The sequence below is a fragment of the Thermobia domestica genome, chromosome 7, assembly GCF_964235325.1.
Source record: "Thermobia domestica chromosome 7, izTheDome1.hap1.1, whole genome shotgun sequence".
NCBI classification, from domain to species: domain Eukaryota; kingdom Metazoa; phylum Arthropoda; class Insecta; order Zygentoma; family Lepismatidae; genus Thermobia; species Thermobia domestica.
In genome coordinates, this window is record NC_137460.1 from 82,943,738 (window position 1) to 83,232,095 (window position 288,358).

A 288,358-nucleotide genomic window follows, 5' to 3' on the forward strand; every position below is an offset into this window, starting at 1 on the left:
TTAAAAAAGAATGACTTTCATTTAAATACAAGAATACAATAAATTAACGTGCAGTTTTACTATACGGATCCATAGTATAAGTAGTAGTATAGTACGAGTAAGAGTACTAGTAGTAGGAGCGGGTTAGAATAAGTCTGCAGGGCTTTGTTGGGTTCTGTTCTCGACATAAAATGGACAAATTAAAGACCTCCCCAAATTTCTCCATACATTTTGCAATCTGTGGATCCGTATAGGAAAAACTGCAAGAAAAATAATAAAATCAGTAACAAAAGAATATAATAGTGTAAACATTCGCGTTACTGATTATACGAATACGAATATGACGTAGAGTTGAGTAATCTAGAGAAGAGCGTTGAAAGTGAGCATTGATTTGCCCGAACACACGGAAAGAGAAAAAGAGATGGACGGAAAAGAAAGTTTACATTCGAGTGTGTAAATAATTTTTGTTATGTCGCGAACGCTGTGATACTCAATGCTCACGACACTATTGATACAGGTTTATTTTTCTGTTGTTGCTGATTGCTGGTGTAACCAATATCTGGAAAATAAATTGTGATGTGATAAGCAGAAGAGACATGTATACCCAGCCATGGCTGGGCCAGACTCAAGTGGGAAGAGCTGTACCAGTGAAAAACGACGCGAAAATGTGGTTATCGAAGGCTTGGGAATGGGTATCAATTTAGGAGGACACAGTGCCAAATTTTTACGCGTCGTAACTGGAGTAATTATGAGGTGCTGGGCTCTATCAGGTGCTGCTGTTCTTGCTTGCTTACTATTATACTGGGCATATGGTGGACTCCTTGCATTTTTTCTTCTGTGCTTCGCAACAACAGGTAAATATCAGAGAAGTTCCATTTGGTAAAAGGAACTGTTATCTAGCTATAATATTTGTAAAACAAAACTTAAATTTGTGAACGAAGTTAAATAATGGTGTTATCTATAATTTACTCTTGTACTATAATTTTACATGACTTAAGAACGTCAAGAAATGGAAGCTAAAATATGGCCTTTGTGCCCCAGAGTAGGTCCAACTTTTTCAGGCCGATTTTTTGGACAGTGTTTAGCAGAAGGGGTCCAGCTAGTTTTTCTAAAAAAAAAAAAAAAAAAAAAAAGGTAATAGTATACAACAGTGCCTCATGATCTGTGCGCGTGGATACTTCCTACAGTTGCACTACGTATAAAAATGATTTTATTACATTTAGAAGTAGTAAGAAGCATCCGCGTGCACGTGACATGCGATATGTTTCAAATCCCCCACATATACACTACGTACAAGGGCACATTATTATTCTTCGCATACCATAAAACACAACGAAACGCAACGCAAACCGACGTACATTTTATTTTATATTACTCAGTAATTAAATGAAAGTCGCATTTTTACCTCATTTTCAAGTTCCTATATCCTCAATGAATAATCCTTAAAAGACTGCACTTCGTGAGTCCTCGCTAAATGATGAGGCACTCTCGTATACTATATCAAAAAAAAAAAAGTTCGGTTGTTTCAATTCACATTAGGTTAGTTTAGCTTAGTTCAGGTTAGGTTAGGCTACTTTCGGTTAGGTTAGGTTACTTTATGTTAGATTATATTAGTGTAGGGGTCCAGTATAATTTTCGAAAAAATGGTGTAATTTCGCTTATTTCTATTAATATTAAATTAATTTAGGTTAGGTTATGTTAGGTGTAACTACCTGCATCTTCCATTTCTCCGGTATATTTTGTATTTATTACGTACTTCTGGACCCCGTCTGCAAAACATTTTTTGTTTTGTCATTTATGAGTAAATTCATTGTCATAACTGTAGGAAGTATTTTTAAAGAATTCCTCGGTGCACATTCACTTTAAGAGGACTACCGTTTTGCGTGTAAATAATGCGTCCGGAAATATGTAATGAAAATAACAGTGTAAAAAGCACAAACCAATTTGTACTAACTGTCCACTAAAAACCACGAATGCTATCAAATAGAGTCAGGGCAGGAGCGCGGAGGTGCGTCGGTAGGGAGCAGGCGCATCAGCGATGGTGGCTATGCGTGTAAACGAGGATGTCGTTAGAAACCCTGTCTTTCCTAATTTTGCACCAATATTTCTGTTGATAATTTTTGTCCTCGAAAAAAAGTATCATTCAGTGTTGACTTTTGCCTATGACATTTCACACCATGAACATGATGTTCAGATTTAAATATTTAACTATTCCTCCATTTCTTTATTTTCAATGCCTTCCTACATTTGCCACACTTTCTGTTAATTTCAATAATGCATGCCGCTCCACAAAACATATTTTTGCTTCGCCAACATTGGTTGTTATGTTACTCATATATATATATATATATATATATATATATATATATATATATATATATATATATATATATATATATATATTTGTATACCTTTCGAGTCCTTGTCTGGAGACGCAAATTGCATTATGTGACAATGTCGCAAGTAAAGAACCATAGATTAGATCTACCAATCTATCAAATAGTTATGTCGATTCTTTCCAAATGGCAGCTAAAGTCGAAATTGATTGACACTAGCATTACTTATTAGTGTAGCAATCGATTCAGCTGCTTGTTGTATTCGTAAAGTAATGCTAATGGCTCCAAGTTAATCTGCGACGTTGCCACATAGAGAAATTTTGATTCCCTATAGCTGCTGAAGGAGGCTTCGGAGAGCACACCATCATATAACAGTTTCGCTTTATTTTGAGCTGTAGAATAGTGCTCTGTGGTCCGTGGGCGTCATTTTTAGAACATCATTTATATACAGATTGACTGGTAATTGGATGCACTCCTTGCAGGGGGATATTCTACAAGTACTTTGGAACATTTTCACCTATATGAACCGGGGGTCGCAAATCAATAGTTTCTGAGTGATTTGTACATGTGTTATTTCTTTGAAATTTGCCTTTTAACGAGAGATGCGCGAGAAGCGTTCATCCTGACCCACATCCACATATCGTAGAGCGATGAAATTTTACGTGTGTAATCCTGCATACCTATGTAGTTCATGTGATAACGTACAGCTCGTAACTCTGCACCATTGATATGTTATAGGTCCGAACGTGAAGTAAGGTGCAGTGGTCCGAAATCTATGACTATACCTCAGAAAGCAGCGTGACAACATCACAGAAGTACTTGCCGGTAGGAAATGACTGCATGGTTGGAAAGAGGTGGAATGAAGAAGGTGTGCGGTCAAGAGAAAACGCGAACTATGACGAATTTCATACCCTGGCTCGTGCATCTCTCTGTGGCCAATATTCGAACAGTGAACGGGTGCGTTGGTTTCCAGGAGGCGGGCACCTTTATTCAACATGTCACGCTCTAGGATTTCACAGAATCCTGCAACGTACGCAGCAGTGAGGCATAGTATATCCTGGTAGTTGTAATACCCTTTGCCTAGAAAGCAAGTAATAATACCCCATGCTGATTGCAAATAAAATGGTCATCACTTGGATCGCTCAGAGTTGAACACGGACTTCCTTTGGTGATGATACGTCTGCACTCTGTCATTGATTTGACTAGGTTTTCCCTGGTTTTCTTCACTCCTACTAGGCGAAGGCAGGGATAGTATATTCTAGAAAGCCAGGGCCAGTTCCTGCCCAAATCCTTGATCCACGCAAAAGACTGATATGACGCCGGAGTTGGAGGTCCGAACCCTTTCTTGAGTCATTCCCTTGAATGAATAAATAAATAAATAGCAATCGAATATATGTCTTTAATGCAATATATTTTTGGGCCATTCAATTGTATTATCAAGAATGAATTTCTCGTAGAATAATTGAAACAACATAAATAAAGGAACATTACTCTAATAATAATCGAATGAATATCACGTGAAAGCACCATGAGTTAAACGATCAAGATTATAAACACCAACAATAACTGTTATATTGAATTACTTTTAACACGAGCAAGTTGATGAAAGACATATTACTAAAACAGAAGGTAAGAATATACTTTATATATAGTAGAAATCACTGACTTAGTCTAGACGATTGAGGGGGAGGGGAAAGACCTCCAATCCCCAAAAACATATAATGAATGGTAATATTATTAGTATTCTACTTATTTAACTATCAAAAATTACAAACTTCTCACAGCAAAGTCAACAACTACTTTCGTAACGTTCGTCCAACCTCGTTCGCAAGAGTCACATTAACAAATATGCAGTTCTTGTTGTCATATCTCGGCGTTTTACACTAAATTTACATAAGTAATATTGAAACCTACTAGTATCGCACACATTGAAGGTAGAAATAAAAACCTTTTGGATTAATATCCTTGCTCCTATTTCAGTGCCAAACAATCACCACACAATACAATCTGTTCTTACAGGAACTATTTAGAAACTCAAGACCCAAGCCAGTTTGTCACTGAAGACATAATTTGCATCCGATCCTTTTTCCAGATGGGGTAAAGACTGCACATTGGATTTATCTGTAACAGTTTGCGCATTGAGGATTATAGATATGGAGTAGAGAAAAGAAATTGCATTCGTACAGTTGCAAAAAAAATTATTGCAAATTTTTCTTGGATTGTACAAACTCATCTGTTGATTTTTTCAGGTATTGGTTCTGAAATAATTTCAGGAAAATAATGATAATTAGGATTTTCGGGAAATATAAAAGATTAGTAGTAGTTAATTTTAATTGAATATACCAGACTATATCCACGTTAAAATAAAATAACGGTGTATTCGTCGTCATGCTTAGTGGACGAGACAGCTGCATTGCAGTTGCAACATTACAGATTAAGTAGATGACGCACTTTGGTTCATGACTGACGTTTCTTAATCTTAATAAGCTTACCATCATAATTTAATTGGCGTATTTCGTTTACGAAAGTCAGTAAACTGTGTTGTTTTATGGGTTGTCGCACTGAGGGGTTTAATTTTAGAGGAATTTACTTCATATGTAAGAAGATTGATATTTCATTTAATAATAATGTTAAATTTTTCTTTGAACTATTATATGAACAATTCTCTGAAAGTTGGATATGAGGGATTTAAAAGTGCAAAATTTTCAATCAAAATCTTTTCATTATATTTCGTTTCAGGGATAATCTACCACACAGAAGACCAGTTACTTTTCCACCCAGAACAGCCATCACATTCGAGGGTTTTTGTGCCTGTTCCTTCCATGTTTGGTTTGCCTTATGAAAACATTTTTGTCCGTAGTATAGATGGGACAGTTCTACATCTATTTTTCATACGCCAGCCAGACTCAATTTCACGGAAAGTTCCCACGATTGTATTTTTCCACGGAAATGCTGGAAATATGGGTCACAGGTAACAAAGAGCAAGAAATCATTTGTTCCTATACATAAGGTAATATTAAAAAAAAAAAAAAAAAAAAAAAAAAAAAAAAAAAAAACGGATAGATTTAATCAGTTCGTAACAAATTTCTATATTTTTAATTAAGAGACCAAATTATTTTGAATTGTATCATAATGTTCAATATCAAATAAGACGTCGATACTCTGCGTATGAGCTTAGTTGTTTTGAAATCACTGACTCACCCTAAAATGAATACTTCTGAGTCATTATTTTATTCGAACCAGAAATATATAGCTCAGTACATAACAGAGACAGTTTAAATAAAGAAAAGAATGTGATCATGGACAGCTTTCTTAGATAACAATAGAATTTATATAATACTTATTTTCATAAAAAAAAAAATGAATACTGCAATTTCATTAGTCTAGTCATTCAACGAACGAAGAAATTGAAATATCATATAATTAAATAATACCTAGGTAGATAATATCGAAGTAGGTTATTATGGAAAAAAGTCATCCTGGCTGTATTCTGTTTCAATTTTTTTTTTTTTTTTTCTGATAAATTTGGTAACATATTTTGTCACCATCAGAGTCGATTTCTATATATATATATATATTGGGAAGCTTTAAAGTAAATGTGTCTCTTTGTCAGTATCAAAGAAAAGCTCCAAACGAAAATACAGAAATCCTGTAAGGATCCAAGCTAACTTTGGAGGGCGGACCCCCTCGGCGCCCATCATCAGGACACTGAGAAAGGATGGATTAATAAAATGTTTATTTCGGAAGGTAAAATTATAAGAAAGGAAAATACTTTTACATTAGTAAACTGAAATTATCGTATTTTTGAAATAGTCGTGGTCTGTTTTTAGTTGTAGTTTTATTACTTTAACGATACGATGCGATGTGTATCTGTTAACAGTAAGTAATATTCTTGTACTTTAAAACATCCAATAAAATACCCAAAATCTGGAAGCTGTTTCAAGTTACTTCACACCATTATTTTTAGCGCACCTAAAGAAATCTTACTGCTATATAAAAGATATGTCATTGAGAAAATTTTATTGAGCATGTTTTTTATGTATCAATAAAAATTTCTTTAGATGCGCTAAGAAAGATGTAAGGAGTGCCTCGAAATCGTCTGCAGATTTTGTGTTGTTTGGGCAGGTTTGAGAGTTTTTCTTACTGCTAGCTGTATTTTCGTTATTTGTATCCCATATAGTTTTCACTTTCTTAATCCATTGAATAACTAAGCTATGGAATAGAAGCAGGGTGGAAAAAAATCACTTTTGTTGATTTTTTTATTTAAATCGATTTTTTTGATTTAAATCAAATCTTTCTCCTCGCATAATACAAGTTGCAAACTCAAGAAAAAGCATTAGGAATTAGTATTAAATGTTAATTATGCCATTTAAGTGAAAGTATTGGGGTTGAATTTTGAATTATCCCAAATCGTTAACCTATATCAATCCCAAACAATGTTTCTTAACCCTTTTAAATTATGGCTCTTTTAAAGGGTAAATTATAAACTTTCAGTCAAGCAGCTACAGCATCATCCCTATTTATCCTAGGATAATGGTACATACATCACTCTCTTTAGAATTGAACAGCTTTTGAAACGGTAACATTCACATTTCCCTATCATGTCCCTGAAGCGGGAAATTTTGAGAGTAATCGTCGTTTTTTTTTTTTTTTTTTTTTTTTTTTTTAAATTTTGATCCCCTCTGGATTCCCCTGTGTTAACGCACAGATCTCAAAATCAACTGGGAAATACTAAGGGCTGTACTAAATGTGTATACAAAATTTCAAGCTTCTATCTTGAGTAGTAAGGGTGAGGAAACTATTTAACAATGAGCTAAGAACATTCCCACAATGTCCCAGATGACCCGGATGTAATATAAAAATTTCCTCAGACATCCCTATTTATCCTAGGATCATGATTTATACATTATTCTCTTCAGAATAAAACAAATTTTCAAACGATACTCTTCAAATGTCTCCATCATGTATCTGGAGCGGGTAAATCACGAAAAAAGGAATTTTCTGTTAAAAATATCTTTTTTCTTAAATTTTTACCTGTATGGACCCCTCTCCCTGTTTTAAGGCAGAGATCTGAAACAAATCTGAAAAATACTGAGGGGTCAACTGAGTAAATGTGCAAATTTCAATCTTGTAGGTGCAAAAGCAAGCCCGCGAAAAATAATATTCCCCAAATACCCCAGATTCCCGTATAAAACAAGATCTCAGGTGACAGTTTCCTAAGACATCCCTGTTTATCCTAGGAGCATAGTACGTACATCATTTTCTTCAGAATAGAACAGCCTTTCAAACGGTATCATTCGTATGTCTTCATCTGAGGCAGGAAAATCACGAAAAAAACTATTTTTTGTTTTTAAAAAGTCCTTTTTTAAAAACATTTTTGCCCCTCTGGACCCCGCTGTTTCCACGCAGAGATCTGAAAACATCTGAAAATTATTAAGGGGTGCACTGAACGAGTGTGCAAAATTTCAGTCTTCTGAATGCAAAATGTAGCCCGCCAATAATAATAATAATACGCATAACAAAAAATATCTTTTTAAATTTATGACGTCATCCCACACTATGCCTCAACGCAGAAAGGCGTGAAAGCATATGTAACATGTTCTAAAATGTCTCCAGTCTTGAAGAAAACGAAGTAAAAAGCCTTATTGGTACTTTTTTAATCGAATAATGAAGATTCTACCCTATCACCTAAAAATAGTTGATATAATTTAAAAGGTTAAGCATTAAGGAAAAGTACAATAACATTTATCAAAGTAACACTTTTTTTCACAAAAGTTACTGATATTTGGCAAGGGCCTATTTGTAAAAACTCAGAACTAGCTTGCGGCATGAAATACATAAATTTCGCCTGAAGTTATAAAATTAACCCCCCCCCCCCAAAAAAAAATAGAGGGGATAGGACCCTCTAAATACGCCCTATTATCTGGGAACAAACAAACAGACACGCACAAAAAAGAATTTTCGTCTTACACGTCGATGGTGATTTCCCCGTTGGAATAGTTAACGATTTTAAAACCCAAACCCAATGTTACGAAAAGAAGAAAGCAGGATTGTTCCGTTACCTGTTTAAAACGGGATTTTCCCTAATCATCCTCTGCATGATACTTGTTTTCATACTATAGTGTACATTTGAGTCTCATTGTATTATGATTATTAACTTCCATAATCGAAATAACAGAACAGAAACGGAATTTTACTTATTTTCACTTTAAATTAATTCACAGTATTTCAGAATTCGATTTAAATCAACTATTTTTATTAAAAAAATCAAGTGATTTAAATCAGACTGATTTAAATCAATCCACCCTGAATGGAAGTAACCAATTTTTGTGGTAAAATAAATATTATGTAATGCTATCATTAATAAAACTGTCCATGCCCATATTCTTTTCTTTATTTAAATTGCCTCAGTATGCATTGAAATCTGAATGTTTTGGTTCTAATAAAATAACGACTCAGAACTATTCCTTTCAGTGTACGATAATGGTTTGTTTAGAGCTTTTACTTAATTTATATTGTGTTTATGATAAAATGAATGCTTAAATAAGCCTGAAACTGCTGCTCCTTTCACGTTCGGGTCGGACGTGTTCTCTGATTTTTGTCATGTCACATTCACATATTGCTGACACCGGATGAAACGTTTCGATGTAGATAGTAATGTTTGGAGCCAGTCGTAATTTTCGTCGCTTCTATGACAGAGGGGCGTAAGTGACAGTTTTTTGAAAATACATTTTTTTTTCGCTCATTGAATCACTTATGTTACGTTCTTGCACCTGGCAAATTGATGTACGTTGATTCCCTGTAAAACATATTTACACTTCAAAGTTTGGAAGACGTAACAGAGTGTTCATGAACGTAAGTTGTTCATGACAGAAAGGCTTAAATTTACTTACGCCTTTATGTCAGAAAAATAATACTCACATTGCTGGAAATATATTTCTGAATATACATACAATGGATGGGCGTAAGTTGCATTCAGATCCGTATTAAAGCAATTGCGACTTCAAAAGAAGCCGCATTACCTCATATATTTTTTCTTTCAATTCCTATATTGTTGGCGGTGAATAAGTAAACTAAATGATGTTGCAGTTTGTGGCATTACTGGCTTTTCTTTAGTTTTGTAGTGTGTATGTATATCCTGTAGTTGAGATGAAGAAAGTGATCAGAATGGGCGGTGTTTCGCTATCTGATCAGAAAATATCCAGGCTTTTGGAGGAAGACAACTCTGGACACTCCATTACTGATAGCGTATCGTACGACAGTGCTGCCAACCCGCAATTTAAAGTGGACAAAGATGAAAGTATTTCAAGTGATGAAATGCTAATAGAAACAAACGTGGCCACAAAATCATCACGTGCATCCAAAGCAAGAAACATACCGTTGAATTCTTTGAACTGGAACAAAAAAATGAAGCTAAAATTAATCGTACTTTGGGTAAGAAGTACGTTACCAGTGCTGGCAAAATTCGTGAGGCTCGCAGTGTACGCAATGTTTCATGTAGATGCGTGTACAGTTGCAGACAAATTATCAGTGAAGAAAAACGTAAATTTGTACATCGTTTGTACTGGAAACTAGGAGACATTCATAGACAGAGAGATTATCTTCTGTATCACATGAAGCGAAGGTTAAAGTCACGCGGAAAACATAACACCACGTCCAGAAGGCAGTACACAGTTGACCATTATTTAACTATCGATGGGAAAATGATACAAGTTTGCAAGCAGTTTTTCCTTTGTACTCTTGACGTTAGTGATAAAGTGTGTCGTTTTGTTTTGCAGAAAGGGCTTTCTTCCCGAAGCACAGATCACGAGCTTCGAGCGAAACACAAACCGAAACACAATTTAACATCAGCAGCCAAAAATATTACAAAGGAGCATGTAGTATCGATGCCCCGAGTAGAATCTCATTATTGTCGATCTTCATCAACCTGGTATTACTATGTTGAGCCAGAACTGTCTTGGGAGAAGCTTTACAACCTTTATAAGGAATACTGCAGAGAGAAGAAAGTCTCACCTGAAAATGTAATAGGAAGTACTTCGTACTGAAAAATTCTGAAAGAAATGAATATCAAGATACACAAGCCGAAGAAAGATCAATGTAAAACTTGTGTCAGGTTTAAAAATTTGTCTTCTGAGGAAAAGGAAAGAGAGAAATTGGTTGAAGAACATTTGAAAAGAAAAGAAGCAAGATCAGAAAAACAAAAAGGCAAAGAAGAAGCAATAAAGGACGACACTCGTGTAGCTGTCTGCTTTAATCTCTAAAAAGTCTTGACAACGCCATCATGTAAAAAGGGTGTTTTGTATTATGTTCGTAAACTTAATGTTCACAACCTGACCATCTACAATCTAGCCACGCGCGAAAGTTTTTGTTACATGTGGGATGAAACAAGAAATAAGAGAGGTCCTGATGAAATTACCACTTGCATTCTAGTCTACTTGCGAGATTTACCTCCTGGAGTAAAGCAAATGACGATGTATTCAGACTGTTGTGGGCAGAATTTGAACAAGAAATTTGCAGCAATATGTATCTTTGTGGCCCATAATACAAGTGTAACCTGTATTGACCACAAGTTTCTTGAACCAGTACACACACAGATGGAAGCTGATTCCAAGCAGAGCGTCATAGAACGCGCAAAGAATAATATAGATGTTTATACACCTTCTGAGTGGTGTATAGTTGCTAAGATGGCAAGACGGAAGCTGCAGCCATTCTCGGTACATTCGATGACAACAGAAGATTTCTATAATTTTGATGCAGCAAAAAGCTATTATAAGTTAGCTACATTCAAAGATCAAAATGATGTTACTTTGTCATGGCAAAAGTTAAGGTGGCTGAGATTCTCACAAGACGAAAATAAGATTCTTTTCAAGGAAAGGATGGCAGAGCCTTTTAGAGAATCCTCACATTCAAGATCCTTAAGAACACCTGGAAAGAAATACAATCTTCGTCAGCTGTACTCAGGAGTGTTACCAATTTCAGAGGAAAAGATGAGTGATTTAATGAAATTCTGTAACACTAAAGTAATACCGCAAAGAGTATCACAACATTTTTGCAAGTCTCGTTACATTCGATGGCGCTAAGGACTACTTAGAGATTTCCTACTCGGACACTCAGTAAAAGCATTTGTGGGTAATCTGTAATCGCTAATGAAGATTGGAATTTAATCTTGTTATGGGTAAAGATCAATCAACACTATTGAATCTTACTATTGTATCTCTATGTGTGAAAAAAGTATTGAATTCTCTTTCGTTATCTTGGTTGTGTAAACAGAACGTGGTAAAGTCCAATCCAGAAAATTTACCTTCCTCTGATAGAAAAAGTACTGGCGGAAAGGACTGCTGTTATAATTATGTTTTTAATTTATTGTGTATAATCGGTAACTAATTTTATACTCTTTTTTTTTATTGCGTAAGTAAATAACACTGGTATGTAGAAATTCATTTAAGTACTTTGTTGGAAATAAATTGTTTATGACATAAGGGCGTATGTACGACACTAGCATGTAGATATTCAATAAAAAATGTTATGTATGAAAATGTACATGATAAAAGGCATAATAAATAACTTTTGACCTCTAAATATCAAAATAACACAAAAGATTTCAGTTTGCTCCCAATCTGAGAGAGTACCGAGAGATTCAAATTAAGCAAAATCTTTTTTCCTATCTCCTGTAAAAAAATTAAAAATGCAACTTACGCTCCACTGCCATGGAGGCGAGGATTTATGTAATTGATTTTTCGCTTTTAATAGGAGACTTAAGGCTAGATTTAAAATTATTCTTTGGGAAAACTTAACCAATATGGTCTGTTCACTTTTTTTCGTTTCTATAAACTTTGCGTTTTTGCAATTTATTAGCATGATAGCTACTCTGCTTTAAATTTCCACCATCAAGCGTTCCAGAAAAGTTGAAGGCTTATTAAATGCAATCATTTCGAACTCACTACGGTCGTCCTTATTCTTAACAAATAGATGGGGTATTTGAAGTACATTTGTTTTTGCATCTTGAAGAAATAATCAAGTCTCCCACTTCTTTCAGGTAGTATAAAAACTATTGAACTTTTTGCACACGAGATGACGTTTGTGTACCAAATCTCAAGGTATATGAATCGCAGCAGATCAGGCCTAACACCTTTGACAGCTAACGGTTTAAGCTAGTAGATGTGCAAATTGTTTTGGAATTCTTTTAGTTTAGACGGAAGATATTAAGAAATTAACTTGACGGGGGGCGTTAATGCATCCACCGGAAAGGTCGGACCTTGCACCGTCAAACTCATTTCGTTTGGTCTCTGCAGAACTCCCTGGATAGTGTTAAGTTAGTTTCAAAAGGTTTTTTTTTTTTTTTTTTTTTTTTTTTTTTTAAAAACTAGAAACCACAAAAGTTTATAACGGTAGGATTGTTGCCGAAAAACTGGCAGAAGCCCATGAACAAAATGGTGCATATGTTAATTTTTCATCTTTTACCTCCAAAAGCCTATTCTTTTTTAAACAACCTGATAATAAACGTATATATTAATAAAAGAACACACGCATTCCTATATATTTACATCTTGATATTTCAGTGATCAGTGTTAGCTATTCCCTGTTCAGCGTAAGCTCTAAACTATGATAAACAAAATATTTGTATCCTTTCGCTTGTTACAAATACAATTGGCTAGTGATGTATCACTCCCACTCCCGCACGAGAAGGAGCAAATTATACACATGCATTTTGACAATACTGTCTCGTGTTGTCCAGATACTTACAGCAGCAGCAAAAAAGAAAGAAAAAAACTCGAAAGATAAAACAAATATTTGAATTTCGCTGATAAACAATTGTTGCTTAGTGAGTAAAAGTTTACCTTGGTGTTTCACCACAACACTTACGGAAACGGGATTCATGTCAGACGTCTTTCAGACTTAAAAGCAGAACACGCCTCCACAGTTGAATTGGCGCCATAATTACTGCGCATGCTTAGTGTTTATTTCTATTGTTTGATTAGCCTTACTCGATTGCAGTATTATCAGATAATCCATACTATATTTTTGTCATTTATAATAATGTAGTAGTTTTATATGGATCTTCATAGTGAAAGTAATAATCAAATCATATGAACTATTTTGCGGAGGAGTACAAGCGTCGGTAGGCCAACAGCGAATCAGCGAGATTTAGTTTCACGTGGCTTTGTTTATCGCAGTTTAGAGCTTAGGCCGAACAGGGTTTAGTCAATAAAGACAATGTCAGTAGTTTCCTATACACACATGTGAAATATACTATCAGCAAGGAGATTTTATATATGCACAATGATTATTTCTTCAAGCTGTAAATCCAGTGTATTTCAAATATCTCCTCTGTTTATAATATATATACCTTTAGTGCTTTTTATTTATTCTGTAGGTAATATTTCAACTTTCAATGACTATGAAGTTAGTGTAGGTTAGTTGCTTTAGGAGAAAACTCAACCTGATCACATGCCGTAATATTTTTCTTATACTGCGGTTTTGTCCTGAATCTGTAGAAATTAAAAAGTACACTGAAGCATCGTACGTTGTTTTCTTAAGACCTAAATCTGTAGGATTATAGAGGAATATAATGAGTAAAAGAAAATATTTGAACTTCTAAACACTGATTCCAGTCTTCAAGAAGTCCTCCTCATTGTAGTCGGTGTTGTCAATTCCTTAGCCTGCCTAGGTTTCTTTAGATGTGTAAAGAATTCCTTATATTGAATCGTGCTATATATATATACAGTATATATATATAACTGTTCGATAGTTTATAATATTGTCTCATTGTTTGTCGAAAGTGCCTTTATTAGAATCATTCAAGTGGACCTAATAAGATAGTAATAGTAGTACATACGTACTAGACTCCACATAATAACTCTTCCGTTTTTAATTCCGTTTTCTGCAATAGATAGCGAGAGCGATTATTTTGGTCCAGTTCGGTAATGGAGTGAATCCGTTAAAATGTTTATGACTAATAACGATTTTGACGGTGGCTATCCATACACCATTTATTCATACAGGTGTGTCTGGAAACTAATGTCACCAAGTCTACAAGTATGAAAACAAGAACATTTATTTACATAATACAGCGGATTCTTTTTAATTCGAACTTGGATAATTCCGAGTTAAAAGCTTATTCCCCTTGAAAACTGTATTAAAAACAATGGTAAAAAAAGTCGTGGGTAAATCGAACATTTGAACCTCCTGTTTGGATAATTCGGAAGTATTTACAGTAGAAAAATTTGCAATGTTCGACAAATTGCAAATAAAACAATGTAATTTCAACTGCTTTTTATTTATCTGTTTCATCGTATCCAGAAGCGACCGTGGCAAAGATAAATTTTGTTGATACCTCCTCAGTTGGACTCCCTCCCGTTATAGAGAAACCCGCAGAAGATGGTTGGTACGCAACACATCTCTCCACCTCCTCAATAACCTGGAAGTGTCCATCCCTTCTGTAGAAATGTCAATGACCTTCGAGATATTTGTGCAATTCTTTTTAACTAAACTAAAACAGTGAGAAAAAGGTAAGCAGATTCGTTTGTGATCTATTGGCGTGCATTATGCACAATGTTGAATCCCGGCGCTCATTCTAATTCCTTACGAAAATGTGGTGCTTTATAGGTAAGGTGCATTGCATGTTAGTTTTTCATATACAGTACAGCTATTTTGTTCCCTTAATTTTACTTTAAAATGAAGAGTTTTTGGATAATTCGAATTTTTTCTTGTCCCCTTGGACTTCGAATTAAAGAGACTCCACTGTAATAATACCTGCACAGAAGAATTCTTTAAAATATTGTCCTTCTGGATCGGTACATTTTTCCAGCGGGATTTCCAGTCTGCGAAGGCATCCTGGAAGGCCTGTACAGGAAGTGTGTTAAAAGCCATTTCAGAAGCTGCTTTTACGTCGTCAATTGTTCTGTAACGATGTCCTTTCAGGGAGGATTTCAAACGCGAAAATAGAAAGTCTGGGAGCCAAGTCCGGACTGTACGGTGGCTGGAGCAGCGTTGTCACGTTATATTTGACTAGGTAGCTGCATCGCGACATGTACAAGGGACGAAACAGAAATTTATGAAACCTCCCATCCTTCATCTCCAAGCGCTCGGAGGCAACTGAGTAAGCACTTGCTCGATAGTTGACTTACACCACCACCAATTCCGACGTATAGAGAGAGTGTTGCAACATACAGTCTCTTCACAATAAATTGTATGACATTGCTTTTCAGACAGACCTTGTAAATGTACGTCTCGTGTAATTTTTAATCCTTATTATAAACGCTAGCCCATTTATTCATAAATGTAAATTTTGAGGATCCTCTTAGGTGTCCTTTGCAGAGTTTTATCTTGGTTTAATTTGGGTTCCTTAGTTTTTATGTCTTGTCTTATTTTAGAGCAAAGACGACTGTACTACATTCGACTGGTTTGTATTTATTAATCCTTAAACATTTGTGGAACACTTGAAAGATGAGAAATTTAAATGTCATACAATACTGTGTTGACTGCATTCAGTTAATTTTTAACTATCCACTTTCATTGTCTACATTGAAAATGTTACTGATCCCGTTGTTAATAAGCCGATAACTCCTAATAAAGGTATTTCTCCAAATATTTGACTTCGCTAGCTATAAATGTCGTTGATTGCGACTAATAGGGACTGCGGAGTGTTGGATTATGTAGATTGTGGCTACAAACTTGTCCTTTTTTATAAATCTAAATAGTTGAAAGTTTTTTTTTTTCTTTTTATTTCTATAGTAAATTCAATTTTTCTGGGAAGAGTTGTAATAGTTCATTAGTTTAATATATTTGGATCCCGTCGTCCAGACAGCGTAGGTACATAGTGTATTCTTCCATTTGTAGTATTTGAGATTCAAAATGATTAATAACATTGTCCATTACGCAGGAAACAAGGGGCTGCCCATCGTTATTTTTTTTTCCTGCTTATAAATTTGATTTTCAAAAATTAAGGCTGTTTGTTTCTAGGCGTTATTTTAAAACTTTTGTTGTAATATCAAATGTGTTTAAAATCATAGAATTTCAGGAATCTTAACCAGTTTTGTAGCTAACAGGGTAAATAACTTACAAATTATCAGCAAGAAAAATATTGAAATGGAGCACAACCAACACGAGTTCATTTTGTACGAAGTACAAGGTAACCAAAGAAGTTCGTGCCGTTTGTGATCGTTAGAAACAACAGACATACAGCACATGATACTCAGCGTTAGGTCTCAAAGTAATCTTTATCAACATCCATCGCCCTTTCCCAACGTTCTTTCAGCTGCGCAATGCCTTGGCGATAAAACTCGGGGTGGGGGGTGTCTTGGACACAGACACAAAGAAGTCTGTGAATGCGTACTGCAGATCTGCATCTTTGTCGAAGGATTTCTCACAGAGGTGGTTTTCGAGGGAATGGAACAGGTGGTAGTCTGGTGGCGCTAGGTACGGCGAGTGTGGTGGATGGCAGTGTTTCCCAACCAAGTCCCTGAATGGTATCCCTGATCCTCCTTGCCACACGTAGCCTCGTGCTGTTGCATTAACCAGCGCTGGCTCCTGCTCAATGCATGTTGTACCCCTTGCAACTGCTGCGAATATATGCCCAGACAGAAAATGCAGGTGGTTTACAGGCGCCTGTGAAACATGTATTTGGTCTAGGAATTAATTCGTGCGGGTGGACAAGAGATGGCGCAACGAACGGAGCGTCCCACAGTTCCGTGTATCCACACATGTGTTGCAAACCCCTGTCATCGCGTATCGTTCGTAGTATAGGGCAGTGGATTAAAGCGTCAACAACACCAGTTTGTAGTTAAGTGAACATGGCGCAATTTGTGCCTGATAAAGTGTTTTTGCGGGGTGTCCTGCTGCATTACTTTAACATGCAGAAAAGTGCGACTGAAAGTCATCGTATTTTGGTGGAAGTGTATGGTGACCATGCTCTAGCTGAGCGAACGTGTCAGAAGTGGTTTGCACGGTTTAGAAGTGGTGATTTCGGCTTGGCAGACCAAGAGCGAGCTGGACAGCCAAAAAAAATTCAAGACGAAGAATTGACAGCATTGCTCGAGCAGGATTCGTGTCAAACGCAGGAACAACTTGCAGCAGCATTAGGCGTTGATCAAACAACAGTCTCCAAACGCTTGAAAGCCATGGGAATGATTCAAAAGATGTCACATTGGGTTCCACATGAATTGAAAGACAGAGACGTTGAAAGACGAAAAACCATTTGCGAATTGCTGCTTCAACGACAGAGCAGAAAGGGGTTTCTGCATCGAATTATTACGGGTGATGAGAAGTGGATCCATTACGAGAACCCTAAACGAAAAAAGGCCTGGGTGAAACCAGGTGAACCAGGTCCATCACATCCAAAACGAGATATTCACTGTGCAAAGGTTATGCTGTGCATATGGTGGGATATGAAAGGTGTGGTGTACTATGAGCTGCTGCAACCGGGTGAAACTATGAATGGAGAACGTTATCGACGACAATTAATGCGTTTGAAGCAAGCTCTGGCCAGAACACGACCAGAATGGGAGAACAGACATGATAAACTTATTGTTCAATATGATAACGCTCGCCCACATGTCGCAAAACCGGTCAAAAACTATTTAGAAAATGTCGGATGGGAAGTTTTACCCCACCCGCCGTATTCACCAGACGTTGCTCCTTCGGACTACTACTTGTTCGATTGCATGAACAACGATTTGATTGGACAGCAGTTTACTTCTTCAGAAGCTATCGAAACATGGGTCTCTGACTGGATCGCTTCCAAGGATGAGGACTTCTTTCGCCACGGAATCCGTACATTGCCTGACAGATGGGCGAAAGTGGTGGCTAGCGATGGACAATATTTTTCTTAAGGTATTTATGTATTTTGTGTTTGTACTACAGCTTCAATGTGTGCGTACCAACCGCACGAATTAATTCCTAGACCAAATATAAACAGGAATATTTTTACAGGCGCCTGTGCATGCGCCTGAGACTGGAGCACTTTTAAACGCATGTGACAGGTATCGATTTTTTTAACGATCATTGCATGTTCATTTCACGGAAACAGGTAGTTTTCATGTTGATAGGGTTGCAACCTTGCAACGTGAAAAATGCGTGTAAACAACATGTAGAGAGTGGAAAAACAATGTACGTAACCGGCATATTCCATGTAGTTGACATATACGTTACCTCATGAGAATCTGACAACAGCTGCTTTTCATTTGATAAAAATGTAATTGACATGTTAAATACATGTGAAATACAGGTGTTAGTGAATTATTGGGCGTGTTAGCGGAATATACATGTAAAGTACATCGCATTAAGTACTATACATGTCTCAGGACCTTGCATATGTGCATGACAAACTGGAGACTTGGTGCCTGAATATTACATGTTTCCTATACCGTAACATTAATGATTCACTCCAATCAACCTTGTTCATTGCATGCACCTGTTTAACCCTTTTATTGGCAATCATGATCTTTGCATTTTCCGTTTACTTGCACATTGCCTGTGCATTGCATATAGGTGGGTTCACACTTCGCCATGGACACGGAGATAAAACAGGCAGTGTATTCAGGTGTAATCCCATGTATTATACATGTGTCAGAACCTTGCATAGCGAATGTCGAATTGAAGACTTGTGCCTGAATATTGCATGTCTCCTATGCCTATAACGTGAATGTTTAGATCCAATCCACCTTGTTCACCACACGTATCTGTTGCATCTATTTATTGGCAATCATGATCATTGCATGTTCCCGTTCACCTGTACATTGCTTGTACACTGCACGTAGGAGAGTTACACACTTCGCATGTACACAAAAATGATAAATGTAAAGTAACATTCTACACCATGCGTTTTCCATGCTATACGCTAATACATGGAGTTTACATGTAATGCGAATGCCACACATGTATATTACATGTTGAAAAACAGGCACCTTCCTTGTACTTTTCATTCTTACTGTATTGCGAATCTTATCAACAATCCATTCAAGGTACTTTACATGCACATATTCCCTCCATTTACTTGCATGTGAGTGACTACGAGTACATTGCATGTTCTCATTTTAATGTACAGGCTCTGTACAACGCGTGTATCTGTGCAAAATTTCCAACAGAAGCTTAATACTTTTTCAACATGCATATCACCTGAAGACAATGTGCCTGTAATATTTTCTTTACATGTGTTTTCGCCGAAACAGGCGCCTGTATAATGCCTGTCAAAATCTGGCAGGCTTTTACAGGCAGTTCCATGTACAAAACATTGCATGTTTCCTCAAAAATTTTCATAATAGTGTCCATAGTAATGGTGTGGTCTTGTGCCATTAGCTCGTAAGGGATTATTTGGTGACTGGTTCATCAGACACAGAGCATGACTTTGCGTAGGAGAAGAGGTGGTGTTGAGAAGTGAAGCATAGGGTCACGTGGTGACAACAATGTCTGGTGCGCTAAAGAGGCTGGGGTAATATTGAACTTATTTTCATCACCCGTGAACATCTGAATAAATATGGGTATGTTGCGGTGCCGAGACAGCAACGACAAACAGTTTGTCATTCGTGGTCCTTTGTAGGTTGATTACAATGTGCGGGGTACTCTCTTCCTCAACTTGTACACTTTCTCAATGCGGTGCAGGAGAAGTCTTAACTGTTTCCGCGGAAACCGGGAAGCGTTTGGCAAGTACACTACACACGTTTAAGTGTTATCCTCTTCTATTTCTGCCTTCTGGACCTCGTCAACCAACACCTGTGGTCGCCCATTTCGGAGTTCATCACAAAAGCTCATTTTTTAAGCTGAATTTCGGAACCACTGCTTGACGGTGCGTTTGTTCACGACCCCCCCCCCCCCTTCCCAAATGTCTGACATATTCGACGACTTGATGCAGCTGCTGGCAGGCCCATCTTAACTTCATATGGCAAAGAACTGCGAACAAGTTGGTTCGATACGTCCATTTCTCTTCCACATTGAGAGAGCTATGATTGTTGTGTGTGTAATGTGCTTATATTGGTGTAGGTCAATAATTACAGTAACCTTTATCGCTTTCCCGGTGCGTTTGTCATTTCGTTTCCTCTGCGAACGCTTCGTCAAATGGGACGTCAAAAATTGCAAAAACTTCTTTGGTTGCCTTGTAGTTATTTTATTAAAATATTAAGGAATTTGAAAGTTTTGCTGTTCATTTCTTTTCTTATCTGGTGATAATTAAGTGACGATGGATTGTGCGTAAAATTTTTACAGTCTTAAACACAATCAGGTAATAGCTTATATTGTAATTTTGTTACGACTATATTATACGTATGAACTACGAAGACATTTAGTTAAGATTCTTGTTCCTGTAGTCAAATGTTCCTTTCGATTCCATGGCCAGCTATACAACTGGTTAATTGATTGTAATTTAACACCCATTTTCTGTCTTAAGACTATATGAGATGGGACCCCACTAGCCACGAAGAGGTTTTCGTTCAACCGGGATCTCTAGAGTACCACAAAGATCAAAATTTAGGTGTCCTCTTCAAAAGTAATAATGCAAATGAGGCAGATGGGGCAATGCGCATCCAAAGTACTTTAGTGTCTAATACTTTGATCATGATATGATGGATTTCGCATTAATACGAACAGTTACAAGAGATTGATTTTTTTTTCAAAAGCCTTGCTTTCGAAAAACACCGTCGAAAAGTAACTTCCGCATTTGTATAGATGGTTTTTAGTAGATATGAAGATCATAATGGCGTTTACAACAATTTGATATCTCAAACCGTTTTGGAGATATGAAGAAAACTGTTCAGGTTTGCAAAACTGCTTAAAATGATTGTAATTACACCTAACAAAAAGCATTATTGTAATGTCATAGAACCAAAATAAATTTTTAAAAAATGTTTTTAAAAGTTCCCAGAAATTCGTTATTTTAAGCAATATATCGAAATTTTAAAATTTATTTCATATCTTCGCATTACTGTAAACGGCATTATGATTTTTGTTTATTGGAAATCATGTACTAAACCATTCAATATGATACTTACCTAATCACTTTTTCGAAATAAAGGCCCTGAAAAAAAATGTCAGATTTTCAATTCTTTGTAATTTTGTTTCTACCTGTTCGAATTACGTCATATAATGACCGTAGTATTCGACATTAACTACTTCAGATGTGGAACATTTCGTTTGTCTTATCTGTTGTGGAACCCCCCAAAATGTGGTTGTTTTTCTATGTTGTGATACTAGCATTATTAGTGCTCAACACTGCATAACAAGTGTAAAATTGTATGTTTTCTTTTTACAAATAGAAATTTGTAATAATCTGACATAGTGGCATTTGTAAAAATACAACTTTATGTTGGGCTGACAACACTGTTATATTTGTGGTATTACAGAGTATGCCACACAATGTTCCTCTACTGATATTTGCATGCTAAGGAAGTGTTGTTGTATTATATGTGGTCTGAAGTAGAATATTTTCATTGTATTTCAAGGAGGTTATTGAGTATCGATCGTCACTTCTTTGCACTTTCAATAAGCAGTACAAAAATGGTGAGTAAGCCTACTGTTCATTAAAATAATAATAACAAAAACAAACAAAAGCTCGATGAATGCTAAAAAAAATACTATTGGGAGAGGGGAGAAAAAGAATTTTGTACTTTTTTTTGATAGTTTATCAACTGTGTATTAGAAACCTTAAGCTTTCTGGAAACTTGGAGAAATCAGTAAACTAATATCCCATTCTTACGTATGTTATTGTTATTACAGGCTGCAGAACGCGGTAGGGTTGTATCAGAACTTGAAGTGCAATCTATTGATGCTAGAGTATAGAGGTTATGGGTTATCTCAAGGATCTCCATCTGAGGGAGGACTCCGTATGGATGCATGTACAGCACTGGATTTTCTTTCGTCTCGAAAGGATATCAATCACAGTGAAATTGTGGTGTTTGGAAGGTCGTTAGGTAAACTTACTTGCTTACTAATTCTTTGTGCTGGGAGTGGTTGAATACAAACTTCAAGAGTGATAAAATATATGGCTGTTCAGTGAATGGACAGAGTAGCGTAATGGTTAATACATCAGCATGGTAGCCCAGCGTCTCAGGTTCGAATCTTGGCCCAATCGTACACCTTTTCTCTCTTTATATATATATCTTGAAGTTCAAATAAATTATGCTGCAATAAGGTTGCGACATAAGTTTATCTGTGTACACAGATTGGAATAAATCTAAATTCATTTATTTAACCTAGAAAAATTAATATATGGAAAATGATAACCTATTCGATTAATTTAAAAGATTAGTATTTTGAACTAGCCAATTGGATTTTCCAGCATCATTTGCTTCTGGTGGGTTTCAAAGAAATGTGCTCATATGGAACTTAGAGTGGTTATGTTTTGTATTGACTTATAAACGGTATAATGAAAGAGACAATTGTATTTTGTTTCAAACTTTGAAGAGTAAGTAAATCAAAGGTAAGGATATAATAGTTTTATGGTAGGTGGAGTTCTTATCGTGTTCGAACGCTAATGAAAATTGTGGACATGAATAAAGTAATATAGTGTGTCCGTAAAGTTGCGCAACCCAAAGTTTGATTCCGTGTATCTTTTGAACCAAGAACGATAAAGATCTGAAACTTGAAACAAATGTGTAAGTGTGTTTTATATAGATATTTTGAGATCATGACCAATGTTGGAATTTGTAACGTTTTTGTGTAGTAACGGAAGAAATTACCGAAAGTGTAAAGTAAAAAGTGTACAGAATGAGGAAAATCAATATTCAGTTGCAGAAAACTGATTTCCTGCGAGTGAATCCCTGTGTATATGTGCAGCATGTATCAACATTTATCCATTGGCGCGAAAATATGACAAAGTTGATGCAGTGTTGCCATGTAAAAAGGCCATTTAATGAAAGTCTGTAAAATTGGTGTTTCTTTTTTTGACAGAAACGCAGCCCCCTGCCAACACTGCACTGTAAAATTACTGCAATAGGTGTGTTTTAGGTTAATTAATGATAAGCAGTGAGAATCTGCACATGATTGATAAGCTGAGTTTATCTTGAACTGTACATGTGATAAATTAGTCATGATAACTAGAAAAAAGTCCTCAGAATTTAGAAAGAGCTTTAAAAATTATCAAAATTTAGTTAATACCCTAAAATGCATTACACTATAAGATCTGGCAACACAAATAATTGAAAAAGATTTTTCATTAATCCAGTAATCAGAAGAAGAAACTCTAAAACATCACAGTTGTAGTGGTACTTCGAAATGAGTTAGCAAGTATTTACTATATTATGTAAATATTTATATGTTTTGAACAATACTATAGCAACTTGAAGAAGATTGTAGTCATCGAATTTAATAATTAATTTTTAGCATAGATTTAAGATTAGAATAGTATCTTCACAAATTTCTGTTAGAGATTAGCAAAATTTCTACAAAGTACTACAAAATTACATAAACTCGTCATAAAAATCTTGTGCATAAGTCTTTCAAACAATACTACTCAAAACAGGATTCGACTACAAGAAATTTATGTTATTGTATTGACAGAAGGGTGCAAGAGGGAATTCTGAAAAATGAGATGGGTTGTGCGTGAGTTGCCCAGATCTACTGAGGAAGGTGTCACTGAACACCGAAACAGTACAATTGGTAGCACATTTGTTAGGCTTAGTTAAGTAAAAGAGTAAGGTTATACATTTTTATAATTATACGTCAATTCATATCCTTAAATGCAGAAATTAGTTGACATCATAGTCGTTTCATTTTCAGGAGGCGCTGTTGCAATTGATGTAGCTAGCCGTCCAGAATATTCTATCAAGATCTGGTGTGTAATTGTAGAGAATACTTTTACTAGTATCCCTGATATGGCTGCTGTGCTTCTTGGATGGAGAGTGCTGCAGTATATTCCTCTTTTCTTCTACAAAAGCAAGGTAAAATTATGTACAACGGTTATTTGATATGGTAAGAAAATCCATCACACATTTTACTGTAAAGAAAAATCAATTTATCGATTATATTCAGTGAGCACTGTTACCTTTTTGAGTTGGTAGTTATGAAAGTTTAGTACGGCTTGTTATTCTTTAGTGTGAGTTTCGTATATTTATGTCAGTCTCAGTTATGAAGTGTTAGAGTTCGGTATATATACCTGGAGAGGCGAATGATAGGTTACAAGTAGAATTTAGAATTGTCGCTATTAGGAGTATATGTGTTGGATGGCCGCACATTGACCAGAGGCAAGACAGCCAAGCCGAGGCAAGAGAGAAGCATGAGTGCATGGAGCGTGTGTTTCAATCACAACGCCTGCTTGAGTGAATATGCGATAGGAGGCATTGTTGCACTACTCACAGTACTGTACCTCGGCCTGGCTATCATGTGCTCAAGGTCCAGCCGACATCACTGGTAGGTATGTGTGTGTATGTCACCATTAGAAGACAAATCACTATACATACAATCTGCAGGTTAACAGTGTACTTTTCTTTATGTACAATCTGAGCAGAACAAAAACGTATCAATTATTATGGCAATAAACAACTTACTTTTTTTAGCGCCACAAAAATGGATTTTCTCTAAAACTACGCATGAGAATATACATACAACTGTTTCAATTTATTCACCCCGATGTGATTTGTCGATTGATACATATCTATCTTCAGACAATATTATTGTTAAATAAACAAACATTAAACATTGTTAGTCAAAATTTTGGTCTCTGTCTCATTAATCATATTGTGTACTGTTATCGTGCTCCTGTCGTGGTGAAAAGCTTACGCTTCAGGATCAGTTTTATCTTAACATTTATGCTGTACAATAACCACACCAACTCTCAAGGTTTTAAAAAGAAAGAAAGAAAAACTGAAGACTACATATGAGGATATAAACTCACTGACATCTATTGATTTTTTCCCCTGTTGAATTCTAATAGTATTGTAGAATATTAATTTTTATAATATTCTCTATGGCAATTGCGATATTTGGTAGTAATTGCGACAGATAAATATTTGGATTAACTGTGTGTGTAGTACATTGAAGATGCTTATCAACTCCATACTTTTTTTTTTTTTTTTTTAACACTTTTCCAATCAAAATATTGTACAAATCAAAGGATTATTTTACAAGTTCTCTATACATTTTTTGGAGAGTACAAAAGTACTAGGTAGCAAACTAACCAATGGTTTTGAGGTGGTCTTCGCTCTTGCCCAGTTTGTCGTCCAGGCATGCAGCGTGATAGTTGATTTGAAGACATATTATTTGACAGTGGGGAACATATTAAAAAGAAGAAAGAAAAAAATCCTACGTAATCTAAATCTTTAAGGGAGCAAGACAGAAAACGACAAAAACGAATTTTGCAAAATGATTTGTGTCTGCTTAATGATCGGTGCCTTAGCCCATAGTGTTAAAATGAGGTATTATGACTACGACAAAAGTGTGAATAATTTTACAGAGATAGTAATGTTAAACACCAACTGATATGCAGTAACATGTGGACCTTGAACTCCTAATACTGCTGCACACCTGTATGGCATAGACTCGATCCCAGCTCGCGCCAAGTGGGCTTTGTGGTGGATAAGCATCGTATGTGTGGGTTTTCTGGTTTCCTTAATTTAATTCGTTATTTTCATCAGCGTCTCCTCTAGTCTTAGTGCATAATCATGAGACGTTAATCTCTAAAAACTTTATTGTATTGAGATGCGGGAAAGAATAGAGTCATATGATCCTCGCAATTGTCTGCTCCTGTAGCATGTGTAGAGTACCATGAATTCGAATAGATTTTCTAAAGGTTCTCCATTTAGTCATAGGACATTTCAGTGAAAGAGAAATCCATCATTTCCACATTCAGCAGAATGGCATACACTTTTCTGCCCTTTTGTAAAAATGCTTTATAATCGGATTATTTGGCGGGCATTTTATCACTAAGATCCTCTGACTTGGTACCACCTAAGCAGTTACGCGTAAAACATCAGTTCTAGGGTAACAGCTTGAGATCAGTCAATAATATGGAAAGGCACTATATAAAATTATCATCTAAATCATAAACACAGTAAGTGTTGAACGTTACAGAGAAAATGTGAGTTATCAACTTTTCATTCTTTTTTCTTCCGAGAGCTGGAACACTCTTCCAATTAGTAGTAAAAAAAAATGTTCGTTGGAATAAGTATTGTACAGTCAGATATAATATTAGCATAGGTTGGAGGTGTAAGAAATGATAGCTCCAACCTATACTTAATATTGTTTCTGACTGTACATGCACATAGTGGTAAGTTTTTATTTCTGAATGTTGGGAGTGTTTATCTTTTGTCAACATGTTTTAATGTTAAAGGTGTATCTTAATATTTTATCCTAAAATAAGGTGCTATAACAGAACGGGTTAGTCAATACAACTTCAATTAGCTCCCAATATTTCAAATGTTTTAGTCGCACATAAACTTAAGCGGACTACTAATGTAGACTTCGCTAATTGTTATAGTCTAATTACTCTGAAAATGTGGAAGCAACACGCCCGTAATATTTTTATAAACTTGAATAATGCGGATACAAAAAACTGAAAAGCCTTCCAGTGTGTTTCCTCCCACTTTTTCGAAGTTTGTCGCCGACTCCGTAAAAAAGAGCAAAAAAGCATAATCTAAAAGTCAGCCTAAATCCCCCTAGGAACGTGGAGAGGACGTTAAGCTACCATAAGAGTTATTTTATGGAGAAAAATACATTAAGCGGCATTTACGAGATTTCGTGTACATACTAAGCTAAATAATGGCACTAGGATTGTTTTTTTTATAATTATAAGAATATTGTGTTAGGGTGGTCCTTAATTTTCGACTTTTTTTTTTTTTTTTTTTTCACCCAGGGCTGTAGTCGAGGGTACATGGTGGTACACGCCGTATACTCTCTGGTTAATCTTAGTCATTAGAATGTACCTTCTGCTTCAAAGCGTATAATACTTTCTAGGTTTGTTTCATTTATATTTATTTATTTATTTATTTATTTAATCGGGCCACGACTCCAATGATAAAGTGAGTATATCACCATTTTCCTCTTATATTCTTAGCAGGTATTCAGATATATGAGTCATGAAAAAATAGTCAGGCGCTATCTTTTCTGTTCCTTGGAGTGAGTTGGTTCCTTCTCCATACCTACACGTACATCCATTTATGTTATTAATGCTGTGATTTAAGTGAGGAGTGTCATCAAGAAAATAGCATGAAATGCTTTTAGACTATAAAACACTAACGTATTCTTTATATTTAATTAATTAATGCACACGATTTACATTGTTTATTAAAAAAAATGCCTTTAATGTTTCTTATGACAATGATAGATGATCTCAAATTAGCGATACCCTCTGAAAATTTTAGGACTACAGCACTGATCTCACCCCCTAAAATGATCCCGCACCAGACCAAAGTAACCCATGTGAAAAATCAAGTCAGTTGAATAATATTTAATGGTACTCCAAGCGATCTTAATCTTTTAATGCATTTACATATACAGTATAAGGCAAATGTCCCTTTTGTGTTTGGAAGAGCTAGAGGGAGTGACACCGTATCTTGGATAAGAGTGATGGAGGTAGAACCGCATATACTACTGTATAGTACCATTAGCGGCCATCTTGGATTCAGGTTCAAAATTTTCAATAGAAAGGGAGTCATATGACAGTTAGGGGTTAGCTTTTCACCACACACACATGACGTTATTTCCAACTTACGTTGAATCATTTAATAGTTATTACCATCATAATATCTGTTGATTAAATTACAGTTGTCTTTCCAATTATTCAGTTGAGCTAATTATTTTTCTCATGGGCTCCTTTAGTCTGATACGGACCACTCTAATATATGTGTACAGTGATACCGTGAAATACGAACTCAATCTGTTCCAGTTCCAAGACAATTATTTTTTTTTTTAAATAATAGAAACTTGGTGAATCCCTTCCTATAATAATATTCGAATAAAAATTTAAGTTAATATAATGGAAAATATAAAAATAGCAGCGAAAATCTTAAGATGCTTTCAGTGCAGCTTCCAACAATAAACTGAACAACAACAAAGCATATGGATGCCCTAGCGTAGGGGAAACGTACGCATACACACACACAAAGAATGTGCTGACCGTTAGGACTGCGGGACTCTAATGTTTCATTCGGATTGCAAGTTGTTTGAGCTCTAAGGCATTCGGATTTCGTAGTAAATACTGTATTACAGTAATAACTATATTAGTTTGAAATAAAGTCGTAAAACCGAAAAACAATGATCCACACTTAGCCCAGAATCACGTATGGACGAAAGCCTTCCTAAAATGAATTCCTAGTGATACTAATTCAGTAATCCCTACTTCAGATTTTTTTTTTTTTTTTTTTTTTTTTTAATGTACTGTGTTATAATTTAAGTATGCCGTGTGGTAGTAAAATCTTACAAATATATGCTTTTTAATTACAATATTGTAATGTAATTTATTCTGTTCTCTTCCAGTTTTTGTCTATGATGAAAGTGTCACAATTGATGATGCCTATACTTTTTGTTTCCGGATTGGCGGACACTCTTGTTCCACCCAGAATGATGGCTGACTTGCATCAACATTGTTCTAGTCATCATAAACAGCTTCTTCAATTTGAAACAGGAACCCATAACGAAACCTGGAATTGCCCTGGTTATTATCACGCACTGGCCAATTTCCTAAATGATGCTCGAATTCGGCGAGTGGATGGAAGGACTAGTGTGGAAGCTCCTAGTGTACAATTGCATCCTATCAAGCCTGTTTGATTCATTTTGCTTAAAGAGTTGTGAGACAAGTATAATTTTACTAGGAACCAATTATTGCTTGCATGCGGTGACCAGGTTGATGTGCCGCCGAGAAAGAAGCACTGCAATAAGAATTACACACAATTTCTTCCTACATATCTTTTTAAATATTTTTGAAGAGCGTTCAAATTTTATTAACTTTAAATCCAGGGTATTAGTAGTAAAAGCTATATCTGAATACAGCACATATATCAGATTCGTTGCACATTTTCCGAAAAAAACTTAAAGAAAAAGAAGGTTAACGGGCATGTGTAATAACAGCGTTGTAGCGAAATGACAATATTATCCTAGGTGCCTGAATTTAAGATGATCGAGTCCAAGTTGATTCTCCGTGCAGTATTGTTGGAAGATTTATTGTATGTAAAGCTATAGACTTTAATGCAGACTGTAATTTATGAAGTCATAATTTATTTATATATTACAAATAATGAAAATACAAATTTAAAAAAAAGTAATGATAATGTACTTTTTTAAAATTATATCTACTATCAGTACAGGATAAGTAGTAATTCTCTTCGGAATTTTCGTACTTAATAGAATGATCAGTCAAGACAGACATACAGAAATAAAGCGCTATAATTCTATAATTCATTATTTACTCCACAAAGTAGTAGCGGTGGAATTATGGCATATACATGGTGTCCATTTATTATGTGGCCAAAATCAATTGGCGAAATTCTCACACTTAAATAATGAAAAAAGCCGATATGAACACAGGATGAAAACCGCGTTATTTCAAAGTTACCCGATGCTGAAAACGAGGAAAGTGTAACCTAGGCCTAGGATGCCTAGGCCGAAAACAATAAACTTAACAAAGGCGGTTAAAAAAAAATATCAGAGGAACTAGTATGCTCTTTATCTAAATAGCTATGTGTCAGAGTTCGATCGTACCGGCGCAACGAATTTCATACAGAGCTGGGGTATTAGAATCCTGATTTAAATACGGGTAAGAGAAAAAATATGTTTTGATACAAAATGTCGAATTATCGGTTTAACATCATCTACATCTGTGATATCATCTACATGAATATTATCATTTGTAAATTTCACATTATCAGTAACTTTAATATCTGCAATTATGCAATCACATACCCAGGTATAACACAGTTTAACATAAAAGGATAAGACTTGGAAACCAAGTTTACCTTCAACGGTGATTTAAGTAAGAAAAACGTAATACAAACAAATGATTGCAGAGATACAGAAATCTGAAATGCTGTGAAAATGAACATCAGGGCAAAGAATCTGAAAAACTACTTACCGAAGAGCTGGCGTAACATAGTACCCTCACTGACATCTCACTTTTTCTATGCAGCAGTAGATTCTGTAGTTCAGAAGAATGTTACGATTGTGTTCACAATGTATGCACATGCGTGCGAATCAAAATGAGCATAGACGAAAACGAAAATTACCTAGTTAAGATGAAGTTGGTTCTACAATGAATGTAAATACAATTTATGACGGTGTAAATGGCAAGAATTGAAGTCTCACGTTTAACATCACACTTTTCTACCCTTAAGGTTCAGGAGTTGAGTGAATGTTGGAAGTAAATGATTACGAAAACATCTGTGAATATGGCAAATAAAAAAAATTTCTTGAACGTAAGGTTAGGTTGAACGCAAATTAACACTTTTAGAGAAAACTCCCATTGTCACGTTTTCTGACGTTTCATTTCTTTCAGTAGATAGATTTTCTAACGCGTTAAGACAATTTGATTGTACACTGTTTCTTCCAAGATCATTATGTATAAACGTAATAAACCTTATTTCTTTAAATTATTTGGTGCACACGCCTGCACTTGTTTCACCTGGATAAACGCGCCTGCCTCCAAGTACTTGTAGTACTTTGCATCGTCCTCTAGTAGGTGTGTTCGCTTTTACTGCAATTCTCGTGGGCAGTTTAATTGAATAGAACATATGATGCAGTGTGTAACGTTGAATGTTTTGGTGTATGTTCGTGGTGTATGTTAGTGATATTCAGTGGCGTATTTAGGATTTTGTTTGGGGGAGGAGGCTATGCCCAACAAGTGAATAAGCGCTAATATTTTTCTTTTTGGGTGCTGACAAATAATAATGAAGTTGTGCATATGACAAACTTATTTCGGAGGGGGGGGGGGATTGAGCCCGACAGCCACTCCCTAACATGCCACTGGTGGTATTCTCAAGCGAGACCAATGCAGGCGTACACATTTAATGAAATCATGCTGATGGGAACTCACATGAAATGCGACGACTATATCCTGAATATTTTCCCGATTGTGTTCTTTCAACGTGGTACTTTTGCTGCAATCGATAGGAGGCTTCTAGAAACAGGTGCATTGCGTGCTATATATAATTCAGTTGGGCGCCCTCGGACAGTCTTGACTCCTGATCGAGATGAGAGAATTCTTCAGATAGTTGAAGATCCTAAAACTAGTACAGTAAAGCTTGCAATGCAAAAAAAGTGTTTCGCGAACAACAACTGTATCCCTACCACTTGCAACATGTGCAAGGAATAGAAGAAAGATTATATCCTCCGCGAAGACACTGTTGCAAGTGGTATCTTAATCGGTCTGTGGAAAACCCTGTTTCCTTTATTAATCATATTTACTGATGAGGCTGGGTTCACGCGGGATGGTGTTGCCAAAATTCACAACGAACACCAATGCGTAGACGTAAACGTTAACGCACATTTGCCTATTTGACACCAACATCAGTTCTCGATTAATGTGTGGGCAGGCATTGGGGAACGAACTTATGGCGACATACATTTTATCACAACGTCTCACAGGTGCAACATGCCTGCAACTCCTTCAACAAAATCTTCCGGAATCGTTGGAAAATGTTGCAGTGTCAAGAAGGTCTCAACTTCGGTTTATCCACGATGTTGCTCCGCCACATTTTCTGTGTCGTGAGTTTCTTGAGTAGACAGATGGATAAGCCGTGTAGGTCCTCCTTGCTTCCCTGTATTGAATCCTTTCGATTTTTATTTCTGGAGAGATCTCGAAAGTATAGTGTACAAAACGCAAATAAACAATATACACGAATTGGAGCAAAGAATTCGTGATGGATTTCCAATGATCCGTAATACACCTATGCGTTTCAATCATATACGTGAATCATCGTCACATCGTGTAGATTACTGTATTGAGGCCGACAGAGCACACATCAAGTATCTGTTATAATTATTAGTGTTTTGTAAATTCTTGTTCAACGTAGAAAGCAGAGCACAAAAGATCTATACTCTATTAATAGGTCACAGTACGTGAATTCGTGATGGACGACATTTTGTTCATAGGTTTTCTCCAGATCTCCCGTTCCCTCCAATTTTTCATTCTACCATTTCTTTCATCATCATGCATTTGCAGTATCTACTCTATCTACTGTTGGATAGAAAGTGATATGTCAGTAAAGGTATCATGATACGCCCACTCTTCGGTAAGTAGTTTTTCCAATCGTTTGCCCTGATGTTCGTTTTCACAGATTTAAGATTTCTGTATCCCTGCAATCTTCTGTTTAGCATCTTTTGTTTGTATGATGTTTTACTTGCTTAGATCATCGTTATCAAATGATATTTAAAGTTTGAGTTCGCAAGTTTTGTTAACCACTTGTTTTGATGTTAAACTATGTTATGTGTGGTTGGAAATTGACAAATGATAATACTTATGTAGACATCACAGTTTAATAAACTGATAATTCGATATTTTCTATTTAAAAAATCCTCTTAGTCTCCTTTCTATTTACGTTATTATTTTTAATACCCTGAGTTTCTTTCTTCTTTAGAATTTAAATAAAAATTACTGTAATGTTTGTAAGCCAGCTCAAAATGTTCCCATTATAACTTTCATGTTACATATATATATATAAACCACTAGAAACAAATTACGCCGAAGGTACGTCGTATTTCATCTTTTAACGACGAAATGTAAAAAAATCTAAAATCTATCTGAGGCAAGCAATACTTTTGTATGTAAACAAGAGGTTTTGAATGGCATCCGAAAATACTCTTAGTGGAATTGTTAGAAGAATCATCTACACCATAATCTGTTCTTTTCAAGGAGGGTTGTGACACAACTTAGCGATGTTCAGAAGCAATTAAGTTCCTATTCGTTAAAATTAGTTGATTTTTTGAAAGGAGGGTGCAGGTTCTCTCTTTATAGCCTGTTGTTTCGATTTAGGATCAGATTTTCATCTATTGCGTATCAGACAAAATGGTGGGAAAAAATCATAAAGTGATAAAAATTGGCAGAGATGTGTGAAATAGTGGTCTAATCAATACACTAAAAGTCCCGGGAAATCCGAGTGGAACTTTCAGCCGCCATATTGGAAAATGGCCGCTGCCGGTGCCGTAAAACTACAGTTGTCGTTATTCCGTACACAAAACGCCAGGCAATCGTCAGAGAGAGATAAAAATCGATTCATGTGTGTGTGGAATAGTGATCCAATCAACATACTGCAAGTCCTGGGAAATCCGAATGGAGTTTCGGCCGCCATCTTGGAAAATGGCCGCCGCCAATACCGTGAAACGATTTTTTTCGAAACGAGTATGGTGGATTCCAGTATGGTAGATTTTATTCCAACTCAGGTAATAAAGATCTAGTCAATTAGCCTTAACAGACGCATGCGTTGTATCCTCAATTAGTAAACATATACACTGTTACACTACAAAGTTGTGAACCGGTAGCAATGTATGGAAAGGAACAACAATTTTATAACATATAATTATTTATTGATTTTGAAAATGTTTTTACAAAAATTTGAAAATGGGCAGTGATTTCGTATGTCTATAAAGACAAAAGCACCTGTCTCACTAATATATTCAAATTACAACTTTCGTCTTTTTGGTATCCATGTATTCACGAGCAGTGCGGACACATTTGTTGACGCAACTAACATTATCCATTCACATCTTTCAAAAGCAAAACCAGTTCACGCTGTTGGACCCTAACCTGGATTCGCACTCAGCGAACACCGAACTTTAAGACGAACTACTCGCAGTCAGCACAACAGATGAGGATATTGAAAATGAACCTCACCTAATAACGCTGTATGGGAGATTCATTTAGTTTCTAGATTCAGTACAGAAGGACAAGTAAACGGGCTGTTATCGATTCAATATTTTCGTCAAGTCAACTCTTGCGAGCATTCATTCATGCTGAAAGAAGTGGAAACTGGGCATTACACCTTCAGTGTGTTAACAGCATTCTTCCCTGCTTCCACGTGCAGGACATTTAAATTATGTGAAGTTATGCCACAAAGTTTTGCTCTCCAAAGCAAAATGTCTACAGATGAGTACAGGAATTACTGTGAAAGTGGGTATTTTACCATTAAAAGAACTGATATGATATCTGGAGTGGTTTGTGTGGAACGACTTGACTATAGAACAATGTCTCATGCGGTCAGAGTATTGGAGCTCCGTCTCACAGTCACGGAATGTCAGATAGTGTTGTTACTAAATGGATTTTGAGTATCCCAGCTACAACTGGAATTAGCGATAGCCTCGAAAACTTTTGTGATGTCAAATATAAATCTGGTGAGTAATACATAAAACTTAAACATTCAAGGAAAGCTCGTGACGATGCCTATGTTAAGGCGTTGGTCGACTGTTTTCGATGCTACAATCCTTTTCCTGAACACAACAAACTTATGTAGTTCGGTATCCAGAAACCTACTGCTGGATACCGAAGAATTCGGGCACGTGGATAAACCTCATGATTTTGAAGATCATTGTTTCAATACATGGATAGCAAAAAGGCGAAAGTTGAAATTTGAATATATCAGTGAGACAGGTGCATTTATCTTTCTAGACAGACGAAATCGCTACCCATTTTCTAATTTTTGTACTAACTAACTAACTCTATGGCCTATGGAACCCGGAGGTTCAATGCCGCGTTCACAAAAGCTCTCCACTGACTTCTATCCTTAGCTAACTGCATCCGGTTTCTACTTTGTATTCCAATCTCTGCGAGATCCATCTTAATATTGTCCTCCCATCTGCGCCTAGGTCTTCCTAATGCTCGTTTTCCGATTGGTCTTCCAGTCAAGACTTTGAAAGCGTTTCTACTTTCTTCCATTCTAGCTGCATGACCCGCCCACCTAAACCTCCTAGACTTGACGACCCTAACAATGTTGGGTAAACCATATAAATTATGTAGTTCCTCGTTATGAAGTTTCCGCCATTCCCCATTCCCGTTCCTCTTGGGTCCGAATATTTGTCTCAGGATCTTGGTCTCAAATACTTTCAGTCTATGTTCTTTCCTCAGAGTAAGTGACCATGTTTCGCAGCCATACAGAACAACAGGCATGATTATCGTTTTGTATATTTTAAGCTTCAAATTCCTCGACAGATTTCGCGACGACAAGAGATTTTGAAGCGAATAGTAACACGAATTCCCTGCTTTGAGTCGACATTTAATTTCTCCGTGAATATGATTTTCCTCTGTTAATATTGATTCTAGATATTTGAAACTACCCACTTTATCAAAAGTATTATTTAATATTTTAACGCATCCATAATTTGCTGTATTCCGGTCCCGACGCATTTCCATGTATTTAGTTTTCTCTGCATTTACTTCTAAACCCATGTCCCTGCAAGCGTTTAATAAGATCTCTGCATTTCTTTCTATTGTTCTCCTATCATCCCCTATTAAATTTACATCATCAGCATATGCCATAACCTGGTGAATACCGTTCAACTCTAGGCCCTGGTTGCTATCTTTGATTTTCCTTATAGCGTATTCCAGAACGAAGTTAAATAATAATGGCGACAACGCATCTCCTTGTTTCAGGCCATTTTCGACGTGAAAGCTCGTGGACAAAAATTTTCCTACCCGCACTTTACTTTGGGATTCATTTAAACATATCTTAATTAACCTAATTAGCTTTCTCGGTATTCCAAGTTCTGTAAGAACGTTGTATAATGTTTCTCTCCTAACCGAGTCGTACGCCTTTCTAAAATCAATAAATAGTTGATGTACCGGGGTATTGTATTCCCTCTTTTTTTCGAGTATTTGGCGAATGGTAAAAATTTGGTCGATAGTTGATCGATTTCGTCAAAATCCGCACTGATAATCTCCAATAATTTCATCTGCGTATGGGGTCTGTCTTGCTAATAGAATATTTGAAAGGATTTTATAGGATGTTGACAAGAGAAATGCCTCGATAATTATTACAGTCAGTTTTGTCCCCTTTCTTGTGAATTGGAACAATGATTGATTCTTTCCACTCTTGTGGCAATTCTTCCTTGTTCCAGATAAGGCGAATGAGTTTGTGTATCTTGTTCCACACTCTTTCGCCTCCAGCTAAAATTAACTCCTCAGCCGGAATTTCATCTACACCAGGAGATTTGTATTTCTTTAATTTCTTTATAGCGGTTTCTACTTCTATTCGGTTGGGTTCTGGAATATACGGTTCTGCGGTGTATATCTCCTTTTCTCTACGCACACTAGTTTTTGGTTGCGTGTTAAGCAAATCGTCAAAGAAATCTTTCCATCTATTTAAGATGCTATCCGTGTCAGTGAGAACTGTACCGTCAGATTTCTTTAATATATAAGCACGAGGTTGATAGCTTTTCTTAAATTCGTTGATTCCCTTATACATGTCCCGGATGTTTTTATTTTTACTAAGTTCCTTAATTTTAGCTTTCAGAAAATCGGGTTTCTTTGTTCTAAAAGTTTTGGAAGTTTCCTGCCTGATATCTGCGAAATTTTGTGTAGTTATTTCATTCGGATTTTGTAGCCAGCGTAATTTTGCCTGTTTTCACTTCTCTGCTAGTTTAATGCATTCCTGGTCGAACCATGGTTTGTTCCTTCGTATTTCCGCGTGCCCCAATTTTTCTTTTGCTGAAATTTTAATGCTATCTCTAATTTCAATCCAGGTATCCTCAACACTAGTTCATTCCGAATCTTCTAAAGCCGAGAATCTATTCGAAACTTCAATCTGGTTTTTCTCTCTTACCTGGCTCTCTTTTAATTTCTTTAAATTGAATCTCTCCGTTTTCGGACAATGAATATTACCTTTATTCAACGATAACCTCTCTCGTATTATCGCTGCTACCAGGTAGTGGTCAGTGTCACAATCAGCCCCTCTAAACGACCGGACATCAATTATGCTGGATTGCCTTCTTCTATCTACTAAAACGTGATCAATTTGATTATGTGTTTTCCCGTCTGGTGATGTCCAAGTGTATTTATGAACGTCGCGATGTGGGAATTTTGTACTCTTTACGATTAGGTTTTTAGATGTAGCAAAGTTCACGAGTCTAACACCGTTGTCATTACTTTCCTTATGCAGACTTTCGTTCCCTCTAATGGGTTTGAAAATATCCTCTCGTCCTACCTTCGCATTGAAATCCCCTAATAGAATTTTCATATGGTATCGCGGGAGTTGGTCAAATATCCGTTCCACTTCTTCGTAAAAACTGTCTTTTATATCGTCATCCTTATCTTCAATTGGGGCATGTACATTTAAAACAATAATATCACACCACCGTCCCTTAAGAGTACTAAAAGAAAGTCTGTTAGTAACAAATTCAACCCGTTTAATTGCTGGTAATATACGTTTATGAACGAAAAACCCTGTTCCTAACGTGATTTTTATTTCCTTCCCCGTAAAAGAACTTAAAACTTCCGGAATTCATAGATCCAATTTTTGTACTAACATTTTCAAAAGCAATAAATAATTATATGTTATAAAATTGTTGTTCCGTTCCATACATTGCTGCTAGTTCACAACTCTGTAGTGTAAAAGTGTACACGCTGTAATAACTGAGGGTACAACGCATAGTTCTGTTAAGGTTAATTGACTTGGTTTTTATTACTTGAGCTGGAATAAAATCGAACATACTGGAATCCACCATACTCGTTTCGAAAAAAAAGGCCGTTTCACGGTACTGGTGGCGGCATTTTCCCAGAAGCTCCACTCGGATTTCCCAGAACTTTTAGTATGTTGATTGGACCACTATTCCACACACCTGCACCAATTTTTATCTCTCTCTGACGATTGTCTGGTGTTTTGTGTGCAGAATAACGGAAACGTCGTTTTACGGTATTAGCGGCGGCCATTTTCCAAGATGGTGGCTGAAGCTCCACTCGGATTTCCCGGGACTAGTTGATTAGACCACTATTCCACACATCTCTGCCAATTTCTTTGGGGTCCCGGTTTCGATCCCAATCCCTGCCAAGTGAACTTTGTGGTGGACAAACACCGTCTGCATGGGTTTCCTCGGGGTCCTCCCGTTCCCCCCCCCCCCACTTTCTTCATTCCACCATTTCATTCATTACTCATCATCACCGTCTCCTTTAGCCTAACCGGCATAATCGTGGGACGTAAAACTCAAAGATTTCATTTCATTTATCTCGGCCAATTTCTCTCTCTCTCTATGAATTTTTTCCGTCATCTTCACACTATTTGTGTTTAATTTGCCCACACTAAACGTTAATACGAATATTCGAAGTTCAAAACATGGTGAACCGTTTAAAATTAATTTTTAAACATAACTTTAACTGACTTGGGTATTTATCATTAGCTCTGCACTTACTTGAAATGTGTGTTCTAAGAGAGGGCGGAGGGGTTGTAGATTTTTCTCAACCAATAACAGCCTCATCGTTTGAAAGGATTCTTTCGAAGATAGAAACCGAACTCGACCCAAGAACTATCGAGTTTTATTTCGTTTCAAATACTAGAAACCGAACTCGACCTAAGAACTATCGAGTTTTATTTCGTTTCAAATACTATCCTAATGGAGTGGAAAATAGGATTCAAATGTGCATTTTTTTTTCAACCCTGGTAGCCCTTAAGGGATTGACCCCTTGGATTATTCTGTAAACTTATGCGACCATATTTGAATTCTCTCTTCCAGCACTTCACTGTGTCATAAGATGAGCATTCCTTACCATACACAACTGTCATCTCTTCGTGTATCGTTTGTGGCGATTTTCCTCGAAAATGGACGAACCTAATCACAGATCGGTATTCAATTTTGTCTAATATACAGTTTTCTGGCTGTAACTTGAATTCAACAGGACCTGTAAAAAGACAAATCAACACACACATTATGAGATGCTAACCTATCATTGTGCAAATTTTTACATTACTAGCATATGTTTATATCATGGTGAGGATAATAACTTTCTGGCCTCTCCTCGTATATATAGTCGCCCGGCGAAAGGACAGTTGCTGTAACTTGGAGGAAACTATGTTCTCTTTTAAGTAACGTAAATATGTGAATCTTTCCCCATTATTGACCAAAGAAATAGTACATTTGGTTACCCACTGTCAAGTTATTCTTTCAAATTTATGTTCGAGAAAAAAATAACTTGGGGAAACAGACAGTTCAAGCGAATGCAAATGACATCATTTTGTTAATATTTATGTTTCATACTAAAGTGAATAAATTAATTCTTGACATTGAAGTAGATTGAAACTATTTGATACCTGCTTCAGATAGCCGAAGTTTTATGGTTCCATACGTAAATTACATTAATTACTCATTTGCCAAACTTAGCAAGGGAATAACAGGAAGTTGGATGCATATCTGTTTTAATGTCAAGCGTAGTTTCGCAATATGGAGTGTTAAGTGTATTGTATAATGCTAGATGTATTCCCCTTCTTTATTTTCACAATCCTTTTATCACGGTACTGTTCTGTTAGGTTGAAATCTTGAAACTTAAATATCACGCACTTCTAACTAGAGACCTTATTCCGTACCAGCCATCACAAAAAATTGAGGAGCGTAACGCAACAGAAAACTTGCAAAAATTAATCATAATTGTTATGCCTGTTATTGCAAACTAAAATCCAGATTTTACGTCTCGTTGATGCAAACTGGTATGAAATGAGGTCCTAGAGCTCTGAAATTATTACAGATACTTAAACCCAACGACAGCACAATATTTTCATATAAGTTTCGGTCTAGCTTATTGTTTTACTGTATAAAATAAATTGTAAATATTTTGATTGCGTGTTGTGTAGACAACGTCACTTAATTAAGCATTATTTCAATAGATGGCGGAGTCGATATACAGTATGAATAAAAAAGTGAGAAATTAAAATACTATAAATATATATATATATATATTCCTTTAGAGGCAGAACTTTCGAAGACCCTGTGACACGTCTCAGCTTAGTTTCAATGAGGATTTTATATACTGAGTTTCATCTGCTTAGCTTGAAGGGTTCGTGAAATAAATATTTTTGTCATAAATTTTGAAGCCCTCCGCCTTTAGGATACGCATTTTGATGAAAGTAACGAGATAAAAACCCGGCTCGAGTCAAGTGCTCACTATACTCGTTTTCTTGTGATGATGGGATAGACAACATCAATGTAATTTTTATATATTGAGAATAACGTAGAAACCCCCACTCCCCTTCTCCTTAGAAAAGGAACTTTCTAAAACACTGGAGCATATGGCAACTTATTTATACTAAAGAGGTTATACACAAGGTTTCATCTTTCGAATATGAGGCGGTCGTGAGATACTCTATTTTTAGAATGCGTTTTAAACTTCCACTTCTTTAGGATGAACATGATGATACAGTATTTACGAAACTATGTATACATGTGAGCATATGCTGGTTTTGTCACCTACGTTTCCACACATAAAAGAACATTTCCAATGAAAGGAAAGACTGCGGTCATATTTCTCGCATTCATAGTACATTGAAAAAGACAAAAGAAGAAAAAAACACCATTTGCAGCGGATATGAATGTCACTGTCTTGGAAATTCAGTTATATTTCTTCAAAAGGAGCTCGGCAGGGATGTTCATGTTAGTTCAGTAGTAAAGCACGGGACTTCTGATCGTAAAGTCGTAAGTTCGATTCCAGTTGTATATATATTCATGTTAATTCAGGAAATAAGTAATTATTATGTTTAAAATATAGCATAATATAGCGTGTTGATAGAATATTAAATGTTAAATACAAATTAAGAAAATCGTTTAATAACAGTAAATACGTGTGTATAGTGTATTTCTCTGCAACAACGCGGGTTAACGCTCACTGTAAATGAACACAAGCACTGTGTAATTCGGGTAACCTAGAGGCTCTCTCTGCTATTTCAACGTTATTTCCTTATTTATGTTAGCGTTAGAATCACAAGAACTGGAACTTCCCAATAAATGGAGTCACTGAAACAAGATCTGAAATGTTTTCTCCAACTGCTTTCATTGAGATGTGATCGCGAGTCCTTAATGAATACACCGAACTCTAATCAGCTCTAGAGTTACCATATTTTAATCGATAATCAAGGTCACTGAACCCAATTCTGAAATTGTTTTCTATCTTTTCAGTGAGGTGCTAGGATGAACTCTTAAACTTTGGAGAAAACTAACCAAACAGAAAATACCTGCTAGTTTCAGAGTGATAATACTAAAAGTGGAACCATAAATTAAGGTAGTGAAGAAGTCATGTTTCAAGCTATATCACAACACAGAAGACCCACTGTATTGTTCTTTTTCAGTTTCCAAACAGTGGCGGGTCGATATCCGTTAGAGACACAAGTGCTTCCGTTAAACTAATGGTACCAAGCTTAGAAGCTCGAAACTCTCTGAACAGAAAACCTGTCATCATCCCATTATTCGCACAATAAATTCGTGTGCTAAGCATTGCGTTGTGTCGGTGTCTAATGCAACTTATAAGCGTCCCTGTTGGATAATCCGTTATTTTCCCCTACACGCTAGTAATGTATTTATTTCAGTAATCAATCACCCAGAGTGCCGCGACATATTAGTGAGTTTGAATTACTGATCAGAGCCACGAATCCAAATAAATTGTGAGAAGTTTGCTGCTTTAACAGGAACACATCATTGAGACTTCTCGTGGTGTGATTACCTTTTCTACCATGGGAAAAGTTCTGAATACTTTGCACAAATTAGCAGAAATCTCATGGTGATTATACTCTTTCGAGACGAGCCTGGAAATAAAGGCAAAGGAGTTAGGGGTGCCGCGAAACTAAATTGAGTAAGAACCACTCCTCAGTTTTACTCCAAATCTCGGATATCCAACGTTGGATCAAATTGTGATATTCCTGGAATATTCTGTTTAGTTAAGGTATCCTGGAGAACGTCTGTCAAGATGACGGACAGCCTGTAATACCAATTCCGAGACGTTAGCCTCTAGACCACAGGGTAAAGATAATATGATTTGACGTTTTAATGTATATACAATTCATTCACATTTCAACACTTCGGTAAGTTTGAGGGTTTTATAATGGGTGCTTGTAAGTTTGTTTCAGTGACGCAGAATCATGCAATTTTAAAAGTGCTGAACTATTTACACCAGATCGGACCGTAGAATATAAATTTAATTTGTAAGTCCTTTAAGCAACTTTGGCTCAAGCCAATGAATGAAGGGATGGAATGAAAAGAGTGGAAGGAAACGGATGAATCCTGTGAAAACTGTCACACGATGTTTGTCCACCACAAAGTCCACATGGCAGGAGCAGGGATCGAACCGACGACCCTACCACTAAGTTGAGCTCTACCATTGAACCATTACTGCCCTGCAAGGAATCGTCTATCTTATCATTACTGATAGAATTTTGATATGGCCTTTAGGAAATTTCACCATGAGCAAAGTATTGAACGGGCCGCTCTCAGCTCTCCAAAGAAGTTACACTAATGTCACATAACGTATTTTGTAACGTCTGTTTTGTTCTTCTAACATTGGTCTCTCTTTTCCGCAGAACCTAAGAATATGTTACTGTCGATGAACAGAAACCTAAGTTTGATAAAAATCTGAAAACTGGTTTCGAACAGAAGCTGAAGTTAGATTAACCCGCCGCTATAAATGTGCTTCATAAAACATCGTTACACGCGTGCCGGCGATGTGACCTGATTTGCAATAAATTATAATTAATAAATTATTTACATTGGTAAAACCGAATTTAGTATATAGTATACTTTGACCTTTAATGTATAAATAGATAGTAAGGTAGTAGTTTACACAGATATGTATATATTTAGTTGTCTTCTGTTTTCTGACATTACACATTATTGCGACTTCAAAAGATTAACGCTGACTTGGCCTCTGTTTATTATCGAAGTCTCACTTCCATCTTACATTTATTATTATACAAGGATTGGATTTTTAGTAATGGCAACACTGCTATACATATACTCAGGAACAAAGCAATCCATTATAATTCATATTGGCAGTAGGTTAGATGCTGTCCCTCCCTCAGAGCACATGAACTCGCCTCTGCCCTCTCCTCCATGCGCGCGCAGCGCCAGCAGTTAGACCTGCTTGAGTGCTCGCGGAATACAGTCATGTTTACGAAGCAAGATAGAGGAACTGGTTTAAAATTGAATGCGCTAGAGGTAGGAATGCAAAACAGTGCTACGAAGTATTGCAAGATGTTTGCGGTGCAAGTGCATTACCATACCGTACAGTAGTAAGGTGGGTCAAAGCCTTTAATGACGAACGACAAAATGTCACAGACATGCCTCGCTCCGGCCATCCTCCTGTAAGTGAAGATGTGCAGAACGTGAACGCGTTAGCGGTAGCGGATTAGAACGTCACGATTCGTCAATTGGCCAACGATACAGGACTAGCGCATTCGACTGTGCTGAAAGTTCTGAAGAAGAACCTCGGATTGCGTAAAATCGCCTACAGGTGGGTTCCACATGATATGACTGAACAACATAAGTGGCTGTGATATGATGCCGCTCGAGCACACTTGGCTTGGCTCGAGTGGCTTCTTACGGCGGATCATTGCTATTGATGAGACCTGGGCCAGAGCGTATGAACCACAGCTGAAACAGCAATCAAACTAGTGGCGTCATCCTGGGTCACCAAGAAAAGCAACAGTTCGGAATACCCCAACAAATGTGAAAGCTATGCTCATCATTGCATACGACTAGGATGGTGTAATCATAAATCATACCGTCCCCCAAAGACACACCGTTAGTGCAGAGTATTACTGCAATTTTTTTCAAAACAACCTGCGAGCAGCTGTAAAACGAAAACAAAGCTACTTCCTGACGAACCCACCCATCATTCTGCATGACAATGCAAGGAGGCACATTCAGCAGGTGCGGTCACTGATTTGTTGCATCGTTGAGGCTGGGAAGTCCTATATCACCCTCCCGTATTCTCCAGATTTAAGTCTCTGCGACTACGACCTCTTCCCGAAGATGAAGGAACCACTTCGTGGAACACGCTTCCGTACAGTTGATAAGTTCAAATGTTCATAGCTAAAAAACTATGGGACCTACCGTGGTCGGATCAAGACTTCACTCAGGAACTAATATGTGCGCTCTCCAAATTCCAAGTTTTAGAATCCTGTGGTACTTCCCCAATTGACCTGACTGTGGTAGGTCCCATAGGTTTGGAGCTATTGATCTTTAAAGTTCATTTTCTCATGTTTTCGGAAGCCTATAGCTCCGAAAGGAAGCATTTGTGCACCAAGGGTGGTCTATACTTTTTTGTCTTATCGTGGTGTCAGGAATTACCTCCCAAACATTGTCGGTGTTGTTTTGAAATATCCTATATAGAGAAACAGAAGAGTGGGGATAAAAGGATTTACTTTTACATGTAGGAACACCCACAGTTATCCTTCCCTCTCCATCTCTTTCTCTCACTCTCTATTTTACACGTAAGCAAATAAAAACAGAGTAAACTAAAGTTACTGACAAACACGAGAAGATCTATGAAGGAAGAATGTGAAGTAAAAATCAATAACTATGAAACAATTTCATTGATGCAATACTATAATACACATACTTATTTATCTTTCGATTGTCCAATGATTTGCATGTCGTAGTTAGGAAATGACCTTGATACAAGTATACTTATTAAAAAAAAAAAATCTTAGCTGAGAATGAACCTCGATGTAGATTCAAACCCCAATACGCTAACCGTTATCCTACCTCGAACATAGTTCTGTCTTTGTTAAGACCGTGTTATAATTTAACTCGCCAACGTAAGAAAGGAAATTTACGCCAGTGCTGTCTAAAGGTCTTATTCAATGTTCAAGTCTTCACTATGTATGCCTATTTAGCTTTTCTAAGGTCATGCTCAGTTTGAAGACATACACAGCTTGCTTACTTGCTTCCAAATTCTATACTTTTGTCATTTGATGAGCAGTTACTATCGTCTTATTGACCAGTAGGACAAAATACTTAACCGGACCAAGACTCAAACCTGTGTCTCTGGTACTATTTTAGAAAACAAAAACTTTAATGATTACTTATTTTTGCAACCAAAGAAATATGTGTAAAACACCACCAGACTGAATCACGCTAAGTGGATCATTTCATTATATATTAGTGATTTTAGATCACATTGGTTTAGGTTAGTAATACTGAAAGAAACTTAGTCCTTACGTAAGGAATGGTACTGATTTCCGTCTGTTATTTTCCTAACAAAACAAGCTTGAGCATGCTTTTTCTATGTGTAAATCCAGAATATATATTTTTATACATGTTTATAATAATCCACTTTGTTAAAAAAGGTTTCCTTATGTAGAAAATTGATTTATGAAAACTATTCTTATTATATTCCTTGAGCCATTTTCAGATTCCCTTCGCAAACATTGACCAAATCGTTTCCCACAAGGAGCAAGTCCTGCAAGTAACCAATCGCATACCAGTTACCTGCTGTTACTAGTTTCTCTGCTGCTCACGGACAGACTTTCAACTGTAACAGTGTTGGGTAAGTTACTTGTAAAAATGTAACGCGTTACAAGTTACTTTACTTTCTCTTAAAATGTAACGCGTTAGTAATGCGTTACTTGCCCCCAAAAAGTAACTGTTACTTTACTTCGAAAGTAACGCGTTACTAACGCGTTACTTTTAGGTCCGAAATTTTAAAAATGTGAAAAAAAAAAATATGACTTCAATTTTTCGTACTACTATTACTACCGCTATTATTATTATTATTATTATTATTATTATTATTATTATTATTATTATTATTATTATTATTATTATGATTATTATTATTGCACGTTCTGAATCGCTTTATGTAAATGCAAGGACAAATTTTTACTTGATATATGAACATTTTTATATAATGTAACATTGATAAAATGCCATACTACGTTACTCGTAAGGATAGACACGAGCGAGTTTTCTTTTGACACTCGATTCGACTAGAAACAAACATCTTTGAGCTCGACCCGAGAACTCAACTCGAAAAATTTCCTCCAATTCGACTCGAGCTAAATCCGCTGTGTAGTTTCGAGTACATTCTTCAAGTATATTACATAGACAGTATAATTATTATCAATGACACTACTATACTACAACTTTATTATTATTATTATTATTATTATTATTATTATTATTATTATTATTATTATTATTATAACAATTGTATATAAAAAGAAAGATAGGCGGTTTGTATTTGAACACTAAAAAACTAGTTGATTGCAAACCTCAGTAGTCGTGAAGTCTAGTAGTCAAGGACATTGTTCACGAGCTTCTGAGTTTGGGTTGAGGGTCTAGGTTGAGTATTCGGGCTCGAGCCAAACACTGTTAAAAGTTAGAGGGCACTGGCCAAATATCTTCAAAACTGCTCGGCCCGGGTTTAGAATTGTCAGCGACTCGAGCAGCTCGGCTCACAGCTCATTCACTATCGACCCGAACCGAGAAGTGAGCCGAGCCAACAGCTCACCCAACCGACTCGGATAGAGTCCTCGGCTCAGTTGAGCCGAACCGAGAAAATGCCTCATCTCCACCAAGACAGCTTGAGCCGTTGGTTCACCCCAAGTGAGCCGGCACGAGCCATCTCAGTTGAACCGAGCCGAGCTGAGCTTGTTATGAAAAATCTCTTGTGGTTTCGCTATCGAGACGAGACGAGATGCGAGCAGTGTCCCCTCTCGTGAGCAACACTAAAAGTATTCCATATTACTGTTTAGCTTACATTTCTCATGGCTTTCGTTTTCCAGTGTAATCAGGCCATGATTTCAAAACGACTTAAAACGAACGAGCCATTTATTAAACTCGACTGGACTCGAAACTCGACGCGAAAATCTGAATCGGCTCGGAGCTCGACTCGAAGATTTTACCTTGACTCGAAACTCGACTTGAATTCGAGTCGAGTTTTAGCTTGACTCGTGCTCATCCCTAAACGTTAGAAAAAATGGTTGCTTATTATTCTTCTATTAAGTTAATTATATAGGGTCTAATAATAACAATGTTGTTATGTAGAATTAAAAATAAAGAGTATAGAGAAACATTACACTACTTATAATCAACGGGACTCTAGGATAAGCAAACTGATCTGAAAGAACTCGAATATTACATACCATAAGCAAACTATTTTCTAGTAATAAAGTAGGCCTGTTCATCAGAATACAGTTTATTCATATCAACACCTTACTGTAAATCGTTAATTATGCCACCCTAGTTGTTGATAAACATTTTCTGCCGGAGCACTTCAGACACTTTACTTTTAAATTCTGTCCACTATCATTCTCAGTTCTTAAGAAAAAAAAAGTATTCTTTCAAATGTTCGGACGGTAAAATATTTTCGTTCTCCATCTTTATAAAAGCAACACCAATCAAAGTAAAATAGACTACCGGTATCACTGCACTCCTAGTTCACTCATTGAATGTATTGATTTGGAGCTGTCAAAATCTACGACAAAATCATCCAGGTTCTTGCAATCAGTACACGTGATTTCCCTAAGGCTGTACTCATCTTCCAAAAACAGCAAGTAGCACTGCGAACTTACCTGTTTCTCTGTGTGTCTGTGACTGTCGGTCACTGACATACGTAGTTCATGCTCGATTGTTTCATTCTGAGAAATTCACTTACAGGAAAGAAACATTTGTTTCCGAAAAAAATATACATATATTGTAGCTACTCGTCCGAAATGTAACGCGAAAAAACTAACGCAAACTATGTACGTTACTTAAAAATTTGTAACGCGTTACCGTTACAGTTACTTTTGAAAAAATGTAACGCGTTACTAGGAAACATTACTTAAAAAGTAACGCGTTACTTGCGTTACGTTACTTCCCAACACTGAACTGTAATTACCTTATGGAAATTGGAGGGCTATACTGCAGCTGGCAGGCGAACGGGTATCCCGGCCGCTACAGTCAGGCAATGGATCGGCAATATGGTACTACAGGTTAGACTGGTAATTTACGATCTCCTGGCCATCTTCATGAGTCTACAGAGGTGGAAGATGCGAGATTAGTGAACGAAGCTCGATTAGACCCACTAAAAACGTCTACACAGCAAAGGGACGCTTTCCACTTCACTAGCAGTACGCAGACAGCGCTCTGAAGGCTTCCTCATGCTAGGTTACGTGGCCCTATCGCTGCCATAAAGGATAAACTTTCAGACAAACAAATTTTACCGTCTCGCATTTGCGCATGTGAATCTGAATCGCAACTGGGAAAACGTATTTTCAGACGAATCAGCCCAAAAGTAGGTATACAATCTCGTACTGATTAGCTCACTGTATTTTATAGCATTCCTTATTGTTATCAAACAAGTAGACGTAGTTTCTTTATTATTTGTTCTTAATATATTTTTACTTACACCTTAAGCTCGGAACAATAGAAGCAAATAAACCCATAAACTAGAATGTTATACTTGATCAATGCAGGGGTGCATACCTACTTTTGGGCCATCCTGTATATTTACAACATCGAATGAAGGGCGCCGTTTTGTGTATCGTCCAAGGGGCACCCAATATGAACCTGCATATGTGGCTGCTTGCACTTTCAATGGTTATATATCTATTTCATGTCGGGCTTCGATTTCCAGTCACGGTGCAGGACAGCTTCACAGAATTGAAGGGCACCTGGACAGTTCTTAGTACTTACATATTATGAGTAACATCACGGTGCTATCAGTACGAGCACTTTAGCTTCATGGTGTCATTCAGTTCCAGCAAGTTTAGCCCCCAATACATTTTTCCTGTGTGGTTCAGGCATGGTTCGCAGGGCAGCCTAAGGTAAATCGACTGGCTGCCTCGTGCAGCAGACCTCAATTCCATGGAAAATGTATGGACAGAGATCGGGTATACTCTAACGGACAGTTGGCGTGAGGCAGATTTACCAAGATGATGATCTGTGGGGCCTTGTTTCTGAGGTACAACCGGAGTTAGGGGAAGGAGGTACATTTGTCGGCCATCTAATATATTTCACACCCAGAAGAATGGAACGTGTAACAAATGCAGAAGTGTCTTGGACACAATATTAGTCTCTCCACCGCAACTCCCAGAACAGCCCTTTTTAGAGTCATCTTTTCTGAAAATACTTCTCGTAGCAACCATTTCTTGAATCATATTTTTGTTCAATTCTACTAATAAATAAAAACATATTTGTGGGATTTGAACTCAAGACCTGACGATTGGGAATCATGTGCTATACCACTGTGGTAACATGAACATGTATACAAACCCATTCTGAAGAAAGATGACTCTGAACTTCCGGTGACAATGATACTCATATCCGTTGAAAATGTATTAAACTTAGGATATTCTGAAATCCTGGAGTCTCAATGTAGGAAATGTTTGAACACACTTAAACAGAAAATGGAAATAAAAATATCTGAATTTACTTCCATTACTGAATTAGTGAAAGTGTGGTTTATATGATTTCTTTCGTACAATACTGTGAAATTTGTGTCATGTTTCATATTTTTGATTATGGAATTTTCACTTTCTACAATTGCGAAATTCAGGAATTGAATTAATAACTTCTTAATGCTACCTATTCGACCACCGCTGGTTCTTATACAAGATATGTCACAAAATTTCAGGTTGGAAGTGTTTAACGAAATACAATTACGTATGTTTCAGTCTCTCACGTGAAGTGTGAGAAGAAATGCTAGTAATTTCAAATGAGTAGGACAAGCAGCTTTATTCAAGTTACACAATAAATAGTGCATACATAATAACACACTTTAGCAGTGAATTAAATAAACGGCAGATGCAAATTTCTCATGTTTAGTTATATGCTACTCATATTTTTAAGAGTGGTTCAGTGGTAGCGCGTTCACCTCTGGTGCATGGGGTCCTTGGTTCGCGCCAAGTGAGCTTTGTGGTGGACAAACACCGACTGTGTGTGTGGTTTTTCTCGTAATTTTCCCGTTTCCTCCCACTTTCTTAATTCTACCATTTCTTTCATTCCTCATCATCACCGTTTCCTTTAGTCTTGCCGGCATAACCATGGGACGTAAAACTCAAAAATTTCATTTCAGTTTTAACAATGTAAGTCCATGCTGTAATGAGAATATTGAGAAATAACTTCCATATATAACAAATGGCTGCAGACAAATACACCGCACACATTTACGTTTTGCTTTTACACATTTAACTTAATTTGCAATTGACATTCACAAATAATATACTGGCATTCTGTCAACACCCACCGTATCTTAGGTGCTATACAGGGTTAGCATAAATGATTCATTCATTTTTTTAAAAAAAAGTTATATTTTTAAAAGTATTACACGCACACACATGAAAGACATATGAAAAGAACCACAAACTCACCAAGTCTATACACCCTCCACAATAAGGGCGTCTGAAACCTGCAGTTTGAGAAAAAACGATGTTGACAATCTAAATAGTTTTTTTTTCTTACATAAAACTATGTAATATGCAGTGCTTTATTCCGATATTGAATTGAAACGTTACCAGGAGGCTAAACAAGCATGGCAAAAGCCACAAATGCGTTTGATGCAAAAAGGGCGTAAACTCGCTTACGCCCTTATTACATCAAACTCTTCAAATGTTCAATATATGCCCCTTTGGTGACATGACAGACGTCCAGACAATACTCGAGCTCATTCCATATATTTTGTAGCATAGTTCTGTCAATTGTCTGCACTGCAGCACTGATGCTTTCTTTGAGCTCGACTAAGGATTGCGATAGTGGGGGTACGTAAACAAGGTCCTTAACGTACCCCATAGGAAGAAGTCGCAGGGAGTTAAATCAGGAGATCTGAGAGGCCAGGTGCTTTTTCCTTTACACTTGCAACCAGTGTCCTTGAATTGCCGATGCCACCGCAAAATGTTTTGTTTATATGGCGGTTCTTTTCCATACTTTCTTTTGAAAGTGCGTTGCACAGCTATAACAGACGAACATCTAGCATATTCAAGCGCACCCAATGTTTTTTCTTGCATTCCTTCAATTTTCGACCAACTTCGAACTGTCATACCCGATCGGAAAGATATCGGACTCGTGCTGCCATACAGTTCAACTTGATGAGTTTGTGGTTCTTTTTATTTTTCTTTGTGTGAACGTGTAATACTTTTGAAAATATAAACTTTTCTAAACGAATGAACCATTTATGTTAACCCTGTATTTTAAACATACCAATTACTTATGTATTGAAATAATTGTGTTATATTGAAATAATGTAACTGATTTATTTGAATTTAGTTATTTTATATAATTATTCATGCATTGATGAATATATCATTAAATACCAAAGAGATTGACCCAACGGGAATGGAACTCACAATTTTACGATTAGAACTCCTGTGCTTTACCATTGAGCTAACATTACACTCCGGCCGAAATGGTGAAGAAATATTACTGAATTTTCAAGACAATGACATTCAAATCAGTTTCAAATTATGTTTTTTTTCTCCTTTGCCTTTTTCATTTTACTACTGCGAGAACTATGTTTGCTGTCTTTTCTTTCGTTGAAAATATTCTTTTACGCATGGAAATGTAGGTGACAAAATCAGCATATGTTCACATGTATACATAGTTTCGTAATACTGTATCATTACTTCAGTTTCATGTAAGCAAGCATTTTACAGGAAGCTTATGCAAAAGTTGCGGGATGCTATCAAAACAGAGACAGATTTGCTCTCGAAAGGTGTTTTTCTGCTAGCGAACAATGCACAGCAGCAGCGGAAACATTCAATTTTGTGCGCCAATGTGGATATGAACCTTTGCCCCACACAATCTGAATCCGTCCTAGTACTGCTACTTCGCAAATATGAAAAAAAAAAAAATGATAAGAGTAGGCGTTTTGCAGATGATGAAGAGGTCATTAATGCGGTGGAAATTTGGTTTGCCTCCATCACAGACTTTTATGCAGATGGTATTAAAGGATTGATCCACAGATGTGATATACAGTATATAGAGAAGGACGCGTCCATCGACCAAATTGGAGATCCCAGGTTTTCTCTTTATAATGAGAACTTTCTGACCTCTCCTGATACATACAAGGATTATTGTAAAGTTTCCATCCCTGTTTGAAAATCACTGCTGGGTTATTTTTCAATTATGTATTAGATGTATCATTATTTATAAGCCTCTGTGCCTCCTTTTATGGTTTTGCAATCAACGCTTTTATATTTGCAGATGGTCGAAGGTGATTTGTAAAATTACGAGTATATCCGACGAAGAATCAAGCTATCATCGAGCACATCCACAGGAAAGGGATGGACTTTTAAAGAAATTTGCCTGAAAACGCAACGAGATTTGAGGATGCTCGATTTTATATTACAGTGAAAAAAAATGGGTATGAGAATTTAACAGGGTAAGGAATACTTCAAAGATGAGTCCCGCTTTGTTACATCTAAGAAAATACCGATGCAATCCATGATGTGATGTTATAGGATCAAAGAGTGACCTTCGGTACATTGCAGAAAATATGAACTTATCTTACAAAAAGGTACATCAAACGGTGATTGAAGTCTTAAAAATGAAGATTTCAGCTAGATACATATCAAAATGTCAGCTGGGTGGCTTATGAATATCAAACTCCAAGATTAGGATCTAACTTCTTGGTTAAGATATGAAATTGAGGAAAAAGTAGTACAAAATACCTACGCTACGTTGATATGGACATGTAGAAATAAAAGAAGAATATCACTTAGAAGTTTTTACACAATGTCCGGAAATGGCTATGAGTGACACCACTGAGAATATGGTGAAATAGAATACAAATGATATGAAAAAGAGGAAAACATAATGGGAAAAGTCCAGGAAGAAAGAAAGAAAAAGAAATCATTGGAGAGGCCGAATATCAGGGTTCCTACTGATCTGGAGAAATCTATTTCCCTGACCTTCGACAGGAAATTTCCTTACTTTCATGACAAGTGTCGGATGACGCTGACATATGAATAGGAATAAATAATAGTGAATATTTATATATGAAAACATTTATTCTATAGAGACAAATAATAAATTGCTCGTACGTATATTCCACTTACCACCCATAAAAATCTGAGCAACGTTCCATACTGTGATTATTAAATGTTGGCTAAACTGAAATGGATGCACAATTAATGTTAGAAAAAATATATATTATACAATTTCCGTGATTTCCAGTCTTTTCCCCTGACTTCTCTGACCAGTAGAAACCCTGTATATGTACTCAAGCGCGGAAAGATGCTGGAATATGGAATTGACTATGATGATAACTGGTGCCATCATTTTGGTCCCGACACATGTCCTTGAAACAGTGGAGTAACAGTTACTGTTCTTAAAAATAAATGAATAAATTTTTGTCGTCTTGATTTCCGATTTCCATGACAATCATCACGAAGAACTTCCTATCCAAAGGGACTACCGATGACTATTATTCCGAACTCTTGATACGACTGTATGAATAAATCAAGAATATCCATAAGGCAGTGAAGCTATTTCAGACTGCCTAATGTGCACAAAGACAACAGGATTAAGATCTTAGCAAATTGCGAAGAGAATTAGATTTAGCCCCTTCAGCTTATTATTATTTTCGTTTTATGAAGTACTAGTTTGGTTTTACAAACTTCGTATATTGGAAATTTTTTTACCCATCCCGGTTCAATCAGTTTTCCTGACTTGTAACGTTCAGAAGTTGTGTAACCACCATCAGGCGTGGTAGCGATTTGAACTATGCTTAGAAAATTTTACTTTCTTTTCCTTACGATATGCCACTGGTAATCCTATATTTAATTCATTTGGAGTTTAACGTCCCGTTCACCAGAGAGGCTATATAAGACGTGGACCTACTGATTAACGAGAAATTCGAACCACATGAGCTCCCGCCGGGAATCGAACCCGGGTCTGCCACGCCGAAGGCGCATATGCTTACTGCTTAGCCACGGAGGAGCTCAATCCTACACTTAATATCAGAGCACTTCATTTCGTACTTTTCGGTAACATCTATAACTCAGGACGTGTTATTTAAAATGCACACTGTTGAAAATTCCTGGAATGTGAAACATTCGGTTACTGTGAAAATATATATGGTAATATTAGTGATTAACGTGATGGAAAGAAATATTCTTGTACACAGTTTACATATTATTTAATGCAGATCTTAGTTGTAACACGCTGAAATGAATATGCAAATTGTATTTCTAGGTTATAAACTTAAAAGCAATATCATAACTAAAGGAAGACAAAGTATGAAAAAAATAAACGGTACGGGTCGCCGCACTAAACTTTCTAATTTTTTGAACTGAATCATATGCTGTAATTATTAATGGAACATTTTCTTGTGAAATACGAACAAAATTCTAAAGCGATTTCGGAAAATTCCCCGAAAGAAAACATCCTCAAAAGTAAATTAGCCATGTAGATTTTTCCGTAAGAAATAACTTATGACATGCGATTTGTTAAAACAAATATTTCCCGAACATATGACTGATATTTTACAAAATTGTCAAAGAGCTCTACCCACGAGTGAAGTCCCCCTTTGTAGATATTCTCATAAAAGTCATTTATATAACATTATAAGAATAATAATGAAATACTTATTTATGAAATACGACGAAAATCACCCGTGTCGTTTTTGAGAAAGTAGTTTGAAAAGAATCTCATCCCCAACAATAAACTCTGTCTCTGTCTCACACATTTTTAAGCACAAATTAGTTATAGTACTTAGGCATATGGTCAGGTCATTCATGGAATATGAAGAAAATCACCTGAATCGATTTTGAAAAAATCGTCCGGGAAAAAAAATCAATCCCAAGGATAAACACTTCTTCGTACATTTTTAAAGACAAATTAGTTATGCTATATTGTCAGGTTATTATGAAATATGAACAAAATCACTTTCTTTCTTTTTTTGTTTTTGAGAAAGTTATCCAAAAGAGAACCCACCTCAAGAATAACTATCCCTTCTCGTATTTTTCCCGAAGAAAACCTTTCAATTTAACGTCCTACTATTGTGGCCGTTAGGTTAAGGGAGACGGATGGTTAAGGCAAGTGAATGATGGAATAATTTGTGGAATGAGAACGTGGGAGGAAACGAGTACTCCGAGAAAAGCCACCTCAAACTTATTGGCCAGGGATCGCACCACGGGCAACATGTATCGAAATGACTTATACCAATGATGATATTGTTTTTGGAAAATTGATTTAGGAAATATAAAAAATCGTTAAGCCGTTTTTGAGAAAATCGCAATTTTTATTTTTACCCTATGTAAACTATATTTTAGGGTTAGGAAAAAATTCGACTCCCCTCCCTCCGGGAGGATCACATAAATTAAAATTTGGTTCAGATACGTTGAATGGTATGGCCTCTAAGCGAATGTACATCACGAGGAACAGGTAGATAATGTCGAAAAAGCGCCTTTTCAGTATCTATGGGCTATGGAACGTGTAAATCCATTGTAATCTTGAGTTCGATTTATTTCTTCATGATCAGCGACTTTGTTCTCTTCTTTCGTCATTTGTGGGGGCGCGGTGGCTCAGTGGTAGAGCGTTCACCTCTGGTGCTTGGGGTCCCGGGTTCGATCCCAGCCCCCGCCAAGTGAACTTTGTGGTGGACAAACACCGTGCTCGTGGGTTTTCTCGGGATTCTCCCGTTTCCTCCCACTTTCTTCATTCCACAATTTCACTCATCTCTCATAATCACCGTCTCCTTTAGCCTAGCCGGCATAAGCGTGGGACGTAAAACTCAAAGATTTCATTTCATTTCTTTCGTCATTTCACATTTGTCGCGTATTCATTACCAAATTTTCTGTCGCGAATTAAATATATTACGAATCCTTAAAAGAGATGAACTTGGCATATAAACTCATTTAAAATACGGGAATACGTATTTTCTGAAATCCTACTCCTAAGGAGGAAAATTTATGTATCTCATATTTCCCTTTATTTAGAAAGTACTCAATGTGACGATTTTCTTAAAGATGTGAAATTTGGTACATGGACTCTTTAGTACAGGCAGTGATTTCTATAATAAGCCTATCCATATTTCCTTCGTTTCTATAATATTCAAATTTCTCCATCTTTAGTCAGAAAGTGTCGAATATGAGGACTTGCTTACTAACCCTTTGGCATATAGCTATACCATGCACATCATCAATTATCATACCTTGAAAACGGTCCCGGAATCGATTCCCGGTGGGGGCACTCAATCGAAAGTATTAAATGCTTTTTCAGGCCAACCATTCTGAATGAGGTTTTCCTTATACACACTAGGCAAATGCCGGGATGGTACCTAACATAGTTCCCAGGCCGCTTCCTTCCCTTTCCCTGGAGAGTGTGATCGCCGAAGGACGACATCCCTCATATATGACGAGTTAACATGGCCATTGATGCCGAAAGCCCAGAAATCTAAATCAATACCTTGGAAACTATGTTTGTTTCAAAGTTATTTTTTTCTCACACCGTTATAACAAAACGCATTTTCCATGCTTAACGTTCGAACCTATAGGGCGGTTACGTCACTTAAAGCTTCGCTATGAACAAAGCCACACTTACTGTTGAAGCATAGCATAATTTTCTTTCTCAACATAGTCCATTTATATCCATCAACATTTACCAAATATCCCAGTCTATAGAAGAATAAATTCACCCGAACTGGGACAAAATTAGTAAACTTCCCAAATTTGGTGGATAGTGTCGTTTTAGTTTGTACTGTGGGCATTTCCTTTCTACCGACCCATTCAACATATCTCTATGTGAAATATAAGGTCTGTCCGGAAAGTAAGGTCACCTAGATCATTAAATTTCTTCAAAATATTGTCCTCCTGCGTCGATACATCTTCATCAGCATGATTTCTATTCTACTAGGGCATCTTGGAATGCCTGTCCCAGAAGTGCGTTTGAAGTCATTTTACTCATACAAGCTGCTTTCACATCAATTGTCTTGTAACGATGTCCTTTCAGGGGAATTTCAAACAAGGAAATAAAAGTCGGCTGGAGCAGCGTTGCCACATTAGATTTGGAGAGGTAGCTAGTTGCGACGAAGGCAGTGTAAATTGGCGCGTTGTCATGATGAAGTTTCTAATCGCCGCTGCTATCTGATCTGACGCGTCGGACCCTTGCTCTTAGTCTCTAGGACTTCTACAAAAAATTTAGAGTTAATGATTGTCTTGGGAGCTAGAAACTCATAGTGGACGATTCTTCCGATGTCAAAAAACATAATGAGCATGGTCTTGATATTTTATTTGCTCATTCGAACCTTCTTGGGGTGAGGAGACACCGAGGTGTGCCATTTGGCACTTTGTTTCTTCATTTCGGTGCCGTACTGGAATATCTACATTTCCACACATCTCCAAAGTGCCTTGACAAAATTTTCACTCGGCGAGATTTTTGGCCGTCTGTCAAAATTCTTGGGACAAGCTTCGCACACACTTTTTGCATGTGCAAATTCTTGGTCACAATATCGTGGACGATAGTTTTGGAATATTTAACCTGTCCGCCATTAAATGAACACTCATTCGACGGTTCGTTTGCAGTTCTTTCACACGAGTCATATTTTTGTTATTGAAGGAAGTTGACCGGCGTTCAGCGTGGGCTTCACCGTCGATCTCTTCACGGCCTTCCAAAATGCCTTGTGACATGTGTAGACTTGCCTTTGTGATAAACACTTATCCCCGAAGGCCTGTTGAACAATTGGAAAAGTTTTTCCTGCAGACTCACCGAGTTTCACACAAAACTTGATGGCATATCTTCGTTCCAGTGAGCGCTGCATCTCAAGTTATACAAGAGACAAAACAGAAGTTTAGTCACCCGTCCTTCACCTCTGAGAGCTAGGAGACAACTGAGCAAGCACTCGCTCGATAGTTCACTTAGACCACCTTCGATCCGGGCGGATAGAGCGCTATGCAAGTGCTGCAGTCGCTTCACAATAAAATGTATGACAATAGTTTCCGGACAGACCTTGTACGTCACGTGTTAGAGGTATTAGTTGTATCGTAGTAACTAGTATTAGTGGATATTAGTTGTAATCGGATTCATTAAGGTATATTTACAGCTTAAATATATTTAGGATTACAAGGTAATTTATGTTTCACGGTTTAGGTGTACATTTTCCGGGCAGACTGGTCTAACTATACTACGTTGCATTCAATTACTTGCCATTATCGTACCTGTATTAGTTACAATTAATTTATTACATAATTAAAGATAGAAACTATTAAATAATTCCATTATGAAATCCATGATATATACACCTCAGATCGATTATCTCAAGTTTAAAGGCCTCTACTATTAGCAGACTTGGCATGAATGAACCTGACTGCAGCCGGAAATTCGAGTCACGAAGTTTCGACGTTAAACTACACTGACTGTGGTAAGAACCCGACGCAGAAATCAGGAAGAAAGCTGCCAACTACCGCAATATTGAGACATCGCAATTGTGCTACGAACCGTTTTGACAAATTGGGAGAAGTCATGGAATCTCGTCTTGGCAATGCTACAGATTTGGTTGCAGCAGAAGCACTCAAGATACATCATCACTGTTACCAGCTATACAGCAAGCCTAACCTTTGTTACTCTCTCGATTACCCACGCAAACATCTGATGTAATACGCAAATCAGATAGCTCAGTAGATAGAAATATGTCTTAAGCCTTTGAAACGTTGAGCGCATTTTTAGATGGAGATGATGAGTGCCAGTAGTATAGAATACCTCACTAAAATGATGACACAATTCATGAAAAAGGTGTTTATATGGAAAAGCAATCACGAAACTGAAAATATATATCATCTATATTTTCATATATATATATATCATCTCTGTATGGTGTTTTTTCTTATTTGTGCAATTAAGCAGACATTTCAATCACGATGAACTGGACTGCGACTGTTACCAAATGAAGCATCAATTGAATCTGCAATCTCAAACGAAGATTTGAGAAGTGTGATGGAAAATGTTGACCAAATAAAAACCGTTGCAAATAACAATAGAGCTAGTAAGGCAGCTATACACTATAGGATAGATCCTACGAAATCTCTTACGATTTGTCCTAGAGTCAAGATCTCAACGTGTATGGGATCAGATCGCATGTCATTTCCTGTGTTCTGAACGATCCTATGCGATTTCTCCCGTTTAGAGAGCACGCTCTATTTCGGTAAGAAAATTCGTAAGATTTCGATTTAAGTTACATCAGGTGAGAGAAGGTGAAACACAACTGATGCTAATTTATCTTCTGATCGTGCCGGTTTACTTTCGGTCCACCGGTCAAAATAATTGTTGAAAAATTATAATTTGTCACTAATTTCCTTCTTATTGTTTCCTAAATGATTTGCAATGAGCAATATGAAAATATCTCACATGGCATAGATAAAAATCAAGACCATCAAAAGCAATTGTTGAAATCTACAATTCTTTTACAATTTGCGTATAAATACGGAGTCTGGATGTTTAGTATAAAAACTACAGTGCAAATAACACAAACCAACCTGTACTAGGTGACCACTGAAAAGCACGAATGCTATTTAACTTAGTCATCACAGGGCGAAACGGAGGCCCGAGTGTTAGCGAGGGGGTGTGTTCGAAGAATTCAGGCGCGTCAGCGAAGGTTATGCAAACGAGTGAGTTTGAATAGCACTGGTCATTATATCATGTTAGTAGCGCTCAGCTTGTAACAATAAATTACAGCTTCTGTAAACTGTTCCGAAATATACCGGTGGTGGAAAATAGTATAACCGGTCATCTTTCATATGCACTCACTTAGCTAAATGTTTCACAGGAGTCCAGAAGTACGTTAAAATACAAAATTTACAGAAGATGCAAGTATTTAGACCTAACACAATCTAACATAATGAAACTAAACTAACTTAATCTAACCTAATAATAATAGAAATAGGCGAAATTCTATCACTTTTTTGAAAATTATGCTGGACCCCTATACTAATATAATTAATATAACATAACATAACCGTAACTAACCTAAACTAATGTGAACACATACTATCGAAATTGTAACATACCGAGCGAAGTAGCTCAAGTGGTATAGCGTTGGCTTCGTATTCGGAAGGTCGTGGGTTCGATTCCCGCCGCCGACCATCCTGACAGGTTTACCAGGGTTTTCCTCAGTCCTACCAGGCAAATGCCGGGATGGTACCTACTAAACAGGCCCTGGCCGACACGTTCCCAAATCCTTTCCTTTCTTTTGTTGGATATCCAGTATAAAATTGCCTCTGAGCTGTATCTGATGATTGCTAAATAAATAAAAATTCTTAGAAAAAATAGCTGATCCGTGACTTTACACTAGTAACCCTATACTTGGAAACATAAAATAAAGGGGTATTACTTTGTATTTAATTCTACTGCTTGCAGAAATTTGTTCTTTATAAATATGTCTTTTTATGCAAAGTATTGAATTTTTCCTGTAAATCTTCTAAGATTGGTGCGCCAAAAGTACACCAGCACCTTTGACTTTTTTTTTTTTTTTTTTTTTAAAGAGGTATCCACTTTAACGATATAGCGCTTGGTATTAATATCAGTATACTGTAGTTAGCATAGGAATTCATAAATTTTGTACTTTTATTAAATAGAACTATTTCATAATATTGAGAAACGTCATTCGGTGAGACAGGAAAACTCTTCACGTGTATGACACAAAACGGATTTCCTACGAGATATGTCATAACATTTTTCCGAAGATAAATCCTAAGATATTTCTCAGGGTTTATCTCGTAGTGTATAGATGGCCTAAATTATGGATACAGTATATGGAGCAAGTGGCCATTATGAGTCATTTCATTAGAGTTGAACATAGTGGAGATTGGCAACTTCACCTTTACAACATTCGGAAGATGCACAGCATGATGCAGTATGTCACTTTTATTTTTATACAAAAGATGCTCCTTTCTATTTGCCATAGATGATGAGTTCACACAACATTGTTTGTTCCGAAGAATTGCACGTCCTTTACAGCAGAGAATTGAAAATTCTAGTTCAAGTAAAGTATGGTCAGGAGTTTGGTCTGATATAGTATACAGCACGTACAGATACGAGTAATGAAAACTATTGGTGGGTTAACGCATGGAAGAAGGTTCAGAGAGAGAACCTTGGCAAAATCGACACTTCGTATGCTTTTGCCTACAGAAATCGTTAATACTATTGAAGAATACATACAGATTCGAAGTATATCATCCGAACAGCATACCGAAATGCAAACGGCACGGTAAAGTTCAGGGCATTTTTTAAGCTACCTTTTTGTATCCAAATGGATACCCAGGCCCAGCACTTGGATACGCAGGCCAACAATTTGGGATACCCAGTGCACTTCGTAAATCTTTAAATTACTAGAAGAGTACTTGAATAATAAATTACTTGAATTACTGTAAATTTAAAATTACTTCAATATATTTTTGTTTTGTGACTATATGTATTAGCTTGTATTCTGTGGATAGCTTCACTCTTGAAATTTCAGCTATTCCACTTTCCTTCGTTTCGCGTACTCATTTGTCTATCTCGTAATGCTAGCACTTTTATTCTACTCTAATAGAAAGAAAGTTAATAGTTCGCCTAAGGAGGTAGAAAGGTTGAAGCCGAACTCTCACATGTAACGGTTCAAATGACTTTTGGCTTACCTTTTGGGTACTCTCTGAGAGAAAATAACAAAGAAAACAACTTGCTATTTGGATATTTAATTTTTATGAAATGGAATCTTTACTTATTTTGTGCTTACAACACTGTTTTGGTTCGTTACAGTTAAGACTCATTACTTCTGATAAAGTATTGTGAATAGAACTTTTACACTTTGGGGGAACACTTTGCATTGTGACGTTAGCCAATTGTGTTTCTGACCTGACAAACTTAGATCGAAAACTGCGAGATATATAGCAAGCAGGAGCTGCTGATTCAGAGTGTCGACACAGATGGCTTTTTAGTGAAAATTTCTCACGCCGAATGATTAATGTAGCTATGTGAAGTCAAAAACTAACCTGTCTATTGAAAAGGAATTTAAGGTAAATAGGAAGGAACTAGAGCGACAAAATTAGTTAGATTGCCATGTTTTTTTCTGATTGTATGTTTTCTGGAGACAATTGCCACAGATCCGATCTTGCAATGGAGGACGTGTTGGACTGTCCCTGAAATGGCACATTGGCTGTCAAGTTTGAAAAGTGTTGCAACGTACTTCAGAACATTGAAAATAAATACAAAAATGTTGCACAAAATAATGCCTAATTTCCATATTTCTCCTGCCTACTTAGAGGTACGATTTGCTGAACACTTGCATACATTGATTGCCGCCGTGGGCAGAAAATTCCATGCAGTTTAAGCTAACCGTTCTCAGGTATGATATCAGCAGTATCTTCCAGTAGATGCAGAAAATTCTTCCACGGTCTGATCTTCTACTGCCTGATGTTCTTACAGCAAGGGATGCAGCATTAAGGAAGCTCATTTTAATGTTGGAGAATCGGAGAATCCCTTTCTGGTGGAAGGAGGACTGCGTAGTTTTCAAGGACGTGGATGACAATGAACAGAGGCGCCAGTGTCGTACAACTGATAATACGCATGTGACTCGTCAGAACAGAAACTGGGAAGCTGTTCGAAGAGAAATAGTGTATTCTTGCTTAAACTTCTTTGCTATTCGACTGAACATAGAAGATTACGTCATTCTCAGCTCCATTCAGATTACTTTGTTCGCATCTTCAGCACAGTCAATGATAAATGCTGCTCGTCCATTAGTAGAAGCAATATTTGAAAAAAAAAAGGAGTACAGACTTTTATCTCAAATGTATGCCACAGCTGGCCAGGAATTGAAAAAGTACCATTACTAGTGGATAGTGCTGATGCAGGAATGCAAAATTCTGTGAGACCGAGGAGACTATTACCAGTCTCCTCAGGATGCTGCAGCAACTTCTTGCTGCCTTACTTGCAATATCGCCTCACAGCATGTCATTTGAACGAGCTGTTTCACACAATAATCAGCTTCGAAGTATTCATCGTTGTCGATGAGTGACAACACGTCAAAATGGAACGAATATCACTAAATGGAACGGGTACTGCAAACTATGACCGAAGACCGGCTGTAGCGGTGTTCTTGAAGCAAAAGGACGGACGGGAGAGCAGGCCCGATAGTGGTATTTATAAAAGGAGTGAGTTTGTGAGGAAGTAGCCTATTTCAGAATTGAATTATCTGTTATATTCAAAATCAACATATTTATATCACTTAGGCCTATGTTGCGATGTGTTATCAATCAATGCCCTTTATTCGGTGATAGTAGATCATGTATCAATTGCCGTGAATGTAATACAGGTGTTAAGACTGCTAGTGATATGGAAAACTCCGTCAAACCTATGGTAACTAGATGAGAAACTTACTCAATTGTATTCTAAACACATAAAAAACCAAACAACGCAGAACATATTCAGATGTAGAGTGTGAAAATAATAGCAGAAGTATAACTAATAAAAACTGGGGTAACATGCTTTAAAACACATGAGAAACCAAACAGTGTGAAACAGCTTCAGCTTTAAAGTGTAAAAATAATAGCAAGCGTATAACCATTAACAAATAGCCTAAAATGCTTTAATACATAATACAGGTAAGAAACCAAATAATATGAAACAGCTTAAAATTTTAAGTGTGCAAATAATACTAGAAATTAACCAGTTACAAGTGGAATAACACGCTTTAGAACAAGAAAGAAACCAAACAATGTGAAACAGATTGATAGTTAAAGATTACAAATTATAGCAGAAGTGGAACCACTTACGAAAAAGTTTACATGCTATAATTTAAACCATTGATAAGGTTTAAACCATAAAGATAAATTTTGATTCCATTGTTTCTTAAAGAATAAAGTATTAGTAGTAATATTTAGTATTGAATACATACGTATACACACAAAATGATTTCGTTAGGGAAATGTTTATTCAAGTTCAGGTATTGTTATTTCATTATTGAGTAGTTTGTGTCTTGTATTGTGTGTTTTGTATCCTCTCCATCTGTACCAGTCGCATTTCTTTGTCTATGTCCTGTCCATGTCCAACTTAAAAAATGGATATAAAAATAAATAAATCAATCAATAAAGGAAAATATTCAATTATGATAACACAGTAAGGTTTTATCTTTAAGTACCGACCTGAAAGCAGATCTGCGCTAAAATGTGAAAAAGAAAATGTCCGCTCCTGTATTGGTAGCAATGTGTTGAATCGGAAATGAAACGGTTAGCAGAAGTCTGACATACGTAATTTTGTATGCTATTATGTCAAAAGTGTACATTGTACTTGAAAAAAATCGTTTGATTTTTTTTGTGTGTGTCAAGGGCCCTTTTGTGCCTGGATACCCAGTAGCGATTTCTTAAAAAATGCACTGGTAAAGTTCATGATGCTAAAGCAATAGAGAAGTTCGTACAGTGGTTTCCAGTGGAGCTTGGGCAAGATCTTCCAGACGGATGGGAGCAGAAGGAAGTCAATGGGCAACTGTATCCCATACCAACAATGGATTCACCTGCACCAAAATTTATTCTGTAACACGATACATTGCTCATGCAAGATACTGGAGTGCAAAATGTGATAGTTACTGTTGCGCTGGATTTCCTTGTACTTACATGTGAACAAACTACCGTGGAATTTCGTGTGGAAACAGAAAATTGGAAGATACGAACACCAGTTCTGACGAACCCAAAGACAAGCGAGATGTATGAAATTTCATGCGTCCATAGTAACTGAATTTTATTTGTAAAATATTTGCGAAGATGACTTATTGATGAATTACAAGTCCTAATTCAATAAAGCAGCAACTACGTTATTAAGCTTTTAGAAATGGCGACCATATTGCGTGTGAGACCACATTGGATAAAGCAAAGATCGGAAAGGCGGAAACTTCTAGAAAATGACTCTTTGGTCCAAAGAAAGGATCCAACAAATTTCAAAAATCTACAAATCTTGCCCAGGTTTGGGTGAATTGTTTCAACTACAAGTATCATGAAATGAATCAATTTACAACTAAAAGTCAATGTAACACGACGTATTTAATTCAGAGATACGTTTCACGCGTTGGTCGAATGTAAATTTCATTTATAATCCTTCCCATCAGCACAAGAGCTGGATGAAATTTTTTACTTAAAAGAAGTAGTATAAACAGTACTGTGAAAACCCATGGTTTTAAAACCATGGTGATGGACATTGATTTTTTTTTTAAGAAATGAAAATGGACATCTGTCTTAATTTGTAAATAGGTTCATATGGAAATTTAGCACTGGAAGACTCATCTATTGCAATACAAACAACAACATAGTTTGAACACAGGAAATTTGATCAAGCGCAAATGAAGTTTTAAGGTTGTGCGTAGCGCTTGCTGTAGTGTAACATTTTCGTGCGTTTCTTCGTAGCGTGTGATTGGAATTTGGTTGAGTAGGTTTAGTCATAATCAGTCGGAGGAACAGTGGAGTGATTTTTGGTATTATAGTTATTATTTCTACTTGTCCAACTTAACTGTTCTGTATTTAAATCTTACTCTTGGATATTAAATAATCGGTTGTTAAAAAAATATTTATGAGACATATTTAAAATAAAATTTATAAAATATTTGCTAAGGCGAGTAATTGTTGTAATATTAGACTTAATTAAACAAAACAGCCATTATGTTATTATGGTCTCAGAAGCTTCAGCCGTATTGAGTATGGCGGCCATATAGGATGACGCAAACGTCGGAGAGGTGGGGGACTTCTAAGGACATCTCTCTTTGGATCGAAACGCCAAATTTTGGTTCGATCCCCGTCCACGTAAGTTTGTGGTGAACATCATCATATTCGTGGGCTTTCTCGGTACTCCCATTTCAACCAATTCTTCCATCATTCACTTGCCTTAATCATCGTCTCCCACAGCCTAACAGGCATAACCGTTGGACGTTAAACTGAAAAATTTCATTTTATTTTTAAACGCCAAATTTGAAAAATTTACTAATTTCGCCTAGGTTAAAATCTCAATGGACTGCACTAGCAGTGGAAGAAAACAAATGCTTATCAGTATTGTTTGTTGGTATTTTAGGTTTACTGTTGGTGCATTACATAATACTTTTCAAGGTAATCACAGTCGGGTACCTGTAGCCGGGACCGCTCCAGAGGGTGCCAAGTTTTCAGTTTTTTTTTTTTTTTTAAACGAAAACTTCCCTTTTCTTTTACGTCATGCACACGTGCGCATAGTACCATTTGAAAGCCTGATTTTACTCTGAAGAAAACAACGTATGAACCATGATACTCGAATGAATAGTACTAAAGCAATAGCTACTTAACTGAAAGACAATATTTTCCTCAAAAATGCACGGGCTTACAAGGATTGAAGATGTGAAATTCAGTATTATAGAGAGAAATTTCTATAATACTGAAGGTTCCAGTTTTTATTCAGTGAAGGTATCATGTGAGAATTCGCTAAAGTTGGAGGTATTTTGGAGGTGTTAAGTATACAATCTCTCCATTAAAAATGACCGAACACGTGTTTCAGAAATTCTGCTTCTGAAGAGGAAAGGGAACAACTTCTACAATATGAAAATTTCTGATTTTATGTTTATTAACACTGCTCTTTCTGTGCGAAGGGTCAACACACTTCTGCTACTTTCAATAATAAAAGGCGTGGCGTGTACACAGTACATAAGTAACATATAAGGGGCACAGTGGCTTAGTGGTAACACCTCTCAACTCTGATGCGAGGGTTCCTCGTTCGATCCTAGATAATGCAAGTAGAGTATATCGTGTCTGTGGGCTTTCTCGAGCTCTTCAGGTTCTTCCCACATTCTCATTCCACCAATTCTTTCATAATCATTTGCTTTCGTTAATAACTCCTCTCATATAGCCAGAAGGAATAATTATGGGACGTAAACTACAAATTTCATTTCAATAATATACGATAAAAATAAAACAAAAATATATAAAGCCTGGAAATATCGAACTATCACAATCTCAGTTCCTTCAACTTTGCGTTACCGTCACGCAGCTTTGTCCCTCGTAGGGTGTAGTGAAATATATATATATATATTTTTTTTTTAAGTTAAAATATATTGGGAATATAACCTATGCTGGCGTTGTTGTTTTTTCCTTTTCTTTTCTCATACAGCAATACCGTGAGCCAAATGTTAAGAGAGGTTTATCCCTCTCCCAAAAGGGCGGATTGCACGAGTCATTGGTTCTGATAGAGCAGTTCGTACCTCAGTCCTAATCTGAGGTAGGTAGGGTTGGGATTGTACCCGCTCCCTGGTTTCAAGGAGTTCCCAGATCATACTGGTTGAAGTCTACGTGAGATTTGGTATCGTGCGATGTCGGGATTCCTTCTGGTCCCGAAAAGGGGGTATCTTAGCTTGCTTTAAAAACCTCTGGCGCCAGCAATAAACATGCTGGTAAACTCCACCTCACTAAGGCGTTCCCTCCAGCAGTACGTATCTCGTAAGCCTGTATCTACGAGATGACTTTCGGTCCATCATTGTTTATCAGATAAGAAAGGAACCTCGAACTGTACATGTGAGACAGAAAATGCACTTACCCTTGAGGGTGATACCAGGTCACTTGATTCAAGGATGTTAGAGAACAGTTTATGTACACGACATACACAAAATATGAAAATTTCTGAACACGTTATTTCGATTAAATATACCACAAAATATTAAGATCTTTGTTCCCTTGCCTTATGAGGCAATGTTTAAAACATGGAATTTCGTATTTTGCCCTTCTAATCATGACAATCTAGATACCACCAGATAAACCAGTTTAAACATTCAAGTCTAAGAAGTTCTCTACGACTTGTATAACAAAACAACTTACAGTAATTCAAACACGACGAAAGCAGCAAGGCCACTTGTGTGTGTTTGTGAAGCCATGGTACCAGCAATAATTACTTTCATAGGTTTAATTTAACATAAAATGAATATGGTACGTGAAAATTACAAATTAATAAAGGTTAACGAAGTTCTGAACTTATGCAAAACAATTTCATATACAGGGTGTTTCAAAACAACACCGACAAGTTTTGCGAGGTGATTCCTGACATCAAGATAAGGCGAAAAGTATAGACCAACCTGGGTGCACAAATGCTTCCTTTCGGAGTTATAAGCTGCCGAAAACATGGAAAAATGAACTTTAAAGACCCATAGCTCCGAAAATATGGAACGTACCGTAGTCGGGTCAAGACCACTTAGGAACTAATATGTGAGCTATCCAAAAATACATGTTTCAGAATCCTAAGGTTCTCTCTCAAGTTTTGAAGAGGGAGTTTGGCTACGGTCTTACTCACAAACTACCTCTATAAAAATGATCGTTTTCCGATTGGTCTTCCAGTCAAGACTTTGTAAGCGTTTCTACTTTCTTCTATTCTAGCTACATGACCCGCCCACCTAAGCCTCCTAGACTTGACGACCCTAACAATGTTGGGTAAACCGTATAAATTATGTAGTTCCTTGTTATGAAGTTTCCGCCATTCCCCATTCCCGTTCCTCTTGGGTCCGAATATTCGTCTCAGGATCTTGTTCTCAAATACTTTCAGTCTATGTTCTTCCCTCATAGTAAGCGACCATGTTTCGCAATCATACAGAACAACAGGCATGATTATCGTTTTGTATATATATATATATATATATATATATATATATACAACAAAAATTAACTTTGCAAATATCTTCGTTCTTAATTGAACATGAAAATACAAAATAACTCCGGTAACATTCCTCGGAACCATCCCGGCGGGAAGTTATGTGGTTTGGATCTTACATTATCCACGTCTCATATGGCCTCGGTGCTGAAACAAACGCTAAACTTCAATCCAACAAACCAATTCCTCGAAATCCAAATGTCTTATCTTTTTCTCCCCTCTTCACACTTGACAATGACTCACTTTTCATTCCGACTATTTTTTTTTTAACAAATTTCTTTAAATTGTTTATTTTTCTTTTTGTCATCATATTTCGAAAATAAAGGTAAGCGAATGAAAAAATTAATTCTACGTCTCATCTTTTGTTTAAAAGAGATGACAATAAATGGAAGTGAATGACTGATTAACAGAAAAAGCAGTAAAGACTGCGAAACAGTCCATACATATAGTGTTTGTTAACCACAACGTAACGAGATTCACTTGAACAGCAGCAGCTTCTGGAATGATACTGAAATACTCCCGAGACCGTAGGCACATAATACGGCCGGAGCTTTAAGCCTGCGTGACACCACCACCTTTCGCACTCTTACTGGTTGCACGAAAAAAGACAGAATGTTTTGAATAATTATACTCAGCTTGCTATACTGCTGATATCTGCCGATCAGATTTACCGTTTTCAATTGTTCGAAAGATGCTGTAAATGACAGCGAAATAGGACTACTTTCTTTTCATCCTTATACACAATGCGGCAATTAGGAAACGAGATTGATATCCTTCAGCACGGAGTTTTTCATAGTGGTGAATTTTGCGTGTAATCTTAGGAACACTTGTACGAATTTCCAGCTCGGTTGATAGCGAATGGGGCGCGTTTAAGTTAAGATTGGTGTTATGATGCTTCATCATCATTTCAACAATAGAACAAAAAGTGAAAATCAAGTTCCATGCGCGCTTAGAGAAAACACCAACGGAAACACTTGAGATGTTGGAAAAGGTTTATATGGATAAATGCCTTTCTCGCTGTTGTGGTTTCGATAAGGTTGGCATAAGATATTCAGTACTGACAAGGTGTCGGCCTATGTAAAACGATAAGCGCCCAGGTTCAAGCAGGACTGTCAGGACAACTGAAATGATTGACAAAGTTCAGGATATCATTTTGAATGACAAATGCAAGTCTCAGGGTAATATCAGACCTCGTGGGGGTGAAGAAGGAGACACTTCGCCAGTAATAACGGAAGATTTAAAGAAACGAAAGCTGTATGCAAGTTTCGGTCTCCAATCATTAACGGACGAGCACACAACACATTGATAGTTCGTGAGTTTTTGCCCAAAAAAGTATTTGTGTACTACCACATTCCGTATGCTCGCAGACCTCTTACCTATGATTACTTTCTTTCCCCCAAATTAAAAACATCACTCAAGGGTAGCTATACTGACGATGTTTCCACTATCCAGAGAGCAGTGACGAGGACTTAGAGCACCACTACAGCCCACAGGATGTGCAAAACTGTGTGTGTGGTAAGTGAATAAAGATAGGTAAGTTGATTCCATTTCTTATTCATTGATGTTTTATAGGCCTTGTATCATTTCTTAATTGCCGGACTGCGTAGTAATTTTTAAGTATTCTCCATAGTTCATAACAATCAAAGTGTTAATTATATACCTAGTTTAGCGAATTCGATTACAGTATTCAGTATTTCTCTGAAGTAGCTGTTTAGGACGTGTTTTTCAAGTACCTACATCTTGGTTTAATATATTATTAGCTGAACTTGCGCTCTCTACACAGCGCATCATTCACATATGTGCATGAATCTCCTTGTCACTCCTCACAACATCTGTACATGTCCCTTTACAGACACAAGTGAAAGGCGTCTTGATAAAAATCGGCAAGAGGTACCATAAAGGGGAGATCTTTTCTTCAATATCTCGCATCGTTTGCAAGATTTGAGTCTACTTCCGGTTGGAGTTTCTAATTCATGTATGATCAGGGTTTTCTTTCTTTTTGCATGCAGTATGTAATAAGCAAATACATTACATACACAATTAATAATAATATCAGTGATATATGGTGTTCATTGGGCAAAACACTCCAAACAATAAAGAGTCATCTTAGACTGGAGAAATGCTTATCTTTCGTTTTTCATTATCATTTGGCCATGAAACAAGCGCCTGTTGTAGATAATCCCTGTATACAAATATGTGTTGGAATGTATAGCTCGTAGGATATGATGCTTTACTTTTTTAAAATTTCAACACTTCCAGTGTACCCCTAAAAAATGTAATAAAGAAATAACGGCCATGTTTTCTAAATATTCAATTAAAACTGGACAATCTACAGAAAATTTGGAATCGACCAGTGAAAAAGGCACGTTTCTAACACTTGAGATTTTCGACATCTCATTGTCGAAAGGATTGGAGATCAACATACATACTTTTCTTTGGAGACAAACATATAAATCTAACATTTTAATATATAGATTTTATGGATTTCCCTGCGTAGCATTTGCGTATTCAATTCTGGATACTTGGACTAAATGGCTGACAGTGAGATACCAACTAATCATTTGAATCTTGAGAACAAAGTTTCTCTACTCAGCATGTGTGTTCTAACTATACGTATGGTACTGACACCACTCGTCTTAATAGTCTGTTTTAAGTGTGCTTGCAGTAATAGAATTCTTTAAAAAAAAAATTGAAAATATCGTTAAGTACAATAAATAAATATACATATACTGTATACTAAGTATTAGAAAATGTTTCGGTTAACTTTTTTCTGTCTGTTTTTCCATCTTCAACTGAAAGCATGTACGAGTATGAAAATCAAATCAAAGTACAAATACAAAGACAATTTCTATTTGGTAAGTTCAAATTAACCATTGAAAAAAATGTACAATGTAATAATTTGCAAGAGAATATACACAAAAACAGTCTTTCCAAACTAGGACAGAGTACAAAACATTGAAGATTTATCAATATAGTTAGTTCAAATGCGAGATTCTTCATGTTACACTGTTCACTGTATTACGCCGTCAACTCTTCAACATGCTGCAGTCAATTTTACTCTTTATCATTAATCAACTCGACAAAAAAGTCTCTTTTTATATTATGGCATCTCTGTGGCTTTATCCCTTAGTCTAATCATAAAATCAGCAATTGCAATATTGTGTACCAATAATTTAGCTTCTAACTTGTGCACAGTGTTACTTTTTCTTTCTCTTAGCAGTCGAATTTTTTATATACCGTTAAATCGGAAGATAAACTTGGTTTTAATACCGAGCTCTCTTAAACTGTGTACAGTTTTGAAGTACAGACTGTTTTAATACCTTATCAAGTATCTTTAGTACGAAATGAGCTTTTAAGGCGGCCTCTTACCTAAAATATATTAACACAGGCGATTTTTTTTAACATACAATAAAATGATGATTTTGCTACAAGGAAGAATCATTTCTTTAGATCTACATATTACTCTTCTAAAACGGTGACAATTTCAGCAAATATATGCAACTCTTGCATAAACGCCATGTGACCATATGTTCTTTGGCAAATTACGATTAAAGAGTAAAATAAATTGTGCATGTGTTATATCACATAATGCTAAAAGTTTGATACAGCAAGTAAATGAAACTTGTATGCATGATATTCAGTAACGGGGAAAGGAAATTAACGTCCGTCCTTACGTCTCTTAGCAATACCAGTTCCGATCATACCAAGACTTGAATTTGGTACAGTTCGCAGATGACACCGTTACGTAAGATCATCTCACCCATAAAATGCTCTTTCTCATCACACTGCCTCGTCTTCGAGAAAGCTAATTACAGAAGACCACGACGCAATTCTATTCTTATACACAAATTAGGATAAAAATATAGGGCATGTAGTGAATATTATCAATATTGAGACCTGAGACTTGAAATGTGCCTAAAAGAATTAAAAGACAATATAAATAAATGAAAATGCTCTACAGTTGTTTGTGTGTCGAAATATATTTGAGTGTAAAACTGTATGAAACAACGTCAATTTATATTGAGATCCCTCGTGGCTAAGTGTCTAGCGTTCTTGCCTTTGATGGTGTTTCTATTCCTGGTTGATTTGTAGGCCCAAATCTCATGTAGCCTAGTTTACGTACTCAAAATAGATATTCCACATAATAATAATAATAATAATAATAATAATAAAAATTAAAAAAAACTTATATTTACTATACAACTGAAGCAGTTTCAACTCCATCTGCTATGCTTTGTATGCTAAAAGATCAACAATATTATATTAAAAGATCAACAATATATATTTCCATTGTTTTCCTACTGTTTCTATAAGTATCGGAGAGCATTGTCTATCTGTGTGTTGAGAGTTTTCGAAGAAAATAATGTAATTATGCAGCATGTTCACAATTTTTCTTTTCTTTCACGGAGTGCATGGTGTAGGTAAATACACTTTTTTTCTGGCGCATCGGAACTTTACTATACTCTCATTAAGATATGATTGTATGAGAAATGTGATACTGTAGCATTTGAACACAACACACACATTGTAGTCATATATATATATATATGCTCTCTAAAACGTGATTCTCATAAGTAGTAAGTACGACAAAGCTCTACTGGCTGAATGTATGTATCTGATTTGTTGCTCAAAAAAGATTATATAACTAGATGTGTACGGTACTTAAAGGTAGGAAGCCGCCTTAAATAAAACCTTAACCGACAACAACATATACAAGCAGTCATCTCTCAGATTTGTAATTCACAGTTAGATCTTGCAGAATCAGATCGCACGTGTTATCTACTCTCATAACATGTTAAGTGTAAACACTTCAACCAAGCCCAAAATATAAATTACAAAAAGAAAGAAGAAAATGCGACAAAAATAGAAGAATTTTTTAAACTTTTCGTTCCTTTTAAGAAATAATTTCTAGGAGTGGAGTATATGTAACTATGCTCTTTTTCCCTTTTCCCAAGTAAATTCATAACCACAAAAAGCCATGTACTCAAGAAACACTACAAATACACATATATATAAATATACACAGTGCACTAATCCTTATATAGTTCTAAATGTATATGTTTCGTTTTTTTTAATTAATTTCATGACTTCATTAACACTTCCACTCTTTAAAAAATATTTTATCACACGAAAAAAAAAAAAACAGCAACATATTCACTGGGACAAAACAAAAAAAACAAGAAAAAATACAAAAAACAAATGAATGAAGAACTTCATTTTTTAAATACCCTTACAACATACATTCTACTTATTGAAAAAAAATTGCACATTTGGCAACAGAATAATAAGAAACCAGATTTACTTACAGTCATTGCAGGGAACTATTATACAAAGCAACAAAAATTTTACATTCACGAGTTATTTTTTTGCGTGAAAACATAAAACATCACAGACTTTATGCTTTTATATATTTATATTTATATATATATATATAAAGCAGCCATTATATTATTAGTTCTTGCTGTTACACGCAAGATTGTAAATGGCTGGTAGGGGACACATTGTTCCGTCTTTGGATTTACAAAGGAGAAAGAAGACAAATAATAATAATTAATAAAAATAATTAAATAATCCCCGTCTAGAATCTGTTTCTTTTCTTCCCGTACGCATATACACTACAAGGACTAGCTTTAAATAAATTCTTTTACCTATACAAATTAGGTAGCTAATACATTTCAGTTCATGCAAAATTATGAATCCTCAGTTTTCAGAAGCTATAGTTTGCTCCACAAGTGAATCGATTATGACTCTCTCTCTCTGCTCCCTTTGTAAATTTGTAATTTTAGTCTGCATAACACCGTAATGAAATATGCCACACAGTGGCAATTATGTGTATCCTGGTTCTGTGGATTTCGTGGTCCCTTCAAACCAGGACTAGGATTAAGGAATACAGACAGGTGTGTCTATAAATATCGTCGTCGCAATTTAGTCTTAAAAATGCATAATATATATATATATATATTTATGTATATTTCGGCAAGCTCTACTTTGTGCGGAAATAAAGTTTATCACAGGTTAAAAGAGGAAAACAAAATATTATGACGCCTGAAGGAGGAAAGAACCCACAAAATAAAGCTTAACACTGAATAATACAATAGTTTTTCATTTCATCACAATACTAATGGCCACTTTTCTAATGTTTTATAAACAGATAACACTCTTTCCTGTCAGACACACACACACACACATATATCAATGACATCTGAGAAAAGATTTTTTTTTTTTTTTTACAATACTTAATATTAAACTAGCATTCAATATACATTTTTTTTTTTCATGTTTGGAATTTAATGTTAGTCATGCCACGTCACACGTAAATACCATGAAAAGATACCAAACGTCGAAATATATATATATATATAGATCTGTTCGCTATTCCGTCACAATTAAGGTCCTGAAAAATGAAGATTCACAAATTTGAGTCTTAAACATGCATTTTATACATTGCCAAATAAAAAGAACACATCTGTAAGACATGTGCTACCACAAGTTTGATTGGCGACATACGATTGTTCACATGCACTGAAAATCCACACTTCACATCTATCTTTGTACAGCGTTCACCACATCTTTGATTGTGTTTTGCACTTCGGTAAACAATTTTGTATTTTCCATTGAATTGCGAGCACCTGCAGAGCGAAGCTGCTGCGCTTGATGTTCTAACTTTGTTAGAAGTTCCCGAAAGTGGAATCTACCTTGAGGAGGAATGCTGTCTGCAAAATTAAGACATGACGAGTGAAATAAACCAACTTTATCTGACAGTTGAATGTAACTGGAAGTGCTTATATTCGGTGAAGTTTTGAGAGAAGATATGCTTGTCTCTAATGCCTGCGAAATTTCAATTATGCTTTCTTTATCACCTTTTTCACTTTTGTCTCTCGACTTAGAATCTGGAGTCCCTGTATTGTTACTTTCTTGGTCCTCAGAAGTACAAACTTTGTTGTTCTCTCCCGACGAGGCACTAGACGTTACTGGAACACCAGATCGGGCAATAACTGGGGGCTTTGGTCCTCCTGGTAAGCTTGGAGTAGCGTATATACTGGAAAATTTTGAACTTTGTGGAAGAACCGGTTTGACAGCCTTCACTATGGGTTTCGTTGGCACTAATGGTTTTTCATCCTGTGGAGGAGGCCACACGCGTTTTTCAACCTTCTTGTTGCTTTCTTCAGTCTCTGTTTTGGTCTTCTTCGCTGTGTCCGCCTCGGAAGTCTTCTCTCCTACATTTTCTCCCTTTACAGAAGCTCTATCTTCTGACTGATCGTCCCCTTCTTTAGTTGTTCGACTGGGTAACTCCGGCTTCTTAGGAGTAGGTTTTGGACTAACTTGACCACTTCCTATATCTGGTCTTGCGGTGTTAGTTCCAGAAGCAGCATACCCACCCGATTCCTTGCTCTCCCATAATTTCTTCAGACTGCTAATGCTTCCAGCACTTCTTCGCTTATCTTCGCTTCCATCGTCACCCTTCACTGAAGATGAGTCCAGGCTGTGGGCACTAATAGCACTGTCCCTTTTCCTATCTTCTGTCTCATCTGAGCTTGTACTCTTCCTTTGGTCCTGTGCTTCACTGGTTTGAGTATCTTCTTTCACCTCTTCAGACTTCACAACATCACATACTTTCACTTTATCTTTGTTATCACTACTGTCAACTTTCCGTAGTCGAGACTTAAAATCTATGGGTCCTGTTACATTATCACTTTCGTCCTTTGCACTATTACTTCCTCGTCGTCCTGTTTCAAATTTTTTCAGCTGTGCTTTGAAGTCAAGAGATGATGATGATGATTGTGATTTTGCAGTCTCACCTCGGCTTACCTTACGCAAATTAGATTTGAAATCCACAGGTGACATTACATCTTTGGAATTATCTGCTTGTTCTGGACTCTTATTCGATGAAAGTTGTACGGGGCTGCCGTTTCCGTCTGCTGCATCTTGGCTGGCAATTTTTTTGCTTGCGTCTTTATTGTTGGGATCTATCTGGAGACTTTCAGATAATTCTGACACCAACTGTAAAGCAGGATTTTGAGATGCTGACGATCCCGTTTCTGATGGCGGTTTTTCTGTTTGGGGTGATTCTCTTGCTGCACGTCCGAACTTTTGATCAGCTCGCTCTTTGATTTCGGCAACTAGTTTCAACTCGAGCATTTCTTTCATCCCTGGATGAGCATTCTTAAAGAGTTTGGTATTTGGTTTCTTTTCAACAGGAGATTCTTTTACATCATCAGATAATGCCAGGGAAGTAGGCTGGCCTTCCTCATGTATACTGGTATTTTTACCTTCGCCACTACTACTTTCGTCAGTCGCATTCGATTCATTCTTTTCTTTCGATTCATCGTAGGAAACATCTTGAGCAGGTGATTGGACTTCGGTTTCTGTTGGTGCAGGAGATGTAAATACTATGTCACTACTGGGTGACGCAAGATCTTTTATTTCTTGACTGGGAGAAACGATACTTCGGACAGATCGTGGGGGACTTGGAGGTCGGTCTTTGGGTCTTGGTTTTGTGTGGCGACGTTCACCGCTTGTAGCTCCAGACTGCTGTTGGTTGTCTTCAGTATCTTTAACATCACCACTAGACTTTACACTACTACACGAGTCGGTCGAAGGTTCTCTATGCCTCAAACTCACACCAAATCTTGAACTAGCTTCTTCAACCGACGGCTCGGTATTCTCCACATCAATACTTCCTGTCTGGCCAAGAGGTTCGGATGTGTCTTCAACGTCATTCGCTGGAGTGTCCGGTGTTTGGTCTTTGTCTTGAGGCGCTGGACACGACGTCCACCTAGTTTCAGCCCATTCTTTACTTCTTGCTTTCTGGGCACGCTGTGCTTCTAAGTTGCTATAACTTAACTTTCGCATGCTACGTGGTGATGGCACTGGTTTTCCACTAACGTACCTTCGTCTTTCAGGACTTGGAGATGCCTCATGAGAACCAATCTTGTCAGTTGGTGGAGGGGGAGGTTCAGGAGTAACAGGGTGTTCACTGTCGAATTCCTCAGGAGGTGGAGGAAGATCAGACGGTGGTGGGGGAAATTCTAAATCAGCTAATGTGGGTTGGTGAACTCGCGAGGGACTACCAGTTCGGAAAGTATTTGGACTAACAGTTCGAAACGTACGAAGCCCTGCATCAGTATTATTTCTCGTCACAGTCCGAGGTCGCATTCCATGCTTCATTGCCGTTGGGGATAAAGGATGGAAACCCCCACCAGAGGAATTACTTCGAATCATTTGATGCGGCTGGGTACGTATATTAGTGCGAGGTCTTTCTTCCAGTCTCGATGAAGAAAAGTCAGGAACTGATTGGGGAACTTCAGTGTCTTCAGACTGATCACCGAAATTCTGATCACCAGACGATAACGCATCCGTAGAGTCTTCCCTACCCGAATCTGGCGTAAGACCGCTCTGCCTTAACGATTCTAAATACGCTCCGATTCGAGCTCCTTTCGGTAAAGTCCCGTATCTATTGATGGCTCGTTTTACATTTTGCACTTCAAGCGCTGCTACTTGCACCTTCTGAGTAATTTTCGGTGTAGTTTCCTTAGGAGGATATGTCTTCGATTTTTTCCCTCTTTGTTCCAGTCCTCTATTACCCATGATTGGAGCCCTCTTGAAAGATGATGTAGAACTTGGGAAGAAGGTTCCTGTCACTTCAGGGTACGAATGTGCTCCGGAGTCATCGGTGTCAGGAGTCTGGTCTTGTAGTTCACTTTCACTGTCCCCTTTGTTGCTCGCAGTTAAACTCTGAAGATCTCGTGTTATGCCTACAATTAGGATTAAAAAAGCTAAATTAGCAATAGTTTTCGTAATTTCTTCTTATACACAAGTAAGTGCGTAACTATAACCAATTATTAAATACAGCTGGTATATATATTTTTTTTTACATAAAATAACTTACGTTCGCAATCTCTTTCCGTAAATTAATATTATTATTAACAGTAGTTACTTATAACATCCAAATTAATAAAACAAACAAACTAGGAACTCCTTCGTACTACTACTATTATTATTATCATTCAGCTATGCTACACTGCAGTATTACCATTAAAATAAAGTCAAATCTTGCTCAATGGCAAATGGATACCTTATCTTTGTTTTGAAAGTTTAATTGATACAAACATGTAATATTATTTATTTATCTTCCATTCAAAGCCTAACACGTTTATTTGTTGGACTATATTATTTATCAGAAAATGCAGAGGCCGGAATCTTATGAAAATGGCAGACTATTCTGGTACTTTCGATTGTAAGGTTAAGTACATTATACAAAAAACGTACACATATCAAACAATCACTTAACACGCCACTACATTCTAAAACTACAAATTAATCTAAATTCTGCATGTAAAGGGCTGATTTTTTTTTTTTTTTTTTAACTTGAATTAAAATCCTTTAGAATAGCAAATAATGCTACTTATTAGTAATTAACTGTTCATAACTACCTCGATCCCATAATAATAATTAAAGAAAAATTATTATGTAGCTAAGGATCACGAAATATACAGAAACAACATTAATTTCACATGCTAGTACATAAACTTTCCTATTATTATTATCATCACTACGGAACTTAAAAAGGTCTTGCTGAATTGCTCTTAGAATGAACTATGTGTCTATTGCATTTGACTTCATACGTAAGCCAGAATAACTTTAGAAAACCATATCAGGGTTTCTACAGATATCTTAGTTTTAACTTCCCTGATTTCAATATAAATTTGCCCTGACTTTGTTTTGTCAGCCGCCTTCTTCCCTGATAGCTGATCGTATGTCGCCTGTATGTTCTACCTTTCTACGATTAATATTACAATTTAATGTTACAAAGTAAGAAATATATAAATATTTCTACACATCTTTATATCGTATTTCAATATACTGCTTTCAATTGTTTTAATTTTACCTGGTTCGTAGACTACAACTGCATATAGTCCATGTATACTGATTATAAGGAATTACAATTGAATGTTGTTTCAGATTAACAACTAGACTGATACAAACTACTTAAGAATTCAATAACACCTAAAATTTTAAATGCTATTTTAAAATTTTAAAAATAACATTGTTTAAATATGCATTTTCTGCTTACCAGCAGTTTGTTGTAGCCTATTTTTATTTCTTTATTTGTAAGATATACATTTGGTAAATTTCCCTGACTAAATTTCCTCATTCTCTATGACTTTCCAGGGCCGCAGAATCCTGTTATGACCTAGATGAAACGCACTGCTGTTCATTAAAACTACACCACCAAGAACGAACAATTACAATTTCAGTTCGATGACACATGCATGAGGCAAGTAATGCCTTTAGTCGGTGCTTGTAGTAGTACCGCGAAAAGGCGGTTTACGCAGCACACGCACTAAGTAATGGAGAATGGACTAACGAAGAGGAACGTGTGAGATAAAAAACGTCACTATACCAATTTGATATTAAATGGCGCAAGGTAAACTGTGTTAGGTAGAGATGACTGTGTTAGAACGGTGTTGTATTGTCGACCTGCGGAAAAGGGGCTTCTAGTACCACGGAACTGATGCGTGTACAGAGCATGCCGCCACAACGATGAGGCATGTGTGGAAACAATGGAGGAGAACTGCACGTTGAACCACATCAGATATGAGACAACTTACCTACATGGACATGACAGACCGCAAAACGTTAGCTCGACGCTGGAGAACGGCGACGAGTATGGACTGTTTGCACCGACCACACACACATGCTGAACGACTGTAATAGTGGCGTACATGAGCTTCCATAGATACAGAATCACAAACATCTCAGGCTACAATGAGCTTCTTCAACCTATCCCACACTGATGGCAGGGCTATCACTTATTTGGCAAGGATGAATTCCCTGACTTTTGCAGGTCATGATTTATGAACTTCCAGGTCTATAAATAATGTAAAAAAGCAACTATATTTTTCCCGACCAGGAAGTTCCACATCTACTATGCATGAACATGTATATGGTGTGTATGTGTATATAGAGGAGTTTTGTGAAACAAATTAATATATTTTATATAATATTAAATATCCCCTGCCAAATACTGGGTACGGCAAGAAGAGAAACCCAGACGACTTACAAGTCTCAATTATTCTGTCAGTGAAAGCCTTGCTCTGAAACCTTTTTTACAGTGGGAATATTAAAGCACTAGCTCCATTGCAACAGTCGAATCTCTTTTATATAAGGAATGCTATTGTATCAAAATATAGGTTGTTTAAAACAATGGGTTCTGAGAAAAGTGAAAACTCTACTTAAAATTCCCTAACTTTTCTGGCACTTTCTTACAAGCAAGCTAAACCTTGACATTTCAGGTTGATGGAAATTGACGTGCATATAGTCCTGGATGCCTATATACACGTTAAATGCTATCGTGGTGAGCGTAATCTATTACATAAATTGACAAGCGTCATGGCACCTATACTACAGGTATGATGATACGGAACGTAAATGGGTACAATTCACCATCTCGGCTCCTATGCACTGAAGGCAACCTCGGCAATAACAGCTACATCAATCATCCAAGTTCTGGAAGCCAAGGTAATACCCTTATCGACGCTATACGTCGGGATAATGCTCGAACACCGTCTACTGGAATGTGTAAATCTTCTATCAAGGGAACGACGACTGCCGCTGCTTTCCTCGCATCCACGGTCCCCTGACATGTACCCACCAAACCAACGGGATATTAATTGTTTGGGATCTTATCGCCACCCGATTTAAATAAAGGTATAACCATGAGACATTCAACTAATAATTTGGTTTTATTTATTCCATGCTCTAGTTGTCCTTCCCGCTAATCTAGTGGCTAGCGCGTGTGCCTTGAGTGCATGTGATCTCAGGTTCGATTCCCGGTGGGAGAGCAAAAATATATATATATATATATATATATATATATATATATAATTTTATCATCATTCATCTTCATTAATTATCCATCCCTTTTAGTCTCAAGGGCGTAACAGTGATACACTGAACTAAAATTTCACTTCATTTTTTAGTTTCGTAACTTATAAATTAAAATCTCTGAAAAGTATTTTATATGATTGTACCGTAGATCAGTTATCTTGATTGCAGAGTGCTCATAACAGACCTAAACTTAATATGTAGCACGAGCTAAGTTTAAATTCTGATTTTATATGGTGTACTTTGTGACAGACATCCGTGTATATATATATATATATATATAAACTTTGGTTTCTTTCCAGATCATTACTCTGCCAATTATTTTATCACCATTTATTTATCGTCTGTTTCCTTTTATCTATAGGGTTTAAACTGAAAACGCTGAACTTCATATTTCTTCTCAGTGCCTAGTACTGATGCCCCTGTGTTACTACTTATAGCAGAGTGTCCGTTAAGTTCACTGTTAGATAACGTAATTTTGATGCTACTTAAATACAACGGTTGTAAATGTTGGACTAAATAAACAGGAACTTTGAACCAATATGCTAGTCTTACTGATAGGGAATTGGTTTGTGAGCTGCGCAGTTTTAGTATTCACCGTTCAGATGGAAAAAAAAAAAAAAAAAAAAAAAAAAAAAAAAAAATTGCACATGATATCTAATCTACCCTTAACCTAAAAGGACCTAAACTACCCTTACTAACAAGATTTCATATTATTATAAAACAGGTGGCATTGCAATTATCTATGAAGTGAATACGTTAAGAATTTTTTCTTCAACGCAATTTTTTGCAAGATTATTTCAAGCCTTTAAATACAGCATTACTCTCACGCATCAATTTAAAGAAAGAAAAAGAAAAATGTAACTGCATGCTGAAATTTTGTGAGGAAGTTCGTATGGATGTGAACAGTAAATTAATATCTAGAAAGCGATATAGCGCTAGATATGCATGCCACAGGCGAAAATATGAAACAAAAGTGTCTTATTGGTGAATGGAGTATTTACTATGCGATAAAGTGTAAGCTTTCGGTCTATAAATGAAATGAAATGAAATCTTTGAGTTTTACGTCCCACGCTTATGCCGGTTAGGCTAAAGGAGACGGTGATTATGAGAAATGAATGAAATGGTGGAATGAAGAAAGTGGGAGGAAACGGGAGAACCCCGAGAAAACCCACGCACACGGTGTTTGTCCACCACAAAGTTCACTGAGCTTTCGGTCTAGTACGCAGTGAATGGTTTATGGAGAGTATATAACATTGTCATATGAACCTATGATCTTAAGTTTCTAGTGTAGTAGTTCCACCTTGTTTGAGATCTCCTTGATTAAAGAGGTCTAGAGACCATGCTACAGATGGGAGCTAACCGACAATGTTACATTATTTATACTTTATAAGGACTAATATTATCTTATTTACCTTCTCCATGTGAAAATAAACATATGAAAACACGTTAAATGATGGGCATTTGCGAAAGTAATCAATATTCGTTCCATAAAAGTGAAGGAGGTAGAAAATTGGAACTCTCGCCTTCGACATGAGCATAAGATACGTACGCCTCCATCTTTCTTTCCCAGACGAAAAGGCCTGGATCATCGAAGATCACATAACCTTATTTTGCCTACAATGAGATCTGTCTAGGCATCATCATACGCATTTCTGGCAACTACGAAGAGCGAACAGTAATCTTACCAAGGGTTTAAGTTAAGGTGATCCACCTAATCAGAATTTGAGAGCATTGCATGTGTTCAATTGCAGAAATTGTACGTAATGCTTTAGCAGCTTTTACCATAATATCATTTCAATACACATATATGTAGAGAGAGCTCGTTTGAAGTTCAAAGTCGTTAATTACCGTTTGAAGTAATTAACTAACGATCATCATATGCTAGTTTCTCACCAATTAAAAATAATAATATTTATGGCCGCACTCATAAGACAAGGTACAAGAAAAATTAAACTTGCTTTCTATTTATGTAATAAATTCTCAAATTGACTCTATGAAATACTATATAGTGTATTAAACCATACAATACACTAAAAACATGCTAAGCACATTTGTTTTAAAAAGGAATCGTTTAGGATTGTATCTAGTGCTACATAGCCCACACGTAAGCAGTTGTAATTTCATGCTTACATACAAATTACGTCGTTTTTCGAAACTGTCTTAAGATATACAACGTGACACAGGAAACAACCTACATTGTTTAGTTATAATTCGTATAATACATTTCGGATGCATTTTTATATTCTACCACACACACACACAAAAGAAGAAGAAGAAAAGAAAAGAAAGAGAAAAAGATCTAATCGAATGAAACAGGCGAAAGATAAGTTTCAAAGATATCGCACTACTTGCCGAATAAAATGAACTTTGAAGACAAACTGACTTTCATAAACGTATTTATGAAAATGCTGAGGCAAGTCACATTTAAGTGCGTCGAAAGTGTTAAGCTATTTTATATTTTAAAGGGCTGTAGCTAATCACATAAAGCAGAAGCGTCCACTTATAAATACAATTGAACTAATAAATATAATGAATGTAATGTTTAGAGACCGAATGTTAGGCAAAATGTCTATTCTTTAATATTAAAGATATGATCAACAATAACGTTTTAAAGTTTATATGGGAAGTTATAGTTTCAATTTAAACCAATTTTATTTTGTCTATTTCGCCCATTCTTGCCTAAATAGTTGCATTAGTGTCTAATGTTGCCTATTCTGTACATTTTCTTCAAAATAAGACTTTATTGGAGGAAAATATCTAATTTAATATTTCAAGAAAGAATTCTGCCTTTTCCGAGAAATGTTAAGTGTCCTTTATAGTGATAAGATGTCGTAAAACTTTGGACTGCTTTGTGTACTGATAAGTGCTGTAAAACTTTGGACTGGTGTATGTACTGATAAAGTGCATAAAATTTGGACTGTTATGTGTAGTGATAAAGTGCTGTAGAAAATGTATTTACCAAATAGGACCTATACCTGGAATACATGTCAAGCTTCTTCTTTATATGCCGTATATACAATAAAAGAATATATTAACAAAAGGTATGTTTCTATACTTTTTGAACATTATCTACGATTGAATTTATTTTTTAATTGTATTGAGTAATTATCTTTATTATTTCGAGTTACGTTTTAGTGCCTATTTTTTAAATTTTAAGTGCCTATTTGCCTGCCTATTTTCCAGGTTTTTAATGCCTAAACATTCGGTCTGTAGTAATGTTTATGCCATTTTACTTTGCAAAAATGATAGTAATAGAATCTTACAGTACTTTTTCAGTCACCTTCAATCACAAACATTTATCAGAACCATGGTCACTACCACTGGATTGATTGATTAAATGCGATATAAACCAATATAATGCGTTCGATGCTTTACTATCGAGAATTGAACATTCGAAACTACGTGCACTAAACACATAAGGTGATAGCCATCACTAGGTTATAGTGGCTAATAGTAAATATGATATAAAGGGTAGTTGGTTTGATCCATGGCAATTAGTTTTGTGGAGAAACGTTATGTGCGACGGTATCTTAGATATTATTTTATCACCCCCATTATTTTATCTTTCTTTGTCACAGTTAACTTCCTTCTGCATGTTAAGCAAGCGGTGATAGAGAAGATTTTGTTTCAATAGCTGTAGTATTGTTAAAAATTTGCCTACGTATCAGATCGTATGATACAAATAAAATAATTTATCTTACCCACTTCTGGATCTAGTAGGGTTGGCAAAAACCATGGTTTTTATTGAAAAAACCAAAAAAACAGTTTTTTTTTTGTTTAAACCGGTTTTTTGGTTTAAATAATTTACTCTATGTATTTATATTAGATATGGACAGAAATTAGTTTGTTTCGCCTTGGTGTTATTATGCAACAACAAGGTTATGCTGGAGGGGGTCACATAAGCTTAAAGCGGAATCCAAACCGCTTCTCGACTTCATCCAAAAAAATTGTCCATTTCGACACGAAACCGGGACTAATTGGTCACAAATGCGATTGCCGACTCACTCACGAAGGACTCCTGATAAAAATACGTTGTACTGATCTTTACATAGGCCTAGTTGTTAATATAATTGTCAAGAGTCATTTCAGAAGGACAAAAAGATAAACAGTTACACAAGTAAAAACATTATACAATTATATATAAATCGGGAAACTCCCGCCTTAGCCATTGGGAAAATCCTGTTATTATTTTAAATGTATTTGTTTATAAAATTTTAAGGTCAACGTATCATAATCACTACGCTAAAACTGAGGTATTAAATTACAAATTTGGTATGTACGTATCATTCAATAAAATTAAAACAAAGTCAAATCTAAGCTGATGTTGGATGCTGCGTAGGCAGTTGATAAATTTTGCCAATTTCTATCACTATATTTAAGCAACCTTGGCTTCTTTATAAAACAACAGGCATTCAGGCAAGTAGAAATATATAATTTAGTTTCGTTTCGTATGTTTATGCTTAACATCCTTATTAAATACCAAGGTTATCACGGAGAAGACTTTCGCTTAAAGGGACACCTCGAATCGCTACTTGGTTTAAACTTGAAAGATGGGTTGTAGTTCGACCGATAATTGAACACAGGACCCCTTGATTAAAAGGTGAAAAGTATATAAACGTAATGCAGATGGTTTCATATGTGGAGACGTCACCATGAAGTTCACACGATTTAAAGCATTTTTCGTTCTTTTTTTGTTTGGTTTAAACCAGTTTTTTTTTAACCAGCTGGTTTAAATCAAGGTTTAAACCAGCCAACCCTGGTATCTAGTATTAAAAAATAAATAAATTGGCGACTCTCTTTATACTACTGCAGTACTACTACTTCGTCGAACGTGTTTCAATTGTCTATTTTCTTTAACGATTCACGTTCAGATAAATGAGGTACTCTGATTTATGAATAGAAATTTTAATTAAATAGTCTACTTATAAGAGAAGTGAGTGAAATGGTATGCGCATATGTTATATATTGTTGGAAAGGTCACACGAAGTACGCCTCACATGTGAAATAGTGCACTTGAATGGTACCTGTAGAGGGCGTGGGGACCATTTGCAGATCCGAAGAAGGCGCGCTCCGAATCACCACAAAACGTGGACAAAATAGGAAGCTATGATATATCTATTTGAAGATGTGGTAAAGGGACGAATCTGACATTAAATATTTACAAATCAAAATGGCGGATCTAACATGGCAGACTAAAATTATAAAAAACAAACTATGGATCTGAAATTGGGTATACTGAGATATTCGACGTCGCTATGTGTGAATCGAATACCAAAAGTATAAAATTTAAAATGACGGATCCACGATGGCGGACAAAATGCAAAACACTGCTGTAGAACTGAAAGCGAATAGGTCGCAGAGTACGAATCCAATGTGAAAGTGCAAAATGCAATGACGGATTCAATATGGCGGACAAAAAGTAAAAAAAAAAAAAAAAATATATATATATATGTACAGAACGGACATGTGATTATTACATATGTAGTAGAAAAATACGTATAGTACATAACGGGGCAAGTACGAGCAAGTGATTTTACAATAAATAGGGAGCGTGTTTTGCTATACAATCATGCCAAAATTGAGGCACGAAAGCAGGGAAGTTTTTGTAGCGCACATGAAAGTTTTGTGATACGAACATATTGCAATCATAGACAATAATTATTTTACTACCAACTCCCTTCCCTGCCCCGAAGAGATACGCGGGATCGGCATGTGTTATATATCGTTGGAAAGCTCGCACCGAGTACACTTTACATCTGTAACATCTCGCTTGAATGACGCCTGTGGGGCACGCTGCGATTATTTGAAGATACCATTTGAAGATCCGAACAATAACAGTGAAAAGTGTGCGTTGGAGTTTAAAACATCGTTATGCTTCCACAACTGTTTTCCGGTATTACATTATGTCATGTACACTTGTAAGCCATATGTATAACAAATGTCCACTCTCGAAAGTAGGGATGGTACCGACACGAGACTAGTCTCGTCTCGAATTCGAGACCGAAATGTACTTTTCCAAATTGACAAGAGACACAGACGGAGCCCAGGCTCATCTCAATACCATCCCTACTCATGAGGGCTTTCCGCAAACTCATTCGCCCCACTTGCACTGTATGAAGATGAGTGATGGTCAAATAAATTCTGTGGCGGTGAGTGAGAACGGAATCATGCGGTCTTCGTGAGCGTGAGGGTGAATGGGGATGAGGCCAAATGGTTGTCGTGTTTGCGTGAAGTGAAGGTCATATAGTCTTTGTGAGGGAGACGGCCAAACGGTCTTTAAGGGTTTGAAGGTGAGGGTGTCCTCGTGAGGCATGACACCTTTGTTAGTTGCTGTAATTGCGAAAGAGACAAGGAAAGACCATGGAACGTTTCTTGTTAACAAAACAAATCACTCTTGTAGATCTACACTCCCTTCAGGTATTATCGTTCATGTGTGACAGAGGTTTAGTACCCCCTTTCACTTTGTGTACGAGAAACGCACACTGTTATTATTGTCCATTAGTATGGTGCGTAGAGAACGTCACATTGGGTAGAGTTACATATATATAATATGAATGTTTTGATAGCGCTGTACTACACTGTTGAAACCTCGTTGTGCGCGTAGTTGTAGAGGGCGTGGCAGTAGCGGCGATGGGAAAGCGAAACAGTTTGTCATCTGCAGAGTAACTATTGTGTGTGTATACATACCTTAGGAACGAGAGCTTTCTAGATGTTATATTATTATTACAAAACTCGAGACTGTGAGCCTTAAATTGTACAATCCCGTTTTTCATTAGGATAATCTACCAGACAGTTGGAGGTGCAAACAGCAAGACGTGTTTCACCGTGTATGTAGAATATGTTTAACATGGTTTGTACATAGTACTATGATGTAAATATCTGTACAATTTTTTCACCATGCTTACATATTATTTCGTATATAATTTCAGCTTTCGTACATAATTTCCTGTAGACACTGTACACAATGTAGTAGACAATGTTCCTACATAATTTCCTGTAGGAACATTGTTCTGCAAAGAAGCTCTCAAAACAGAAGACACTGTTGATCAGGGCATCGATTTTCATCTTGATTTTGTGGATATCATTTATCCAAACTTTGGTCCATATCAGATTTTGAATACCGACCAATCCAGGTTTAATTATACGTTACTATCGAATCGCATATTACCGCAACAGGCGAAAAAAATAACAACAGCATATAGTTCCACAGTTAAATACTTACACACATTCGTACACTATACAACTTGTATGGAGAGGCAGTTGTTATTTGCAATGTTTATTTGCTTGCGAGGTTGGGGTCATTTTCCTTCTACCATAATACTTCTCAATTACCATAACCTTGTCATTCGATGCTCGCAAGCAAGGAAGTCAAATAAGGAACTGGTTGGCGATTTCTTCCGTAATGTCCTCAAAATTAACGTAGAGAGGTTTCCAGCACAGAAGATTGTTCTTATTGCCGATGTTTGGAGTGCTCAAACGAAGCACTACTGCACATCGTGAAAATGTCTTGAAAATTCATGGCCTCATTTTGAACCAATTTTAGTCGACACTGTATCGCCCCTTGTTTAGGTACGCCTGATACAAAGCCCATTTCATTTCAAGATGTGAAGGACAGTATTTTTTCTTTTAACGAGTCCAATTGCCGTAAGTGCAGCAAAAGAACCCTGCATTGCATGTTCTTATGTATTTTGTCGTAAAAACCTATGTTACACCTATTTTTTTTACCCCCTACCATAAAACCTATGTTACACCTATTTTTTTTTTTTTACCCCTACCATTATCGTTAGCCATTTTACACTCCCTTGGCCTCTTACACGCATGTTCCGCACAGCACTGCATACCTAGGGGCTACACGTGTAAACGGCACTTGTGATACCAGAAAAATAGTTGTCGAAGCATAACGCACTTTTTCACTCCAAAATGCGCACCTTTTCATTGTCATTGTAATGTTTCAGTTCCACAGCAGTGTTTTGCATTTTGTACGGCATTTTGAATTTTATACTTTTAGTACCCGATTCATACATATCAACGTCGAATATCTCTATATACCCAATTTCAGATCCCATAACTTGTTTTTTGTAATTTGTGTCCACCATTTTGATTTGTAAACATTTGATGTCAGATTCGTCTTCAGCTACTTTCTACGCGTCTCAAAACAATTAAATCATTGCTTCCTATTTTACCCACGTTTTCTAGTGTTTCGGGGCGTGCCTTGTTCGGATCTTCAAATAGTCGCCACGCCCCCTACAGGCCCCATTCAAGCGCGATATTTCACATGTGAGGTGTACTCGGTGTGACCTTTCCAACGATATATAACACATACAGATCTCCGCGTACCACTTCTTCCACTTCCCTAGTTAGTTATTTCATAAATACTGACAGAGGTTTGAAAATAAAACGGACACAGTGTTGACGATATACTGATATCCTTTTGCAAGATGATACATGGACGTGTGCAGCATGAAGAGCTTTTTTTATTTATTTATTTATTTTATTTTATTTTAAAGAACTATCCACCCTGAGCCTGGATGCAGGCCCAGAGTCTGGCGGGTCACTCATCAATGCAATCACGAACAGTGCCGACGGGGAAGTAGGAGGTTGTCTTGACCAGGGCACGCTTCACTGAGTTCACATTAGATGCTCTTCTTGCATGCCATTGATTGACGCACTGATCATAGTTTGTAGACGCGCGGATTCAAATCAGGGCTGCTAGAGGGCGAGTCTAATGTGAAAATGAAATCTGGGGCGTCGACCCGTAGCTACTCCGGTGTTGACCGTGCTTTGTGTGCAGGAGCAGAATCCTATTGGAAGGTCCACTGTTAGTTGGGGTACCCAGTGGTTTAACAATAGGCTTCGATACTGTGGTTTGGTACATAATAGCAGATGTCTTCATCTCCTGTTCAAGCAAATAGAGCCGTACTATGCTGTTGAAGCTCACATCATGACTGATGCTAGGTGATGGGACTTTTATACCCTGGAAACAGGTTCAACAGAAGCATTGATATTGTGTAGTCATTTTGAGCATTGAGAGACTGCTTAACTGTTAACAGCTTCTCGTCGGAAATGAGATTGTCCTGTGATTATTTCTTGCGTATCGCATGAGGAGACGTTTGGCTTTCGCCACTCTCTTTTGGTGTAACAGATTACTCAGGAAGTGACCTGTACGTTATTTGTAGGCTCTGAGTCCCTGATTCTGATTGAGCACTCGTGACATACTTGGTCTCGAAATGTACATCTCTCGGGACATCACTAATTAAGTCCTGACGGGATTTCGCCGAATCCTTACAGCTACGGCTTTCACTGCTTGTAGTGTACTCACTGTGCGCGGTCTGCTACTATGCTGCCGGTCATTGACACTTTCCTTTTTACTGTAACGTTGGATGGTGCGGTAGATAAATCGTTCACTGATTTGCAGGAGTTTCAGAGTGGCAAAGATTCGTCTGGTGGCATGCCCACCTTCTTTAGCACTATGGCTGCAACACGATTGTAGAAGTCGCCTCACTCCATCGTTACACCTGTTACGCGTCTCACCGCGGTCAAAACCTCTGACAATACTTTTGAAATAACTAAGTACGTTGTATTTATCTAAAGCTCAAACATGCTTTACTTACTCGGTAGTCTTCTAGTGATCAAACAAAAAAAGAAAAATGCATACATACCTATTAGGACAAACAGCATGCTATAGTAACTTACAACCTTCTAACTTGTTTTGTGTAAGATATACGTGTTATCATTCATCCTTGCATTCGTTTTCAATTAAGCGCAGCTCAAGCAGTAGAAAACAAGGAAAGAGAGTGAGAGAGAGATAAAGGAAGGAAAGCAGATGAATACCTTCAAAAATTTTATCAATACCATTTAAGTCTGATGCGTCGTCAGGTGTCTCCGTCTGCAGCAAATCTTGCTCTGCGTAGGTGCTGTCCCGGAACGAACTACAAGACAAAAGACTACAGCAGTTCACTTGGTCTATAGATCTCACACATTAAAGCTAACCACTAACAAAAATTAAAAACTTTGTGTTAATAAATGTAAAATCTCGAATGTCTCAGAAAAATATCGATATATGTTTACATATGCACCATATACATAAAACTTAACGGAAATTGAGAGAACACCATTCTCTTCCTTTAAAATAATAATCAAGTCGTCCCCATTAACAACAATATTTTTAAGAGTAACAGAATGTTTTACAACTTCATCAAGAATTTGAATTCTTTATTTTGCCCTGGCTATGATTTTCAAAAATCAGACTCTTTTCGAAATGCATATCTTAAAGTCCCCTGACATAGGGTAACTCTGTTATTATCAGAGTTACAACAAAACTTAAGGGTCGTCTCCAAATGTGATGTTTTCTGTCTAAAGTGAAGGAATTTTTTAAATCGGACGAGCCATTTGGCCTGTACACTCTTTATGCTCCGAATGTTAAATGAAAATGGAACGTTGCCATTTACCGGGAAGTGAATAAATTGTGTAAGAGTATGATAAATGAGGGTATGTTTGAAATGGGGCTCCCCCCCTTACATTTTGTTGTAATTGATAATAACAGTGTTATCCTATGTCAGGGGACTTTTGAGACATCCTATATAATGGTAATGCTTTCTTCCCCATTCTTTCTTAGAATTAAACACTCTACAAGAAACTATTTCCCTTTCAAACATATATTTTGAACGAGTTTTTTGAACTGCAGAAGTATTAATTTATAGAAGATGCAGTGAGATTCTGAATAAACGGAAAATCAAGTTATAGTGGAAAACTATTTTGTTGACTTCGTGGATTTTATTCAAAAACGTACAAAGGTGTTGTACACTGACAGGAAATGAAAAATGAACATTCAGAAGATAATGAATGGAAACCTCCTATTTGTGTGGGTTACTAGTGGGAATGACCACGATTTCTAAGTGTTCATTTTTTATTTCCTATTTTGTATATAGGCAGTGGAACAAACAAACACACACACAAAAAAAAAAAAAAATCAAAAGTGTTTTTGAATATGTTCTACCCCAGTGGACGCGTGGTATAAATACGGGAGACAACTGAGAGTTGGACATTTCTGAAGTTTGAGTTCGGAGCGACAATTGTAATCTGAAAAGCGAAACGTAATCTGAAATGCGACTAGTGTGTTTTGTAACTATAGTTTCTTAGTGAAAATAGTGTGTGTTTAACTGTTAGTAGATAAAACAAGTGCATTCAGTGCATTCTATTTATTCAAAATCCACGCATTGAGTGCAAAACATTTAAAGAACAATGGTGATATAAATATTTCGTGATTAAATCAAGTAATAAGAACAAAGCAATGTGTAATTTGCAATAAAACAATATCAGTCCTCAAAGAATACAATACAAAGCGTCATTATGAGACTTAAACATTCTCAGAATTACTTCGAATTTCTAGCTTTGAAAAGTGGGTTGAAATCTCAGCAACTGTTGTTTAAGAAAGTAGATGCTGAACAAGAAGCAGCAACTCGTCTTAGTTTCCGCGTGGCTCATTTAGTAGTGAAACGCGGAAAACCATTTACTGAAGGTGAATCAATAGAAGATTGAATGACTGAAACAGCAGAAGAAATGTTTCCAGGAAAAGTTAATTTATTTGAAACATCAGTATGTCAATAAACATCATTATTGTTATTCGAAGAGCAGATGCTATTATTGGCAGGTCACTTGCCGCAATTGAGGAACTTCAATGCTACACGGTCTTCAGCTAACCTCTTTGTCTTCACATACGATTTTCTGTTACGATACCGACCATCAACTGTAGCCTCCTTCGTTCCCTCCTTCTGTTTCCTGCCACAGTATCCTCTAGAACGTCCCTCATGATAGTTTCTTCTTAGCCAATGTCTCAACCAGTTGTTTTTTTCTTCTTTTTTTTCTTTTCAATAGGTAAAATTGTTTCTTTCCATCCCACCATTTCTAACATTCTCTCATTCGTTTTCTGCTCGACCCAGATAATACTTTCCATTTTTCTCCACAACCATATTTCGAAAGCTTCCAGTCGTTTTCCCCTATACAGTATAACACTCCACACGAAGCATTTTATAAGTCGTTTCCTCACTTCTTTGTTCAAGACTTTTCTTCCTCCTAAAGGATTCTTTCGCCATTCCTATCCTTGCTTTCATTTCATGTTCGCACTTCATATTGACATATCCAGATATCGAAAAATAGTGACCTGTTCTATTTTTTCCTTCCTACTTTTTATATTTGACACCGACTGCTTCGTTCCAATCACTATGGCTTTTGGTCCTTCTAATATTTATTTTCATCTCATATTCTTCACAAACCTTCCTTAGGTTCTCTAACATATTATTGATTTTTATATTCATATTCTGCAACAAGCGCCATATCATCTGCAAACCGTATACACTTAATCATTCTACCTCCTACTGAAATGCCGTCTTCATTATGTAGGCTCTTCTTTTCACTATCTCTTCTAGATAGATATTAAATAATGTTGACAAGCAACTGCATCCCTGTCAAATTCCCCTTCCAACCGCACTATCCTCTTTCATTTCTTCCCCTATTGTAACACTTATTTATTGGTTCATACACGTGTATGTAAGTTTTTTTTAGGAGTTTTCGATCTTCACATTCCAACCAACCTTCTTTAGAACTCCCAACAACAATTCCTAATTTATGAGGTCAATACCCTTTTCCAGATCAATGAATACAACACACATATCTCTCTTCCCATTTCTTATAAACCTTTCACTGATTACCCTTAATAATCCAATTGCATCCCTTGTACCCTTCCTTCTCCTGAACCCAAACTGTTTCTCCGTAACTTCTTCATTTGTTCTTCCATACAATCTTCTGTTCAGTACTCAAAGCAAAATTTTTGCTTTGTGAGATATGAGACTAATAGTTCTATAATCTTCATATTTGTCTGGGTTTGACTGATTAGCAATTGGTATTATGATCGTCTTCCGGAAATATTTTGTCCACTCTCTTGTTTCATATATTTCATTGCAGCCCGGAACAATTCTTTCTCTCCCTTGTCTCCCATATTCTTAATGAATTCGATTGGTATATTATCTATCCCGGTTGCCTTTTCATTCCTAATCTCGGATATAGCTTTTTTAAACTCATCCCGAAGAATACTGAACACTTATCATCCTCGCGTACTTAATTTCTACTTCAACATCTAGGCCACACGGTTTATCCTACTCTCATAAGTTCTCAACATATTCTTTCCATCTTCCTAAAATTTCTCTCTAACTAGATTTATCTCTCGCTAACTACCTTCCTATTTTTTCTACTGCTATTATAATACATCTTTGTTTTCTCTGACGTTCCATAGATTTCACCTCCTTGCACATTTCCTCTTATTTCCGAATTCTAATTCTTCTCTGTCCTTGCATTTTCTTTTGTAAAACTCTTTCCTTGCTCTGTCTGTTTCCTTTAGTAACTCACTGTTTAACTTCCTGTACATCTTTCTGCCCTCTTCTGTTTAAACCAGTTTCCATGTCTTCTTTTCCCTCATTTTCTGTAACATCTGTTCTGTTACTCACGGTTTCTTAGCCTTTTTGTATTCGCGATAATCTACTACTTCTTCTGCAGCCTGCTGTATGCACACTTCAATAGCAGTAGCGGTTTCTGACGTAGGGCTACCGGGCTACAGCACGCTTCCTATGTTTGTGTATTTGTGTTAGACTAATTTTAGTTCAAAAAAATTTCATCTGTTCATTTGTTTAAACTGTTCGTCAATTAACAAAATACCGAACTTTCCCATGACGATCTTCTTTTTCGAGCGTGGAGCGCGATTATCAGCGCCTTCAGCAGTGTGAAAGTCGTACTAAGGAACCGAGCGGGCTGTACTGAATGGAGCCCGCTTGAACTATACAAGCTTACTCAATAAATGTATCTCTAGCATGGAGCAAAGATCTCAATATGCCTTGTCCACTGCCCTTTTTTTCCACCCAGAATAGCTTCCACCGTGCTGAGTTGGGTTGAGCCCGAAGACATTCTGCGCAAGCGCCAAGTATTCCTCTTTCTCGCTTTCTTCTTCTGCTTACTGGCGGCACTCGCCGCTCGGTTCCCTCTTTTCTCCTCTTTTTTATTTTCTTTAATTCTAAAGGTCCTGGAGCCCAGAATTGTCGGGAGTGTATATTAAATGAATTGAACATTTTTGACACAGATTCAGATCGTAGCAAAATTATAGCAAATACATTTAATGGGGCATCGGTAATAAGGGATCAATTAATGGCGTACAATCTAAAATTAAAGAACACTTTCCTTTGGCACTCTACGTCCATTGTTAACCAATTAAATTTGATAATGGAAAGAACTGCATTTCAAAATCAATCGACAAGGGTTTTTTCCTGTAGTCTTTCAGGATTTTCCACATTTTTCTTCCTGCTCTCCACAGCATGTATCTGTTTTGGAAAAAGTGGCTGTACGACGTATTCCGAGTGGGTCAGCTACTCGATGGAATTTCAAGTTACGAACCGTCAATTCCGTCTATGAAAATTAAAATGTTTCGAAAGAGTTCTTTTCAGAACTAGAGAAATCCATCACAGGGAATTCATGTTTTGGTTAGAATTCTTTCACAAGATAATGCCGCATGTGAATATTTTCTATAATCGAATTCAGTGCAGGCCTACCATTAAAGTACAAACAGCACTTAAATATTTCATTGAAGCCATTCGGAATGACACAGACAATATTAGGACAAGTGATATGTTTCTTCCAACAGTTGGTGAAAACAAATGTGGGCGGATTATATCTTGCAGAGTACCCAATGCCAAAGAAGTATGTGATCGCATTTCTGCGGATGCGCGTAATCGATTTGAGAAAACAAGCCATTTGGATGCCGCCAAACTTCTGAATTCTGCAAATTTTAGTAATTTTCCCGGAACATATTCTGGACACTGCGGTTGAAAACTACCCAATGTTAGGTAAGCAGTCACTTCGCACTGAGGTTTTGGTTCTGTCAGCTTATCTTTAAAAACAACTTACAGGACAATTTTAGCGAAATCACAACCCTTTTGCAAATAATAGTGACCACACCAATGTCCACAGCAGAGCCTGAGAGATGCTTTTCGACTCTAAAGAGAATTAAGACATTCGTGAGGAATTTCCATAGGTTAGGAAGGTTAACTGTTCTTGCCATGCTCTCCATAGAAAAAAGTTTGATCAACAACATGCTAGATTTCAACTCCAGGGTGATAGAAAAGTTTGCCAGCATTAAGAATCGAAGGATGGATATCAACTTCCGCCTTCAGTAGGTAAATACACGGATATAAATGCAGTTCTTTCCATTATCAAATTTAATTGGTTAACAATGGACGTAGAGTGCCAAAGGAAAGTGTTCTTTAATTTTAGATTGTACGCCATTAATTGATCCCTTATTACCGATGCCCCATTAAATGTATTTGCTATAATTTTGCTACGATCTGAATCTGTGTCAAAAATGTTCAATTCATTTAATATACACTCCCGACAATTCTGGGCTCCAGGACCTTTAGAATTAAAGAAAATAAAAAAGAGGAGAAAAGAGGGAACCGAGCGGCGAGTGCCGCCAGTAAGCAGAAGAAGAAAGCGAGAAAGAGGAATATATATATATATTGTAGCACGCTTTGTTAATGACAGTACGAGCCGCCACTGTTCAATAGGATTTCACATTCTGTTACTAATCGCACCTATCCTTTCCTCGTTTGAGAATTTTCCTTCTAATTTTTTAACAAAAAATTTCTTTCTTTGGATATCCACTTCGGCCAGCACAAGGTTATGATCAGGGAAATGTAGGTCGTGGGAAGGGTCTTCGCGTTCTCCATGTTATTCCGATACCTGTTCTGATCATAACAAGTCTATTTAATATCTTCGGCTGTTTACTGAGAATTTTCATGTATATTTCTTCTTCTCTTGTGCGAACTGAACCAAGTGTTCTCAATTACTACTGAATTCTGTCTACAAAACTGACCAGTCCCTCTCCCTTTTCATTTCTTTCGCCTAAACCATACTTGCCTACGACACTACCTTCCTGTTTTTCTCCCACAACTGCACTGAAATCTCCCATTACAATTCTGCATGCACCCCTCTTCTCACTGTTTGTAATTTCGTCTATTTTCTCATAATTTTCCTCTACTTCTTCAGTTGTATGCGAAGTATTCGGTGCGCACGTCTGTATCACCACTAGATCCTTCTTTTTTCCTTTAAATCTTCACATCATAACTCTCATCAACAAATTCTACTTTCACTACCTTCTCTTTTAAGCGCTTACCAAGAATTATTTCTACACCATTATGATCGCCCTTTTCATTACTTGAATAAAATTCTATACCGTTCGTTGTTCAACTCCCCATTATTTTCCCATCTAAGTTCACGAACTCCAAGTCTAGGAGATTTTCTAATTTCACTTCCTGTAACATGGTACGTACGTTCTGTGTCCCTATTCTAAACCTTTTGCTTGCTTGTCTTTTTTCCTCTATCTTCCACACATTGTTACTCTCTTGTTTGATAGTCCTTCCTATGGCACTTCCTTCCAGAGATCCAATATTTTACATCCGGGACAATATTTTGACCTGCGAAAGACCATTGCACATATGTTTTCTTTCTGCTGTAAGTAAACTAGAGGTAAAATACAGTGATTATTTTCCGTTGCCTTCCACCCCGCAGTATCCCAGCCGTTAAAATCACTCGGATTACGCCTCAGACTAATGTCCAAGTTGCTGTACCAATCATTATCATTTGCGCCAACTTTACTACTGGAGAACTGCTACCTTCTCCCACAACAGCAGAAAATATATTAACTGAATAGCCTGTCAAATATTGATACTTAGAGTGGTTCTCTTTCACCCTGGAAGAGTGAACATGTTTCAGATACTACTCAGGTGTTACTTTTTATATGAGGGTATATAAAAATTATGAAATGTATGAAGAGCTTCCTGCCAGTCAGAGAATTCACGGTACGAGCATTGGAGAGAAGATATTTTTAAAGGAGCTGAAAATGCTGTCCAGAAAAACAATCCTGAATGGAAAAAAATGAAGTGTATTACTACTGATGGTAACAAAAACATGTGTAAAAAAAATAATAATAATAATAAAAAATAAAATAAAAAATAAAGGTGTCGTTGCTCTCGTATCAAAGGCCGTAGAAAATGACGGTGGTTCAAAACCATTAATCGTACATTGCATCATTTATCAACAGTTTTTGTGTAGAAAATGCTTACATAAGTCAGAAGTTTTAAAGCCAATCATGTTAATTATATTAGACTAGCAGCGTTCACCCCGCTTCGCTGCGGTCACCCCGGAACGCAATAAACTTTGTTACTTAGATAATTTTTACTTTTTCGCTTTCAAGTGATATGATAAAAACCATAGAAGATTGCAGTAAATCTTAACATTATATCGCCTGTCATTTATGTTAACCCGCCCCGCTTCGCTGCGGTCACCCCGGAACGCAATAAACTTTGTTACTTAGATAATTTTTACTTTTTCGCTTTCAAGTGATATTATATCGCCTGTCATTTATGTTAACCCGCCGAGTGACACGGTCATGCGGGTTGCATATAAATACGTTTATTTTTACCTATGATGAACTAACAAAGGATTTGTACGTTATGGACACTTGAATGGTCAATTATCTCAAGACACTGGTAATTAAAAATTAAAGTGATATGATAAAAACCATCTAGGGTCCAAATCCTAATAACCCCCCAAAAATAAAAGAAATTGGTTCAGCCGTATTAGCGTGATGAGGGAACAAAGGATTTGTACGTTCTCTTTTATATATATAGATTACATGTGCTCAGTCATCGTCAATTCTGCAAGGTTATTGAAGAGATTGGAGAAAAGTACACTACAGTAGGCTGGCTTAGTTGCGGAAAAGTTCTAACGCGATTTTTTAAGCTCCGAACAATAATCGAAATTTTCTTGAATGAAAAGAATAGTCTTCTGGCTGAGTTACACAACAATGAATAGTTAAGAGGTTAGCATTTTATATAGAATTCACTAAACGTATCAATGATATTAATTTAAAATTACAAGGAGAGAACCAGCTTCTGCCTGATTTATACATTCACATTCAAGTTCTTTCGACAAAAAAAGGTTTTGCTCCACGATCTCAACTGAAGAAAAAAAAAAAAAAAGTTCACGCATTTTATAATAGCCAAACATTCAATCAGCAAACTGAAACTCCATTTCCGGTAGATTACATAATATTTAATTTCATTATGTAAATTACCTATGTATATCACTTATTTTAAGATTTAAGGATAAATCTTACATCTTTAATTGCAATTAAAATGTTCAGTTTCATTACGTATATCAGTTATTGTTTTTCTTAATTGGTCATGTAAGAACATATGGTTATTATTTTGTATGATTTACACAACTTAACCAAAATAAATTGTGGCGGGCCGAAGTTTGGAGACCCCTATACTAGACTATCGACTTGCAACGTTAAAAGAAAATTACACACTTAAGTGAAATATGAAATGGTAACGTTTTCCTTACATAAATATGCTGGTGTTGCTCGTTAAAGCTCTTGTCACTTCATTCTTTTCCCCCACATAAACTGCAGATATTAGTACACTCATAACAAAATCTGCCCTGCAGCTCATTCATTAGTTATGTTTGATTACGCTGTATATATAGCGTAATATTTGGAAAAAAAATTCTTGTAAACTCTTTACTCAATGTACGACTACTTCTTGAGTATTACAATACTCGAAACATTTTCTTCTGATCTAGGTGCCGGCTCTGAAAACCAGGCCACATAGTAATACAAAGGCTCACATGTTAAGACAGTAAATTAGCCAGACTCCTATTTTCGGTCACAATGGCGACCTGGCGCCCAGAATATTTCGAGCTCTGGTTGTGTCAAACTATTAGCTCTTTACACTGTGAATGTATTATTTTATTATAGGCAAAACTATTAATATATTTCACATATTAGAAAATTATTTTTTATATTTACCTGGTACGCTTGGGTGGGGCAGGAGCCTGTTTTCCTTTTCTGTTCGTTGGTCTTCGAAGCTGCACCATGCTGCTCTTGCTTGACTGAACATGACCTCCTGTAAAAGTTGTTAGTTTCCCCGCCGATGAGGTATCTGTAAGTTAAATTGGGCAGTATTAAACAGATGCTCTCCATTTACACAAGATTTACCCCTCAAATACATTTTTTTTTTTTTTTTAAAGTACAATTCAGGGGTATAGAAGGAAAACCTGCTAAATCCTTTTTTCAATTTTGTCAGGAAAAAAAAATGGCGCCTTTATATTTCAGTATTGTTGAACAATTTGTTTCTTTAGTGGTCACTACATAATGCAGATAAGTGAAATCTACCTCACTCCTGTATATTTTCTGACTACTTTATAAATGCATTTTCTTGAAAAACAAAATTCATTCACTTTTATTGCTCATTTACATTATAAATGTCTACATACAAGCAACTGTGTTACTCTAATTATTTTTCAGAACTTTGATGTTAAATACAACGTCGTGGATGTATTTAACATCATTGAATCATAATAACAGTATGTTATTTAATAAATACAAAACTGAACATATTAATGTTAATTTTCCTACTTTGTAGTTAGTTAACAACAGATACTGTTTTCCATTCCTTCATGTCTTCAAGGTAAGCTTTCCTTTCTTACTCGCTTCTCCAGATCTAGTCAATATTTATATTGGCAATTATAATTACTAATTCACTGTTTTAAGTTATTTATATCATGAGATATGTTCACATTCCACGAGTATAGTAAAAGCTAGAGAGAAAATAGATTTTTCTAGGATAGAAAGATTCAATTTCTCCAGCTCTTGGCAATGACATTCTCAGTTTGAAGTTGGGGATCGGCTCAGATTGAATGGTACTGTGTTAGTGGGACAGTGCCATTCTCGGTGTTTTCATGCTCCAGTATTAGTTGATGAAGGAGGTTGAAATGAGGGTTTTTATACGAAATTCTGTTAGAAAAAGAGAGACAAATTGTGGGACAGATACGATAATTCGTCATAGGTGAAGAAGAAAATTACTTTGGCTATGCTGTTCAGCTGTCCTGTAGTTTTCAATAACTTGTCGGTCGCATTTATTTTTTTAAAATGTACCACAATTTTTTTCCCCTTTAAATTTAGTACTTGTAAACCGTATATTTTTGGCAGTAAGGTGTACCTAATACAAAAACGAGGATATACCTTGATTATGTGCACACTGTAGCTAGTGTGTTCACTGAAATACATAAATTAATGCAAAAATTTAAACAATTCCTCTAACCTTAACCTTAGTTAAAGGATAACATGCAGCAAGACATTACCATTTCTTCTTTTAAGTTTGTTCTCCTGTCAGTAACAATCATATTATACTTCGAAAAGAATCTTTCGGCATCAACACTCGAGACTGGCAACCATACTGAACGTAACAAGCTGACAGTAAATGACCTGTGGTTAACTTTTAAACTGTTTAACCATGATACAGTGTCAACTTCCTTATCCCCACTGTTGAGAACTTCAATAACCTTATTTTTAAATTCACTAAGCAACCAATAAATCATGAACATTTTTACCATAAAACACAGTCAACGATTTAAACAACTGTTAAGTTTTGTTGATGTCTACATCTTTATGAAGTGAAACAGTTTCTGGATCAAATAACTCGCAGAGCTCTACGTAAACTCTCCACACAGAATTGTCGTCACTTGCGTGTAATTCTGCAGCTTCATCAATACTTTTGACACGAAGGTTTTCAACTTTACTTCAACTTCAGCCTGGTGAGAAGTACTACCCTTTATAATTGACTCCGTAGTAGCAGACTCAAAATTTTCCTGCTTGAGCAAACTCTAATTTATTTCGCAAGTTTTTCGTTTTGCCGACAATAAGGTGAGCATAAGGGTCCCGGCTGACCTTAGTAACGCACAAAGAGGCGTTGAAAATCCCAAAAAGTGACATCACACCATGCAAGCTTAGGATTTTATGGAGAACTTAATTTAGCACCGTGTACGTTCTCGGTAAAATGCAACCATGTTTCAGTTAAATAATATTGTAAATGCGCTTTCTAGTTATTATTAGCAATAATTAGCACGAATTCCACTTTTTCGCTTTCATTCGCATTTATCACAAGTAATACCGAATATCGCGAAAATTCGCGATAATATAAACGCGATTTCTGGCTCTGAAACGAAAAGTTTGAGGTTTCCTGAAACATATACGTATTTTTTTTTTTTTTTTAACGTTTCGCACATATCGTATTGGCGAAAAAGTTTTGTCTCTAAGCATCAGCCAATAGACGAGCAATCGGGGCCTCGGCGCGTTGGCACTGGAATCTCTTTTCTCACTCCAGTTCGATTTATCCAATTGCTCGCTCTCACAGTTCCTATACAGGGAGTCCATAAAGTCCTGCAGGGAACTAAAAATCCAAAACTTCGAAACCGTTACTTTTAAGTGTATAATTTTTTTGGGTTGGAAGAAGGGAAGTTTAAAGTTATTTTTGGCCACAATGCTCGATGACGTTTGCACTGATAATCACGTGACTTAAGATGGCGTCTATTAAAGAAAAAGCACAATGTGTTTTGTGGTTTGCGGAATTAAAATCTTGCGTTTTAGTGACGAGAAAGTTCCAAACAACGTATGGGAAAACACCCTCAGCAGAAACAAGTATCAAGAGGTGGCACGAGAAGTTCAAAGAAACGGGAAGTGTGTCAGATTTACCACGCAGTGGAAGGCAGGAATGAGTGACGATGTGATTCACACGTTGCAGGACAGCGTAGCCAGGAGTCCAATGATTCGCTTAACGTAGGTCATTGGAACTGGGAATACCGAAGTCAACGTTATAAAAGATCGTACGCAAGAATTTGAAGGTCCGGCCCTATAAGTTAAAATTTGTGCACGAGTTGATAGAGTAAGATTGTGACATGAGAATGGAATTCTGTGAGTCAATACTTACCCGCTTACAAGAAGATGGTGACGACCTGTCTCGATTTCTGTTTTCAGACGAAGCCACATTTCATGTGTCGGGAAAAGTGACCAGGTACAACTGCCGAATTTGGGGGGTGGAAAATCCACGTGAATTCGAGGAGCACAAGCGGGGTAGTCCCAAAGTCAACGTGTGGTTGCTGTTTCAATGGACCACATTATCGGCCCTTTTTTCTTCGAGGAGGAGTCGGTAAATTGTAACAATTATCTGAACATGCTACAGACATTCCTTTTGCTAGAACTTAATAGGTTAGGCATCCTTAATGAGGTCCACATGCAACAGGATGGGGCACCGCCGCACTATGCCCTTCAAGTTCGACAGTTTCTTAACGAAGAATTTAAGGAGAGATGGATTGGCCGAAGAGGACCCACACCTTGGCCTGCAATACCACCAGATTTGTCGCCTTGTGATTACTGGCTGTGGGGACACGTGAAGACCAAAGTGTATTCGCAGAAGCCAGCTAATCTGCACGATCTCAAGAACAAAATAACTAATGTGATTTTGAACATTCCAGACGAGCACCGCCAACACGCAATTCTTGGTTTCCCAAAAAGACTGCAAGTGTGTTTGGACGTGAATGGTGCACAATTGGAGGTTTGGCGATGAACCTTAACTAGCTGAAACAAAACTTTGAACCTTTCTGTAAGTACACCAAAAAGTATTTGTTAATACATTACGTAGTTTCCAAGTTATAGAGTTTTACTTTCCTGCAGGACTTTATGCACTCCCTGTACTTTGCTAAGGGTCGTGTGGTCCCTTGGACCACGCTCGGAGTTGGTACCTCCCAAGATACGCACACATTAGCAGTTCCTAACAATGTACCAAGAGGTTCCAAAATCTAGTTTTTATAAAGGACCGATCCAGGCTTGCTATACAGCTGCCGACATCGAAAAGTGGCCATGCCGTGGGGATAATTTGGTTAAGTGGAAGGAGACAAAGGAGGTCCGTCTACTTTATTCAAGATTATTCAACAGTTTAAGAAATGATTACAGCTAATGACATAAAAGAGAGGGGGAGGGGGGACTTGTCTGCGTTTATTGGCTTAGTTGGTTGTAGCTCTTTCGCTAAGAAAGATTGTTTCATTCGTTTTAGTTACACATAAGATTCTAAACAAACGAAAAGAAATATAATGAGCTGCTTTTGAGCTTAACGTCTTTCAGCAGCGAGGCCTACTGATTAACATGGAACCCAAACCACATGCGCTCCCGCCAGGAATCGAACCAGGGTCTCCCACGTCAAAGGCGCGAAGAAAAATAATGAAACCGAGAAACATCAATTCAGTGCTATCGGCATTAATCTATAACACATCAATAATCGAAGTAACGCCACTGCTCATATATAATGCACACGTTATTTATTTCAACATAACTGTTTACTGATTGTTGATTTATCAGCGATAGCTAATAGTCGATCAATACATGTTACGATCATTTTATTTGGATTAAATATCCATATTCATTCACAGAACCTGGTAAACAGAAGCTTGGCAGTATCCAAATTGTTAAGCATTCACGTCTTTGATGCGGGAGACCCGGGTTCGATTTCCCATAGAAGCTCATTTTATTCAAGATTCCACGTTGAACAGTGACTAAGTATAGACACCACGCTTCTTTCAAATTCAACGCTATCTTCTACAGTGCTCTGCTCATTCTCTTTAGTACAAAATTTGTTAACTTACGTTGATTTGATGGTATGTATTCCTGTTCCCATACCATATTTCTTTTATCCGTTTTCATTCTTGTTACCTTATCACTGAAGACGGAACTAGCTTGTTGTTCCGATACATCTGGAGAATACTTAGGTTTCCTGCAGTAAGTAGCTTTTTTTTTTTTTTTTTTTTTTTTTTTTTTAATCATCCTTTCATGCGCCTACATAATTGTGATACATTTATATAATTCACATCATTCCGATAAGGCTTGCCACTTGGCTCTTCTAACATAAACGTAAAACTAACTTTCTCTGTGCATTGACGGGCACAGCGGCTCCAGAAATACAAAGGAAATCAGTGAAAGGCAATTCAGTCACATAAAACAAGCTTTCAATATCAACTTCTGATCTCTAGACGGATGCAAAGGAAAACATTGACAACAGTACATGTTCTAAATTTGACGGTTTAGGCTTTCCTTTGTGCTCTGAGTTGCTATATCCATAAACTGAAGAGAATTTTTAAAAAAATGTTGAGAAAATAGCTATTTTTATCTTCTGCGCCGAAAACCGGGAGATTTATGCGATGTAGATTCCGGTACGATCCCGGACGTACAGCAACCCTAGTACTAGGCAGTATTGTTAATAACTTGAGCAATTAAGTGACCAAAATATTACGAAAACTTTTGATTCACCTTTGTATATTAATAATTACAGTACATAGAAAAATGAATAAAACTATTAACGAGAAAAATTGCAGACATGCAATGGGAGCTATTATTTTTATTGAACTTTCCGTTTTGAATTCATCTATTTCACTCTTAAATTCAATTTATCTTATTTCCAAAAATATGCAAAGTAAACAAACTACATCCCATATTTACAATTCTTCAATAACCTAATTATTTACTGGAACAGTTTCATTTCCAAATTTCTTATACATTACATATTTCCTTATATAATACTGCTTTAAAATGAGATACTAGCCTTAGCAATAAACAAATAAATCAGCTCATGCCAGCATTAGAAGAGTACGAAAAAAAAAAAGTTTTCAAAATGGATGAGGAAACAATTTGATCATGACCAAAAAAGTATGTTTTAATGATTAAATAAATAAAAATCTACGATCTACATTTGTTTTAAGAAACGTGTTTTACCTTCATCATCTTTAATTGAAATTTTCATCTGCGGGAGAGATTAAATTTTTATCAAGCTAATAAATATAATTTTAATACTACTACAACTTCACATAAACAACCTGATCTCTGTTTTAAATATGCATACCTGCACTTATTCCTGACGATGTCTGTTCAGACATTACAACAAGTCCATGGATGTTCCCTGTACTGCCACCATGAGGCTTCTTGTATAGAAGTTGAGGAGTCCCTCCTTGCAACTGCTTTTCAACTTCTGCACGAAACAGAAAATGACTACTCAGAAACGATTATAACATGATCAGTTCCTTTCAAACATGTTATTTAAAAGCAAATATAATAAAATTAAAAGTTACAGAGCTCGAGTGCTGGGATAAATGATTATTAGAATCAATTGGAGATAACATATTCATCAAAAATGAGCAATTATGAATTTATTTCAACAAAATATGTAGTAAATACATTAGTTTTTCAAGTCCAGGCAACATCGAAATTGCGAATCAGATATCGGCTGCAGAATTCCCAAGTGTAGTGGCTTTATGAAAAGTGTTTTGTAAACTCATTAGTCAGTTAGTATTACTTTTAAGTTCGTCAAAATGAAGCAACGGAATAAAAACTCTCTCTTACAATTACATCTCTTCTGGGATTATGATCCTTTGACTAACAGGACAGCCCATTAACATAACTTACACTTAACCTGAGTCCATCTGCTACCCTTAAGGATTCATATTTAAGCTGACTACTTTCCATTCCATAAACACACTGTATACTAGATTTATCGTATTTTTATCAAGCCTGTAACTTCGTACGATTCAGATCCGTATTATTATAACTTTGACGTTCTGCTAGGGTTCTTCAGTTTTCGCGACGTTATCTGCACGTCTTAAATGTAGTTGAGTTTATTCTTGCACGTATTAAGTTAGCAGACGCAATTTGCACACCGTTCTATATGTATATTAAAAAAGGGAACCATGTACATCAAATATCAATACATTTACGATTTCATGGGGGAAAAAATAAACAAACTACGGTGAGATAGAACACGTTATTAGTTTGTGAGATAGTGTATAGGGGGATGCGAGAGAGCGAGTAATGTTTTATTATGAAACCGGTAGTGTTAACTGGCCTATTGAATAAACGTGAAGTGTATAACCTATATGTACATGGTTCTTAGTAATAGACCAAGTGTGCATAAAATATATACACTTGATCTTAAAGTATTAAATTCGTTGATTTAGTTCGTGTTGCGTTGATTCTGGTAATGTTTTCGGGATGATGATTTCGTAAACATTTATGGGCAAGCATATTGTTCTGGGAGTAGTACTATAAGACACTTCGAAGTATGAAAATGTTCATGGATTATAATTGTGATTGGTTACTGCAGCACGAATTTGACGTGGATTATGATAGGAAATTGATGCGTGGTTAGACCTCGCTGAAAAAGAAGAAAAAAAAAATGTTGATTCGTTTAGAATGTTGTTCACTTACACAGAAGATAATGTGATTTGCTAATCTGCAAGAGGCATCGGCATAAATGATTCTGATCTTTGAATTTATTGACAACAGGCGACGATAACAAGGAATTCGTGTGATAACATTGCGAAACAAAATATGACATTTTAATTTTTCGAATCACTTCGAATCCTAAAGATGGCGATGCCAATGCGTATCGAGAGGTCTGAGTAATACTGTCTCGTAAGTGAAATTTTTCAATCAAGACAAACCAGTATATTTACATCTATGAAAAGTCATGACCTTGACCGCATTCAAAAAAAAAAAAAAAATCCAATTTGAGTATTAAATAAATAAATAAACTGTACTTGACACAGCACCAGAGTATCTCGAACTTGTAGTAATGTTTAGAATAATATATCTCAAGGGTTTCCATAACCTACGACCCATCAGCTGACTCTTCCATACAGCAATACTTAATATGCCGGCTACCCAAATTAAGAAACATCTTAAACCTCACTTGATAGGTAATTACTAAGGTTTGTTACACACCACAACCATTACTTTGTTTAAGCTCACATAGAGCTACGACTACTTCAATCATACTAATCTGAAACACTTCACTACTAATCAATGTAAAATTTTAAAGGAGGTTTTTTTTTCTCTCTCTCTCTCTTCTTAGAAAAGTGATTAATCCAATCCAATAAACGTCGAGGGTCACTGTTTTCTTAATTCATTGTACTTAATATCTTTAAGTAATAAATGCTGTACGCGTAGGGCTAACTGGAAGTTTCCGTACACAAAATGAATTTACCATGTTTGTTTTTCAATCTTCAATTTCATTCACTACTTCTTGTTCGAAGAAGTTCAATAACATCAGTATTAAGCTCTCCTTTTATACAGATTAATATTGATGTTCTGCGTTAGAAATCAGATTAGGAGAAGGTTTATTATTAATTAAAGTAGACATTTCTCTCAGCATCATTTTACTTAAAAAAAAACAGAAATTACTTAAAACGAAAGACTGGAAAGTAAACATAGTAAAAGTTGTTTTACAATAATTCAAAAGCCTTCTTCAACACAAATGATTATAGTATTACCAATATTACGTTTCTACATGTATATCTTACCTTCCGTAATACTAGACTCTTGGAACATGTTTTCTAATGCATGGTGAATTTCTTGAAACGTTGGTCTGTCATTTGGATTCCACTGCCAGCATTGTCGCATCAGATCATAGATTTTCGGAGGACACCCTGGTGGGCATTCCATTCTACCAAAAGAGAAAATTAAACATAAAATTCTCATACTCTAACAACACAAAGTATATGAGGTAAACTCATTTAGTTATCTATCACTTTAGATTCAGTTTATTTCGATTTATTTATTTATTTTGGTGGGGGGGAAGGAAGGTAGAAATGTGCCAGTATTCACTATATGCTACTCTACGTATTCTAATTGTTTGACAAGGGAAATATCAAAATCTAAACTAGTGGAAGAAATAATTAGTATATAGGCCTACTACCATCTATTTAATGTATTATCTTTCAAATGCATATACTCTTGTTTCAGTCTTCCAAACAGATTTAATTTGAAAAATTAATGTTATGAATACAATAAAGAAACAGCTACAGAAATCGCATTTTTTCCAACAACTTCACAAAAAAGTGACGGTATTAGGTGTCGTGTACAGCCTATGGTTGCCAGATTTTATGTTTTTCTCCGTTTTACATTATATATTTTTATTTTCCTTGTAAGAGCGATTTCTTCAATTTCTTTCTTCTTCTCTTTTAAATAATAATTAGAAGAAATGATAGTCCTGGATATTTTAAAAATGTTTTTATAAGTTGATATCACGAACAAAAACTCCTGCGAAGTAATAAAAGCAGAACTCCAAGTGGCTGTAAATTTCGGTATAACCTGCAGTTTTTAACGTATTAAAAAAAAGGACTGTTAAGAGATGCAAAGTCTTTATTAAAATACAATTAAAAAGTAACAAAGATTGTTTGTGTGCTTTTATACCACTTTATTATGTGATGCCATATGTGTTTTTGTTATAAAAAATGAATATCCCATACCGGTAGAAAAAAGTCCTTTCTTTTCTACGAAAAATCTGGCAACTCCAGTACAGCCAGAAAAAAAAAAAAAAAAAAAAAATCAAATCTAGATCTCCCAAAACCCATTGATTTCCAACGTTTTTCAAATTAAAATACGTTATTCTCTCACTCGTTATAAATGAAACAAAAAGTCAACACTTAGAAAACAGAGCAGAATGTTGTAACGTACTACAAAGTCAGTAAAACTAAAAGAAACAGTTAATCTTATTTTAATTTGATAACTTTCTTTACAAAAGCCTACAACCTCTAACTTCATAACTTATTCTATGGAATCTGTTAAAATATTTTCCCCTACATCACCAAACCAGATTACTAAACATACGGGCACTTACCTATACCCTTTTTCTAATACATGATAAACATCTGTCAGATCTACCCCAGGGTATGGAGACATACCATAAGTAGCAATTTCCCACAGAAGAATGCCAAACGCCCACACGTCGGACTGGAGAAAGAAAAATAAATCGTAAGAATACTTTCCAGTAGTGGAATCAGATATTTCACACACAACACATTACTGTATGAAATATTAACCTGATTAAAAAGCTTTAAACAAGAAGAATCTCATGACATTTCAATAACGGACAGTCGACATGTATTCCAAATATATGTGAACTCTCTTATATACAGAAGGTCGATCCGCGTCGTATATGTGTCCAATTTTACACCCGTACCCCTGACCACAGAAGCGACCGAACCAAGTGGTTAAACGCGTGTGCTATACCTGGAGGTCCATTCTATCGTCTGCCAAGCGAAACTGTGTATCGTGTGCATCATGGCTCCAAACGTGAACCGTTTTTGGAAGGGCTACGTAATTGGACTTTTCCACGCCAAATATTCGGTTTCTAAAATTCAAAAGCAGTGCAAAGAAAATGGTTGTGCATTGGGTTCGAAGACTATCAAGAACATAATCAAACAGTATAAAAAAGAAGACATACCAGGTAAGCATTCACCCACTAAGGGGTCGAGGAAACGAGCGTGTACCACAGGGACTCCACAAGTAGCTCAGAAGTTGCGGCGAATGGCCTTACAAGAAAATCCCCCTCCGCAACGTGTGATGGCAGCTCGACTCCACATGCCACTGTCAACTGTTAACCGCGCCCTGAGTGGGAAATTAAACCTCCGGAGGGTCTTTAAGTCATGGACATTACCTAAGTGCGGCCCATCGCCTTGAGAGAAAGACCAACAGCAGGCGCCTCTATGAACGCCATCTATCTGGGGAAAAGTGGAAGTTTGTGGCCACACTAGATGAAGCATGGTTGTATCTCTCAGATTGTGGCGAAATTCGCTCGATAACTTACACTTCACGAGATGCAAAAAGCCGTCCTGCGTTCATCCGTCATTGCAAAGCAACTTTCTCGAAAGGATTTATGGTTGTCGCCGGTTACTCTTATCAGGGCACGTTAACAATTCGTCAGGTCCCTAAAAACTGTAAAATCAACTCTGCATTCTTTTAGCAACATATACTGATCCCAATTTATACAGAAGATCTGCCTCGTTTGTATGGGTATGCCATAAAGCAAGTGTCTGCGCATATGGATAAAGCCTCCTCACATATATCTCGTTCTACCCAGAACTTTCTGAAGCAGATGGAGACAGACACCGGTATTCGTGCTATTCTATTTCATGATATATCAGTGAAATAACCAGATGCCAGTCCCAGGGATTTCTGCGGGTTTGGCCTACTGAAAAGGGCACTTTCTTCTCGTCGTGTCACTACTCTCGGGGGCCTGTGGAAAGCCTGCCGGGAGGAATGGGAGAAGATTCCACTTCCTGTACTTTGTCGTAGTCTTCTACAGTGGAAGTTACGGTGCAGGGCTATTGCTAGAACACATGGCCATCACATTGAGGCCAACCGATGGTGGTCCCATGGATTTTCATAAGGTCAGTGCTATTTCAAAATTGGACATATATACGCGGATCGACCTTCTGTAATCATATGGTTTAGAACTCTTTAAGCAGGTTAGTATGGTGAAATTTAGAAATTCTATATTATACATCGCAATGTTCATAAAAAAAATACTCTATGATGATGTTTGTTAAAAATTTTATTTTATTTTTAAATTTTCAACACTACCTCCGTAACTAGGATAATATTTCAGAAACCAGAGAAGGATTTAAGAAATGCTGCATATTCCAACCATATCCCACTATAAACCGAACTATGGCTATATATACCCTATTCCACTGAACTCGTTTACCTATTCGTCTTCTAGGCTTAAATTAATTGATTGGAAGCTTATGTGTTCATGTTACAACTGAAGGCATTGATCAGGGGGAAAAAAAAATACCCCTCTCCTAAACTTAATTTCGCATGTTAACTTCAATAACCGATTATGGTGTATCTTAAGGTTATATTTGTCCTAGGTCTCCCGACCTGTAAATCTATCTTTTACACGAATTAAGTAACATTTTATGCTGAATTTGTATTAAAGCTCTAAGATACGTATACATACTAACCTTTGTTGAAAACTTATTATAAGCTAAACCTTCAGGAGCAGTCCATTTGATAGGAAATTTGGCACCAGCGTGAGCTGTATAAGTGTCATCCCTCATTAACCGAGCTAATCCGAAATCAGCTACTTTAACTAAATGATTTTCTCCAACTAGACAATTGCGGGCAGCTAAATCCCTGTGTGAAAAAGATAGGAAAAAGATTAAGCATGACTATTTACTTAAAATTATAACTATTGAAAATGAAATAAATAAATAAAAAAAAAAAAAAAAAAAAAAAAAGAATTTTGAATATTAATTATGTTACAATCTGCTTTTTAACAAACTGTACCATTAAAGTAAGCACATGCTCATATAAAAATATATATGGATGCTATTGACAGCATTCTTTGCTAGAAGGAAACATTATGGACTGCTTTATAACATTGTACCATTGAAGTAACTATAGTGGTACTGTTAACGTTGATAGTGTCTATCCTTTGCACTACATATCCGTGCATATTACCGGTATACAAAATTTTGGCCTATATTTAGCAGAAAGGGTCCAGCTATGTTTTCTAAAAATATGTTACGATTTTGTAATTTCTGTTCCCATTAGGTCAGTTTAGGTTAGTTTATATTATATTATGTTAGAATAGGAATTCAGCATAATTAAAAAAAAAAAAAAAATAGAATTTCTCTTATTTCTACTAATATTAGGTTAGTTTAGGTTGGTTTAGGTTAGCTTAGGTTAGTTTATTTTAGGTTAGGTTAGGTTAGATCTAGTTACGTTATGTTACGTCTAAGTACTTTCATTATCCATTTCTCTTGTAACTTTTTTTTTTACGTGCTTCTGGACCCCTTCTGCTGCATGTTATTCAGATGGTAGTAACAGTATTTTAAAGCTGAAGTATGCTAATGCTAAATACTTACCGAGATAATATATAAACAATCGAATGTTATGTACGTACCTATTTTTGGTAGGCCTATTATGTACAGGCTATGTATATAGTGTTACGATTTCCTACCGTAGAAAATCTAAATAGCAGATCAGGGTGTCTACTAAAATTCCAAAATGAAATTTCTTGACTTTTTCGTGACATTTTCTTTACCAAATCATAAAATTTCCTAATATTTTCAAGAGCGAATTTGGGTGCGAATTAGGCCGAATTTTCCTCCACGCGATATAAACATACTTTGCTTGCGATTTGGTAGCATCTAAAGCCGACGATAGACATTTTTGGCAGTGAAATTTTATAGAACAAAATTTTTCAATCTGTACTTACATTTGTACAGTTAAAAAAAATCGTGACCCAAAAGCTAATTTTCGTGACTTTCGTGACCGATAGACACCCTGCAGATGGATTCTAATACGTAACAAGCATCAAGAAATCTGTACTATTGTTACTCATGTTGAATATACAAGTTATTCTGCACTAGCTGAAAAATGTAAACATCGTGATTGCTTGTTTGCTGTTGGAATTAACGAAACCGGAAGTAATGTCGTCTTGAATTACGGGAATGTATGATAAATCGAAGTATATACAAATATAGCAATATACTTACATAACACGATTGGACAGAGCTTTCTTATAATGAGTGAAGAATTTAGAAAACAAAATGATGAAAAATTAGTGTTAAGGGTCTTCACTATAACGAAATTAAACTACCGCTAAGAGTTTTTCTGAATATCTTCAAAACAATAAAAATATTCGAAAAGCAGAAAAGTAGTGAACTAGACAATACCATTTGCATGAGATACCCTTACCACAATTCACCTACCTGCTTTTGGTATGCCACAATTTACAGAACCCGCAAAAAATGCTAAATCTATCTACAATTGAAGGGTAAGGGGAAAAAACAAGGAATGTTCATCTGTGTGCTTTGTCGGGTGCTTTGTCCTATCTGTTGGTGACTCTTGGTACTATTTGACTGTATATTCCATGCATGACTAGATGTAGAAATGTCCAAGTAAAAGAGGCAAAAGATTTGACTAACCCTATTTATTTGTACGCGGTTTTCAATGTTAAAACTCCGTTTTCTCGAAAATGCAGTTTTGTGACATTCCTTCTTTTTTCCCCTTACCCTTCAATTGCAAATTGAAAGCAGATATATGAGTTGTGATAGCAGTATCAAATGCAAAATCGTATTGTCTAGTTCACTACGTTTCTGGTTTTCGAATATTTTTATTTGGTTGGAAGATATTACAGGAAAACTCTAAAAGTAGCTATAGTTTAATTTCGCTGTAGTGAAGACCCTTAAAATTAATGTGTATTAAAATAAATGTTAACTGACTCCTGAGAGGGCGCGAAGAAGTACGAGAAGTACGAAGATGATGTCCTCCTAAGTAAGTAAACCGTAGTAATACAGTACCCACAAAAAAATCGAAAAATAGCAGAAATTTACAAATTTAGGTCAGAACCTAGTCAAAAATCAAATTAGGAAAACCTAAAGATGTTTTGGAAATCTGGGTATCTACTGAGTTGTAAATATAAAAGAAAAGAAAAAAAAACTTAATAGAACCATCATAGAATTGTGGCAATTTGGAGGCCATTTTGATTAGCAACCGACTGAAATATAAAAACACTTCGTACAATAATTAATAAATATGAACTTTGAAACAATGCTAGGCTTACGGAGAAGTATCAGTAGAAAATTGAGTTTTGTTATGAGTAGTTAAACTTCTTGTCTCGTCACGCACATTCGGGTAAGGCTATGAAAGATGCTTGGCATTTGCATGTATAAATCAGTGTGTTAATATCATCTGAATGAGACAAGAATCATCTTATCATTTTAAATTGATCGAGTTGATGGATAATCTATTGGATAAAGTAGAATAACACCAATATTTAAAAACCACATTTTATTACAGTAAAATTTCTACTGGCGTTAGCTCTGAACGTTTAGTAATATATTCTCAGGAAGCTAACTTTGCAAATATTTATACGAAATTTGAGATTAATACTTAGAATATCTCATTTGCTGTTTTGATATTCAGTCTTGATAATAGGATAACCATTGAGTTTTAACTGTAATAAAAAAACCTGAAATAATCCGATCAGTAATCATAACATTCGCTATAAATGCTCTTCAACATATAAATGTGATAATTTCATTTGCAGTCATAGTTAATATATGAATTGTAATGTTGCTTAAGTTAGATAGTTTAGGTTAGGTTAGGTAGGCTAGGTTTTGTTATTTATTAATGTGTCATATAATAATGGATTGAAATGAATGTTTTATGAATAATGTCTATATAAAAGGACCCAATTCTTGTTTAAAGGAAAAGATTGGGAATACGTAGTTTGTACCTTCGCACTGAATGTGAAATAAGTTTGAAGTAATTTTCTAAAGAAATGCATGTGACAACATATTTCATGATATAGATAATGACGTTGTTATGATATGGATTTTTTAAAAATGAATAATTATTATCCTATGTTAAATAAACTGTAAATGATCTAACATGATTGATGACTGCATATTATAATTATCACGCAATACTATAAGATGAATAATATGTTAAGCGTGCGTGCGAAAATGGATAAGTGAATAATATATCCAGACTGAATCCTTATTTTCTATTGACTGTGAAACAAATAAACAAGCAGATCTTAAATATTAATAATAATAATTTTATTGTGCTCATCGATGTACAATGAAATAATTTTTGACATTATTATTATCCGTTGAAAGAACCACAATAGCTGTAATATATTTGATTGTAAAACAAATTACAGTTTTCTTGTTGAAGTTTGCAGCTTCTGTTATAAAGATTTTTTTTTTTCGTCGTTCGATGTTTGATCATTACTTTTAAAATAAAAGGAGAAAAATAAAATCTAATCCTGATATAAAAATTACTTAATTATTTATATTATAAACAAACAGATAAATTTGTGTGTTGAAAGAATGAAGGTATATATATATATATATATATATAAAATGAAATAATAAATGTGGAACTGCACTTCCAAGCCTCTTGATTGGATTGACATCACCGCAAGTTCCTGGATCATTTTTCTTGTATCTCTAAATTAATAACCGTTGCGCTTAGGAAAATTATACTTTACAGAGAGAAAAAATCACTCTATACGATTGGGTTACAATAGTAATAGGTTCGGTTTCAAAGTGGCTTCTCCAAGCCGGGATTTGTGTCCATGGAGATGAGACTAAATATTAATACATCATTATTTATCAACACTTCTTATAGTGAAATTACTGTATTTTCAATTACACTTCTAATAATAATATAAAACTGTTGCAGACTACACATTTACTCAAAAATTCTATTCATTCATAGTAGATGAACTTTTGTAAATCTTTCTCATGTTGTATCTAAAAATGTAAAAGATTTTTAAAATTATTAGATACATTAAAAACAACTGAACTGTACTTTTACCTACTGAAAATTGTCACATTCCAGGAAACAGCAAATTATAAGCAATTTCTCTCTCTCTCAGAATAAAAAACATAAACGAAATTTAACTTCACTAAAAGGCATAGTGAAGCCAGAATTATACCTAGGCATAGGCTAATGATTCGAGTTCTTGCCTCATAATTTGGAGAAACTACGTTCAAGCCCCGTGACCTGCCATCCTGACATTTTCCTATTCCCACACGCAAATACTGGAATAACATCTTAAAATACAGGCCTCGCCGACTTAGTTTTCTAATTGTTATTCTTGACCAGTGTGGATTCTAGAATAAATTGAATTTGTGGGCTACTAATTAAATATATCGTACTATTTAACCTCATTATTAATACAGTAAACCCTCCATTTCACGGTCTACTTGAGCGTGCCCATAACATTGTGAAATGTATTGACTTTGCGAATATTTAAAACAGGATATCTCACTTGATATTATAGTGTGGTATGTAAATGTAAAATATTTAATTTATATACTGTATTAGTAAAAAATAAATAAATGGAATAAAAACTCCTTAAAATTGCATATTAGAAATGCGAAAAAAGCCCAAACTTCAGTTGTTTTCCCGAAGAATGTTCTTTATTAATTCCGAACTCCCTGAAATGTTTATAATAAGCCAACACTTCCGGATCTGAAGATCTTTCTACATCTGCGATAATGTCCTCCATATAGCCTCTTACTTCTGATAATCTCGAACCAGATACGATCGATTCTTCTTCCTCGTTTATTCACAGATTAAAGTAATATTTTATTGCACTGTAAATAGTGAGAGGTAAACACGTGTACCAGAAAACTACAATTTGCTAGAAAACACAATAAACATGAAGAGCTAACCGGAACTGGCACTTGAAGCTGGGCGTGCGAACAAATTATCACGAAAGCAGCCGAAATTCCAACTCGAAAAAGCACTGGTAGGAGCATCGTTGTTCTGTGTACGAACCACTTCCATATTACAATTGCATCCGTTGCCGCATCCTTTACAAATTGGTCGAAGCTTTTGCCGCAACAGTTTTTTCCAACTAACTACGCTACATTAGACAAAGCCTGTCCGTTAAATCCATAGTTTACTGTATTTTGTTTAATAAATTGTTATATTGTAAACTTTTTTCCAACGAATTTTACATACTAGCCAACATCATCAATATATTAAGTCAATATCTCCAACTTCTCTACAAGCAATATACTACTTGCTACTTTACTTACCTATGAATAAAATTACGACTCTCTAAGTAGCTCATTCCCCCTGCGATTTGCGTTGCTATATACATAAGAACAACTGCATTGATTTGTTCTTTGTTTCCGTTGCGTAAGTAGTCCAACAAGTTGCCTTTACTCATGAATTCGGTAACTATGTAGAAAGGAGGTTCTCGAGTGCAAACACCTACAAAAGAAAAAAAAAAAGGTATTATTTCCATTTCAATATTCAATCATTGCACATCGGAAGGTACAATTATATATCATTTATATATCCTCTAAGTACTAGCAAGCATAGTATCAGTATACATTATATATCTAAGAATTTTCACGGAAGACGAATCATAGATTTCATGTAAAATACTAATCCTGAAGTATCCTAACAGTTAATAATAGAAATACTTATGTAACTTCAATAAGTTACTATCAGTCCGATATAGCTATCCATTAGATATTGCTGACCTGGACCCATTTGTTTACTATTTGTAAATGATTAAAAAGCTATTCTACAGTTTCTAATATATATATCAATGAATTGCTTCAATACCGTGTAACATCTTATTATAAAAATGCGAAATAAAGAATTCCAAAATAATAAACGCAATTCTGCATTTAGCAATGACTATGCAATTTACTTTCACTTAAATTAATCTCTTTATAACTATTATTAATAGCAGAAGCAAATTTAAAGTGCTAAATGATTTGGTGAACAGTTCCGTTTTGGCACGGCAAAAAAATACGCTTGTGGCACAATTTTTTCCGCGAAAAACTTACCTACCCCCCCCCCCCCAAATGAGAGAAACCCATTACTATTGGTCCGTAAATGGCACATAACTCCCCATAGACGTAACTACAGGTGTATTCTGTCCTTTAACGTTCAGAAATCGTATGATAGATCTCACTTCACATTTGACCGGGTTTCGTATTACGACAGTCATTTCACATTACTGCTACTTGCACGCATGCAACTTAAGTCCAACGGTTCTATCTCGGTTGCACGCACAGAACACTAGGGCATGTTGAACTTTATCAGTTTTCCCAACTCCGCGTACAAAAATTATCGGCCTTTTTTTACATGCGTCTCGTACTAATGTATCATTTCGATTCGTTATGAGAGATAACCACGCTTTTTGCTTCTTTTATGTTTGAAACAAGGGCACACAACAAGCAAAGTGATTGTGTAGAAGTGTAATAATTGTGGAAAAACAATTAATACTTTTTCTTTTGGTGAAAACTTGATGTTCTCACTTCTGTTATTCCTAAGATAAACGGAGTCATGTAGCGCAGTTAAGAGCATGGTATTTGGCTTCTTTCGATGTCTGTAGCACATTAATTTTCGACTGTAACATCATGACCACCCTTCTTCACGTCGCATCGCTTTTTTCTTTTTTTCTTTTTTCCTTTTAATTTTATTTTTTGTCTTCCTGAAGGTAATGATTACGGTCGTTTTGAAAATGGGAGGGCACCCATTGCAAAACGCAGGTGTTTAACATGGCTAGAGAACAGAATTTCGTAGCTTTCGGAAGTGGAAAAGGGCTGGAAGCTACTTCTCGCTGCAGAAGATGGTTTAACTTAATTAAACACTTCATTGTTTACGGTCTTGTATCGCAATTTTCAATGTCACCTACAAAATTAGGTATTTTTCAAATACGAAATATAAATTTTGTGATATTATATGCGTGCGCTACTTATATTAGAAATTGTTTATTAGAAAGTATCGTCAGTTGGCCACTCCTGGTCTAAAACTACATGTACTATGGTCCGAGCAATCCTGGGTTAAATTTTAGGTTATAAAACATTGAATAAAATATTTATCATAATCACATTTAGCCGTTATGGCAAACCTTTCAGTAGTTTGCGGTCCTCTCGCTGAACTTTTCATCCTTTCCCCTGAGATGTGATCTCAAGTTTGGTAACTACTATCCTATATAATACAATAACTCTATTTAATAATGGACACAATAAGATAATCACATAAATAAGTCATAAACCTACTTCTGTATCCCGTGACAAGTCACTAATACAAAGAAAATTGTCACAGGATACACGGGTAGGTTTATCATTTATTCAAAGTAATTCTCACTTTTTTCCATACATATAAGCCATTAAAGGTTGTAATCAGCTTAGGTTTTGTTATACTCACCAAGTAATTGAACTAAATTTGGATGCTTCATTTCTTTCATAATGGAAGCTTCTTCCAGGAAGTCTTTCAGTGCCATTGTGTCTTCCTGCAAATAAGTCGCCATTTAACATCAACATTTTTCTTTCGCTTAAATTATTTAAGACTTTATCATAAATATATTCCTGTAATAGTATCTTCAAAGTTTTGAAAATATTGTTATTAACACATAAAAATACTTGTTTTCAATCTTCCTGTAAAGATTTCCATGATATGAATTCAGATCACATAATAATTGCGTTCTTGCAAGTCTTTTATGTGGCTATTGCAAAAATTTGATTTTTCTAATACTTTTCCTTAATATTTTAGTCTCTTATCCTTTTCCGTATAGTTTGGTGCTATTATAAAATGTACGACTAATATCATGCGAGTGAGATGTGAAATTATTCCGTGCCTTGAAATCAGATTCCAATTTCTTTGATTCCGACTAACTCCTTATCAATCAGTTACTGCAAATTAGTCTCAAAAAAGTTACATGGTAGTTGCCAATAATTCTGAAAAGTAGTACTACTATTTAAAATTTCTTTTTTTTAACTTTAACTACAAATATCTGTATAACTGGATCATTGGCATTAAGTTTATAAGAATTTAAATAGTATTCGTGATCAGAAATAAACCAGAATTGACAACTATGTGAAACTTTTTCTTCTTCATCATTTCGAAATTGCAGCCTGGATCTTGGACAACCTTTTTGCTTCTGAACTTTATGCTTTCCAATTCAACTACTAAGCTTATAGAAATAGTATTATCTAAAGAAACTAAATCACTTCATGTTGTTACATTAATATCAAAGATACTCTTGTCCCAATTAAACTTTGTGTTTTGTAGTGGAATCTTTATTAATAGATATGGTTAACTATGTTATACTCAACCATGGAGCTGAAGAAATTACATGTACATCCTGTTCGTTTGATGTTACGTACATATCAGAGTTCGAAAAAATAGTTTTTTTTTAAAAAAAAAAAAAAGAACAAAATGTATGTTTAAAATATGAAAAAGGTGTTCAAAATGCTTTAAAACACACACGAAAAAAAAAGTTTTAAAATCATGTTTTAAACTTCAAAATGTTTAAACATATTTCAAAATCGTGTAATATCGTATTTATTAAGACTTTTTTGCTCTTGCAACCGATCTTTTCATTTATTTAATTCTCGTTAAGACTACGCTGTGTTGGGTACAGAATATTTCAGTACAGATTAGCAATTCTCAACTTATTTCATATCACGACCCCCTTTTATTACACTCTTTTGCTAGTAACACTCGTAAGTACTTTTTTGGTTGTAATAAGCTTTTTAGTAGATTTTAAAATCTACCTTCTATAGAGATTTCACACAATCTATCAATATACATGGCAAAACAAAAGTCCCCACCATTCTTGTGTATTGAGAACGGGTTGAGGGAGAATGATGAAACTTGGAAGTGGTCTGACGCATCAGATGTATCTGGTATTCGACATTTCAAATGCAAAGGGAGTTATGTTACATGTTTTAAGGCTAGAATTTTACCAGAAATGCGCTTGTGCGATTATTTTAGCCCTAAAACAAGTCATTTCGTAGTTACTGCTTCTGAAAGTTTACTAGTTATGCCTTTTTGGGGGCTAAGATCGCGTTTCATGGAAACGAGTGAGATTTTTGTTGCAAAATTTGATTACTATTTCAGAACACTGATGATGATAAAATTATTTTAAAATAATAAATTTTCGAAAAGTAATGTTTGAAGCACACTTCATGTTGTGCTAACTTTAGAATATTTTCTGCAAGCCTATGTAATTCGTTGTTTTTTAAGTCAATAATTTATTGAAGAAAGGTAATGTCGGGGGCGTTCAGAGCACAATGGATTCAAATCCATTTTCAATAAAGTTCAGTTTTACTCAGCAAATGAATTCTATTTCAAAACGTAATGTCTTCGCAGCCAAGAGTCCAAAACAAATGTAACTAAAACCATGCGAAAGGGCGTGGGATAGTTTCATGACAGCCGCTAGACAGGGGAGTCAGTGGGACAGGAGGACAACCTCCCCCATCCCCACTCTGCATTTCATATTTTGGGACAGTAAGGCAGTTTTAGAAATCTTTTTATACGCAAAGTCCAACAAACAAGCTTGAAGTCCTTACACCAAATGAATACAGAGAATATACAGATGATTAAAACTGGAAAGTTGCTTAGACCCAATTTCCAGAATTTTAAGCAGGCCCGAAACTGAAAGTAGAGTCATTTTTGGAATCCTTGGGCCAAAAAATATACAAGAGCACTGTAGGCCTATAGCTCCTTACGGCCAATAGAAATAGATTATAACTGATCAACTCCAAATTTATTCGGTGTAAGGACTTCAATTTTTTTTATGTTGGACTTTGCTCAGCAAAAGGATTTTAAATCTGCATTACTGCTCCAAAATCTGAAATTCAGGGTAAGGGGCTGATGATCTCTAAGCGAACGCCCCTCTCGAGCGGTAATTATATAAAATTCTAGATTGCATCTTCTCATGTAGTTTTTCTTTCTTTCATCTCAGATTCGTGGTTGTGAAAATATGACGTTTTCCGTCGGTATATTCTTTTGGCCACACATACGTTTATTTAACGTAATTATGCATCATTGAATATAGCATTAGGAATGACTTGTTAATCATTCTCACGCTGCAGTGTACACAATATCTTAAATTTATGAGCAAGGGGGAGGAAATTAGCTCTTCTCTCCCATTCCGTCAACGTCCTTTGTCTAGCGGTTTTCCTATAAAACTCTAGTCCACACCCTTTCACGTGGTTTTTGTTTCATTTATTTCGTACCCTTGGCTACGTTTGCTGAGCAAAAGGGAACTTTTCTGAAAATGGACTTGGATCCCTCATGCTCTGAGCGCCCCACATCGAAACATATTTTATAAAAACTGAGTTGGATCCGAATTTATCCTGCAACCCAAGTTTGTTCGAAACGCATAAATTATTTGTTTAGTTTGATTGATTCCAGTCTTGTATCAGTAGCAAGGCTATATGAGACAGGATTTTTTATTTAAAATGTGATCCGAACCACTAATGTTCAAATTTTACGTCCGATCGCAGTTAAAATATACATAGCAAATTCCGACATCTCGTGCCTCTACCCTCAATGTAGTTAAAAGACCGAAAATTGCACCTTGTAGCGTGGTGCATACATACAGACAGACGAACAAATTGAGATTAAATTGCCCCAGACACTTGACGTTCGGCAATGATGTTACAGTAAGTATCACGCTTTAATGGTTAATTACGCGGGCGTCTGCCATACCTTGCGCCTTCTCGCCTGGTCCCTTCATACAAGCTATGCCAGGGTGTAAAGCTGTTAAGAAAATTTAGAACTGGGGTGGGGAAGAGGGATGAAATAAAATTTTCATAACATAGCTAATGAAAAACAAATTGTTGATACAAAATTAGTTCTTGCTTGAAGTTTCCAGTTGCATCTCAACCGTATCACTGACGTTAGAATCATCAGAAACAATTTTCGGATCAACACTTTTACCATTTGTTTGAGCTTCCAGTTTTTCAAGATTACATTTTTCATAATGATTCTTCATTCTTTGAACTAAACCAACTATTTTTTTCTTACACGTTTTGCAACTAGCTCGTATGGTTGTTTTCTTATCTGATGAAGTTTGAGTTACTTTAATAAATTTGCTCCAAATGATGTTCTTTTTTCTTCCCGTAAAACTCACGTTAAACGATTCCAGGTTGTATGGGGACTGAGAACCAACATGTACTGTATCAATGAATACCTGCGATATTTTAATTTCAGAATGGCAATTTATCAAATAACCTTTTGTTTGTTTTCTGAATACAATACAAACATTTGTTTCCATGATAATTATTTTATTTATTTTTTAATATCAGTTCTATAAGTAGTCCAATCTTCGACTACAATAATTTCTCGCAAGTTACTGAGAAGCATTTAAACAATACAATATATGTTAAAAATAAGGAGAAAAAAGAAACAAAATAAATTGTAGATCACCACATTGACCTGCTGTGGCCACGTCAAATCAAAACATTCACATGAGAAGAAAATAGTCTTCTGAATGGGGAGCACTTTTGACAATTTCCTTTTTCTGGCATTTTTTTTTACAAAAATAAAATAAAAATAAACATATGTTTAAAACAAGTCTTAAAAAATACACATGTTTAAAACAAAATGTTTAAAACGTATACAAAATTTGTTTTAAACAAAATCAATTGTTTAAAACAAGTTTTAATCACTTGTTTTAAACATTTTGTTTTAAACAAAACAACCCTGGTACATGTAAAAAGTTTAAACTTGGGAAACAATTCACACCTCGTCACTGACGTTTCGATTACTCAATCAACATCACACCTGATGATGAAGTAGAACAGTCTATGCACTCGGGTGAGAAAGCAACTTTTTTTTTTTTTTTTTTTTTTTTCAAAGGGAATCTAAACAATGGTGGAACTATGTCGATAGAAAAGGCAACCATATTGAAAAATAAAATAACACCCTGAATCCTCTATGTTCAATTGTGGTAACACTATTCTAATTAGGCTATATATTTACCAAGCTTGATGTAAGCATCTGATTACAAACTATAACAAACCATTTTCTAAACTTCTTATGTTATGAAATTCAGTTATTAAAATAGCATGTTATACGAAATAGATGTAAAACAAAAAATATATATACCTTTAAAGTTTTTACTGCAACAGTCATATTATACCTCTTCCATACTGCTTCATACACGTCACCATATTGACCTCCACCTAATTTATGCTTCATTACTATATCAGTTCGATTTATTTCCCACTCATCTGGCTCTGAAAAAAAATAAAAATAAAATAAAATATAAATAAATTAATGTAAATTCCAATTTTTATATACCCTTTTCTCATAATACTGGTACTTCAAAATTCGAAATTCTTAGCTTGTATTTCTGAAATGAAATGAAATCTCTTGTTCTATCTTCCACGATTATACCCTTTAGGCTAAACGAGATAGATGATTAAGGTGAATATTAATTAAACAACTTGTGGAATGAGATTGTGAGTACTGTAGCACTTTTTTCAATAACGTCTTAAAATTGATAAACGGGACGCATTGCTAGTTTTCTCCTACCTTGTAGTACTATCCTACAAAAAGTAGTACTGTAATGCCTTAATTCTCGGAAACGGGAAAAACAATGTTTTTCTTCTGTCGAAACTCATGTTTAGTATTGTTAATAATGATTACCGCTCATCTTTAGTTCCTGTGAGTAAACCAATAACGAAATTCAAGGAAACAGTTAATTATTTCCCACTTCAACAAAACAGGCTTCTTACAAAAAGTATGATGGACCGATTAAATGTTAAGTCTGAATTTAAAAACTTTGCCAATCTTGTAACAAGACACTTTTCGTAAGAAGCCTGTCTTGTTGAAGTGTGAAAAATGATCAATGTTTTCTGGAATTTCGTTACTATTTTTTACTCATTGTGAGGATTAACAACTAAAGACAAGTAACAAGCAGTACTAGATATGATTTATTAACAGTAATAGATATGAATGGACATTTCCACTGATTTTTTTTTATTGTTCTAAAAAAAAACTTCAGAGCTAAGCTGATTACGGAGAACACTTCCTTTCGCCCATGCGACGATTCTAACCAGTCGAAATTTGCGATTGAATTCCGGTCTGCTACTCGTGCGCTTAAAACAACGACTACCATGTTTGTACGTCATACGTCGGTACAGAAGAAAAAGTCTGCGCCGCTAACTAGGGAAACGGTTTAGCGAAAGATACGATGCATTTTTTCAAATGTGTACGACGTTGCTAATAACACAAAGAATAAGAAAAGTAACAGAATTTAAGGTTTATTTAAAAAGCTGTTTATTTATTTATTTATTTATTATCAATTATTTGAATATACTTGAATATCCTAGGACAAAGTTGAAGTGCACTAATTTACTATGTTATTGACATTGTTTGCAGCTTGAGGTAAGAAGCTAATTAATATTCAAGTTTCGGTCACCGACCGACCTCACGAAGCGAATTTGATTCATTCTTAAGAAAAAATTAACAATATAAAAGCATAGTTATTTGATAGTAGAGTGTTAATTTCTTAAATGCAAGTTCATCGTGAATTCGATAGTTATGCGCTCAGGGGGAAGCTCAAGGAAGTTAATACAGAATTAAAAAAAAAAAAAAAAAATCTCCAAGTAAAAATAATTTAATCTTTATTGAGTTCAACACAAGGACGCACAAACTTACGATGATAATTATGTTCATGAGCATTCTGATCATTTACCAGTGTTACTATCGAGCTACTTTACACATTAGCAATATTACTTTATCAATATTTTCGCGGTTACTGTCGTTTTCTTTAGCCCATGGAACATACTCGTAAATTGCTTATATTAGTCCATGTGAACATTTACAAACTAGCTGAAGGATTTTGAACACATGAGTTAATATTTAAAACAACAAATAAACAGATATGGTCTCACAGTAATGATAACAAACTAGTTACAGTGGCTTATTACTGATTAAAGTAAAATGAAATTTCTACTTTCATGTTCCACGAATATGTCCTGTAGACAAAGGAGGACGGATGATTAATGATGGTGAATGATTATAAAAGAATCGGCGGAATGATCACGTGGGAGAAAACGTCTGAATCGCGAAAAAATCCACGGACACGTTTTGTCCACCATAAATTCATATGGCTTGAATTTGAAGTAGGTACCCTCACACCAGAGGTGAGCGCTCCCCTATTGATCCACTGTGTCCTTTGATAATGAATGTTTGTGATATTTCATGACGAGTAATGAACACAATATTCTGTTCCAGTGAGTGAAACAATATAAGAGAAAACAATCTACTGGACGAAACTTATCAAAGGCTGAACTCTTCAAACATTTGCTTTTATTTTTTATTTTATTTTATTTATTTTTACTTGTGGATCTCAGAACACAAAATGCAATACTTTGAAGATATAATCTTTTGCAAATGTACCACTATATACCAAACATTAATCATCTCAGAGCTAAGGGCAGGCTTGTAGCCACCCCAAAAATGTATGGGGGGGCGGTAGAAGTTAGGGGGGCTAATCCAACCATATTATAGTTCATCATCATATTATAGTTTATTTGCAAGACTACCATGAAAATTTTATGGGGCTGCTTCCCGTAGAAACGGGCTTATCTGAAGGGGAGAAAGAATATAAATAAACTTATGTTTGTATACTTAAAACACTATTTCGTGTGAGGTTATTGAAAAGAAAAAGCTGAAATTTCAAAGTAACAACATAAGTTACACATAATGAATTTCTGTCAATATTCCTCTTGTTCAGGCTCGAAAAGTCCTGAGCACCGGTAGTCAAGGCGATTGGAAATAGTAGTCTGGCTCCTAAATAAGTTAAATAAATAAATAAATAAAAATATGAAGGCCCATGTATGAAATTCTATTATTATGGTGCCTAGTTTTTAGAACCGGCGCACAGTGGTCGGAAACTGAGAAAAAGCGGTCAAAAATCGATTTTGTCAACTTCGCCTTCGATGAAATTGGTATTGATATTTGATTATAAGTATCTCTTCTGCTTCCAAACTTGTAGTTTCAGTACATAGAAATATTTTCGCTGTCCATAAAAATGTATGTAAACATGAATAAATAAAAATCAGTAAAAGATGAACCAAACAATATGATTTGTTTTAACCATTTGAGGTCGATGAAAGTGGTTGAATAGTATATTGAACTCAAATAATGTGTGTTTAGTGAAGAGTTTTGTTTGTTATCCATTGTCATATCATTTATATAATAGCTTTGTAAGTGTTACCGAAAAGTTACATATATGCTAATGTTAGTAGGTCTATAGTCTAAGCTTATCCTTACTTATCTGCAAAATAAGGTTTATTGAGTTGACCATTAGTAGTACAAAGGTTGAGCACTGGAAGTAGCTGCAGCCAAGTGCAGCTGAAGGACTCAGCCCCATCTAACTGGAAATGCGTGATGAGTAATTATGTTGTGGTCGCAATCGAGATCCGCTATCTGAGCCTTATAAAGGGGGAAAAGGCATATTGTCTGGTACGTAATTTGGATTGCTCTTCGTCCCTGAATCAAAGTTGTAGTGAAAGCCTCATACATATTGCAGTGATAAACTCTTAGTCTGGAAATGCTGTATATTACGCGTCAGTGCAGTAATATAGAAGATGATTCCATGCTGAATCTTTTAATCTTAACGAAACAACGTAATCCTGAACTAAATTACATTCCAGTAAGTATTATTGTTTCTTCGAAGATGGTGCAAGTGCAAAATCACGAACTTTTAATTTTGCATCCTAAGGCCAAACACACATTGTTTTACACCATCTTTTTATTAGCTGCACATACAATTAGAGGGAGGACACATTGATCCTGTAACCGCTTCTTGGATGCATATTAACACCTATCATAACTTCGTACAGGCTAGCGATGTCCAATTCACATAAGGCGTCAACATGTTATGTTTTCAATTTATACACTGTATGTTTGATTCACGATGGTGGATTTCAAGATGGTGGCTTTCACTGTTCTATGTCCTCTCCACGTTCTCCTTCCTTTTATTACTCCCCATACATTGTTCCTTTGGTTATATTTTGCAGTATTTTACATTTATGCGAGGGGTTTCCACACTTTTGGACCACCCTGTATATATAACTGCATGCATTGCAGCAGGGGTTCTTCCAATCACTTTTGCAGTAGTTGCAATCGATTTAGAAAGGACAATTACATGTAGAACGATAGAGACGTCCGTCAACTTCCATTCTCTCGGAATAATTTTTTTTGTCCGCTTTTTTTAAGTTTCCGATCACTCTGCGGCGCCTAGGTTCCGACCACTTCGGTTCAAGAAAAATTCTCGAGCACTTATCTTGTTTATGATGGTCTTTCGGCAGCCTAACCATCTGTCTGCCTCTATTCTCTACAGCTTTCTTCAGCTTCAAACCACCGCGGTGACCACAAAAGCATTTCCCTTGTAGAAATATAATAAGGAAGTAAAGCGCTATATAATACGATTCCTTCAGCATTAAGATAAGAATAGTTATAGCAATGGTGTGGGGTGACCGATTGCTAATATGCAGGGTAAATAAGAGAAAAAAAATGAAAGGATGTAATAGGATATTAATATTTTTAAAGGGATTACGAGCTTTTTAGTGCAGAAAGTGCTTATTTGTAGCCACAGTATAATAGTATGGAGATTCGCGACAAATCTTTAAAATAAAGAAAAGCTATAATATGATGGCCTAGATATTCTCAATCTGTGCATAAACTGATATAGTGCTTAGACTCTAATGTTTTTTGGGATAATACAATAGTAAAGTAATCCTGCTTAAGTGTATAAGTATCTAAAATATTTGTAATGATAGAATATTACAAATGACCATTAATGTATTTCAAATGTATTTTAAACTAGGAAAATAGGACTTATCAACACGTTAGGTTTAAATACATTAAGTGTATTACTTATTTTACCATTTTCCTTTCACTATTATACTAAATTTATTTCTAGTTTGCAGTAAGAAACTGTTTAAAGATTCCCTGAAGCTTCCAATGCGACTCACAGAGCGATACGGACCTGTGACGTGACGCCAAAACCCTTGTCTGTGCTGCCGTGACGTAAGCAGCTCATTTTTCCATTGTTTGAAGCCTTGTATCTCCGTTACGAAGAAATATTTTTCTGAGATTTTTGGTATGTGGTATATTGAAAACTAGTTCTACACGATGGTGTCTTTAAATTACAACCTTTGGTCAGAAAGGAAATGTTCATTTGTACAGTTTCCGAAGATTAAGGTTTTACTATGTTTTCTAGGATAGTTCCACAGGGAAGGAGGAAACTAACAATTCGCCTAGTTTAGCAATTTTAAGACGTTACTGAAGAAAGTACCGGAAAACACTGAAACTGTGTAAGTGAATCACAAGATTTCAGACATAAGTTAAGAACGTTCTTATCAACAAATATGCTTCAAAATACATTATATATATATATATATATATATATATATAGAGAGAGAGAGAGAGAGAGAGAGAGAAATTACAGGCAGCTTACGCCTAAGTTAAGATCACTGACGCCGCATCACTTATTTTTTAAAGACTACAAGCACTTTATGCAATTTGCAGACAATCTGTTTGTTTTCAAGAAATGCACTGTCAACACATTAACAAACTACACAACGGTAGTACAATATTTTTAACTATTTTATATTTGGTCAAAGTATACTTCTATAAATAATGCATATGCGTAAATGTTGCGAGATATTAACTTTCATATTGCAACTAGTTTTTTCACTAACATGTTAGCTAACGACGTATTGTTCTGTATGGTTAATCCTCAAATTAAATTCAAGACCTAAAAGTGTAGTAATGTATTTTGTTCAATTAATTAACTAAAAAGAAAGGAAGAAATTTTTCACCTTATTTAAAGTTCACTTGTGGAAAGTTACATAAATCTAAAATATTTCCTTTTAAATTTTATTTTACGCAATATGTTATGAGGATTAACCTTACTACCAGTAAAACCACTGCAACTGGGCCGAGGATCGAATCCGGATCTCTGGCTTGCCGTGCCGGTGTGCTAACTGCTTCAATGATCGATCCAGCCGCACTTTTTTTATACTCTTTGTATTTTCATTTGTAAGGTGCCCTCAAATGGAAACGTCAATTTCACATTATTTTGCATTCGTGTTACATGCGGCAGGTACTTTGTGTACTGTGTATACTCGCCTGTATGTGACATTCGTGTGGCAAGGCATCAGCGTATGCGCATTGTCGTCCACGTGAAGAAGGATTGTCGACTAAGCATTTACGCTTTCCTTCTCTGCATCCAGTATTATTAAGTGTGACTGAACAATGGAGGTACTGCTAATGGATGTGACCATAGTACGCTGAAAGTATTCATCCATTGGATATTTAAAAGAGATGCAGGCTGTACGGTGACAAATGTGTATCGGACTAAACAGATGTTCGCGTTTTCATGCTCAATGAAACACAATTAAGGACGATTAGCGCATTCGTGAACTGACAAATCAGATTCATGGTAACAGTGTCGTCATTCAAGACGACGAGAAGAAAACATCTCACTTCGCTGTTCTTTAACGGCACATTCATTGATCAGTCACATATTATCATGTTGCGACCGTGGAAAGAAAGCGACAGTGTTTAATCAACAATTCCTCACCATCTGGAGGACAATATGCACGTGCTGATGGCCCATACACCTGTGGGTATACAGAGCATGCAAAGTGCAGTGGACTTTGTGGTGGACAAACATCATATGGGTGGGTTCTCCCGTTTCCTTTCATTTCCACTATATCACCATATCATCCATCTCATCACCATCTCCCTTAGTCTCGGTGCACACTCGTGGGACGTTAAAAAGAAAGCACACGAAGTAATTGCCTCATGTAACACGAATGTTTGGATATTTTGAAATGGTTCTTTTCATTTTATGGGACCTTATAATTAACATCTACTGAGACTAAAGGGTAAAGAAAAATAAGTTCCTGGATTTCTCATGTAACATATATGATGAATAGTAGTTTGGAATATTCTTTGCGACTTTAGTCACGCAAATTAAAAACTATTCTGCTGAGGAAATTAAAAACTATTCTTTACGGAAAGTGTAAATTTTTTGTTAATAATAATAATAATAATAATAATAATAATAGAAATACGCACGAAACTTACATATAAGAGAAACCGAATTAAACTACACAAGAACTACATTTAAAACATTTGAAATGAACAATTTGATTGAGTTGTTTTTCGAGATTTCAGCGCCTGCCAATTACATTCTTTGGTATTTTAGGTTTTAATGGAAATACATACCTGGACTAAGAGCAAATACCGTTGGTTTATTGTGTTTCGGGGCAGGATAATGAAGCTGAGTAATAAGACCGTCTGAGTGCATGGAATGATGATGAACAAGCTCAGCTAAAGTATTAAATTTACTTTCAGCTGTTACATACACCTGGAAAGAGCATGATAAAATTTAGACAAAAAAACATTTAATATTTGATTATTGTTACATTAAAAAAAATAAACAAATAGAAGCTGATTCACACAGACCTGGGCTTCCTAATAAAATAAGTAAACGTACTTCATAACATATACTATGGGATATTAATTATATGTAAAGACTGAAAAGCTTATTCAGATATCTGTCAAGGTTTACTCAATGACTTATTCTTATCTTGTGTCTATTCTGTTCACGTTTGGTCTGTATCATCATTAATCCCACATACACACACACACACACAGCACGTTAAGTTTTTTTAATAATACTTAAAGGTTCTGTTTTGAATAATACATTTATATTTTGCATCTTGTACGAAGAGATACGAATTCACATCACTCTATCGTCATTTCATGCTATCCCATTGAGGCATATTTCGCTACAACTATTAAAAGATTTATTCCTTGCTCTTTAGTTGAAACACACTTGGCAATATGTTTTGGAAGATGGTAATATTAAAACGCTGTGGTTTCCCCTCTATGGAAATACACCACAAGGTAAATGACTGGTTCCTCGCTTAGTAACCACAATCACTGCGTGACGTAGTTCCCTTCACAATCAATCTGTGTCTAATTTCACAATTCACATAGAATTGAATGTGGGTTTTCAAATTTCTTTCTGGTAGTTAGATATTACGTTCCATTTCAGCGCCGAAGTTATATGAGAAAAGGCCTATTGCTAAAAGTATGACCCGACCCACTACTTGGGTTTATATTCGATCCAAGTATCATCACAGGGGATCGAACTCAGAACCATAAGCACAAAAGCATATAAGTTATCCACTAAACCACATAGGAGTAGTCACTTTTCTTTTTAATCACTAACAAATAAACGTACAGACATTATTGAGTTTTAGAGCCTCTTCAACATTCTGCATGTCGACAAAACAATATTTTTAAAAACTATAAGCACTGATAAATAATTTCATGAGGTATTCCCATACAATATAGAAAACTAACAATTTCACGAATACAATAAATAAGCAATAACGTAAAGGCAATATAATTTCTTTCAATATGTGGAAAGATATATCTATCAGTTTGAGAATCATCAGAGAGTTTAATACGGAGCATTGTGCTTTGGAGGTTAATTTCAAACTGCCTAAAACGCACTAAGAACTTATTTTATTTTTGAAACAAAATTATCTTATTTTGTTAGATTTGTATCTCAGAGAAGTGTACTGCTTTTGTGCTCTCCATGAAGATAAATCAAAATTGATCTCCTAAGGGAATAGAATCTACAGCCAAATACACTGAAAATGAAAGTGCTAATTATCCAGGTACAAGGGAACGAACACTGCTGGAAGACAATTATGTTCGTTCTCTCAAAGTTCTTACTGAATATCTCATTGTCAAAATAATATTCTTGCAAATGTCAGAGTTAAGTTGATTTTGAGTTTAACGTCCCGTTCAGCAGCGAGGCTATATGAGACGTGGACCTCACATGAGCTCCGCCGGGAATCGAACCCCTGTCTCCCACACCAAAGGCGAGTATGCTAATCACTAAGCCACGAAGGAGTTCTTGCAAATGTCATGAGTTCGTAATAAAAAGGTGCTTAATGCTTAAGTAATGGTATATGTTTACCAATATCTTGTTTCTCGAAATCTCCATTTCAAAAGTTTACACTTCAGGAAACAAATCTTTGCAGATTAATCTGAAGCAGGTTGCAAAGATCACATCACCGCAATTAAAAGCACTTCTACAAACATGACATGTGATGATAAGAGTAATGGCAGTATTTCGAAAGCCACTGCTTCCTTCCTCAAGCCTAAAAACAAATATCGATGTGACTGCTGATCCGATTCCTTCGATTCATCATGCACATTAATTATGTTCTGACTCCTTCTACACGAAAAGACGGGTTTGTTAAATATTCAAAATGTGATAGTGTTCTGACTTGCTTTGTATAGAATTCTGTTGTTTTGTGTTTTATTTAAATAAATAGATTTTAGTTATTCAATTTTTGAAGCTTCAGTGATACACAGAGAAAATAATTTTTATAAATGTACTACATAACAAGACTATTGAATAATGACTGCATGTAAACATACTAATTAAGAAATTATGTTTTGATAGTGACGTAAACATACAATTTCATTCATTTTACAAAAGCACAGCACGAATATGTTACATAAACGTGAAAGATGACTGCAAGTTATAATCGATTTACAAAAAAGGAAAGTAATGCAGATATTTATGCGAACTGTCTCAACGAAGTATAAAAGTAAAAGTATGTTATGTCATGAAAGGTGAGAACTGTAATTGAGTACAATACCTATTATGATTTATTTACCTAAATAAATAAGTACATACATTTTTCGCAGAACTGCCTTTTTTATATAGGAGGAGGCTCATTCCACGTCAAATCACCCAGGCCATATCACCCACCGATTCAGATTTTAATGGAACTTCGTGTACTTGTTAACACTACTATGGTATGAAGACCTGTAAAATATTTCTTCCGAAATCCTAATAGTTTGTGAGACATACGAGAGCAAAGTTTCAGAATTTCAGGCATCCCGGTCGTTCTCGAGGCCATCTAATATTTCGTACAGCTTAATACAAAAATTCATATCTCAGTATCTAAGCAATGTATCACTTGGAAATTTCTACCCGAGGTTTATGTAAGTCTGTAGAGCTAATTTAAAAAAAACACTATCAAGATTGCTGTACATTAAGTGTGAAAAATGCACCCTTACACTTCAAAATAGTTAATTTTTTGTGTAAATTTCTAATTTTACCTAATGCGCATTATCGCTGTGAGGGGTACCAATTACCTTGCCGCTCTTTTTTTAAAATTTAACCTTGAGATATGTTCTAAGAGACTGTAAAATAAAATTAGTAGTTTTTTGAATGCGTCGGTTAGTAATTCTCGTTTAACCCTTCACGGCCAACGCGCCAGCTTTTCGTGTCATCTGTAAAGTGTTATTGCCATTAATGCAATCAAGGTATTGGCACATTATTGCTCGATTCACTCACACAGGTCTCAAATAATTACTAAGTATACGTGTTGTTTGTGTTGAAATGTGTGGGGGTTCAGAGAAGTGGGATAATCAGGCTAGAAACATTCATTCTCGAAATTTTATATATATATAGATATATATATATCTATTGTTTGCCGAACTATTAATATAATCAAAGTGAATTTAATGTTAAAATTGAATTAATTTTCCAAATCTACAGTCCATTATCTTTCAAATAAAGTAGGAATGAAGGTTATATAACAATCAAGGGGAAGCCAGTACCAGATAAAAGTCCTGCCAACCAAACTTAATCTAACCGCACAAACTAAAGTACAAGCTTTTAGTCATAAAGCAAAGTTTTGTATGACTTGAAGAGTATACATTTATTTAATATATTTGTTGATATATGTATCTATAGTGTCAAAGATCTTACGTTCGTAGTTGTTAAATATACAAAATGTCTCTGAAGTCCCCTGACATGTCTAACATGTTATTATCATAGTTACAACAAAATGTAAGAGGAAAAACAGTTTCCAAATATGATGTTTTCAATCTAAAGTGAAGTATTTTTTTTTTTTTTAAATAGGACTAGCCGTTTGGGCTGTGCACTCTTTATGCGCCCAACGTTAAACGAAAATGCAACGTTGCCATTAATAGAGGGGCTGGAGGAGGTGGATCAATTTTGTAAAAGTATGGTGAATAGGGGTCATGTTTTAAATGGGAGCTGGCCATCGACACGTTAGCGTAAAAGACAGTAACTTCATTCACTTATGTTGTGGGTCCAGTTAAATGGCAATGTTGCGTTTTCATTTAACATCGGGTACATAAAGAGTATACAGCCCAAACGGCTAGTTCGATTTAAAAAATCCTTCACTTTAGATTGAAAACATCATATTTGGAGACGATTTTCCCTCTTACATTTTGTTGTAACTCTGATAATAACCGAGTTACCATATGTCAGGGGACTTTTGAGACATCCTGTACACAAGGACAAATGTTCGTTTCATGAGCACCCGAATAATATACTTTCTCCATCTGAAGTTCTAAACTCACGGTTATTTTTAGTTATTGTGTAGCTTTCAGTATTTGAGACGAAGTGAGATTGACCGAATTTGCAACTGTAGGAGGGGAGTAAATTTCATTTCTTCACCTCAGAACTTTTAGCTGTGAATGTGCACGATGCATAATAAACTATCAAATCTAATGCATGACAAGTTCCGGATTGAAAATCGTTTAGTTAACGCGAACATGCAAGTTGTGTCTTGAACTACCAAGCTGACGTGAAAAATCTTGTCTGAGCAATGCGAATACGAACATGTCTAATCTTGCCTGATTCTGCATTGTGGCCGTACAGTAACTTGTTCGTTTCGGTTTCAGCTGTGTTTCTGTGCAGATGTTTATGTCGTGTTGAGTGCTTAAGACTGAATACATATTGGGGTTGCTGCAAGATAGTGTTGTTCATCCTGTCAGGTGATAATTTGGCCTACAACGAAGTCGCGAAGTGAATTAGAACAGCGCAGTGTAGAAAAGGAAACTAAAAGTGAATGCCACAAAAACAGCTATACACGGGTGGTCAAATTGCATTGTATTATCAGTGCACCCGAGAAAGAATTGTTATTCCAAAGGGTGGAATCAGTTCTGATTTGTTAACTAGTGTTTGTGAACATCATAAAACATATTACTTGAAGAAGTTTGAACATTATCAGACAAGTTGTTTTGATCCATTTAATTGCCACAAAAAACAACCACTAAGGCTTTGCGAAAAGTAAGTGTTGATTTTGCTAATAAAATTAATAAAAACATTAACTCTGTAAAGGCTATTCCTGGACAAAAGATATGCGGTAATTGCAGAAACAAACTTGGGATTTCCTTTGAATGCAAAGACGTGGGCGGATTTAGTGAACACGATGTATCTGTTTTAGAAGAATCTGTCGCAAAAAACAAAACTGTAGAGCATCTTAATGTTTCACTTACAGAATTAGGGGAGTCGTCTCTAAAATTCCATGCCATTCCGTCACACAGCAAGCCTGCATATGCTAAAAGAAAGCTTGACTCAGCAAGTTCTGCTCTGAAAAGTAAAATAACCAAAGTTGTGGGAAAAGAGCTTGTCTCTAAACAAGATTCTTGTAAAATTTCAAAAGATGTGAAACAAAAGGCTCATGATATGGAAAATTTCTTGATTTAATAAAGGCCAAACTCCAAGGTAAAATCACTAGAAGAGTAAAAGTACAACTGTTAACTTTAGTGCCCTCATCTTGGAGCAGGAAACAAATTGTCGATGAATGTAATGTGAGTGAATATGCCGTCCGGCAAGCAAGGGGAGTTCTGAAGAATAAAGGAATTTTAGCTATTCCTGAATTGAGAAAGGGAAAACAGCTGAGTGAAGATACAATTCAAATAGTAAAGAATTTCTACGTTGATGATGAATATTCCAGAATTCTACCTGGAAAAAGTGAGTATTTCAAAAAATGTACACATGGAGAAGCGATTATTACTTGAGAATTTAAAAGAATTATACTTCTCATTTAAACATCAACATCCTAACATTAAAATTGGATTTTCTAAATTCTGCATGCTACGTCCTAAGTGGTTTGTATTAGCAGGTTCTGCCGGGACACATTCCGTGTGCGTGTGTACAATACATCAAAACGTTATTCTCCTACTGCATGCATGTCATATAGAAGAGGCATATCAAGACTTATCCGTCATCTGGTTTGTTCTGTGTACAATCGGGATTGCATGCTGAGGCATTGTTCCGAGTGTCCCTCCAGTGAAAATTTGAGGCAGCTTCTGATTGCAAAATACGAGGACTTTGATCCTGGGGAGGAAGTAACATATTACCAGTGGGTATCAACGGACAGAACAGAATTGGTGAAAAGTACTGTCACATTTGACGAGTATGTGACAATTTTTATACGAAAGCTTGAAAAGCTTGTGCCACATTCATTTATTTCCAAAGCACAGTCACATTTCTTAAAGGACAGAAATAAAAATCTTGAACCAGAGACAGCCGTCGTTCTGATGGACTTCAGTGAAAATTATTCCTACATAACTGAAGACGAAGTTCAAGGGTATCATCACTGGTCTACTGATTCCTGTATCCTACACCCAGCAGTGCTATATACATGTCTTCCTGGATCTGCAGACCTGACTGTTTCTAGTTTGTGTGTGATATCAGATGACTTGGAACACGATGTCGCATTTGTTTATGAGACTCAGGAACAAATAACTTCTTTTCTGAAAGAGCAATTTCCATATGTCAAAAATGTAAATTACTTTAGTGATGGATGCGCTGCGCAGTACAAGAATTGTAAAAACTTCATGAACTTGTGTTACCATTATGAGAAATTCTCCTTAAGTGCATCATAGTCATTTTTTGCTACAAGCCATGGTACATCCTCATGTGATGGTATTGGTGGGACAATTAAACGTCTGCTTACTAAAGAAAGCCTTCAAAGATGTTCTGATTTTTTAAATACGCCAGAAAAAGTTTTTACCTTCTGTGGATCTCGCATTGAGCATATAAATTTCAGGTTGCTGAAAAAGAAACTCTCATAGATACGCGCAAAAAAAACTACAAAATTGTTTTTCTGGTGCAAAGCAATTCCTGGAACACGATCATATCATCAGTTCTCTCCTCTTAAGCCAAACCTCGATTGGGACAAAGCAAATCAGTGCTGATCCAGATTTCAGTTCCATTTTTCATTTTACTGAAGAGAAGACATCTTCTCGAATGAACATCGCGCACATCATAACTAATTCGTATCTTGCATGTGTTTACGATAACCATTGGTTTTTTGGGTTAGCATTAGGTAAAGATGAAGAGGAAAATAATGTTGAAGTCAAGTTTATGCACCCTTTTGGACCGGCTCCATCGTTTTACTGGCCCTTTGCAGTAAAAGACGACGTGTGCCATGTTTCGATATCCAATATTATTTGTTCTGTGTGAGCCCCCTTTACTAAAGGAACTGGAAGAGTATATTATTTCTCAGATAAGGAGGTTCAGTTTGTGGAGGAATAATACAGGCTGCGTTTTGCTTAAACGAAGTAGCAAGTTCCTTCAGTCTCAAATAGTGCATTCCAATCACTGTGATTGGCATATGTTGAGGTAAGAAATTGATTGCATGCACAAGGAGTTTTGCATATTTCTTTGGTGACAAATTTTCAATTTAATGTAGTGGGAAAGTTCAATCATTATTTTTATTTCGTTTTGAAGACTAAAATGTAACTGTCATAAATGTTGATAAAAAGAAGTACGAAATTGAGTTTTGTTCTGTTCTGTATTGGTCCTGTTGTTCCTATTTGTAAATTACGTTTATGAAAGTACGTCTTCCCAATCGAAAAATAATCCGGTACCACCACCCCCCCCCCCTCTCGGACTGTCATATAGCCTTAATTTCTACGTTATTTGAAAGATAATGGACTGTAGATTTGGAAAATTAACTCAATTTTAACATTAAATTCACTTTGATTATATTAATAGTTCGGCAAACAGATTTTTTTTTTCCTATAAAATTTCGAAAGTGAATGTTTCTAGCCTGGTTATCCCGCTTCTATGAGCCGCACACACTTCAACACAAACAACACGTTTACTTAGTAATTACTTGAGATCTATGTGAGTGAATCGAGCAATGATGTGCCAATACCTTGATTGCATCGATGGCAGTAACACTTTACAGATGACACGAAAGCTGGTGCATTGGCCTTGAAGGGTTAAACGAGAATTACTAACCGAAGCATTCAAAAAACTACAAATTTTATTTTACAGTTTCTTAGAACATACCTTAAGGTTCAATTTTTTAAAAAAAGAGCGGAAAGGTAATTGGTACGCCTCACAGCGATAATGCGCATTATGTAAAATTAGAAATTTACACAAAAAATTAACTATTTTGAAGTGTAAGGGTGCATTTTTCACACTTAATGTACAGCAATCTTGATGGTGTTTTTTTTAGTTAGCTCTACAGACTTATATAAACTTTGGGTAGAAATTTCCAAGTGATACATTGCTTAGATACTGAGATATGAATTTTTGTATTAAGCTGTACGAAATATTAGATGGCCTCGAGAACGACCGGGATGCCTGAAATTTTGAAACTCTGCTCTCGTATTTCTCACAAACTATTAGGATTTCGGAAGAAAAATTTTACAGGTCTTCATACCATAGTAGTGTTAACAAGTACACGAAGTTCCATTAAAATCTGAATCGGTGGGTGACATTTCGGATTTTTTCTGGGTGATTTGAAGTGGAATGAGCCAGGAACTGTGGCATTTAAATTAAGTCCACTACCTCCAATACAGTTGCATCTAAATGTAACTGTATCGGGTGTACTCAAAGAATGCAATATATTCCTGTATAAAGCGAATATGAAAAATTCTTTACCTTTCCATCAGTATCTTCGTTGATACGATAATGATACACTCGTCCCTCATATCGCAACGATATGCTTCGCTGTCCTGGGCTACTTTCTGATTCTCGCACCAAAAAGCTTCCATTTATCCCTGAGCTTAGCAGATACTCAGCAGCATTTCGCGAAATTGGACCATGATACCACGAATGTTTCTCCAATGAATTCACTGGCGTCACATAATTGGAAGGCACCCAACCTACTTGACCAGATGCTGAATGTGCTTCACACCATTCACCACTTTTATTGTAACTCAGGATCCGAACTTGTTCACCTACAAGTAAAGAAACAAAGACTTTGTATTACGCTAGGTTTGACAGCTTAGAATTATACATAAATATTAACCGCTTTTTAATAGTATTTGTACTTACTGGAAAACTCGAACAGTAAATAAATTACCTTGTTCGTTAGTTTTAAGGACAACTTCTCAAATCATCAATACCAATTCTGTATGAGATTTTTACGTGCTTGGAGAAACATATTATCAGTAACACTCCTGTATTGTAGAAATAATATAAACATCGCTATCTTTTTATTAACTACGTATGTACTCCTTTCAAACAATGAAACGTTTAGGTTAAGATTACCATGCATCGATGACTACAAACTTTGTTAATATTCGGTATACATTCTAAGTAATGTTAACAGCTTTTCATGCGTAAACCCCTTACGATCAATCTTCTTAATGAACTCAAACTGTACTTGTTTTGGTTCTCACATTATTATAGAAATAATAATAATAATAATAATAATATAAAGATGAACGCCGAATTCTCTGTAACAGCTACCAGCACTGTCAACGTAGGTTAGGGGAGAGGTGATTAGTGGTAGAACACTCACCTCTGGTGCACTGGATCCTTAGTTCGATCCCAGCTCGCGTCAAGTGAGCTTGGTGGTGGGCAATACATACGGTGGCTCACCACTCTCTTAAATTCGCCATTTTATTCATTTCTCATCATCGCCGTCTCTTTAGCCTAGCCGGCATAACTGTGAGACGTAAAACATTCATTTTTAGGATAGAAAAGGTATAGGATTAGATGTCGGAGTATTTCAACTAAATATGGAGTGTTTTTTATTCTTATTATTTATACTTTTACAACTTACGTTAAACCACCAGAGGAAAACCACATGAAATGATGAAACGGATAAGAAAAACTTGTTCATTGGACGCCAGACTCACATAGTGAAGATTGTGGGGGGTTGGGCGATGTTCAATGAACAAATCTGTCTTCCGCCGTTTAGCCACCTCACGTGGTTTCTTTTTGGTGGCTTAGAGGAGGTTAAAAAAAAAAAAAAACAGCCCTGGAATTTACAAAAATAAACAAATAAATATTTAAAAAATCTTTATAATAAATCTTTGTATTCATCAATGGTTGGTATGGTTGGTATCAAGGGTGAAGTTATCAATAACGTTGCTCCACTTTTGTTTTATGTCATAATCAACCACTGAAGCAAAAGAAAAAAGATTTATTCTGTGAAGCAGCACAATGTTTTTAAATTCATTTTTATAAATATTAGTTCAAATACATTCTATGCCCACAAAAACTGTCAAGCGAAAATTCGACATTTAATATGATTAAAAAAAAAAAAAATAAAAGAAAGGAAAACAAGAACATCTACTGTATTATAATTGGATCTAGATTTGATTTTGATTTCAACTGATTTAAGTTTAGTGTCCCTTTCAGCAGCAAGGCTATATGAGGCGTGGACCTACTGCTTAACGTGGAATCCGGATCACATGAGTTCCCGTCGGGAATCGAACCAGAGTATACCGCGCCGTACACGCGTACGCTATCTACATAGCCACAAAGGGAGCTTGGGTTTGATTTTGAGCTTAGCTTCATTTCCAGCAGTGAAGGTTTGGAGGAGTCAAGTGAGTAGTACATTTTAAATTTGCTGACGTAGATAGCTTGTTTAATTTCAGATGGAGCTAGTTACGTCTTATTGGTAACGATATAATTGTCAATCTAAATTCAACATTTTCTTATCAAAAAACATCCTAGTTCTGCTATCTCACGCTGAAAATTCAAATTACGAGAATTACGTGAAATCACAGCGAGGGACAGTAGAATAAGAAACCACTCACAGTTAAAGATACTACTGTTAAAAAAGACCCTACGGACTGACAATCCTATCCTTACCAAATTCAAACCTACCTTACCCCGAATCTGCTAAAGATAGTAAGTGTGTTTAAAATGAATATATGGGAAGTAATTAATTTATTCTTTCATGTGCTACTATATGTTACTCAATATATATTAGCAAGAAACGCACATTGTTGAACATCACAAAACTTTACGGATGATATCCGATATTAAGACAGACAAGCGTTAATTGCCCTTGCAGTTTGCATCACCAAAATACTGTTAGTATCACCTTTCGTTGTATTCCATACAAGTACAGTGCATTGTAACTCGTTTTCGATCTAATATGTATATTAATTTACACTGCAAATGTACACACACGTTGGCACAGATACCTATGCAGATTTAGCCCTCTAAGATCAAAGTAAACCATGAATTTTCAAATGAAATGTTTGTCTTCTGGACATTTTCTTTAGGTAAATTTTAACAGCACATCTAATACATGCTAACAAATGTCAGGATTAACAGGGCAACGAATTACGTGATTAGGGTTCTATTTTTCGAATGACTTTTTAAAATGTTTTATATGTAAAAAGTTACTACGGAAACTCACATAAACGATATCATTTACTACTGAAGTCTCTATTATATTAAAAGCTATCGTTTCTGTTTTATTAAAATCCGATGTGTTACTTGATGAAACTGATTGAAATATATTTACTTAAAGACACAAATTGAAGCATTTAAAATCAAATTATTGAAAGATAAGTGAAAATACTAATTCGTTCACTGCATTTGTAAGTTTACTTGAATTCTTACTGTGGTGTGGCCACATACCAGGTATGACAGCACTGTACTCGTATTACCGTTAATTACCATAAAATTTGAGTTTTAATGTATTCTAATGGTTACATATTCAAACGTTTCTCACTAATTATTACTTAGTTTGTTGAATAGTTTAAATTACACGATGAAAAAAAGGAGAACTTAAGAGAGAGAGACTTATGTTGTTAGTGTCTACATGACTCTCACATGGTTAGTGCATGCACAAGAATTGTTAAAGCTTCAGTTCTCTCATAAAGAAATTACGATAAACATTTTTTTCTACATAAAAAATCAGTTTAACAGTATTATTTCAATTCTGAATCCCTGCACCAAAAGTGCAAAATATGTTTATAAAGTAATTCGAACTTTAAGTGAGTAAGCAAGTTCATAGTGTAAGTGGTCGAAACCATTCAGGAAAACTCTTACAAACGCAGTTAGTATTTTTTCACTAACTTTTAAAATAATTTAATTAAAATGTATTTCATGAAATAGTCCTCATTCCCTTACCTTTTTTCTTAATTTAACGACATTTTAAGATAGGTAAAATTATAATAGCAAGAAAAAAAAATATGTCCAGTGGCGTAATTAGAATTTACTCAAGGGAGTTCAAGTATTCGATATCAATCCTTTCAGGGCAAGTGTGATTCTTGTATATATAGTATATCTTAATATAGCAGATGTTTATTTTTCCGTAATATCTTTCTCAAACCTCCTTTGGGTGCGCCACTGTACACGTCCCTTTCTACATTGCGTATTTCTGTTTTTGTTTCTATCTCTAGATTGCAAAGTGAATGCATGCCTAGACAAAATGTAAAAAGCATTCTTTACAGAGTAGAAGTTTTGTTATATATTTTGTCAAGATGTTACTCTTCTATATGAAATACGATTACGATACACTCACAAAGATCACAATATGCCTCAACTGGAATAAACCGTATTCACCAAATTAAAAACTTATTTTCCAACATATTAGAAAGAACTTTCCACCAATTAGCCAATACTATAATATATACTCTGTACGACGTGAGAGCTGCTCAAATATATTTAGAGAAAATATTGATGTGCGTCACTCAAAGAAGAAAAATCGCAGGTTCTCTATGAGCATACATTAAATATGTTGGCTGAATATAACTTCTACATAAAATCCAAATCTTTAGATCACACAATTTGACTGGAACAAACGGGTTATCTGCTAAGTTGCGTCTTTGCGTATATACCAGCAGGTCGTAAACTTTAATTCTTATGTTAAGTAAATTTAAATTTCTTCTGGTAACTCCGAGGACGAATTACAACGTGTGAAAATGGAGGTTACAAGAATTTCTTGTCTGAAAGTAACCAATTATTGCAAACACGAAACGACTTATGGGTCGAAGGTTCTGATTTGCTTAATTTAGTGAGACTAACATGAAAAGACTCACTAAATTACTACTTCTACACAAATCAAAAAAGAGCTCACCTTTCTTGAGGCTAAGTTGGTTTTCGCCGCCCGCCTGGAAATCGTACAAAGCCACAAATAACTGTGGATCATCTTCCTCCTGGGCAAGAAGATTTTCCTTGGATGTCCACCGGGTAGCTCCGTCCAGTAAAAGTGGCGTGCCAGGAGCTTGCCCTGCTCCCGAACATGCCCCAGCCCCCGGCTCTCCGTCCGGGATATCCGGGATGTGTGGCAGTGGTCGGCTTTGCAGCAGTGCCTCTGTTGGAAAATACAGAAAAAAGACGCCATGTAGTTCCTCCACGATGTACAAATATGCTACTCGTTTAAAGTATAAGGAATTAAGGTACGTGCTGCGAATGGTTCATAAAATTAAACTTGATAAGATTCTTATGGACTTAAGTAATCTTTAAGTACAATGAACTACTACTACATCTGCTGGTATTCAACTACCGTCCTGGAAAGCTAAAATACGAAAATGATGCACGCAGGAAATACCTAAACCCATTACTTATTTAATCAATATCTAATATTCATATAATATAACTCATTCAAAGATACATTACTTAAACAGTAATATATTTTTCCGTGCCGAAACTTCACATTATTTTTTCTCTAACAAGTTTTGTTTGAACACTCAGAGAATGAAGAATACAAGTAAATAATGACGTGAGAAAAATAATAGTTAAAAGTGCCTGATGAATCAATCTCGAAGCTCTATATCTAAAAGGCTGTTTCCTCGTTAGTTTGCTTGTTGAAATGTAGCGTCCCTTTCCAGCAGCGACGTTATATGAGACATGAACCCATAATTTAAGTGTAACGTGATTCAAATTTTACTGCTCTCCCACCAGTAATCAAACCCAGGGCACTGTGGGGATGACTGTGATGGGATGACTCTGGATTCAAGAGAGGGATATGGGTTTGTTTTAACAGTCTGGTGCCGACACTTGATATGCCCGTAACTTCTTTTCACTAGAGAGGATGCCTCTACCAGTAGGTGTAACTGAGAGATGGCCCTAGGTCCATCGTCCTAATGAGCCTATCCCATTATCCTTCTTCTGAAGGGTCCTTTTCGTGAGGCAATCACATTTTGAACGAGCAACTACTGCAAGCTGTGCGAACACAGGTCAAGTTAAAAGATATGGTTGCCAACTGACCGGCATTTTACTAACTGACCGTTATTTTAGTCAGGCTCAACAATATATTTCAAGACATAAAATACAATTATTCCTCATTTGTTTTGAGGATTATGAGCGGGTACGAGTAATATTATTTTTCAGCTCTTGCAACCCTAGTTAAAGATTAATGTACCGGCCCTAAAGAATCGATCGCCATTACGAAACGGGAGAAGATATGAAGTAGACACTTCTTTAAAACGTAATCTGTCATCTCGTTTCTGTTATGTGACTGTACTACAACTTTTGGTCCGCCCTGCATATCCAGATTCCAAATTATTCTCACAAATTATTACTATAAGCGATGGTGTATGTTTGAAGAGCATAATGTTAGTTCATAGATGACTCATGAGAAAAATAACTGCTGAACTCTCTCTTGACTAAATGAAAATACTTGTTTCTTTGGTGTTGGAAATCCAGTTTCGATTCCCGGTTAGAGTAGTTCTGTTCCGACATCGAATACAACGTCGAGTAACTACATATCACCTGCGTTAAAAATTATCAACGCATCTTATCGACTGTAGAGGTCCAGAATGACATTAACATAACTTATAAACGCTGAGGTGCGATACATAGAAAAGAGTCGCATCTGATGTATAAGGACACATCATTCGCAGCATCCACATTTGTTGGTGGATGAATGTCATATGCGTGAATTTCTCTTCGAAATATTCCAATCCTCTTCGCCTTATCATATGTATTATCATTCCTTTTATTTAGTGTTATTTCAATTCGGCAGGGCAGAATCTGCAGTGCAAAACTATTCCCACATTCACTGAAGAATGATTTTAGCCTACGAATGGATATTGTGAAAATTGTAGCACTATACTTACAAAGAGAAACGTATAGATTACACTATTAGCATACGAAATATGCCAATAATCAGACAGTTTCTTCTACGCCATCTCTACACGCAAAGTGCATAGCGATAGTGCTTCGCTGATAAGAGAGAATGAACTGCGATGAACCAGCTTCCTCTTTGATACATGTTAAGAGGAAAATGAAACCTTTTATTCGCAGATCGGGAGAATTCTCGCTTCAAAAGAAAGTAAAAACACATACATACGGACGTATGTCAAAAAATATTCTGTTCAAAAAGAATGCACGGTGAAAAAGTTGAACTTCTGTCATAACATACACACTTCACTCTATTCATGGTTCATTTAATAAAAACAAAAGTGCATTTCGTGGGTTCCAGAGCAGAACGAAAACAAAGAAACATTTAAAGTTTTGTGAATGTAGTAAGTAACTCTAAAAGTATAGTTATTTTAAATATCTTGCTTTTCTACGAAAACGGAAATTTCTATTTTCTTGTTATTCTTTCTTAATGATGTTTCTCATTTTACACTTTTTTTTTTCCTTTGGTACAGTGTTGTTCAATCTTTTTCAATTTTTTGGAACATTGTCTGTTTAATTTAAAATTCTCCGGCACCCTTGCAACAAGTAGCCGTGTCATGTGTATACCACGTGAAAAACTTTGGTTTGTATTAGGGCTGTTCCGATAATCGAGTAATCGATAACAATTCGATAAAATTTCAAAACCGTTTCATCGATAAAGAATTTTAATTTTATCGAATTATCGAACTTTCGAGACTCCCGAAATGTTTGAGCCTCTCGAAATGATCGAGACTCCCGAAATGTTCGAGACTCTCGAAATGATTGAGACTCCCGAAATGTTCGGGACTCTCGAAGTGTTCGAGGCACTCGAAATGTAAGAAACATTAGTCAACTTCGAGACACTCGAACTGTTCGAGAATCTCGAATTGTTTGAAAGCAGAAAATACAGAAATATATCAATATGATCGCATTTGTCGAGTCGCTTGAATATTTACAAAAGTTTGGGATTATCTGAGTGTTCGAAAGAAACGATGTATTCGAGGTTATCATAGTTGTATATAATATGTATTGCATATATGCAGAGTGTTCATTTTAAAACTTCTCTCCTTAGCAATGTAGTGAAGGAAAGGTTTTTTCCCCACAGATCTGTACAAGGTTTAAGCAGTCTGTCAGAAGAGAGAAAGAGGAAGAGAAAACATGCATCACCCGAATGGAATTGGAATCCAAGACAACATTAGTCTACTAATAGTCACTTTGCCGATTGCGCCAATAACGGGGAAGGCAGAAAAATAATTTTACATGTGATTTCGACAAATGCAACTTTGCAATAACTTATCAGATGAAAAAAGTTGTTTGACTAGTTTGGCTGCAAGAAGAAATCATTGGAGAGGTGAAGGAACCGAACTGTTCATCACTACTTTTGATAATACCCAAAATTTCGATAATACTCGAAATGTCGATAATACCCGAAACTTCGATAATACTCGAAATGTTGATAATACCCGAAACTTCGATAATACTCGGAATGTCGATAATACCCGAAACTTCGATAATACTCGAAATTTCGATAATACCCGAAACTTCGATAATACTCGAAATTTCGATAATACCCGAAACTTCGATAATACTCGAAATTTCGATAATATTCGAAATTTCGATAATACCCGAAACTTCGATAATTTCAAATACTCGAACGGTTTCGAGTAACCGATGACAACTCGATAAATTTTCACTCCCGAAGTTCGATAGGTCTTCAGCCTTATCGAACACCCCTAGTTTGTATGGGATGATATTTTCTGAATATTAAAGCAGGAAATGGATTTCTACTACTTCCGGCTTTTGTCGACAGATCAAGTATGGAGATGAAATATATTCTTGAAATGCTTGTAGAAAACCGCTTCTCTTTACCTAATACTGTTTCAACCATATAGTGATCAACGTTAATGAAAATTTGGGAGGAAAATGTAGATGGTCGATTATACAAGAAGAAATATCTATAGAACAATTTGGATTTATGCCAGCAAATAACACAACAGACACAATTTTTATACTAAGATAAACTATGGAAAAGCATTAGGAAAATAAAAAAAAAAAAAACACTGAATATAATCTTTATTGATTTGGAAAAGACCTACGAAAGAATACTAGAACTTCAAATCCTTTATTCTTGACTGATTTAAACCTTAAAGTAATCGGCTTATTTCTTACGCAAAAAAAAAAAAAAAAGGCAAGTTCCATTAAATTCGGATAAATTTTACAAAAGTTAGAAGGAACCAACGGGCATACACAGATATATACCACGAGTCAAATGGTACAGTCACCGACAAAAGTTCTTTCCGTTTTAAGAAATTAGTAACTTAAATAACTTCAGAATGGATGAACAATTTGGGTACAGTTTTCAGTAAATTATAAAGAACGTAATTTTCTGTACACTCCAGCCATAAAATCGTTATTCCGAAAATAAATTTTATCACACGTAAAGAACTTTCTTCTCTGACTGCAAAAGCAAAGCAAGCTTACGCTCGCTTCAGAAGACCTTGAAACTAGCACAGCAACGCACTGTAGAAACAAGCGAATGATTTTATTGAAATGAAATCTTTGAGTTTTACGTCCCACGATTATGCCGGCTAGGCTAAAGGAAATTGTGATAAGAAATGAAAGTAATAGTCGAATGAATAAAGTGGGAAGAAACGGCAGAATCCCGACAAAACCTACGAACACGGTGTTTCTCCACCACAAAGCCCACTTGGCGCGAGCTGCAATCGAATCAGGAACTCCACGCACCAGAGGTGAACGCTCTACTACAGAGCTCCCGCATCCCCCGTGATTTTATTGATGTTGAAAGTTTTCAACTTATCTTGAATTTCATCGCTAACGATTCACGGAAACTACAGCCATATTTGAATGAAGTAAATTTTGTTTATTTATTTTAAGAAAGTTATATTGAAGAATATTCTTCAAGTTGGAGGTCAATTCATCCCTTTGCCCCTGACTGATATCAGGCCTAACCATACTAGGAAGCTTCAATGAAATCACACACCATGTTTAATTTACATATAAAGATATTTAGGAAAGTTATATTTAATTTTTTTTTTTTTTTTCATAATGCGATGAATTTACCTCTTTCACCCTGAGTGATTTCAACCCCAAACACTAGATCATATTAGGATCATACTAGGTGTTTCACGAAAATGTTCATGATTTCCAGGGAAGTTATAGGTATTTAAAAAAAAAAAAAAAAAAAAAAAAAAAGCAGTATGTGTGTCACCGTTACGACAAATCACGGTCTGCTACTTAACGATGTATACTTTTCATATACAGTACAAGTATAAATAAATGAGCTATTTCAAGAGAATATCCACTGCATCAGTTTAGCACAGAACGACGTACTTTTTAACGTCATAAAAGTTAGTTATGAAAATTTACTTTCAAAATGAAGTAATTTCTTTCAACTTAATATGATTTACTGATACTTGCATATCTTATTTTTCGAAAATATTAGGTTAAACAGAAATTAAAATTTAAGAGTTCGAGTCTTTCGATTTTAAGTGTGCCCTGTTGGCGCTGCTGTCTCCACCTCGAAAGAGGAAGGGCAAGTTTCTATGGCCGATATCCTTCAATAGTTGCGAATAGGATTGCCATACTGAATTATTTCACGGACTTCGCTGTATACCGTCTTGTTCGCCATTCTAAGTAGCCTACGATCTTCACTCGCCAAGACCACATGGCTGAATGACAAATTGGCAACACAGCTGATGTCATTCACTACTTCCACTACTAGCAAAGGGAGGGTTTCCCCCGTAAAAGGATGGCGGAGATGGGGCCGAAGTATGTTTCACATATTTTCCGAGAACACACTTGAAACAGAAAGGCTCTACCACAATTTTGGGTTACATTTATTAATCATACTGTATACCAGATGTGACAAATACGTCGACTGCGGTGTATTAGTTCAGTGGTATTTGATGTGGGCTTTTCGTTTCCGAAGGGGCGATACACTATTTAGTGAGCGTTTGATGGAAGGGATATCATAAAGGAAATGTAAAGGAAAAGATGGCTAATATAAGAGAAATTATAGAAAAAAATTATTTTCCTTTCACTTTATATATTTTTCATGAATGATATTAAGGTTTCCCTAAGCTCACCGCCACTTAATAAATAAATAAATAAAGACAGTGGAAAATACCAAAAAATATAGAAAATGATTATAAATATAGTATCTACAAAACTCTTTTCAACACCCTTCGTATAGTATATAAATTTGGGTCCCCAGCAGTTATGACAAACTGCGCACCCAAATTTCCAGTCTATAAGAACACATTGGAAACGGTTATTAGCTTATTTAATAACATGGTGTAGATACTATCTCGGTCTGTTCCTATGATTTTAATATTTTTATTTGTCTAGCTTTGCACACCGAGAGCTTCTCAGTTCGGATCACCTCGGCTTATATATATAAAGTGGGGATGAGCTTCGCTAGATTCCTTAAGAATTTAAGCATTTTTCTGGTTCTTAGACTATTCGTCCAAGCTTCTGTGTATGGCTAGAAAGGGGCGCTACGAACGAAAGGGTGAGAATCATTGTACTAGTTGTTGACCGACAACCTGTGAGAAGTAGCCTGTAATGGTCTGTATCGATCGTTGCTATTAATTTATGATTTCCTCTTGCGGACTACTGAACAGATAAATAGATCGCCAGTGATTCTCTGAAAGGAAAAGTAGCCCTCAAACATAAATGCCGAGGTGATCCGAACTGAGAAGCTCTCGGTGTGCAAAGCTGTGGAACACAGCCTCTGTTGTTAATCTGAGCATGTCCCTAGCCAAGCCTGGCCACCAAATAGACCTATAACGATCTTTAGTTCCTAAGCGATGGGCTACCTGCCCCTCGAATTTTATTCACATCTGGCCAGTAGTACCGAGAAATAACGTACCTTATGAAAGCCAAGCCAACTCTGTCCGTAGCCAAGCCCGCCCACAAAATATAGCAACGTTTATTCCCTAGACCACAGGCTAATTGCTAATCAAATTTTGTTCAGATCCGCCAGCATTACGGAGAAAAAAAAGTACCATATACTAGGCGAAACGAGCCCAGCCACTAAATATAGCATTTTCATTTATTTGGCTACGGGGTACTTGCCTAGCAAATTTGGTTTAGATTTGGCCAGTGGTTACCGAGAAATAAAGTACCACATACAAGGCGAGCTGAGCCAAGTAGAACCTGTTCCTGTCCGAGCCCGAATACCAAATATAGCGATCTTTATTTCTTAGACAATGGGCTACTTGCTCACCGAATTTCATTCTGGTCAGCAGTTACCGAGAAATAAAGTATCACAATGAAAGGCGAGTCAAACCGAGACGAGCTTGTTCATGGCCGAGACCGTCTACCAAATAAAGCATTTTTTATTTATTTGGCTATGGGCTATTTGGCCACCAAATTTGGTTCAGATCCGGCAGTAGTTACCAAGAAATAAAGTACTCTCTACACACCAACAATAAAACTATAAGCTCCCGTATGCTTACGCCAGGATCTAAAAAATGGACTCCCCTGTTGTATTTTTCAGTATCAATTTCACCTTAAAAGATAGTGTGTTTATCGTACACCATCAATTTTTAGGTTTAAGTTCGTTTGTCTAGATTTTCTCAAAAACTACGCATGAGGATTTGCACATAACCGTACCATTTTGTTCAGCTCAATGAGAACTATTAATGGGTGTATATCTTATATTTGAACATTTTGTTTTTCCGTTAAACGTTAATATTGTAGAATATTAAGATGTAATTTTGCCTCTGCCTCTCACTAATTTCAACAAAAACTATAACAGTCCAAGTCGTAGACAAATAATACGATATGTTTCATGAAGTGGGAATTTTTTACAAAATTTATGGAGGAACATCAATTTTAAAACTGAGGTAATCTCACCTCATTGTTCTTGACTAATTTCAACCCCAAGAAATGCGAATTTCTAGAAAGTCTGAAAGAAAACATACCGTGCTGCATTGAATAATTTTTAAAAATTGAATTTCATGAAAATTTGGTAATGCCTAGATACTTATGGAGCTCTGATTTTTTTAAAAGATGGAGTAAATTCATCCCTTTACCTCTACCCAACCTCAACCTTAAACTATAATGGTAAGTTTTAAGTAACTGTGGAATATATTTTCTCAAATTGGGCTATATCCTCCCACTCTCAACAGATTTCAACTTAAAAATAATGGAAAAAATGAAATCTTCAAGTTTTACGTCCCAGAGGTATGCCGGCAAAAGAAATGGAGACTTGAGGGAAGTCCAATGAGAACATATAACATATTTAGACAAAATCTATTTTTATTTATTTTACAAACGTTATACTGAAGAACTTTGTTCTTGTATTGTACAATTCGCGGCAAAAAATCTGCAACATGAGGATGTAAGTTTATTGCGAAACTACGCCTAACAGCGAAGGGAATGAACATAACGTCTAAGTGGAACGAATCACTCCTGGATAAACCTCGGCCTCCTCCCGTGCATACTTATTTTGGAGCAAAAGACTTCGTCATTTCACAATAAACTTATATGCTCATGTTGCAGGTTTTTTGCCGCGGATTGTACATGAGCAGACTTACAAAATGGAGTTCATTTTACTCTCATATTCTTGATGGATTTTTACTCCAACCAACAAGATTATTTCCTAATACTGGAGGAAACCACAACCCTAGTTCATTAAAATCGGATAGATTTTACGAGAGTTGTCATGCAATAGAGAAACACACAGACAACTGCTGGTAAAGTCGAATGGTAGAAGCTCATTTCAACAATAACATAATAATAATAATAATAATAATAATAATAATAATAATAATAATAATCTCTTTAGCCTACTATTTAAGAAGAAATCTTACTTTGATTTAATTAGTTGGATTGGGTTGATAGTGCCTCTTTCAGCATCAAAGTTATATGAGAGATGTGTCTACAGCTTAACGTGGGATCCAAACCACATAAGATCCGACCGGGAATCGAACTCGCGTCTCACGCTTCGGAGGCGAGTACGCGAACTATATAGCCACAATTTTGAGTAGCATGTATTAAAGGCGTACAGGAAGGAAAAGAGGAAGATTACAATTGATAAAATCGACATTAAATAGAATTCTTGCATGAAAACATATCGAATTTTGACGGGTGATTCAAGTGTATGGGAAATTTCTAGTTTGCAACAGGATACAGAATGTTCGATAATAAAAGCTGAATTCGTAAACTGATAAATCAAAACAGAATACTTTTCATTTCTCGTGTCCAAACGAATAATATCCTCATCTTTGTGCGGCATACTCGGGTTTAGTTTCAAATTAAACACCACGGTTCGAATATCATGTTGAACTATAAGTCCACATCTCATGTAATTTTGTTGTTAAGAAGATAACGTAAGCTTGAAGCACACAAAAAATGAAAGTATATTTTGATATCTGTTTTATGACGTTTTTCAGATAAATTTCTACTTTCACTTTCGTTGTTATTCACAGTAATATTACAGTTTTTTTTTTTTTTTTTTTTTTTTTTTTTTTTTTTTTTTACGAATGCTACATGCAATTGAAGAAGTTCGGCCGAAATAGAATACTAGAAGTAAGTACTACTGCTTTTTACAATGATCTCGATGTAAATAGCTGATTTTGACAGTACTCATCAAGAACTCGTCACCATATTGCCCACAGTAAGTATTTTCTGTCAAAATAACAAATAAGAAGTTTACAAACGGGTTTTTCACATTCAGGACAATCCCTCGTAAATTACGAAACAGAAACATTAATTATTATTGTTAAGCCACTTGAAAAAGACATGAACTCTGAACATTGACGTCTCTGGGTTACTCGTTGTTCGCTAAAGAAGACGGATGATTAATGGAAATGTGAATGATTACAGAACTGATGGAATGATAATGAGGAAGGAAAACAGAACTTCAAGAAAACCCACATTTCATCCATTATAAACTGTCATGACGTCGGATCGAAGCAAGAACCTTCAATGTCAGAGGTAAGCACTCTAACTACTCAGCCACAGTGCGTTATATTTGAAAATGTGTTTGTTAATTCAATAAACCCATCTTCATTATTTTATATAAACAAATGAAATTACATTACTTACTTGAACGAACCACGATTATACCCGTTATACTAAAGGAGATTGATGATTAATGAAAGTGAATGATTGTGATGATAATTTTTTGGCTCTCGCACTGGAGATCGAACACGGAAAAAATTACCAAAGCCACACGTGTTAGCCACTAGACCAGCGTGGAAAGCTTAATAATAATAATAATAATAATAATAATAATAATAATAATAATAATAATAATAATAATAATAATAATAATAATAATAATAATAAGAAGAAGAAGAAGAAGAAGAAGAAGAAAACCAATTCTAATATTGTTGGTTTACCTGGATACTCAACTGACTGATATTTCAATAAGGATTCAGAAGCCAAATTTCAACCTCTCTTGGTTGTTTCAAAATGCTGATTTTGACATAATTATTTCAAAAACATATTAGTTTTCTTATATGTAAACAGCTTCAAATTTGAATGTCGCAACCGCTGTGTCGGAAAACACTTGTGTGTTACTCAGTCCAATACGGTGTGTTGCAAAATTTTAGAATTTAAAAATCATGAAGCATTTGACAATTTGTTAAAATCAATTTTGAGACAAACTGTACCAGCCAACGCGTCTAGCGCTGCTCACACGGGAGGGTCCCAGAAGTTCTTGTTAAAATCTGATTGCCACATAGCACATCTGGTAGAGCATCATGAGAAATGAAAATGAGCAAAATTTAAGGTTCTATGGACCAGAAGGATAGGAGCTACAGGGATTCAAAATTTGAATATCCAAAAAATTATATCATGGGATTATGTACGTTTAAAGTAAATAACTTGAAAACCGTTAAAGCAATCAAAACAAAAGTTGCACAATACAATGAGAACACAAGGTCCTATCGAAAACTATAAACAGTGTTGCCAACTCAGCATAAAATATGTTGTTTGAAATAGCACCATATACAAGTGTGCACCGATTTGAAATGCACTATTACCATTAAAAAAAAAAACAACAGTGAAGTATAGTGGTACAGTGTTGCACACAATTGGAGCTACGTATGTTGAAGATGTACAATGGACAAGTATGATATGTGACAACAGGTGGTAATAAAGGAATCTGGGTCTCATACTACGAATTTGGTTCAAATGCATAACACAGATAGTATAACATAGCAAAATGTCAGCAGCGTCATAAAATATTGATGCATTTGAAACACGAAATTGATTTATGCCATTTTTACGTCCTGTGTCAGCTCCGAATCTATATAGGAGTGTAAAGTGGGATCCGAATCACTATAAAAGAGAAAGATTACAATGAAATGTACGGTGAAAAGTACAACACAAAATGTCCGAGGCGGGACTGGAACCCGCGATGCCTAATATGTAGGTTGTCTATCCTTCTAGACCACACGACTATCCTGGCCGACTAGAAACGGAATGAGATAGTAATAAAATAATTATATTTCTAATGTGAATATGGCAATATTACAGTGTAAGAACATAATCATATGGTATGTAGGAGAGGCAATAAAAGAATATGTCACGTATCACGAAAGACAGAAACCGAGAAAGTACTCTTCCAAATATTGATAAGATAATCGAGAACCCGTTTACAGAATTAGAAAACACGTATTTCTTTCCTCGCGTGTATCATTTTGTTTTCTCGAGTTCGCGTGTTTTGTCTGCTTATTCATCGGGGATTTTGCAGAAGTATAATGCAAAATCCTCACTTGTTTCTAGTGCATTTCTTTATTATCCTCTGTTGCCACATATCAGACTTTTCTATTGTATATTTTCAACACATGTAGCTCCAATAGTGTGCAACACTGTACCACTACAATTCACGGTTATGTTTAGTGATAATAGTGCATTTCAAATCTGTGCACACTTGTATATGGTGCTATTTCAAACAAAATATTTTATGTTGAGTTGGCAACACTGCTTCACCTATGGCAACACTGTTTATGGGTTTTCGATAGGGCATTGTGTTCTCATCATCTTGTGCAACTTTTGTTTTGATTGCTTTAACGGTTTTCAAGTTATTTACTTTAAACGTACATAATTCCATAATATAATTTTTTGGATATTCAAATTTTGAAGCCCCGTAGGTCCTATCCCTCTCGTCCATAGCACCTTAAATTTTGTTCATTTTCATTTCTCATGATGCTCTATCAGATGTGCTATGTGGCAATCAGATTTTAGCGACAACTTGTGGGACCCTCCCGTGTCAGTACTATATATAGTCGTTGCTTCACAGAACTTACATTCTCATACTATTATTGAAACTATTAATATTAATAATAATAATAATAATAATAATAATAATAAAACAAGCATGTGGTGATGATGCGGGCGTTCAGTAAAATGTGTTGTCAGTCAAAAAAGGGTTGGAAACTACTGCCCTAAATGAATAGAAATCTTTAAAATTACAATAATTAAAAAAGATACAAATTTAAAAAAGAAAGAAACGTACCAGTATATGAATAACAGATATTTACAACCTAAGTACGAATCCGCAACGTATGTTTCTAACACTACGAATTGGTAAACTTTTTTTTTAACAATAGTAATGTCTTAACTCATTTTTTACATATTTGTGTTGTTATTCTATGACGTAGGTAATAATTCCGTTACGCTTTAAATCAATAACGTACTGCGATGGGTGATTTTCTTCATTTACTGCTCAATTAAGTAGACGGTGGTTGTTATTACGATAGAACGTCGAATGCCGACTGTAATAGTTCCATTAAAACATAGTAAACTACATTTCATTCAAATTGCACTAAGTCTTGGCTAGCACATGGAACTTTGGGAAATGTATATGCGAAACATGTCTGAGCTTTAATTAAATGAGATGGCCTATCGATCTGGTAGGATTGCTGTCCAACAGGATTAGAGTGCAACGTTCGTCAGCTGAGTCCAAGATGCAGGTACACTACAGAAAAAATGATAGCATAGGGCTATCACAGAGAATAAAATAGTTAATTCTTGCTAAAAGATAAAAACTATTTAGAAGCATAATCTGCAAAGTATTTAGAAGCATAATCTGCAAAGTATTAAAGTTCTCCCCTCGCACATACCAACTGGTTTAGTATCTTAGACTAATGATACCTCGTTCTAAGTCAGTTAACACATGCTACATTTTCAAGATAAACAGATATTGTCTATATTCACAATATATTGTATGGTAACTGATAATCAAAGGAATGTTCTACAACTGAAATAATGCTGGCATCGACTTTTCATTTAAAAGGTCGACATCAATCCATACATACTCTTCTGAATAAACAAAGATTTTTAAATTTTATCTTACTAGCTAAACCTGCGGTATCTACAAGCGCATCATTCTAATATGAACATGAATCACTCTTCCACTTCCTCACTATACCTGTATATATCCCTTTACAGACACAAATGAAGGACGGGAGGGTTCACAAAGGAAGTGAACTGCTGTAGACAAACATATACACGCCACAGTTTGGCGCGAGTTTATAGCAAGTGATAGATGACGTCAAATGGATTTTTTTTTTTTTTTTTTTTGCATAAATTCATATAGGCCTACGATACGCCTCATTGTAGCTCTACAGGCCTTTGAAATTGGCAGCATGTAATATATTTGTAATTCAGTTCAAAGCAAAGCGCCTGCAATGCCCGTCAACCCGCTGCATGTAGCTTTTCTACAGGCTGCCTAACGCAAGGATATTAACCTTAGCAACGCCCTAGCGACAATGTTAATCTTATAGACTCAAAACGACCCATAAAACGTTGAATAAATGAATGAGAACTGACATATCGACACAAAAATTGGAATCGAACACCGAAAACGGAAAACGGCACGTTTCTAGAGCTTGTGGTTGGCCACAAACATATAAATGTAGCATTTTAATATAGAACATGAACTCGGTTACATACCTTTAAATATAAAATCTATGGTAATTCAATACCAAGTATACAAAAACATTTTTAAAAAGCACGTTATACATAATTTCATTCCAAACACTCCCAAAACAGAATGTAAAATTGATTATAACAAACCTTTCATCATGACAGCTGATACTTGCTAATTTGCACACGTCCATTTCGTTTGGATTACACACATTAAACGTTCCACACAAGAAAATACATAATTCAATGACACGGGAGGTAACGAACGAAATATTACAATCCAAACTACAAGTTCACAGCAGCGCAGAGCTTTCATCGAGGCACAGGCACTACATTTAGGTCATTCAAGTGCATCAATTCAAAGTTGTCTGTCAACGATTTCTTTCCGAAGGGAAGTAGCTTTCTCTCTCGACCTGAGCGAAGGTCGTTTTATGAACAGGATGCTACTTCCTTCACCAATCACATATTCACCTATCTTGGCTCTTCATGTTATACACTCCGTATCCTCTCGCTTTCGCCAAATTGAAAGAAAAACACAGCTGAGAGTAAAAAAATAAATAAAAAAAAGATTTATTTATTCAATTCGCATTTGGAAAGTGTGCTGTTTAACATTCTATCACTTGTTCAGTAGGCTCATCTTTAGCACTATATATTCACACACACAGGGTGTACCAAAAGATTGTTATCACTAGAGTCGCTCTATCCAGACAAATTACTACCCTATTTATTTGGAGGTTCAGCATTTGTTTCAGATTTTATCATCGTCCTTTAAGAAAAAGCAAGTTACGTAAGTCTGTATGCAGTCACCAGTGAAAATACTTATGCATACCCTGTCATGTTGTTTTATCAATAACGACTAAAAGAATGGAGAAAATTAAACACAGTACTTTTACAGTCCTTCACAGGAAATTATGTTCTTTCTACGTTAAAGGAACTTTTACATAAAATTTCATTATGAATTTACTGACGAAAAACATGTAGGTATAGGTCCAATTTTGCTTGTAACTGTACATCTGATCAAAATATGCAAGCCATGTTTCAATTTAAAAATTAATTATCACCTGAAGCATTGTACAAAATTTGTGTTATGTCGCTAAACCTCCTCTACGCTACTATTACTCATTGTGACATACGCACTTCTACAGCGACGCCTCTGCTCAGCACGCAATTCCAAACTCGTTTACTGACAGGTAATTTTATACCTTATGACCATCGTTAAAATCAGGCTAGTTTACGAAGGGGGAGAACTTTTCCATATTATATCGAAGGTTACAGTGATGTATATGAAATAGGAGAAATATTTCCCTCGTACGCAAGACATTCTTTGAGAAGCAGGGGAATGACTTAACGAGAGGGAAAATCCCTTTTATTCCCCATTGATTTGAACCCTGGTAATATCCAGGGCTACTTTTCAAGCTATATTGGACGAAACTGTTGTTCACTAACAGCATTCAAATCATCTGCAGTACCCAAGAAACGCATTCCACATTTCAAGTGTACACTATAGATTTCGTCCGCAACATGGGGTAAAAATTACTGTGTGAATGGCGAAAAATATTGACTAACTAGAACAAGCAAATTAAAGTTATAGATTACCTTAAAACAGGAACTATTCCTTTTAAAAAATTACAGTCAATTGAAATTTTTAAACTCAGGAATCATCGACTTTCAAAGTTGTCCAAAATTTAAAATTTAAAAGTTTGAAAAATTACAAACATTGAACTGGTAATATTTCACCTATGAAAGGTACAAGAAAAGACAGATGGGCAACAATTTTCTTAGCTATCATTCCAAAATTTGAATGCTAGCCATCTGTAGTAATCTAATTTTATAATACTTTTCATACTTCGGTAAAACAAATAAGAAATTTTTTAAGAAAATAAATATTGTGTTTATCTTTCAGTGAAAACGAAACACAAATGAAATATACAACCAGAGAATATTTTAAATTGAAATTACCTATGTTCAAGTAAAGTTATCTGTCTGACACATTTGAGGCTACTCCCTGTTTCTCTTGTACTGCATTCCTTATGCCCAGCAACGTATATAGTGTGTGTTTAAAATTAATAAAATATATGAAACATGACATTAAAATATGCAAAAACGCATTTACATAAACAAGACGAAATATAAGTGTTTATCAAAAAAGGGGAACTTTGAGCATTAGCCTCTCTCTTGAGTTTCAAATTCATGAAGGATACAATGGCACTTCTTGACTTGATCGTACTTTGTAATGAACAAAATGACAAGAAATTTCCATAACCTCTACTCCTTCGTCAAAGTGTTATCCATGCCTCTTGTAAATACGAAGGCCGTCCAGAAAGTAAAGAACAATTGCGCATCGCGCGCGGCGCGGACCCGCCACCACTGAAAACGCGTGTGCGGCAGTTAACTCCTTTCTTCACCTCGGTGTGAGCCGGGTCTCAATGCTGTGCGGTCACGCTACTTGTTTTTGCAGCGATTTAAAATGGCGGCGCCAATCGAAAATCCTGCCAATGTTAAGAAACAAGAGTTTCATTCGTTTTCTGAACGCGCAAAAATTAAGCCTATTGAAATTTCTCACCAAATAAGGAGTGTACCAGATTTTTCTAAGGAAAAGTTTTTTTTTTTATTTTATGTGATATAATATATTCACATATGGTTTCACATAGTGAAACGTCTCAGATAAAACGTAAAACTTAGCGGAATACGTAAGATCTGGCAACTCTAAACTTTATTGTCCCGCCGGGAATCGAACCCGGATAGCCCACGCCGGAGACGCGTACGGTAACCGCTTAGCCATGAAGGAGCTTGGCAGACAAACGAACAAATGTAGATCAAATAATCCAGAAGCCTGATTGACGTTCCCCAAATATGAATACCAAAAGGGGTCTATTAATTTAAAACAAAGATACAATTCATGTTGTATAAAATAAATGGCTTTACTGTTGAAGTTCACTTCCTATAATTTGTGCGTTCAATTACGGGAATGTGCCGAGCACTTGTTGCAGGACGGTTCTTTCCTGAAAATTAATTTAAAACAATTAACAAAAATATAATTCATATTTTATAAAGTAATTGTTCCAAAATGTCTTAAATGAAATTAAATATCTTCCAGCGTAAAACAAATAGTTTTATTGTTGAAGTATTCATTTCTGATGCTTCTGCGTTCAATTGCGGGAATTTCCCGAGCGCTTCTTTCACCAGGCAGATACCCCCTCCCCCCGAAAATGCAGGTTTCTTTACTGAACATCGAAACTTCCACTAGTACGGAAATTTGAATTCAGCACTTGAAATAGTAAGCGTTACATAGTCTTTGGAACTCCGAGCATTAAGCTTCTTAAATTTGAGAAGAATTTTTACGTTACTGCTTGTGTTGACTCTATAGAATGCTTATTTGGAGAGTAGCAACCAGTGTTGGGCAAAATCAATTGAAATCAATTGCAATTGATCAATCAATTGAAAGTAATTGCTCTGAAAATTAATTGCAATTGATTTCAATCATAAAATTTGCAATTAAATTTTCGTTAATTGTTAATTGGTCACCAGGCAATTGAAACATTTAATTGTTAATTACAATTGAAACTTGTAATTGTTAATTGTAATTGAAATCAGCAATTAAAACTAAAGATAAGAAGATGTGAGTATATTGTGTTGATCACTTGTTACTGTTTTACATATTTCAAATAAGGTACTTATAAGAAATGCTGGATAACTACCATCCCTTCGCCCCCTGGGAAGAAAGCCGTGAAACTAAGTATTTTTTAAATATATTATGTTTATGAATCTATCCTCTTCGAAAGAATTCTATATGCCCGTCATGCCTACAATAGGAATGAGTTCGAGCGAGTTTTGTTTAAAACTCGACTCGACTCGAAGCAGACATCTTTGAACTGGACTCGAGAACTCGGCTCGAAAAATTTCCCCTCAACTCGACTCGAATTCGGATAGAGTTTCCATCGAGTCGAGCCAAAACGAGCCAATCCGAGCTAAATCCTTTGTGTAGTTCCAAGTACTACTCTCTTCAATTATCCTAGATAGACAATATAATTATCAACGATACTACTACTATAACTATTTATAACACCGTGTACCTGTATAAACATGGAATATAGGCGGTTTGTATCTGAATAGTTAGTTGACTATCGATCTCGGTCGTCAAGAAATCTTCAGGAGGCAAGGACATCGGTCACGAGGTTCTAGGTTTGAGTTCAGGAGGAGCAAGTATTCGGGCTCGAGTTAAAAATTGTTAAAAGTTATAGGACTCCAGCCAAACATGCTCAAAACTGCTCGACTCGGGTTTAGGGTTGTCAACGATTAAAGCGGCTCGCTCACAGCTCATTCACTTATCGAGCCGAACCGAGAAGTGAGCCGAGCCAACAGCTCATCCAACCGAACCAGCTCGAGCCGATGGCTCACACGAGCTGAACCGAACCGAGCTGATTGCTTACCCCAACGAGCCGGTTTGAGGCATCGGCTTAGTTAATCTGACTCGAACCCAGCCTATGGACTCGTTTCAACGGAGCTGGTTCGAGTCATTGGCTCCAATCGAGCCGAGTGGATGACTCGTCTCTACCGAGCCGGCTCAAACCATCGGCTCAATTGAGCCCAGTCGATGGGTCATCCCAACCAAGTCAGCTCAAGCTGTACGCTCAGTTGAAACGAGCCGAGCCGGTTGACACCACTATCCCGATTGGGCTTCTATTTCGGCTAAAAAATTGGACCGTACAGTTCTCAGCCTTGATGGTAAGAACTACATGATATACTTATATTGGTGCTCACGGCGTCATTAAGTTGTTCCCCCACCAACGAATTTCGAGGTACTTTGTTTTGCATCTTGATTGCATTTTTTGTGTCGCTTTATGCGCCTATTCCCACATTTTGTGCGTCACCGGAAGTGGGTCAAAATGGGGCTTCAAATATGGCGGAACAAGTTATTGCTGTTCCTCCACCAATTAATTTCGAGGTCGTTTTCTTCACATCGTGTTGTGCCGTTTTGTGCGTCTACTTCCACGTTTTGTCCGTCATAGGAAGTGGGTTAAAATGGGTAACCAAGGTAGGACGAAAATGAATCACTGTTCCGTCACCAACGAATTTCGAGGTCGCTTCTTTCGCATCGTTTAGTGCCAGTATCTTGCCGTTTTGAGCGCGTATTGTCACGTTTTGTGCGTCACCGAAAGTGGGTCAAAATGGGCTTCCAAGTTAGGACGAAAATGACCAAGAGTTCCGCCACTATCGAATTTCAAGATCGTTAATTTCACATCGCGTGCCATTTTGTGCGCCTATTTCGACGTTTTGTGCGTCACTGGAAGACGGTCAAAATGGGTCTCAAAGGTGGGACGAAAATGACCCATTGCTCCGCCACTACCGAATTTCGAGGACCTTCCTTTCGCATCGACTAGTGAATTTTCGTGCCGTTTCGTTCCCGATTCCACGTTCTGTGCGCCACCGGAAGTGGGTCAAAATGGGCTTCCAAGATGGAACGAAAATGACCAAGAGTTCCGCCACTATCGAATTTCGAGGTCGTTAATTTCACATCGCGTACCATTTTGTGCGCCTATTTCGACGTTTTGTGCGTCACTGGAAGACGGTCAAAATGAGCCTCAAAGGTGGGACGAAAATGACCCATTGCTCCGCCACTACCGAATTTCTAGGTCCTTCCTTTCGCATCGACTAGTAATTTTGCGTGCCGTTTCGTTCCCCTATTTCCACGTTTTGTGCGTCACCGGAAGTGGGTCAAAATGGTCAGATAAAATATCAATGTAAACAAACTGAACAGCGGGAGAACAATTAAGAAACATTTCCAAAATTCGATATATTTTGTGTGAATATATATCCAACAACGTGTGTTTTCATTGGGGGCTGAATTTGAACGTAAACACTATCGGGGGTGTCACTATACATCTGAGCAACCCCGATAAATATGGATTCGACACAAATATTGTTCATTTTCTACTACTTTTACATGTTCCGGTGAACGCCCCCTCAGACCTCCTTGGTTCGAATCGTGAAAAAATCTCCTCTAACCCCCAGCCGATACCGCAAAAACTATGAATGTGACACTAACATATGCCATTTTCAACTATCTTTTACATATCCTGGTAAAAGCCCCTATGGTCCTCTGGTTCCAATTTTGAAAAAACAACGCCTCTGGCCCGCAGCCGATGGGGGCTGTATCTGGAAGTCAACGCCTGTGGAAGTATCACCATTCATCTCAGCGATAGCGAAAACTATGGATTTGACTCTCATATCGTCATTTTCCATTATTTTTACATGTCTCGCAATTTCCCACTCCCGGTGACTCCCGGCCCGCATACAGTGGTGGCTAAATTTGACAATCATCGCTAATGAAAGTATCATCATTGATCTCAGCGACCGCGAAAACTACGGATTTGACACTAATATCGGTCATTGTGTATTATTTTTACATGTCTCGCGATACCCTTTATAATGCTCCCGTTCCTTAGCTGATGGGGACTAAATGTGAAAGTAAACGCGGTCTTGAGATTCACCATTGAGCTCAGCGACCCTTTCGATTATTTTTACATGTCTCGGAACTCCCCCCTCTAGTGACCCAAGGCCCGCATACAACGGTGGATGAATTTGAAAGTCATCGCTAATAGTAGTGTCACCATTGATCTCAGCAACCGCGAAAACTATGGATTTGACACTAATATAAGTCATTTTAGATTACTTTTACGTTCAGTCCCCTTCCCCCCCTGTTGACTTACGGCCCGCAGCAGACTAGGGTGAATTTGGAAGTTAATGCGATCGGAGTTTTACCATTGATCTTAGCGACCGCGAAAACTATGAAATCGACATTGATATCGGTATTTTTTACTACTTTTACATGTCCGGATAAACGCTCCCCTGAGACTCCCTGGTTCGCATTTTGTCAAAAACGCTTCGCCTTGGTGTGGGACCTGGACCAAGGTATCTTTGACCAAAATTTGGTAACTCTCGGTCAACTTGTCTGGTCTCCAGGCCGGTCCCGGTAAACGTCCCCCTGAGACCCCCTAGTTCGAAATTAAAAAAAAAAAAAACTCTTCGTCTTGATCTGGGGCCTAGACCAAGTACCCGTGACCAAATTTTGAAACGTTTCGGTCCACTCGTCTGGTCCACAGGCCACACAAAGATAGACAGACAGACACGAACAAACTCTTTATTTTATTTATATTAGAAAGGTCAGATCCGCCCTTATTGTAATAGAGTGGTGCTTGAGCGATTGATCGTAGAAATTCAAACTCCGATGAGTGATAATTTCATACGCTTGTTTTATTACAAGTTTAAAGTCTTTAGTCAGTAGAGAAGAGGGCGTGAATCATGGGTCAGAGTAGATGACAATAAGTTTTGGTGGGTCTGTGGGTCACAGTGGGTGAGAGTGGATCATGGTGGGTGGTGGGTCAGAGTGGGTCAAGGTGAGTTGTGGGTCATGATGGGTGGTGAGTCAATTGGTCGTGGTTAAAGTTTTCATTGCCCCACGCTCTCTCTGAACTACAGTTTGAAAATTAATCAGTGAAAATCAATTGCAATTGATCAATCAATTGAAAGTAATTGCTGTGGAAATCAATTGCAATTGAATTAATTGCCAATTAATTTCAATTGCAATTGAATGATTGAATTCAATTGCAATTACTTTCCACTGCAATTACTTTCAATCAATTGATTAATTGCAATTGATTCTCCATTATTAATGGCCAACTGCAATTAACAATTAACCATTACTTACTTCAATTGTTAATTGCAATTAACAATAAATTGACAGATTAATTGTTAATTCAATTGAAATTTGCCCAACACTGGTAGCAACAAATGACTGAACTAAACTGATGTTGGAAAACCAAATTTTACTGAAGAATACTTGTGTTTTATATCAAACGTAAGAAATAATACTAATAGTTTTACTAATGTATTTATATATTTACTACTAGTACCGGCACCTATGGCCTTAAATCCGTCAAACGTATGAGTGATAATGTCTCTCGGTGTCGCCGAGACCACGAGAACACTATTTGCGGAAAGTATTTTCTAAATTACAAAACCGCATATTTTACTTCGAATAGGCTATAAGCATAATCCATACATTAATTTGTTCTATAACTATCTCAGGCTAAGCTTTTTTTTTAATTCATTCAGTGCATTCAGAACTTTATAAAGGTCTCATGTTGAATGTTGTTGAATACCTTAACGTGAAAGCACTTGATTCTCCCAAGAAAAGTCTACAATCTGATACAAATCACTTTCAGTGTGATCACCTTTGTTGTACCAAACAAAAAGCTCAAAACCCCAGGTGGGTTTTAAAGTGGGTTTTTACAGGTGGGTACAACCCGAAAAAACCCACCGGGTTTTTTCGGGCTGGGCCCACTTGGGCAAACCCTGCAAGTAGACCGCATAAATCTTTAACGACCCGTCAAATATTGAAAGAACTTGGCTGGGATGTTTATGTATTCACCGTGTATCGTGGAGCTGACACCATTCAACTATTATTTGTTTCCCTGTCTGCAGAACTCCCTGAATTGAATTGCGTTAGTTTTCAGAGTTCTAAACCACAAGTTTTAGACCAGAAACCACACATGTACTATCGAAACAGAATCATGGTACTGACGAAAAAAAATGAAGTCATTGAACAAAATGGTGCACTTTTGCTCTCCAAACAATTATTTTTCAACCTGATACTTAAGTGATGCACTTCAACCCACATTAAAACCTACCTAACATTAGTTTAACTACACAGTTTCAAATAAAGTACACTATTTATATTCAATTTACCGCATTCAGTGGATTATGCTCTTATCTATTAAAAACAAACACGATTTTTGATAGAAAAAGTTCGGATTGTGTTGCATTCCGATACAACAGCTTTCCCAATTTAGTGAATTAACGATACACTCTCTCAAAGACAAAACATCTTCAATGAATTGACTGTTCAACATTTGTATACAATTTCATCACGATCCTTAAAGATTCTTGAAACTTGAGAAGTTTAGCACCTTTTATTAGTTTGCTTTCTCCTCAAACAGAAATTGGCCTAATTTGTACACAAGAACAGGAAAAACACAACCTTTCGAAATCAGTGAACCTTTTCGCTCACACACGCCATTCACTACTTCTGTTTATGAACATTCCATACAAGACCAGAATAACTCAACATAAAGGAAATCATTAGAGTGAAAAAAAAAGTTGTTAAGAATCACCGGAACCTAGCACCAGAAAATTCTTTCTAAAAAAATTTTGTCAGTTAGTAATCTCTACATTATTTACATTTGTTTACATATATACACAAGGCCGGACGATAACGACATCATGATAAAGCACATTAGTGGTATAATAAATAAATAAAAAATGCAATATTTTTACAACCCACTGTAAAATACTCCTCTATATACAAATATACATAAAATGCTTTTGAATAAACAGTTATGTTGTTCACCAGCAGAACGCAAGCAAGGAAGAACATTAGGCCGCGCTTCCCATTTACTAGGAGGTCAACGACAATTTCAAGGATCTTTGTTCAAGGTACACATACTTCTTCAACAGGTGACAGTTTCAGGATAGCGCACTTTCATCCTATATATTTTACGTTCCACGTCAGTATATCTGGTCAACAAATAAAAAAATGTATTAGCGAAAGAACAAAGATAAAAATACTTCCAAGCTTGCTTATTTGGCTTAACAATACGAAATCATTCCGTTGCTATTCAGTTACTTATTAATTTGATAACGGACCAGGTCCTACGGTACTTTGTGATTTACTTCATAGTAGTATATTTATATTACAGTTGGAACTATCTACGGATAGTCTAGCAATACTTTTAGTACCGCTACACAAATCAGGATCGAAAATCAGTTGTGTAACAGATGTTTTTGTTACATAATTAGTTTCTCAGTTTCACGGTTATGCTACATGCCCACGCCAGATATAGAACCTAGGACACATGTGGTGAAACATGGATTCTTACTATTTTTCTACTCGCAGATCTGGGTTGTTATTAAAGACACTACTGTGAAAATTGACTGCTCATACCAATATATAGGACACACTATCTCTGAACTTCTGATACTGGAAATCACATAGAGAACCTTTAAATATATAATAGAAAAATAAATAATTAAAATACAGTATTATGCTCCGAACCTATTATCATTCATAATCAAGACTATGAATAAACGAAAAGGCCTCATAGTGATTTCTCTCTCTCTCTCTCTCTCTCTCTCTCTCTCTCTCTCTCTCTCTCTCTCAGCTAACAGTAATGATATCTAGTCTCATGATTTGTTTCTCTAGGTTAAACCAGTACCGCCAAGCTAGCACATTACTACTTGAAATCGAAATAGCAACCTAGTCTACCTTGATACATGCGTTCTACTTGTGAGGGCACGCAGCAAAACGCATTGGGAAAATAATCTGCAATACTTAAAAAATCAATAAATAACGATTTGGCTTCTGTATATATACACTGAAAAATTGAAAGTAATCATGTATAAAAAACGCAATTAACATAGAACATAAGAAATTTCAAGTCAAATCTCAATCAGAATAGCATTCAGCGATAGAACCTCTGAGTTACCAAGCATGAACGTTCTAGACAATTTTTTTCTTCTTTTCCCTTCCTAAACAAAGTAAAGTATAGTTCTGTTTGTTAAGAAAAACTGAACTCAAAACTAGAAAGGAATCACTGATAATAAAAGACAAGGGAGAAGTGGAGCTAAAGGACATTTAACTCTCGACGGACGTCCAAGTATCTATCTACTAATATCTGCGTACCTGTAACATACAAGTACCGAGATATGGATGTCACTGTCAGGCATAGTCGCTGACCACGCAACACCCATGCAAAACAGTATTTCCGAGCTTAGTCCCCGCAGGCTGTCGCGCCAAGATAATCTTGATTTCCTTGTTCCACCAGATTGCTTCATGACACGATGCTGGAGTTCTGAGAATAACTGACGCGACACAATCTTTCATGAGTCATGTTGTCTCCGAAATCTCCTAGCAATTCCAAGAAACATATTACTTTTTTCTTTTTCCAAGACATTTTTGCGTCAAGTTTTTAGAATACCGATACACTGTAATGGGTTTATAAAATAGGTAAATACTATGTATTATACACCTATCCATTTTATCTATCAGACGAATCAATTTTGACTAGAACAAAAAAGCTATTTTTCATTTTAAAGTACCGGTCATGCATGAACTATGCGAACATGCTTGACAAAATAAAGCATTTAAAATGCATCTAACATCTGGTGGTACAATTCTGTCGCTCGCTGCCTTTCCAATCTTTCTATACTATGCATACGTCTGTGTACGTTGAGGAAACCTGAATCATACCGGTACAAATAGCCAAAGATGACATGAACTATATATTTAATTACCTTTTTGTATCTTTAATATACTTTTAGGTTAATTACCATAATTTTAAGTTTATATAGCATAGATGTGTCAACTGGGGAAGTACGTGATTTAAGACATAGTGATCTCTGACTGAAAGCCACAGCATTTTCAGGGCTCATTTATATGACACGCAAGCCTATAATCTGGAACGGAATCCGATCCATATGAAGTCATATCGAGAAACTAGTTTGGGGTTTTCCGCACCGACAGAGGATATGCTAATCATTTAGTTACAAGGAAGCCCTGAGAAATACTGGTGTTGGAAGCCAATATACTAATTGCGCAGCACGCCGTCGAATGTGTTTCATCTAGCAGGAAATGGCCCGCGCACCACAAGTAGTTCTCGAGCTTTGTCTTGTGGTCCGCTTATATTGAACATAAGCCCAAAGACGACTCAAAAACTAAATTCAAGTTAATTTCGTATCACGCATAATAACTGTGAATCTCAACCGTTTGAATATTACATAAGCAAGCGTCCTTCATTTTCTCTCCCAAGTCTGACTTTTTTTTTTTAATATATAAAATATTATGACGGCATTCAGTTATTAAAAGAAATTATGTTTCTTTTAATACCAATATAGAACTAAGGAAATTTTGATTAACACTACTTTAAGAAAATGTTTGACAAACTCTTATCTAGGCAGTAGCGCCAACTTGTTTATTGCTGTATAAGTCTGAAGTACTGTAACTGTTGGCCAGATTCAGAAACAATTTGAAAATGCAAATTTCTTAAAAACACATAGATATACATAATTACACTAAATCAAAGTTATTGTTTGGAATTCTCTAAGTCCTAAGTGAAGTTTAGGGCAGAGTTATGAAGTTAACGAGAAAAGAAAAAGAACAGTTATTCTGACTGTAACTCTCCAGACTTCGTTGTCGAACAGGTTATAGATATTTCGCAGTCACCAACTAAAGCATTAAACTTTCAATGTAAATGTTAGTAACGTTTCATTTAAATTACTGTACGATGCAAATATAATTGCCCCACGTATTCAGCTGGTTAGTACGTCGTATTCTCGGAATTTATTCCTGGATTGACACTTTATTATTATTATTATTATTATTATTATTATTATACACAGCATCATAAAGCAATGGGTAAGTTACTAAATATACGAAATAAGTTACGGGTCATGCACTAAACTTCTTTGTTCATATTTCTTACATCATATCATACTGCAGTTATTACTGGAAGATTTATTAGGAAATATGAACAAAATCGTTAAAACTTATTTCGAGAAATTCGCTACTTTTAATTTTTACCCTCGATTATATCCTTATTTCGGGGATAGGAAAGCTTACAATAAATAAATAATAGAAAATTGCATAAATAGCTTAAGTTTAAAATTTTGTTCGGGTACATTGAACGGTATGACCTCTAGAAGAGAATACATACATCGGGACGGAAATGAAATTAAATCTTTGCGTTTTACGTTCCACACTTATGTCGGCTAGGCTACGGGAGACAGCGACAATGAGAAATAAATGTAATGAAGGAATGAATAAAGTGGGAAAAAACGGAGGAACCCTGAGAAAACCCACGCACACGGTATTTGTCCACCACAAAGTTCACTTGGCGCGAGCTGGGATCGAAGCAAGAAATCCATGCACCAGAGGTGAACACTCTACCACTGAGTCACCGTGCCCCATACATCGGGACGGACATATAACAACCGATATTTAGAAATACCTTTTTCGACTTGTAAGGCCAACGAAACGTGTAAATCCGTCAAAAATTTTATTATTATTACCATACTTCCTTCTCTCTTATCGTCGCTTTGTCATACCACAATACAATAAGGAATAAGAAAACCTGGAATAATAGTTTTGGTATTCTGTCACTGTTAGCTATTAGTTAATGCGCTAAAAGATATGTTGCTGCTTGGACATTTGTCTGGCCAGCGAGGACACTTCAATGGTTCAGAAGACAGCTGTTCTATGAAACTAACAAAAAGAGTATTCTATTTAGGTCATATGCAAAGTATGAGAAGAATTTAAAAGTAGTAAAACGTTTAGTTCCTTCGTTTTTGATGTTAGCCGTAGCTTTGACATGCATATTTATACTTGATTCGAGTTTAATCCATTAAGAATACACGCAAGATGATTTAGTTCAACGTGTAATCCGAACAATGTAATCATGTTAGGAATTATAAAACCGGATTAAATTACGGTTGCCAGATTTTTCAGAGAGAAAAAGGAAGATTTTACGATTTTTAAAGGAAAAATCGGAAAGATATACATGATATTGAGAATTTACACACTGTATATGGTTTTATATAGTAACGTAAAAATAATTGCAATGCACAACCCACACACAAGTATATTACAAGATCCCATGTTAACCTGTAAGTGCTCGGCTCACATAGCTTCGGTACTGAAAGGCACGCTAAACGTAAATCCAACCAACAAAATATATTCCATAAATCTTTCTAACATTTTAATTGTATTTTAATTCAAACTCTGCATCACCTAACAGTTCGAAAACTTTTTCATATTTTCAAAAAATCTTTGCAAAGCATATCGAAATTCACAACCCCTTGAAGTTCTGCTCTTATTTGTTCACATTAGCTTCTGTTCCTGGCATCAGTATATAACGTTCGATTGAAGTGTAACATGATCCGAGACGGTGTTGACAGACGAAGACTAAGATGCTAAAACCAAATTTATTCATCAAAACACAAGGTTGGGGTGACGGTTAAATACGAAATAAAACTTAGCCTGTTGCAGTTTTTTCCTTCTGAATATTACTTCTGAAGTTGCATCGTTGTGTTTCGTTGTTAACAGTGTGTGCGTGTGAAAAATCAGTTCCTCTAATTAAACAAAAATATTGCACTAACACATAAAAACATTTTTAGAATGTCAAGGCCTATAATTTATTTTACTTAGTAAAAACGACAGAAAGGAATAGTTTCACAGGGAAAATAAAAAAATATAACTTACAACAGGCTAGAAAAACGTAAAACTTACGGGAAAAACGCAATGTCCCTAAATTACACACATCACAGAATCTATCTCTTACATCTCTCTTAACACATATTTCTAAATCATTTAAGAAACTGTCTTCATAGGAACGTATGTATTCTCCCATCGCTGGGTAGTTAATTATATCAAACTGAGAAGCTTCTACAAAACTACAATTTTCAGGTAACCGTTCCATCTTGATGTAAAAATGATTCACTTGAATAACGTCTTTCTCCTCCACTTTTTTCCTTCCCTTAATTACATCTTCTACCACGTCTCCCGATATAGAGTTCCTTCCCAGATATTGCTTCATACCTTTTCTTCTTAAGATTAACTACACCCAATACAGTTATTTTCTTCCATATCATTTCTAACACTTGTTTATTCGATTTTAGTTCGAGCCAGCTAATTTTCTCTATTCTTCTTCACGCCACATTTCTAAAGTCTAGCATTCTTTGTCACTTGTGCATTATATCCAGCTGCAGATCCAGGATATGATCAAGGGAGGGGCTAAACCATAATTTGCTGCTTTATCCAGTGTAAAGAAACCAGGACTGAACCCCATTTTATCCAGTGAAAAGCCCACAATATATATCCTGCTTACTCTATTTTTTTAAAAATTAAATCCTTGCTTTACTTTCATGTTCCCACTTGTCTTTACTGCACGTAGCACTAGTCAGGTGTTTCTCCCCCCCCCCCTCTCGTATTTCTATATTTGACACAGATCACTTTGTTCCTATCACCGCTGCTTGTGCCCTTTTAACGTTTATTTTCATTTCATATTTCCAGAGCTTTCTTTCAAGTTTCCTAACAGTTTCTTCGGATTCTGTAACCTAGACCAATATAATCTTCAAGGTCAAATTCAATTAAGGACTCTGCATACACATCGACAAAATTGTAGCTTGCACAATATCGAATTTCCCCAAGCTTCTATAAACTAAGCTGTGATTATCACGGATTCCATCACGGTTGCCAGGCAAACTTTTCTTAAATTGTCAGGTATTTTCTCTCTTACGAGAGTGAGCTCTCACCGTTAATCACTTGAACGTAATTTTAAGCAGGAGTACCATTTGGGGAGGGCAGGAGCTGAGTAAGATACTCATGCTTTTTAAGAAAATGCACATTAATATACTAATAAAAATTTGAAACTCTTTCTCGGTGGACAATCTCGCTCCTCCTCCACGGCAAAATCTGAACACTACTGATTTTAAGATGCATAATGATCGGAAATAAAATTTCACACTATAAACAAGGAGACATATTTATGATTAACATTACGATAGGGTCCAAAACAATTTATTAGATAAATATAACCATACATAAGCTCGTCTGTGGGTAGGGAACATTTTTAGAATAATAGGTCATTACGTGGAGTTATTATTATTATTAATATTATTAAATATAAAAAAAATTAATTCCAACTAGGGGACTCAACCAATACAGTCGGCCATGGGAATCAAGAACGCTAACCAGCGGCATACGACTGATTAAAGATATTATCAACGGACGTGAAAATAAATTTGCTAAATAAAGTTCAAAAACTGAAAAAAAAAATGTACACAGTTCTATTAGATGGTGCTTCATCCCCAAAACCGAAATAAAGTCAATCGATGTTCTGTTTCGGTGTTAAACTCATTTGAAATCATAAAGAAATCAATGCTTGAAAGTGTTCACGAGAAATTTTAATTTTTCACACAATACTACTTCAAACTGTTGTGAAAAATAAACAAAACTTCTTTTAGATAAAAATCAAAGATACTTTAAACACAAAAACGTCTATTCTACAGAATTTTATAATAGAGGAACACAAGTGCTACCGTTAATAATATAAAGGTAGCCAAGAAAGTTCTGTCGCTTTCTGTGGAGGCCTGTGTTCCATTGGCCCTCACACTGTGAGTTGAATGCGAATGCAGTTAGGGTGAAGGGCAGTTGTTGGTTCAGGTATATCCATTATACTACCTGGTTGCGGCAGTTCAGTTACACCGTAAACGCGTAAGGACAAAGCGAGTGAACATGGGACCTCCATTAAAGGTCTGCACGGGCCGGGATTTTTATTGTGAGGCCCGAGCACGTGTTATGATCAAATGAGCCCCAAATAAGCCCTCATTACAGAAACTTAATTAACAAATTTGTATTTTTATTTACAGTAATTAGATGTTTAATTTTGCAGTTGTAGTTCAAAAATTCTCCAGAAAGACCAGTCCGATAAATATCGTAGTACAGTATATTTACATAGTTAGGACCGAAAAGGCCCGAGAAATATGGTTGTATATTTAAAAATTTACGGTCCGAGCCCGGCCCGGCCCAGAAGTGATATGTGCTTTGTTGGCCCAAGCCTGTGCAGACCTCTAACCTCCACAGAGCGTCATAAGGGAGTGTATGCTGTACGAGTTCAAACTGGGGTCAAACGCCGCTGCAGCGAAGCGAAAGATATGCCAGGCCTTTCGTGAGGGTGTCGTGACTATGCGGACAGTGCAGCGATGGTTTAACAAGTTGAAGGACGGTGACGAAACACTCGAAGACGCACCACGTGCTGGAAGACCAACACATGTACAAAATGAAAATCTTCAGGCAGCAATTGAGGCGAACAGTGACCAGGCATGTGAGGAATGGGACTACAATATAGTGTGAGTGCAGAAACCATTCGGCACCACCTCCATCAACTTGGGAAGCACTATAAGTTGGGTCGATGGGTCCCACATGATTTGACTCCGGGCCAGAAGGGAACGCAAGCAGACACCTGTGTTTCCTTGCTGTCTCTTCTGAGGAAGGAGCCATTTCTGGGCATGGTGTTTTCATGTAATGGGAAATGGGTCCTGTACGAAACTCCACGGCGCCGTCATCATTGGTTAGCATCCCATGAACCGATTCCAAAACAGTCGAAACCAGCACTACCAGAAGAAGGTTCTCCTGTGTGTTTGGTGGACTGCTCGCGGCATTGTGCATCGGGAACTGCTACCAGCTGGTCAGAGTATCAATGTAACTGTGTACTGCCAGCAGTTGAGCCGTGTTCAAGAAAAACTCAAAACTCTGGAGCCAGCATTTCTGAATCGCAAAGGGACCCTCCTGTTACAGGACAACGCTAAGCCCCACGTGCCTAGGATGACCCGCGACACCATTCTACGCCTTGGATGGGAAACACTATTGCATACTCCCCGGGCATTGCACCGTCCGATTATCACCTGTTAAGTTCCTTGGACAATCACCTTCGAGGACGCCAGTTCAAACCCATAGTAGAGGTGCAAAATGTACTTGATACTTCTTCGCTTCATGGCCCACCAAGTTTTACCGCAATGGAATCCATGGCTTTCTAGAACGTTGGCAGAAGTTTGTCGATGCTGATGGGGACTATTTCTGATCTTTCAGGTACGTCTTAGGTGACATATCGATGTTCGAAGGTGGTGGGTGAAAAAGCGACAGAAGTTTCTTTGTTACCTTTATAGTTTGCAGAAACTTTTCCAGCAGCTCTTGTGCTGTTCTCTTACGCGGGAGATGAAGCAAATGTTCTGTTACGAGTTTACTCTAACTTTAAAAAATTGAACTGTTCCTTCTCTCTTCCATCTCTTCCCTCCTAGAATGTTTATTTACCACAAGAATAAAATCTCCTATTACAATTACACATGCACTCTCTGCTCCCCCACTTTTTTACTTTCTCATAATCTTTTAACCTACTTCTTCAGTTGTTTGTGCAGTCATCGATATCGACATCAGCACCAGATATTTTTCTTACGTATTACCGTCATAAATCTTATCAACAAATTCTACTCTCATTACCAACTCTTCGTACGCTTACCCAAACCATAATTGATTTCACATCATTATGACCATCTTTCTTATCACACGAGTAAATTATCACATATACCTAAGTTCGTAATTTCCTATTTATCATCAGAGATTCTTACCAAAATTACATTCTTTATTTTTATCTTTTCTTTAAGGTTTTCAAATATTTCTCCGCATAAATGGTGCGTACTTTCCATACTCCTATTGTACTTCTTAGCACTCTTGTTTTGTCATCATCTCTCTAGCTAATTTTCTATATTGTTACTTTTCTTCTCAATAAAGTGGTGGGGTTATTTTAAGTCCATAATTATTTACCTAGAAATATTCTGTGTTTTTCTCTTTAACAGACTAGGGGAAAAAAAACGAGTTGTAATTTCCCAATGTAACATCTCAACCGTTAAAATCACTTTGATCACGCTTCACACTAACGTAAAAGTTGCCGTGCCAATTACTGTCGATCCCTCCGACTTAACTGTAGAAGAATCGCTACTACCTTCTCCTATTTCTGGCTACTTCATTTAGACTAATTTGACATTCCGGACCTGCTAGGAGCAATCTATCGCCGACACAGCCGTAAATACCGCTCTATTATGAAATCATTCCCACCACTGACACACATAATAAAAGTGTATAAGTTTATCGGCAACAAAACTAAAGAGAGAGAGGAAATAGCCTTAGCCGTTTTGCCCTAATCAAGTTCGTGACCTGACTGGCATAATTGAAAAGATAAATGATTATCAGAAATATAGTGTACAGAATTAAAATCTAAAATTAATGGATACGAAAAATGCATAACTTTGACTTAAGATTATATACGAAACAAACGTTGGAGCTGTCTCGTCTCGAAAAGGCATCGTGAAAGTGATGTCTCACCTCGGGAAGTGTACATGTTTCTATTTTTAAAAGTTCTGTCTCGTTTCGTATCACGTCATAAAAATTCTGTCTCGTCTTGTCGCATGGGAAAGGCTACTTTGACCTAATTTGTTCACCTAAGTCTTCGAAAAGGACGTCAAGTAAGAAACACTTTAATTAAAGCACAGCCTGTTAATAACAGAGAAATAAAAAGAAGAAAAGATTTGTAACGATACAAATATTATCCCATACGCAATTCCATGTTCCACAGTCACCATAAATTTAAAAGGTAAAAAGAAAGAATTTAAATCACATTCATGAAGATTGAATCCATTATCCACATGTGAGGGGTTTCACTTACATCATTAAGTTAAAAAAAAAAAAAAAAAAAAAAAAAAAAGTCACTCTGTATTGATCTTCCAATAAACTCAGGATTACCAGTTTCGTAACTAAAGTTTGCTCAGCTTCCCGCCCTCTCTTCCTCTAAGTTAGCAAACGGGAAATTGAGTTTTGACTTACAAATTGCACCCCAATTGACACACAAAGATTTGCGTGACAATCTGCTAGTTCATTTTATTACAAGCAAACTTACTCAAGCACTGTAAAATATTATGATTTTATAAAAATATTCTTCCGAGTTTTCAACTTTTTTCTCTCTTATTTTTAACGCCCACAATATAACTTTGCTTAGGCATGCGCCAACATAAAAAGCAATTTGAAGCTGTAAATATTACTAATTCGACAATAATTTCTGTTTTTAAAGATTTCAAATATCTTTAGCTTTCCTTCCTTTTTTCTTTATATACTAAATATTGTCATTTGGAAAAGTAAACGTATTCATAAAATACAACAATTTAAAACATATTACAAACTAAGCAGACCCGGTGTATAAGGTAAACGTAATGTTTTCTACTACATCATTTGCCAATTATATACTATGATTAGTTAATAAACTAATCGCTGATCAAAACAAACCGATTTTTATTAAAAATATAAAACTAATATCGTGGAACGGTTTCACCAACTAAACACTTAGCTCCCTCAAACACTATAAGGTTATGGAAAGGGACAAAAAGACAACTTAAGAAATCTGTAAAAGGAACTGAAGATGTTGCAAAAGGCGATGAAGATAAGGAAGGGAAGATGATCTCTGAATGGTATCAGGAAAGTTGCGCGTCGGGAAACTATTGTCATCTTAGGAGAGCTATGCACTACTCATAAAGAACCCTACATGGGAGAGAGGATTAGACAAACAATGAGAAAGGAAAAAATGGATGAAGGTATAAAAGTATTCCATGAGCAGTTAGAGGGAGATGTGTACGGTAAGAGGAAATTGGAGCACAGAAAAAGGACCAAGAAAGGAGGAAGAGAAATGAGAGATGAAAACGGGAAATACATAAAAAGGAAAGGAAAAGGTGAATCTAATGTGGGGAGATAGAAAGTATGGAGAAGGATGAAATATTAAAAACAATGCTGACGAAAAAAAACACACACACACACACTACGGACAAAGGGTATGCAGTTAATTGGAAAGAACCGAAAATGCTGGGTCAAGAAGACATAGGGAAGACTAGGAGATGGAAAGAGGAGAAAATGAAGACAATTCATTGAAACAAAGTGATAAAGTGATGAATTGGAACTCAGGAATTAAAATTGCTGAATAGTGGAGCACTTAAGAACCCTTAAGAGAGAAATATTTTATTTATTACTTGTGATTTTTAAATTCTCAGCATAGTTAATGATTACTTCATTAAGTATATATGTACACAGTCTCAGCAGAAGTAGAAGGGAATACAACAAATTTTGTCTCTCTTTTGGTCTGCTTGGATTGTCTCGTTTCGTATCGTCATAAAAATTCTGTCTCGTCTTGTCACATGGGAAAGGCTACTTTGACCTAATTTGTTCACCTGAGTCTTCGAAAAGGACGCCAAGTAAGAAACACTTTAATTAAAGCACAGTCTGTTAATAACAGAGAAATAAAAAGAAGAAAAGATTTGTAACGATACAAATATTATCCCATACGCAATTCTAAGTTCTTTAGGAATAATCACACTTTAGATGATTTCAGACTTGTAATTGTTTTACCATCAAAAGAATATTTTATTTTTAATAAAATTAGTTGGCCTTGATTTTTTTTAAAAAAAAAATACAAATGATTTTTCAACATTTCTTAAAGAGCCTCCCAACTACCCTGACAGCCCTTCACTCCACCCATTGCTTTAAATGTCTAATTAAAAAATGTATACAACTCTTGCTTTGGAAAAATTTACAATCTCAATGAATACAAAATTGTTTCTAAGACTATTAAAACAATTACAAAGAAGAATTGTTGACAAATTACCAGTTTCATGATTTTTCCAGTATGTGGATCAAAATTCCAATATATTTCCAGTATCAGTAGACACCCTGATTTAGAACTTTTCCTGCAAAAATTACGGGATCGCTTGAGTAGGTTCCATATTTTCAAGCTTGAGTGCCCCAAAAATATGTGTATTTTATTCACTTCCTATATCTTAAAAGGAGCGACTTCTCGACACGTGATTATTACAGCTTCTACTTTGTTTCAAATGACATCAGAAATTAACTCTCGAAGTTTAAGTGTGTTATTTTTCCGCAAGCTGCATGTGACAATATACGGAAGGAAAGCGATAAAGATAAAGGTTACAATTGATTGATGGTACTAAACAGAACAACTCCTACGTCATGCAAGACCAAAGTGTACGGTATCTTTTCAACTTGCTTCAAGTTCGCTGACTATGCAGAATATTTATGATGAACGATGATCTGTGATTACACAAAGATATGAAAAAAAAAAAAAAAAACTACTGTAGTTTGCACTTACATCTCGCCAACTTGTACCATTTGTACTTAAAAAAAAAAAAACTACAGTTGCTTGTCCAGTCGCCAGCAATAGAACATAGCTATGTTACATTCTTCTGTTAGCATTGTTGGAACGAACTGATAGTCCGGACCAATTAGGATAGTTTTTTAATTATGTTCAGACCACTCGGTCGAGAACGTGTAAAAAGCTTTCTCAGGTCAACCACTCTCAGTGAATCTTTCTTGGATTTTCCCCATTCACATCACGCAAATACAGAGATGATATCCAACGTACAGGTCCCAGGCCGCTTCCTTCCTTCCCTAATCCTTTCTCCCTTCCCTTTCCCTGGATAGTGTGCTCGCCGAAGGACGTCGTACGTAACGGGCTAAATGGCCATCAATGCCGAAAGCCCAGATATCCAAATCCCAATTATGTTCAGAGAAATAGTTCCTTTACATCAACAATAATAATTTAACCTATTATATATATATATATAAAAAAATGACCCTCTGTGTAGATTCTAGCTCCTTGACGTTTTAGAAAGTCAAGAGTACTTTCTATCGGAGGAATATCAATTGACATAAACGCGTACACAGGATTGGCTACCTGTCTAATGAACCCATGATTACACCGTTCTTGCATACGTGGTATCCCTATCCTAATTCCTCTACTCTCAGTATCAGTTCATCAAATCTCTCTTTGAACCACTGGGAAAATGAAATTGCCACCCTATACCTGCCTAACTGGCTGAGTGGCTCTACCTAGCTGCGTTAGAGTGAAGTGGGCTAAAACCTGCTCTCGAGCAAAACACTCACACAGACAGACACAAAAATGAAACATTTAGATATACATACATAAAAACTGAATAATCACAAAAAACTTTTGAATCGGGGTCACTTTGATTTCATGATAGGTCATCACTTCATAGGTAGGTTTTCATTATCGCTTTCATTCTAAATCGCTTGTTTGCGAGACAACCGAGAGCATAATTCTGTTAATTATTACCAGGCATAAGAACTTCAGTGTCTGATTTACTATGGTCGTCATTTGATTTATTTACGACGGCCCATGATTGGATTTTGGGAAATTATACGAAAAATAGTTGTGTCTATACGGAACGGATAAGCGAAAAGTAAACTAAACCATGTTATGGCTGCGGTGGTTCAGTGGTAGAGCGTTCACCTCTGGTGCATGGGGTCCCTGATTCGATCCCAGCTTGCGCCACGTGAGTTTTTCTGGTGGACAAACAACGTGTGCGTGGGTTTTCTCAGGATTTTCCCGTTTCCTACTCTCTTCATTTTACCATTTCATTCATTTCTCATAATCACCGTCTACCTTAGCCTCGTTGCATAATCGTAGGACGTTAAACCAGATATTTCATTTTATTTCAGAACATTAGTAGTGTTCTTCTTCCAAAACTAAAGAGAAATGTAGTATTGAACATCGGTAATTCCGTCCATGATAGGTGCCGACAACACGGGTATGGTCCTGGCTTCGAGGCTCACGCATCCGTTGCAAATTTTTAATATGTGCTCATAAAATTAATATCGAAATGACATTTTCATGACTGACAAGAACATAGTGCATGTGACCGAAGTTTGGTCTCATGAGCGGATGCTTATACTCTGAATAATTGTTTTATCAATATATCCTTACGTATACGGCACATCGAAGACTGTGCGATATAACATTGTATAGCGGACTCTTTTTAATTCGAACTTGGATAATTCGAACAAAAGCCTATTCCCCTTGAAAACTATATTAAAAACAATGGTTAAAAAAAATCGTGGGTAAATCGAACATTTGAACCTCCTGTTTGGATAATTCGGAAGTATTTACAGTGGAAAACTGCAGTGTTCGACAAATTGCAAATAGAACAATGTAATTTCAACTGCTTTTTATTTATCTGTTTTATCGTATCCAGAAGCGACCATGGCAAACTTAAATTTTGTTGATACCGCCTCAGCTGGACTCCCTCCCATTATAGAGAATCCGGCAGAAGATGCCACCTCCTCAATAACCTGGAAGTGTCCATCCCTTCCGTAGAAATATCAATGACCTTGAACCCTGTCCTCCACTAGCAAATGACCTGAAAGAACGAGATATTTGTGCAATTATTTTTAACTAAACTAAAACAGTGAGAAAAAGGTAAGCAGATTCGTTTGTGGTCTATTGGCGTACATTATGCACAATGTCGAATCGCGGCGCCCATTCTAATTCCTTACGAAAATGTGGTGCTTTATAGGTAAGGTGCATTGCATGTTAGTTTTTCATATACAGTACAGTTATTTTGTTCCCTTGATTTTACTTTAAAATGAGTTTTTGGTTAATTCGATTTTTTTCTTCTCCCCTTGGACTTCGAATTAAAGAGACTCCACTGTACAACAATAAATAATTCATATTCACAAATGAGAGTGATTTTGTACAGTTATTTCAAATAATGTGGAGTTTGATGTTATTTTGTATTTCTAATATAGGTCAAAAGTATATAAATTGAGTTTCCACAAAATACATAGACAGTTGAGTCGTTTTCAGTTTTCACGCAAACTGTTCTAAAATATTAAGAAGTTTGATTATAATCATTATTATTATATCTTTTTTCTATCTTTTTTGCCAATATTGCTATACATATCATAATCATCATCACAACTATTCTGCCATTCCTGTAACTGAGAAACTCTAATTTACGATGGTCCTCGGCTAGTCTCTTCGTCTTGACGTAACAATTTTTTGCCTTAGGAGTCTTTATAGGGCAGGCGCGTTAAAATCCGTAACGAGTGAGTTAGATAAATACAGGATGGACGTAGTAGGAGTTCAGGAAGTTAGGTGGAAAGGAAATGGATCTGTGAATTGCGGAAATTTTACGCTTTTACGGGGAAGGAAATAAAAATCACCAGTTAGGAACAGGGTTTTTCGTTCATAAACGTATATTACCAGCAATTAAACGGGTTGAATTTGTTACTGACAGACTTTCTTTTATTACCCTTAAGGAACGGTGGTGTGATATTATTGTTTTAAATGTACATGCCCCAACTGAAGATAAAGATGACGATATAAAAGAGAGTTTTTACGAAGAAGTGGAACGGATATTTGACCAACTCCCGCGATATCATATGAAAATTCTATTAGGGGATTTCAATGCGAAGGTAGGAAGAGAGGATATTTTCAAACCGATTATAGGGAACGAAAGTCTGTATAAGGAAAGTAATGACAACGGTGTTAGACTCGTGAACTTTGCAACATCCAAAAACCTAATCGTGAAGAGTACAAAATTCCCACATAGCGACGTTCATAAATACACTTTGACATCACCAGACGAAAAAAAAAAAATCAAATTGATCACGTTTTACTAGACAGAAGAAGGCAATCTAGCATAATTGATGTCCGGTCATTTAGAGGGGCTGATTGTGACACTGACCACTACCTGGTAGCAGCGATAATACAAGAGAGGTTATCGTTGAATAAAGGTAATATTCACTGTCCGAAAACGGAAAGATTCAATTTAAAGAAAATAGAAGAGAGCCAAGTAAGAGAGAAATACCAGATTAGAGTTTCGAATAGATTCTCGGCTTTAGAAGATTTGGAGTGCACTAGTGTTGAAGATACCTGGATTGAAATTATAGACAGCATTAAAATTTCAGCAAAAGAAAAACTGGGACACGTGGAAATACGTAGGAACAAACCATGGTTCGACCAGGAATGCATAAAACTAGCAGAGAAGAGAAAACAGGCAAAATTACGCTGGCTACAAAATCCGAATGAAATAACTACACAAAATTTCGCAGATATCAGGCGGGAAACTTCCAAAACTTTTAGAACAAAGAAACGCGATTAAAATTAAGGGATTTGAAGATAATAGTAAAAATAAAAACATCCGGGACATGTATAAGGGAATCAACGAATTTTAAAAAAGGCTATCAACCTTCTGCTTATATATTAAAGAAATCGGATGATACAGTTCTCACTGATACGGATAGCATCTTAAACAGATGGAAAGATTTCTTTGATGATTTGCTTAACACGCAACCAAAAACTAGTGTGCGTGGAGAAAAGGAGATACACACCGCAGAACTGTATATTCCAGAACCCAATCGAATAGAAATAGAAACCGCTATAAAGAAATTAAAGAAACACAAATCTCCGGGTGTAAATGAAATTCCGGCTGAGTTAATTTTAGCTGGAGGCGAAAAATTGTGTAACAAGATACACAAACTCATTCTCCTTATCTGGAACAAGAAAGAATTGCCAGAGTGGAAAGAATCTATCATTGTTCCAATTCACAAGAAAGGCGACAAAACTGACTGTAATAATTATCGAGGTATTTCTCTTCTGTCAACATCCTATAAAATCCTTTCAAATATTATATTAGTAAGACTGACCCCATACGCAGATGAAATTATTGGAGATTATCAGTGCGGATTTAGACGAAATCGATCAACTATCGACCAAATATTTACCATTCGCCAAATACTCGAAAAAAAGTGGGAATACAATACCCCGGTACATCAACTATTTATTGATTTTAGAAAGGCGTACGACTCGGTTAGGAGAGAAACACTAACAACGTTCTTACAAAACTTAGAATACCGAGAAAGCTAATTTGATTAAGATATATTTAAATGAATCCCACAGTAAAGTTCGGGTAAGAAAATTTTTGTCCACGAGCTTTCACGTCGAAAATGGCCTCAAACAAGGGGATGCATTGTCGCCATTATTATTTAACTTCGTTCTGGAATACGCTATAAGGAAAATCAAAGATAGCAACCAGGGCTTACAGTTGAACGATATACACTACGTTATGGCATATGCTGATGTAAATTTAATAGGGGATGATAGGAGAACAATAGAAAGAAATGCAGAGATCTTATTAAACGTTTGCAGGGACATGGATTTAGAAGTAAATGCAGAGAAAACTAAATACATGGAAGTGCGTCGGGACCGGAATACAGCAAATTATGGATGCGTTAAAATATTAAATAATACTTTTGATAAAGTGGAAGTTTCAAATATCTAGGATCAATATTAACAGACGAAAATCATATTCACGGAGAAATTAAATGTCGACTAAAAGCAGGGAATTCGTGTTACTATTCGGTTCAAAATCTCTTGTTGTCGCAAATTCTGTCGAGGAATTTGAAGCTTAAAATATACAAAATGATAATCATGCCTGTTGTTCTGTATGGCTGCGAAACATGGTCACTTACTCTGAGGGAAGAAAATAGACTGAAAGTATTTGAGAACAGGATCCTGAGACGAATATTCGGATCTAAGAAGAACGGGAATGGGGAATGGCGGAAACTTCATAACGAGGAACTACATAATTTATATGGTTTACCCAACATTGTTAGGGGCGTGAAGTCTAGGAGGCTTAGGTGGACGGGTCATGTAGCTAGAATGGAAGAAAGTAGAAACGCTTTCAAAGTCTTGACTGGAAGACCAATCGGAAAACGACCATTAGAATGACCTAGGCGCAGATGGGAGGACAATATTAAGATAGATCTCGCAGAGATTGGAATACAAAGTAGAAACTGGATGCAGTTAGCTAAGGATAGAAGTCAGTGGAGAGCTTTTGTGAACGCGGCATTGAACCTCCGGGTTCCATAGGCCATAGAGTTAGTTAGTTAATACCTTCCTTAACTAGTCTCCGCCCCTCCCTCTCTTTCCTTCCACTAAACAATCTCTAGTACGTCCCTCATAATACAGTTCCTTCTCAGACATTGTACCAACCAGTTCCTCTTCCTCCTCTCAATTACGTCTAAAATTCTACTTTTCTCCCCTCCGTGCTACTTCTATTTTCATTCGTTTTCCTTTCAACCCAGCTACTTCTCTCCTTTTTTCACCATGCCCACGTTTCGAAAGCCTCCAATTTTGCGTGATGTTCATGTTTCTGACCTATAGAATACATATTAAAATAAGTAAAACAAATTCTCAATATTTAATTGAAAGTTTGTTCAAAACAAAGATTAGCTAATCGTGGTTGAAAAGAAAAAGTCTGACGCCTTAAAAATAATTTTGCAATTCATGGTATTTCGGTAATGTGTTGTCGTCTTGATTCAGTGGTAGCCTCCCCAGTTTGGGAAAAAGTGGATATTGGATCGTTAAAAAATACGAAAAGATTACGAAACGTTGTGATTTATCTTATAGGTAGTGAAGCGTGGGCACCCATTATTTAAAAAAAAAAAAAAGTCATCGCCTATGTTGTACACTATCATCATATTTACACGAAGGTAAACTATATTACATTTAGAAACATACATGATGCATCGTATTTCCGTTACTATTGCCGCGTTGTAGAATTTATGATCCCTTATATCGAGAGCAAAATTTACCTACGAGAAGAGTAAGACTTCTTAAAAGCAAGACTTGCAATACTCTTGCAAGCAAGACCAAGACCAAGGATTTCAATGCAAGACCAACACCAAGACTGGATGTGCGAGTCCAAGACCAAAACCAGCCGGGTCTTGGTCTTGGTCTTGCATTTGCTCATCACCGAGGGTATTAATGTACCTTATGAACTGCTAAGCAAATAAAATGAAGAAATTTCTTCTTTTAGGTCCCATGGAATGCTCTGCAGGCTAAAGGAGACGGATAGTTAATGAGAGAGAACTATTATTAAATAATTGGTGAAATAATGAAAAGGTGAATCTAATGTTGGGAGATAGAAAGTATGGAGAAGGAAGAAATATTAAAAACAATGCTGACGAAAAAACACACACACACACACACTACGGACAAAGGGTATGCAGTTAATTGGAAAGAACCGAAAATGCTGGGTCAAGAAGACATAGGGAAGACTAGGAGATGGAAAGAGGAGAAAATGAAGACAATTCATTGAAACAAAGTGATAAAGTGATGAATTGGAACTCAGGAATTAAAATTGCTGAATAGTGGAGCACTTAAGAACCCTTAAGAGAGAAATATTTTATTTATTACTTGTGATTTTTAAATTCTCAGCATAGTTAATGATTACTTCATTAAGTATATATGTACACAGTCTCAGCAGAAGTAGAAGGGAATACAACAAATTTTGTCTCTCTTTTGGTCTGCTTGGATTGTCTCGTTTCGTATCGTCATAAAAATTCTGTCTCGTCTTGTCACATGGGAAAGGCTACTTTGACCTAATTTGTTCACCTGAGTCTTCGAAAAGGACGCCAAGTAAGAAACACTTTAATTAAAGCACAGTCTGTTAATAACAGAGAAATAAAAAGAAGAAAAGATTTGTAACGATACAAATATTATCCCATACGCAATTCTAAGTTCTTTAGGAATAATCACACTTTAGATGATTTCAGACTTGTAATTGTTTTACCATCAAAAGAATATTTTATTTTTAATAAAATTAGTTGGCCTTGATTTTTTTTAAAAAAAAAATACAAATGATTTTTCAACATTTCTTAAAGAGCCTCCCAACTACCCTGACAGCCCTTCACTCCACCCATTGCTTTAAATGTCTAATTAAAAAATGTATACAACTCTTGCTTTGGAAAAATTTACAATCTCAATGAATACAAAATTGTTTCTAAGACTATTAAAACAATTACAAAGAAGAATTGTTGACAAATTACCAGTTTCATGATTTTTCCAGTATGTGGATCAAAATTCCAATATATTTCCAGTATCAGTAGACACCCTGATTTAGAACTTTTCCTGCAAAAATTACGGGATCGCTTGAGTAGGTTCCATATTTTCAAGCTTGAGTGCCCCAAAAATATGTGTATTTTATTCACTTCCTATATCTTAAAAGGAGCGACTTCTCGACACGTGATTATTACAGCTTCTACTTTGTTTCAAATGACATCAGAAATTAACTCTCGAAGTTTAAGTGTGTTATTTTTCCGCAAGCTGCATGTGACAATATACGGAAGGAAAGCGATAAAGATAAAGGTTACAATTGATTGATGGTACTAAACAGAACAACTCCTACGTCATGCAAGACCAAAGTGTACGGTATCTTTTCAACTTGCTTCAAGTTCGCTGACTATGCAGAATATTTATGATGAACGATGATCTGTGATTACACAAAGATATGAAAAAAAAAAAAAAACTACTGTAGTTTGCACTTACATCTCGCCAACTTGTACCATTTGTACTTAAAAAAAAAAAAAAAATCAGTTGCTTGTACAGTCGCCAGCAATAGAACATAGCTATGTTACATTCTTCTGTTAGCATTGTTGGAACGAACTGATAGTCCGGACCAATTAGGATAGTTTTTTAATTATGTTCAGACCACTCGGTCGAGAACGTGTAAAAAGCTTTCTCAGGTCAACCACTCTCAGTGAATCTTTCTTGGATTTTCCCCATTCACATCACGCAAATACAGAGATGATATCCAACGTACAGGTCCCAGGCCGCTTCCTTCCTTCCCTAATCCTTTCTCCCTTCCCTTTCCCTGGATAGTGTGCTCGCCGAAGGACGTCGTACGTAACGGGCTAAATGGCCATCAATGCCGAAAGCCCAGATATCCAAATCCCAATTATGTTCAGAGAAAAAGTTCCTTTACATCAACAATAATAATTTAACCTATTATATATATATATAAAAAAAAATGACCCTCTGTGTAGATTCTAGCTCCTTGACGTTTTAGAAAGTCAAGAGTACTTTCTATCGGAGGAATATCAATTGACATAAACGCGTACACAGGATTGGCTACCTGTCTAATGAACCCATGATTACACCGTTCTTGCATACGTGGTATCCCTATCCTAATTCCTCTACTCTCAGTATCAGTTCATCAAATCTCTCTTTGAACCACTGGGAAAATGAAATTGCCACCCTATACCTGCCTAACTGGCTGAGTGGCTCTACCTAGCTGCGTTAGAGTGAAGTGGGCTAAAACCTGCTCTCGAGCAAAACACTCACACAGACAGACACAAAAATGAAACATTTAGATATACATACATAAAAACTGAATAATCACAAAAAACTTTTGAATCGGGGTCACTTTGATTTCATGATAGGTCATCACTTCATAGGTAGGTTTTCATTATCGCTTTCATTCTAAATCGCTTGTTTGCGAGACAACCGAGAGCATAATTCTGTTAATTATTACCAGGCATAAGAACTTCAGTGTCTGATTTACTATGGTCGTCATTTGATTTATTTACGACGGCCCATGATTGGATTTTGGGAAATTATACGAAAAATAGTTGTGTCTATACGGAACGGATAAGCGAAAAGTAAACTAAACCATGTTATGGCTGCGGTGGTTCAGTGGTAGAGCGTTCACCTCTGGTGCATGGGGTCCCTGATTCGATCCCAGCTTGCGCCACGTGAGTTTTTCTGGTGGACAAACAACGTGTGCGTGGGTTTTCTCAGGATTTTCCCGTTTCCTACTCTCTTCATTTTACCATTTCATTCATTTCTCATAATCACCGTCTACCTTAGCCTCGTTGCATAATCGTAGGACGTTAAACCAGATATTTCATTTTATTTCAGAACATTAGTAGTGTTCTTCTTCCAAAACTAAAGAGAAATGTAGTATTGAACATCGGTAATTCCGTCCATGATAGGTGCCGACAACACGGGTATGGTCCTGGCTTCGAGGCTCACGCATCCGTTGCAAATTTTTAATATGTGCTCATAAAATTAATATCGAAATGACATTTTCATGACTGACAAGAACATAGTGCATGTGACCGAAGTTTGGTCTCATGAGCGGATGCTTATACTCTGAATAATTGTTTTATCAATATATCCTTACGTATACGGCACATCGAAGACTGTGCGATATAACATTGTATAGCGGACTCTTTTTAATTCGAACTTGGATAATTCGAACAAAAGCCTATTCCCCTTGAAAACTATATTAAAAACAATGGTTAAAAAAAATCGTGGGTAAATCGAACATTTGAACCTCCTGTTTGGATAATTCGGAAGTATTTACAGTGGAAAACTGCAGTGTTCGACAAATTGCAAATAGAACAATGTAATTTCAACTGCTTTTTATTTATCTGTTTTATCGTATCCAGAAGCGACCATGGCAAACTTAAATTTTGTTGATACCGCCTCAGCTGGACTCCCTCCCATTATAGAGAATCCGGCAGAAGATGCCACCTCCTCAATAACCTGGAAGTGTCCATCCCTTCCGTAGAAATATCAATGACCTTGAACCCTGTCCTCCACTAGCAAATGACCTGAAAGAACGAGATATTTGTGCAATTATTTTTAACTAAACTAAAACAGTGAGAAAAAGGTAAGCAGATTCGTTTGTGGTCTATTGGCGTACATTATGCACAATGTCGAATCGCGGCGCCCATTCTAATTCCTTACGAAAATGTGGTGCTTTATAGGTAAGGTGCATTGCATGTTAGTTTTTCATATACAGTACAGTTATTTTGTTCCCTTGATTTTACTTTAAAATGAGTTTTTGGTTAATTCGATTTTTTTCTTCTCCCCTTGGACTTCGAATTAAAGAGACTCCACTGTACAACAATAAATAATTCATATTCACAAATGAGAGTGATTTTGTACAGTTATTTCAAATAATGTGGAGTTTGATGTTATTTTGTATTTCTAATATAGGTCAAAAGTATATAAATTGAGTTTCCACAAAATACATAGACAGTTGAGTCGTTTTCAGTTTTCACGCAAACTGTTCTAAAATATTAAGAAGTTTGATTATAATCATTATTATTATATCTTTTTTCTATCTTTTTTGCCAATATTGCTATACATATCATAATCATCATCACAACTATTCTGCCATTCCTGTAACTGAGAAACTCTAATTTACGATGGTCCTCGGCTAGTCTCTTCGTCTTGACGTAACAATTTTTTGCCTTAGGAGTCTTTATAGGGCAGGCGCGTTAAAATCCGTAACGAGTGAGTTAGATAAATACAGGATGGACGTAGTAGGAGTTCAGGAAGTTAGGTGGAAAGGAAATGGATCTGTGAATTGCGGAAATTTTACGCTTTTACGGGGAAGGAAATAAAAATCACCAGTTAGGAACAGGGTTTTTCGTTCATAAACGTATATTACCAGCAATTAAACGGGTTGAATTTGTTACTGACAGACTTTCTTTTATTACCCTTAAGGAACGGTGGTGTGATATTATTGTTTTAAATGTACATGCCCCAACTGAAGATAAAGATGACGATATAAAAGAGAGTTTTTACGAAGAAGTGGAACGGATATTTGACCAACTCCCGCGATATCATATGAAAATTCTATTAGGGGATTTCAATGCGAAGGTAGGAAGAGAGGATATTTTCAAACCGATTATAGGGAACGAAAGTCTGTATAAGGAAAGTAATGACAACGGTGTTAGACTCGTGAACTTTGCAACATCCAAAAACCTAATCGTGAAGAGTACAAAATTCCCACATAGCGACGTTCATAAATACACTTTGACATCACCAGACGAAAAAAAAAAATCAAATTGATCACGTTTTACTAGACAGAAGAAGGCAATCTAGCATAATTGATGTCCGGTCATTTAGAGGGGCTGATTGTGACACTGACCACTACCTGGTAGCAGCGATAATACAAGAGAGGTTATCGTTGAATAAAGGTAATATTCACTGTCCGAAAACGGAAAGATTCAATTTAAAGAAAATAGAAGAGAGCCAAGTAAGAGAGAAATACCAGATTAGAGTTTCGAATAGATTCTCGGCTTTAGAAGATTTGGAGTGCACTAGTGTTGAAGATACCTGGATTGAAATTATAGACAGCATTAAAATTTCAGCAAAAGAAAAACTGGGACACGTGGAAATACGTAGGAACAAACCATGGTTCGACCAGGAATGCATAAAACTAGCAGAGAAGAGAAAACAGGCAAAATTACGCTGGCTACAAAATCCGAATGAAATAACTACACAAAATTTCGCAGATATCAGGCGGGAAACTTCCAAAACTTTTAGAACAAAGAAACGCGATTAAAATTAAGGGATTTGAAGATAATAGTAAAAATAAAAACATCCGGGACATGTATAAGGGAATCAACGAATTTTAAAAAAGGCTATCAACCTTCTGCTTATATATTAAAGAAATCGGATGATACAGTTCTCACTGATACGGATAGCATCTTAAACAGATGGAAAGATTTCTTTGATGATTTGCTTAACACGCAACCAAAAACTAGTGTGCGTGGAGAAAAGGAGATACACACCGCAGAACTGTATATTCCAGAACCCAATCGAATAGAAATAGAAACCGCTATAAAGAAATTAAAGAAACACAAATCTCCGGGTGTAAATGAAATTCCGGCTGAGTTAATTTTAGCTGGAGGCGAAAAATTGTGTAACAAGATACACAAACTCATTCTCCTTATCTGGAACAAGAAAGAATTGCCAGAGTGGAAAGAATCTATCATTGTTCCAATTCACAAGAAAGGCGACAAAACTGACTGTAATAATTATCGAGGTATTTCTCTTCTGTCAACATCCTATAAAATCCTTTCAAATATTATATTAGTAAGACTGACCCCATACGCAGATGAAATTATTGGAGATTATCAGTGCGGATTTAGACGAAATCGATCAACTATCGACCAAATATTTACCATTCGCCAAATACTCGAAAAAAAGTGGGAATACAATACCCCGGTACATCAACTATTTATTGATTTTAGAAAGGCGTACGACTCGGTTAGGAGAGAAACACTAACAACGTTCTTACAAAACTTAGAATACCGAGAAAGCTAATTTGATTAAGATATATTTAAATGAATCCCACAGTAAAGTTCGGGTAAGAAAATTTTTGTCCACGAGCTTTCACGTCGAAAATGGCCTCAAACAAGGGGATGCATTGTCGCCATTATTATTTAACTTCGTTCTGGAATACGCTATAAGGAAAATCAAAGATAGCAACCAGGGCTTACAGTTGAACGATATACACTACGTTATGGCATATGCTGATGTAAATTTAATAGGGGATGATAGGAGAACAATAGAAAGAAATGCAGAGATCTTATTAAACGTTTGCAGGGACATGGATTTAGAAGTAAATGCAGAGAAAACTAAATACATGGAAGTGCGTCGGGACCGGAATACAGCAAATTATGGATGCGTTAAAATATTAAATAATACTTTTGATAAAGTGGAAGTTTCAAATATCTAGGATCAATATTAACAGACGAAAATCATATTCACGGAGAAATTAAATGTCGACTAAAAGCAGGGAATTCGTGTTACTATTCGGTTCAAAATCTCTTGTTGTCGCAAATTCTGTCGAGGAATTTGAAGCTTAAAATATACAAAATGATAATCATGCCTGTTGTTCTGTATGGCTGCGAAACATGGTCACTTACTCTGAGGGAAGAAAATAGACTGAAAGTATTTGAGAACAGGATCCTGAGACGAATATTCGGATCTAAGAAGAACGGGAATGGGGAATGGCGGAAACTTCATAACGAGGAACTACATAATTTATATGGTTTACCCAACATTGTTAGGGGCGTGAAGTCTAGGAGGCTTAGGTGGACGGGTCATGTAGCTAGAATGGAAGAAAGTAGAAACGCTTTCAAAGTCTTGACTGGAAGACCAATCGGAAAACGACCATTAGAATGACCTAGGCGCAGATGGGAGGACAATATTAAGATAGATCTCGCAGAGATTGGAATACAAAGTAGAAACTGGATGCAGTTAGCTAAGGATAGAAGTCAGTGGAGAGCTTTTGTGAACGCGGCATTGAACCTCCGGGTTCCATAGGCCATAGAGTTAGTTAGTTAATACCTTCCTTAACTAGTCTCCGCCCCTCCCTCTCTTTCCTTCCACTAAACAATCTCTAGTACGTCCCTCATAATACAGTTCCTTCTCAGACATTGTACCAACCAGTTCCTCTTCCTCCTCTCAATTACGTCTAAAATTCTACTTTTCTCCCCTCCGTGCTACTTCTATTTTCATTCGTTTTCCTTTCAACCCAGCTACTTCTCTCCTTTTTTCACCATGCCCACGTTTCGAAAGCCTCCAATTTTGCGTGATGTTCATGTTTCTGACCTATAGAATACATATTAAAATAAGTAAAACAAATTCTCAATATTTAATTGAAAGTTTGTTCAAAACAAAGATTAGCTAATCGTGGTTGAAAAGAAAAAGTCTGACGCCTTAAAAATAATTTTGCAATTCATGGTATTTCGGTAATGTGTTGTCGTCTTGATTCAGTGGTAGCCTCCCCAGTTTGGGAAAAAGTGGATATTGGATCGTTAAAAAATACGAAAAGATTACGAAACGTTGTGATTTATCTTATAGGTAGTGAAGCGTGGGCACCCATTATTTAAAAAAAAAAAAAAAAGTCATCGCCTATGTTGTACACTATCATCATATTTACACGAAGGTAAACTATATTACATTTAGAAACATACATGATGCATCGTATTTCCGTTACTATTGCCGCGTTGTAGAATTTATGATCCCTTATATCGAGAGCAAAATTTACCTACGAGAAGAGTAAGACTTCTTAAAAGCAAGACTTGCAATACTCTTGCAAGCAAGACCAAGACCAAGGATTTCAATGCAAGACCAACACCAAGACTGGATGTGCGAGTCCAAGACCAAAACCATCCGGGTCTTGGTCTTGGTCTTGCATTTGCTCATCACCGAGGGTATTAATGTACCTTATGAACTGCTAAGCAAATAAAATGAAGAAATTTCATCTTTTAGGTCCCATGGAATGCTCTGCAGGCTAAAGGAGACGGATAGTTAATGGGAGAGAACTATTATTAAATAATTGGTGAAATAATGATGTGGAAGGAATCGGAAAAATTCCGAGAAAATCCACGGATACGATGTTGTTCATCACAAACTCACATGGCCAGGATCAAACCTAGAATCCCTCGCAGCAAGTGAGCGCTTTATCTCTGAGCCACCATATGTCCCCCCCCTTAATGTTAGACAACGTTACTAAACTTTATATTAGGGGCTTATCAATAATATTGGAATATTGTTGCAATGATGTTGGAAATTAGAAGAAATTATGTTTATTCTGAACCATTCGAAATAAAATCACAACATTCGTGTATATGGTGGCTTTCATTTTAAAAAATCCAGTGTTTCATTCACTTGAATTAATTGAATTTCCACCCGAAAAGGGACGGTAAATAAGAGCAAATTCAATATGGCGGATGCAAAGATGGCAGATATGCATTTTCTGAACCGTTAGATTTATGGGAGCCCGAAGGGATGGCAGAGGGCCACTCCCCTGCCACACGAAAGTGTATTAAATCTTTTAAGATTTTCTTAATGCAAATAAAAATATGAAACATAATATAGAAACCAGGGAAATCGAGTCCCCCTAGAAAATTTTCTTTGGGCGCCCATGGTTAGACTGAAGGCTGACTTTCGGGGTGGGATGAAATGAGGTGAATTGAGTTCAGGAACTCGATGAATTCAAACTAAAGTCAGCAATGGGTTGCTTGGGTCACGAATTTTTATCCCGGATACCAAGGTCTGGGTCTCGCTTCTTAGGTCAAGTCGGTGATCCGGAAGTAGGAGAAATATCAGATTTTCAGAACTATTGCAAAACTATAACGACATCCACTGCTCGAACTCGAATATTCACGTATGTGACTGCCGGTATAACATTTCTCAATCAATATACCAGGTTTTGACTGTTTCAAATGTAATTTCATGTTTACTCGTCTTCCCACGCTAAAATTAATGAAACTGTTATGAACACAGCCTGCAAAAACATTTAATAACACTGGGACCTCATATTCTACACACGTTTTACAGACTCGCTCAATTACTCAATTAAAGTTTGACGAAACCTTCATAAGAAAAGTATGTATGTTATATTTTCTGACTCTCTCGTGTTTATATTCCGATATACCTTGTAGTTATTATACAGTGCAATGTTATTATATATATAGTGTCGGATCCAAGGGGGGCTATAGTCCCCCATGACGCTCAGGTATACACTGGATAAAATGGGCTTCAATCCTGCTTTACACTGGATAAAGTGGCAAATTATGGTTTAGCACCTCCCTTGATCATATCCTGGACCCGCCACTGTATATAGGCCTATACAAGCGCAGCAAGAAGAAAGAAATTTATCGATCTAGTGAGAACAGAGAGAGGGAATCGAGTTTGTTAGAATTAAATTACAAGCTTCATACATACTCACCATGTTGATGACAAGGTTTTCGTATCTGGATCATGGGTTCCTCTGAGTCACCGAGTCTAGTGAGTCACGGGCCACGAAGTTCATGCCCCGTTCTATCACTGCTATTCAGAAGTCAAGAATTTAAACGTGTTTTAATTTTTCTCGTAAAACTTGTTTCCGAAAAAAAAAAAAAAAAACAGCCACTCCAGCTGGCATTGTATAAAAATGAGAAATTAATCTATAAACTACATCTTCATTGCAAAGTACTTGTGAATCGCCATGATTTGTATTACGGAAAGATCATGACTTGACTTGGGATAGACTTTCACTATTTCCAATTTTTGTAAATTCCCCCAGAGAGGGAGAAGAAATGCCTATTATTACGTGTTTCTTCTAAACCGCTATACGTAAGGCACGAAATTTGGTATGGATTCTGCCGTACAGAATATGAATATCTCATTTACTTTCAATATAGGTGATGAAGGATGAAAGAGATCGTTAAGTGCATTTGTATACTGTGAATTATGTAGGTGACACGCAACATGTTTAGTAGGTGACAAATTTGGGTAAGCTTTTTTTTTTTTTTTATTTTTTTATCACATTAAGTTTTCAAAATTATACCCAGTCAGAGAGCGGGAGGAGCCACGGGCAGTCAGTCGTGTGGATCTCATCCTTCGTAACCTGAGTATTGTATAAAAGTAGTATAAAGCAAAATTACAATCCAACACAAACACAGGTCTCTTTCCGCGTAACATAAGTTTCACGAAATGAAATAAGAAAGAGACAGAAAAAAGCGAAACCGCCGCCGCCGTATGGAAAGAGAAGTTCTTTGCTCTTGTACACTCTGGTTTAAAAAAGAATATGCCTTTTCTTCACACACACACACATACAGATGGTTCTAATATTACAACAGCAGCAGGAAAGACATATATGCAATTACGACGATTTTGTAAATCTACCAAAGAGAAGACATACACTACAATCTAATTTGAATGTTCAAGATATGTCGATGTTCATCGCGTATGTGACGATTCTTAAGAGACAACGTAGTCTGTGTATGAGAATAGGATGCGCCAGAATCGCGCTCATGTGTAACCGTGAACCAAGTGTAATTTGAATTCGATCTATACTGCCATATCACAATACCAACCACTTTTTTTTCTTCTTCTTTAGGAAGTTTATTACGAAGAGTCTTCTTTCATAATAACACAATATATGTGCTAAGAAACTAGGAATGTGCGGTGAACTCGAGTTAGCCCTGTATTAAGTGTTCTGCCTACGGGTTTGCAGTAATAAGTGAAGAACTAAAAATGCTACAGGTGTTGCTTTCCGGTTCTTACATTTTTCAAATCAGGAAATAATACCATAATTTTTCAATGTCAATTCAGCCTCTTTTTGTTGATGAATGTACTGTATCTGCAAATCATCATGTCAGTGATGGAGACTATTCAACGACTGAGAAACATCTGGGAAATACTGACTACGTCACTTGTAAGAACCATATTGGAACTACTCAAACAGTAAGAATGAAGCAATGTTTGGAAAAATATACAAAAAAAGACAAGGAGAAATTAATCACCCTTCATAGCTGCCAAAGGTACAGGGAAATCGCACAGCTAGAACTCGTTCCTTCAGTGGAATCTGAAGGAACTTTCTATCACAAAGAAAATTACACAACCATTAAACTACCTGTTTGAAATTTAAAATACACAATTCTACGAATCCAGAGACAGCGGCGTATTTTATGGAAAAACGCACAATAACGACCACGGGATATGGATAAATCATTATGGGGAAAAGCGCCCGATTTACAGTTATAAATCCTTTGTTTTTTTAACTATTACAGAGCTCTATCGTGGATCAGCAGTATCGTGTGCGCCTTTGGCATGGGAGATCCAGGTTTGATTCCTGAAGGAGCTCATGTAGTTCGGATCCCACGTTAAGCTGTAGTTCCACGTCTCCTATAGCCTCCCTGCTAAAACCATGCTAAATCCAAAATTTAAAAAAAAAAAAAAAAACGCATTGAGATTCAACTTCTGCTTTAATCATATACAAAAGTAAGTCTACGTAGTTCGCCTTTAATTTTTGTTTTGTCCTACGAAAATGTTTAAAAGACATGCGCATAAACAAACACTTTCTCAAATTATTCTATCCCGCAAGAAATTCAATGGAAAATCTCCCTCTACTTTCCAACCTTGAAAAAGAAAGATGCCCTCGGCAAGGATTCTTTCACCTTTCCATTTACGTCGGTTCAGAGCCAACCATTCCATTCCGTCTGTTTCATCCAGAATGAAAAACTGCACTCCTCTGCCAGTGCATCGACCTCTCTCCTCTCCCTCGCTGAGCGCCGGTAAGACGTACAGGATAAATCCAATGCCGGCGACGGTTTATCAGGTCAATACACAGCAACCGCAACGAAAGGATGCAATTTCTACGGAATGTTCAATTCAATAACTGTAATTAATGGAACCAACACCTCTCCTGAAGTTATCAACAGCTTTATAATATCCGCTGAGTCTGACATTAGATGTTGAAACAACCATAAATCAATACTACAGAATCAATGTGATTTATATTTTGAAGAAACAAGAATCCAGTCTACATTTCGGGCGAATGATTAGGCAAATGGATTTACATTAAAAAAAGAAAAAAAAAGTAACTCTGTGGTCACACAGGAAAGCTTAGCAATTTGCTATATATTGCTTAATAAATATGTATGAATTAGACGATTTAAAAAAATAAAATAAAAGGAAATTCACATATTTTGAAACGCCTTATGCTACCATATGAAAACTAGATTGAATGATCACGGTACATATTACTTCCTTTTCTCTTTCGTGGAGCGGCTTCGAGCCTAATTAACTTATATTCCTCATTAGCGAGAAAGAAACTTAAACGTCAGTGTTGCAAAAGGACACGAAAAAAAATGGAAAAACAAAATCTATATTACCTCAAATAACATAGCTTGATCATTTCTTAGATCCCCCAACAATTACCAAACTCTGGCTAAGGAACATGAATAGGAGTATTAACAATACTATCACAGTAGGCGGTCCGCTTGTAGGCCTAAGTACCATATTCATGTTTTGTAGGCTTTAAACACTACCGTCTTAACGAGAAAATGAATAAAGTTTGAAATTGATCTTACCATTCTACGCGGTTTCAGAAATCACTGTATTACCACTGTAGACTGTATGTACGACAAATGAATGGCTCGGAGCAAGATGGAGCTATACTACATATGAATTGTTTCGAGATAAATAAAAATTTAGTTTCCAAAACACGCCATAAATAACAGTTTCATTTTTCCCGGAAAATTATATAAAGGAAGATTCCATATTCCTTTTATCAATAAAGTGAAGTTTGAATGAATTAACCATAAGTTACTATTATATATATATATATATATATATATTGCTCTTACGTTATACTTTACTATTTATAAAACATGGATTCGGGGTAAGATAGTGATGTGCCATATTCGACATTCCGATTATTTCAAGAATATTAATGAAGGTTCCAAAAATCCAAAAAATCTCACTTTAATACTTTCCTTTATATGTATATATTTGATAGATACTTAAATTTGAAGGTTTAAAGTGAAATGAATACGAAGAAAATATAATAAACAATAAACTCTTTTTTAAGTTGAATAAAACCACACTTTCTATTGTAAGCAAGTTCAGCAACATATTTAGAGTAAAATAAGTTTCCTCTGAACATTACATTTTTTAAAACATATTCTTAACAAACTTAACTTTCATGTTTCACGATAAAAATATCGTTAGCCTGTGCATATCGAAGTTCTTACTATAAGTTTCGTGTAATACCAAATTTGCTGCACGTAGTTGAATGATTTGTTAAACAGCACATGCTTTTTTTTTTTCCTTCTTCAAGGAATACCGTACTAACAGTTATATTTTTCAAATACTTGTAGCTCAGCTTAAGAGAAACGCAGTTAACTCTGAAAGATGTTACTTCCATGGCTTGAGCTGAGTACTCCTTCATACTACGTTTAAACTAGCCTGGAAGAAATAACCTTCAGAAGATACCTGCAAATTTTGAACATCTTGTAGATTTTCATAGTTAATAAACTGAAATGAAATCTTTCAGTTTTACATTCCACAATTATGCCGGCTAGGCTAAAGGACACAATAATGATGAAAAATGAATGCAATGGTGGAATGAATAAGGTGTGAGGAAACAAGAGAACCCTGAGAAAAACCCCACACACGCTGTTTGTCCACCACAAATTCCATTTGGCGCGAGCTGGGATTGAACCAGGGACCCTACGCACCAGAGGTGAACACTCTACCACTGATCCACCATGGAGTTAACAAACTAAGTTCACTGTGTGTTTTTCAAATGGAAAACAAAGGCTAACGCCTTTTGTGTACAACCAATGATTTTCCCATTTAATTAAGACAAAAGCGGAAGTCGAAATTATGTATCACGCTGGTAAAAACGTTATCTGATGCCACATTGTCTAAATCCTATTTTCTTCGCCGTTGATGTATAATAAGAATATAAACACCAATGCAGTGTTAACCAAATCTTATATATTTATTGCGTTCAGCAACATTAGTTCTAAGCCCACTTATTATATTGCACTTGTAACATCTGTCATAATTAACTTGTCATTGTTTAGCTACGTAAATATAAGTTTTAGTATTCATAACAAGAGAGGGAATCGTCCAATGAGGAATTTACTTTTTCATTTCAATTATATAGTTAAATGTTAACATAATAATAATACGCTGAATTTGAGAAACACATTGCTAAGCCAGATTATATTTAAAAAATGCTCCATTTGCTTCAAATTCATTTTCTTTTATCATCATCTTCACTACATAAGAAATATATCCCTCTTTACTATTGCGAAGTCTTTTCAATATCACTTTCTCTATCTACGTATATAACAATCTTTTTCTCGCACGCTTTCTGATACTACCTGAACTAGCTTCCGCTATGTTGCTCCGATACGTAGTACAGATTGTTCATGGTGAAATGTTTACGATCATACTTATTGGGGCAACACAAATTCACAGCACTTGCACTAGTATCTCTTATTATTTCTTACTTTTTACTGAGTTAAAAGTACTACAGAAGATAACCCACAAAACTTAGTTCATTTTCGGCCAGAGTGTGGCAATGCACTATCTTGTCTAAAGCCCTTCAGTATATATATATATGGGAAAAAGAATTATTCTTTATGCAGTTCTGAGTTCTAATAACATATTTTGCAAAACTTATTTCACCAATAGTTTCGCATCCATCATGTCTTTCTCCGTCGAGACGGAACCACTATTGCGGATTATTACAATGCTGAATTACATGAAATGCGCACAGTTCTGCCAACAAACACCCAGAAATACTCAAAAGACAATGTGTCCTCATACTGGACGAATATGCACATACAAATGTCGCTAAAACGATCTTACTCTCTCCATGAGTTGCAGTATGGAACTTTTCCTCACCCACCATACTCTCCTGACGTCCCTCCCACCGACTACTATGTCTCCCAGTATCTCAAGCACTTCCTGGGAGAGAACTTCCTTCATGATCAAACGGTGCAATGTGTGGTTAAAGGAAGACTTCGCATCGCAGGCACCGAATTTCTTTCAATACTAAATTCATTGGCTAAGCGATGCCAGAATTGTCTGGTTGCAGACAGTGGCTATTTTGATTAATCAGGTACTGCAGAATTAATTTTCTTAGCCGTCAGAAATGACGGACCTGGGGCGGACTGATGGGTGGCGATTGTAGTGCCGAGGTCTTGGGATAGTGTGTTAGAGCAAACTCCGTACTATGTGAGAAGCAGCACAAAGGCAGTGAACTAAGCAGATGGGAAAGTGTAAAATGGGTAACCACTTTGATCCTCCCTTTAAAAAAAAATAATTAAAAAAGGGTATTTTAAAAATTATCAACTGATTGTGACCTCTGGTTTCCAAAGAAGGCAAACTGTTGGCACTCGGTTATGTTGTGCGAGTGTGACAAGTGCGTTAGATAGGTCGCGAGGGACTGTCTCGAAGGTAATGGCGGTATATAAAAATCACATCGGCAAAGAGGAACAGTGGTCAGAAGAAAACTTCTAGAATCTCTACATGCCGAGCATTAAAGAGGACTGTCACTCAGAACCGCTGGGCTACTCCCGTGCAAGTAACTGAGGAACTCAAGTAGTACCTCCTACGGCCTGTGTCCACAATCACAGTCCGCCGCAAATTACACGACATGGGCATACGGGGTCGGGTTGCATGAGCGAAACCAGTGATGAGAGACTATCACGCTATAGCACGACGCGAATGAAGCCGCGAAGGTGAACCAATGACGACTGGAAATGTATGGTATAGCCGGATTAGTCATCGTTCATCTGGTTTCAAACCATGGGCCATATTTATGACCTGGCGACCGGAAACATGGCGGGACCTCTGCGATACTGTGGGCCACAGTATCCTGGTTTTTAGAGGGCCTGCGCTGACGCTTATCCGTGATCGTGTCGCTATTTTGGGGAACCATGTGGATCCTATGGTCCAAATTTCTTTCCGGGCAATGACGCCATATTTTAGAATGATTGAAGATTCACTCAGCTGAAGCTGTTACGGCGTGGCTTGAGGAACATTCTGGCTCGCCCAATCCCCAGACATGAGCATAATGGAACATCTGTGATTTGTTTCGGAGACAAGGAACCGGCGCAATTTTCGCTTCTATCCACTTTCACGGAATGAGTAACAGACTGCTCGCGGAATAGTGCAATATTGCACTTACGTCATGACCTCTATGACATCATTCCACGTCACGGTAGAACTATTCTGAGGGTGAAAGTTGGTCCTACGCCATATTAATTCGGTAAGTTGTAATTCCTTAGGAGTTTCTATTATTTTGATAGCCATGTGTACTTAGCTTTACAATAAAATTCTGTCATCACATTGGATTATTCCGTATTTATCCGACTGCCCATGTCACCGTATTATGTCCATTTCTACTATCTTTAACATTGTATAAATTATAGCATATACTATAAAATAATATTGGCATATGTTAAAGAAAGTCTGTTCTTCCAGACCTGGTGATATCGAAGGCAGTAATCAAGTGTATAAATGTAGGGTGGTTGTGCCAGTCTTCGACCACCCCCTAGTTGCCGACCACTTTTCACTTTAAAACCATATATTAGGCTTATTTTCCGATAAAAAAGCATGCTTTTCCGTTATAATTGACTTGTAGCTTATTCTGAACCAATCACAAAGATACTGTCAAAATATATTGCACATGCATTCGGTAATAGCCAATCAATTGTATGCCTACGGAAGACGCACTGACTTTTCGACAACTTTAATCTGTTGCAAATGGGAACGACAGCGGCCTGTTTTTCGTGCTTTTCCCTAGTTTTATCTCAGCAGATAAGAAATGCACATATTATTCTGTTACATGGAACTGTAGAGCACATTTTAGTAATTAAATTTTAGTGATAACTGTAAGGTACGAAGAATAAATCAATAAAATGTAGTGGTCGGACAATGACTTATGAAATATACTTTGTTAACTAGTGTTCGACCACAGGGTGGTCGAGCACTGAAAAATTGTAGAAATATTAATAACGACTAACTTTCGATTCATCTGCATGAAATGAGTACCTAGTTACCAATTCTGAAGTTATAATGGAATACGAAAACATTTACTAGTGTTCGACCACTACTTTTCGTAATACATTTGTACTGGTCGAAGATTAGCTGTTTCTTTCTCAGTGTCCGACCATGCTTTGCGTTTGTATTTTCTTGCAGAATTTCTTGATTCAAACACTAATTCAGTGATCAATTTACATTTGTATAATCATCTGCTGAGTTTTACCGTTAATACATGAATATTCACGGAATGGCCGTGGCTCAGTGGTAATGGTGAAGAGGCAATCCACTGAGGGTTCGAATCCCTCTCAAGAGCAAGGGTATTTTTAATTGTCCTCGATATTTCTGTGTTCGTGTCCCTGTAAGGATTGGATTACCTCCAATTGGCTCGAGGAGCATTCAGACTTAATGTCTCGGCTGAGACGAACTTTGAAAAAATAGTAAAGCGTTGGCTTAGCATTCGGAAGGTCCTCGGTTCGATCCCAGCGGTCGACCATCTTGACTGAGTTCTTTTGGGTTTTTCTTCAGTCACACCAGGCAAATGCTGGGATGGTATCTTCAAAATAGGCCCTGGCCGTCTAACGTCCAACATCCTCTCCCCCATCCTATCCCGGTCGGAACCGTAGATGCCTAAAGGCCATAAAATAAATTCAAATTCAAGTAACTGAATATTCATTTAGTTTCCCAACATTTTCATGGAAAATTAACGGCACTGATAGGATATGACATTTAATTTGAATAATAAATTTATTATATTTGGCCTAATTCGTTTAATACTGTACTACACTATTCTCGCTTCGTGGTGGAACGCATTCAATATTGTTAGCGGAATAGCTACTATCAGCTTACGTCTGGAATACATCTGTTTTCCTTGCATGTCCTTAAGAATTTTTGTTTATTTCAGAGATAATGAGTGAGCAGGCCTAAGCTTAAACTGCCAGCTTATTTAAACGAGGATCCACAAAAAGCTCTGGAGGTTTGTTGCAAAATAAATAAATAAATAAATCTATATATATAAAAGAGAACGTACAAAATCCTTTGTCCGCTCATCACGCTAATACGGCTGAACCAATTTCTTTCATTTTTGGGGGGTTATTAGGATTTGGACCCTAGATGGTTTTTATCATATCACTTTAATTTTTAATTACCAGTGTCTTGAGATAATTGACCATTCAAGTGTCCATAACGTACAAATCTTTTGTTATTAGTTCATCATAGGTAAAAATAAACGTATTTATATGCAACCCGCATGACCGTGTCACTCGGCGGGTTAACATAAATGACAGGCGATATACAGCGGAAAATAGCTTGAATCTTCTGTTTAAAATTTTTTAATTGATTTGCTTATTTTTACAGACACTTTTACAATATGCCAGCACCGGGATGACCGCAGCGAAGCGGGGCGGGTTAACATAAATGACAGGCGATATAATGTTAAGATTTACTGCAATCTTCTATGGTTTTTATCATATCACTTGAAAGCGAAAAAGTAAAAATTATCTAAGTAACAAAGTTTATTGCGTTCCGGGGTGACCGCAGCGAAGCGGGGTGAACGCTGCTAGTAAATAAATAAATAATAAAAAAATAAAAAGCGCTCCATATGAAAGGCATCAGTAATCTATGGAATTCCTCGGGTAACGCTGATGGATAAATTTCATGGTCACAGTCCCAAAAAGCGAAAAATAGATCCAGAACCATACCTAACACAGAAAGAAGAATAGGGATTAGCAAACTGGCTCCTTAATATGAGCAAAAGGGCTTTCTACAGAAGAAATACGATCTTCTGAACAGTGTTAAAAAATTGTCGATTCAGAAAAACGCAAAACGCCGTTCAAAGACAATCAAGCTGGTGAAACCTGGCACGACACTTACTTGAGGAGACACCCACAAATTGTGTCCCTATACTTTGAACAAGACGCGGTACGCTCGAACCGAGGAAAACATTCGCTTGTAGTGTTAAGACCTTGAGAAATACTTGAAACAAACGGGACAATCTGATATTCTAAATGATTCTGAGCGAATATTTAATGCTGATGAATCCAGCTTTCAACTGTGTTACAAATCAGGAAACGCGTTGCAGTCCAAAGCGCGGAAAAATATGTACGAGGTGAAGGGCAACGAGAAAGAAACATTAACACTGATTTGCAATTTTTCCGCAGCAGGAGAAATTGTATCCCCGATGGTCGTATATCTGTATGTAAGACATCTTCCAAAAGACGTCATCAGTTTAGTTTCTTCAGAAATTTTCATAGGCAGGTCAGGTCAGGTAGCGGCTGGATGCGAAGTGAAACACTACGAATGGATAGCAAACGGCTTCCTAAAATGGGTGAATGATTTCTCTATTAAGAAACCAGTCCTTCTGCTAATCGACGGCCACAAGACTCACTTGGCAATGGAAGTCAGCGAATTTTGTTCCAGCCATGCTATAGTACTCTACTGCCTTCTACCAAACAGCACACATATTCTTCAACCCTGCGAGGTATCAGTGTTCAAATGGTTTTCGAGAGTTCTACATGGAAACTGAGTAAAATGTTACACGTGTCATTTCTGCACCACTAATTAAAAGAGTGATATACAAGGTAAAAACACAATTAGTAATTAAAGACTAATTTAGAAGATGGGGTTTATACCCCTTCAACCCAGAGAAGATGAAGTATGTTTGGTGCTGCATTCCACTGAACCTTAAATGAATTTGGTGGTCCCTTTGTTGACAAAACTATCACAAAATTAATTAATCTCAGTGAATGTTGTGCGAAACTGCGAAGTCATACCTGAAAAACTAATGATGTAACATCTACGGATGCTATTAGTTTGGTAAAGTTATGCTTTAGCCTTCGTACTGTAATTAAAAGCACATTAGCCGAGTAGTGGTCGATGACTAAACAGTAGGTGGTCGAACATTAACGAAAAATGGTCGAACACTAAAAGAAATCAGTTACTGGTGTTTCCCCGACTAATATTACATAAATGGAATAAGTTATCTCAGTTTTGGATAAAGTATAGATAAAATATAGTTTTAGGAACACATGTGAGCTACTTGCATCCTCCTAAGTTGTTCCATTGAGTGAAAAACGATTAAGGACCATAAGAAAATGAGTTAGGTGGTCGAGGACTGGCACATTTACCCTATTAGTTGTCAGGAATAGGGGGAAAACGGAATGTGAGCTTGATTTAAAACATTACTTACGATCCCATGTTGTTTCGTTAAGACGCAAGTCCACGCCTAGATGTTGAAAGGGATTAAAATCAACCCACTATAAATACTCCTTTTTATCGCTAACTGAAAATTACGACTTCGTACGAATCCCGAATGGAATATGGAATTAACAGGTCCATAACCACTAACAAGTATGACGAAACCATCCAGTCTCTCCTTTTTTTCTCACACAAGGAAGAATAATGGATTTTAGAGTATCAACAAGAAAAAGAAGTTCATGCAAAATTGAAATTGTGTACCACTGGAGGAAAAACAGGCAGATCAAAATTGAATATAACGAACATACAGAACACATCCGCAAAAAAAAATATGTATTTTACATCAAACAAAAGTTCACGCATTGGGATCATGACGTCTCACTGGTAGAGCACTTCCCTGTTATGCTAGAAGGTCGTCGTTTGATTCCAATCGAAGTGAGTTTCTAGTCAACAACATCGTGCCAGTGGGTTCCTCCGTTTCCTCCATAAAATTTACGGAGTTACTATGTTATCATCTAACTCTTAAAGGAAGTGAATAAAAATCGGCCTTTTTCCGCCTATGATAATCATAAAATGTAAAGTGTTCATAAAAGCCAGTACATCGTGTGAACATGAAGTTCAAACACTAAATGTTACATATGAAATATATAGATATATTGTAGCAAGTCACATTCAAATCTCCGAGAAGTATGGTTTTGATATTCTGTCAGTTTATATATATATATATATATATATATATATATATATATATATATATATATATATATATATATATATATATTCGAATTTGCAATAACAATTTTAGTACGAAGCGCTTCACGAACCATTGTACTTCTTGTTCTCGTGAATACCATGGTTAATAAGCTTATCAACAACATTCGTGTAGTGTGGTTCATGAAGCTCACCATGGTAAAATTATTGATACGAGTTCGAAAAAACTGTCTAAACTGGCAGAATATCAACAACCATACTCTATCTGCGGAGTACTTTATGTGGCTTGCTACAATATTTTACGTAGGCCCTATGCATCTTAGGAACGTTTAATGCTTGAACGTCACATCATATGAACACACTTGCTTTTTATGATTATCATTAGCCAAAAGAAGTCTTTACCCATCTCTATTTAATTTTTTAAACTAAAACATTCTCGAAAAATAATACCTATATCGGTCGATAGGTCATCTCGAGTCGAATACAATAATATGCTTGGTGGTAACTGCAGACCTAATTCGTAGTTTTCTAACCTTTAGACGACGAACTTGGTCGTTTTCGACCAATAGCGATTTTGGCTGAATATACGGTTTGGTCTTTTTCGACCAAAAAAATTATTCAGACCAATAACTAATGTAGCACTGGCTATCCTGCATCAAACCTTCCGCTGCTAGCATTTGTGTGTTCTAAAACGATCAAAGGAACACGTGACAGAAAAATGGTTCACCAGTTGTAACCCAAACAAACCAAAAAATTGGTTACTTTTCCTCCCTTTATTTTTTTTTCATTTCTTCAGGTTGACTTTTGTGACCGCTTGCTTATCAATTATTTCTGCTGACACGAGGAGATTGTTTCTCTTGTGAGAAACTCAGCTTACACTTCGAGGTGTTTATTACCAATGATGTTGATGAGATAAGGGAAAAAGTATGTGTGTGAATGCGTTTGTGTGTGTGTGTGAGTGTTTCTGTCCAGACAGTCCACACTCTATCCCTTTGGGTATTTCATGGTACATTGCATTATAACTCTCCTATTTGAGCTTTTTCGTCCGGGTTATTTTTGTTTTTCAAGTCCAGGGGCATTGTAGAAGACCTTACGTATGGTTTCACACCTTTCTGCGTCGAGACATAGGAGGTGATGACGTCATAATTCTCAAATATATATTTTCTTTTATTAAGCCTATGTTCATTATTTTTTGGCGTGCTTATTTTTGCACGTAGAAGATTGAAATTTTGCACAAACATTCACTCCACCGAGTAGTATTTAACAGATTTTTTTTTTTAGATTTCTGCGTTAAAACAGGGGGGGATCCAGAGAGGCAAAATGTTGAAAAAAGGGATATTTTTATCAAAAAATCCTTTTCTTCGGGATTTTCCCGTCTTAAATACATGATGGAGATATGTGAATGGTACCGCCTGAAAGGTAGTTCTATTCTAAAGAAAATGATGTGCAAACCATGATTCTAGGGTAATTAGCGATGTCTCAGGGAATTTTCAAAAATATCCCTCTGTATACGGGAATATGGTACATTGTCGGTATACATATATTTTTGGCAGGCTTACTTTTGCACCTAGAAGATTGAAATTGTGCATAAACATTCAGCCCACCTAGTAGTATTTATCAGATTTTTTTTCAGATCTCTGCGTTAAAACAGGGGGGGTCCAGAGGGGCTAAAAGTTGAAAAAAGAGATATTTAGACCCAAAAAATCCCTTTCTTCGGGATTTTCCCGCCTTAGATACATGATGGAGACACGTGAGTCATACCGTCTGAAAGGCAGTTTTATTCTGAAAAGAATGATGGGCGAAACATGCCCCTAGGGTAATTAGGGATGTGTCAGGGAATTTTTATCAAAATATACTTCTGTATAGGGGAATATGGGACATTGTCGGTATATATAATTTTTTGCGGGCCTATTTTTGCACCTAGAAGATTGAAATTGTGCACAAACATTCAGTCCACCGAGTAGTATTTAACAGAATTTTTTCAGATTTCTGCGTTAAAACAGGGGGGAGCCAGAGGGGCTAAAAGTTGAAAAAAGGGATATTTACACCAAAAAATCCATTTTTCGGGATTTTCCCGCCTTAGATACATGACGGAGACATGTGAATGGTACCGCCTGAAAGGCAGTTCTATTCTGAAGAGAATGATTGGCGGATTATAGTTCTAGGGTAAATAGAGATGTCTCAGGAAATTTTTTACCTGAGATCATGGTGTTTTGCGGTAATTTGGGGCATTGTGGGAATTATTGATAAAATTTCTCCCGCCCTTAGTATTCAAGATATAAACTTGAAATTTCGCACACACATTCAGTATACCAAGTACTATTTATCAGATTTTTTCGAGAAATCTATGTTCACACAGGGCCGTTTCAGAGGGGCCCAAAGTGTGGAAAAAAATTCCACCCCCCCGAAATTTTCCCTTTAACATCATTTTCCCCTCTCCTGGTATATGGTACGAGCATGCAAGTGGTACCATTTGAAAGCCAGCTTCATTCTGAAGAGAATGAGGTATGAACCATGATCCTAGGATAAATAGGGGTGAAGATATGGACTTGTTTGTAAACTCTTACGAAAACACTTTAAATGGCGCCGTATAAAAGGGGCTGCGGCATTTAAATCCCTTCGTCGTCTAAAGGCTAATAAGTAGGAAAAAAAAAAAAAAAAGAACCTTATCATGGCGTTAGAAAGTATGTATTTTGCCGGAAGAAATTGTTACTTATATCGGAAAATACTGTTAACTAGCAGATTATATCTATTGTTTGTTTGTTTATAACGGTGATATACACACTCCTTACTTTTAGATGAAATTTTCTTCTTCCCATATGCTGCTTTTGCAATACCCCCTTGTGAGCGGCAATAATTTAAGAACATAGATATTTCATTAAGCAGTGATACACAGGACAGCACACAAACCGTTTGAATACATCAAGGACCTCTTATTGACAAAGAATATACTGCTAAACCTCTGATTTCAAAGTGATAAGGGATTCTAAGACTATGAAGATAGGAATCACCACTGACGACTTTTGATTGATATTGCTTAACATGGATTTACAGTCAATCCCTGCAATGATTTTCATTTTCGTCCTTCCAATTAGGAAAAACTCTAATCTTAATCAGGTAACAATATTCTGCATTTCATGATCCTCTGAATGTTAAAGTACAATAACATTTAAGGCATTTTACTATTACTAGCTCATACATCACGATAACACACCTGCCCATGTTGGTTAATTCTGCCAATACTAGGTTTTCCTTTTATAGAACAACTCGACACATTTGTAGAGAATAACCATCGACTTGAGAAGAGAGTTAATTGAATGGATTGAGTTTAGCAACCGTTTTCAATATTGAGGTTACACGAGATGCGACCTACTGCTTAAAACTGAATCCGAATCAATATTCCATTGGTATCCGAGACAAGCATTCCCACCAGAGTCGAACTCAGGTCGATCACACCAAAACAACAGACGTTAGCCACAAGGAGGCTTGAGAAGAAAGTGGAAGTGTTGCGATAGCATCACCAGGTCAGCCACAGTATAAATTAACGACTTCGTTAAAAACAATGTGTTCACTATAATTTTATTTCTGGGCAATTTCCTGGACCTATACGATAAAAAGAACCTTCAAAAAAAAAAAAAAAAAATGAGAACGACGATTAAGCAAAGTAAACAAAACCAATTCCTGATCTCAATAAAAGCGAATGACTGCTTTATCAACAACTTGTTGACAATAGTATTACTTTCGTTGCACTAGGTAACTGATTGACAATTTATTACGCTTAAGTTTGCAATCAAGCATTCATTTTAAGTTAGAAATCACCACAGTTCCTCTGTGCGTCTCCAAGCTGGATTTAGTGATTAAATTTGCTTTTCCTCCTTACGCAACAGCAAGGTTACAAAGGAAAGAACCTATTATTTACGTGGTCCCAGACAAGAGTAGGATTTTTTCATCCATCATACATGATAGGTAGATAGACTAAGACCACCATGCCCTTCTCTACTACACTAATTCGCTCTCAAGTTCCAAGTGATATGAATGAATGGATTAAGGGTTTTTTTTTTTTTTTTTTTTTTTTTAACTTTTCAATACCCATCAAATACCTTGATACTCTCCAATACTATTAGGAATCATCATTACGAACAGGGACATCCTTTATCGCATTTGCAGGTTAGACCTCCTGCTTAAGAAACTGAAAATAATATATATGCTATATTAACTCCACCTACGTCTAAGTTTGAATGGTAGTGCCTTTGAAACGTAAAACACACGTAACACAAGGTTCTAAAGGACTATTAGTTTAGGTAGCGCTAAGTTCAAGCCTATCAGTGAAATTTCTCGTGTGCCACTGTCATTCAGATAGGACTTTTATTACATAAATAACTCAGATCTTGCCTTACATGTCCTTTCATCTCCTCCTTCCCTATATGGGCGCGGATCGTGACGGGCTGAGGACTCCAGGATATAGATATATTTGATAGGATCATAGACCACTTTCCCCAAAATTATATAGAAATCGGCACCGTTGCTTCCCCGTCCTATCCATAGGCGTCTTTTCAACATTACACATCCAAATTGAACACCACGCCCCATTCACCAGTGTGATCTTTTAATTATTTGCACTATAACCTGTAACGAGTACACACTATAGCCAAGAGTCAAATGAGTTTCCTCATTTCATTGTATAAAATACGCTCACAATTTCTAAGAAAATTAATGGAACATAAAAATATAACCTACGTTTGGACTAGTTTACCTTGAGCACATGAGCACGCGTACAGATCAGAGTTTAGCTTACCCGCCTTTGTTCCGCACAATTATATATATATATATGGTAATTAGAATTTTTACGGTTTGAGCCTGGAAATGTTTCTTCCAGATTTCTCAATCTTCATCTTCCTCTTTTAACTCCCAATATGTTCTTCTATTCTTCAATCCATCGATCAATTGTATTCTTCTTCTTCCTATTCCTCGCTTTCTTTCCATCTTTCATCCTATGGCGGTATGAAGAAGATATATTTTTTCGCAAGATATGTCCAATCCAATTGGCCTTCCTAGGAAGGATGCTGGCTAAAAGCACCCCCTTCTCTCCAATCTGTTTTAAAACATTTTCGCTTGTTATTCTGTGTCCATTTTATCTTCTCCATCTTCCTCCAACACCATATTTCGAAGCTCTGTAAACATTTCTTCTCTAACTTGATACTGACATTGAAGTACGGTACATAAATAAATTGGTTGGTTGATTGAAGTTTAGCGTCCCTTTCAGAACTGAGACTACATGATACCTGCAGGGTTGGATTAACTCGTCTGGAGGCCCAGGGCTAGAAAAAAAAAATGTTGTCCCTACTGACTTCACCTAATACATTTTTGTGAAAGTACAGTAGGAAAGTTAAGGAAATATGTTTCATATTTTTGATCATATTTTATTTTATGATGATGATTGTATCTCCATGATTCGTTTTAGATAGCTAATTGAGATTTTGATCAAAGTGGAACCTCCTGTCCACCTGGAGGCCCGGGGCTATAGCCTCCATAAGCCTCTCCTTTAATCCGGCCCTTGGATACCTATCCGCACACTTAACGTGGGGTCCGAAGCACATGAGCTCCGGCGGAAATCAAACAGTCCCCAGCACCAAAGTCGCGTACGCTAACCATATAACCACGAGGGAGCTCACCATAGATGAGATTCCTCGCTTATGCCCTGTCGGCTACGCTACAGAAGGCTGGTAAACGTAAACGAACACTGATGAATGGATTGCTGGAATGAGAATGTAAAAACTCAAAAAAAAAGGGGGGGGGACGATTCTGTTCACCACAAACCCATACCAGAGGTGAGATCTGTAGCGGTAAGCCACTATGCCCTAAAGCCTAACGGAAAGAGAGTTTGTCGAAAGATAAGATCCAAAAAATCGATCCCGAAAATGGACAAAAACTAATTTCTTCGTAACCTTAAAAATGTACGGCGTGCGAGAATCACGTAAACTTATTGAGATGAAACTGATACCGAAATATACTCTCATTACGGCTCTTCATTATTACGCTAGTATGAGGACAGTACATAGAACAATTCATGAGATATAACTTCTTAAATTTTAATTTCCGTGTAACTAAAATATTGCCCGAAAATAAGATATGCATCAATTGATAGACCACATCGAGCTGAACAAAGCAACCATCGAGCTGTAGCTTTAATGCATAGTTTTCGAGAGAAAAAAAATGAACTTTTGTAGCGCTAAAAATTATATCGTTCGCCACCAACGATAATGGGCAGTTTATTGTTAATATAATTTTACACGAAGAAATTGTTACACTAGACTCACGAGCATCCGGCTCGTGGCTATCCTGCCTCCATACTATCCAGTCTAGTTTCCTTTTATCGTAATTAAATGTGGAAGGCAAGGTATTGCATTGACAACATTGCCGAGGCATTGGAAGCAGGCGTCTGATATGATCCTCCTTCATGTAATGTGCAAAATACAAGTTGTGACACGGAAAGAGCAGCGTTCTGCTCCTTGTTCATTGTTCCGCCAATATGTAACGGACCAATATGCTTGCCGCTGAATCTAATTACAACTGTGCAGTACGTACAGTACTATTCGTGAATTGTTCTTGGAGAATGCTTTAAGTGTACTATAGTGAAGATTTGATTATAGGTGATAAAGAAACAAAAAAAATTGTAGTGACTATGGATTACGCAAAGAAATGATTTAATAGAACTCCTGCCTTCCGCCATATTACGCCGGATACTCGGGAGTCCACTGTATTTACGAATTGTGTACTTGGCAGATTGTATCTACTAGGTACATACTACTCGTAAATAATGTTAATAATAATGGGCAATGTATTGAAAAACTGTTTATTTAATTTCATTGTTGTCGGTTACATTTAGATTTCCTACTATTCACTGTAAATAAGAAATATGTAAACATTATCTAAGATAATAGTTATTTAAATAAAATACAATCTGATTACTACTCCTATTCAGACAACTGATTCAAATGGATGAACAAGCGGTAGTATGACAGTGTACACAACGTGAAAACTGAAGTTCAAATCCTAGCTTTCCACTCACCTTCCAATCCCCTACTTAAAACATTCAGTAAGATAAGTATGTATTTGATAACTGAAAATACTTAAGTATTTAGATTTGTCGAGCAGGAAGTTGAGTTTCATGTGAGCATTGTATTCCACGAACAGATTAATATTTTCATTCTGAACATTACACTAACCCGCTAATCTCAACGGTATTGTGGGTGTCTATCGAGCAAGGATGATCACATATAATTTCTCCTATAGGAATACATAGGAATTTGAGTTTTTATTTATTTATTATTATTTTTTACCCTACCCTGGATCAACTGAATAGATTACATATATACCTATAAAAGACACTCGATTCTTAACTTTTGATCATGTATAACCTGGCCAAAATTGATGGTGATTCATCAAGTAGTTCTAGAGATTTTGTACCTCTCGAACGTACAATAAGTACATAAAAGAGTTTTTGGTAAACCAAACTTCTTAAACAGAAGAGCTTCTTACGACTGGATAACTCGTTCCAGCACTGACGAGAACATACTTTTGCTTTAAATTGACTGCTTTCTAGAAATTAAAACATGATGAAGTTAAAGCTAATCGGCAAGTCAGATAAAAGACTGCGATCAACATCCTTTGCTATTTTGTTCCGACAGGACATAATATACATTACTCCATACTATGCAAGAGTATTCATATCTTTCGCAGCTTCCAAATCTACTTTCAAGAACATCTATATATTAATAGCGGTGTCTGTAAACAAAAAACTTCAGATCCAAATTGAAAGTGACTATGTTTGTGACTCTTAATCTCTTGAACAATATATATATATATATATATATATATATATATATATATACAGATGGTGATCAGAAAAAAGGAAACACCTGAACGAAATTACAACTTACCAGATTAATATGGTGTCGGGCCATCTTTCGCCTTCAGAACAGCCTTGATGCGACGTGGGATGGAGGCATAGAGGTCGTGAATGGTAGCAAGTGGAATTTTACACCATTCCTCGTGCAGAGCATCGGCCAGTTCTGTGAGAGAGGATGGAGGTGGAAATCGTCGCCGGAGTCGTGTTTCCAAGACGGACCACAGATGTTCAATTGTGTTGAGATCGGGCGGGCCAGGGGAAGTGTTGAACTTCATCCCGGTGTTCCTCAAACCACGCTGCAACAACGCCAGCTGTGTGAATGTGTGCATTATCATCCTGGAAGATGGCGTCATTGTCCGGGTACAACATCCGGACCATAGGATGCAAGTGGTCTCCTAAAATTGCGACATAATCGTTGGCATTGATTCGTCCGCTAAGTGTGACCACAGGAATCAATGAAAACCATGATATGGCGGCCCACAGTATCACCGAGCCGCCGCCATGTTTCACAGATGGGCGGAGACACTGCAGATCATAAGCTTCTTTGGGCGTTCTCCACACATAAATACGGCCCGTGGTTGGGAATAGGTTGAAGGATGACTCATCCGACCATATCACACGTTTCCAGTCCTCAACGGTCCAAGTTGCATGGTCGCGGCACCATTTGCGGCGTGCGAAAGCGTTATGGTCCCTCATGAGCGGTTTGGCCCGTGCAACACGACCCCGTAAGTTCATGTCATGTAATTCGCGGCGGTCTGTGATTGTCGAAACAGGGTGGGGGAGGTGCTGATTGAGTTCCTCCGTCACTTGCTCCGCAGTGGCACGACGGTTCTGTGTAACAATGCGCTTTAATACCCGGCGTGACTTGTCACTCATGATTTTCTTCCGCCCACTGTTCCGCTTCCCCGATGTGGTTTTCCAGTGTGTTGTGTAGGCCATCATCACCTTCGACACTGTCCCACACGACACACCTAACACAGTAGCCACTGCCGTCACACTTACTCCACATAACCGCGCACCAACAATTTGCCCTCTTTGAAAATCTGAGAGGTCTCCCATTTTACACTACCTCCGTCTGCTGCAGCCACTGGACACTGCTGTTCCACTGCGCCTGACGTAGTATGGAGACAGACCTAACACACCGCCACCAGCGGTCCGGCGCTGCGGGCGCCACGACACCACTGCCAACCCATACATCTGACGTGTTGCCAACTACAGCTGTTTCCATTTTTCTGATCACCATCTGTATATATATATATATATATATATATATATATATATATATATATATATATATATATATATATATACTTAACTCTTGAATCAAACGACCAATCTCGATCAAATTTTCAACAATCAAACGACCAAACTAAATGACGTTCGTGCCTGGAAAGGATTTTACCATTTCACTTTGACGGAACAACGTAGGGAATGGGGAGAAGGGGAGATATACAAAAATCTACAAATATGAAAATAAAAGTGACCATGTTCGTGAGTTAATCTACCACCCGATCGATCTCAATCAAATCTTCAACATATTTCATTTTGATGGTAGAACTTAGGGGAGGGAAGGGGAGGAGGATAAATATATGAAAATGAATAAAACTTAACACTTAACAGGGGAGGATCCAGGGGGAGCGATCGCCCCCCCTCCCAGAAGAGGAAACTTCCTTATTTTATATATATAAATAAAACCTATCCCAAAGTTTGGAGCCCTTAAAAGTAACAGTACGACAATCCACCGCCCTTCCCCCCCCCCAGAAGTTGCTCCTGGATCCGCCCCTGACTCTTAAACCATCGGACCGATGTCGATCAAACTTTCAACAATAGATAAGATTCGGACCTGGAATGTTTTCATTATTTTACTTTGATGGCACAATGTAGGGGACGGGAAGGGGGAACATATGAAAAAAATAAGTAAAAAAAATGACTGTCTTTGTGACTTCTAAACCACCGAACCGATCTTGATCAAATTTTATCAATATAGATGAGGTTCGGACATGGGGTAGTTTTCATCATATCCCTTTGACGATAGAACTTAGGGCAGAAGGGGATATATATGTATATATAAAATACAACAGAGGGGATATATATATATATATATATATATATATATATATATATATATATATATATATATATAAAGAAATAAAACTTAATAACTCTTGAACCACCCAACCGATCTTGATCAAATTTTCAACATACATGACATTCGGGCCTGGGATAATTTTTATCATGTCGCGCCCCGCAACATGGAAAGGGAAATATAAAAATCACCGAAAAATAACAAATATCAAAGAGCGCTTTAGTAATAGTAAAAACGGAACATATTACTATTTTTCATTAATTTGACCCAGCGAAACTGGGGTGCATCTTAGATTCAAGGACGTCTTAAATTCGGGTAATTATCGAGAAATTTTTAATTAAAGATATTATTAACGTGTTATTAAAACTACTTTGCTAGCCATAAATATTTTCAATTTTGTATCATATTCAATCATTCAGACAACAATATTGTCCTGCGCTTCCGCAGAACCTGCGAGTTTGCTAGTTATCATGAATATGGCTAAACCACTCTGACCAACCGTAAATGGGTAATTACAAAAGAAAGAAGTATAAATATTCATGGATTGCTTTATTCTGCGGTTAAGCAAAGCTGGTGTCTGACAGACAATTGCACATACTGTGAACAAAACGAAGGAGGAACTTACTGCCAATCACTCCAGTATTTTTCCAGGCTGTTGATAGGCAAAGTCACTGACCGGTAGTGCTATGTTGAATTTTCTGCCAAACACTTCACCTGGTATTATTTTTACTATTTATATATCATACGTTACACATCATTCTGTCAAATTATTACTGTACATCAAAGAATTGCCAGTGGCTTTGTACACGGTAATCGTTTCATTTCGTACGTGGTAAGCATTAATGACGTTACTATGAATAACACTGTAAGCTATAACAGCACGTTCTATTTGAACTTGGCAGGAAACAGGAAGAACGATTTTCTGATTTTGATGCTATTAAATCAAAATGGAGAAGCCATATAAATTCAAATTTCAATATTTTTAAGTGATTTTGTATCTGAAAAGAAAGAAAGAAAAAAGACTTTAGCCAACTATTATTAGTTAACTTACATATAAAAAAACTAGATACTGCCTATGTGAATTGTTCCTTTATTATGCATTGTTGAGGTAGTTTAAATCAGTGATTCTCAACATGGGATTAACGACTCCCAGGAGGCGTTGAGATTTCATGACATCTTAAGAATTCTATATTATTACTGGACGAAAGTCATTATGTATTTTACAAATTATAGAAAGTTTAGACCTTTTTCTTTTTTAGAAATATTAATAATAATAGTAATTATTATTAGTATGTCAAATTATAGAAACAAAACTTCCTTTCACTTTATATATACAGGAGAATGCAAAAGTAGGTATATATTTTATTAGTCTCTATCTTAGAAGATCGGAGGTTGCTAAAATACGCCATTCATCTCGCTGACCGAAAGTTGTGTAACAGAAACAGAAGTATATAATACAGAGAGAGAGAGAGAGAGAGAGAGAGAGAGAGAGAGAGAGAGAGAGAGAGAGAGAGAGAGAGAGCAAGAGAGAGAGAGATTAGCGAGAGAAACAGAGTCAGAAATTGGCCAAAATGAGATAAGTCAAAATTGGAGGATCTATGTGTCATGCTTCACCTCCGGTTAACTTGGTATATGTCAATTCTAAACGTGAGTTGAATAATCGCGTCTTGGTACAGTTCGTATAACTGATTCATATTTATGCTTGGTAAAATAAAAAATCGCCTCCTGAAAACCTGTATTTTTTGACATACGGTTTCTTCCGCGCAGTCTAGATTTATGAACGTAACATATGGGGAGTTATATTTCAACTTCTCTAATGTAAGTGTATCACAGACTATCAATTATGATATAAACTGTTTATCGATAAACGTTCAGTCACCTAACAAATATAAACTCTATATACACAAACAACTTCCCTCGAAATTATTCGGTATCAGTTTCCAAATTAAAACATTACAGTGAATAGATGTTTACATCATTTAATGTATGCATCGATTACGATGGATCCGGAAGTATCTATTTCAGAAGCTTATCTATCTGTTGTTTGTACACCTCAAGTTGGTCATATTCGGATTCGTCACGGAATATGGATTTTGTAGTGGCAAAGACAATTTGCATAACCTTCTTGGGCTGCTTTCATATTCTTCCACTTTGTTGTTTATCTCTTCTACAATCACAGTATCTAATCTAATCAATGCAAATTTTGTGATTCTCATCAATCACGATAAAACTGCAGGCACAAAAGTTTATTTACTATTATTAGCAAGAGAATGGCATCATGTTATGATCCCTTTTAAAAAATAGGAGGCGAATCATTTCATAAAAGCATAACGTTGATGATCCACACAATACAAAATGTCCGACAAGTCCCATACCTCTAGGTTTGACAATCACAGAGAGTAATGTTGGCGTAATTTCAGTTTATATCGTACATACTATAATTGAGCACTTGCATATGCAGTATATCTGAATGCGCTCTACCGTGGATACCACAATTGATCAAGCAACAGCACATCCCTTCATGCGTTTTCTTCGCCCACCACGTCCGGTCTTTGACACATCCTGAAGCAAACACAATTTTCTTCCAATCCAGCAGGGGTTCTTTACGGGGTCATTGTTTGCCCTATGTGCAGTCATTTGTGCTAACCGTTCCTCAACTGTGTAACTGCAACTACCCACCATCAGTCATGGCTTCACAACTGAAATGCTCCACGTGATCTTGAGTGCTGAGATATCAGACAGTGCTGTCTATGACCGTGAAGGCAGTTACTAATACCATAACTACAATTACACTGACATTATTCTCTGTGATACTGAAACCTAAGGGTATGGAGACTTCTCCGACAACCTGTATAGTTCTTCTTAGTCCAGATAGAAAAATCTGGAGGAATAAAATCAGATAGGCAAGAATCATATAAAATGTAACAATCTAACTAATGTTTCCCCTACCCAATACAATCATTGTTAGGAGGCCTATCTCATTACAAGTACTTGTTCAATAACAAATGATATTCACATGTAATTAATCTTATCTCCACATCGTTTATATACATTCAAACTGATATTTAATCTTGTTGCACGATACTACTACATGAGCAAAGTACTAATTCAAGTACCACTTCTTGTGAAAGCAAGCAGTGTTTATGGTGAGAATATCATCTACCATATGCATAGAAAGTTCAAAATCTGAAATTAATTAACATATATATAAAAGTCAATGGGGTAGCACACTATTATTAAAGACAATCTGTCAGTTAACTTCGCTTTTTTCTAAAACTTGTTCATACTTTCTGGGTTGTAACAGTTCGAAAATGAAATGAAATGAAATTTTGAGTTTTACGTCCCACGGTTATGCCGGTTAGGCTAAAGGAGACGGTGATAATGAGTAACGAATGAAATGGTGGAATGAAGAAAGTGGGAGGAAACGGGAGAACCCCGAGAAAACCCAGGCACACGGTGTTTGTCCACCACAAAGTTCACTTGGCGGGAGCAGGGTTTGAACCCGAGACCCCTAGCACCAGAGGTGAACGCTCTACCACTGAGCCACCGCGGCCCCCGAAAATGAAATGAAATCTTTGAGTTTACGTCCTACGGTTATGCCGATTAGGCTAAAGGAGACGGTGATGATGAGTAATGAATGAAAATGGTGGAATGAAGAAAGTGGGAGGAAAAGGGAAAACCCCGAGGAAACACACGCACGCGGTGTTTGTCCACCACAAAGTTTACTTGGCTGGGCCTGGGATCGAACCCGGGACTCCAAGTATCAGAGGTGAACGCTCTACCACTAAGCCACCGCGGCCCCTTGTGACAGTTCGACCCTCGACAGATTCTTTCTACTTCCCTGATCCGTCCTGTTTTGTATACTGCCTGAATGCACTTAAAATTAACTTCTTCATCCTCGTTGAAATTGACTATTGATCCAAAGAAGCAGAACAGTCATGGCTTAATAGCTTCTGAATGACTCAAAATCGATCACAGCATTTGCAATCAGCTGCTCGTACTACTTGCTGAAACATGAGCACGTACCTAAATATTCAGCTTAATATTAGCTTGAAGAATTGATTTCAAGCATTTTAGTGAGTCTTCCACAGATTATACTGAACTAGTCTGTACCAACCACCATGGATACAGAAGATGTAATGATTAACAGCTCTTTTTAATAACATACAATCAGTACAATGTTCCAACACTGATTTAGTACTAATCTAATACTGTTCTTATAATAACTGAAGTATTGCTGATTTCCCTTCAAATCATCAACTGTACAAGATTTCTTGGGATTAGAAATGTTAAAAAAAAAAAAAAAAAAAAAAATGCTGGCTTTCTTTAGAAAGGCGGGATGTAGAGATTTTTCCCATAAAAAGAGGGATTTTTATTAATTTCTTAAATTGGAAATTTTCGACGTTTTTACTTTTCACGATTTTCTTCCTTATGTAAAATCTTTTGTCTTCCTCTAGTTGACTCTACCATTAAAACAATACCTTTATAACATTCATTATTTACGAATGGTATTTTTATGAGGGTGGGTATCTTTGTTGTTTCCAGTGTCATCTTGTCATATGTGTTGTACGGCTTGCCTAAATTCAAACTGGCACACAAGAAAAAAAAAATATAAACTAAGAAACATACACTTATTTTGGTCTAGAAATTTGTTTACATCTCGTCCTCCGTTTGAGATGCACTTTATCGTGAGCCTCAGATACTCTATTAGAACCCTTTCAGCAGCGAGGCTATATGAGACGTGGACCTACTGATTAACGTGGAATCCGAACCACATGAGCTCCCGCCGGGAATCGAACCCGGGTCTCCCAGCTATGGTTCAGAGAGTTGAACATTGCGTAAGTAAGAGAAGAAATATTTCGAGAGCTTCAAAATGTGGTGTTGGAAGAAGATCGAAGATAAAATGGACAGAAAGAGTGGACAGAAAGAGTAACAAATGAAGATGTTTTAAAACGGATAGGAGAGAAGAGGACGCTTCTAGCCACTCATCCTTCGTAGAAAGACCGATTGGATTGGACACATCTTGCGAACAAATTGCCTTCTTCATACCACTACAGAGGGAAAGATGGAAGGAAAGTGAGGAACAGGAGGAATAACAACACAATTGATCGATGATTTGAAAAATTAAAGAAAATATTGGGAGTTAAAAGAGGAAGCAGAAAATCGAGAAACATGGAAGAATTATTTCCAGACCCAATCTGAAAATTAAGACGAAAAGAAAGAAAAAAAAAAACCTCATTAGTCCAGGACCTGCCAAAAGGCAGAATACTTAATAATAATAATAATAATCTACAATCCGTAAGCAAATAAATAATCGGTTTCAGCACAATGAAAACGCTATAAACTTTATTGGCATTAAACAACATACTTTTCAGCTGCATAATCACCCTAGCAGATTGTATACAGCTTAAAAATCGACGACCAAAACAGTCAGTAAAAAAAGCTATTGAATTATTTTCAACAACCCGTACACAATCTCCAAAAACCATTTAACAACCTTGCCTTGTTTTCTAGCTAACCTTATGTTCACGACTCAATATAATTCTTGAAAACAGAAGTAGTTTAACGTTCCATGCAACATGACCCTATTATTAAAGAATGCAATGACAACCTGTAATGACAATGAGTTTAACGTTCCACAACTATGACCTTGGGGCTAATTAAAACAAGTGAATGATGATGAAATAATTGGTGGAATGAGAAAATGGGAGGAAACTGCGGAACCTGAGAAAACCCACAAACACGATACTAACCATCACAAACTTACTTGGGCGGAGATCATCGAACCAAGGACCCCACGCACCAAAGGTAAGCACTCTACCACTGAGCCACCGCCATCCCCTGAACACAATGACAAAACGACCTTGTGACAAAAAACGTCGTAAGTGGAATTAACGCTAGTGGACTGAAGAAATTGTAACACGAAGTTACATATCCTACCACTGAGACGTCATGCTTTTACATCTTCAGAAAACAACGATATTCCTTAGTCATGAAATGCAGAAATTCTTTTGCTAATAAATTACATTTAAATGCTCAAGTTTTATGTCCACAGTTGTGTCGATTAGGCCAAAGAAGACGGTGATGAGAAATGAACGAAATGGTGCAATGAAGAAAGTGGGAGGAAACGAGAGAACCCCGAGAAAACTCACGCACACAGTGTTCATCCACTTCAAAGTAAATTTAAGTAGAGAGGAAATTTCTTGCATATCATATTCCATGAAAGAATTTTCGACATATTTACGTATATAAACGTATTTACGCACACAACAAGGAGCATGAAATATTCTTTAAACAATAAAAAAGGACTATTTTGCCGAGTACCGTTGAGACCTAATAGTTCCGGGTTCGATTCTGGGCACAGCCTTGAACTAATTATGAGAAGGGAAGTACAGTTGAGGTAGAAAAGTCCAGACTAATATATACATATAGGTTAAGTGCCAGAGAGTAGGTCCAGAAATAAAAAATACGATAAATTCACAGGAAAGAAACGGGTAATCGGTTATTTCTCGTGAAATTCATACAGAGAAAACAAGTTTAAAGCGTTATTTTGACATGTCAAAAGATGTGCCTTACTGAAACTATTTTAAGTGAAGGTAATGCTGACGTCAGACATTAGAGTGTAATGAGACAATTAACGTAGGTGAAAGATGGCAGTTTCATGTAACTGATCTGACATTTCGACTTTAAGTTTTCTAACTGAGGTGTTCACGAGGTACATGAGTTGCCACGATTTGTGAAGAGACACAAATTAGTGAAACTAAACAGAAAGTGTGGTAAATGTACGACGACGATAAAAGTAAAGAAATGGAGAAAGCGTTACACATTCAAACGTGAATTTTGTAGTGATGGTGAAAAAAAAGAAAAAAAGCACATGAAAGGTTATTTATCAGAGTATTTATTCAAGCCCTACACCACAACATATAGATAAGTAATCGCAGTGAATGTTAAGAAAACCTAATCTAACCTAGTGTTTTAACGACATCGTTGATTACGTGTATACCCACCATCGCTGACACACCTGCTCCGTACGGGCGCCCCTTCGTTACCGCTAGGGCTCCCTGCTGCAATCCTGCCCTTGCTCGGTTAGATAATATTTGTGCTTTTTTGTAAACATCTAGCATAGGATGGTTTGTGGTATTTACACTACTTTTTATGACGTATTTCTGGACGCAGTATTTACATGCAAAACGGTGAAGTCTTCTGAGAGTGAATGTGCACTGAGGAATTCTTGAGGAACACTTTCTAAGTTACTGGAAGTAATCTCCCGATAAATGACAAAATTTTAACGTTTTAAAGCTCAAAAATACTGTACCTATTTTGTGGTACAAAGGCCATATAATTGCCGTGTAAATCTCTGCTGAAAATGTCTCAATTTAACTTAGTATAAAAACTGGTCTCACAATTTGTGGTTTCAATTCCTACCGATCTGTGCTGTACTTTCTACAATTTTCTTCTAGAATAATAAACGAAATATAAATTACACGTACGTATTCGTATTAGACCTAGTATGTATCCGTCCACCAGTCTATACCGCAGCAAATAATCTCTGGTTTTAAATGCATTGTACCGTTCTGTGCAGTGTTACGACAGGGTAGAGGATCGATTGATAATACAAGGCTGAATATAAGTTGAGGAGTACCGTTATTTACAGCTGTTAATATACGAGAAAATTGTATCTAACTTATACATTTTAGAGGTTTAACTCTGACTAACTAACGATAAAATATACCAGCTGTTACAGGCTTAAGCTTTGATGATACTAAGTGTGCCCAGTAATGATCTCTGGCAGATTTTCTGTAATACGGAAGTGAATTTTACTGTCACAAAATATGAAACTGCAATCATTTCAGTACAGATCCAACGTTCATCAACCTCAATTATGTGAACCACTTTAGAATCCACTTGCAAGTGTACGAAAATCTGATCAAATAGTTTTATTTACTACCAATTCATTATGTAGGCGACAAAAGTGCCTACATATGTCTGTGCAACGTTATGTTTACTTGGCAAAATACAGTATCGTAGAGTACAGACTATTATTCTTTAAGCTATGATAATACATTCTCTATTTACTTTTAGTGTGCAAATTCGGTACATGATCAGACATGATTAGAATCACCCCTAATTCGTGAAATGGACATAAGCAGCTCTGATATGACAACACTAAAAAGACAATACTGGACGCACAACAAAGCTTAGGAATATAAAAAAAGATACAGGTTTAGCGTTAAATAATGGCTTACGGAAAAAACTGAGTAATATACAATATTTGCATGGGATTTTCTTATATTTTGTCTTTTATCCAGATAGGTAGATATTGCGGGGAGATGTCAATATTCTACTACAACTCACCACTGTGCTCCGTGAAGATGTTAGAAACTTGCTGACGCCCATCTTTTGGTCTTGGTTTGTTTCTTGTCGTTCTCACGGAAAGGGGTCCAGTTGATACTACACGTTCTTTGGCTTGCTGGGCGCCCATGTTTTGGGACCATTCCCCAGTCGGCCAGAGGCACAGCACGCCGAGCCACACTGACGACCGTTCTGAACACTTTTAACTTAACATGTTCAATTCATTTTGCACCTATTCATTTAACATAGTATATGCTTCACCGCATGGAAACTAAAGACACTACTTAAAAGCGACTACAAAAAAAAATCAACTCCTGTAAGTTGCCACCATTCATTCTCACACTTCCGCCATTTTTGACATGTTTGACGTCGATTATTTTGTTAGGAAAACTGACGTTTGGTGGCACCACTGTCCAGGGTCGGGAAGTCAGTGAGTAAGCAGACAAGGGTATTCTATTCGGTTTGTTTTCAACCAACTCCCTAATTTTCAACAAATTGATGAGAAAGAAAAAATGTTCAATGGAAAAAAATGAGTAGGTAATGAGTTGTGTTGAGCTGACCAGGTACTCAATTAACGGCAAATGATATATTTTCTGCTCAAGAATAATACTATTAGTATATACGAGAATTAAATTTCGTTAGCATACCAAAAGAAAATTAATTATTGTCTCCACCACCCATATTAAAATGTTTATATTCCTTTTGAGAAACCTTTTGGAAAGATTTATTTATCGGCGAATTCAACACATTAATCTTTTTTTTCTCTCTCGCTCTAACCAATCAACTCTATGGCCTATGGAACCGGAAGGTTCTAAGTCGCATTCACCAAAGCTGTCCATTGACTTCTGCAAACTGGACCCAGTTTCTGCTTTGTATTTCTATTTCTACGAGATCCATCTTAATATTGTCCTTTCATCTGAGCCTAGGTCTTCCTAATGGTCTTTTTCCAATTGTCAGTTAAAATTCCGAAAATGTTTGTACTTTGTTCCATTCTGGCTATATGACCTGCCCACCTGAACTCCTAAACTTCATGACCCTAACAATATTAGGTAAACCGTATAAATTAAACAGTTCCGCGTTATGAAGTTTCCGACGTCCCCCATTCCCGTTCAAATATTTGCCTTAGGATTTTATTAAACACTTTCAGTCTGCAACGTTCTTCCCTTAATGTAAGCGATTATGTTTCTTAAAATGAAATGAATTCTTTGAGTTTTATGTGTGGTGTAGGTTAAAGGAGATGGTGATGATAAGAAATGAACGAAATGGTGGAATGAAGAAAGTGAGAGGAAACGAGAGAAGACCCACGCAGCTGGTGTTTGAGCAGCACAAAGTCTACGTGACACGAAGTGGGATCGAACCACGGACCTCACGCACTACCATTGAGCCACCGCAACCCCTACACGACCGTACAGTTCAACAGGCATAATTATCATCTTATATATTTTAAGCTTCAAATTCTTCGACAGGATTCGTGAAGACAAAAGATTTTAGACTGAGTGGAGTTGATTTTGAGTTTAACGTCTCGTTCAGCAGCTAAGATATATGAGACGTGGGCCTACTGATTAACGTAGAATCCGAAACACATGAGCTCCCGCCGGGACCCGTGTCTCCCACGCCAAAGGCGTGTACGTAAGCCGCTTAGCCATGAAGGAAATCCAGATTTTGACTGAATACTGTAATAACACAAATTTCCTGCTTTCAGTTGACATTTAGTTTCTACGTGGATATAGACTAATTTTGGTCTGTTATTGTTGATCCTGGATATTTGAAAGTATCCATTTTATCGAAAGTATTATTTGATATTTTAACGTGTCCACAATTTGCAGTATTAACGTCACCGCAATCTTCCATGCATTTAGTTATCTCCGCATTTACTTCTAAGCCCACATTCCTACAGGCGTTTAATAAATCCTCTGCATTTCTTTCTATTGTCCTCATATCATCCCCTATCAGATTTACATCACCAGAATAAGCCATAACCAGTTGAGTAACATTCAGTTCTAGGCAGTTGCTATCTGTGATTTTCCTTATAGCATTGCCTATTCTAGAACATACAGTAATTGTATAATAATGGAGACAATGTAACTCCATGTTTCAGGCCATTCTCGACGTGAAAACTCCTAGACAAGTATTTTGCTACCCGGACTTCTTTGGGATTCATTTAAACACACACTATTTAGTCTAACTAGCTTTCTCGGAATTCTAAATTTTGGTAAGAATGTTATACAATGTTTTCCTAACAACAGAGTCGTAGGGCTTTCTGAAATAGTAAATAATAATTGATGTACTGTACCAGAGTATTGTATTGCCATTTCTTTTCGAGTGTTTGACGAATAGTAAATATATGGTCGATGCGTAATCGATTTCGCCTAAATCTGCACTGATAATCTCCAATAATTTCATATTAGGCGGTTAGCACGTTCGCCTTTTCCGTAGGTGACCCAGGTTCGATTCCAGGCGAGAGCTTATGTGTTTCGGACTCCACGTTAAGTTTTAGGTCCACGTCTCATATAACCTCACTGCTGAAAGGGACGCTAAACTGAAATCAAATTCAATAATTTCATATACATATGGGGTCAATCTTCCTAACAGTATGTTTCAGTTTATTTTATAGGATTTTGACAAAAGAGAAATGCCTCGGTAATTATCGCAATCAGTTTTGTCGCCTTTCTTGTGAATTGGGATAACGATTGATTCTTTGCACTCTTGTGGCGATTCCTCCTTATTCCAGAAGAGGAGAATGAGTTTGTGTATCTTGTTCCACAATTTTTCCTCTCCAGCTAAAAAGAACTCAACAGGTATTTCGTCTACACCAGGGATGGCATTAAGGGTGGGCGGGGGTGGGCGACCGCCCATCCGATGGATGGCCTCGCCCACCCATCCATCCATCCCAACAGAAGTAGAGTAATGAAGGTGATATCCTGTACTTTAAAAAAAAAATAGGTATTACTTTGGATTGCAATGTAAAAGGTTCTAGAACTCTGTTTAACTCTGCAATGAACAATGATTTTAAAACAGATACTTCTAGTAATATAACGATGCCAAAAGTCGTGATTAACCTTTAAATTACGCGGGCTTTAAATTCAAGGACTTCGTGAACTACGAAGCTATTTAAACCGATTTCTTAGGGTTGGAAAAAATGTAAAAATAATCACTCGTAATTGCTGCACACATGAAAAAAAAACTGTTGTTACTTAATATCTCTAACAATAACAACTGTTGTTTCAAATCTAAATTTGAAAGTGATTACTTGAGTGTTTGTAACTGTTGTTCACCAGAACTTGGCGCCATCCTTTCATATAGCAACTTGCGCGGTACTTCATTCATAGAGTTTCTAAGCAGGGAGTAGGGGGATTCATTCTCGATATTAAAAAAAAAATCGCATCGTGTTCCAATGTTATTCTGACGACAGCAAAATTACTTATTCGACATTAGAGTAAAATTCTTCCCCAATTTTTTTATTCCCCCAATTTTTTTTCTCGATGGCACAACTTGCGCCATTCATCCCTCCTGTGGGCGGTCCTTCTCTCTTAAAACGAACCAACCTTTCCTTTCATACGGCTACTTGCGCGGTACTTCATTCATCGAGTATCGAAGCAAGGGGTACGGGGGTTCACCCCGGAAAATTTTTGAAAATTAGCTTCTCAAAATCGTGTTTTAATGCTATTCCGACAGTAAAATTGCTAGTTCGAAAGTAGAGTAAAATCAACCCCAAAATTTTTCTCAATGGCGCAGCTTGCGCCATACATCCCCCCTGTGCGGCCCTGAATAGGAGGAATATGTGTTTATTATTCCTTGAATTCCATTATTTGACATCACAACCCATGTAAACCTTCCTTTCTAATTCCAGTTTTTACTCCAGGAGAAAATAACACGAAAAAATAAAACTTACATGGTGTATCTAGTTTTAAAAGGGGATTTCCCCATCATTCCCAGATAATTTGCAAATTGCTGTGGACCTATAAAGTTAGCACCAGGGTGCGAATTGGCGGGGGAGATGCCAGGGATTTCCCCCCCTGACAAAAATCTCCCCCCCCTAGAGAAGAAAAATTTTATCCCTGGCAGGGATAACTTTTTCCCCTCTGGAGTATTTTTAAATGGACATGAAGATAGAAAAAGGGAACAATTCTTACTTTGCGTAGCTAACCTAAATATTGCTTGAGTGAAAATTTATGAAACATCTCACATCTCAACTGTTTTGTACTTTGTTAGTATATATATATATATATATATATATATATATATGTGTGTGTGTGTGTGTGTGTGTGTGTGTGTGTGTGGTGTGTGAGTGTGAGAGAGGACGGTGCGCATATGGGTGAAATTCATCCCCCCCTGGGAAAATTTTTCAATTCGCACACTGGTTAGCACGGCTAGAATTGCTAATATTGTTTCCCCTCGAATGGTGTAAACATGATTGGTAGCTTGCTCTATTGGAAATGAGTATAGGTGGCTTGCTTTTATTCGAGCTTATTTAATTACACATTTCCGTATTTTGTTTCTCCATTAGCAGTAGAGGCTGCTCGCGTTAATCCAAACTCACCGTAATCCGAACTCTGCGCTTGTCTGAATGACATTTAGCCGACGGGGTTGATATTTTTCGACTGGTTGCTCAAACAAAAACTGTTGTTGTGAATTATTGGACTAGATCAGGTTACTTTTCTTGAATACAAGAGTGTTTCAAATGACTTTTGAATGCTTAATTACATATACGGTACTGTACATGTTTTAGATTAGAATAAACCTTGAAAATATTACAGTAGTTTGTAACTGGATTTGTAGCTTTTGAGCACTCCCTTTTTACGCCAAACTATTTAATAACCCGAACAGCTCAAGCAAATATTCAGATTAACGCGCGCTTCCTGCTGTAGTTGTCGAAGATTATTACTGATCCACATTTTGTTCGCACAGTTACCATGAAAATAAACAGATGCAAAATAATGTTGCTTCTATTGACCTTCGAGTGTCCCCGGTGAGTTCCGGATTCGATTTCCAGTGGGAACATAAGTGATTTGGATCCTACTCTAGGTCCCGTTCTTAGGACGTTATCATCGTTCCATGGAAGGCTATGGCAAGCTATCATGGGTTCACTTTGCCCAGGGATCCTCGGGTCAAAGACGACCTTCGGGCAGGACACTGCATCATCATAATGACCTTTCACTAATCGGTCACCGCGTCCTTTGTATATTGCTGAGGTATCGTCAGTGATACTACACAGAAAATGACGGCTTCTAATGTACTATGTTCTTATGGTATTCAATTAGTAAATATTCTGCCTTTCGGCAGGTCCTGGGACTAATGAGAACTTTATTTTAATTTTAATTTTTATTTTCAATTTTTAGATTTGGACCAGAAAATGTTTCTTCCACTTTTGTCCATCTTCAGCTTCCTCTTTTAACTCCCAATATTTTCTCCTATCTTTAAAATCAAAGATCAGCTGTGTTCTTCTTCTTCCTATTCCTCGCTTCCCTTCCATCTTTCCTTCTATGGCGATGTGAGGAAGACAAATTCTTCGCAAGATGTGCCCAATCAAATTGGCCTTTCTACGAAGGATGGTGGCTAGAAGTGTCCTCTTCTCTCCTATCCGTTTTAAAACAGCTTCGTTTGTTGCTCTCTCTGTCCATTTTATCTTCTCCATCTTCCTCCAACACCACATTTCGAAGCTCTCTAAATATTTCTCCTCTAATTTTCGTAATGTCCAAATCTCTGAACCATACAGTCCAATGCCCCATATATAGCACTTGACCAACTTCTTAAGTCCAATATTGAGCCTGCTAGTTAAAAGTGATCTTTTCTTGTTAAATGCTTCTTTAGCTATGGCAATTCTTGACCTGGTCTCTTGGTGCAGTAAGCATCTCTCGTGAAAATACTTTCCAGATACTTGAAATTATCGACCTCTTTAAGTTCTCTTTGTTCTACTCTGATCCATAAGGGCGTGTTTCCACGGAATATTCTAATAGTATTCAATATATAGTATTACTTATGGCATTAAGCAGTGTTGGGTAAGTTACTTGTAAAAATGTAACGCGTTACAAGTTACTTTACTTTCTCTTAAAATGTAACGCGTTACTTGCCTCAAAAAAGTAACTGTTACTCTACTTCGAAAGTAACGCGTTACTTTTAGGTCCGAAACTTTGAATATGTGAAAAAAACCTTATTACTTCAGTTTTCCGTACTACTATTACTACAGCTATTATTATTATTATTATTATTATTATTATTATTATTATTATTATTATTATTATTATTATTATTATTATTATTGCACGTTCTGAATCGATTTATGTAAATGCAAGGACAAATTTTCACTTGACAGCTATATAATGTAACATTGACTAAAATGCCATACTGCGTTACTCGTAGGGATAGGCACGAGTGAGTTCGAACAAGTTTTCTTTGAAACTTGATTCGAGTAGAAACAGACATCTTTGAGCTCGACAAGAAAACTCGGCTTGAAAATGTTCCTCCAACTCGACTCGAATTCGGGTCGAGTTTCGAGTCGAGTCGAACCAAATCTGGTGTCGAGTACTCCCTGCAAGTATCTTACATAGACAATATAATTATTATCAATGGTACTACTACTTCTACAACTTATTATTGCTATTATTATTATTATTATTATTATTATTATTATTATTATTATTATTATTATTATTATTATTATTATTATTAATATTATTATTATTATTATTATTATTATTATTATTATTATTATTATAACAACACTGTGTATAAACATGAAAGATAGGCGGTTTATATCTGAATACTAAAAAAGTAGTTGATTGCCAACCTCGGTAGTTGTGAAGTCTAGAAGGCAAGGACTTTGTTCATGAGCTTCTGAATTTGGGTTGACGGTCTAGATTGAGTCGGGCTCGAGCTAAACATCGTTAAAAGTTATAGGGCACTGGCCACATATCTTAAAAACTTCTAGGCCCGGGTTTAGAATTGTCAACGACTTGAGCAGATCGGCTCACAGCTCATTCACTATCGACTCAAACCGAGAAGTGATCCGAGCCAACAGCTCACCCAACCGAGTCGGCTAGAGCTCTTCGCTTAGTTGAGTCGAACCGAGCAGATGGCTCATCCCAAGCAAGCCAGCTCGAGCCGATGGCTCACCCCAAGCGAGCCGGCTCGAGCCATCGGCTCAGTTAAGCCGAGCCGAGCTAAGCTTTTATAAAAAAGTTCTTGTAGTCTCGCTATCGAGACGAGACGAGATGAGATGCGAGCAGTGTCCCTCTCGTGAGCAACACTAAAAGTACTCCATATTACTGCTTAGCTTACATTTCTCATGACTTTCGCTTTCCAGTGTAATCAGACCATGATTTCAAAATGAGTTAAAACGAGCGAGCCATTTATCAAACGACTCGACTCGAAACTCGACGTCAAAAACAGTGAATCGGCTCAAAACTCGACTCGAGAATATTACTTTTGACTCGACTGGAAACTCGACTTGATTCGAGTCTAGTTCTAGCTTGACTCGTGCCCATTCCTGTGCGTTAGAAAAAACGGTTGCTTACTATTATTCGGCTAAATTAATTATATAATAATAATAATTTTGCTATGTAAAATTAAAAATACAGAATATGGAAAAACATTACACTACAACCGACAAAATGAGAAAACATGAACTGGGGCTGTATCAAAACTTGCCAATAACTCTAAAATCGATACATTCTTTTTAAGCTAGTTGTACCAAGCTCTATAATCAACGGGACTTTAGGATATGCAAACTGATCTAAAAGAACTCTAATATTACATACCATCAACATTACATCAATAAAGTAGGCCTGCTCATCAGAACACAGTTTATTCATATTAACCCCTTACTGTACGTCATTAATTATGGCACTCTAGTTGTTGATAAATATTTCCCGCCGGGGCACCACTTTACTTTAAAATTCTGTTTACCATCATCTTCAGCTTTTAAGAAAAAGTATTCTTTCAAATGTTCGAATGATAAAATATTTTCGTTCTCCATCGTTATAAAAACAACACCAATCAAAGTAAAGTAGACTACCAGTACCATTGCACTCGTAGTTCACTCACTGAATGTATTGACTTGGAGCTGTCAAAATCTAAGACAAAATCTTCCAGGTGCTTGAAATCAGTACACGTGATTTCCCTGAGGCTGTCCTCATTTTACAAAAGCAACAAGCGGCACTATATTTTGTTATATAAATAAACAAATCAAATTGTATCTATGAATGTATTTGCAAGCCTACCAAAATAAAGTTCGTAAGGCGAAACGGGAAAATGCACATCGAGATCTCCCGTTCCGCCTTAGATTAAGATGAAAAGTGATAGCAGGTTTTACATGCAAATTTCATTGCTAGAGATCGTAAGGCGAAAGGGGAAAAGGCGAACAGTGCAGGAATCGTCGATCACTGACATCGTTCATGCTCCATTGTCCCATTCTGAGAAATTCACTTACAGGAAACAAACATTTGTTTCCGAAAAAAATATACATATATTGTACTACGTACGTTACTTAAAAAATTTGTAACGCGTTACCGTTACAGTTACTTTGGAAAAAATGTAACGCGTTACTAGGAAACGTTACTTAAAAAGTAACGCGTTACTTGCGTTACGTTACTTTCCAAGACTGGCATTAAGTATCTTCTGAACCAGTAATGATATATATATATATATTTTTTTACCCGTTTATCTTACAAGTAGAGCTCACCACTTCGCCGTTGCGTTAGCAAAAGGAAACAACTACTGTCCTAATGTAGGGTTGAATATTAGACACTGACTAAAATGTTAGCTGCTAATGAGCACTAGAAACTTGGGAAAACGAAATAGAAACATGAATGTTGGAAAACCATATTCAATATAATTTGATAGTTGCAAGACCGATTTTTTTTTTTCGAAATAGATGAAGGAACAATAGTTATGGCTTCAGCTATGTAAATCGAGTTAGGAGGGATGCTTTTATGGCATTCCGGATCATGACCGCCATCTTGAAATCCGCCATATTGGATCGACGTCAACTTTTTTTAAATGGAAAGAGAACCATGTGAGGTATCAAACAACAATGATGTTTTCCACCCAATCGCATACACTAATTAGGTTGTCCATATCTAGAACGGTTTACGACTTACAGTTCTTTGAATATTGAAAAGTTCGTTGTTTGTAGGAGAGAACAGATAACTACAGTTGCAATGAACATAGCTCCAGAGATAGCATTCTTACAGAACAAAATTACGACAATACAAGAAATGCAAGTCCTCAACTTTCATAAAGTGCTTCTGACCTAGCCACTTCGTATGTGCGTTTGTACATTTAAACTGAAACTATAAGCAATAGGGGCAGCATTATAAAAAGAATAGAAATATAGGCTGCCAATGGTATTCCTGGTCGTAGAAGCCACGGTATAAGGTTGGAACATATTGGCGTACCATATGTGATTATGCAATAAAGGACGAAGAATTCCGTTCAAAACTGCATGACAGAGATACTAGTGTCACTCCGCATTCCCTTGTGTACAATCAATTTCAGTCTTCTCACTTCACAGGAATGATTTATTATGCATTTTGTAAATCAGGATATATTGATGATACGATCGAATGGTTCGAGGTGCCGAAGAAGTACGCTTTCAATATTCCCTTCATTACTTTGTGATATTTGTGACGCTTCATTTTTTATTAGGTGCTCATGGTGCTCTGCAAAATTCTGGTTTGACCATTTTATGAATGCTGAGGACTTGAATTTCTCGCATTGCCGTAATTTGTCCTATAAGAATGCTATCTCTGGAGCTATGTTCATTGCCACTGCAGTTATCTGTTATCTCCTACAAACAACGAACTTTTCAACATTCAAAGAACTGTAAGTTGTAAACCGTTCTAGATATGGTCAAACTAATTAGTGTATGCGAATGAGTGGAAAAAAATCATTGTTGTTTGATACCTCACATGGCCCTCTTTCCATTTGAAAAAGTTGACATCGATTCAATATGGCGGATTTCAAAATGGCGGTCATGATCCGGAATGCCATAAAAACATCTCTTCTAACTCGATTTACATAGCTAAAGTCGTAACTATTGTTCCTCTATCTCTTTCGAAAAAGAAGTCGGTCTTGCAACTATCAAATTATATTGAACATGTCTTTCCCACATTCATGTTTCTATTTCGTTTTCCCAAGTTTCTAGTGCTCATTAGCAGCTAAAAGTTTTGTCAGTGTCTCATATTCAACCCTACATTAGGACAGTAGTTGTTCCCTTTTGCTAACGCAACGGCGAAGTGAAGAGGTCTACTTCTTAGGTTGCAGCTTGTGCTGTGAAGAGAACGTTTAGGGCAGTTATTCTAATACTTGCTGAGATAAGTAATGAAAATCGCAGTCGCTCTTCTGAAGCAAGACGTCTATTGAGTGAAGTGAATTTTCAGTTTGTGTTCCAACTCAACTTGTTCACACTTTTTCTTGGAAAGTTGAAAAGATTGTCAGATTATATACAAAATAAAGAGAGCACACTGGCTGATTCTGTCTTAGTTAAGAAGGGTGTAGTGGATTGTTTTACTGAAATTCGAAACACAGTCGAGAAGTTCGAAAAATTTGGAATGAGTCTGAGTCTTGTTGATAGTAACGGTATATCTCTAACGGGTCCAATGTCCAGAACACGATCACTGCCCAATCATTAACGTCAGTATATTATGGCTGAGCAAATATCAGTTGAGGAAGAAGATATCCAATCCCAAGAAGACTACAGACTTAGGATATTTCTTCCTGTACTTAACAGAATACTTGAATAAATGAATATACGTTTTACAGAAAATACAGATATTCTATGTGAGACAAGCAGTCTTCACCCTAAAAGTGAGCACTTCCTCTTATTTGAGAAAATTGAACCACTTGCACATCATTATGGATGTGATGTCGATAGTGCAGAGGTGTAACTGAAACTTCTCCCGAAAGTTTTGAAACGGTACGAGGAGGAAAAGCAATGCAAAAGTACCTCCGTTTCTCAGTTTATTGAAGTAATGGATTGTTTCAAAATTGCTTTCATGAAATTCACAAACTAGCCGTAATTGTTGTCATCATGCTGTCGAATTTCCCTATTCTTTTAGTAATATAAGTCTTCGCTGTTGCATATAGAGATCACGTCAAAAGATCTTGTTTTACTTTACCTACTTGTTGTGTATTTTATATTATTAACGAAAGGTAGAGTATTATCTGTTAGTCTATGCTGTTTAAACCTTTTATTTCTATGCATTTAAGTGCATTCTTGGAGGAAAAGAGGTAAAGCTGTCTTGTACTTCGACTACACAGTACACACCGTTATTATTGTTTTAAGAGGTAGTGTGTGCCACGCGGAATTCGGTAGTTCGAGCATATAGCCACGAACTCCCGCAGCCCATCCTAAGTTCTGCATTTCTTCAGTTCCACCAGCCGAATGCCGGAATTTTACCTTCTATAAGGCCAAGACAGTTGTTTTTCACATCCTTGTTCCTACCCTATTTCGGTCTGAGCCTTAGCTAACTAAAGAGTATAAAAAATGAAACTGAATTATTGTCAAAAACATGTCTACACTGTCCAGTTCTCTTTTCCATTGTCCACCCACCCAGCAACTAGGTCCGCCTTTTTCCGCCCACCCCATCAAGCGTTTCTGGCGCCGTCCCTGGTCTACACCTGGAGATGTATGTTTCTTTAATTTCTTTATAGCAATTTCAATCTCTATTCGGTTAGGCGCTGGAATAGACGGTTCTGCTGTATGCATTTCACTTTCTCCACGTAAACTATTTTTTTGGTGCTTGTTGAGCAAACTGTCAAAGGAATCTTTCCGTTTATTCTAAATACTATCCGTATCCATGAGAATTGTGCCGTTCACCTTCTTTAATATATACGTGCGAGGTTTATATTGTTAAGTTTATTGATGCATTCATGCATGTTCCAAATATTCTTATTTTTACTATCATCTTAAAGTTCAAAATCTTAGCTTTCAGAAAATCACGTTTCTTTATTCTAAAAGTTTCTAAAGTTTCATGCCTAATATCAAAGAAATTTTGTTTTGTTGTTCGGATTTTGCAGTCAACGCTGTTTGCTTGTTTTCTTTTCTCTGCTATTTTAGTACATGGTTTGTTCCTACGTATTTCCTCGCGCTCTAATTTTTCGTTTGATGGAATTTTAATGCTATCCCTAATTTTAGCCGAAGTATCCTCTAGACCAGCGTTTCCCAACCGGTGTGCCGTGAATGGGCCGCTGGTGTGCCGCGAGAAAATCGAAAGGAAAAATGTATATTTGTATTTCACATTACTATGAACCTCTACTATGAATCTACAATTTTAAGTTTCATATCGTGTTACTTTTCTGTACATTTTTAATGTTGAAAAAAGTTGTTGCAGACTATTTCGTAACTTGAAATTTTAAAATAACATTCAACCCTTTCGACAAAGCAAACATGCATACAAATTACCTACATTTGTGTTTTAAAACTAAAAGAGATTTGTTTGTTCGTTCATTATTTAGTGATCTTTCTTCTTAGTGAAAGGTTGGATACAGTTTTCGAAAAAGAAAGCTTAGTTTTAAAAACCTGAGTCCAATATTTCATTGGAATTGTTTTCTATTTTTTAATTAAAAAGTAAAATAAGCATAATGATTTACCACGGGGAAAAAAACAGTGATCGAGTTTTCTTCTCTGTGAGAAGGAGATCAGTAATCACAGAAAAAATACCACGGTATTTTATATTTACAATTAATAATATATATGAGTGTGCCGCGAGAATTCAAGTTACACCCGTAGTGTGCCGCAAGGTGAAAAAGGTTGGGAAACGCTGCTCTAGACTAATTCATTCCGAACTTCGTAAAACCGAGAATCTGTTTGACACTTCAATCTGTTATTTCTTTCTTACCTGATCCTCCTCTAACTTCTTTAAATTAAACCTCTCCATTTTCAGATGCTGAAGATTTCCTTTCTTCAACGGTAATCTCTTTCTCGTAACCGCTGCTACCAGGTAGTTAGTGGTCAATGTCAGTCAACTTCTCCAAACGACCGAACATTAATTATGCATGAGTATGAGTAGTATCTCTTTCTATTTACTTAAACGTAATCAACTTGATTGTGCGTTTTTCCATATGATGAGGTTCCAGTATACTTTTGAATTTAACGATGTGGGAATTTCGTATCCTTCACGATAAGGTTTTAGAAGTTGCAAAGTTCACGAGTCCAACTCCGTTGGGTTTACTTCCCTTATGCAGACTTTCGTTCCCTATAATAGGTTTGAAAATATCCTCTTCTCTTACCTTCGCATTGAATTCCCCTAATAGAATTTTCATATGGTAGGCTCTATCGCGGTAGTTAGTCAAATACACGTTCTACTTCCTCGAAAAAGCTGTCTTTTATATCGTCATTCTTACCCAGACAGCACAATGCACGTACAGTAGCCGTATTGTACGTACATGTACAATTCAGAGATGGAGTAGGTCAGTGGGTCGGTGGGTCAAGCGGGTCAAGTTTTCTAGGTGGGTCAGTGGGTCGTGGGTCAACAGCATGTGACCCACTGTGACCCACCGACTCAGTCTGACCTACCGACTCACTCTGCTTCTGTATTGTAGACAGTATCTTCTGAAGACTGAAGACTGCTGGTAAATCTGTCTGCGTTTTACTTTCAAGACCTTCATTTCGCTTCCTTTTATATTTGTTTCTGTCTACTTACCTGAGGTGAGTAGGCTATATCTAAGTGAAAAAAGAACTTCAGGAACTTTTGGATTTGATATTTGCAATTGTAATAATAGCAATAGGACTTATACTAGTACTTGGCTTTCGAGGCCTGTCAGTTTTTAGAGGAACTAACTACTGGGAAAATATATTTTTGAATTACTGTAATGTATAAATTATTATATAAAAAATTGAATGTAACTATTTGTGCTTATCATAACGGCCAAGTTGCAAAGTCAAATGAAATGACTTTTGGTATATAGTTAGGCCTTAATCCAAACTGGGATGTTATATTGCTTTCATTATAATACATATCCTAAGAAGGTAGTGAGGATCCGAATTTTTGCGGGGAAAAAAATGAGTATCTCGCAAGCCGTTAAACTTACGAAGCTGAAGTTCAGTGTATTAACTTTTTATTAAAATAAACAGAATGTGTCCTAGCGTTTTTTTTAATTCTCCTTTATGGGGGGGGGGGGACTTTCTACATTCGGAAAATTGGAAGTGAGTTGGTTTGTACAAATAATCAAAAACGATCGATATTAGTTAAGAAAAAAAAATCAGAAACAAAAAATACAGTGCTTTGCTTCATGTATATGCATTGCTTTCTACTATAACAATTGCTGAAGCTTATGTTTATTATATGGAGCGCTTACAGCACAGGGCAATCAATCCATAAAGTTGTGAGAAAAATAGACATAAAAGCTTAAGTACACGGAAATTTTAAGTGTGGATTGTATGCATAATTATATGGAAAATTTTACACTTTTTTCCTTTACGTTGGTCTACTTACCTTGATTTGGGACTTTCAAATTTCATCCCTTTTTCCACTGAAAAGTATCTATAATCAAGGGCGCCAATCCTGGGGGGCCGGGGGCCCGGGCCCCCTAAAGCTCATGTGGGCCGCCATGTATTTTTATGAATATGTATTTTTATTGTTATATGTATTGTTGTATGTATTTTTTTATGAATGGGCCCCCAAAGTTACGGAGGAATCGGAGCCGTTGTCTATAATTCAACAAGGAAATAATTATACAATGATAATTTAATTGAAATTCATCATAATTTGGCCCATAACAAACAGCAGTGTGGTCATTGAAGGGGAAGAAGGGAGAAATTCCCAGACACCTCTGAACACTTCTCTGGAACCTTGTTCCCTTTTGCCTTCTAGGGGGGAGGGAACTTGGTAATGACATCAAACTTTCATGTGTAATTACAAAAATTAAGTTTATAAACAAATAAGAAATCATCAGTTTATCAGGTTTTAATTGATAATTTATGCACAAGATTCTCTATCGAAGGTGTGGTAGATGAAGTTTCTGTTCTCCATGAGTCGACATTCCCAACTGACATGGTCGATGTGGAAAAGATGTTGTATGGTGATAGAGAGATTATACGTACTTCTTGCTGAGTATTTCAAAACTGACTAAGAAAAATCGTTATCAGACTTAAGTCTAACAAGCAGATTGTCGAGTATTGCCAATTTCCACGACTGAGTGCGAACGGGGATTTCCCCTGATGAATTTACAGATGACTGATATTAGAAATAGACTAAGTGCTCAAACATTGTCTAACTTATTGTTCATCAATGTTAATGACCCACCGCTAGACGAGCTAGTTATTTCTTGGCTGAAGGATGGACATCATTCCGCTGCGGATGATTTACCACGAAAATGTCCTGGAGGTCATCAGGAAATAAACCCGATTTCAGATTTGTTTTAAGGTGGCAAATTACGAGTTACGGAAAATGTATACTTGTATTACTAATGGCTTATTTGTGTTTTTCAAGTTTGTACCTAATTTTTAATAAATCTCTTCTTTCCTTTTTATAAACTAGAAAGTAAACTACTTTGAATAAATATTCATAATAATTGCAATTATGCATATTTGTAACTTAAATTTAATGTGGTGTTTTAGTCATTACACAAATTACAATTATGAGCATACTTTATGGAGATGCTCTTACAGACAGTACCCGAGCACCTTTATACGCTATGGAAAACTGATTTTTCAAGTCTTTTGGAGAAAAATACTATGAACTGAGAAATCATAACTTTTTCCATATTGTACAGAAGTATTTTCCTGCGAATAGAAATTTCTTTTGGAGTGCGTTGAGAAATTAACACTCGCAAAAATACCCTCTTAGTACAAGTATATTTTAGGCACACACTGATTTCCCCCCACCTCGAAGTGCTTCAATTTCCTCACTGACTAACACTTTACCATTTTATACTGGTTGAACGTATCGGTGTTTCCTAAAGAACTGCCTTCAAAAGTCGTTGAAGAGTGAGCAGCAGGTGACTCATGGAGGTCTAACGCTGTAGATGCCTTGGAGTCTTCTGTTGGTGATGTAGGCCTAAGTGTTCTCATGGTGTGGAAGCCACAGTCCCTCCCTTTGCTGCTTCCTTGCTGACTGCTTCGTTTGCTTCAGCAACATATTCATGCTCAGGAAATATATTGCGATCGCAGGGATACAGACCCGTCACTCGAAATCCATTGGCAGCTACTTTAATTGTGGCAGACTTTTTGTAAGCTTCTTCAAACAACGCTGTAACTTGGTAGTGGGTAACTGCTCTGTGTTTGTTATGTTTGGGCCATTTCTCTAACGCTTACGCATAATATGTCTTCAGTGGTTGCATAAAAGCTCTGTCGAGAGATTGCAATTTATGTGTCGTGTGTGGTGGCAAAGAACAAATATGAACATCATTCTCGCGTGCCAATTGAAGCAACCTAACATTGCGCGTATGTGAGTAATGGTCATCCAGAATAAGAATAACTGGGTTATCTTTGGAGGGTCTGACGTTCGTTAAGAACTGCTCCTGGAACCATTTAAGGAAACTATCAATTTGTATCAAATGTTTGAAAGTAAAATCATAATATATCTAAATATACATTAAATAAACAGACCAACGAGGGGGGTAATAGTATCCTCAGAACTTATTACTCCCCTCGAATTTCTTGCGTGCGGTCCCGGGTTCGATTTCCGGTGGGGTCACTCGGTCGAAAAAGTATAAAAAGTATTTTCAGGCCAGCCACCCTGCATGAGGTTTTCCTGGGTTTTCCTCATTCACACCAGGCAAATGCCGGGGTGGTACCTAACTTATAGGTGCCAGGCCACTTTCTTCCTTCTCCAATCCTTTCTTCCTTCCTTTTCCCCGGATTGTGTCCTCGGCGAGGGACGTCATCCCTCAAAAACGTGAAGGGCTAAATGCCTTTAGATGCCGAAAGCCCAGAAATAAAAAATCCTAAATCCTCTCGAATTTCCATTTATTTGCAATCTTTGAACGAGAAATCATACCATATGAAAAGACACATAAAGGAATACCCCAGGGAATTATTACCTTCCTCCAATTTCCACTTAACTGAAACGTTTGAACATAAAATCAAATCATACCATATCAAAAGATACACGAAAGAAAGAAACCGACGAAGAGGGTAATAATATCCTAGAGACTTATTACCCCTCGAATTCCTATTTATTTGAAATGTTTGAAGGAAAATCATACGTGTCCAATAATTGGGAATTCGAAGGGGTAAGAATTCCCTAGGTTATTATTACTCCCGATAATAATTCCCGGGGGTAAAGTTTCCCTGCTACATTGGAATGTGGAGATGCTAGCACAAAGTTGGGGTGTTAGTGATGAAACCGTAAGGTGTGTGTGTTGTGTGGGAACTCAGATTTTCAATTTAAACGATAGAACAGATTTTAAACTTTTGGGGAAATGTACTTAACAATCTTAACTAGATTTGCAGAAAATATATGTAAGAGAAAGTAAGTGATAAACGGTACGTAGTATGCATATTATATGGTGGGAAATAGCCGGGAACGATATTTTCGGTAAATACAAGTGAGATTGTAAGGAATCGTTGTCGGAAGATGGTCCGTGAAAGAAGAAATATTCTTATACCGCGTGATATTAGAATGTGAATATAAAATTTGGCAGCAATTTTCAGATGAGTTGAATTCGGGAATATTTGTTGCAACTATAATTACAATAAGAAATGTTTTGGCGTGGAAATGTGACTGTTAGCGCCATTTTTGAATTTCGTTTAAATAGTGGACATCTAAGATTTCGGTATTAATCTAACAAGAAGTTTAATAACTATATTGTTCAATACGAATAGTGCATAGTGTAAATAAAGGGCGACATCGAATAGAAAGCCAGAAACAGCTGCTAAACGGAGAAAAAGGAGTAAAAATTGTCGAAGTGGAAACATAAAATACAAATACGCCGGCAGCTAAACGTCTACCAACCAGTAATCTTGGTGTAGTGGTTAAGGTGCTGAATTACAATTCCAAAGGACGTCAATTCGAATCCACATGAAGGAGATTTTTAAAATTTTTGTTAATAATGAATACAGCTCATGAGAGATGGTAAAAGAGACCTATTACCCATTTAATGTGTTAAGTTAAAATAAAATAAAATATCAATGACATTTATTAGGGAAGTGAAACCATAAAAACGAGGTAGCAGATATACCTAATCAGAGGTATGTTTCAGATGGCGGTGATCAGAAAAACGAAATTTTTCCGAATTTCGAACATGTGAATCTCTACAATAGGCAAATTTCTTCAGAAATCTGCCTATTGCAGAGACCATCATGTCAGAAATGCCACAGAATTTCTAGGCACTTTTGCTGATCATCACCCTCTGAGCCAAAAAACACTTTCAGTTCGAAAGTTTCTCTCTGTGTGTGTCTATCTATCTATCTGTATATATATAAAACGCTTTTTGTGAATACCATAACCACTGTAATTTTCAGCGGATTGAGACAAAACTTGGCACAAACATTAATTGTTGAAATATCTTGAATGAGTTTGTTAGCCAGAATAATCAGATGAAAATGTTCAAAATAGCGGCCCTTCAAACTCTTAAAAAGTTCCAAGGAAACCAAATTTCGCCCATAAATGAGTAGTCACAATGTTTGAGTGACTTTTCCTGTTTTACTGAAATATTTGTGTGCAGGGACTTATCCTCTTTTATTGAAATATTGGACCCGATTAACTACCTAAAGAAGGTTCACGCCCTTTCGCTACCGCCAGGATTTTTCTGGGGATATTTTCCTATAGGAACAAGATGATTGTTTGTGATGGTGTGAAGTTACACATAGAAAGTGAAGTAACTTGTGAAAGTGTTATTGGGAAGAATAATATAATAAATGTGCTTTCCCCTAACACAGAGAACTGTAAATCATGCATTTCGAGTTCGTGAGCGTGAATGGCGAAGAGTGTTATTTGATTTGCTTTTTAGTAACACATTGCATTACAAATAGTGGTAGGCAACATTAGTGGTAAGTAAAATATTATTATTAATAATAATAATAATAATAATAATAATAATAATTATTATTATTATTATTATTATTATTATTATTATTATTATATATTACGAAAAGGTGTTCTTTGTAGCAACGCAATATCTTTCTCAATTCTTCATCAAACATAATGTTTGAAACGCCATATCTGCCTTACTGGCAAAATATTAATAATTTATATCGAGAGAACGGGAAATGGTAGAGGGATGGGAGCAACGTTGAACAGTATGCACTCATAGGACTCATAGAAGAATAAACGATTTCAATGCAAAAAGAACGAAGAGGCATTGTCATGGGGAATCATGGGGCCACGGCAAAGCCCTCTTTAGGCAAAATGTCGATAACTTATATCGAGAGAACAGGAGGTGATCGTGGGATGGGACAAACGTTGGACACCGTGGATCCATAAGGCGCATCGAAAAAAATATGGGGGGGGGGCGCCAGCCAGTCTTACTAATTTCCACATGATCATATAAAATTATATTGTGCGAAATATACGCACGAGTTAGCTAGTAATATTTAATATTGTTATTGTTATTATCAACAGTGTCTTTTCATTACGTGTGCATGTTTCACATGAAACCAAAAAGAAGATAAATCATTCGTAGAAAGAAAAAGAATAGACAGTTACTTTAACTGAAGGACGACGAAAAATACGAAAAGAGTGACTACCTATAGCGAAAAGAAACAATACTTTCTCTCAAACGGATAAAAAATCAAGCCAAGATAGATTCGAACTCAGGTGGCCGGCGCGAAAAGCCAGTGCTTTGTCCACTCACCCACTGTGTCGTTAGGGATTACAACCACTGCATTAACAGCTATCACTTCCGTGGGTTGTATACTATGATCACGTGTTCCTTCTTTGCTGGAAGTCGACAATATTCTTACGTGTAGTAGTTAAACCTACATGCTATGTAATACATGAGATATTTAGACCTACATGCTCTCCATATATGTAATAAAAGGATCATGCTGGGAATAAGAAACAGAACATTGCTTCGACAAAACGGAAACTATTGGCATAAGAAGATATATTTATCTACGAGGCATGCGCAGTTACGTAATTCAGAATAGTTACTGTTTAGTTCACTGTTTACTGTTTAGAAGAAAGGGGTATAGAAAGCAAACATGCCGCGTCAACGAAACCGACAAGAGTTGACAGAGGCGGAACCAGATGTGTAGTAATTAGTGCTGTCGAGTTTTTGTGACATTTGCGGTTTTCGGCTTTTGACAAAACCGGTTTCCTGAAAACCGAAAACTGCAAATGCGGTTTTGTAAACCGAAACCGGAAAAGCGGTTTTCAAAACCGAAACCGCAAATGTGGTTTTCAAAATCGGTTTATGAAATTTCACATTTCGGTTTACGAAATTTCACATTTCGGTTTATGAAATTTCACTTTTCTCAAAAACCGGTTTTCGATTTTTCAAAAACCGATTGCGATAGCACTAGTAGTAATACAACAACTTTGGTTAAATAATAATTCGTTCTGTATCCTGTAACAGATCGTATCACAACTTTACGGGAGATCAGAGAAAGACTTACTAACCCTATCATATAGAAAGCTTTACTAACCCGATCATATAGACACAAATGGATGTTACTGTGAGCACTACAACTTGGATTTAACGAAAGCTGTTTAGACATTCATTGGTTTGCAGGGTTGTATATTCACTAAAAGATAAGACACAATACATATACAATTTCTGGTTAAATAATGAAACTGCTGATAGATTTTGAAACATGACGTATTGCAGGATACAAAATACTTTGCATTACTTGTTTATTTCTAGACAGCTATTAGTTTAGTGTATGAAAGGTTGTGTGTAACTAGAGATGGTCAATTCCGGAATATTTACTTTCCGGACTCTCGAAGGTAAAACCGGACAAATTCTGGAATGCGCAAAATTCCGGAATTCGGAAAAAATTAAATTTTCTAAAAATTCTGGAATTCTAAAAAATCTGAAATTTATAAATTTCTGATTTCGAAAACATTCCGGAATTCCGGATTGTTTTCGAATTAAAGAATTTTACCGAATTCATTATTTTCAGAAATCCGGAAAGTGAAATTTCCGCTTCCGGAAAATGAATTTCTCTTGGATAATATGTATCGTGGCGGACAAAGTCTTTGACAAGGCAATGGCGACTGCTTTGAAACAAATGCAGAGTATAAGAATTAAATTTCTTATATCTGTAGTTTCGTGTGGAGAAGAAACAAACTTGTGAACCAAATGTTTAAGAACATCTCAAGTTATTAATACTGTATAAACTTTACCGAAGATTATTCATTTATATCATCATAAAAGAAATACGAGAAACGTTTTGAATCGAAGAAATATAACATACGACTTTGCAAACGGCGGCAAAGACACCTAACGTAACAAGTCTAAAGACGAATCGTTTACCGCGTAGTGATCGCGGTTCAGTGGTCAAGGCGCTTGACCAGTAGTCTGGAGATTCTTGGTTCGAATCTACGTCGGACATTTTTTACTTTAGGATTCAGATATTTGAATACACGGATGTTCCAGTACTTGAACTATCAAATCTTCAATAATAATAATAATAATAATAATAATAATAATAATAATAATAATAATAATAATAATAATAATAATAAACTAATAATAATTATTATTATTTCGTAAAAGATTAGGAGCAAATGATCGCTTAGGCCATATCATTAGAAGGAGAATCGAGACGAGACGAAAAGTATCGTCAACATTTTTCCTCTTGTCTCGATTCTCCAAACAGTGTATGTCCATTCTTTAAGTAACAGTTCCTCTGTAGACTGAATCTTATAGGCTTTTTGTTACTTTGTATTTCAGAACCCATTGAGTTATGGTCTGTGTAGGTATTTTTGTAGCAAAGCTTTTATAATTACCTCTGCATATACTAAAAATTAGATTATCATATGCCTTTCTGTTGCGTGATATTCAGTTATTTTTATTACAGTTATTTTCCTTAAAACGTACAGTAGAATATTTTCTACATGAAACTTTGGTGGAACACTTTAGTTTAAAATTTGGGTAGTTGCAGAGGCGTGTCTTGAAGGTACGAAACCGCTTCCTCGAAATCTCTACTTTTAAGTAAGTTTTGTCAAATTGTAGGGCAACTTGAAAACTTTTAATACCATTATTATTATTATTATTATTATTATTATTATTATTATTATTATTATTATTATTATTATTATTATTATTATTATTATTACTGAATACTTGAGACCACAATATTACGTCGTCAATATAAGTATGAATTGCCTTTGGAAGGAAAAGAAGGGGAAAGAGGTGTCAGCTGCTGGACAATACGACAATGGAACCTTCGGATGCCTTAACAGAAACTAAGTAGAATTTGTCTTCATCACGATACATAGTGACGCCCTTTTCTTGGGTAAAAGACCTTGGATTATGTATGCGTTATATTGATATTTTAACAAAATATGCATACAAGTATAAAAAAATAATAGTTCCTACTTACAAATTTTGATTGAACAGATGTATGGAACGTGTTGGAAAAGCAAACGAAAATATTATTATTATTTCTAGTAAGAGTGGAAGAACTTAGAAACAATTCCACAATGAAACAATAACGTTTCAGACATATTTATGACTCATACTTTAAGGATTTATGAATTGTTTACTAAACACGCTAAGTTTTCAGAGAGTATGAATCGAGATTGTAGACTGTGACCTCATGTTGTCAGTATTTCCCCTGTGAAGGAAGTCATTTCAACTCTAACTTGTAAGAACGAGAGAAATTCACTTTTTTTTTCATGTTAATATACGTCAGAAATATCAACCTTGTAATTTTTTTCTTAATTTCCACACAGGGAATCGAGTCGCGAACCCCTAAGGTTCGAAACGAATGCTCAAGCCAGAGGCGTCATTTAGGGGGGCAGGGAGGGGCATTCCCCTGAGTTTGAGATTTATATAGATTTTATCAATAGAATAGTAGTAAGTCAGTGAAAAACGCGAAATTTTACTTATATCAAGCGGTCTTGCTCCCCCCCAACCCAAATCTGAAATTACGCTACTGGCTCAAGCCACTACCCTGAGACTACTCCGTTAAGTAAGAGTCAAGAAACACTCGTCTATGCAGCAAATTGCACACGTTTAGGATTCCAATATTTTATTAACGATGAAACACTGATTTCTGTCATGATAAAATACTATAGTCCAGAGAATTCAAATTTAAATTAAAGAAGACTTACGCAAGAACGTTAAGGAGAAAGTGGTCTTAACAGTGATTCGAATCCTTAACCTGGAGCCTCAGACCACTCTTTTTTTTGTGATTCACCGAAAGTATCTCCTTAAATTATCTCTATTATATTCGGTTATTCTCGTTTTATAGTTATTTCCAGTAACCTTGAACGACAGGGACACGAACACAGATACATCGAGGACATTTAATATTTCAAAGGCTCTCCCACCGGGAATCGAAAATGAGACCCCGCCTACTAAACTATCTGATGGATGGGGTACCTGTTTTGTTCCCAAGGCAAGTAAGCTTGAGGCGGACAACATCGTGCTCATGGGTTTTCTCGGGACACTCCCACTTTCTCATTCCACTAATTCGTACATCATAATTCTCTTGGTTTAATCACAGCCTTCCTCAACCTAATAGGCATAATCGTGGGACATTAAACGTAAATATTACATTTTCAAGCTGTTAACCCAAACCAATCCGAACCGGAAAACAGTTGTATTTTCTATTGCTCATTAACGTGTTTTCACAATATATATATAAGAAAAAAACATGAGGAATCGTAATTCCATTCAAAAGTGAAACAGCAGACTCATAATACCATAACCTAAAACGAAACCATTACATATCGTTTGGAACTTTTCTAAAATATATGCGGATATTCTGAAAAGTGGCAATATAGTGTCTGTTTTCAAACAAAACTGAACCAAGTTACGGTTCGTTTTCTGAAATAAACGAACACATTGTTTCAAGCTTAAACCGAACCCAAACCAGTTAACCGAGTCGTGGGTCAATGAAAACTTGACCCACTATCCACTAACTCACCACCCACCATGACACACTCTGACCCACCACCCACCATGAACCACTGACCCACTAAAACACATTGTCATCAACCCTGACACTTGATCCACTTCATCTTCTCTACCGACTAAAGAGTTTACACTTATAATAAAAGCAGGTTGTGAAATTCTAACTAATCGTAGTTTGAATTTCTACGGTCAATCGCTCTGTTACAATAACGATGGATCTGACCTTTACGATATAAAATGGTAAAGTGTTTGTCATGGGTAAAATGACGATGAATTTCAATTTAATTACCATGGTCTAATTATGTCCTTGTTGAATTATCCATACTATTCAGTGGAAATAACGGATGAAATTTTTAAAGTGGAAATCAAGTTAAGTAATTTCGTTCCCAAGGGAAGTGAGCTTGAGATGTGCAACATCGTGCTCGTGAGTTTTCCCGGAACACCCCCGTAAATGTGTCTGAAAGTGTCCCATATTTTTGGAACTATGGGCCTTTTAAAGTTCACTTTTTCTTATTTTCGCCAGTTTATAACTCAGAAAGAAAGCGTTTCTACATCCAGGTTGGTCTATACTTTCTGTGATATATTAGTGTCATGAATACGCGATGAAGACAAATTCTACTTAGTTTTTGTTAAGGCATCTGAAGGTTCGATTGTCGTATTCTCCAGGAGCTGACACCTTTTCCCCCTTCTTTTCCTTCCAACGTATCTCTTATAAGGCAATTCATCCTTATAGAGGGTCCAAAAAATGTATTTTCATTTTTTTTAAATTTCAGTAAGCTTATTTGCATTTTAATAGGACGTAATATTGAGGCCCCATATATTCAGTAATAATAATAATAATAATAATAATAATAATAATAATAATAATAATAATAATAATAATAATAATAATAATATAGAAGATAAATTTCGTATGAGGACAGATTGTATTAAAATCTGTTAAATCGTCCCTAGCGTTAGGCAAAAGTTACAAAATTATCGGAATTGGAGAGAAGTGTTAGGATCATCAGAACATACCCTCTGCATACGTCTCTACAACTAGCTAAATGTTAAACGGAATGTTTCCAGGCAAATTTCATGTAGAAAGTAGGCTACTGAACTCACAAGAGCCCTAAGAAAATTTGTTTTTAAGTAATGGTTATGCCGGCTAAGCTCCAGAAGACGTCGATGATAAGAATGAAAGAAATTTTGGAATAAAGAAAATGGGAGGAAGCGGAACCCGGAGAAAGCCTACACACACGGTGTTTGTCCAGCACAATGCCTACTAGGCAGGAGGTGGGTGGAACAGAGTGAACCATTAAATTCACAACACTTCAGTAATAATAATAATAATAATAATAATAATAATAATAATAATAATAATAATAATAATAATAATAATGGTATTAAAAAGTTTTAAAGTTGCCCTAAAATTTGGCAAAACTTACTTAAAAGTAGAGATTTCGGGGGAGGCGTTTCGTACCTTCAAGACACGCCTCTGCAACTACCCAAATTTTAAACTAAAGCGTTCCACCAAAGTTTCATGTAGAAAATATTCTACTGTACGTTTTAAGGAAAATAACTTTAATAACAATAACTGAACATCACGCAACAGTAAGGTATATAATAATTTAATTTTTAGTATATGCAGAGGTAATTATAAAAGCTTTGCTACAAAAATACCTACACAGACCATAATTCATTGAGCTTTGAAATACTAAGTAACAAAAAAGCCTATAAGATTCAGTCTACAGAGGAATTGTTTCTTAAAGAATGGACATACACTGTTTGGAGAATCAAGACAAGAGGAGAAATGTTTACGATACTTTTCGTCTCGTTTCGATTCTCATCTCCAAAGCGAGACGATAATTTGAGTTAGCCTTGTCCCGTCTCGAATGTAAAATGTTAATTCTTATGTTATTTGGTTTGATTTAGAAACGAGATGAGAAATTCCTCTTTTCATGGGCAACATTAAACAAAACCGAAATATTCTTTCCAAATGTCCCGTTTCTGCTTGTAATGGTGTGAACTAAGCGATCATTTGCTCCTAGCTTTTAATCTTCTACGAGATAATAATAATTTTATTAGTTTATTATTATTACTATTATTATTCCTGAAGACTTGATAGTTCAAGTATTGAAACATCCGAGTATTCAAATATCTGAATATAATAAAACGTATGTCATCGCCGATCAATCGCCATCAAAAATTCTAAAGTAAAAAAAAATGTCCGACGTGGATTCGAATCAAGAACCTCCAGATTACTAGTCAAGCGCCCTGACTACTGAACCGCGATCACTACGCGGTAAACGATTCGTCTTTAGACTTGTTTCGTTAGGTGTCTTTGCCTCCGTTTGTAAAGTTGTATGTTATATTTGCCAGATTCAAAAAGTCTTTCGTATTTCTTTTATGATGATATAAGTGAATAATCTTCGGCAAAGTTTATATTAATAACTCGAGTTGTTCTTAAATATTTGGTTCACAAGTTTTTTTCTTCTCCATACGAAACTATAGATATAACAAATTTAATTCTCATTAGATTCAAAGCAGTCGCCATTAGCTGGTCAAAGACTTATGTCCGCTACTATACATTATTCTTGCATCTTATCTCTAGATGGAGAATTTTGAGCAAAGAAAATTGATCACTCACCTTCCGTGCAGCCATTATTTTATGCGAAAAAAGATGTTACCTGGTGTGGAATCGAACCAGGTTTTCTAGATGGAAGCCCAGCATGATACTCAGTGGCGGCTTTAGAGGGTAGTCACGGGCCTACCCAAAAATTAGAAAAAATTTTAAACTCGAAAAGATACGATAAAGAGTAAATATATTTTATACTTTTTTATATTAATGGTAGATAATTATTTAACAAACAGCATCAACCGCTCCTGTAAAATTTATTTCCTCCTGTCATTAATCAATCAAATGTGTACATGTATCCATAAGTGAGGGAGCGGGCCTAGCCAAAATTATAATCCGCCCCTGATGATGCCGATACGCCACAGATTACTCCACCGAAAATGTGTTTTCAACAAATGTGCAGTGATTCTTTCTAAGACCAATAACATGAAAAGAGGATACTTTAGATCAGTGAAGTTTCGACGGCACTGGTAATCTCCATAGATGTTGTTTGTTCTTCCCCAACCAACATTTGTAAATCATCTCCGTGATGCAGGTGTGTGATTCCACCCTCTTAAGGATTGGTTGTTTAGTATGAGAAGTCACTCTTCGATTCTTCATGATCGCTTTGTAAAAAATCTTTGAGTTGAAAAGAACTTGAACCTATGTTGATTAGCTGTATTACTCAGAAGTCCACCATATTACCCCTACACTATCTTCCCACTGGAAATCATAAACCAAATATTAGTAAGTTCAGCCCTGATGTTTGTAGCGAACCGGTAATGTTCTTCCTGTAATGATATTTCCACCAAAGTGCATACCGAAACTCATTTATTCGATGACCTGGAGACAAATTAGTGCCCACTACTAAACTAAATAACATGCAATGCAGGGAAAGTACAGAAATAATAAGATATTTTACAGTAATTTCGCCGTGCATAATCAAAAGTACGCTAATAATAATAATAATAATAATAATAATAATAATAATAATAATAATAATAATAATAATAATAATAATAATAATAATAATAATAATAATAAATATTCACCTTCACAGTATAGTTTTAACTTCAACGAACGACTTACGTATTCGTGCGAGTGGACATTAGTTCGAGTCCGTTGGGGACTATTGAACACACTGGTTCTTAATATAGTTTGGCCACAACTGTAAGTTCCATCGTTAGAAGCTTACAAGTAAGGGACCATAAGATTGTCGCGCAAATCAGATGCAGACATACGGCATCTGATTGAGCATGAAAAAATATGGAGAACACAGAAATTTAAGGTGCTAAGGGCCATAGGGAGCGGAGCGAGGAAGGAGGAAACATTGAATGTCGGCAAAATTGAAGAAAGTCAGGAATGACGGGAAACGTTAATTTCGTGCAAACCGGGAAAGAAAGTCAACCAAAAGAAAGAAACTAAACATAACAAGGGCATCAAGAACGAAGAAAGACCATAATCAGGGTTGCCATCCGGACCGCAGTGTTGCCAGCGCTGCATAACATTGATATGGAAGATATAGCACAGTATAGCAATTCATGCACAAGGAAAAATATTAGTAACACAAAAGACAATTGAAAAGACTCTGTACACGTGCGTGAAAAGGTTTAACGTAATCGTGAGTGTATATTACACCCGCGTGAATACAAATGGAGGAAAATAGAGAACAGTACGCACCATTTGTAGTTTAATTGCAGTTGACGTGAAGATCACGAATGAATGCGTGGTCAACACACAAACATTTCTCGCAGTGAGCACAAAGGATGAAAGCAAGCTGGTCACACGCGTCTCTGCAGCATTCCTCTGTGAGTCCTTTTTCAAAGCAATATGCGGAAGATGTTTCAAACTGTCCAGGATGTTCAGTGGAGTAGCCACATTTGAAAAACGCAAAGCGTATCATCTTTTGGAATCGCCGAGAGGAAAACTGGTAACGAACAAATGACTGAAGGCGGAGAAAGTTCTCACGTTGCCACACATTAATACTGAAGAACACTAACGTATCTGTGATGAACTTCACCATGTTTTTGAATGGACGAAAGAAGAACACATCAGCAGGTTGTATAAGGCCTGTACATTTTGGAGGAATCAGCTTTTTGTAGAACTGAACACCGTCAGGAACTGTCATGTTGTAAAGAGTGTCATCCTTGTTTGGAGTCCAGGAGTCAACCAAAAGCAAAACACGATCCTTACCCTGAAGATCGGGCCACAAAACTTCTTCCAGGAAGATTTGCAATTGCAAATCCCGTTTGGTCATATTCGGTGATCTGCTTGCATATGCTTTCACATTGGGGAATTCAGTGACCATGCGCGCTGGAAAGTTACCACTGGGTTCTGGAACAAGAACATACATATGTGGAAGCAATGCGTACCCCCTTCACTTTCATGTCTATATTTGTCCTCCCTCATGTACATTATTTACTCACGACTTTCGTTAAACCTTTTTACGCACGTGTACAGTCTTTTCAATTGTCTTTTGTGTTACTAATATTTTTCCTTGTGCATGAATTGCTATACTGTGCTATACCTTCCATATCAATGTTATGCAGCGCTGGCAACACTGCGGTCCGGATGGCAACCCTGATTATGGTCTTTCTTCGTCCTTGATGCTCTTGTTATGTTTAATTTCGTTCTTTTGGTTGATTTTTTTTCCTGTTTGCAAGAAATTAACTTTTCTCGTCATTCCTGACTTTCTTCAATTTTGCCGACATTCAATGTTTCCTCTTTCCTCGCTCCGCTCCCTATGGCCCTTAGCACCTTAAATTTCTGTGTTCTCCATATCTTTTCATGCTCAATCAGATGGCGTATGTCTGCATCTGATTTGTGCGACAACCATATGGTCCCTTACTTGTTAGCTGTTCGCTTTACTGTTTCGTAGCAATTATTATTGTTAATGTTAAGTAGTGATAATACTTTTTGTCTTTGCGTATTGCTTTTATTCTTGTCTTCGTTTCGAAAGAGAAGAATATCCTTACAAATGCCACCATAATTAATCTTATTTTGAATGTTAATGCCATTCGCAATTAGTAAAGAACAAAAATTGAACGTTCCGACGTAGCTGCAAAACGTAAAAAAAGAAGTTGAAGATGTGGAAATAACTTTGATATAATGGGAGCAGTCTTTAGGTTGAAAAGTATAATGCATCAACGTGGAACAAAAAGTGTTCCATTTTAATTTTATTATATCACTAATGTTAAATTCTACGTTTCACGGTTGTGTCTTTAGGCTAAAGGACAGAGTGATTGTGAATTATGAAATTAATGGTAGAATACAGAAATGGAAGGAATGTTGGGGCTAGGTCTTACGTAGCCAAGTGCTTGAAAAAGGAAAAAGCTAAACAAACGAAAACAAACTGTGGATATTGTCAAAGTTTGTGATGAACTGTCAACTCTACTAGTAAATAAAACTCACCTTGCCCAGCATTCTTTTCATTTCTATATTCTTGCATAAATTTCATAATTCATAATCACCTGTCCTTTAGCCTAAAGGACACAACCGAGGAACGTAGATTTTAACATTAGTGATATAATAAAACTAAAATGGGGCACTTTTTGTTCTACGTTGGTGCATTGTACTTTGCAATGATGACAAGCGCTTACATCTTCTGATATCAGTTTCACATTTCTAGAAGTGGCCACGGAATTTTCAATGAAGGATTTATTACCATCTTGAACATTCGCTATTTTGCACAAGCTTAGCAAAGAGACTCGAGACTTAAAATCTTCCTTCTTTTAGCAATACTTTCAAATGATTTACTACTTAATTCCCCTTGTCATGTTCAAATTTTGAGTGGGACCTCTCTTGGGACCTTCCGGGTAGGCCTCGGGCAAATGTTTTTACCTCGACACGGGGTACCTTTGAAAATATTAAATACGTGTTTTCCGGTTTTGACATCTGTTTCACCGTTTAAGATTTTTAGGGCTGCCAACGGACTTCACGAATACCATGTCATAAGCGTTGGTGGACCACCGATGGGCAACTAACGATCTCTCATCAAAAATTGACGGCCCCGCAGCGACGATCTGCGATTGCTCCACTTCCGTTTTGAAAACTAGAACACCAGCGGCAGAGACACGACGGAACGCCAACAAACCACAAATCTACATCCCCAAAATACGTTAAATCGTCTATATGCGTGATTTCTTTATATTTAGGTGAGTCAAAACAACACTAAAACAAATACTCCGGAGTGGGCGCGAACTATCAACGTTATGATTACTAGCCACGTGTTCTGACTTCCTCACGGAAATGATGATAAAAAAGCTTGCTTGTTGAAGGATAAATCATTGGGGTCTTAATTTAGACAAACAGACAAACCCCTATATCTCGAGTTCTAGGAGGTGGTACCATGAACCGTTTCATATTTATTGCTTTCTGGTGGGATACTATCTATGTGCAAAATTTGAGCATAACACTGGTCTACAAATTTTAACTTTTTTTCTGTTATAGAAATAAAAACAAACGTTCTTAACTAATTTTGCGGTGCTGAATCCGAAAATGATAATTAAAATTTTCGATTGGCTCTCGTTTCGGCGTAACGGGCGGGGTGATATCCAAGCTTCTCACGTTCTCATTCATGAGGCAACTCCTCGGAAGGTCTGGCAACGTTGCATTCTATGTATATTACGTCACCATTGGTGTCGAAGTATAACCGAAACACACGCCCATAACCTGAAGCATCTAAGGAAGCCCAGTCCCCCTCTGTTCTAGAAAATTTTCATCATTTAATGTTATGGGTTAATGAATACATTTTCTTTATTGTTTTGGGGTTGCCAAACACGAAAATGGCATTTACAATCAAAAGTTACCTCTTTTATTTATGACATACCAAGACTTGAATAATTACCTTTGTATACAATACATATTAATATAAATGTCAATCTTAATAACGTCTCTTCTTTGCCTGTCTCCTGTATTCTGTTTCGTTAGTATCCCTTTTTATCATCCAACAAAAATCACTTAACATTGCTACACTCATGGGCGTGCCAGCCGGGGGAGATGAGGGGGACGCGTCCCCCCAGAAATTTTCTATGAGGGGATTGTCCCCCCAGAAAATTGTATAGCAGGAATTCTTCCCCAAATATCTCGGCAAAAATGATGAAATACTGGAATGGGAACGTCGATTATCAATTAATAATTCCTGGAATTGAAAGGAATTTCAGTTTCATTGAAGAAAATTATGTAACAATTACCAGGGTATATATAAATAAAGTACAGAAAGTAGCAACACTGTATTAGCTACGTCGAAAACTACTATTAAGCGTGCACACATTCATTTGCAGCAAAAATAAAAATTTGAAATAACTATATATTAAAATGCTACGTTTATATGTTTGTGGTCAAGAAAAGTTTATATATTTGTGGTGAATTTTTAAAAGATTTATATCTCGGAAACTACAAGCTCTGGAAAGATGCTCTTTTCACTGATCGATTGCAAATTTTGTGAAGATTGTTGAGTTATAATTGACTATTTTTTAAAATGGACGTTATTTCTTTATTACATTTTTCAGGAGTACGTGGAGGTATTAAAAATTTACAAAGTAAAGCATCATATCTCAACGAGTTATATATCCCAACACCGCACATTTGTTTCATGGACAGATGATAATGAAAAACGAAGCATAACTATTTCTCGATGTATGGAAGATGAATCTTTATTGTATGGAGTGTTTGGCCCAATGAACACTATATAGTCTATCATTGACATTATAATTAATTGTGTGTATGAGCTAGTATCTTTATGAAAATAGTAGATTATAATTGAAAGTACGCAATTTTTAGTGTGTACTTTCATTTGGAATAGCTACCGCTTTGTGACAAATTTACAACTTGGTTCCAAGACAAAAATATGTCGGATTTGACTTGGTACTTATCAAAAGTTTCATGCTCAGTTTCAAATATTACTGCCTTGAGATTTTATCTTTAGTCTTCCAAGAATGCGGTAGCTGCAAGAAAAAAAAATGTCGCTTTTTAAGTAGCTAAAAAGATTCCTTTCCCTCTACACTTATAGCATTACAAAGAGAAAAGAGAAAATGTAATTTAATATGCCGACTAATAATGTAATTTAATATACTTCTTTTTTTTTTTAAAAAAAAAATAATAATATACCGACTCTTGCTGTATCGGCTTCGTGTAAAAATACCATTATTGAGCCAACCTGGACTGGAAGGCTTACAACACTGTTTAGCTTCGGAAATATAACTCAAAACCTGCCTAAAAGGACTTTTTTTCTTTGTGTGCGGGTAACGTAGGTCTCTCTGCGTGTTCTTTCTAATGCATTGTTGAACTTCGTCAATTGGGCTGTGCGTAAATGCGCCACTGTTTTTGAAAAGATATGTTTTGCAGTGTGTTTTCTCCAACCGTAAAGTTATTTAGAAAGCTGTGTTTATGTGTTATTGTAGTAAAGTTACCAAATAGCCATTTTGATCGCGTTCGCTCTAGGGGATAACGCTTCGAAAATGCATTCTCAAATAGCCACAGACTAAGAACAATTCCAGTCTGCTCACGTGACTTTTGGGGTTCATGAATTTCATGCAAGAGTTTCAACTTTAGATTCTCTGTTTATACCCTCTTTTTATGCATCGGATAATTTTTCCAGAACATAAATGACATGCTGTAATATGAATGTTGAGAAGTAACCTCTATATGACAAATAGCTGCAAATAAATACACTATATAACCTATTTATTGCTATTAAACGATTTTCTTAATTTGTATTTAACATTTGCATATATAATTCCGACGTACTGTGAATACCTATCTCAGATATTATATTTTAACCATAATAATTACTATGTTCTGCAATATATATATATATATATATATATATATATATATATATATATATATATATATATATATATATATATATATATATATATATATATATATATATATATATATATATACTGGGTGTAAAGAAACTTTGTTTACAACGCTTGGGAGGTGATTCTACAGATGAAAACAAGTAAAAATGTCTATGTAACACAATGTCCATCTCGGCCTTCTAACCACCGAGTTACGGACGTCCAAAAGGGTGGGAAAATGAATTTTAAAGGCTAATTCTGGCAAAATGACAAGAGATAGAAGGGCGGAGTTAGGCGGCACACACAGACTTACAACGTGGACTATCCAAAGATGCTAAGATTAGATGTGTACAAGGCCAGCGCAAGGGAATCCCCAAAGGATGCGAAGCATGCCGCGGACGTTATGAGGGCAAAGTGAGGTGAGAGGGTGTGTGTGAAGTGTTCATGAATAAGAAAGGAATAGCTCAAGTGTGTATGCGTAAGCAAGATGGCGGGAGAAGTGCGTGGTTGCATAACCATACAGAAAAGAAGCGCAATTTCGAGAGATTTATTCAAAGCATGTGTTCGGAAAATCACAAAGGGTAGTCCGACAGTGGGATAGGGACATAGAGCGCTCTACATAGGATCGACAGTTGTGTAATTAAAAAGCGCTAATAGGGAGGTGATGCAACGTTCACGATAGAGGAACCGAGTACTCGTAGGAGACAAACTTCAGCTGATTACTACAATTGCAAAACAAAAATAATGAAAAACTGGGTAAAGAGATTCACACAGTACGGCAAGATGCCGAGGCACAGCAAAAGTTTGAACTGGCATCCAAGATTCAAGGTGTGATTCTGCGCATGGAGAGTGAAAGGGCAATTCGATAAGCATTTAATAATAATAATAATAATAATAATAATAATAATAATAATAATAATAATAATAATAATAATAATAATAATAATAATAATAATAATAATAATAATAATGAGAAGAAGAAGGAGGAGAAGAAGAGGAAGAAGAAGATGGTGAAGAATACGAATAAAATTAATGTATTATTGTATTAGTATTTAGTATTAGTGTTAGTATTAGCACCGTCACTACCAGCATTGTACTAGCTACCTGTTGTCTCAAATGGACCTACATCAAACTACAATGACCTCCCTTAATATTACAGATGCAGTGTAGAATATGTCATGTGCCTCTCAATGTTCTGTGCGCATGCGTAGAAAGAATCATCGAGACACTCAGCATGTGTGTTGTAACTGTCCTCCATGAGCAGCATTGCACAAGTGACATCGGTTAATAACAGACTGCCTGGTACGGCCAAATACTTCCGGTGTATCGGAAATTCGCGCCGCAGTAATCGAAATACGAGCCACGAGTTCTTCGGCTGTTTGCACAGGTGTTTCATAGACAATCCGTTTCATTTCACCCCAGAGAAAGAAGTCCATGGGTGTGAGATGTGGCGAACGAGGTGGCCATAATACTGGACCACCCCTACCGAGCCATGGATTACCGAAAGTTTCATGCAGGAATATCCGTACACATTGGTCAAAATGAGCAGGCGCGCCGTCATGTTGGAACCAGAGCTGCTGTCTCAATGACAAGGGTACATCTTCGAGAAGTAGAGGTAAGAGCTCACGCAAAAAGGTAAGATAATTGCCACCAGTCAGACGATTAGGTAAGATGTACGGTCCAATCAGGTAGTCATGTATGATGCCACACCGGACATTCACAGCAAACTTGTGCTGCTGCTGCTGCACAAGGGTTGCGTAAGGATTATCCTCAGCCCATACATGACTGTTGTGGCCGTTTAGTATACCTGCTCTGGTGAATATACATTCGTCCGTCCATAAAATAACTGTTAGGAAGTCTGGCTCAGCAATAGTGCGCTGCAGAAACCACTGGCAGAAGTCCACACGCGGTTGAAAGTCTGCAGGGGATAAATCATGAACCTTTTGAAACTTAAAAGGGTGCATTCGTTCCTCGTGCACAACCTGCCACACAGTCGTATGACTTGAGTTTAGCGCCTGACCTACGGAACGCGTACTGGTTTCAGGATGAGACGTAAATGCTTCCAGCGTGTTTTCTTCAAATGCAACAGTTCGCACACTTTGATTTCGTTCTACTTCTTGTCGGGGGTTTTGTAGTGATCCTGTGTCCCGAAGTCGGCGATCGATGGTTTGAAAGAAGACGTGCGAGGTAATCTCCTATTCGAGAACCGTTCTTCATACAGACGCCTTGCCTCCCGGCTGTTACTTCGCCTTGCCTCCCGGCTGTTACTTCTCGCCTCGCCATATATGAGATGCATGTCAGCAAGCTCAGTAAAAGAGTAGTCCGCCATTCTATCATTTGCACTGTCGTTCACGGTTCTGGGAGTACCACAACGATAAGCGGTAAAACTATTTAAAGTATTGTTGTTTCCATTGTTTCTACTATCATTGACGTGCGAATTATCAGTTGCCCATTTCTATACACTGAGGCCCTTATACACTTTACGCGAACACACACACAAACACTCACACAGAAGCATCAAAATAGCATTTACTCGACGGCATCAACTATCAATGCAGCTCCAACTAGTTGTGGAATTCAGTTACGAGCCCTGTGCATTAGATACGCCACCTAGTGTCAAGCCGGAGACAGAACCACATATGTTGCTTAGTGAACGAAGAAACTACGTCACTTGCAGAACGGGGACGCAATTTCGTATTGAATCATGGAGAAACTTACACACATACGGATTCTGTTATCCATAGCGGTGTTTGTGTAGGGCAAAATTAACGAGTGATATTTTGTTTTTCAGAAGTACTGTAATTACATATGAATCTACAAACGTATTACTGGTTACATGTGAAGATGTTTTTACTGTTTTTTTTCTGAGCTTCGCAAACGAAACTGAGCTCCTAAACTCACCTTTACGACTACGTGTAGCATGAACGTTGAACAGCTTTGGTGTGTAGTAAATCTGGATGATTTGTCATGGTGTGGATAAAATAGATGAATGCAAAATCAGCGCTAATGTCTTCGTGTTGAATTATTTTCCTTCCAGTGTTTTACCTTAAAATGCTTGATACTTAAGCATAGAGTTCTGCTATTTACTTAAGGTCCTTCTAAACGCTCCCCACAACTTGTCTCCCCGATTTATGAAATTCGCGTGAAAAAATAAAATATTCAGGTTTTGGAAAGTGGGCTACATAGTAGTTATGGTACTCATAAACTAAAAAACAATTCAGATAACATTTGAGACATTTGATAGGACAGCCTATGACAATCATTTGGCTGCCCTCAAAGGTATCGAATATCTTTTCTGGAAATCAATTACTTAAGATCACTTCATAGAGTTCCATGATCACTGTGTGGCCGAATTTTCAAAATTCGACTACTTTCTTTCGTTTTCTCACAATTTTCAAAAACCGAGAAATGTTGTGAGGAGGGTTTAGAGGAGCCTTACTCAGCAATGGGAAGTCCTTAAATTCCACAGTAACCTTGTCATGTCGTAGATAAAACTTGGAATAATTGATTTGCAGTGTATCAAATTATGCTAATAAATAGTAAACATCTGGCTAGACCTGACGCTTATGAAACCCGACCACACTTGATCCATAGTCTGTTGGTTATAAAGAACTCTGCTTCTTCCTTTCGTAATGGCAGGCAAGGTTGCAAAATTTCCAACACTCCTCAGAAAGCTATTCCTAAATCACCTGGTAACTTTTCGCTTTAGAGGTGTTTTACTGCTTCATAAAACAGTGGGTGCTGTTGGTTGCCCGACGCGTCAAGTACGCGAGAGGATCAATAATAATAATAATAATAATAATAATAATAATAATAATAATAATAATAATAATAATAATAATAATAATAATAATAATAATAATAATAATAATAATAATAATTTATTATTATTATTATTATTATTATTATTATTATTATTATTATTATTATTATTATTATTATTATTATTATTACTTAAATGCTCATCGAATTGCTCTTTCACCCACATGTACAGCGGGGGGCACTTCTAAATGGTACAGCCATATGGAGATTTACGGCTAAGGTGTACCATTTAGAAGTGTCCCCCACTGTACAATTCCGGATGCCAGTTCCCACTGCTGCTGTGTCTCGGCATCTTGCCGTACTGTGTGTATCTCTTTGCGGGTGAATTCCACCTGAAGAACACTCCATTTGTGTGGATAATTTCGTCGAAACAAGAAGTAGTTTAAAATTGTGCAGTCTGGCAATATCTTTTATACTTCTAACTACAGTTTGAAAAGCTTAGTCACTAAATAATACTTGTTTAATAATAAGAGACAAGTAGAACCACTGTTCAAGCTCAGTTCATTATCGAAAATCGTAACTTCTCATTCAAATGCTCTTTTTATACAACAATGGCAATGATTAGGAATATTTTCCTTTCTTCAATGCATAGGTAATCTACAATTATCCGAATTCACAACTTTCTGTGATCCATAGTTTCGTCATAAATATTCTCAAGCGTTTTTTACATTCTAACGCAGTGGTCGAATTCAGCCTTAACTACTCAGATTTTCATTCTTGTTGTTTGTATTGCAATTGTAGTAATCAGCTGAAGCATATCTTCTACGTGTACTATCACCAGAACAGGTTTCGGTTCCTCTATTGTAAACGTTGCATCACCTCCCCATTAGCGCTTTCTAATTACACAACTGTCGACCCTATGTAGAGCGCTCTATGTCCCTATCCCACTGCCGGACTACCCTTTCTGCTTTCTCGAAAACATGCTTTGAATAAACCTGTCGAAATTGCGCTTCTTTCCTGTACGGTTATGCAACCACGCACTTCTCCTGCCATCTTGCTTACGCATACACACTTGAGCTATTCCTTTCTTATTCATGAACACTTCACACACACCCTCTCACCTTACTTTGCCCTCATAACGTCCGCGGCATGCTTCGCATCCTTTGAGAAATCCCTTGCGCTCGCCTTGTACATATCTAATCTTAGTATCTTTGGATAGTCCATGTTGAGAGACTGTCCGCCCTTCTATCTCTTGTCGTTTCGCCAGAATTAGCCTTCAAAGTTCATTTTCCCACCCTTTTGGACGTCCGTAACTCGGTTAGGAGGCCGAGATGGATATTGTGTTACATAGACATTGTTACTTGTTTTCATTTGTAGAATCACCTCCCTAGCGTTGTAAACAACCTTTCTTTACACCCTATATATATATAACTGGTGTATTTTAATGTAATTATTTTATATAATTTTTCATGCATTTCGCAAAATAGAATTTCATAAAAAAAAGCATTGACCCAGATGGGAACCGAACTCACAACCTTACGATTTGAAACACAACGGCTTACCACTGAGCTAACACAAGCACTCTCCGGAACGTGCTTCTAGCGATGTATAACGGCTCTCTAGATAATTATGACATTTACATCCACTGCAAACGCTGTTTTTGTTCTACTTTGACTTTTATTTTAGTACTCAGGCGAAAATTATGTTCTATGTCTTAACTTTGAGTATTCTTTTAGGGTTAAGTTCCAAAGTTGGGCGTCCGTTTCCAGCAAAATTTCTAATATTTACAGAAAGATGTGGATAATTTGATCGTTTGTGTGCTTGATAATATATACGAGTCTCGAAAAATCTGTTTATTTGTTATCTATAAGCGGTTATAAACATGGGACTATACGGCGAGCGGAAGGAACTACTTGGCGCAAGGTAACCGAACAGTTGTATTGTGAGAAAGAAATGAGCATTTATGTTATTAACATGGCGAATGTACAAGGGCAATGAACTAACAGTTTTAACATTTATGAAGTAATACGTTGATAACAAGCAAAATCTTTTAAAAGTTTGTGAAGAGCACGGATTAATGAACCTAATAACAAATTGCAGAAAGTGTGGAAAGGAGATAACAACGAAAAAACGTGGCGAAAGCGGACGCCCAACTTCGGAACAAATGCCTTCTTTCACATATGGAAAGATTCGTTTACGTATCTAAATGTTCCATTACGTATGGTGAGCTAAATGACAAACAAGCATGTGCTGACATTAATACAAAGTTTCGAAATATTTTATCATTACGTATTTCAATCAATGTTGCTTTTTTATACAATTGTTAACAAGTCTTATTATATTTAAAATAAGTAAAACACACAAAATTTTCCCGATTGCAAAGGTTGGCTTCGAGGTTCGAATCTGGTTTACTTTTTTCCGAAGATACCCGAAGTTGGACTTAGAAAATTTTTGCCTCAAAACACCAATAAAGAATGCGCTCAAGATTTTTGAGACAAGGTGTACACGGTAACCAAACTGTTTCCTTAGTAACCGCATCACTGTCATACCAACGATTAAAAAAACATTTCGATCTAGCGATCGAAAAATAAAACATTCACAAAATCAACTTTATTCATGACATAAAATATAACATTTTCTTCTTCTTCTAATATGTAGCTAGTGCCAGTTAAAATAGCGCTTTTGTCCTGAATATAAAATAAGGTAAATATACTAAATACACGTTATCGTTGTACATTTCATAGATAAAAAGTTGCCAAAAATATAAATTTGGAAGGATATTGACTTCAAGGATTCCCTTTAATGAATCTTTATTATGTTATGAATGAGTATAGGGACCCATTGTCTTATAAAACTTGGATATATTAACGTTTCCCTGGGAAAGTACGAGCTAACCTTAAATTTTGGAAATTTCCAAATTTTCAAATTTGTAATGGTAATATACGACAATAGTATGTATCTTTGTAAATTTAGGTGATTTATATCGTTCCCATTCATGGGTAAAATTGCCAAAAATGTAAGTTTGGAAGTTATTGACCTCATATTTCCTCCTCTTTAATTATGGTTTGTTACGTTGTATGGTAACTAGTTGAGTACAGGGCACCCATTGTCTGTCATTGGATATAAGTGCGTCATTGTACCTCACTCAAATTTCATTTAACAATTTTTAAAGAGGGAGTTTGGCTACGGGCATATAATTTGAAGTAACCACCTCTATAAAAATTGTTGCGTAAGTACCACAGGATTCTGAAACATGTGTTTTTGAATAAGGAACATATTGGTTTCTAAGTGAAGCCTTGACCCGACTACGGTAGGTCATATAGCCTAGTTTTGGAGCTATGGACCTTTAATTAATTAATTAATTAATTAATTAATTTGTTTTGTTTTCGGCAGCCTATTACCACGAAAGGAAGCATTCGTGCACCCAAGTTGTTTTCGAAAGCATAGTGCCATTCTGTAACAGCGTAGACATTTTTTAATCATAATTTTTCGTTATTGATTCTCTATAGTATCAAACATGTCATTTCAGAAACAGTTTTCTACTGCTCCTTTAACCTGTCATTTGCAGCAGACAGTAGTTGACGGAATAATGAAAACAAAAAAGTTATATGGAAAGAAGGTTCTGTTAACATTTGATTCAGCAGAGAAGGGAACGCAGATATTGTAAAATAGTTTGTAAGACATTATTGAATATTTGCTTTTTATTATAGTTGAGGTCATAATGAAAGGAAAATTGTTATATTTGAATGAACAGACGAAGGAACGTAAATATTGAAAATTCTTTTTCAAAATTTTTTTTATTCCTTTACTCGAGATTTCTTCAGTTATTAAAATACTTACTAACATATGCTCATTTTATTGTCCTAACAAACCAATATGTTGCCAGTAAAGTAGTTTCGATTGGTGGAGCTCCTGGGCTTTTAGTATTTCATATTACCTTTCCCTCCCCCCACATTACGAAATCCTATCTAAACGAACCAATATGTGTTCCAGTAAAATAGTTTAGAATAATCGAGCCCCTGGTGTGATGACTACAGTACTTCATGTCACAGATCAACCCCCGTTTACGAAATCCTGGCTACGTGCCTGCATATAGTAATGTTTGTATTATTCCATTTGATTCATTTCAGACAACTCTCTTATCATAATCCATTTTAAATTTTCATGTAGATTTTTTTAATAATTTTTTTGTGGTTTTCCTCATTATTTGATTATAATTAAGTCTAATTTTGAGAAGTCGGTTTCAACAATCTTTTTAATGTTTCCCTCATAAAACTTACGTGAATTATCAAAGTTGAAAGTAAATTCTTTAATTCTTTATAGCCTAGCCGGCATAACCGTGGACGATTTAATTTCAATTCATCTGTCTATTCAGCAAGAATACTTGGAGTTTGTACTTCGTTGTCATTAACAATATATACAATAGAATCAGTATCATAATATGCTTCATCTTTAACCAACTTATCTAACATATAAATTCTTAATCTTGGATGTGCTGTTGGAAATGTTGCTACATGTATATTAACAGCACTTGAATTATCAACCTATTGGTCTTTGAATTAATATAAAACGAACCATTTCTTCACGTGTAAACAATATTCTGATTTTCCTCATTTGTCATTTAAAAATAATTCATATCTTCTTTTTTTAAACATCTCTTACATTTTGTTTGAGCCAGGTTTTGTCTTTGTACGAATTTTCCCCATTTTAATTTTAAATATATCTTTACTACTGCTCCTTTGCTTCTCAATACACACACAACATACATGCAGTTTGTTTCTGCATAATTAACTTAAAAAGTATATTTCTTGATCATTTGAAAATGTTCTTTTGTAACAAACATCTCATATAAATATCATCTTTCTTTACATTTGTGCTTTGTAATGATCTTAATATATCTTCAAAGTTATTTCTATCACTTTCTAACTGTTTATTATTATTACTATTCATTGATTCAAACTGTTCTAAGCTGCAACACCTTGATCCATTCCATTGGATACATTAACAAGTCTTTTATTTATAATCTACCCATGAGTCTTGTTTGTCGTAAAGATTCTGACTAGTTCCATTTTAAGACACATAATACACAGTTCGTTGTGGGTGAAAGTTTCCTTTTTTGTGTTTACGAAGTTTTTCTTTCTTAACATCAACCACGGGCGGATCCAGGGGGGCGATCGAGGCGATTGCCCCCCCCCAGAAGAGGAAGTTTTCTTGTTTTATATATATAAATAATATCCATCCCAGAGTTTGGAGTCCTTAAAAATAGCATTATGACAACCCACCGCCACCCCAGAAGTCGGTCCTGAATCCGCCCCTGACATCAACACGTAAATTATTTAATAGTTTTCACATTTAAAAGCTGTAACATTTCCAAATATATCCATATTTATTACGTAACCAATGGTAATCCCAACCTAATTTACCGAGTAATATTTTCATTATATAATAGTATGATTCTTCTTTTACATTTTAAAGTCAATATCACCCTGTATGCTGTGTTTTCTTAGTAACATATAAAGACACATTTTTTATTCATAAAAACAACTTAACTTTGTAAAGTTCGCAAAATATTTAAAAACAACTTTTCAAACTCATATACAAGTGTCTCTTCCGATAATAACTTCCTTGTAGTAAATTTAGTGGTTTTGATCTGCAAAGTAATACTGTATTAAAAAAATATATTGATAATATTTACGCTTTTGTAAAACGTTTAATATGTATTGCACCAATATTTGATCCTTTTATTTATTTTGAAAATCTTTATCTAACACATTATAAATCTTTTTTGGAATATCTGTTTTGTAATGCTTTTATACGTTAGAATTGCGACTTAAATCTTTTTGTCGTATTATGCAATATTTTTCTGTCCACAATCTTCTTTTTCTTTTCATTTATATTATCAGAGTTCTGTCCAATCTTTTACCTTGTTTTTAATATGTCATGTCTTTTAATATCATTTTTGGAAATAATTTGTGATGCTCATCTCCATAATCAAATCAAGCGACATATCGAGCCTATGAATTATCAGCTTTACTTAGATTTTTTACAAGATAATTAAGGTGGTAAACGTATCAATTGAAGAGGACTTTTTTAAAATTCTTCATGCAGCAATAACATTCCAAGTTTTACTTGGGGGTGGGGCAGGATCTACGTAAAATTTCACATTAATTATTGACATATTATTATTCTGCTGATTAAAGTGTATACCTAGTATAAATACCAAACTGAGGGAGAGCAGCAGTTGCTCCGTCTGGAACTCTAAATGAGGCGTTTGTGTTCATGAGGAAGCTACCGTGTAGAAGGATGCCAAGACTGCTTACTGTTACCCAAAAATGAAATCGCATGAACATTTCTAGACAGTCTGAACATATGGAAGCGCGACCCAAGTGAGCTTATGAGATATTTTGTCACTACTGACGCAACTTGCATACATTACTACCAGGCAGGTATCAAACAATAGTCAAGGCAGTGGATTCCGGCAGAAGAACCTGCTTCGAGTAAGGTAAGAACTATTCTACCAGATGATGAAAATCATTGAAATATTTTTTTGGGGGATTCTCATGACATAGGCTATCTGGAAAAGGTCAAACAATTACAAGTCAGTATTATTACTTATTAGATCGTTTTCTGCAAAGAACTAGTGAAAAAGTGGCCACACTTAGTGAAGAAAAGTTAACTTTTACCACGACAATACCCAGACACACATCTCTGCAATTGCCATAGCGGTAACTGTAGAATTACAATATTAACTACTGCCTCATCCACAATATTCTCCATATTTGACTTTCTTCAACTTTTTCCTATTCAAAGACCTGGCTCAGTAGAAAATGATTTGCATTTGATGATGAAATTGTGCTTGGATCAAACTCATATTCTGCAGCATTTGACAAATCTGAGTATTTTTAAGCATATAAAATTTGGAAACTTATTGGACAAAATATATCGAGTTTAAAGGAGACAATATCAGACAATAAATAATTTTCAACACGAAACACAAACCCCTTTTGTCAAAGTGACAGACTTATCAAATGCCCCTCGTATACATATTCAGATACTCGTATGATTCAGCATATCCTTCAGATATCTTAATATATCTGAACTATCATCACTTAGGCTTATTATAACTAGCACTTTAAAAATAATCTATATGATATTTCTATGCTTCTTTCTTGAAAGTATATTAGGTGAGTAACTGGAATTTGACTACTTATTTATCACTTGGTCTACATTTGCATAAAGTGGTTTTCTTGGGTTTCTATTTGAGCCAATAATCCGAATAGGGAATACAATCAGAAACCAAACTTTTAGTCACTTGGCCATCAAATGTACTTTTGTAAATCTACATTTGCTTAAAATACGTTTCTCGGGTTTCTATTTAAGTCAAGAATCCTAATAGGGAATCGAGCCAGAAACTAAGTCACTTGCCCATCAAGGATACTTTTGCAAGTCTACACTTGCTTAAAGAGGGTTCTTCTGGTTTTTGGTTTCTATTTGAGTTGATAATCCGAATAGGGAATCGAACCAGAAATCAAACTGTTAGCCATTTGGCCGTCAAAGCACTTCTGCAAATCTACATTTGCTTAAAGTGGGTTTCTCGGGTTTCTATTTAAATCAAGAATCCTAATAGCGAATCGAACCAGAAACCAAACTTCTAGTCACTTGGCCACCAAAGGTACTTCTGCAAATCTACATTTGCTTAAAGTGTGTTTCTCAGGTTTCTATTTAAATCAAGAATCCCAATAGCGAATCGAATCAGAAACCAAACTGTTTGTCGCTTGGCCACCAAGGCTACTTTTGTAATTCTACACTTGCTTAAAGTTAGTTCCTCGGTTTTCTATTTTTGTCAAGAATCCTAATAGGGAATGGGACAAGAAACTAAACTGTTAGTCACTTGGCCACGAAGGGCACGTTTGTGAACTCTACAATATTAGTATTTAAAGAAAAAATGTGCGAAGATTAGGCGTATCCCATTCGACAGATCTCATTGAACTGAACGATATAAGGCCAAATTTAAACTATGTGTACTTTTCGAAAAAAAAAAGTTGACAATAACTAACGTGTTTCTAAACCTAAAAATGATGCTGTACGATAATATCTCTTATTAAGGCCGTCCGTCAAGTATATTTTAATCAAACTTTTCTTTATGACTCTGGGAAAATATACATTATGGTTATTGAGATGTAGCCCAAAATTTTGATTACCACTTAAAATATATTGCGTAAGTAAGAGACATATATCCACCTATTAATGAGACAACGATAATAAAAAAAGATATATGCACTAAAAATAGCATATTACAGCTACTTTTAATTAGTCTTCTCCTATTAATGATGCACATAATTTGAACAGTGACGCAACATACTTCTAACAATGATGCATATAGAACGCTCCTAACAGTGACATACATCTAAATAAAACTCGAAATATTCCTAATACTTTTTCGTAACCCAGTCCTTGTTTTCATGTTGAACTTCTAACGTCTACTTGGCTGTAATGAACACGTTTCCTGGAGGGATACTTATGTTTAGTTGTTTTGGAGCAGTGCTTCTCATTAAGTGTGCAGCGAGATTCGTTGTGGCGAGCAATAGAATTTTCGTGGCGGAATGACAATAAAACTAAAAAAATAAGTAAGAATACATAATTCCATATACGGGGAGCCATGTTTTAATCTTTCGAATGGTTTAAATCTATTAACCGTAAAAAATATTTTTAAAGTCAAAAGGATGTCTGCTACTGAATTATAAAATTTAATTCAAACAGGGGTAAAAGTGTATCTGAAAAGGTGGTGGGGGAGCGGTAGGTAGCGGCATGCCATCATGCCGTTCCCCCTGCCTATCTTTACCCATTGTATTTTTAGGAACTGGGGGGACGCCGCAGGCCCGCATCCAGGGGGTCTAGGGGCCTGGCCCCTCCTAAATTTTTACTGTCCCCTCCAAAAACTTTCACGGTAGGCTTACAAGTGAACTATAATATGGTGATTAAATATAATGTGGTTGGATCGGGCCCCCCAAAGTTCGACCGCCCCCCCTAAATTTTTGGCTGGCAACGGGCCTGGGACGCCATACATATTTTTTCGAGGTGGAGGACGGCGTACCCCCGCGTTTCCCCGCACTTTTACCCCTGAATTCAAACAGAAAGGTTTATTAACAGTACAGCTTTCCTCTTAGAAGAATTCAACAGGTAGTACAGTGATTGTACGGTTATCCCATCACTTTACCACCATTCTACAGCTGAAGTTAAAAAATAGAGAAGGGAAAAGCTTATAAAGTAAACGCCACGTCGAGTCCCATGGTCTTCCAGTAGAAATGCTATTTGACGCTTGAATATGTGACTGCTTGAAAGACGATACAATGATTCCCGCTGTTTCCATTCACATCTTGATTATTCAAAAGTTTGTCTTAAGATTTATCTTCAATGTTCAATTTCATTTTAATGGTTAACTACTTGAAGATTGGGTTTTAACATGCGTGGTCATGATTTGGCTCGTCGTTCTTGGTTTACTTCAATTTTATTCTAGTTCATACTTATTGCATTGTAATGTATTGTTTAAGCACAGTCTTCGGAGTGTAAACTAATAAACAGAGTCGTCAGCTATCATAAAATGTTTTTATCACTTTAATGACATTTTTTTCTTCTTCCTTCCTGGAAGGTCTGTGACACATATAACTATGAAAAAAGAAACTAGAAAAATATCCAAAAGCCTAAAAATATTGGTTTCACTGTGATGTTCAAGAATGGACACTGGTAATTAATAAAAAATTTGAGGCTGCACGCGAGGCAGTCTTACGTACTGTTACCAACTCGTACGTTGGGGCATCGCAGGTAAATTGAACAAAAGATAAACCAAAACCAAAAAGTGGTTTACAACCACTATTTTGGAGTCTAACGTTTCTTTTTCAGTACTGAGGCTATATGGGACGACAACCTACAGTTTAACGTAGGATCCGAATCCTGTTAGTTTCCACTTGAAATTGACTTCGGGTCAATCGCATCGAAGGTGGTAACGTTAACCATTTACAGAGGGCTCTCGGACAACACTTGTTAAACGTTCAAGAATTTTGTTTACTTCATATGTATACTCGTATATAAGACATCAGTGAATTGCATTTCCAGAAATCACTTTGTTGATCCGTGAAATGGTATCTAAGTAGTATTATGATAAGACTAATATAAAGGTCTGTAGTTATCAGGATTACAGTTATCTCCATATTATGAATACATAAAACACTCACAGCTTTCCTCGTTTAAGAACACTTGAAAATATTCTATTTTGCATTTAAAGGAAAAACTTATAAGTAAATATAACATATACACTTTTTTGCTTATAAAGCATTTTTAAAAAGATAACTTAGAGATTTCTAATCTCCTCTCTACTCCTTTTAACTCCTTTAAAAGCATTCAATTCTACAACATTTGTAGAAGCATACAAATGGGGCATTTCTTTATTTTCGTTTATTCAGGTATTTTTCTTTAATGTATTTTTTCATGTACCACTTAGTACAATTCATTAATAATATAAATAATTAATTAAGTGCTATCGAGCCTATTACGTTTAGCTTTAATTACTTATGTAAAACACTTGTTTAATTACTTTATTAGATATTAATTGTGTGTTATAATTTTATAGTTTTTGTACTGATTTCATTTTAATGCTTTTTTTTATTGAGTTACATTGCTTTACCTGGTTACGACATCTTTTCAGTTGGAAGATAGTTTAGTTTTAGAAATGTTATTAATGAACTGGGCGAAGAGGGACGAAAGAGTTCGGTCCTTTAGGAAAAGAAACAAGTTTACACTGCCATACACCAGTGTCACTACGAGTTTACTATTTTTAGTTCATGCTTGGGATTCAAAATATTTAGAGATGACGATTTTATAAGGCATTTTATACACTGTTACATTGGTAGTATATTAAGAGAGCTCGTAGTAGGATATCATTATCATATATATATATATATATATATATATATATATATATATATATATATATATATATATATATATATATATATATATATATATATATATATATATATATATATATATATAAGTCTAAGATGGTGCAAAATAATCTATTCATACTGGATATAGAATTTCCACTTAATCACTGGCTTGCAAATCGACAGAAGGGCCTGGTTTGTTTAATCAGTTAGTTAGCTTAGTAATTTGTGATAATAACTTTAGTATGAGTATTTCCGATTTCTAACACTGTGTCAAAAGAATATTTTTAACTGTTATAATTTGTCTTCCGTGTTTATTAGAACTTTAAAAAAAAACACCATAACGCATAAAAAATGTTATCTTTTTGCCTTATAATTTATGTTCAATTTTTTTCCTAAAAGTCACGATTAGGAATTAATTTCATAAAATATCTAGTGAAATTTTATTGGTAGATGGACTGTCACAGAACGTATAATCTAATTTGTAAGATATATTGTTCTTTCTATAAAAAAAAAAAAAAAAAAAAAAAAATCATTATTCAATGTTCCGCAAAGAGTATCTTGAATAGATATTTTTGTTAGTTATGGACATGAAAATAAATGGCAGTGATCTATTTACTTTAGTAGGATCATATCCTAAAGAGACTGTTGTAATTATTGATATAGCCTACCTATACAATACTTGTAATCAATTTTAATAAGAAACTAGTTGATCCTGCGCTGTCTACTCAGCGCATCGTTCTGTTATGACCATGAATCTCCTTTCCACTGTGCATGTCTCCTTACTGACAAAAGTAAAGGATAGGAGACTCATAAAGGAAGTGAATTGCTACCTATAGATGTTGGAATGAGTTTGTAGCAAATTTGTAGAAGTAACACGATATCAAGTGGAAATATTTTTTTCAACAAATCCATATCCGTCCGAGTATACCCTATTGGCTCTCTTGAGGCCTTTGAAGTTGCCAGCATGCAATAGGTTCTTTTTATTTAGATTTAAGCACTGCGCCTGCAATGTCAATCAACCCGCCATACATAACTTCTCTACCGGTTGCCTAATACCGTAGTTTCGGCCAGCAACAATGTTAATCTTACGGGCTCAAAAATCAAAACGGCCCCTAAAATGTTGAATAGAACAATAACGACACCGTTTTTGAAAATTTAAATGAGAACTGGATAATGTTCACAAAATTTGGAATCGACCAGTGAAAACAGCTCGTTTCTAGCACTTGTAGTTTTCGAGGTCTCATTGTCGAAACGATTGCGGACAAACATATAAACCTAGCATTTTAATATATAGACTAGCTTTACCTGCGCTCTCTACATAGCGCATTATTCACATACAAGCATGAATTTCCTTGTTATTCATCATATCTGTACATGTCCCTTTACAAACACAAGTGAAAGACGTCTTGATAAAAATTGACAAGAGATACCATAAAGGGAAGATTTTTGGCATGCGAAATATCAACTTTGGCAACTGTTGTTGCAAATACCATGCAATATTAGCCCTATTAACGCTTTCCATTGCCACCTACTTTCTCTGCTACACACAAACAAATCACTACACTGTTGCATTTGCCACATTCGTCACTACCCGTTCACGTGTTTTACTGCCCGCATCTTTCACTCTATTCGACTACCTCCCGGGCGAACCCGTCTACGTCTTGTCCACTACTAACACCCATTCGCCGTCAGTACCCAGTGGCGCTTCGGTCGCCCTTAACAACGTTTCCCAGTCGCTGAATCAACTTCTGCTGTGACCGAATACCATTCCTTCACTTCGTCGAATGTGAATCACTTCCGGGGCCTATTCCCCCGGCCCTATCGTTGTCTAGCTTTTTGCATGAAATATGTATTCCTTATCTTTGCCTTGTCTATTCATTTCCAAACATTCACATTCCTTCCACCTCCCTCGTATCCATCACGTCCTCCTGCAATTGCATCACATTAGGGGTGTTCCGGATTCCGGAATTCCGGAATACTTCGGAATGAAAATCTTAATTCCGGAATCGGAATTAAAAATTTAGTTATTCCGGAATTCCGAAATTTCGGAATTCCGTAATTCCGGAATCTCGGAATTCCGTAATTTCGGAATTCCGTAATTTCGGAATCTCGGAATTCCGTAATTTCGGAATCTCGGAATTCCGTAATTTCGGAATGTCGGAATTCCGTAATTTCGGAATCTCGGAATTCCGTAATTTCGGAATTCCGGAATCCAGGAAGTTCATTCCGAAATTTCGAAATCTCTAAATTCCGGAATTTCGGAATTCCGAAAGTTCACCTCGAAATATCGGAATTCAGGAATCTCGGAATTCCGGAAATTCAGTCAGAAATTTCGGAATTTCCAAAACTCGGAATTCCGGAATCTCGAAATTTCAGCTAGAAATTTAAATTTCAGAATATGAGGACTTCGGTTCAGCACTTCTGAATCTTTGAAATTCGAAATTCCCAATAACGGTACGTCGATCCAGCATATCGGAATGCTGAAATGTCAGCATCTGAAATCTTCAAGTAACATGATTATGAGATAGACATCAACACTCAGAAAATGTAATGATGAAACTTACTTTTTTACTCATTGTCAGTGGCGGCAATACCCGTCTTTCAGCAGAACGAAAAGAGCTGAGCAGAAGGACTCATTGAACAAAGTGTAAAGACTTCATTTACTGGTTCTTGTCTTGTTCTAATGTTCTACCCAAGGGCAGGCTCTAACATGTTTATACATCGTTGCTAGCTGGGTCACTAGTGCAATACGGATAGAGTATCGACCAGTTTCTTCCCTGCGTGGCTTCAAAATGACATATAGAAAATGAAAAACTTACAAACATGGTGAAGCCATAGATTGCGAGTTTCGTATTCATTACCTATATATTTACTTGCACACTTGAGCCGATATTCACCCTCGTACTCCTTAATGTTTAGAAGCCAGGTTCTGGATACGTAGCTGAAATGCTCATTCTGCGCACGAAGAGATTTTAGATTTTAGAAAGGCATACGACTCGGTTAGGAGAGAAATATTATACAACGTTCTTAAATAACTTGGAATACCGAGAAAGCTAATTAGATTAATTAAGATATGTTTAAATGAATCCCAAAGTAAAGTCCGGGTAGGAAAAATTTTTGTCCACGAGCTTTCACGTCGAAAATGACCTGAAACAAGGAGATGCGTTGTCGCCATTATTATTTAACTTTGTTCTGGAATACGCTATAAGGAAAATCAAAGATAGCAACCAGGGCCTAGAGTTGAACGGTATTCACCAGGTTATGGCATATGCTGATGATGTAAATTTAATAGAGGATGATAGGAGAACAATAGAAAGAAATGCAGAGATCTTATTAAACGCTTACAGGGACATGGATTTAGAAGTAAATGCAGAGAAAACTAAATACATAGAAGTGTGTCGGGACCGTAATACGGAAAATTGTGGATGCGTTAAAATATTAAATAATACTTTTGATAAAGTGGATGGTTTCAAATATCTAGGATCAATATTAACCGAGGAAAATCATATTCACGAAGACATTAAATGTCGACTAAAATCACTGAGGGAAGAACATAGACTGAAAGTATTTGAGAACAAGATCGTGAGACGAATATTGGGACCCAAGAGGAATGGGGAATAGCGGAAACTTCATAACGAGGAACTACATAATTTATACGGTCTACCCAACATTGTAGGGTCGTCAAGTCTAGGAGGCTTAGGTGGGCAGGTCATGTAGCTAGAATGGTAGAAAGTAGAAACGCTTTCAAAATCTTGACTGGAAGACCAATCGGAAAACGATCATTAGGAAGACCTAGGCGCAGATTGGAGGACAATATTAAGGTGGATCTCGCAGAGATTGGAATACAAAGTAGAAACTGGATGCAGTTAGCTAAGGATAGAAGTCAGTGGAGAGCTTTTGTGAACGCGGCATTGAACCTCCGGGTTCCATAGGCCATAGAATTAGTTAGTTAGTTTAGTCATATGTGTACCAAGTTTGGTTGAAATTGCTTCAGGTGTTCCAAAATTATGCTGGAACAAACATACATCCATTTTTATAAGACAAAGCATCTAGCTCTTCTCCCTCATAGTTTTCTTAGTTTCTATTTTCTTGTATTAGGAAAACAACTTTTCAACGAAAACATGTGGTTCGGAGCTCACATACGTAGTCGGTCCCGTAACTAGCTGATAGCAAATAGTTTTTCATAAAGTAGGTTTTGCATAATGCTATACCATAATTATGTAAATTTTGTAGATAGCATGGCACAAAAATTAATTCAATTATACCATGATACCTTTTTTAATACACAAAATGAAAACTTTCCTTAACGTCAAATGTATTTTGCGTTAATATAAAGAAGAAATAAAAATATGATAGATCTGAACTGCGGAAGATTGGAAATACAATGTAATATATTTGTAATAACTGTATTTAATATTTGTAAAAGCAGTGGAAAAATATACAATCAATCTAGCTTTCAACATAAAGTAATAATGAAACCATATCAATAGAATGTTAATCCTCTCAAATTTCTTTAATTTAAAGGAAACCTATAATTTTAGTTTCTACCGTAATTTTTTCTATCAGAGCTTTACATAATAGCGGATTCTTACTCTTATAAGTTAGGCTAGCTGTTCATAAGATCAATAAAATAAACAAACAAAAAATACCTTATTATGTTTAAAGATGTGTGTTAATGCAATATAAATTTCGTATAAATTTTCATAGATTAGAATATACATTATTACAATTAATTTACAAAAACTAAAAAAATACACATTACCTCAAATCCAATACTATCATTGTACAACATTTTAATACTTTTCTGAACACGGTACTCGCGGTTATAGAACAACCTTTATTTCGTCGGACTCTGATGTATAAAATCAGTTCTTCGATCCCGACTTGTGAGAGGATAGTTATGTTCGCGACAATTTTCAAAAGAATAAATGTTTTAAAAATTAGAAATAATATCCTATATATTTGATGGATGCCATTAAACCTGATTGTACGTGTGAATTATTTCTACTACAAAATGTTGCTTTTGAAAATTCTTTTATCCTTTCATAGCGTTTTCAGTCTGGTTAGTTTTACTAGGACATATATAAAAGGCAGAATGGAAATGTACATTAACTACAAATTAAAATAAAAAGTACTTATTATGATGAAACATAAGGAAATGTTATACAAATAATATAATAACAATATATATTACGCATATTTAATACGTAACACTAGAAAACTAAGAAAATGTTATGCTGTACAAACAACATTTTAAATACGAAATATTATGAAACTTAAGAAATATATTAATTGAAATATTATATTGAAATAATGTATTAACATTATGAAATCAAAGGAAATGTTATTTGAATAATATACAGATACATCTATGCTGTGATAATGACACTGGTAACTATGCCCTTCTCAATAGCTTAAATTTACCGTACCTTTGAAAATAAGAAAAAACAGATACAGAGACCGACAGAAGTATTGGAATATATAATTAATACTTTATTTACATTGTATGAATTATAAACAACATACATCATATTTGCTTAGTAGTGCTGAATTTGTAAACATATAAACGTTACCATTATGTGTCTCCGAAACTATATTTAAAATATCATAATGCATGTATTTAGCACACAATATATAGAGTCTACTATATTTCTCCTGCGGTCTCACTTATAGGACGACATAACGTCTCCAAACGAGTAGACACATGACTGGATGCATGCTTTATGCCCCCACCACACAGTCGTTGATTTCATACTGTGCCTCGCAACAGCAGCTCGCAATTGTAGTGTAAAGCTAAGAATTCACAAGTGACATGGTGTGTAAAGGTAAGGAGACAACAGTCGAAGAGAGAAATGTTGTAATTAATCTGTACAAACAACACAAACCCCTCTCCGAAATTGACAGTACAGTTTTCTACAGAATTCTGCTTCTTTCATCCTTCTCGAATCGAGATTTCAGAAGAGGCAAAATTTCCATTTTCATGCTTCTTTCATCTTCTTTGAGGCGGCTTCTAAGATCTGTTCACTATCTCCCTCTTCAGTCAAAAAGTCATAGAATGAAAGATGTGTTTCCTGCCTACTTGCTTTATCTTGTTATGATATATCGTCTATCAGTTGAGATTCTTCGACTTGAAAATCTTTTGAAATTTGTTCATATGATGGCCATATGTCCGACGCTGTAACAGATGTTTCTGCTGACATACTGTCACAAAGCATTTGTAAGGACGATAATAGTTAATAATTCTAATTAATAATCATAGTTAATAATTCTGTTTCTTCGTTCTGAAGGATAAGATTTTTATATATTGTTTGAGACAGAACTTTTGCTATTTTTTCTTGGCGTGTTAAAACTACCAGCATCAAAAGGAAAGTAAACAATCATCTTGTTGGCGTGCATGACGGAAGTATTTTACGCAGAAGGCCTAATGCATCTTACTCTTCTTGCAGCGCATGTCTCATTTTCCTGCTTTGACTCATAATTTGTCTGTTTCCGAAGGTCCCTGTAGCTCAAGGGCTTTGTTTACTCTAATATTCAAAGTATGGCCGAAACAACTCAAATGTTGGAAATCGCTCAAGTCAACAATGGCCTTTACAATATTGGCACTACTGTTGTTACACAACGAACATTTTCAGTTGGTATTTCCCACATATCTATACTAAAATATAAAGCCTCTAACAGATTTGATTTCGGAAAATCGGAATTCCGGAACTTCATCGCAAATATCGGAAGTTCGGAATTCCGGAATCTCGAAACAAGATCTGAAATTTCGGAAGATCGGAATTCCGGAATCCAGGACACGATACTAAATTTCGGAAGGTCGGAATTCCGGAATTTTAAAATTCCATCGGAAATTTCTAATAATCGGAATTCCGGAATTTTCGGAATTCCGGGATCTCGGAATTTCGAAATTCCGGAATTCCAAGATTCCGAAAATTCCGGAATTCCGAGATTCCAAAAATTCCGGAATTCCGAGATTCCGAAAATTCCGGAATTCCGAGATTCCGAAAATTCCGGAATTCCGAGATTCCGAAAAACGGAATTCCGAAAAATTCCGGAATTATCGACATTCCGAATTCCGGAATTGAAATCTGAATTCCGAACACCCCTACATCACACGCGTCTGTCTTTGATAAAGCCCCATCCCTGCTTCCCCCTGTGGTGGCCATTAGCAGCTAATATTTTGTATACGGTTATTTGATGGGAAGGGGCTTTTAATGCCACCAACGATTTCTTGCTTTCCCGACCTCGCACTCAGAGGGGTTCCTTGTTAGTGGTGTACCCCAAGGGTCAGCGTTATCGCCACTCCTATATATACTATATTTTCGAGATTTGCCTGTTCCTCCTGACCCTATCCACACCTTTACCTTTGCAGATGATACTGCTTACCTCGCCTGTGGGAAATCTATTCAGCATATCAATACTATACTTCAAGAGGCAATAAATAAGTTCTGTGACTGGTGTAATACTTGGCGACTCCGAACCAACTCCACTAAAACACAGGCACTTGTCATCATACCATCTGGACACACCAGTCGGAATTCGGCGCAATAGATCTCTTTTACATCTTACTATAGCTGTTACACGCATTTCCGTCACACGTACAGCTAGATATTTGGGCGTTATCTTTGATGACCATCTTTCATGGCGTGGACACCTTCAGCATCTCATAATTCTGGCACAAAATAAACTAAACCTTCTGGAGAGATAAGTCGGAACTTCCTGGGGCCTTCATCGAGAGACTGTGTTAAACACTTACAAAGTCTTTTTTGCGACCATCTAAACTCCATTGACACATTGCATGGCTTAATGCCAGTAAGAAATTCCACACCCGCCTCCAGATCATTGAAAGACATGCATTACGCCTTGCATATCGCATCAAACTGCCTAGTCCTACCCGGCTACTCTATGAGCGTATTCCATTTCCACATCTCCTTCTTCATTTAGAAAAACTGCGTGAGTTTGCAGCACATTCCATCGGTGAGTAGGTCTAGAGAAAAATACCAGCAAATGTTCCATTGCTTCCAACAAAGTCACCACCAGAATGTTAACGTGCGCAGCATGTAAGCCACAAGGTTCAATGAATTATTGTTACAAGGAACGAAGCCAAAGGACTTATATTCCGTATCAAAGTTTGAACTCCAGAATATTGCCCGGCCATTGTAGCCTGATTATCACAAGACTGGCCTCTGGAATCTTAATACCAAGCCTATCACATTGAAGTTTCTTCAGTATTTCAGCAGAAATACTCTCAGCAGTCTTTCCTTCGACAGAGATGAAATCAATAAATGCTTCTCGAACTTGAACAGAATCACGTTGTATGTCAACAAATCGAATGATTTGTGACAAGTGTTCCATATCAGAACAATCAGGAGTTTAATTAAATATAATGCTGAAGTATTTTGATTATTTCAACACTTGTTTTCTTATTGAACTTTTTCTTCACTCTAAATTTGTGGGCTGAAATGTAAATTCCTACTCCAAATAACAAGAGCAGAAATGGGGAAACCAGCTAAGCAAAAGGGTTTCGCTCGCTGAAAATTCGACTCGTAAAGGACAAAAGAATAAAGACAGAAGGAAAACAAGTGAATCAGCGACTATAGCGTCTGCATCAAAGAGCTTTTAATTAGGAACAGAATGCTAGTACCCTAATAAAGCATTATATACGTTGACCCCTTCTTTCAACCCTTCTCTTGAACTGATATATGAATAAATAAATATTGATAGTTTAGGAAGTAGGCTAGCAGACGGGGCCCCATTACCTGCATCATAAGACCTTAGAATGTAAATAACACAATATAGTTTGACTTTCATTATATTTTAATCTACACTCAGCTTTTCCTTTAAATTTCTCTGAGGTTATTAAACAGAGTGAAACTTCTATTTTATTCATATTTTAATCCAAATACATTTTTTCCTTTAAATTTCTTTGGGGCCCCAAGAGAGTAAAACTTTTATTTTATTTATTTTTCACCTACATTCAACATTTTTTAAAAAAAATCTTGGGGGACCCAAGAAAGTGAAACGTCTGTTTTATTTTTTCGCCTGTATTCAGTCGTTTCCTTTAAAATTCATTGGGGCCCCAAGAGTATGAAACATTTACTTTATTTTTCACCTATATTCAGAGCTTTTTCCTTTACATTTCTTTGGGAGCCTCCAAGATAATGAAACTTTTATTTTATTTATTTTAAATCTACATTCAGTTTTTTCTCTAAATTTCTTTCGGGTCCCCAAGAGAGTGAGGCCCGAAGCTTATAGTTTGTTTAGCTTATACGGAAATCCAGCACTGATTAGCTTTATTAGACAGATATTTCTATTGTTTCATCCGTTATTTGGTGTACTATTGATTGACAATTAATTGCGTTTACATTTAGGGAAAGTGTGGATTATAAACATTGACGGCCCTTGTACGGCTCATGCTAACAAGGTTCCTTAGTAATTATATTTTACCTACCGTCGGGGGCCCCGCACAAAGTGGGGCCCGGCGCGGGGGCACCGTTCGCCCCGCCCTTACGCCGCCACTGTAAATAAATAAATGAAATTACACCTCTTTGTCCATCCAATTTATCCTTTATTCCCCTTACGCATAACTCCACTCACAAAAGAAGGCATTCCCTTCTATGGCTTCTTGCATTGTAACCCCCCTCCCAAAAAAAAAGAAAGAAAAAAAAAGAAAAAGGCTCTTTTGTTGCATTTTAATAGATATATAAAATGAAATTCCTTATTATCATCAGTGACGACACCAGAGGTTCGGCTCTAGTGACTACATCTGCCTCCCACAACCAGGGGCGGATCCAGGAGGACTTCTGGGGGGGGGGTTGTAATACTGATACTCAAAGCTACTTTTAAGAGCTCCAAACTCTGTGATGGGTTTTATTTGTAAGAAAATAAGAAAGCTTCCTCTTCTGGGGAGGGGGGAGCGATTGCTTCCCCTTGGATCCGCCATTGTCTACAACCCAGACATTTTGTATTGTAATGTAGGTTAAGTAATATAAGACTATGCTTTCCGATATACAAATAAATTGCTGCCATCTTGTAAATTTACTATGCCTCTCCGTTTGCTCCCCAATGAAATTAAAGCTGGCGTCGTCACTGGCCACCATGATGATACAACTGCAATGCAATGAAGTAATAAATTAACATAAACATTATCTTTTGGATTTCCTGTTTCTTAAATAGCCGATTTGCGAATGATTTTATTTTTAAAAAATTACATTGCATCTGCGTAGCTGATGCGACTGATTGCACCAACCAGAACTGGCAGAAGCTGGTCTTACGACTACATGTCCAAAGTTCGGTAATTTCCCGATTTTGAGGAGAGGGGAACATTTCATAGTTGGTTTGGGAGGTGGTATATGACATTGCGACCCTATAAACTACGTGCAGTATATGCGTGGCACACAACTGAGGTAGTTGAAATTTCACCGAGTAAGAGAGGTATGTATATGCTAGAGCTATAATTTATTTGAAAATATTTGATCAAAGTATTATGTATAGCTCAGAGTGCACGGCTATACATAATATGTATAGCTCAGAGTGCCTCATATATCGTAAATATTGGCATTAATGCTATTGCCGGACAAAAAAAAAAAAAAAAAGGACATTATTTAATTTATCCACAAAATACTAGATTTTGACTTTGGCTCACTCGGTATTGATTATTGTTCGTAGTACAGTGTGGATGCATGGCATAAAAACTAGTGCATAAAACCCGAACCAACTGGTGCTAGGCAGCCACTTAAGATCACGAATGCTATCTAACCGAGTCATAAAAAGGAGCGCAGAAGGAGGGCCCAAGCGTTAGCGAGAGGGTGCTTCCCCGTAGGGAGAAGGCGCGTCAGAGATGGTAGGTATACACATAAACAAGGATGGTGAAACAATTTTTTTGTTATAAAATGCATGGCCATTGTTTTGCATAGCTTTGAGACAGATACTAAATGCTATCCAAACAAGTATCAAAATATACTAACTTAGGTTTGGTTAGATGTTCCTCTTTTCTGTACCGTAGTTTCAATTCGTTTTTACACTTACGACAAACTGTTCGCTTGTTTGGTAGACTTTTCACATAATTTCAACAACTGACACTTCTTATTTTTGTACAACTCGATAGAACTCAAACACGATATGTGACAATCTTGTAATTTACATAAAATTTCCATACTGCCTTTTTCATAAATCATAACAAGTGTACCTCTCCGCCAGGTAGTCCCTTCCGCCTCCACATATAGTGCCGCTTACAACATAAAAAATACTAACAACGACAAGTATTTTCTTAACTTCAACTGTTACTTTACCTGACTTTCACTCACTCTTCCTCACAAACCAAACAAAATTCTGCTGGAAAAAAGTTGGACCGGTGGTACAGTATTTAACCCTAAATATTTTTTGCGCAGGTCAAATTTAGGCACAGTGCTCAAAATAATAGTTAAAACATAATTATTTCACTAATTTACTTCTTATTATTCAAAATATATTTTAGAGCAACATAACAGTCTAGGTAAAGTTTAAGGAAGGAAGGGGGGGGGGAGGCTGTACAAGTAATTGTTGTATTACATTGCTTTCATGATTTGAGTAAAGACAGGTCAGGAAATATGTCATGGAAACTACAGTGGAAAAAAACGAACTTGTACTAGGTGACAATTAAAAAGCACTCATCTTATGTAGCCGAGTCAGGGCAGTGCGAAGCTGGTGGGAACGTAAGTTCTATCGTAAGGAGCAGGTTTTCACATAAAGGGGTGATGAAGAAATACGGGTTTTTGCAGTGAATTGATTTCATAAGAACTTGTAATGGCTTCGCACTAGTACCACTACTACTACTGCAACATACAGCTTTTGTATAATGTGCAGAAATAATACTATTAAAAAAAAAAAAAAAATTAATCGTCCGCAGATGGCGGTTCCGAATTAGACCCACATGAACCTGTGTTCAACGTTGTATTGCTATATTTATGTTGTTATTTTAATATACTTTACGTAGATTTACTCCACTTCTATTTCCGCCCATTCCTCCTGTTGATCACAAATATTTCTTACTTTCGTGGTTTCTTTGCTTTCCACTAAATACATATTCATTTGTATTGTATTCCTGCATAAAATTAGCATCTTCTAACTATTAAAGTGTTGCTAACTACACAGTATTCAGAAATACCAACAATTCTTTACCTTTTCATGTTTTCAACCAGCACTATAAACAACACCATACTACAGTATTTCAGAGGGAGCTGGGGCGGAGCCTCCTATCAAATACATGTGCCTGAGACATCAATAATAATAATAATAATAATAATAATAATAATAAAAACACATGCGAAAATACTTCTTTCTTGTACTAGGTTACTACATAAAAGCTGCAGTGCATAATACGAACTACTTAAAAACACAAATCTTTTCCTACTCCTTTAACCTAACCGGCATAACCGTCGGACATAAAACTCAAAAAACCAACATGTGCTAGGTGGCCAGTATAATGCACGAATACTATATAAGCGAGTCAGGGCAGAAGCGCAGTAGACGAGCCCGGGTGGTAGGGAGGTGGTGCGCCTGTAGGAAGCAAGCGCGTTTGCGACGGTGGATATATGCATAAAAGGGGATAGTGAAAAAAAAAAAAAAAGACATGTGACGTGAACCTATGCCTTGAATGTGGCACAGCTTTCCGACACTCTTGTGATTACTTTGTACACTGCCTGCTCATAGAACTTCACTTCATCATAACCTTATGGAGTACTATGCGGTAAAAAGCACACTTTCCATTTCGTATTTCTACGTTATACATGTAAGAGATCCCGACATATTTTGATTACTTGCACAATCCTATTGTGAAATCAAGTAACATAGCTGCTTGATTTCCATGGATTTAGAAATGTATGCCCCCATAGAATGGGATAGCACTTAGAAGTTTTCTCCATTTCACCACATTATTCAGATTCAACTCCCCTCTTATTACTTTTTGCTCTGCATTTCTGTATTTCTATCCATTATTGCAACATACACGTCCTAGGTCAGTAAATAAGACAATGATTTTAAAACCCTGCCATATTATACTTGGTCTATTTTGTTGCCTGTTTACCTAATATCCCATCAATACACGAACTCATATACTTCAGAATTTAACTTTGCTTTTCTCCCTGATTATTCACCCTATACTGATCATGACTTTTATTACCTTTCCTTTCATCTGATTCTGTTCATTTTTCCGTTTTTTTTATTATTATTTCGGGGCCTCCATATCCAGCAGTTAATCCGAAGAAATAATACAGTCGTTTTCGTAAGCTTATTTCAAACCTCGTGTACCACATTAATGATTTTACACTTGTAAACATAAAATACAGCTATATTACTTATTATTTAACTCTGCTGCTTGTAGAACTTGGTTCTGGCCTTTGTACCGCAGATTAGGTCTAGATGTTAAGAACTATGTTCATTTAGGATAGGATAAGTTGGATTAGTTTCAGTAAGGTTCGATATTGTGGTACCTACTCTGCAGCACTTAACCCTGTTTTTTATATCAGAATCTTGGAGGAGAAAGGACGAATCCTGAAATCGGGGTGTTGAGAAATCAAGCTGAAATTTTTGCAAGTAGATTAAGATAGATAGGGCGAATCTTTGTTTATCTTGAAACTGTGAGAAAACTAACGGCGAAGCAGGACAAAACGCGGTATCTCTGTGTTGTCCAGGCCTGTCCGCTGCGAAGGAAGAAGAATAGATTTTTCGGGTTCGCTCTTTCTCCTCCAAGGTCCTGATATGTGTCTTTCCATGGAGAATATCGAATTTTACATGTAAATTTCCCCAAATGTGGTGTGTACCGTCTTACATTCACAGTTAATGTTG

The 288,358-nt window shown here is 36.4% G+C and overlaps 3 protein-coding genes across 8 annotated transcripts in view; 2 read left to right on the forward strand and 1 right to left on the reverse strand.

Moving 5' to 3' along the window:
* The first annotated feature begins 239 nt into the window (after positions 1-239).
* Positions 240-29,497, forward strand: Bem46 (abhydrolase domain containing 13-like protein Bem46). Its single transcript, XM_081764955.1, has 5 exons — positions 240-833; positions 5,055-5,286; positions 22,020-22,213; positions 24,021-24,181; positions 28,713-29,497. The coding sequence occupies exons 1-5, from the start codon at positions 590-592 to the stop codon at positions 29,001-29,003; spliced, it is 1,122 nt and encodes a 373-aa protein (XP_081621081.1). The 5' UTR covers positions 240-589; the 3' UTR covers positions 29,004-29,497.
* Positions 29,498-71,545: 42,048 nt separating this feature from the next.
* Abl (tyrosine-protein kinase Abl) lies at positions 71,546-226,842 on the reverse strand. 6 transcript variants are annotated; one of them, XM_081764960.1, is made up of 14 exons: positions 226,461-226,842; positions 144,822-145,058; positions 140,432-140,730; positions 131,902-132,043; positions 124,756-124,886; positions 120,064-120,148; positions 117,930-118,107; positions 112,326-112,497; positions 110,198-110,310; positions 108,879-109,021; positions 106,427-106,552; positions 100,510-100,642; positions 91,455-91,531; positions 71,546-78,466 (listed from the first exon to the last, which is right to left on the reverse strand). In XM_081764960.1, exons 1-14 carry the CDS (start codon positions 226,585-226,587, stop codon positions 75,255-75,257), a joined length of 5,175 nt encoding a protein of 1,724 aa, XP_081621086.1. In that variant the 5' UTR covers positions 226,588-226,842; the 3' UTR covers positions 71,546-75,254. The 6 variants fall into 6 exon arrangements, with proteins under 6 accessions (XP_081621086.1, XP_081621084.1, XP_081621085.1 ...); XM_081764958.1 differs by having other exon boundaries at positions 91,434-91,531; XM_081764959.1 differs by having other exon boundaries at positions 91,455-91,546.
* A 57,952-nt stretch (positions 226,843-284,794) lies between these two features.
* The window catches only part of LOC145690248 (cyclic GMP-AMP synthase-like receptor), a 103,458-nt gene continuing 99,894 nt past the window's right edge, over positions 284,795-288,358 (forward strand). Inside the window, exon 1 of the mRNA XM_081764963.1 lies at positions 284,795-284,968. Coding sequence (XP_081621089.1) covers positions 284,887-284,968 — 82 coding nt within the window. The 5' untranslated portion in view covers positions 284,795-284,886. The remainder of the gene's footprint in view (positions 284,969-288,358) is intronic.

Excerpts from the sequence above, each read along its gene's own strand:
- Bem46 (XM_081764955.1), top strand. The coding sequence starts at position 590 with ATGGCTGGGCCAGACTCAAGTGGGAAGAGCTGTACCAGTGAAAAACGA. Across the intron at positions 5,287-22,019 it reads GCTGGAAATATGGGTCACAG|GCTGCAGAACGCGGTAGGGT; the intron begins GTAACAAAGAGC and ends TTGTTATTACAG. Across the intron at positions 24,182-28,712 it reads TTTTCTTCTACAAAAGCAAG|TTTTTGTCTATGATGAAAGT; the intron begins GTAAAATTATGT and ends GTTCTCTTCCAG.
- Abl (XM_081764956.1), bottom strand. The coding sequence starts at position 226,587 with ATGGGCGCCCAGCAAGCCAAAGAACGTGTAGTATCAACTGGACCCCTT. Across the intron at positions 110,311-112,325 it reads ATAATAAGTTTTCAACAAAG|TCCGACGTGTGGGCGTTTGG; the intron begins GTTAGTATGTAT and ends TTCTTTCTCCAG. Across the intron at positions 106,553-108,878 it reads AGAGTCTAGTATTACGGAAG|AAGTTGAAAAGCAGTTGCAA; the intron begins GTAAGATATACA and ends TGTTTCGTGCAG.